General features: G+C 43.5%; 3 protein-coding genes and 2 long non-coding RNA genes across 12 annotated transcripts; 4 read left to right on the forward strand and 1 right to left on the reverse strand.

The window, feature by feature from the left end:
• Positions 1-9352: 9352 nt before the first annotated feature.
• LOC136840519 (uncharacterized) lies at positions 9353-34338 on the forward strand. The gene is made up of 5 exons (XM_067107172.1): positions 9353-9478; positions 27262-27932; positions 28506-28650; positions 29883-29998; positions 34125-34338. Exons 1-5 carry the CDS (start codon positions 9403-9405, stop codon positions 34269-34271), a joined length of 1155 nt encoding a protein of 384 aa, XP_066963273.1. The 5' UTR covers positions 9353-9402; the 3' UTR covers positions 34272-34338.
• A 1581-nt stretch (positions 34339-35919) lies between these two features.
• On the forward strand, positions 35920-221250 carry LOC136840301 (GPN-loop GTPase 2). 8 transcript variants are annotated; one of them, XM_067106997.1, is made up of 10 exons: positions 35920-36078; positions 69703-69827; positions 95476-95598; positions 115482-115654; positions 121647-121778; positions 148986-149191; positions 149555-149669; positions 187288-187367; positions 188284-188505; positions 220111-221250. In XM_067106997.1, exons 5-10 carry the CDS (start codon positions 121658-121660, stop codon positions 220312-220314), a joined length of 948 nt encoding a protein of 315 aa, XP_066963098.1. In that variant the 5' UTR covers positions 35920-36078; positions 69703-69827; positions 95476-95598; positions 115482-115654; positions 121647-121657; the 3' UTR covers positions 220315-221250. The 8 variants fall into 8 exon arrangements, with proteins under 8 accessions (XP_066963098.1, XP_066963103.1, XP_066963101.1 ...); XM_067107002.1 differs by having other exon boundaries at positions 35923-36078; positions 148986-149044; XM_067107000.1 differs by having other exon boundaries at positions 35924-36078; positions 69703-69782.
• LOC136840393 (tigger transposable element-derived protein 1-like) lies at positions 86070-87597 on the forward strand. Its single transcript, XM_067107074.1, has 3 exons — positions 86070-86238; positions 86269-87087; positions 87350-87597. Exons 1-3 carry the CDS (start codon positions 86070-86072, stop codon positions 87595-87597), a joined length of 1236 nt encoding a protein of 411 aa, XP_066963175.1.
• On the reverse strand, positions 136571-137168 carry LOC136840303 (uncharacterized). The gene is made up of 4 exons (XR_010853576.1): positions 137126-137168; positions 136921-136986; positions 136735-136800; positions 136571-136609 (listed from the first exon to the last, which is right to left on the reverse strand). It is a non-coding gene; the product is annotated as an uncharacterized lncRNA (long non-coding RNA).
• A 37884-nt stretch (positions 221251-259134) lies between the features above and the next one.
• On the forward strand, positions 259135-260434 carry LOC136840520 (uncharacterized). Its single transcript, XR_010853630.1, has 3 exons — positions 259135-259169; positions 260049-260147; positions 260325-260434. It is a non-coding gene; the product is annotated as an uncharacterized lncRNA (long non-coding RNA).
• The last annotated feature ends 27924 nt before the right edge of the window (positions 260435-288358 follow it).

Raw genomic sequence — 288358 nt, forward strand, 5'->3', positions numbered from 1 at the left:
CAATATTTTCTAAAGAGAAAGCCAGAAATTTCCCCTTGCTCCACGTCCGTGCTCTTGCATCGCAGTATTAATTCTTTATTACTCCTTTGGCACCCCTCAGTGCAGCTTCGAATTCATTATTCTTTTGTCTATTTTCACATTGGTATAATGTGCATATCTTCTCATTTCAGAGGGATCCTATCGTGGAAGCTCGACTGTGGCTGGAATTTCCCAGTTTCATTCAATCTACTGAGTCTTCTTTTCCGCATCAATGTGTCATTTATGTAAATACACTACTTTTAAATGTGCCCACGTGTTTTACGTAATATTTCCCTCGTAGTAACCAGAGCCCTATGCTCATAAGTGAAATTCTCCTTTGTTTTCCTCTTTTTTTACAGTTTTCCGCATTCACTTTTAAGTCAGAATCACAAGGCAATTACCTTAAATTATTGCTACTCCTGTCTCCACAGAGCATATTTCAAAACTAAAACCACGGAAACTGGAAAAATGCAGACCTTCGGCCATAGATCTCAAGCTCTTGTGCAGTTGTAAAGTCTCCTCTAGCGTTGCTTCTTTATTGCATTTGTAACTGCCAGATCAGCTATTAGCAAAGCTAAGCTGGGTACGAGACAATTAAGGAACCTTATGTGTAAAACCAGCACACGATCCAGAAAAATTCCACAAGTAATGTGTTAATCTTAGCAAAAACCTTTTTACATAATCGTGACTGTTCTAGGAATTAGAAATAGGGACGCAGCTTTATCTTTTCACTGAGAGAAAAGAACCGTATTAGATTCGTCAATGCATGCCTTCAGGATAGGTAGTTAGGAAAATGTAAATAAATCATCCTTTGCTTCGAGGAATAGTGCGAAATTCCTCTGTGTTAAAATCTTGCCATGGTTTCTTGCTTCGAGGAATAGTGCTGAAAGAAATTCCTCTGTGATAAATTTACTGCAGATTAATTAGCAAACTGTTATTTAGGCGCTAATAAAATTCTAATAGGGACACGATTTATCAGTTTGCATTAAGTTGAAATTCTCAGTAGTTAGAATTGAGTTGGTGTTAGGAAAGCTTAAATTTAAACTCCGCCTTATAGAAATTACACACAGGCTGTTGTACTGTTATCCTCTCAGACGACTGAAAAATCTCCCCGAATCCCAGACGGTATATAAATATACCGGGTTCATTCACCCAGAATCTAAAAATACCCCGGTGTTGGCCAAACGATTTGCACTCCCACCCACCGCCCATGCCCGCGTAGCCATTCATTTCAGCAAACATTTTTCTTTAGTTTCCTGCTAGTAATTTCTAAGTCCTAAGGGACTGCAATCGTAATTACAAGTCCTAAGTGACTCTAAAATTCTGGGCAATGCTGCAGATCACAGAATTTCTCCAAATTCCAAAGCCATCCTCAGAGACTCCTAAAATTCTGCACTGGCCGCATGGCGAGAATTTCTCCAAACTCCAGTCCTCAGAGACTCCTAAATTCTACGGCTGCACATGTAGAATTTCCTCCAAAATTTCAGTCCTCGTGAGACTCCTAAAATTCTACGCACGTGTGGCGAGAATTCCTCCAAACCTGTAGTCCTCAGAGACTCCTAAATTTACCGCCGCAGATCGTGGCTTCTCCAAATTCCAGTCCCCAGACTTGTACTTCCCACGCACGTGGCGAGAATTTCTCCAAATTCCAGTCCTCAGAGACTCCTAAAATTCTACGCCGGCACGTGGCGAATTCTCCACTCCAGTCCTCAGGACTCTGGGGCCCCACTGCTCAGACGTATGAGAATTTCTCCAAATTCCAGTCCTCAGAGACTCCTTGGCACCCCACGTCGCATCGCAGGCGAGGATTTCTCCAAAACGGTCTCAGAGACTCCTAAATTTACGCTGTGGCCATGTGGCAGAAACTCTACTCTCTGCAGAACCCAAAATTAAGTACTTTTTGAGACAAATATATAGTGCGTAAAGCTCACACACGCCCAAGCCCCCTTACTTCTGACTGATCGCCCAGTTCTAGGAACAAATTCTTAACTTTCACGCCAGCCGGCCAAGTCCGAAAGTGACAAAAATCCCACTTCACGCTTCCGAGACGATATTAAAAAAATTGCTCGCCAAGAACAACCACTGCCTTCCCAAGACACATCCAATTTTAAATGTGCTGTCTCTCAGACTTACTAATCAACTGTCTTATCTGTGACAGATCCATTCTCCTGCAGTCTGAAACAATTGAGCGCTTTCAGTTTTTGCAATTGAGTCTTTTTCAGACAACCTGAGTCTTTTCAGACATATCCTTTACCCATTATTTCAAATGGCTACTACTCAGAGCCCAACAAAACGAGGATTTTCAAATTCTCTACATGTCCGCTGGGAAGGACATGGACTATCGGGCAAAAAGATCTTGAGAGCATGGGTTCAAGAACGAGTGGATGATAAGGCGGAGAGAGCAAGGAACGCAGAGAGGAGAGAGAACGTGGAAGAGGGAGAGAGAACGAATGCGCCCAAGAGCAGGTGGAGAGAGAGAGAGAGAACACTGCTCAAGAACAACGGGAGGAAAAGAACGCAGAGAGAGAGGGGAGTCCAAATTGCCTAAGAGCAGGGAGAGAGAGAGAGAGAGAACGAATCGCCGGAAGAACAACGAGAGGAGAGAGAGAACGTGAGGAGAGAGAGAGAGACAGAATCGCTTTCAAGAGAAAAGGGGGAGGAACGAATGGGAAGATCGGAGAGCGACAGCGTTTCACGAGCCTGGGCATGCAGGGGAACGACAGCCCGCCACTCCCGCCCCTGCCGCGGGGATGCGGCCCTCAGCCAAGCTCACTGCTCATGCCAAAATGGATCGAGTCCTAACCCCAAGTATGGCTTGAAAGGGCTAAAACACGCGAGGTCCTGGAGTGCTATCTCCCGCAGAACTCTCCCTTTGTTCACTAAATTCCCAGGGGCGAAAGGCCTCGCTAAGCCTACCACGCCCTTCCCGCAGACGATCGGGAATTGGGAAGCTGTACGCCAAGCAGTTACGGTTAAGGCATTTGTGATTACCCCCGAGCGGTGGAGGAGACGTTTTGAGAGAGCAGCCCAGAGAAGGAGACTTGGTCTGATTGGGCGCATCATTCGAGCGGCGCTGACAAAATGGCTCGGACCCAAGGGAGCCACTAACACCGCCAGGTACTGAGCGGCGAACCGAGCATTTCCGGGGCGCCACGCTCCCGCCACCATAGTGGAAGCTCCCAGCAACACTCAATTTGAAAGGTTGCCTAATAGCAGACATGTGGGAAACTCACCAAATTCTCAAGAAGGATCCATGGGCGGAAAATAAATCCTCTCGCCTCCTCGGAGGTTCAAATTCCCACAAAAAATGGGAACTCGGCAAGCCCTTAACTTGCCATTATTGCAAGAAAACGGGCATTCTTCTGAACAGTGCCGAACAAGAAACCGGCTCCTCTCTCCCGAAAACCGACACAATCCTCGGCCTGCACCCCTCCACAGGGGCAGCGGGAAAGACTTTAGCCAGACCTTTGCACGGCGTGCAAGGTTTATGGTTGTTCTCGCGATGGGCAAATGCCCACGCAATAATAAATCACAACTACTTCCCACCGCCGCCTTGGCCGCCACAGATCTCAGTCATTAGGCCCTCCCGCCGGCGTGGGCTCATATACGTAGTCTCCACGAGGTAAGCGAGCCCGCGCCACGAAGTCACTGCATTCGAGGACTCGGCGAACAAATCTCCCTCATCCAAGGGACAGAGTTCTCACGGAGCTATCGTCATTGTGACGAAAAACCTCGCCACGATCGCGAGGGAATAAACCAATTTAAAATGATTCTCCCCCACGGTCCAATTGAGAGTCACAAGACTCACCAATCCAAAATTTGCAATCTTGCAGTAGTACATCTCCCCGGAGGCTATGACGTCATCCTGGGACAAGACTTTCAGTCCCCACCAAATCAATGACAATCTAGGGTCCCCATTCCTCGGACCACCCGCTGGCGCGAGTAATCCTCCCCCCGCTCCCCGCCAAGACTGGCGCTCCCTGGGTACCAGGAGGACGGCAGTTCCCACCAGTGCCACCTGAGCACGATGTGGCCAGTAAGTCTCCCTCGATCGGTTCCCGATCCACCTGAGTGCCCGGCCCTGCCTCAGTGCCAGTGCCAGGGGTTCCCAATCAGATCTCCCTTCAGGAGATGCTAAATTCCTTGCCGGGTGCCACTGCATGCCCCGAGCAGGGCCAAGCTTCGTCCTGCCCTGACCGATTTGCAGCCCAAGAAACCTCTGATAGCGCCTGACTCTGCTCTCCCAGTGCCAGCGCCAGAGCGCCGATCTCCATTCACGGATCCAACCCAGATCCTCTCTTCCCCGGCCTGGCACCGCTTACCAGCTGCCGGTCAGAGAGAGAGAGACGGTTCCTCCCGACCACCGCGAAGCTCACCTGCAGGTGCGGCTCCGCAACCCGTGCCTGAGCTGGTCAACGTTACTCGCGAGCCGCCACGCCTCGACCGCCTCCTCTGCTCTCAGCCCGCCGCCGACGCAATTGCAAGTCAGATCTGCCATATCTCACTTGGCCGATGAACTACAAGAGCCGCACGATCATGGCAGGAACTCCGCATCGGAACACTCCCGCGCCAGCCGTCGCATCAGCAGGCCCAGGTAGTACTCCGTGCCGCCTCTTCTCCGTCATGGGCCCTCCGCTCCCGGCCAAGACGACTGTCCCATTAAGAAAGACTCGAGGCGAAATTAATACGGGCGTGGGACATTCCAGGTGTAATTTACAAAAGAGTTTAGAGCTCCCATGGCACCTGTGCCGCTATTTCATTTTTCAAGGTCTTGGCACCCCATCCAGAAGGGGACGCTGTGACCTCCTCTATCTTCCTCTCCGCTCTCAGAACTTCTATCTCTTTTTATGCACCATTTCTATTAAGACCTTTCCTTAAATTATCCTCACAAGAGGTAATTAAATACGGGATACCATTCCCCACACAATGTATAAATCATTAAGAATAACAGAGTGAGAAGTGGCATCAATGCTCCAGGTGCCTGGCTACTTCCTTGGCACCGGGCGTGCGTGTCAGCCCCCTCCTGAAGGGAGTCACGCCTCGGGCACTTTCTCGCGCCTCTGGGACTGAAGTGATAGTCCGGCCGTAATTTATAAGCTAAGGACGATAAATTCCCGCTAACACAATAAAAAACCTCACTCTTTTTCCTTAGCTTGCCAATATCATTTACTTTCTTTAGTCATTTAGTTATCTTTATTTTAATGAATCGCGAGTCATAAACTTTGCCCTTGTGATTTAAATGCCCCCTTTTGTAAGTGCCTGGAGGGACGTGGTCCCGCTGTTCATATGTCAAGTTTCATTCATAACGCCTTGGTAATTTTCCTTTTGTTATTATTATCCCTTTTTCCCCTTCCATTCCTTCCAAGATCTCTGTTTGTCTCACCTTACACATCTTTTGTCTGCTCGCCCTGGCCATAATACTGAGTAGGCAGTGGACGATAAAATTAGCTGTGAGTTTAAGGTTAGCGTAATTAAAACCTCGCTAATACTCGCCCCGCATACAGCTGTTAAAACTGTGGGGCCGCTAAGCAAAGTACATTAAAACGAAGATCTATCAATGCGAATATGTATAGTCATTACAGTATCGTTGTAAAAGGGGATGTCATTACTTACAAAAGTAAACCCGTTTTCATTTACACAGCTCTCTTCAAGGCAGATTGTACTAACCGCATGCATTTATCTAAAATTAAGTAACCGTGGTATTTTTAATTTTTGAACAATAACCTTTCTTTTCATTTGTTGGCCATAGCCTCATATACGTGGTCCTTATAATCACAAATTGTTCGAACACATTATGTAAAGTTACCAGTGGGTAACCAAATCTAAAAAGTAATTATTCTTTTGCAAGTGTTTAAATCACTTTGCGTTCTGTTAACGAAAATTGTCCTAATGTGTGTTATTAAAAGTAATGTCACAGCTTCATAAAACCCTTAGAGTAAAGTTCATTGCAAGGCAGAATGTAAGAGTAAATTTGAAAAAGTTACTTGCTATTTTCCTGAATATCGATACACACCGAAGGAGTGCATGTACACTCTTGTATGGGGAGGTATTAAGTGATTAGCAAGAATTCGCTAGCAAACTGCCTCCCCCCCCCTCCTTGTTGTTGTTGGTTGTTCTGTTGTAGCCATTTACTGCCAGCCGGCCGATCGAGCAGACCATCTGTCTATCGACTTAAAAACAAGGGTTTAAAGATTGGAAGGCGCTCCCATTTTTGATAAAGATCTTTCCCTTCGAGGCAAAAAGTAATCTTGGCTTGGGTGTCTCTCCTACAGGCTAAAACCTCTGCGCAGCAGGTGCAATGAGTCAAAACATCTGTGTTGGGCGCACTCTGCCCCATAGAGGATAAGGCTAAAAAGCCCACGAGGGTCTCGACACACACGCGGGCTGGAAGATATGGAATGAAGACGCCCCCAACACCTGGCCCCATCGCATGCCCTTTGCATCCTAACCACGTGCCCTTTCAAAAGCATACTTTTTCTCTCGCGTTCTTCGACTGTATTCTCAAGCCCACACGCCATTGCTTGGAGTTTCGAGGGAGTCCCCATCGCTTTGCCCCTTTACTAAGCCCTTGCATCTCACCACGTGGAAGCAACCGCCGTGAAATCGCAAGTCACTTTGACGGACTGCCTTCACGCGCCCGAAAATCTGCTAAGGTAAAGTGCTGCCCTGGAAGAGCCCCATTTAGTCACGCTTTGTCTCGTGAATATTTTCTTAAAGAGAAAGCCAGAAATCTCCCCTTTGTCTAATGTCCGTGGCGCCTCTTGCATCGGGCAGTGGCTAATTTTCTTTATTACCCTTTGGCACCCTCAGTGCAGCTCGGGACCATTATTCTTTTTGTTCTATTTTTCATTACTGGCGTGAGTAATGTGCATATTTCTCATTTCAGAGGGATCCTATCGTGGCGACTGTGGTTGAATTCCCCAGTTTCATTCAATCTACTGAGTTCCTCTTTCCCGCACTAATGTCATTTATGTAAATACACTACTTTAAATGTGCCCACGTGTTTACGTAATATTTCCCTGCAAAATCAGAGCCCTATGCTCATATGAAATTCTCCTTGTTTTCCTCTTTTTACGCTTTCCGCACTCCACGAAGTCAGGAATCACAAGGCTAAATTACCTTAAATTGTTGCTACCTGTCTCACAGAGCATATTTCAAACTAAAACCACTTGAAAAACGTAAATATATGCATATATATATATATATATATATATATATGTATATAGATATATATAGATATATATATATATATATATATATATACATATATATATGTATTATATATATATCCTTATGGTTGGTAGGATGTACAAAAGGCTACAAGTACGCTTTGACTCTCACAGAGGAGTAAGGTTTAGACAGGGAGGTTTGTCCGCTCACTACGGTCTCATTTTGAACCGGAGTGATACGCCACTTCCTGTTTACGGTTTTTGAGGGCTGAACTGCAGCAGTTCTTCGAAGTGAGGGTGAGGCGATGCTGCTTAGTTAAGACTTCCTGTTTTTCAACACTGATGATAATTTTGTTATTCATATTATGGATTTCTGCGTATGGCTTCGTTTCTCTGGTTCCGGTTCTTATCTGTTTTATCATTTGTCAACAGCTTTTTTCAATTACTCAACTAACGAGTATTCTTGCATTTATTTAATAATTTCTTCACTTTTCATTTTATTCTGTTATAATTTTATGCTCTTTTTATAATAACTCTCTTGTCTATCTATGAATAATAATAACCAAAACAATGAAAACGAAAGTAAACATTCGTACAGCATAAAATAAAATATGTTAAACCTAAACCAAGGTACATTGTGTTAATCAGTAGTGATAAATCAACGTTGTTAAGAAAAATACATTTGATGCTATACATGAAAAATGTCGTAATTAGTATGAAAAAAAGTCATATGTAAAGAAAATTACAAGCAAAACTGCAATTTCCTTTCGGATTCCAGATTAGTAACCGGAATTAAATCATATTGTTACCCATTTTAAAATTATTAAAAGAAAACACAGAATATTGTACTCACATGCTTACTACTACTACTACTACTACTACTACTACTACTACTACTACTACTACTACTACTACTACTACTAACAATAATAATAATATTTTTTGTGGTGACATTACACTGTATTTTAATCTTAATAAACAGGAGCAGTAAAATCATGGCCGATTCTTAATCTTCTTTCCGGTTTTCATTATATCATGGAAGTTATAGATGACAGTAATGCGCAGTGTTTAGTATATCTTTACTTTTTTGTGCAAAACAGTTGTGCTTGCTGTCCTGACCATCTCTTATATTACTATCATTTTCTATTTTATTCCAAACAATATCAAAATGGCATCTTGACTGACAGGTCTGCTGCCCACTTGGTTGCGGAAAGTACATAATTACTGTATGTCTTCTTTTCATTGAAATGTCAAGTTTCTGTATACATTCCAGTTTTGTAGTCTATCTATATGACATCAGTGGAACTGGAAGCAGCACTGGGACTTTTTTCCAGTGCCTCCATCGTTATCTATCTGTTTATATATGAAGTTAGAAGCAGTACTGCAGCGCAGTTTGCGTTGTTTCATTGTTTCCTTACATCACTCAAAACACTTAAACTCTGTCTGTGTGTAGTAGTAGTAGTAGTAGTAGTAGTGGTAGTTTTCTTATTTCGCCATACTTTGTTAGTTCGATGGCTCTTATATTCGTTATTCGATATGTTCTAACTGATCATAAATGATATAGCATTTCTTTCACTTGTCAGCGGATAATGCACATGTTCTGTGTTCTGCATTATCATGTAAAAAATTTCCGTCAAGACTCTTTTTCATTTGATTTTTCTGTAGTGTTCATACGTTATCACCTAAACTCAGCACTGAAAGATCTTTTTGAAGATTGATGACGAGAAATCTATATTGTAATTTACTGATGTATCAACTAAACGATTTTTCTACAGTCCCTGTGTAATATAGAATTGAAATTGCAGAACAGTAATTATATTTTTGCTACAGTTCCTGTGTTCAAGTTGTTCATAACAACCCTTCAATTTTACTTCATTTAAAAGTTCAGTGCGATTTATTTCATAGACAGAATTACACAGGATGCTCATCTTTTGGAAATGCAAGGTGTATGGAGATACTGCACTTGGCAGTGTTGCCAACTGGAACGAAATCTCATGCTATATAAGGTAGAGAATGCAAAGGGTCAGTGACCTGAACGACAAAAATTCAAATGATAAAGACCTATGAATTCCTTCTTTTTTTCATTTTACCAGAAAAAAAAGAGATTACTTTCATTTGATTATCAGAATGACATTCAGGAAGCTCAACTTGCCTTACGGAGACTCATTCAGGAAGTTGACTCCGTAGGCAAACGATTGTTGTCTTTCCAGCCATCATGGCACATCACCCATCTTTTTTTATCGTGCTGTTCAGCTTTGCTTATACAGTCTTTGCTTTTGACCTAGATGAAGGTAAGTCTGCTCGAATAAGAACAACAACAACTGCTGCTACTGTTATTCTGCTACAAGTTGTAGTTTGTGGAGATGTTCAGATATGTGCATAACTTTTTCTGACGAGACAAGAGGTATTGTCTAGCTGTAGACCTCAGATGGTTTCAGTGCTCTGATGGTTTCATTGGTAAAGTGTGGTGGCGAGATCAAACAAATGAGGAAGTTGGTGATAAATTTGGTGCCACATGACTGGAAAACAGACGGAGACCTCAAAGACTGGGATCGTCTGGACACTCAATGAAAATGAGTGGAGAGTAGTAAAAAAGTCAAAGTAGTGGACATGGAAGTCTAAGAGGACCAAGACTAAAGGGAAGACCCAAAAGATCATGGAGAAAGGACTCACATGGAAACTGAAGCAAGCTAGGAATTCAGGAGTAAATGGCAATTACAGTAGAGAAGGGATAGAAATCTTTTGTATGTCTAACTCCATAATGACAAAACCTGACATGAAACGGAAATCCCTTCGTAAAACAAGATTGTAAAGTCACCAATTCGGCGCCAGGATAGTGTTTCGGCGGCGCCATTAATTAAGTCTCCGCTGAGCTTGTTTTCTTTGGTGACTTCCCGTTTTCTTCAAGCTCAATTAGTCACGCCTAAAACGTGCCAGGTCACGCATTTTAATCATTTTTACTTTATGGTATTTATACGAATGTCACACATTGTGTATCACATGTTTCTTCATTCACAGGCATCAAGACTGTATCTATATTGTAGCTCTGTATATTTTGTATTGTAATTTGTACTCGTTCACTGCATATTATTGTTTATTGTTTCGACCTCAGGTCACAGTCAATTCCATTGTCTCTCACGGCCCGGCGTCAGTCGGCCGCAATATAAACCGCCTGGATCTGTAATAAAGCAGCAGTAACCTTTACCTGCTCGTTTCTTTGACACCTTACAGTGGTGACCCCGAGTATCCCGGAGCCATTAAGCGGACTCACACGGCGACTCAGTCTTGGCTCCAGGATTTCTCCAAAAACGCTCTTAGCGGCCTAAACACGCGCTGTAACCAGCGTTTGAGCGTGCTGACTCTCCAGCGCATACCCCACCAGCGTCACTAGCGGAACCACACGGGCGCACGAAAAGTGCGCGTACTGACGCCAAATATACCCCACTCCAGTAAGGGGGTCAAAGGAGCGAGCATGGACGCGGATATCCCTCCTTCATGCAGTTAAACGCGACCCAGCGACTCGAGGTTTACCTACCTCCCATCACAGCCGCCCCGCCCCAATCGAGGCCCTCCCGCAACTCCACACCAGCGCCCAACACACGACGGCCGGGCAACACAATCGCGGGCCGCCCTCACCGTAAAGCTGCCGCCGTTTATGCAGGGGAACCCATCAAGGTGGCTGCGCAGGGTGGAGAGCCACTTCAGAATCGCGGACCTCACGGACGAAATCCTACAGGCCGACACAGTGCTCAACGCCCTTCCGGAGGACGTGTACAACAAACTCATCTCGCGAAAACCAAACACTCACCCTCACCCATACAGCACCACAAAAAGTTCCTCCTCGAAGCTTGCTCCCCTGCCCATCGCCGAGCAGGCCGCCCGTGCTATCGACCTTGCCAATAATCCACGCCACGACCTCAATCCAAGAGACGCTTGGGGCATGGTCGTGGATCTCCTGTCAATACCAGTCTTGGGTGGCACAAACAAGCGGCAGGAGATAAGCTTCATACGGGAAATCTTCCTTCGCCAACTCCTCCTCCCGAAGTACGCAACCAGATCGCTCACCCCACACCATGCCTGTCGAGGACCTCAGAGGCGGCACAACACCTCACAGACTCCGTCAAGGCTTCACAGCGGCTAAAACCGGCCACACAGCCGGTCAGCTCCGTCCAGCCTGAAGAGGACGTGGAGCAGCCCGTCAACGCCATCGCCAACAGACGTCCACCGAACCACAGCAGACGGTGGTCCCGGGCTTCTGTCGCTACCACAAGTGGTTCGGAAAGGACGCCGAAACTGCCTGCCGCCCTCTGCTCGTTCAACCGTTCAAAAAACGGGGGTGGCGGCCCAGCAGGACAGGCCGCCATGGCAGCCGAAGAACCCAGGGCCTCAAAAACAGTAGGTTTTTACGCCCGCGACACCGTCTCCGGCAGGATGATGCTGGTCGACACAGGAGCCTTTAAGTCGGTCTTCCCAGCATCCAGAGAGGACCGCAACCAGACACCAGACCCGGCCACCTTCCTGACGGCCGCCAACGGAACCCCATCCTCTCCTACGGCACCAGGCTCCTGTCGATCTCCATCCTTGGCCAGAGTTACTCCTGGGACTTCATCGTCGCGGACGTGGAACCCCACTCCTGGGGGCCGATTTTCTGGCGCACTTCGGCCTGCTAGTCGACGTGGGGCGCAAGCGCCTCGATACCGACTCCTGCCGGTCTCTCCGTTAACGGCGGGACCCAGACCCACCATCAGCGCCGTCGCCCCCACCAGTATGCACACCTTCTGTCGGAGTTCCCTGAGGTGTTTAAGCCCGAGCCGCCAAGTCCCGGGGCCCCAGCCAAGCACGGCATATACCACCATATAGTGACTAAAGGGCCCCCGACACATGCGAAGTTCCGCAGGCTTCCCCTCAGCGCCTTCAGGAGGCGAAAAAGCATTCAGGAGATGGAACGGATGGGCATCTGCAGGAAAGCCTCCAGTCCATGGGCCTCCCCCTCCACATGGTGCAGAAACCGGACGGCTCCTGGAGACCCTGGCGGCGACTACAGGCGGCTCAACATTGCAACGGAGCCCGACCACTACCCTCTGCCCAATATGCAAGACCTCACGGCCTCCTTTCACGGGGCCAAAATATTCACTAAATTGGACCTTCTTAAATCTTATTTCCAGGTACCTGTTGCGCCAGAGGACATACAAAAGACAGCCATCATCACGCCCTTCGGGTCCTATGTGTTCGCCTTCTCCACCTTCGGGCTGAGGAACGCCGCCACCTTCCAGCGGCTCATGGACAGCATCCTAGGGGACCTAAAATTCTGCGTCTGCTACGTCGACGACATTCTCATATTTTCCAGGTCTCACAGCGAACACCAGAGGCACATCAAAGCAGTCCTCCAGCGCCTCCAAGAAAACGGCCTGCGTCGTCCGTTTTGACAAGTGTACCTTCGGCGTCCAGAAAGCAGAATTCCTGGTCACGAGGTGTCTCCGACAGGCGTCCGCCCTCTTACATCGAAAGTGGCAGCCGTAGCCAAGTTCCCGACACCCACCTCCATCAAGGCCGTCCAGGAGTTCCTTGGGATGGTAAACTTCTACAGGCGGTTCATCCCGGGATCGCGCACACCACGGCCCCCTGACGGAAGTCCTAAAAGGTCAACCAAGTCCCTGTCTTGGGGACCCAGCCAGCAGCAGGCCTTTTCCCTGACGAAGGCCGCCCTCACCAAGGCAACCGCCTTGGCACACCAGGATCCCAAGGCTCCCCTCCAGCTGACGACAGACGCCAGTAACGTTGCCTGCGGTGCTGTTCTGGAGCAAATCATCAACGGCGCCCCAGCCCATCGCCTTCTTCAGCAAGAAGTTCAATCCCGCAGAGTCCCGCTACAGCACCTTCGACAGGGAACTCTGCGCGATGTACCGCGCAGTTCGCACTTCAAGTTCCTCCTGGAGGACGCCCTTCACAATCTTCACAGACCACCAGCCACTGGTTCACGCCTTCCACGAAGCAGGGGGGCATGGTCTTCCAGACAGCAGCGCCACCTCTCAGCCAGAGCCGAATTACCTGTGTTCGTCAGGTACCTCCCCGGCAAGAAAAATCCCGTAGCAGACGCCCTCTCAGAGTCGAGTTGAACGCAGTGCAGCTTGGTGTAGATTACCAGGACCTTGCCAGGGAACAGGCCGCTGACCCAGAAACCCCAGCATACCGCACCGCCATCACATCCCTCAAGTGGCGGACGTGACCCTCGCCCCTGGAGGCCCCAGCCTGCTCTGTGACATCAGCACAGGCCAGCCCCGCCCTTTGGTTCCAGCCTCACGCCGCCGCCAGGTATTCGACATCATTCACGGCCTCTCACACCCTCCGGCAGGACCACGCCAAACTGCTTTCAAAAAAGTTCGTCTGGCACGGGGTGCAAAAGGACGCCACAGCCTGGGCAAAACAGTGCCTGCAGTGCCAGACCAGTAAAGTGGGTCGTCACACGCAGTCGGGGTAGGCGAAACCCCACAGCCAGGGCGCCGCTTAAACATCCACATCGACGTCGTCGGGCCCCTTCCCCATCAGGCGGATCCAGATACCTCCTCACGGTGGTAGACCGTTCGACGAGGTGGCCCGAAGCCACGCCCATGCAAGAAGCCACCGCCAGCGGCGTGCGCCGAGGCCCTGCTCTCCAGCTGGGTTAGCCGCCGGCGCCCCGGACCACATCACAACCGACAGGGCCCCGCTTTCCTCTCCGAGCTGTGGTCTGCCCTGGCTCAACTGCTGGGAACCACGCACCACACCACCACAGCGTACAACCCAGCGGCCAACGGCCTGGTTGAACGGTTCCACAGGTCCTTAAAGTCATCCCTCATGACCCGCTGCACCGCCGAGACTGGAAACATCAGCTGCCGTGGGTCCTCCTCGGGTTGAGGACCGCCCCAGAGCCGACGGCACCCCATCCGCAGCTGAACAAACCTATGGGGGAACCCCTCGTGGTGCCGGGAGAGCTCGTGACGGATGATCGCCACTCCCCATCTCTGCAGAGGCTCCGCGACGTGGCCGGCAAGTTAAACCTGCAGCAGCACTCATACATCGACAGAGCAACCACCTTCATGCCGCCACAGCTGTCATCCGCCACCCACATCTTCGTCAGAGTCGACGCCGTCCGTCCACCACTAACTAAGCCCTACAGGGGACCCTTCCGCGTGCTGGAGCGGAACAGCAAGGCGTTCCCGGCTGGCACTTCCAGGCAAGAACGACTGGGTTTCCATAGACCGGCTAAAGCCCGCCTTCCTGTCGGAGAGTCCCGCAGCGACGCAGCACCCCTTCTGCCCAAACGCACTCCAGCACGCCCTCACCACCGCAGGCGCGGCCGCCCCAGGAAGGGACCGCCCAAACAGCAGCCTCACAGGCGGGAGGCCCCTCAGTTATCTTTCAAGGAGCCGCGGCACCTTCAGCGTCCCACCAGGTACAGGGGATTAATCAGACGCGTCCCTCGTCTTTGGGGAGTATTTGTAAAGTCACCACCCGGTGCCAGGATAGTGTTTTCGGCGGCGCCATTAATTAAGTCTCCGCTGAGCTTGTTTTCTTTGGTGACTTCCCGTTTTCTTCAAGCTCAATTAGTCACGCCTAAAACGTGCCAGGTCACGCATTTTAATCATTTTTACTTTATGGTATTTATACGAATGTCACACATTGTGTATCACATGTTTCTTCATTCACAGGCATCAAGACTGTATCTATATTGTAGCTCTGTATATTTTGTATTGTAATTTGTACTCGTTCACTGCATATTATTGTTTATTGTTTCGACCTCAGGTCACAGTCAATTCCATTGTCTCTCACGGCCCGGCGTCAGTCGGCCGCAATATAAGCCGCCTGGATCTGTAATAAAGCAGCAGTAACCTTTACCTGCTCGTTTCTTTGACACCTTACAAGATTTGTAGATGGCCTCCTTATCCACTGCCACGAGGGAGGACTAATTCCTTGCTAACAGTTTTAACAGCCGGTAAGTTGGTTTGTTGGTGATAATGAATTTACTTCCTTTATAGTGGGGTGCCATAGTACCCAGTCAGGTCAAGTTGTTGCAAAAGTTTGTTTTTGTGTTTGAACTTGATGATATGAGTGTTTAGAATAATTTTAGTTCGAGTGTCAGACCAGCAGACCATTATTATGATTTCTGTGGGCTCCAATCTAAAATGGACATTCCGAATTATATTCATTTTTTTCACAGGTCATTATTGTTCTAAGTGGCTTAAAACACAGTTGTGCAGAAATATTTTTTCAATAAAACGTTAAGAAGTAACAGAAATGCAAATACTTATTATTCATGAATTATATGAGAAAGAATGGATGGAAGCAGTGTGTGATATTTTAGATGCAGATGTTTTTACAGAAAATGAATCCCCTCTGATGAGGTCATCGTTCCATGCTGCTCGATCAGATCATGATGGGCATCCAGCAAAGAGCATAGAAGCCCTGCTGCCACTTTTCATGAAAAAGCAGCAAGTCGTGAAATGATTCGACATGGAATGGAACTTTTTTTTGTTTTATTTTTATTAAAATTTCATTACAAATATCAATTAATTTTATACAAAGTTTTCATAACAATTATATCAACTGGTGAAAAAGATAACCGAGTGCCTCAACCTTCAACAAATCCCTGTCTTAGTGGTTGATCAGCCTCTTTATGATCTTGCAAAGAAAATGCAGTAAACCTCTCCCAGAGAAGTTTAGAGAAGACAAGTTTCTGGTGATGGTAGGGGACTACATATTGAAATGGCATAGTGGAGCACAATGGGAGATCTTTTGTGTGGTTCTAGATGGCCTGAATCCCTGAAAAATGCTGGTCTAGCAAAGACAGAAGCGGCAGCCACTGCAGTGTTGATAGCAACAAATGTAATGAGAACAAGATATGCCTGTCAAGTTACTGCTGTGGTACTTAATAATCTTCTTCGGCGAGCCTGTAAGGACTGGGGATTGAGTGACATACTGGCTGGGTGTTGACTGGTTTATTGGTAGTTCCTTACTGAGATAAATGTACAGAATCTTCGAAGATGTTATTGACGCTTGCGAGCGGTAAAGTGGCATCTACTCACAGACAGGTAAAAACAGAGGTACAGATTCGGGCATCTGTGTTTGTCGGCAGACAAACAGATGGCAATATTGAGAGACATGATTAACATACAGTGATGAAACATATATCAATGGAAAGACCAGGAAATTCTACATATGGCCAATTGCATGAGATTCAAGACAGATTAATGAATACAATGCAGTAGCATAATATATGTGAAATGGCGAGACGTTTGGCGTCTTCACAAACAGAAACATACATACAGTTTGATAAAGAAGATTTGGTGGAACATTATGAGTACATGATTAGAATACTTGCATGGCAATGCAAGTAGTGGTGATTGTACATAAATCAAGACAACAATGGTTTGGGAGAAACAGACAGAAATATTGTATGGCTGAAACCGCGTTCCTTTAGAGAAAGAAAACTAGATGCTATTGTTTTGTCTTGTCCACTCCGATAGATGACGATTGATGAACACATGAACACACGCATGTTTGGAAGAGACAGTATCAGGCTCTTACAAATACTCTCCCCCAAGACGTGGGTAACGTCTGATTAATCGGCGCATCTGCGGGTGAACACACACGTGTGTTTGGAAGAGACGGTGTCGGGACGACGGGCTCTTACAATACTCCCCCACAAAGCGAGGCATCGATGCAAAAATTGTCTTGTCACAATTGTAGTTGGCTTGAAGGGCTTGGGCTAGGGGCGGGTAGGAGGCTGAAGGGTGGCGCCGGCTGGCAGGAGCTCGAGGAGGACGGGAGTGGGTTGAAGGGTGACGTCGGATGATCCTTCGGTGGCCGGTTCGAGGGCTGAAGGATGACGGCGGCTGATCCTTGGTAGCCAGCTCGAGAGGGGTGGCAGCAGGCTAAAGGATGACGTTGGCTGGTCCTTCGTTGGTCAGCTCATCCAGTACGAGTGTGGGGGTGGCTTCAGGTTTCCTGGAGGAGGCATCCAGGACTCCGGTGGTGGGGTGGGTAATCCTGGAGGGTTGGACTTCTACTGAGAACTTGGGAATGGCGGGAAGCAGCGAGGCGGCGAAGGGTCTGTCAGCGCGTGGGTCGTCATCTTGGGTCGGCTGGGTCCTTCGGGTCACTCTGGGGTCACCAGTGTAAGGACTGGGGATTGAGTGACATACTGGCTGGGTGTTTACTGGTTTATTGGTAGTTCCTTACTGAGACAAATGTACAGAATCTTCGAAGATGTTATTGATGCGTGCGAGTGGTAAAGTGGCATCTACACACAGGCAGGTTAAAACAGAGGTACAGATTCGGGCATCTGTGTTTGTCGGCAGACAAACAGATGGCGATTAATATATAGTGATGAAAAATATATCAATGGAAAGACCAGGAAATTCTACATATGGCCAATTGCATGAGATTCAAGACAGATTAATGAATACAATGCAGTAGCATAATATATGTGAAATGGCGAGACATTTGGCGTCTTCACAAACAGAAACATACATACAGTTTGATAAAGAAGATTTGGTGGAACATTATGAGTGATTGTACATAAATCAAGACAACAATGGTTTGGGAGAAACAGACAGAAATATTGTATGGTTGAAATTGCGTTCCTTTAGAGAAAGAAAACGAGATGCTCTTGTTTTGTCTTGTCCACTCCGATGGATGACGATTGATGAACACTCAAACACACACGTGTTTGGAGGAGATGGCGTCAGGCTCTTACAAGCCTACAATGATTCTGGAGCTGATGTAGACCTTGAGGAATGGGCAGCTTCTCAAAGGAGTCCAACATTCAAGTTCTGGCTACTTGTACATAAGTGTAAAGTCCCCGCTGAGCGGGTTTTCTATGGTGAACCACCCGTTTTCTTCGATATCGCTCCTACAGGATCGGGTCAAGCGAAATTAGCCATATTTTTCCTGTGTAAATATGTATCTATTGCTAATTCGTTTGTATCTGCTTCCTTTGCACGTGTTAGAATGTTGTTATGTCAATTCTTGTGAACTTCCTTTTTACATTACTTGTATTTACCCATTGTAATTATTACCGAGAGTAATTGACCTCGGGTCACCTAAAGTCTATTGTATTCCTCAGTGTGACGTCCACACGTTGCTTTATAAGCGACTTGCGTTCTGAATAAACTAGCAGTACCTGTCCTCCTGTTCATTATTTCGCACCTCTTAAATAAGTACCAGCAGACCATTTTCATGTTCATTCGGGCACATCATGAATGGAAGTTTGAGCTCATGGTCTCTTCACTGCAGAAAATCATACCTCTGTTCTTTGCACTTGATCACCAGAACTATGCAAGATGGGTGTCAATTTTCATACGAGACAGACTTGGAAACCCTCTGTGACAGCATCAAAAAAGAGTTTGAGTAAGGACACTGGGCAATCACTCAAAGCAATCGGCATTTTTCGTCACCAACTATAGATCAAGCACATGAGCAAGCAAACAAGAGGGTGAAGGGAGTAGGTGGTGTGATTGGTCTGACTGAGAACCCTCCAATGCTGGAACACTGGATTGTGACTGGTCCGGAAATCAGTCTTGTACTTGAAGAGTTCACTGGGGCAAGTCATGATAATGAGGAACTAGGTCATCAAGTGGAAGGTTTTGCTTCACAGCACCAATTTCAGTGTCATGCAAATGATCTGGAAGAGGTGTTGCTCAGCAAGAAATCGCCTTTTAAAGAGGCCATTGAGGATCTGGTAACATTAGACAACAAGTTTTGTGAATCTGCAGCTGCTGCATTGTCAGTCAACAACATCGAATCATTAGGACAAGAGCAGTATGATAACTTTCTGGATCATGTGCTTCGCTCAACAAAACACCTCTGGGAGCACCAATCAAACAGAATAGCTTGTTGCTGTACTGTGAGAAAAAAGTACCAAGAAAGACTGCTAATAAGGTGAAAGTGCAACACTTCAGACGTCATGTAGAGCTCTTTGGGCAAACTTTCCTTCGTATGGACAGCTGTGGCGGGAATTTGGAAGAGTTCTTTCATCATGAATCTTCTCCATACCCACCTGCGTTGTCATGTGATGGATCCCTCAACTCTTGCACTAAGTCACACCTGTTAGTCAATATCATGGAAGCAACATCTGTCCATTAAGAGCTAGTTCCACCAGATGCTTATGACTTCATCAATGATGGTGGAGCACTGATTCACTCCCTCCTTGGCACAGCTGCACATGGTAAAACCTTTCATTTCTATTTCGAAAAGGTTTTCTGTCCAAGAGTTCACCATGAGTTGAAGTTTTAAGAGGTGCAAAAGAATGAGCAGGAGGAAAGGTACTGCTACTTTATTCAGAATGCAGGCCACTTATAAAGCGCTGCGTGGACGTCACACAGAGAAATACAATAGAATTTCGGTGACCTGAGGTCAATTACTCTTGGCAATAATTACAATGGATAAATACAAGCAATGTAACAATTGAGTTGACAAGGATCGACATAACAACATTCTAACACATGTACAAAAGAAGCAGATGCAAATGAATTAGTAATAGATACAAATTTATATAGGAAAATATGGCTGATTCTGCTTGACCTGATCCTATTAGGAGTGGTATCGAAGAAAACGGGTTGTTCATCATAGAAGACTCACTCAGTGGGAACTTTACAAATACTCCTCCCAGGTATCTGCTGGGACGTTGGAGAGTGCCACAGCTCCACGAAGTCAGCTGGGGGGTGTGGTGTGAGCGGGAGCAGCTGGCTGTGGTTTTGGCTGGTTGCTTTCGGGGTGGCCACACGACCTCCTTTTGGGGTGACTCGGCTGCGGAGGTGACGGTTCTCAAGGAGGGCGCTGTGTGGTACCATCTGCTGTGTCCTCCAACAGAGCGGGGTTGAGACGGTCGACCGACACCCAGTCGTCCTTCCCGTGCAGGGCGAGGTGAAATGCTTTGGTGTTCCTCTCGAGCACGCGGAAGGGCCCCCTGTAGGGTCTGGTCAGTGGAGGGTGGACAACGTCATCCCTGACGAAAACGTGGCTGGTGGAGGATAGGCCGGGAGTCGTGAAGCTTGTTGACCTATCGGTATAGTCCATTGGCAGGGGGCAAACTTCCCGACAATGTCGCGGAGCCTCTGGACTGACAGGTTGTGACGATCTCCCGTGACGAGTTCGCCCGGGACTACGAGGGGCTCCCCGTAGATTTTCTCTGCTGCGGACGGGTCGCCGTTGTCTCTGGGGGCGGTTCTCAGTCAGAGTAGGACCCAAGGTAGCTGGTACTTCTTCCAATTCTCGGCGGTGCAGCAGGCCATGAGGGACGCCTTCAGGGACCTGTGAAATCTCTCCACCAATCCGTTGGCTGCGGGGTTGTAGGCGGTGGTGGTGTGGTGAGATGTCCCCAGCATGCGTGCCAGGGCGTACCACAGCTCGGACAGGAAAGCCGGGCTCTTGTCGGTGGTTATGTAGTCCAGGACACCGAACTGACTGATCCAGCTGGAGAGGAGGGCCTCACCGCACGCACTGGCGGTGGCTTCCTGCATGGGCGTCGCTTCAGGCCACCTGGTTGAGCGGTCGACAATCGTCAGGAGGTATCTGGCCCCGCCTCATGGGGGAAGGGGGCCTACAACGTCTACGTGTGTGTGTCCAAATCACCTCCCTGGGTGGGGAAACTTGCCTACCCCTGTCTCGGTGTGACGCCCTATCTTGCTGGTTTGGCACTAGATGCACTGTCTCGCCCAGGCCGTCGCGTCCTTCCACATCCCGTGCCAGACGAACTTCTCTGCCAGCAGCTTGGCCGCCGTCCTGCCGGAGGAGTGGGACAGCCTGTGTATGACATCGAACACCAGACGGCGGCGGGAGGCGGGCACCAGCGGGCGAAGCTGACCAGTGCTTATGTCGCACAGCAGTTTTGGACCCCCGGGGGCAAGGGTCACGTCCTTCCACTTGAGGGACGTGATGGCGGTGCGGTAGGCTGGAGTCTCTGGGTCGGTGATCTGCTCCCGGGCGAGGTCCTCGTAGTTGATCCCGAGCTGCACCGCATTGAGCTCAATTCTGGAGAGAGCGTCTGCTACAGGGTTCTTCCTGCCGGGGAGGTACTTGATTGAGCAGGTGAACTCCACAATGGCTGCGAGATGCCGCTGCTGCCTGGAAGACCATGCATCCCCCTGCTTTGTGAAGGTGTGGACCAGCGGCTGGTGGTCCGTCCAGATTGTGAAGGGCGTACCCTACAGGAGGAACTTGAAGTAACGTACCGCCCAATACACTGTGCAGAGTTCCCTGTCGAAGGTGCTGTAGCGGGCCTCCGTGGAGCTGAACTTTTTGCTGAAGAAGGCGATGGGCTGGGGGGCACTGACGACGATCTGCTCCAGGACGGCTCCACAGGCGATGTTGCTAGCGTCTGTCGTCAATTGGAGGGGGGCGTTGGGGTCCTGGTGGGCCAAGGCGGTTGCCTCGGCGAGGGCGGCTTTCGTCAGGGAGAAGGCCTGCTGCTGGCTGGGTCCCCAAATTAAGGATTTCGGTTGGCCCTTCAGGATCTTCGTCAGGGGGGCCATGGTGTGTGCGACCCCAGGGATGAACCTCCTGTAGTAGTTGACCATCCCGAGGAATTCCTGTACGGCCATGACAGAGGTAGGGGTAGGGAACCTGGTGATGGCTGCAACCTTTGATGCGAGTGGACACACACCCTCCGGGGATACCTCGTGGCCCAGGAAGTCAGCTTTTTCGACGCCGAAGGTGCATTTATCAAACCTGACGATGAGGCCGTTCTCCTGCAGGCGCTGCAGGACCGTCCATATGTGTCACAGGTGCTCTTTGGGGGATCTGGAAAAAATTAGAATATCGTCCACGTAGCAGACGCAGAAGTTCAGGTCCCCCAGGATGCTGTCCATCAGCCTCTGGAAGGTTGCCCCCGCATTCTTCAGGCCGAAGGTGGTTGACAAAGACGTAGGACCCGAAGGGCATGATGATGGCAGTTTTGGGGATATCCTCTGGAGCAACTGGTACCTGGAAGTAAGATTTCAAAAGGTCTAATTTAGAGAATATTTTGGCCCCGTAAAAGGAGGCCGTGAGATCTTGCATGTTTGGTAGAGGGTAGTGATCAGGTTCAGTTGCGAGGTTGAGCCACCAGTAGTTGCCACAGGGTCTCCTGGAGCCATCCAGTTTCTGCACCATGTGGAGGGGAGAGGCCCACGGGCTGGAGGCCTTCTTGCATTTGCCTATCCCCTCCATCTCGGCGAAAGCATCCTTGGCCTCCTGAAGGCACCGAGGGGGAAGCCTCCGGAACTTTGTGTGTGTTGGAGGGCCCTTCGTCTTAATGTGGTGGTAGATTCTGTGCTTTGCCGGGGCCCTGGGTATCTGGCGCAGCTCAGGCTTGAAAACGTTGGGGAACTCCTTCAGCAGCTGGGCGTACTGGTGTTGGGCGACGGAGCAGATGGTAGGCGCGCTGGGTCCCGGTGCCAGGGGGAGGGACTGGCAGGAGTTGGTGTCTAGGAGATGCTTGCGACTGACATCGACTGCCAGCCCAAAGTGGGCGAGGAAATCCGCGCCCAGGAGTGGGGTCCTTACGTCCGCGACGATGAATTTCCACGTATATCTCTGGCCAAGGATGGAGATCAACAGGAGCCTGGTGCCATAGGAGAGGATGGGGGACCCGTTGGCAGCCGTCAGAAGGGCAGCTGGGTCCGGCGGGCGTCTGCGGTCCTCCCTGGATGGTGGAAACGCTGATCGAACGGCCCCAGTGTCGACCAACATCATCCGGCCAGAGACAGTGTCGTGGACATAGAAGCCTAATGGTTTTGGGCTCCTGGGTTCCTCTGCTGCCATGGCGGCCTGTGCTGTTGGCTGCCACCTCCCCTGTTTTTTGGATGGGCGAAAGAGCAGGGGGGTTGGCAGTTCTGGGCGTCCTTGCTATACCGCTGGTGGTAGTAGCAAGGCGCCGGTGGGTTTTTCTTGTGGTGGTACGCTGGCCGCCTTCTGGTGATGCCGCTTATCTCCTCCTCTGCGTTATCCTCTGGCTGGAGGGAACTGATGGGGTGTGCGGGCGTGGATGCCCACTTCGCTGCCCTTGCGGAGTCCATGAGCTGCTGTGCCGTCCTGATCAGGTCCTCGAGCGGCATGGTGTAAGAGTCGAGGATCTGGGTTAGGACCTCCAGGAGGAGCTGACGGAGGAGGATCTCCCTCGATAGGCTAATCTCCGACTGTCCGTCTCGGGAAGGGTGAGGAGGTCCTGGATCACGCCCGAAGTCTCCAGGATGTTCTGGTCATGCCGCGGGTTGTTGACGAGGTCGGGGCGCAGGCGGCCCTCTCGGACACCAGCAGGGAGCAGGTCTCGACGAGAGAGGTTTTTAGATGCTGGTAGGTGACGTGGTGTGCGGCAGGCACCCACGGGACGAGCTTTCTGTAGACCTCCTCCGGTAGGGCATTGATCACAGCGTCGGCTTGCAGCACCTCGTCAGTGAGTCCCGCCAGTCTGAACTGTCCCTCGGCCCTGTAGAGCCATGATGATGGGTTGCTGTGCGTGAAGGGCGGTAGCTTTATGGCGAGGGCGGATTTAGTCTGTTCTGCCGGGATGGGCAGCGTGCGGGGTGCGGGTAGCGGTGTGGAGGAGCGCGTGATTCTTGGCGCAGGGGAGGGTGCAGGCAGGATGTGCACTAAGTAGATGTCTGAAACCGCGAAGTTCGCGGTTAACTGTACGTGGGAGGGAATGTCCGTGTCCATACTCACTCTTGTCCTCTTAATTGGAGTGGGATCCTCAAGTCAGTACGCACTTGGGAGCGCACCTGTGGGTCCGCTAATGACGCTGGTGATTAAAGCACCGTGTTTAGTCCGTTAGGGGCGTGGGGTAGTTCATGGAGCCAAGACTAGGTAGCCGTCTGAGTCCGCTAATGGCTCCGGGAACCACTCCAGGGTCACCACTTTAAGAGGTGCAAAAGAATGAGCAGGAGGAAAGGTACTGCTACTTTATTCAGAACGCAGGCCGCTTACAAAGCGCCGTGCGAACGTCACACAGAGGAATACAATAGAATTTCGGTGACCTGAGGTCAATTACTCTTGGCAATAATTACAATGGATAAATACAAGCAATGTAACAATTGAGTTGACAAGGATCGACATAACAACGTTCTAACACATGTACAAAAGAAGCAGATACAAATGAATTAGTAATAGATACAAATTTATATAGGAAAATATGGCTGATTCTGCTTGACCCGATCCTATTAGGAGCGGTATCGAAGAAATCGGGTTGTTCATCATAGAAGACTCGCTCAGCGGGGACTTTACAAAGTGATCAGCAAGGGTGGACATTGTTGGGACCAACACCATCTATTGACAATTAGAGGAGCTACAAGGGAAAAACGAGGAACTGATACTAGTCAACGAGTGTCCGGTTCTACAAAAGCCCCTGGTAACTGGCCGAAATTTCTGGCAAACACCGAAAACAAGAAAGAACTATTTTCATATATCTCCAGAAAGATCACAGAAGAACAGTTCCCAGCTGAGAAAGATGTCTACATCACTGCAGGTAGCGAGGTCAATCATGTTGGAAGCATTTCACCAATGCAACAGTGTAACCATGAAGAAGCAGACGCAAGTATCCTGGTACATTTTCTGCATGCCCTTGAAACATCATCAATTGGAATGGTGCACACAGGAGACGCAGATGCTGTAGTAATCCTTTTGAGTAATTTCCACCACATCCAGATGCATAATCTGTCTGCAGCAATTTGTATTTCTTTCAGATCAGGAAAGGCAACCAAAATAGTTTCCCCTCAATGCAATAGCCACAAATCTGGGTCCGATTACTTGTAAAGCTCTCGCCTTCTTCCATGCATTCACTGGATCAGACAGCACATCTTCCTTCAGATTCAAGGGAAAGCGATATTGTTTCAAGCTGACGCAAGAACTACCCTTCATCATGGAAAAGTTTGCAGCAATTCATGACACTCCATTTGAAGCATCAAAACGACTGAAAGAAGTGGCAACAAACTTTGTCTGTAGGCTCTACTTCAGTGGGTCAAAAGATGACAGTGATGTTGATTGCCTCCGAATGAAGTTGTTTTCTCATAAAACCAGAGATGTAGAGAGAATTCCTGCTACTTCGCTACTTGCGACACTGAATCTACATGTCATGAGAAGTGCCTACCAAGCAAATATCTGCACAACAGCCCATGATACCTGTCCACAAACCCACCAATCATGGGTGGAAAGAAGAGAACGGTATGCTACTTCCAGTTTGGACCCTTTTGACCCCTGCAAAAGATGTTAAGTGCTCTTGCACAAACCAATGTTCTCATTGCATGTGCATAAAAGCCAAACTCAAGTGCACCCATCGTTGTCAGTGCAAATGGAAGAAATAGCTTTAGTTTGGATACAAAAGCACATCAGTGATCGACCCTTTGAAAGTAACATCTGAGTTGATCTCTTTTTTCTTTTTTTAATAAGCCATTATCGCACGAGCTGATATTAATATTGGATTGTTCTTATCTAAAATCTGATGACATTTTTTTCCATCATCTTTTCTTTGCCTTTGGTGTTGTTGGCAGTTTCTTTTATTACTCCCCTTACAGTTATAACCGGATTGCTCTGACACTAAATACAGAAATTCTGTGGAGCAGCCCATTTATGGCTCAAAATATCTCAGATTCCTATAGTCCTACATTTAAATTAGACTGATATTCTGTAGAGATTCCTATAGTCCTACATTTAAATTAGACTGATATTCTGTAGACCAGTCCCTCGTATGTTTAGGATATAATTGCCAATTTTTAATTATTCTGTGAATGTATTAAATTTATGCCTGATAACAAAGTAGACACTCCTGATTACCAATGTGCCTTTTATCTACCGGACCCTTGGTCTTATTATTTTTTTTTCTCTTTTTACAAATGTGACTGTATCTGACAAAATGTAATTTTAATGTTCCAAACAAATAAACAACAAGTTGCCCCTTGTGATTCTAAATCCATTGGTGTCTCCTTTGTTTAAATCTGATCTTTCAATCAGCAGTTACAACAACTGTCTTATTTTATTAAATGTGTGCCTACGAGCTACCGGACCTGTGGTCCAATGGTTTGTATATATGTGCCTGCATCTAAGGTAATAGCTTCCTAATGTTCAAAAATAATAAACTACTAGTTGCCCTCGTGACTCTGAATCCATTGATGTCTCATATGTCTAAATCATGACCATTCTATCAGAAGTTTAATTAATTTTTTTTTTTATTTTACGAAATATACAGCTGTGAGCTACCGGACCTGTGGTCCAGTTTTTTTGTATGTAAATGTGCCTGTATCAGAGAAAATATCATTTTAATGTTTGAAACTAATAAAATACAAGATGCCACTTATGATTCCGTATTCATTGATGCCTTATATGTTTAAATGTGACCACTGGATCAAACGTTAGCATATTTTTTTTATATTTTACATTTGCCGGGGGTGTTTATTTTTGCTCCCCCCTCCACCAAAAAAAAACTTATTTGGGGTCTCTATGCTTGACACTCGGGCTAAAATTGCTCTGTAGATTCTAAACTTCAAATTGGTGCCAAAAGATAAACTTTTGCATCAACTTGAAGTCAAACTGGAAAATTATATAGGCCGTGAACCCCACTATTACGTTGACAGGTAACATCCACACGTATCACTTTCATTCAGATAAGATGGTTAACATACCACATTCGACAATGATGACCTCATCTTGACCCAAAGATTGCCATCTATTTTTCTTTCTTTCTTAATTCGTAAAATATCTTCAGAAACGAATCTTTGAGACCTGAAGGCCAAGTTGACCTCTTCCACGTGAACTGATTCTAAAGTCTTATGATTGTAGTTCATCTCGTTTAATCTTCACATGGGGAGCCATATCTAACATTCTTAGTTATCTTTACATAAGAAAACAAATGTGTCCGTATATGTATTTTTCTGTGTGTAACAGCGGTAGTCAATGGTAATTAGCAACACGATTACACCTCCTGTCCGAGCCTCGTGATGATACTTAATATTTCTACGGCAGGGACTTGCCGCCTCGACCCTGTCTTATATTTCTGTCAATTCTATGATAAGTGTGCTGTATTATGCGTTATAGACTCTCAACTTAGACTTTATTTTTTATTTATCAGGTTGCCGGGTGACAGACAACTTCACGGTGGATTCCATCAAATACGATTCAGTTGACTTCAGCGTGTTTCTCTTTACCGCTGTCAACTTCGTCGAAGATGGTTACCGTAAGCAAATGCTCGAAGTCCACCTCTCCTGCCAGCACAATCCTCACAAGAACTTCGACATCATCACTGTCAATGCGCAGGAGGTGTGTGTGTCTACATACCGGTCTTTAATAGAAGAGCAAAAGACCATCCAGACACCACAGTTTCCAGAAGGCTGGAACGAGTTCAGCTTGAGTTTAGAAGGCCCGTACACTCTCAGAGATGGTCAAGGGACCACTTGGATTTCATACAATGAATCCTCTGAATGCACCTATTCCAGAATCAAAGTCACTGGTCTCCTGATGCGCCAGTGTCACAAACAGATGCCAACGTGGGAAATAGAAGGGCCAAAGAAGCGCAAAGTCCCTTTGCTTTCAAGGGGCTCCACCAGCTTTAACGAAGAGCTGATTTTATACTCTGCCAAGGCGTTCAAACCTACATTCATCATATGCAACATTCAGCTCTGGATTGGATGGTACAGTAACAGCTTAGAGATCAGAGAAGAGGCATCCAGCTTACCAGTGCCACGATTCACCAAGCGTCTTCTTATGTCGTTCATAAAGGAAGGAAGCACAATGAAATTGAAGGTCAAGTACTTCTGAACATTGTTGTAGTGTTAGTGTCTTCATGTGATGATTTAGAAACATTTTTTCACTCTTTTTTTCCAATCTCGGTATAAAACTTTGTGTAAACTTGCCTAGTATGTCAATGCTATTTTTAGTATGAGTCATAAGAAGTTGTGCTTTTTTTAATAGCAACAATAATAGTACCAATATCCCAAGCTAAGCAGCCTGAAAACTCTTGCTTAAGAGAACTTAATTAAATTGTTCGATAAAGAGCGAATACCTTTCGACAAAAACCTTGTGCTCAGCACGGGCTTGCCACCTGCCCCTAAATTTTTTGCAAGGGGAAATACGTAGATTGTAATACTGGTAAAAATAATGTAACTGCAAAAATACAGTCTGATAGGTCTTTTTTGTGTGAAGATAAATTCAATCATTTTTCTTTTTTGAGAAATGAGTAACTGAACTTGTGTAACTTTTTTACTCTCCTCCTCCTCCCCTGACTGATATTCTTGCCATGTTTATGTAGCCACCCCCCCCCCTCCATATGAAATATAGGTGGAAAGCAAAGAAGTTTATTATGTTTGTTGGTTTTAGATCATGGCGGGAGATCGAGAAATATTCTTGAGAACGTTGCAGCAGCGACCGACTTATTTACTGGCGTTTGGGTCCCAGAATGATCGCTATCTTCTCACGCAAATATTGCATCAAAGTGTGAACCGAACGAAGGCAAAAGAAAAAGGTTTGTTTTCCTTAAGGTTCGTTCTCTTACGAATGAAACGGATGCAAAAGAAGAAAATTTTGTTTCAGTGTAAATTTAACGTTAAAAAATGTTTCTCCAGAAATATTTGTTCTTAAAAGCGTAAACAGAACGAACAAATAAGAAAAGGCTTGATTTCTAAACAAAGAAAAAGTCTGTAAAGAGTAAATCAAACGATAAAGAAGCAGAAATAGGTTTGTTCCTAAAACGAGAATGAAACGAAATAATATTAGAGTGGTTTGCTGTCGTAGTCGTTAATCTATCGAAAAAGAAAAGAAATGCGTTATTTTCCATATATTGGAAGACAAGGTTACTGGCCGAAGGAAATATTTGAAAATACTTGAAACTTAATAAGGAATTCATCGAGAGAACTCATTTGAACAATAATCCGATATATTTTATATAAAAAGACAAGTAGCAGAAAAGGATTGTGGAGAAATTTGGATGATACTTGAGTGAAATGAATGGCACCGAAAGAACAGTAAGTCGTACTTTTTGTGATGGTTGGAGTACCTCTGAGGAAAATTTATATTTTAGGTGATTTTTGGGATACAGAAGTTAATTCTGACCCCTAAAACGCAGTACAACGAAAGTTTGAAACCAGTCAGATATTTAGCATATGATCTGTATAATTTTTGTGTAATATTGTGGTGTCACAGTTTGGTTATTATTAACATTATATTCATCCACAGTAATTACTAATTAAAGGGATGCTTAACGTAGTTGGGCTGTCTGATACTGCATCTGGTTACGTGGCCTTCAATAACTTTAACGTTGAACTAAAACTTGTCATTAAAACGAACTAAATAGCGTTTTAAACATTCTGTTCAGAGGAAAAAGGAAAGAGAATGTAACTAGAATTTGTCTTTATGAAAAATGATGACTGAGTTGATATATATATATATATATATATATATATATACAGAGGCCACATAATCCAACTTGGAACATGAACAGGTTTGACGGTTTAGATTAAGGCACATAATTTATGCCAGCACGGTCCTTTGTCTTAAGTGTGGTATGGTGTTACAAGAGCAGACGAGGCCTGATGTGGACCTCTGGACTCTTTTCAGCAGCCAAGACGAATCTTTTGTCGAATTCAAAAAAGAAACTTTAGTCATTATTTTCTGAAAAACAACAAGCAAAACTGCTTGAGCCTCTTTCGAAATGCAAACAGCAGAAGACAGAATCCAAAACATTCCGTCTCCTTGCAGTCACAACCATTCACCAGTGCCCAGACGTCCTCCTGCCCAGTGGATTCGCGGTGCTATGCGTGCTGATAACCATCAAGCTGGGAATCTGGAACATTGTACGCCTTGCAAAGTTTAAGGTTAGTAATCGTTTCTTCCCTTGGCCAGGTAATTTTTTGCTGTGCTTACCTTGAATTACTTATTTACGATTAAAAGAGGGGATTTGTTTTCTTCTGTTTAGTCCGTTAAAGAAAAGGGTTTGGAGAAATGTTAAAAATAAATTATTAGGGTAACAGCTTTGTTTTTCTAAGCATAATTGAACAAATATATAGCTATACTGTTGCACGCCTTAACACATACACACTCACATGTGCACACGCACACCAACACACACACACACACACACACACACACACACACACACACATATATATATATATATATATATATATATATATATATATATATATATATATATATATATATATATATTACAATCACACAAGACATCTTACATCAGTTTTATTTTTGCATCCAAATTTCCATCGCCAGCTACTGTTGAATCAAGATATCTAAATTTGTTTACTCTGTTCAACCCTGTTCATTTCCAAACTACTCTCGGAGTCGTGGTCTTCACTGAACAGAATATTCTGTCTACTTTATGCCGATCCTTAATCCTCTCCCCTGCTGGGCCTTCCTCCATTTCTCCAGTTTCAGCTCCACTAACCCTCTGTTGGTGATGCATTTCACGATGTAATCAGCAATCAACTGAACCAGATGACTGATCTCTCATCTTTTGAGAAAATACAGCCATAATTGGATCATGTATATATATATATATATATATATATATATATATATATATATATATATATATATATATATATATTTATATATATAATGTGTATATATATATATATGAATGTATGTATACGCACACACACATATATATATACATGATCCAATTATTGCTGTATTTTCTCAGAAGATGAGAGATCAATCACCTGGTTCATGTTGATTGCTGGTTACATCCTGAAATGCATTACCAACAGAGGGTTAGTGGAGCTGAAACTGGAGAAATGGAGGAAGGCCCAGCAGGGGAGAGGATTAAGGATCGGCATAAAGGAGACAGAATATTCAAGGTTTAGTGAAGACCACGACTCCGAGAGTAGTTTGGAAAGGAACAGGGTTGAATAGAGCAGACAAATTTAGATATCTTGGTTCAACAGTAGCTGGTGATGGAAATTTGGATGCAAAAATAAAACCGAAGATGTAAGGTGTCTCGTGTGACCGTAGAACCAACATGAAGGTTAACTGAAGAGTGTAAAAGGCAATAGTTTGACCAGCATTGATATATGGAGCTGGACCATGGCCAGTGAAGAGAGCGCAAGAGAAGAAATTGGATGTGGTAGAGATGAAAATGCTTAGATGGCTGTGAAGTGACAAAACTGTCTAGGATCGAGAATGAAGGAATAAAAAGAACTACAAAAGTAGTAGAATGGCTAAAGAAGGTCCAGTTAAGATGATTGCAGAGGTATGGCCATCTGATGAAAAGTGAGGAGGCATATATGGGGAGGAGAGCGACGCAGATGGAGTTATTGGGTGGGAGAACGAAAGAAAAGAGATCTGAGAAACAAACAATTGTCAGAGGACACTGTATATGATCAAGCTAGGTGGAGGAAAGCTCTCAGAAACATCGAACCTACATGGAAGTAGGAGAAGTTGCAGAGAAAGAAGATACACACTCACATATAAATAAATAAATAAATAAATATATATATATATATATATATATATATATATATATATATATATATATATATATATATATATACTGAATATATATAATATATATATATATATATATATATATATATATATATATATATATATATATATATATATATATATATATATATATATATATATATATATATATATATATATATATATATATATATATTAGTAGCGTACTGAATATATATATATATATATATATATATATATATATATATATATATATATATATATATATATATATATATATATATTCAGTACGCTTACAAACGTCCTTTAGTATCAATTAGCTCTACCTCGAAATAATATATTTTCATATATGTTACCGAGGGGAATTTTTTTAGTTGATAATAAGTTCGTTGTCCCGTGGGCTCGAACCAGCGAGGACAAGAACTCAGGACTACAGTGGGCGCCTTAAACCACAAGGCCAGCAAGTGAGGTATAAGTGGATATCGCCTCCCATATACAAATCCCTGTCGAACTCAGGTGTTTGCATTTAGTGACGATATTCACCAACCTCTGCCATGTTGACCGTGTAGTGCGTTTGTCGCACGCAGCCATATTATGACTTTTTATCACATCACCATGATTCATAAAAAGTCATAATATGGCTGCGTTCAACAAACGCACTACACGGTCAACATGGCAGAGGTGGGTAGATATCGTCACTAAATACAAACACCTGAGTTCGACAGGGATTTGTATATGGGAGACGATATCCACTTATACCTCACTTGCTGGCCTTGTGGTTTGCAAGGCCCACTGTAGTCCTGAGTTCTTGTCCTTCGCTGGTTCGAGCCCACGGGACGACGAACTTTTTATCAACTAAAAATTCTCAGTAACATATATGTAAATATATCATTTCCGAGGTAGAGCGAATTGGATATTAAGGACATTTGTAGATTACTGATTGTATATGAATCACAGTGATGTGATAAAAGTCATATATATATATATATATATATATATATATATATATATATATATATATATATATATATATATATATATATATATACATATATATATATATATATATACAGGGTGTTTCAAATTAGAGCCCCTGCTCTACAGCATAAACTAAAATTGATATGGACAAAAACAAATGTAATTCAGAACAGGTATTTATGTAAGTTTCTCTCTGAGCATTTAATATTTTGTGTGGCCTCAATCTACCTGTACCACAGCCTGCATTCTTGAGGGGTATGATTTCAGCAAATTGCAAAAAAGCTGAGACTCAAACTCCATTTCCCTGAGCACTTCGGTCACCTCTCTTCGCAGGTTGTTGAGGCTTGGTATACCATCATAGTTCACTATGTGCACTTCAACATGATCCTTTAGGATACTACCAATGTTTTCACACACATTAAGGTCAGGGAAGCTACCTGGAAATTCACTTGACAAGAAGAAATCGATACCACTGTTTCGAAGCAGCTCCTGTGTCTGAAGAGCCTTGAAACATGGTGCCTTATCATGCAAAAATGTGACTTCTTCAACAGGTAACACATTTTCAGGATCTTTGAGGAAAGGAAATACTCCACCAGTAAGCACAGTTTCTCTGAAGTATTCGCCATTCCATGACTGTCCTTTTTCATTGATGATCCACATTATCCGTCTGGCTGTGAAACAGAGAAAAATTCCCAAACATTTAGGAGAAGTTAGCTTCATCCCAATCTTTAAGAAATGAACCACAAAACCATGCACGGTCTTCTCTCTGTTGCTGAGTGATATTGGGCTTGCTGACAGCATGAAATGGCTTGATACCAGATTTTTTCAACTCACGATATGCAGCACTATAACTTCTCTTCTTTCCCTTTTTTGTTTCTAGTTCAAGCACCAATTTACATAAAGACTTTCTTGGTTTACCCACTGCCTCAGCTATGATGTCTTTTGACTCCTGAGAAAGGACTTCAGACCTTCCAAGATTCTCACTCTTTTTGCAATGACAGTCATATGGATTTTTGTTCCAGTTTCTTTTAACAAAGGATTCATCTCTTTTAATGTATTTAGCTATCCAGGAATGTGAAATGAAGAATGCGCCAGCATCCCTGGCCTCTCTGAAGGTTATAGCCCAGATTCGGTCAATCCATCTGATTTCCTCCGAGTCGTTAGCCATGGCTGTATCTAACTCCGTCACTCAGTCTGAAAACACAAGAAATGTAAAATGAAAACTAGCTTAATAGAAACTTAAAATAATGTACTTGGAGATAGGCTATAGCAGAAAACTTCATAACTTTCCAGTTGTTCTGTGGAGGGGGCCTCTAATTTCAGAAATACCTGGTATATATATATATATATATATATATATATATATATATATATATATATATATATATATATATATATATATATATATATATATATATATATATATATATATATATATATATATATAATTTGTTGATGTGTATGTTGAGCCCATTGAATTACCACTGCACACCCTTAACTTGCTTTTATTTCTGTTACCAGGAATCGTGTTCTGCGGCCAATGCTTGTTCAAGGCCTCTGTCAAAAGTAGGAGCCAAATCTTCACAACACAAGGAACTTGAGTGGTCAGCCTCGGTTCCTTGTGCCTCTCCTCCAGTGGCTCCACCTGTTTTCAGCGATGTCCTTTGAGTTATGAACAAAGGAAGTGACTACTTCCCTGTGCTTGATTCAGGGGGCAGTAAAAATTTAAATTGCCTTTTGTCTTTTTATCTCTTAATTTTAATGCATATCTAACAACCAACTTTCTTTTTATCTAACTTGTAGTGATTTTACAAAATCATGAAATTATGAAATATGGAAACGCAGGAAAGGTAAAAGATATGGCTCTAGAAATAAAAAGCGAAATATGAAAACTACGACAATTCTTACCGCATTTGCTAAAGTAGAACTCGATTAAGAACAGTGGAATGTGAAATGAAGGAACTGAAGGAGATACGGTTCACAAGCATGGAAGGAAAAGTGGAGCTGCCAATATCTAAGTCATATTGGGGCTAATGGCTGAAACATGTATTGTGCTAGTTGGAAACAGAAAAGAAAAATAGTATCCATAGCATGATGACAGAATATAGGAACGGGCTAATGAAGGGAGTTAAGGAGACCATACAGAGCCCTGTTAAGACCGCTAGGCAAAAAGTGTTATATCTATATGTAGGAAGCACGGATTAGTGTAAAAGAAACAAACGGTATGTAAAGCAAAAGTGCAAAAGTGAAATAAAACAGTAGCCTATTGCCAAAAAAATGAAAAAGAATAAAGAGCGAGAACAGGGGATGGCAGAGGTAATACATGCAGTTGCTAAGATATATAGGCTACAAATGAGACAACAAGCTATGATTAAAAAATATAGAACAAGAATTAAGCATTACATATAGCAGTGTGCTATGCTGATACGGCAGTGATCCCAGGTCATCCTTTGGAGAAAATGGCAGAAGCCACAGACGTTCTTATAACAGTAGCTAGTGTTGCTTAAATAAATGTAAAGCATAGACTAATGTTCAACTGTTGGTACAGTAAAGTTCAGACAGGCGACATCTGACACAATGGGTGTTTAAGAATGGCATAGCACATAAAATATTTACGATGCACTTACTCATTCGAAAGTCAAGATAGAAATCAATTAAGGCTAACTCGGCCATAAGTTTAAACTGTAGCAGGTCGATGATACGAAAGCTGTATTCGGAGGTACTATTATAGCAGTGTCAACGTTCATGTATGCCACAGAAATTACAAATCTTACCGAAAAATAGATATATAAATCGCAAATAAAAAAAAAATAACCAAATGAAAGCACCAAAGTTAACAGCTTGCTGCGCCTCACGGTCTGAAATGCGTTCAGCATTGCTCTGTAAACACAGTTATCTTTTTGGGGGGATTCATGTGCTTAATTTTTTTGGTAAACTTGAATATTTATGTGGCGCACATAAACGTTAAGATGCAAGGAACAAATTATTTTATCTGAGGCAAACACCTTGGATTGTGCGAGCTAGAGAATATATGATGGAATTAGACGTAAATTTAAGCAAAATTGATACGAATAAAGGAAAATATAGAAAACTAACTAAAAGCAGAAGAAAGAAAAACTACAAAGTCTGCTTTGAATTTCTGTATAAGAAAAACAATAGAGAAGAAACGTATGGTATGATAACATTGAAAAGACAATGACGATTAGCACAGTTAAAATGAACGCTTTAGAGCTAAATGTCAGAAAAAGATTAAAGGGAGATGAAAGGCAGAATATGAAGTCATATTTGAAAAGCGTGTGCTATAATAGAGAAAGAACCCCAACCTAAGGCAAACTGGAATAACAGAGGGAGCCATTTCAAAGAATACTCTTCACAAAACCTACTACTACTACTACCACCACATTCACGATAATGCCTCTTAAACAGTTGCGTGGTCTGGTCACAGAAGTATAAAACAAAGTTAGAATTTTTTGCGGTTAGTAAGTAAGGGCAGATGTCCTTCTTTCATGTTCATTTCTTTATAACCACCGTATATAGTTGTAGTACTCGTACTCTTTGCTTAGGCCTTGTCTGCTGAGTTAAGCGAGAGGGTCGGCTAACGGCTCAATGCCAGTGCTTAGGCCTAGTGGCTGGCCAAGGTTGTGTATCATTAGGCCCACCATACGAGGTCTGTAACCAGAGTCGAAGCATAGGCTAGTCATAGACTGATTATCCATTTAGCTTAGTGAACCTCGTGGGTAGAACTAAGTAGTAGATCCGCGGCGGTGACTACCTTCTAACTTGACTTTTTCTACAGTTTTTTGGTTGCTAATTTTGGATTTACCTTCAGGTTTTGTCTTAGGGGAGCGCCTACAGTTTCGGTGGCCAAGGCTGTGGTGTAGGTTCTGACTAGGAAACTGGCAGACGAATACAAACAAGACAAACTTTTCCTGTAGTGCCAGGTTCTGACCTAACCAGATGTAACCAACCTAACCTAACATAGGGCGGCGTGCCTTAACCTGGCCGGGGGGACTTTGCCCCCCCTGGACCCCCCCAGAAAGCGTGGCGTCGCTGGGTCGCAGAACTGCTTACCTTGGCGGAGTTATTGTAGCGCAGGTAGAAGGTGTTACACGGCCTGGCAACCAAAACTGTAAACTACCCTCGGACGAATGTAATTAACCCCTGAAGTCCGTCCAACTAGGGGTTTCCATACGCGATCTTCACAAGACAGAGCACGGGTATACATGTCTGCTTGGAACAGTTCATATCCCGTCCGGCAAGTGCAATAACTTGTTAACGTATGGGTAACCCTGCCCCCCCGGGCCAGTACTAAACACGGTGAAGGGATATTCCATTTGGCCGACAACAAACAGATGCACCGCCAGTATAAGAACCCCTAAAAGTGTAGAAAAAACCAGTTTCCAAGGTAAAAACAGGTGCGGAGCTAATACTTAGGATTACCAACCACATATCTACCCAACATGGTTGGGGGCCCTTTGGGAACGCAGGTTTTGGACATGGGAAAAAACCAGACTGCCACGTTGTTGTTATGGAATGGTTACGTGCACGCGCAAGTCATTAGGGAGCCATATGTTAAAGAAGGGATTGGCATAGGAAACCTATTATAAGAGGAACTATACTAACCTAACGTAGCAGGCAGTGTTGCTTAGTCGGGGGAGGCCCCCCAGGACCCACTTGTGAAGGAAACTCCACTTTTGGTAGATCTAAGTAGTATCTCCGCGGCGGCGATTTCCTTCTAACTTGACTTTTTCTACAGTTTTTTGGTTGCTAATTATGGATTTACCTTCAATTTTTGTTGCACGAATGTAATTAACCCCTGAAGTCCATCCAACAAGGGGTTTCCATATGCGATCTTCACAAGACAGAGCACGGGTATGTATCTTTGGAACGGTTCATACCCTGTCCGGCAAGTGCAATAACTTGTTAACGTATGGGTACCAGCACCCCCGGGCCAGTACCAAACATGGCGAAGGGACATTCCATTTGGCCAACAACAAACAAATGCACCGCCAGTATCGGAAGCCTTAAAAGTGTAGAAAAAACCAGTTTCCAAGGTAAAAACTGGTGCGGAGGTAATACTTAGAATTACCATGAAGTTAATAATAATTGACCGACAATAACAACACCACTTCCTTCATCAGCAACACTAAAAGTGTGGGAAAAATCTATTTCCAAGGTAATAGTCTGTGCAGAGCTGTTGCATAGAAATACCAACCACACAACAGCTCCACACTGACTATTACTTTGGAAATTGATTTTTCCCATACTTTTAGCGTTGTTGATGAAGGATGTGGTGTTGTTGTTGATGGTCAATTATTATTAACGCGTATCTACCCGACATGGTTGGGGGCCCTTTGGGAATGTGGGGTTTTGGGTGGGGGAAATCGTTGGGAGAAAGACCGGATTGCCATGTTGTTGTTATGGAATGGTTCCGCACATGCGCAAGTCATTAGCGAGCTGTGTGTTCAAGAAGGAATTGGCTAAGGAAACCTATTATAAAAGGCACTATACTAACCTGACCTAACCTAACCTAGCAGGCTGTGTTACTTAGCCTCAGGCCTCACTCCTCGGACCCCCCAGTGAAGGAAACTCCACTTTTTATATAAGTAGCTTACCAAGTAATTACATTGTTATCCGTTCCTACTTTTTGCGGCAGCTTAATTTTTAAGAATTCTGGGGTAGCGCTCATATTGTTTTGGTGTAGGTAACAGACCCCGCCCACTTTCGGGAAAGAATAGGTACAACCGGCTCAGGTATCCAATTCGTTCCTGCTGCTCGTCGACTGAACATTGGTTGCTGGGTAGCTTTTGTTTTGATTTGTTTTCACCAGTTGTTTATGGACATCGCTGAATTTGATGAAGTACATCGTAGTTTTGGTAGCACTAATCAGCTTTTTTACTTAAATGTGACTGGATATGTCAGACTCGAGTGCTCATAGTACTAGGTATTGCAGCAAGGGCTGGAAGACAAGACTGACTGCTAAGTATGACACTCATACTACCTGCAAAATTGTTCTCATTTAGCCAGACTTCAAAGAGACAGAGAGAGAAAGGTGGCTGCTAAAGCCAAGGTTAGGTTGCAGCATTCTCCAGAGGGGTCTGTCCTTTTGACTCCTGTGACAGCCTTTTCCCCTATTCCAAGTCCTCTATCTCTACCTGTAACTCCTTTACCTGGCTCCCTACCTTCCGAGCCCAGTGCCTTAGCCAGCCTTGAAGCCCGAGTAGATAAGAAGTTTAACATTATGGTAGATACCATAACCCAATTGGGTGCTTCTGTTAAGATTTTGATAAACCAATTGAGTGCAAAAAGTGTTAGTGCAAGTGTCGTGTCAGTGGAGGAGGTGGCTACTTGTCCCGCCAACGCCCCTAGACCTAGGTCCCTGTCAGACTCCCCTAAACCTGGGAGGAGGCAAACCGAACATCCAAGAGAGGTTGGTGGGGTTTGCCCGATGTAGAGTTTTAGATAAAAAAAAAAAAGTAATCCTTTGTTAATTCTGATTCTATTCCCTGCTGTGAACGTCTTTTGTTTTTGAGTTCTCGGTTCCGGGGTTGTGTTGTCATGCGGCTGGTGTGCTGGTCCTGGGGCAAGTTGTATCAACGATTCACAATAAACCTTGTATCCGGCCCTGTATTTAATTATGCTCGTCCTAACAAATGGCAACGAGAATCCATGCAGAGGAGCATAGGGTCTACAAGAACTTCATGTGGATGTAAGGATTTTCCAGGAGTTTTGAAGAGTTCAGCATAGCCTACCGGCTCTGAGGACACTTCCGTAAGGCCAGTTGATTGACGGCGATGGTGCGGAGGTTAGGCAGAGGTCGCCTATGCTAGGGGTGAGGATTTTCAGTTCCCCAAGCTGTACTAATTGATGCTTCGATTTATTGTGTTTTTACCCTACCTTACCTGGCATATAGGCTGCTGCCTACAGTTTTGCTTCATCTTGCAGTTTTGTTCACGATGGCGGACTACTCAGATTAAGATTGATCCTTTAATTCTTCTCAGATAACCCTGGATCTTTGGCTTAGTTTATTAGAAGCTAATTTTAGTAATCTTGGAATTGAGGAAGATGACAAAAAGAAAAATGTTTTGCTAGTGTCGATTGGAACTGATGTTTTTAGTGTACTGGGTAATTTGTGTGCTCTGATTTACCCCATACAAAGACTTATGATGACCTTGTAGCTGTATTGAAATCACATTACATTGTGAAACCTTCTTATCATCGTAGCCTAATAGCTTTTCAACAAAGAAAAAAAAAAAGGAGGATGAGACAGTGAATAGTTTGTATGCTGACCTCAAGGCTTTAGCAAAAGATTGCAATTTTGGTAATCATTTCGATTCAAGAGTCAGAGATCAGTTGTTTATGGCAGTGGACAATGAAGTATATTTTCCCAATTTAGTTGCTTTGAATATTGATCTCCAAGCTATGACCTCTAGTGCAGTTTTAGAAAGAATTTTGAACATGGAAAAAGCTTTTGTGGGTGAGAGGAACGAATCACAGCCACAGGTTAGTTCAGTGAGAAAAGAAAAGTCATCTTGTAAGCATTGTGGTTTTTCTCATGAGAGTATAGATTGTTGGTTTAAAGATCTGACTTGTAACATTTGTAAAAGGAAAGGTCATCTAAAAGGGTGTGTAGAGAGGCAAACAAAGATTTGTCTCTTCATAGGCCTAGTAGTGTTAAACCTAGGTATAAGGCTTCCAATAGTAGGGCTGAAGGTAAGAAGGCTGTAAAACTATTGATGATTATGAAGACAACAATGATGATAGATTGTTAATGGTTAAAGGAAAGATTTTTGCTCTTAATTCTGATGAATTTTATTTCAGTATTAATCAGAATTTAGTTCCATTTGAGATTGACAGTGGCGCTGCTGTGTCTACTATAACCAAAGAGTGGGTACATAGGTTAAAAACTAAATATGGAACAATGCAATAAAAAGCTAAGAGGTTATGATAATATGAAAATTAATGTCTTGGGCAAAGTGTTAGCTCCTGTACTTTATAATAGCACAAAGGTTTCTCAGGTATTTTATGTTGTTGATTCTTGTAATACAAATTTGTGTGGTAAAGATTTAATGCAGCAAGTAGGTATTTATCTGGCTGGAATAGATGAAGGTACTAGAGTAATAAAGGTTGCTAATGTGAGTGCAGAAAAGCTGCTAGATAATTACTTGGTAGATTCAAGTAAACCTATTGCTGGTGTTTTGGCTAAGATTCATTTAAAAGGTAATGCTACCCCAAAGTTTATGAAAGCACGCACAGTTCCTTTTTATTACAAGAAAATGATTGAAGATGCCTTAGATAAGCTAGTAGCGGATGAAATGATGGAACCCACATCACATAGTGAATGGGCAGTTCCTATTGTACCTGTATTGAAAGAAAATAAGGTTGAAATGAGGATTTGTGGAGATTTTAAAATTTTGAATAAACAAATTCATTGTGACAGGTACCCGTTACCAAAGATAGAGGAATTGTTATCTGTTGTTGGTAAGGAAAGTTTTTTTCAAATGTGATTTAAAGAATGCTTATCTTCAAATACCTGTTGATGAGAAAAGTCAAGAATATTTAGTAATTAATACTCATAAAGGTTTGTTTAAATATAAGCGTTTATCTTTTGGCTTGTCCTCATCTCCTGGTATTTTCCAAAGGTTTATTTCTCAACTGTTGGCAAATGTGGAGGGTGTAGCTGCTTATTTAGATGATATTATTGTAAGTGGTGCTACCAAAAGGAGCATGATCACCGATTAAGAAAGGTTTTGGAACTTTTGCAAGCACATAATGTACAAATAAATAAGACTAAGACTGTTTTGGAGGCTGAATCTATTGAATATTTAGGATACCACATCTCAGGTGAAGGAGTCAAGCCATCTACAAAGGTACTGAAAGCTATTTTAGATTGCCCGTGTCCTACTTCTGTTGAAGAAGTTCAATCTTTTTAGGTATGATTACTTACTATTGCAAGGTTGTAAAGAATTTTTCTTCTAAGCTAGCTCTCTTGTATGATTTGTTGAAGAAAAATGTAAAATTTAGATGGACTTCAGTACAGCAGAAGGCGTTTGAAGGCATTAAAGGAGATTTTTCCGAGTCCAAAGTGCTGACTAGTTTTGATGGGAATAGTCCTTTAATCATTGAAGTGGATGCGTCTCCTGTAGGTGTGGGGTGTGTTTTGTTGCAAAAGGTTGGTGACCAAGAAAAACAATTTATTTTGCAAGTAAAAAACTGTCTAAAGTAGAAAGGAACTACTCTCAGTTAGATAAAGAAGGATTAGCTCTTATTTTTGCTGTGAAACGTTTTAGATATTTTTTGCTTGGCAGGAATTTTGTTGCTAAAACTGATCATAAACCATTACTGGGACTTTTTGGAAGAGGGAAACAGATTCCATGTAATGCTAATTCTAGAATACAAAGATGGGCTTTGTTGTTATCTCAGTATGATTATGAATTAGTTCACAAACCTGGGAAGGAAAATGTAATTGCTGATGCCTTAAGCAGATTGCCACTTGATGATGATTTTCATTCTGGTACACCAGCTGAGTATGTTAAATTGGTTGAATTACTTTATTTTGATGACATCTCTTTTCAGGCAGTTAAACATTTCACCAATAAGGATGCTGTATTGTCTCAGTTGAAAAAATTGTTTGAAGCTGGGGTGGTCAAGGGAACATAATATGTCACTTCTGGAATATGCCTCTGTAAAAGATGATTTATCTCTCCATAATGGTGTAATATTGTATAGAAATAGGGTTTTGATTCCTGTTGAGTTAAGATGTAAGGTTTTGAACCATTTGCATTGTGGGCATAATGGTATAAATGCTATGAAAGCTGAGGCAAGGAATTGGGTATGGTGGCCAAAGATAGACCAGGACATAGGAGAAGTCACAAAGAATTGTAGCATTTGTTTTAAGAATTTTACAAATCCTCGAGCTCCTACATTGTCTTGGCCTATTGTTGGTAAATCATGGTCTCGACTGCACATAGATTATGCAGGACCAATGGATGGTAAATATTTTTGATATTTGTAGATTCTCATAGTAAATTTTTGGATATTCATTTTTCTAGTTCCACTACCTCAGCTGTTACCATTGGTCATTTGAGGAAGACATTCTGTAATTTTGGTATACCTGATATCATTGTATCAGATAATGCTCCAAATTTTGTTTCTCAAGAGATGGAAGAGTTCTTGTGTAAAAATAGTATTAAGCATGTAACACCAGCTCCTTATCATCCATCCTCCAATGGTCTGGCTGAAAGGGCGGTGAGAACATTCAAGGAGGGCCTGGGAAAATTTAAGAAGGAGATATTCAGACCAGAATTTGTAGATTTTTGTATAACTATAGGAGGACTGTGAATTCTTCCACGGGTAAGGCCCCAGCAGAAATAATGTTTGGTAGGAATTTCAAAGGTACTGTTGAATCGGTTAAACTGAAAGACAAATCTTTAAGGAAAATGAGGGGTGAAATTTTCCAGGAGGAAGGTAAATTGTATAAAGTCAATGATGCTGTGTTTGTTCGTAATTTTGGGAAAGGTTCACCATGGGTGGAAGGAAAGATTGTGGAAGTACTTGGGTTGAGAAATTATAAGATGGAAGTACAGAGTTTTGGTAATATTATTTGGACAAGACATGCAGATCAGATTGTGCATAGATATATGGGTGACTTTAACCAATCCAATAAAGAAGTGTTATCCAATAATTCTAAGTCATCTGTAAATTTGAGTGATTCTAGTGCTTTCATTTCAGACACTAATGTACCATGTGATAATAGTGGGGCTGAAGAACCCATAGAAGTAACTGTAAATAATGATAGTGAATGTTCAGTACAACCGCCAATGTTAAGGCGATCCAGTCGAATAAGTAAACCTCCAGATCGACTTGATTTATAAATATATACAAATATGCTGTATTTATCATGTTGTTTTGTTTTCATATTTGTAACATATTTTGGAAGAAGTATTGATTTATTTAATTGTCTGATGTTTTAAATTGGATTATTATTGCTTTTCTAGGGATAAGGGATGTAGAGTTTTAGATAAAAAAAAAAAAAGGTAATCCTTTGTTAATTCCGATTCTATTCCCTGCTGTGAACGTCTTTTGTTTTTGAGTTCTCGGTTCCGGGGTTGTGTTGTCATGCGGCTGGTGTGCTGGTCCTTGGTGGCAAGTTGTTGTAACGGATTCACAATAAACCTTGTATCCGGCCCTGTATTTAATTATGCTCGTCCTAACACCCATGGTAGTTGCCCCGTCAGTCAAGCTTGTTGCCGGTCCCAGGTATCGACAGACAGCCACTGGAAAGGCGTCTTACGGATCTCCTAAACTCAGTCCCTGTCAGACTCCCCTAAACCAGGGAGGGGGCATACTGTTGGTCCATGGGAGTCCGTAGGGGTTTTTGCCTCCGGATAGTTACTCCTCAATCGATCCTGCTGTCCGCAGTTTTCGATGGACAACCATTGAAAAGGCTTACGAGTATACAGTAAGTGCAAGCTGTATCGGCGAGGGACCCCGATTCCAACGTGGGCAGGAGGCGCAGTCATACTGTTGTAAAAGTCAGCAGCTCCCGAGCGCAATCCTCTGCTTACTTGTAAACTTTCCAGAGATTTAGGACAGATTTCTGAGCCTTCTTGCAGCTTCTGGGACCAGGAAGATGTCCCAATGTCTCCCGACTTGCTTGTACCGCAACCCTCATTTAAGATGAGCATCAATTGGCCAGCATCAGCTCAGCGCTCAGTGGGGGTGCATTCAGTGTCGGCCAAGCGCCCAGTGAGGGGGGGCCAGTATTATGGCTGATCGCACATCTGGCACCAGGCATTTGGCTGGTGTCAAGCGGCCAGTTAGTGGTACTGCCGTATGTTTCAAACTTTCGATAGCAGTCGAATGCCCAGTGGCATGTTGATGCAGTGTATTATGAGCGCCCAAGTGGAGATGAGTGTGCTTTCCAAGCTGAGCCCTCCAACCACCGTTTGGTGCCAGATCGTCCTATGCAGGCGATTGCTCGTCGGGCGCCAGGTGGTTAGCTGACATCAAGCGGCCAGTTGGTGGTGGTACAGTACGTTTCAAACGTTTGGTACCACTTGAACGCCAGTGACATACGTTGGTGCAGTGGACTATGAGCGCCTGAGTGGAGGTGAGTGCACTGTCCGAGCTGAGCGCTCCAACCATCATACGTCTCGCTGTGAAGTCTTGCCGGACTCAGTTGCCGTACTCACCCCCTCGTTTGGCGCCACATCCTGACAAGTGTTTGACATCTTATGCTGCTACTGCTGATCGTCCAGCACAGCCAGTTTTAACTGGTGTCAGTGTTCTGGTGGCGCAAGACTCCTCTCTGGAACTGATTCGTCGTCGTCTCGGTAACATCTTGAGACTTTTAAAGAAGTCTTCAACTATAGTGCAAGAACAGAAGGACTTAACTTCTTCTTCGATCTCGTCCTTCGGCCAAGATAGGCTTTTCGTCAACAGAATTGAATAATTTAGTGAAAGACTTATTCAAAGTCTTTGAAATATTCTGCTTCCTTGATTGGACAGTGGGAGCTTTGACAAAGAAGACTGAAGATTGCACAGCTCTACCGGACAATTTTACTGCAGACTGGCTAGGAGTTTTATCCTGTGTGGAGAAGGTGGTTCGTGATGGATCGCAAGAATCGGCTACTCTTTTTGCCTTAGGCGTGTTGAAGAAGGGGAGCTGGGGTGCTCGTTTGTCACTAGAGGAGTTACTCCTCAGAAATCGTCTCTACTCTTCACCCTGTTGGACTGAGATACAGTAGTATGTTTCCCAGGGCTACTTTGGAGCGTGTAGCTTCAGAGCTTCAGAAGACTTCCCGGGACTTGTTAACGCAGTCCACTAAACGCCCAAAGCAGCCGATTTAGACACCTGCGGCACCTGGTAGTGTAAGGGTGGCCTCTCCTTGGCAACAGCGGCCTTTTTGTGGCAGCAGGGCAAGGTACCAGTCCTGACCACATACCAAGCCCCATGTGGTGCGCACGGTCATCAAGTCATCTACCAGACCCTCTTCTAGCAAGTGAGGATCTGGTCCTCTGTGTGCTGGTGGGAGCAAGACTTCTCCATTTTTGGAGGAAATGGGAAGTCAAGGGTGCGAAACCATGGGTGATAGAAGTTTTGAGAGGGGGATGCCCAATCCCATTCAACTCAAAGCCCCCAGTGGCGTCAGCGCCCATCAACTTGACAGCCTACTCTGTAGGCTCACAGAGGTTTTTGACCCTGTCAAAGGAGGTTACCTCTCTGCTCAAAAAAAGGGGCCATAAAAGTTGTGAAAGACGTGAACTCGAAGGGGTCTTACAACTGCATCTCCATTGTACCCAAGTCATCGGGAGGGTGGAAACCTGCCCTGGACTTAAGTGCTCTGAATTTGTTCCGACACAATATACAAACCCTCAGTCCTTTACATTAGGGATTACTTTCAGGCGTAGGCTGGAAACGGGCCGTTGAACTTCAAACAAGGTGGTTAGGCAGTTAACTACTGTCCGGGAGGCGGGAGTACTGCCAGCCCGGATGTAAACATTCCAATTTGCTTTCGGGCGTCGTAGCATTCGGATGTTGATCTTCGCCGCTCTCTGCCTGACAGCAATTTTCTTCTCTTTGGTGGGAAATTCTTTGTTTTTTCTTTAATAATGGAGAAACCAACTAAGCCCTCCTATCCCCAGCGTGTGTGTCCCAGGGTAGGGGGGAAGAAATGTAATTCTTTTAGATCTCGAGTTGACGTGGACCCACACGCCCTCTGTACATCTTGCAGGGGACGTGTGTGTTCATGCGATGATCCCTGTAGTGAGTGTTGTTCGTGGTCCTCCGAGCAATGGGGCAAGTTCGAAGGGAGGCGACGTTACCGTCGTAAGCCTACCAAGGAGTCGTCCGAGGGAAATATGCCCCCGACGACTCCGTTGGTGGCAAATGTGTCGGACTCGTTTCTCCCTCCCCTTCCTCTTACGTTTCATCGTTTGTGGAGGGGCGCGGGGGAGAGTTGGACCACGACATCCTCTCGGAAGTCTCTTCCCGTTCTGGAGGGGAGTTTTTTCCTCCGGAGCGAGTGGAGGCTTCGGTTACTGACCCGACTTTTGCTTCAGGTCCCGGACTGGATAGCCAGACACCAAATCCCAGCACATCCTGGCTACACCTGGGCCTACCTGGCTCGGCACTGGAGGGATTGGCTCCCCTGCCCCCCGCTTCAGTCACGACCCACTCGGCAACGACAGTCACCACGACAACCATCACCTTCTCGAGGTTCGTCCAGATGCCGGTATCAGTTGCTTCGCACCTGGACACCCAAGTGTCGGCGTCACCTGCAGGCCAGCACTGTTCCACTGCCGCCTGGCTTCCTGGCTGCGTTCACGCGTGCTGACCCCTCCTACATGGTGACGTCATCTTATCCTCATGTGACTGTCGCTGCCCCTGTTGCTGACCATGGCCTGTCCTCGAATACGGTTCCTCATCTGACTTTCCAGCCCGGCCCTTCGTCTGCTTCCATCCCCATTCCATCGACCCTGGCGTGGCCCGACTTGAATCTTCACGCGGGAGGGGCGGCGCCTGCATTCCCGGCCCCGCCCACTTTTGTTCCTGATAGACGCGCGGCTCTCTCTGCCCAGGCAAATGCTGGCCCAAGCTCCGCTGTCGCTGCCCGGGATGTGCCTTCTGCTGTAGCCCCTCCTGCTGTTCCTGCTGTTCCTGAGTCGGCGGCCTCGCTTTACTGGCTTGGGGATTTGACTGCTTTCTTGAAGCAGATGGTGAAGAAGAAGAAGAAGAAGAGGTCTAGGAAGGTGTCGTCGTTGTCTTCATCTTCATCATAGTCTTCTTCGTTTGCTGCTTCTTCCGCTTCTCCTTCCGAGGCTTCACAGCCGAAGAAGAAGAAGTCTGCCTCTCCCCCCCCAAGAAACCTCGTACCGAGACTTCTAAGGGTCTGCCTCCTTCCACAGGGAAGGCAGTGGGATTTCTCGTCGGCTCTTCCCGATCCTCGGATCAGGGAACCGCTGCCCTGGCCTCCGGGCCAGGGGTACCGGGGGCCAAGGGCGTGCAGACTAAGGTCGGCACTCCCCCCGCTGCGCCTAAGAAACTTCCTGCATCTCATGCCAGCGAGTCTGCGTCGGACACTTGTTCGCGAGTTGCTCCGAGTACCTGGGTCCCCAAGGAGACTCGGGTACCCCAGTCTGATACGGTTGACGCTTCTCGCCGTACAGACCAGGGCATGGGGCGAGAGAAAGAGCCGGGCCGTGCAGGTGCTCCGTCTCTTCCTGCTGGCATTCCCTTAAGTGCCAGGTCAGGTTCCCGGGACAGTGCTTCAGCCCCGCGGGCCCGAACGCAAGGAGAGGTAGGGAAGAAGTCCCCTACTCAGTCTTCCCGAGAGGCTCCGGCCTCGAAGAAGTCTGGGGCACGTCCAGAGGACAGCGCAAGCTCGCACCAGCCAGCCGTGCGTTCAACTCCTCCCAGTCCCCAGCCAGCCTGGCTCGGGGGGGCGAGTGCGCGGCTCGGCTCTCGCGAGCCTCTCCGCTCTCCTTGGGAGATCGCTTCACCTGGGCTGAAGCAGTCTCCTCGACCCTGGGGCTCGTCATCACCGCGGGTTGGTGACCGCTCTCGGCCCACTGCTTCTGCTGGTTCTGCCAGCAAGCCAGCAAAGGCAGTGGGAGCGCCTGATCTTCCTCGCCTGTCCCCTCCGCCCCTTCGGTTTCTTCCAGGGGGCATGAGTCGGAGAGGAGGAACTCTGGGGAATGTTCTCCTCAGAGTTCTACTGTGTGGGGGTATGCACCTGGCTCGGTCCTTGGCTCGACCAGGTCTTACGCCCGCGTAGTTCAGGAAGGTCCTCGGGGGTCTGCCGAGGTTCTCCCTCCTGCAGGGAGAGTAGTTCGGGAGGACCGCACTCTGGAAGGACTCGAGGGTCCTCTGCCCCAGGATGCAGACACCCCCGAAATACAGAGGACTTTTGCAGAGGTTATCACGCTGATTTGTCAGCAAAATGACCTCGGGGAAGGGACCATGGCCTCGTCTGTGGATCGTCCGTCGCACCTCGAATCCTTTTGGGGACCCAAGAAGGAACCCAAGGCTTCGGTGGGGCTGCCGTGGTCCACGCTTGCCGAGGGGGTACTCGATCAGGTGAACAGTCTTGTGTCTGGGCAAGACAGTTCGCTTCGATCGAGCCGCTCGGACAAGCTTCTTCCCCCTCCTCTGCCTCGTCAGAAGCGTTTCTACGCACCAGCGGAAGGGGCGTTGCTGACCAAACAGGTTGACCCGGACCTGACTCGTTTGGATCCGGGTATGTCGTTGCAGCAGTTGACTGCAGAGAACATATCCCTCTCTCAGCAAGAAGCTGCAACCCTGGAAGCCACCGCCATGGTGGCCTTCCAAGCAGTCTCCTGGCTTGATCTGTGGTCATTCACAGTATCGAAGGTAGCTGCTTCCTCAGGCACTATCGTACCTGGGGAGGACTCCGCCTTTGGGAGACTGTGCCAGTCTGGGGGTAGGGCCATTTCCTACCTCGCCCACCAGACTGCAAACCTTGTGCTAAAGTGGAGGGACGCCGTTCTCTCTTGCTTTGCCAGGTCCGTAGGTCACGAGTCAGCTATCGCCCTTCGGAATGGACCGTTGCTGGGTTCCTCCTCTCTCTTCCCTAGAGAGTTGGTGGACAAGCGCTGTGCCGATGACAGCGACTGGCTTGTTCACCAGGCAGTGGCCAAGACCTCCAGGTCTTCTCATCCCACTGCAGCCAGGTCTTCGGGCCAGGCTGGCACTTCCTCGGCCCCTAAGAAGTCCCAGTCTTCGAAGGGGTCCCGAGGAAACACCCAGCCTTCTTCTTCCTCGAGAAGGGGGCGGATCACTCCTGCCCTTTTCAGCCCTCTTTCCAAGCCGGTAAAGGGGGTGTGGCGGGATTTTAAAACACAAAAAACAATACACAACACAGATACACCGAACGTATAACCACATACAATACTCACTATGATCCTCGGTTGCTGGGAGATGGTTGAGGGTGTCCACGGTCGCCAACACAGTAGACAAAATTCACAAACAACCAGAAAACAGACTTCCAACCAAAAAAACAAGCAAAAAGAAAGAGACACATGCACAGACAACAATGACATCCAACAGAAAACACTCGACTCACGGAACATACAATAATCATGCACCACCAATGTCCGCCTTGCACAGAACTCAGCTCAAGACTCTCTCAAAACCAAAAAAAAACCCTCGACATTTGGACAGACAGACAGCACCGTAAACAACTAACGACCTCATCCCTCTTCCAACAACCGAAGCACTCACTAACGACAATTACACACACACACTCTCTCTCTCTCTCTCTCTCTCTCTCTCTCTCTCTCTCTCTCTCTCTCTCTCTCTCTCTCTCTCTCTCTCTCTCTCTCTCTCTCTCTCTCACAAAATGTTGGGAAATGCTAAATAAAAACAAATTTATTCATCCCTCTATATTTCTCCCCCCTTTTTAGCATTTCCCATACAACACCTTTCACACCTCTTTCAAATCGCCTTATGCAACACCCACGGATGCTCACTAGCAGGTCCTCTAGATCGCGTTCATGGCACGCAATCATTCTCTCAGAATCATTCTCTCTTCTAGCAACATTCAAACTCACATCTTCTCCTCCATTCTCTCTCAGATTCACGCTATCTTCTTCACTATTACCACTCTCAATTTCATCCACAATCTCATCTATACCCTCTAACTCGTTCCCAAATACCTCCCCAATTCTTCAACTAACCCATCCCATTCGCTCATTGACCTTTCCAATTCTTGCAACGATTCATTCATGCTTTCAATCACTCGTCTATCACTGCTACGCTCTCTTACTCTTACACTTTCGCTCAACTCCAACCGTTCACTTACCCCTACACATTCAGTCAACTCAGTTATATCAAACCCGCATATGCTATACATTCTATTTATACCATCCCATTCATCCGTATTACACGCTTTATCACTCATTTCCACTTTGGCATTCACACCCCTATCACACAACTTACGACCATTCCGTTTACTTACGTTCTTCCCTTTCTTACGTTTTCTACCATACTCTATCAAAACAAATTGCTGATCCTCATGCAACAACCCCTCATGTACATGCATCACACGCACCGCTTGCATCCTGGAGGATCCACCCATTTGAACCCCCTTCACACTCAGTTTCCCGAATTCGCTGTCACAGTCACCCTCTTTCGTCTACATACACTTGATACATGCCCTTCCATTCCACATTCGTCACACTTCGCTCTCGGTTCTGAACACATTCTCTGCATAATGCCCATTCTTACCACAGTTGCCACATATTACATTCACTGGGTACCCCTACAACCATTAGCAATATAACCCACCTGTCCGCACCTGTAGCATTTAACCCCTATCTTTCACACTCCCTTACCAAATGTCCCGATTGCCCACACCAAAACATGCTCCTAAAGCCCACCTACACTCATTCTTTGTATGTCCTCCCTTTCCACATCTAAAACACTGCTCGACTTCCACTCATCGACCTTCCCCTTTGTACACTACTATCCCTAACCTGTCCAACCCGTAGTTCCCTTACAAACCCACCATTCATCCTCCCTGGCACCTCCACATTACTTGCTCTTACACTCCTATCTATTACACTATCGGCCATTCTCATTGGGCCCCTCAACACTGCATCCCTAAAGCTTCCGAACTCTGGTACCCTCTCATCTACCCCAGCCCTTACACTTACACTTCTGCTCTCTTTATAACCCTGTCAAGCTCATAATCTTCTACAATTTCCAAAATTTCTCCCCAAGTCAACCTTTCATTCGTCCATCTTTTCTTCTCCTTCCGCTTCAAGTTCACAAATTCTCTAACTCCATCTGGCACTGTCCCTAACAACTTCCGTACTAACGCCTTACATTCATCTATCCCATCATCCCCAAACTTCTTCCTTGCCAACGTCTCCAGCCTACAAGCATACAGTGACAAGGTTTCCCCAGCTTTCATTCTTGCCTCATCAAATTCATTCTTCCTCTTATACTTAACACTCGCTTTCATACGCCTCGCTTGCTCAACTAGTCTAGCTTTCACCTTGTCATACTCAACATCCCCACACTCATAATAACCCTATACATATCAAGTAAAACCCAGTCAAATATTCTCCTAATTCTCGTGCCCACACTCTCTTACTTTCCCATGCTTTATCCTGACAAAACCTTTCATACTCCCTAAAGAAATCATGCACATCCCTACTTCCATACTCATTATACTTTTCACACCGGGTACCTCCCTCACATACATAGCCTTTCTCACTTCTTTCTCACTTTCACTCTCACTTTCGCTACTTTCACTCTGTCCTTTCATACCCTCTTCCGAATACAGAGTCCACTTCTGCACTTATATTCATCTTACTCATTACACTCTTCTTCCCCCTCTTTTTATCCACTTTTATCCACTCACCTCCATCCACCTCACTATCACTACTGCCTTCACCCTCTCCCTTCTTTCCTGCCTTTCCCACTTCCTTACCCTTCTTACCAGTTTCCTTTCCCTTTCCCTTCTTCCCTTTTTCTTCCCCTGACTTATCCTTACTTTCCCTCATTTCCTTCCCTTGCTTTTCATTCCGCTTTTCCTTACCCTGCCTCTCAATCCCTCGTTTCTTACTTCCTATTCCCATATCACTTTCATCACTCACGCTTCCATTCACTTCTTCCTCCTTTTCTTTCTCTCTTGCCCCTTCACACGTTCCTGAGAACCTGCCTCCAACAGCCCCTTCTCCAAAAACACCCTTGAACATACCTTTCACCATTTCTTCCACACCTTTCATCATTCCCTCCAACTTTTTATCCATTCTCTCTTCGGACTCTTTCATCTCCCCTTTCATTTCTTCTTTTGCACTTCTTAGCATTCCCCCCATCTCCTCCAACTGACTCCTCAACTCCTCATTCTCACTCCTCAGCCTCCCATTCTCCTCCTCCAGCCTACCCTGGAGTTCCCTAGCCACTCTCAGAGTTCCTCTCTCAGTTTCTCTATCTCACTCATCCTGACCTCTTACTCTCACTCTACCCACCACAAACAATCCTAACGGCTATTATACAACAGCCCCACTTTGGGCGCCAAATATTATGTGGCGGGATTTTAAAACACAAAAAACAATACACAACACAGATACACCGAACGTATAACCACATACAATACTCACTATGATCCTCGGTTGCTGGGAGATGGTTGAGGGTGTCCACGGTCGCCAACACAGTAGACCAAATTCACAAACAACCGGAAAACAGACTTCCAACCAAAAACGAGCAAAAAGAAAGAGACACATGCACAGACAACAATGACATCCAACAGAAAACACTGACTCACGGAACATACAATAATCATGCACCACCAATGTCCGCCTTGCACAGAACTCAGCTCAAGACTCTCTCAAAACCGAAAAAAACTCCCTCGACATTTGCACAGACAGACAGCACCGTAAACAACCTAACGACCTCATCCCTCTTCCAACAACCAAAGCACTCACTAACGACAATTACTACTCTCTCTCTCTCTCTCTCTCTCTCTCTCTCTCTCTCTCTCTCTCTCTCTCTCTCTCTCTCTCTCTCTCTCTCTCTCTCTCTCTCTCTCTCTCTCTCTCTCTCTCTCTCTCTCTCTCATTTATTCATCCCTCTATAGGGGCAAGGGTAAGAAGAAGGGGAAACGCTTAGGCCGGGCCTGTTCCCAAAAAGCTGCCGAAGGTGGGGGTTGCCTGTCGAACCATTGGGCAACGTGACAGCGACACAGGGCCGAGACCTGGATAGTGGATGTCCTTCGGGAGGGATATCTACTACCCTTCGAGTCTCGGCCTCCCCTCACCTACACTCCGGTCCATCTCCAAACATATCTTCCAGGTTCGTCGAAGGACATCGCACTACAGCAAGAAGTGCAAGCCATGCTGAGCAAGAGTGCTGTAGAAGTCGTGTCAGACCAGTCTCCAGGCTTTTACAGCCGCGTCTTTCTCATAGAAAAGGCCTCGGGGATGGAGACCGGTCATAGACCTCTCTCCCTTGAACTGTTTCGTTCGCCAGACTCGGTTCACGATGGAAACAGCTCAAACTGTGCTGGCCTCCATCAGGGAGAACGACTTCATGCTTACGGTGGACTTGAGGGATGCGTATTTCCAGATACCCATCCATCCGTCCTCGCACAAGTACCTCCGCTTTGTCCTCGGGGAGTCGGTCTTCCAATTCAGGGCACTTTGCTTCGGGCTCTCGACCGCTCCCCAGGTGTTCACGAGAGTTTTCTCTCTCGTGTCAGCTTGGGCCCACTCGCACGGGATACGTCTACTGAGGTATCTCGACGACTGGCTAGTCCTGGCGAGCTCTCGCTCACAGTTGCTACAGGACAGGGATCGTCTCCTCGAGTTTTGCCGGGATCTAGGGATCATGGTAAATCTGGAGAAGTCAGATCTCACCCCCAAGCAGAGGACAAAGTACCTGGCCATGCTGATAGATACGGTGGCAGCGAAAGTCTTTCCCTCGGACTCTCGTATCAGCAAGTTCAGGCAGGCAGCACAGTTGTTCCTGTCACGGCAGGAGCAACCAGCTCGGCAATGGCAAGTCGTCATCGGTCACCTGTCGTCGTTGGAGAAACTAGTACCTCACGGGCGTCTTCACCTGCGGTCTCTCCAGTGGAGACTAAAGGAGTATTGGTCCCAGTCCCAAGACCCCCAGTCCTTCCTCATTCCTCTTTCCGAGGAGGTGAGAAAGGACCTTCACTGGTGGTTAGACGACAGGAACCTCTTAATAGGAGTATCCCTGCATACTCCCCCTCCGGACATGCTTCTGTTCTCGGACGCATCGACCGAGGGATGGGGCGCACACCTGGAGGAGTTGCTGACTTCTGGAGTGTGGCACCGAGATGACAAGCACCTTCACATCAACATCCTGGAGCTCAAGGCAGCCTTCCTGGCCCTCCAGGAGTTCCAGGATCGAGTGATGGGACACTCCGTGGTACTGATGAGCGACAATACCACGGTAGTGGCATACGTCAACAAGTAGGGGGGACTGGTGTCCCACCAGCTTCATCAGTTGACGATGCAGGTGCACGAGTGGGCCGTGGCTCACTCGGTAGAGCTGTCAGCCAGGTACATTCCAGGCAAGAGGAATGTCGTGGCAGACAAGCTCAGCCGCCATAGCCAGGTGGTAGGGACCGAATGGTCCCTCGAAGTAGCGGAAAGGCTGTTCGAGCTGTGGGGGCGTCCAGCCATCGATCTGTTCGCCACCCGGCACAACAGAAAACTCCAGATCTTCTGTTCTGTCGTGCCGGACCCATGGGCCGCTGTGGAGGACGTGTTCCAACACCCGTGGGACAATCTTGACGCTTACGCCTTTCCCCCATTCTGCCAGATTTGCCGAGTGATGATCACCCCGAATCTCAGAATGACTCTGGTGGCACCCAAATGGCCCCAGGCCGTTTGGTACCCGGACCTGCTAGCTCTCCTCTCTGAGGCACCGAGAGAGATCCCCCCCTGGCCCACCCTTCTGCGTCAACCTCACGCAGAGCGGTTCCACCTGGCAGTGCATTCCCTGTGTCTTCACGGCTGGAGGTTATCCACCATCTCTTGCGAGAGAGAGGCTTTTCGCGCCCGCCTGCAGCAACAGAGATGGCAGGATACCTCAGAAGATCCTTCTTTCGGTATACCAGGGAAGTGGTCTGTCTTCTGTGGTTGGTGTCGTCGAAGGGGTATCTCTCCGGTCGGAGCTACTGTTCAGCAGGTCACGGATTTCCTCGCCTTCCTTCGCCGAGAGAAGCTTCTCCCGTTTCAGCAGTAAAAGGCTACCGCTGCACTCGGCCTCGCCTAGTCTTACGGCTGAAAGGAGTAGACATCTCCTCTTTCGAGATTTCTCTACTCATGAGAAGCTTCGAACAGTCTTGCCCACCCAGGGATCTCAGGCCCCCTTCTTGGGATGTGACCCTCAAGACCGTCTTCTTGCTTGCCCTGGCATCGGCGAAGAGAGTTGGCGAGCTTCACGAACTTTCCTTTAATGTTAAACACTCGAGGGGATGGGGATCAGTTACGCTCGATTTCATCCCGGATTTCGTAGCGAAGATTCAGAACCCTTCGGTCCCTGACGCACGGTTCGAGTCCTTCACAATCCCCTCCCTGGAGGACTTTGTAGGTAATGATCCAGACGAGATGCTACTGTGTCCTGTTAGGGTGCTGCGGCGCTATCTGAAGAGGACTCGCACCTCCGCCTGAGTGTCGACGACTCTTCGTTAGCACTGGCTCGACCAAGAAAGAAGTGTCCAAGAATACCATCTCTTTCTGGCTTCGTGAGACGATAAGGAGAGCGTACTCTGCTGCAGGAGAAGACGACACTGGTACGCTTCGTCCGAGAGCTCACGAGGTCCGCAGCATTGGTCCGTCCTCGCATTTCGGAAGAATATGTCGGTACCACAGGTGCTGAAAGGCGGGTGTGTGGTCCCAACAGACTACCTTCACCTCCTTCTACCTTCGGGATGTTGCACACAAGTCCTTGGACACTTTTACCTTGGGTCCTGTGGTGGCTGCTCAACAAGTTGTGTAGCTTATCCAGCTCCCCTAACGGGACAGGTTGCATCTCGCCTATGTTGTACGGTTGTGATTGGGAGAATGAATGTTGAGTGACTGGCCTCTCTTCTTTCTCCCCATCCTGGCTCTCTTCCCAAGGGCAGGGAGCAGACGTGCCGTTACAAGCTGGACCGAGCGATCGAGGCAGGTAAGCACATAATGGGAGCTCCCGTTCTATTTCCGTTCAGGTTAATAGAAGCAACCCCACTCCTTCCTCTTGCAAGGGGAGGAAGGAGACCATGACTATGAGACAAACCCAATGCTTGTATTTGCCTTATTGTCATCCGACGTCAAATTCTTCCTAGCCTACTTTGCATGAACTGACGTTTCCTCTTTCATGCAAAGGGACCCAGAAGTCTGACAACTGATCCTGCGTTTCTTACAACCTAATCTCTTGTCAGAGGCAGTTTTTCCCTTCCTCGCTCTCACGACCAGGAAGGGAAGACAAGGTGGTGAACTCCAGTCAGTTCAGAGAGACTTTATCAGATTCCTCCCTCCAATTAGTGAGTCTCCTAATGTAAAGGACCGAGGGTTTGTATATTGTGTCGGAACAAATAACAATTTTTAAAAGTAAATTGCATTTTTCCTAACTATACAAACCCGAGGTCCTTTACACTTTATGCCCACCTCATGCCACCCCTCAATCTGTACCTGGGCTGAAAGGCAATTGGAATGTTTACATCCGGGCAGGCGGTACTCCCGCCTCCCGGACAGTAGTTAACTGCCTAACCACATTGTTTGAAGTTCAATGGCCGTTTCCAGCCTACGCCTGAAAGTAATCCCTAATGTAAAGGACCTCGGGTTTGTATAGTTAGTACTTTTAAAAATTATTTTTTTTGTAAAGACCACAAAATTCAGGATGGAAACCAGTCAGTCAGTGCTGTCCTCCATTCATCAAGGGGATTGGATGGTTACGATAGACATGGAAGATGCATACTTTCACGTTCCAGTCCGCCCAGAATTCAGAAAGCACTTGAGATTCATGTTTCAGGGCAGGATCTACCAGTTTTGAGCCCTCTTTCGGTCTTTCAACAGCCCCACAGGTCTTCAACAGGGTTCTCGCCCAGTAGCAAAGTGGCTACATTTGATGGGCATCAATATCAGTATACAGTGAACCCCCCTTAATCTCAGGGGATGCGTACTGCACCCGCCCCGCGAATAGCTAAAATCCACGAATACTTAAAACCCCTCTTAAAACACTTAGAACTGCCCATTTTGATAGCTTAAACACAAGAAAAACCATGTAAAAATGCTTATACATGAGTATTTTAATAGTTTTATCACAAAAAGTGCATTTATTCATGAAAATTATATGAAAATACAGTAATTAGTGAGTACTTCTCAGTGAAAAATACCACGAATTGGCGGATTTTCCGCGAATAATAGGTAGGTATGTTCCACAGAGAAACCCGTAAATGCGTGAGTCCGTGAATCGTGAGAACGCGAATATGGGGGGTTTACTGTATGCCTGTATCTCGACGACTGGCTTCTACGCTCCTTGTCGAGAAACTGTTGCACGGAGGACTTACAGAAAACTCTCTCCCTTGTCCAGGATCTGGGCCTTCTGATCAACTTCTCCAAGTCAGAACTAATCCCGACTCAGCTGATCGTCTATTTAGGGATGATGATCGTCTCTCAGAGTTTTCAGGCTTTCCCATCAGAGAAGAATTCTTTCCTGCCTGCAGACGATTCAGAAATTTTTTGTTCTTTCCTTCCTTCTAAGCCAAAGAGTGATTGAGCTTCTTGGGCACTCTTGCATCCATAGAGAAGTTTATGCCGTTAGGGAGACTGTACTCGAGACCCCTGCATTCTTCCTAAAGGCCAACTGGCACAGGAAGACGTCTCTGGACTCATTTGTCTTCCCCCATTACTCCCGAATTCAAGAAGGACCTCGGGGGTGGCTGGGAGAAGAGAGATTCCTGGTAGGGAAGTCTTTATTCCCTCTGAACCCAAACATAACCTTGTTCTCAGACGCTTCAGACCTGGGATGGGGAGCTCATTTACAGGACTTGGAAGTTTCAGGGACATGGTCGCAAGAAGAAAGATTGCTTCACATCAGTGTAAAGTAGCTGAAAGCGATACACCTGGCTCAGCATTTTGCTTCAGTGACTCACAACAAAATAATTGCAGTCCACTCGGACAACATGACGGCACTGGCCTACATAAGGAACCAAGAAGGCACGCACTCTCCCTGCCAGGCGGCCAGAGATCTTCTCATTTGGGCCCAGAACAACCGTACTCAGATCGTCACCCGCTTCATTCAGGGCAAGATGAATGTTCTTGCAGACGTCGAAGAATCATCGTCTTCCCCTGTATTGCTCATCAGTTCCGAACCCTCTGGCTTGGGCAACAGACGCCATGCTCCAGGAATGGTCCGACCTGAACAAGCCTTTCTGCCATTCTGTATGGTGAGGGAAGTCATCAACAAGTTTCAATCTCACAGCAACTCGTTGATGACGCTAGTGGCCCCGTTTTGGCCACAGAGGGAATGGTTCCTGGACCTTCTAAGCCTCTTAGTGGACTTCTCAAGACTTCTTTGACAGCATCGAAGTCTTCTCAAACAACCTCATTTCCTCCGCTATCATCAAGGTTTGTCCACTCTTGCTCTGACAGGCTTCAGACTGTCAGGAAGCTTGTCAGAGCAAAAGGATTTTCAAAGGCAGCTGCGAAGGCTTTTGCCAACTGTAGACGATAATCTTCATCCAACGTCTGCCAGACTTAGTGGTCAGTTTTTTCGTGACTGATGTCGGACACACGGTATCTCATCGTCTGAGACCACTTTAGCTCAGTTAGCTGATTTTTTTTTAATCTTCCTGAAGTCTTCTTGGGGCTAGCGACTAAGACTATTAATGGTCATAGATCCATGCTCAGTTCTGTCTTCAGGCACAGAGGTTTGGATCTTGCAACAAGTCAGGATCTTAGTGACTTGATTAAATCTTTTGATTCTTCAAGGGAACACAGACTGCCTTTTACTCCTTGGAAACTAGACATTGTGCTTCGTTGGCTCTCATGGCCTCTCTTCGAGCCTCTTCATACATTTTCTTGAGAGACTTAATGAGGAAGACTATCTGTTTGGTTGCTCTAGCGACAGCCAAAAGAGTTAGTGGATTACAGGCCTTGGACAAGCTGGTTGACTTTTCACAAGGTGATGCTGTCTGCATGTTTACCCTTGGGTTTTCTTGTGAAGAACGAAACCCCAGCCAATCCTTGGGCCTTTTTGTTCTCTATCAAGAGCCTTACAGATATCCTGGGACCTACAGACCAGAAGAGAATTCTCTGTCCAGTCAGAGCCTTGAAATGTTATGGAGAGGACTAAGAGCATCAGAAGCCCCTCATAACCTCTGGTGTTCTGTAAAGAACACATCTCGTTCTGCATCCAAGAACGTGTTACCCTTCTTTCTTAGACAAGTGATCTGGGTTTTAAACGCAATCTGTCACTGTCAGACTATTCTTCAGTCTATGTACTGGATGTGCAGATTTGTGTTTGCCTCTTATTATTTGTGTGATGTTGAAACCACATATGAAAACTGCAGTACATTAAGATTGTTATCCGTGGCGGGCTTGGGACTTGGGGAGGAATGGTAGGAGGATGTCTCCGATTTCTCTATCTCCTTACCTTGAGTTTAGGTGATTGAGTTATGGGAGCCACGGGGTGGTGATACATACCTGGAGTACCCACCAGTCTTCTAATGGATGGGTTTGGTGTTTTACGTAAGCTGTAAGTAACAATATGTTTGGTAAAATTTTTCTTGTACTGCACCCAGGGCAAGGGCATACCCTTTTGTATAAGGCTTTGGCAACCATCAGAGTACTCCTTGGCGGCAAAGCACCCACTAAGTAAAGGCGATTCTGAGCTTTACTGCTACGCCACTACAGGTTGATGATGAGCACTGACCAGAGGCAGTACCCGTCTGCTGTAGCTCTCTCAACAGGTAAGGTCGCAACAAGCATTGTCCAATGCTGGCTACCTGTCTGTTTCAAATTCATCTCCATTTCTGAGTGTTTCTGAGTAGTTAGTGTCCATGTATTCCACATCCTTTCTCTGTGGGATTCAGCAATGTAACTACAGTCATACCCCGAACTTACGTGAGGTTAGGTTCCAGAACCCCTCGTGCAAGATGAATTTTCACGTAAGTTTGGCACAGTCTCTAATAATGCAAATAAATGCTTATTTCTAAAGTTTAAGCACTAAATATGACCCTAATCGTGCTCCCAAATTATTAAGCTAACTTTTAAATGAAATTAAAGTTATAGTACTGTAATTTCATTTAAAAGTTAGCTTAATACATTACCCTTAAAAAAAGAAATAAATGGTTGACATAAAAATAGAGATTGTTCTGACATGATATACAAACCGTCGGTCCTTTACATTAGGAATTACTTACGGTGAAGCTGGACGTGGCTGTTAAACTCTTGAACAGGGTGGTTAGGCAGTAACTACCGCCAGGTAGGCAGGAATACCCGCCTGTCCGGATGTAAACATTCCAGTTTACTTTCGGCCGTCATGCGTTGCAGACATGGTTTCGGATTTCTTGGCCTGACTGTCATTAAGCTCTTTATTATCCCGGTGGGATCTACCTGTATTTTTGTGTATATATTGCGAGTGTTTGATATTTATTAATACAAACCCACGATTTGTGATAACCTTGCATAAGCCGTCGTTCCTGTGCGTCTGTGTCTTGGGTTTGACGGCCAGGGGTGTATTTAGAGGGGCGTAACCAAGTGGTAATGCTTCTCTTCCAGTAGCCCTTTACTGTATTTAGATCTGAAGGCGTTCCCTTGTACGTTCAGAGATATTAGTTGGGACGTAATATCTTCGTTCCCCTTCATTGATTGGGACGTAAGAGTTCGCTTCCCTTCTTGGGGCCCACCGTGTACAAGGGCATGACTACTTCCCTCCTACTTGTGCTGAGTGTTGTTTTCGCCGCCTGCGCTATACAGTAAACCCCCGTATTCGGAGGTCATGGTTCATGGACTCACGATTCGCTCTTTTCTCTGTGGAACATATCTAACCATAATTTGCGGAAAATTCGTCCATTCGATTATTTTTCACTGAGAAATATTCACTAATTACTGTATTTTCATATAATTTTCATGAATAAATGAACTTTTTGTGATAAAACTACTAAAATACTCAGGTATATGCATTTTTACAGGGTTTTTCTGTTTAAACTATCAGAATGGGCAGTTCTAGAGGGGTTTTAAGTATTCGTGGATTTTAGCTATTTGTGGGGGGGGTGTGGGATGCATCCCCAGCTTGAATAGGGGTTCACTGTAGAGAATTGTCGGAGGGAGGTTGCGGGCATCGTCGGTAAGTTCCACTTCCACAGCACCCTTGCTGGCCTCCCCTCCTTCCTTCTCTCTCTCCTTGTAAGTTCTTCCTTTTCTCTCTTTTGCTGTCTTCACTCGCTCATCGAGCGAAGACCACAAGGAAGGGGCAGGGGGTCATGGGCGGTCGGGTGACCTCTTCTAAGGGGCCTCCTCTCGCTGCGCAGGGCAGTTCCCCTCGTAGCGAGAGGAGTCTCCCTCTACTAATCTTTGCTTTTTCTTTCAGGTTGATAGTGAGCATCGCAGGCACAGCAGTAGTTGGCTGGATATTTCAGGGGATATCATGCATGAAGGAGTCCCGACATTCATTCAATGTTGCTTCGGGATCGACCACAGTACCTGGTTGGAATGGCATAGTTCCACGTCAGGATCGTTCTGACACTGTTCCTGCTGATGTAGATCAATCACTGTCATTGCTGGCCTTCATGTATGCCATGGCACTGACTGCCTCTGGCATATCTGTGGTCCATCTGCTCCAGCTGTTTCCTGTGTTATGCTTCTTTTAACTCATTGACAGTCTCTGGGTGGCTTTCCCTGGTCTCCTGCTGCAGCCGTCCTGATCGTTCCTGTCGCTGCTGGTGACGTTCATGTGTCGTTCCTGGCCGTTGCTGTAGCTCCTGTCTTCTGAACTGCTTCCGTAGCTCCTGCATCAGCTGTCCTGATCGCGCCTGCTGTTTCTCCTGGTGGTGGTGTCTTGGGCCGCTTCCGTTGTGTTCCTGCCTAGTTGGCCTGGAGGTTACAATGTCCGCCATCCTGTAGAAGATGACTGAGTGAAGGTAAAGGAAGTCACCCTGTGGAAGCGACGTTCCTGGTTGTTGCTGCAGCTCATGCTTTCCGAACTGCTTCCATAGCTCCTGCATCGGCTATCCTGATCGTGCCTGCTGCTTCTCCTGGTGGTCATGTCCTGGGCCGTTTCCATTTGTTCCTGCCTAGCATCCCTGGAGGTTACAATGTTTCGTGTCCAGCATCCTGTAGAAGATGGAGTGAAGGTGAAGGAAGTCGCCCTGTGGAAGTAGCCGACGTCTTCTTCAACTTATCTTCGATTTCATCTTCTGCCGCCTCTTCCCTTCCTCTCCCAAGGCTTGAGGGGGTCCCGGGAACCGGACAGACCTCCGTTGGCCGAAGGAGAGGAAGGCTGCTTCTTTCCCCTTGATGCCCTTGGACGTCTAGAGACTGCCTCCTTCCGAGGAGGCAGTGGGTCTCTCGTTGGCTCTTCCCAACCTTCAGGTTAGGAAACCGATTCTCATACCCCCGGGGTTTTTTTTTTCAGGAGCCATGGTTGTGCAGACCTTGGTTTGTGATCCCGTTCCCAGTCCTAGAGGTTTTGCCTCTAAGACGGGGCCTGCTTCAGGTGCTCGTTCGCGAGCCGCTCTGAGTGCTCGAGATACGGTGGAATATCGAGTATCCCAATCTGGTCTGAAGAGCACTCTCCCCAGCCCAGTTTGGGAGCAGTGCGAGAGAAAGGACTGAGGCACCCAGGTGTCCCAGCTCTTCCTGCCAGCACCACAAGCGCTCCCAGAGTGCTTACCAGTGCTCAGTTGGGTTCCCAGTCTGGTGTATCGATCCTATCAGTTCAAACACCAGAAGAAGCAGGGAAGAGATTCCCTTCAGGAGTCCTGCGGGACTTCTAAGGGACTGACTCTTCCAGGAGACAAGTTTCTCTTGTTGGCTCTTTCCTGTGGGGTCTGGTGTTTCGGGAGCCGTGAGAGTGTGGCCTCAAGAGGCCACCCCCTCGTTGCCAGTCCTAGAAGTCTGCGTCTAAGACTGGTTCTGTGCCTGGCTCTTTTCGATTTCTTAGGAAACCGAAAGCAGCCGCTCCTGATTTTCTAGTCTCGTGGGTCGCTTGAATCCTATGACTCACAAGCGCTTTCCTGACGAGAGAAAGTGCTGAGACACCCAGGTGTCTGGGTGCTGGGACGCCAGGTGTCTGGGTGCCGAGATGCCAGATGCCTGGGTGCCAAGACGCCAGGTGTCTGTGTGCCGAGACGCTAGGTATCTCGATACTGCCTGCCAGCTGCTTCAGTTGCTCGGCTGGGATTCATCCTCGTGTCTTGAACCTTGGGGTTCGAGCATGCAGGATAGCAGACACAGAATTCCCCTTTGAACCCTCTTCTCGAGGGGCCTCAGCTTCGAAGGAGTTCAGAGTTCGGGAAACTAGCAATAGTTCACGGCAGACGAGTTCCGCCCTGTCCAGTTTCAATTGTGTTCATGAGATCAGCTCGGCTCGGCTCGGCTCGCTCGCCCCGCCCAGCCCCTGGTCACTCTTGTGAGACTGGCTCGGCTCGGCTCGACCCGCCTGCCTCCCAGTCCACCGCATACCACCCCTGGATCCTGTTTTCGTGATCGGCTTGGTTCGATGCAGCTCGGCTCAGCCCCACTCGGTTCTTTTGAATCGGGTACTCGGCTCTGTTCGGGTGAACTTTCTGCTCTTCCCAGGAAAGCGCTTTGCCACTGCACAAGCGCTCTTCCCCTGTGTGGCAATAATCTCCTTCGGTTGATTATCGCTCACTGTCCGCCTCTCCTGCTGGTCTTACTGGCAGGACAGGTAGGGGTTCTCTTTCTCCTCACCTATTCTCTTTTCCTCTCGGTTGTTCCGAGAGGCGCGAGACGGACTGAGAGAGCTCCAAGGAATTTGTCTTCAGAGTTCGGCTGCCTGACGTGCTTTGGGTGTCGGTCACCTGATTGTCTCGTAGTACAACCAGGTAGCTGAGGAGGGTTTCATGGGATCTGTCAAAATCTCCTTCCAAAGGGAGAGGTACAGGAGTTTCACACTTCTGAAACAGCGAGGGTCTTCCTCATCAAGTTGCGATCACCTTCATTTTTCGGAGAACTTCACGCCGATTCGTTAGTGTGAGGATCCCCGGGACAGGACCGTGACTCCCCCAATGAATAATCTTCATCACTCGCAACCCTTGCAGTTCCTGAGGGGCCGAGAGTGTCAGGGGCTGCCGCAGTCCATGTTTCCAGGAGGGTTCTCGACCAGATGATTTCTTTTCTTCGGAGAAGGAGTTCATTCAGGTCAAGACACCAAGCTTCTCCTCTGCCTCGACAGAGTACGAATTCTTCTTGCCTCGGAGGGTCTTGCTGACTGCAGTTCTGTGGGCAATTTTGGTACTAAGAAGAAGAACTTTGTCCCAATTCGGATCTCCGGTTTCGTAAGTCCCGAGTTGGCTCGACCCTTAGGAACAAACCTTTACTTAATTCTGCCTTTCTCTTTCAGAAATTTGCCAGATACCTCGGTAATCAAGGTTCATACCAGGGCACTGCCTTGTCCTTTGGACAATGGCCAAGACCTTTGGGTCTTAGTCATCTCGACTCGACCTTGAGTTCAAGCCAGCCCCCCTCAACTCCTAAGAAGTCCCAGGCTTTGGAAGAAGATTGCTCCTCTTCCCTTCTAGGAAAGTGCGCATAACTGTCTCTCTTTCCACCCTCTTTTCCATAAGGGAGGAGGGAAGACGGGAAGAGAGAAAGAAGTATCGACAGGGAAGAAGTTCTCCTACTGCTGATGCCTGGATGAAATGATACTTATCGAGTCTCTGGAGCTGGCAGTGACATTGCCGAGACCTGGGAGTGGATTCCTTCAGAAGTATCTGTTTCCCTTAGGTCTCAGCAATTCTTTTCTTTGAACTTTCATCCTGCTTCCTCTCCCGAGCAACGATTTGGGAAATGCCAGCCTGGCTAGAGCTAATTGTCTCGGTATCCTGTCATCTTGGAAAAGCTTCCCCGTGGTGGAGAATGGAGGTCTGCTTCCATTCCTCCATCCTTCTTTCCTCTTCAAAGTATGAGGAAAGAGTTAGGCTAATGCTTGATTGAAGAACCTTTGAATATGTTTGCATATTCCCCTAACATCATGTGTCTACTTACGAATTCACTGATCAAGGGATAGGCGCACACCGGTAAGACTGTCTTGAAGGTGTGTGACCGAGACAATTAGTACCTTCACATCACTGTCCTGGGCTCAGGGCAGCCTTTTGGCCGTCTGAGAATTCAGGATGGGTTTTGTGACACTCAGTGGTTTCGTTGAACAACAAAACCACAGTAGTGGCATTTGTCAACAAACAAGAGGGAATCGGTTTTTCCTCCTGTTTCATCTGTCAACATTTGCAGGTACATGAGTGTTCTATAGCGCGCTCGACAGCTCAATTAATCAGATGCATTCCTGGTGGGGGTGTATTGGTAGGTGAGCTTGGCCTTGGGTTTGAGTGATCGGGACGGAACGTGCTGCTTACTCATGTCTTCATAAAGATTAATGAAGAGACTGCTCGACTGAGAAATTCCTACCGTCTTTCTGTTGCCTCCCTGCACAAGAAGTCGGTAGTTTTTCTCTCCTTCATACCAGACCCAGGGGCTGCTACAGTGAGGCATGCTGTCTTTTTGGGGAAAAATTCAATATCTACGTTTTTCCCTCCTTATTTGTCTGTTTCGCTAGGGGTTCACAAGCACTGCTCACCCAGAGTTACTGACAAATGCTAGAAGACTTTGCCTTTCACCCGACCTGATAGCCAAGGCATCGAGAAGAGTTCTGCTAGACCCAATCTCCTGTAGCAGCTACACAAGAAGCAGTTCTTCGAGCAGTACATCCCTGTGTGTTCAGGACTGGGAGACCTTCCAGCTTTCCTTGTAAGCACAGGCTTGCTCGCCGAGCAGCAACAGATATAGCTGGATATCCCTTGAAGTCTTCTGCAACACTGTCCCAGGGACTGGATCCATCTTCGCTGGTGGGTGACGTTGACAGAACTTCTTCTCGAGTCAGAGTCGCTCTTCAGGTCTGGAATTCTTCATCTTCTCCGCCGAGGGTTGCTTCTCTCTCTTTCATTTGCGAAGAACTTAGGCCCTTGCGACCTAGTCTTCTATCTGAAGTAGCCTTCTTCTCCTCAGTCGAGATTTAGCTATGGATGAGAAGCTTCTTTGGTCTTGCTGACCCAGGGAACTGTTCCCTGGGTAGCACGTGACTCTTGTTTAGGGTTCCTGTTCTGTGCTCTGCACACGCCCTTACGAGAGTCGTCGGATAGAGATGTGCCCTCTTAGGACCATCTCACATCTCGCTCCGGCCTTGGCGTGGAAGATGGAAGAATTGGTGAACAGGATCAATACCTCGACTCCTTCTTGGATGTCGTAAGTGGACTCTGAATACATCGGCACCTATTGTCGGGTTCAAGTCCTTGTTCCCCTTCTCCATGGACTTTGTATCGATGGTCCAGATCAGTCGTTACTTTGTCCTATTAGGGAGCTGTGGTACTTTCCGAAAAGCTTGACATTCCTAACTTGGATGTCGTCGACGTTTCCGCTAGTACTATCTCTCCCAAGGAAGAAGTGTCTAAGGCCACACCTTTCTCCTGGCTTCGCGAAGCGATCGAAGTAGGTACTCGGCAGCTGGCAATGATGATACCGGTGCTTCCACCCGAGAGCTCATAAAGTCAATGGCTTGGCCCATCCCTCGTGTTCCGGAAGTTTCTGTCAGTCTGGAAGCAAGACGTGGCCTCATAGACCAAACTCTTGTCTTCCTGTGGTCTTGCCCACAGGCCCTTGGAACCTTTTTTCCTTGGCCCTGTGGTGGCTGCTCAGCAAGCTGTGTTTTCTTACCCGGCTCCTTCAAGAGGACTACCTAAGGTGTTGGTTCTGGAAGTGAGAAGGATACCGAGAGTGACTTGCCTCTCTTCCTCCTCTTTCCCCATCCTCCTATTTCTCCTCCTTTTGGATGAGAATAGGACTTGAGCAAATACTTGCTGGATCTGGCGCTGACGCGGTAAGACTACACATCGAGCATCCGTTCTATTTTTCTTCTAGAATCATAGAAGCAATGCTGCTCTTTCCTCTAGCAAGGGGAGGAAGGAGAGACTGGCAATAAGGGAACCCTATCTCGGCTTTTCCTTACTGCCTCCGACTCTAGATTCTCCCCAGCCTATTTCGTATGAGTTACGTTTCCTCACTCATGCAAAAAGGTCCAGTATCTGACATTTGATCTTGCAGTTCCTACACTCCAATCATTATGTCAGAGGCACATTACTCCTCCTCGCTCTTTCGACCAGGAGGAGTAGCCCAGGCGTGCAGAACTCCAGTCAATTCAGGAGATTCACTCAGATTCCTCCCTCCAACCAGTGAGTCTTCCTAATGTAAAGGACTGATGGTTTGTATATCGTGTCGGAACAAATCACAGTTTTTGAAAGTAAATTGTATTTTTCCCAACTATACAAACCTGAGGTCCTTTACATTAAACTGGAATGTTTACATCCGGGTGGGTGGGTATTCCAGTCTACCCGGTGATAGTTACTGCCGAACCACCTTGTTCAAGAGTCTAACGTTCTTCGTTGGGCGAGCGGGTTCCTTTCTCAGCTACCACTCTGTTGGCCGCGAGTTCGAATCTGCGACCGGCCAATGAAGAATAAGAGGAATTTATTTCTGGTGATAGAAATTCATTTCTCCTAACCACCTTGTTCAAGAGTTTAACGTTCTTCGTTGGGCGAGCGGGTTCCGTTCTCAGCTACCACTCTGTTGGCCGCGAGTTTGAATCGCCAGCCGGCCAATGAAGAATAAGAGGAATTTATTTCTGGTGATAGAAATTCATTTCTCGCTATAATGTGGTTCGGATTCCACAGTAAGCTGTAGGTCCCGTTGCTAGGTAACCAGTTGGTTCTTAGCCACGTAAAATAAATCTAATCCTTCGGGCCAGCCCTAGGAGAACTATTAATCAGCTCAGTGGTCTGGTTAAACTAAGATATACTTAAATTTAACTTCAAGAGTTTAACGGCTGTGTCCAGCTTCACCGTAAGTAATTCCTAATGTAAAGGACCTCAGGTTTGTATAGTTAGGAAAAATACAATTTACTTTTAAAAATTGTGATTTTTCTGGCTTGCCCTGGCTTTGGCAAAGAAAGTAGGCAAGCTTCATGGTCTTCGGTGTTAAGTACTTGAGGGGATGGGGATCCGTTATGCTCGAGTAGGTCGCAATTTGTAATGCCAGATTCAAGTTCTTTTGAATCCCCTCCCTAAAGGACTTGTAGGTAATGATCAGGACAAGATGCTACTCTGTCCAGTTAGGGTGCTGCGGTATCACCTCAGGAGAACTCAGCATCTCAGGCCTGAGTGTCTCTGCCTTTTCGTTAGTGCTGGCTCGGCCAAGAAAGTGATGTCCAAGAACACAATCTCTCTTGGGCTTCGTGAGATGTCAAATGATCTTACTCTTTGTCTGATGAGGTAGGTGGGAGTTCAGTCCAGGAGAGAGCTCATAAGGTTAGGGGCATGACCCAGTTCGTTGCATTCTGGAAGAACCTGTCAGTTCAGCAGTTACTGCACTTCAAGCAGGTGTGTGGTCACGCCAGATCACATTTACCTCGTTTTACTTTCGTGACCTTGCCCATAAGTCCTTGGACACGTTTTTTCTTGGGTCTTGTAGTGGCTGCCCAATAAGTTGTGAAGCTCATCTGGCTCCCGCAAGGGGACAGGTAGCAAGTAGCAACTCATCTAAGGTGTTGGGTAAGTGAGAGCGAATGTGTGAGTGACTGGTTTCCTCCCTTTTCTCTTTTACTTTTCTCTCTCATAGGACAGAGAGGCAGGTAGCAAGCCATCACGTGCTGGATGGACAAGTTTTTCAGGTGCCTACATGATGAGGGCATCCTGTCCTTCATCTTTTTGTAGATTGATTGGATGCATGTCCCCCCTAATCAGGCAAATTCATTACTTTACTCCCAGAAGTCTAGCAGTTGCAACATCCCATATGTCTAACAAGTTAGAGGTGCTGGATTTCTTCCTCAGTTCGTCCAGACCAGGAAGGTATTCCAATGTGGGTAGAACTCCCAGTCGGTTCAGAGATTTACCCAGGCTTCCCCTGCTGGTGGGTAAATCTCCTATCTAAAGAACAAAGGTTTGTATTTGTGTAGGAACAGTTTGCAAATTTTCTAAGTAATTTGTATTTTTCCTAACATACAAATCTGATGTTCTTTGCATTCATGTCTCACTTCAGCCACCCCTCATTCTGGTACCTGGGACAAAAGGCAAAGTGGAGTGCAGATCGACGAGTTGGCGGGGTTTCCTCCTACTGTCGGTAGCTAACGACCTTGTCTGAAAGTTAAACAGTCATTTCAACTCTCTAGCTCATTAGCAAGCTAAATCCCTATGTAAAAAAGTTCAGGTTTGTATGTTAGGAAAAATACAAATTAGTTATTACTTTGAAAATTAGCTATTTTCATGAGTGTTAGAATACTACTAAATATAAGAATGTCAAGTAATTTGCCTTCCTTATTTTCCAGATTGGTATGGCATCCTTGTTAGATGACACTGTTGGTGGAGTAGTACGGCCTCCTTGTGTAAACTCACGAACATTTGGAAAGTTAGTGAACAACATTCATACTGATTTTGTCATTATTAATTATAGGTGAGTTTCTCTATTTCATCATGTAAATGCCATTAGCACTGGTACCCTGGCATTCTAGTAAATATGTAGAATGCATATGTAGTGGTTGAAACTTATGGTACATTTCCTGAACACTATACACACCAATATGCAGGTCATGATATCTGAATTTCACGGGATTGTTTTAGTGCCTGTTGTATAAAACTATTGCAGAAATGAAGCAGATTCCTCATGTAAAGACCGATGGTTTGTATATTGTGTGGGAATAAGCTGTATGTATAAAAATCCAGTCATTCGTCTGCCATTTGTTATGTATACATTGCTATGTCTCCACCTTAGATACTTACTGGGATTCTGGGCTGCAACGGATGATCACAGGGAGTTCCTTACATTACCAAGAAAACTACTATGTTTTGACTAAATATGTGACTGGTTAAGGCAGATCTGTAGAAGATTCAATCAAAATGGGAAAATCTTGGTTTAGGGCCTTATTCATGTGAGGAAAGTTTATGGAAACACGGAGGGGTTCTCTTAATTAATTATATTTACCTAACACGCAGATCAGAAAAATGAGGAATTACAGGGCAGGTAATAACAAGGTCCTGCTAAATGAATGGGTCCTACACAGGATAAATATTCTACTCCGATGATGTCTTCACAGAAAGGACATTGTAGGGGGTGTAGAGTAGGGGGGCTGGTATAAGGCCACTGCACATGGGAGAGAGCCGAAGAGTTGGTTCCACAGCCAGGGCCGATCTGCAGTCAGATGCAAGATGGAAACTTGCATGAAGCAGTAACACACTCAAAGGGAACTGAGAGAATGCATGGATGGTGCCGAGAAATTCAGTTGCAATCACGCAATGCACAATTACGGTAATACTTAATACTTCAACACTAAGGTACTTTGGGTACTCGCACATTGAAACGGAAAATAAATTAGGCAAAGGAATTACAGGATTGTGATTGACTAAAAGAAACCTTATTTCAGTACATTACCTTCATCAGGATGATGGGGATCCTTGTTCGATAGGGCGTTGGCGGTGGAGGGAGGAAAATGAAGGGCTGCGACTTAAAAAAGTACTGGCTTGAGGACAAGCACGTGGAGGGATTGCAAGGGACAGGCAAGAGGGAAGGACGGCAAGTGTCCTAAATTCTGGGCACTTCTCAGCCGCTTCTCAGATCGAACTCCCCATTAGAACAGCGCGAACTGCCAGTTCCATGGCCCTTATAAAGTGTCGGAGGATTACGCCTGGGCATCCTTGTAGGTGGCGTTGTAGTCAATGCCCACTCCGTTTTCTAAAGGGTCACGCACGTGAGTCACCTTCCCAGGTGTCATGGTGGCCAGGCCACATGTTCAGCTGCTATGAGCTTGGCGCTTTCTTTTTTTCCTCCTTTGCTGGTTTTCCGCCTCTGGCGAGGGTTTGCACCTTTCGAAGGCTGCACCTAGGAATAAGGATCTTTGCGGTCACTTTGAAACAGAGGAAGTATTAAGGGCTTACCCATATAGGGAAGGAGGGAGAGAATTGGCGAAGGGGTGAATGATACCCATAGGTCTTTTATTTAAAAAAGAGTTAAATGAGTTTTATCATATCACTTGCATTAGTATTAAGGCTGGTGAGGTTGCTTGGAAAGAAGGTTCCTTCATTGCACCTCCCCAACCAAGTTAACGTTCACACCCTAGATTGGGTGAGAATGATTAGTAGCAAGCAAATTCACTTAGAGACTTTGATTTATTCTTCTCACTTCCCAAAAAGAGGCTTTAATTTATTCTCCTCTCACTTCCCATTTGGTACCCTTTGTTCTAACTTAAAATTCTGTGAAGCACTCAATTTCAAGAGGTAAACATCAAAATGACATTTATGTTAATGTAGAATGAATACTTGCTGCTATAAATGACAAATTCTATCAGTAAATTCCTATCATGTTAAAACAGCGTAATATTGAATGTCAATCAAAGTATATTCACAAACGTAATCGTACGGTCATAAATAATGAATCAATATTAGGTTAATTCTAAGATACTTCATGCATTCTTATTAATAATTCAAGTACAGTAAACCCCCTGTATTCGTGTGGGATGTGTTCCAGACCCCTCGCCACAGATAATTAAAATCCGCGAATACTTAGAACTCCCCCTCTAAAAATGCTTATAACTGCCTATCTTGAAAGTTCATATATCAAATGTATACTTAAAGTATCATCCTAAATCAAATATACCTTAAATTAGTATCCTATTACTGTATTAATCTTTGAAGTTATATTATTAATATAATTTCAAAGACATCTTGAACAGTAGTACCCTTAAAAATATATATACATACGTATTTCTAACTCTCCTAGCCAAATCAGAAAGAGAGAGAGAGTTACAACAAATTCAGCCAGCCTTGTACTGGCAGGGGAAGAGAGAGAGAGAGAGAGAGAGAGAGGCTGAACTAAGTATCTATTTATCTATCCATTCATTTCTCACATTCTACCCTTTGGTGAGAGAGAGAGAGAGAGAAAGGAAGGAAGAAAAAAAGGAGAAATTGATTTGATCATGTTGTAGCAACAGCAAGAGTAATATGACATATTTGACAGGTTCACCCTCCCCGTGGGCTCGAAGACTCTGGAAAAAAGACTTGGGGTGTAATTTGTTTACATTTTTCAATTACTTATTATAGAAATGCATAAATGTTGTAACTACAGTATATTAATATTGTTATTTGAAAATTAGTGTTTATTATTAGGTAAACCATTTATTTATCATATAAAACAAATAAACATACCATAAATATTCTCTCATCTCAGTAAGAGAGAGAGAGAGAGAGAACTGAAATAGGAAGGGAGAAAGAGAGAGAGAAATGTTAAGTATTATTTCATCTTATTGCATATCATTTAATCTTTCAGCATTATTATTATTATTATTATTATTATTATTATTATTATTATTATTATTATTATTATTATTATTATTTAATCTTATCAGTCTTAATATTTAAAAATTAGTAAATCATTATTTTATAAAAAATATTTCTGGGCTTTGACCTGTGTCACCTGGTGAAATTACCATCTAGCACACATTTCTAGGTAAATTCATTGCTAAACATACCAGAGAAAAGCTAATTGCAATGCTGGTGTTACTACCCCCAGTGCGAGCTCCATAAAATGGAGTCGTGTATAGGAAAGGGTGAGTGTTGTCACTACCACAGTCCTCTGCCCTGTAGATATTCCCAATCTCAAAATCCCCCGGAGCGAGGTGCCGTTACAACGCCCGCACCAGGTCCCCAACTACCAACAACTCAGCCGCCATATTGTCATTCCATTTTAGCACGCGTCAGCACCTTGTTGTTGTTATCAACGGTGTGCTTCATTTACCTTTTTCTGTGCGATATTATGTCTTCCATCCAGGAATTTTCTTCACCTAAGTTGAGTACCATCTCCCTTTTGTTTTTAGGCGGCTGAGGCTCTTTATTTACCTTCTAATTCAGTAATTAGGGGGTTGAATATGACGCCGGTCTCGGCCGCCTTGCTCCCGACCTCACGCGACCGTCAGTCTTTGTGTGGTTTACGGTGGGACTTTGTCCCCTTTATATATGATAATATGTTTTTATGTGTGTTTTTACATATTTTCATATTCACTCCTCGTCGGAGTTAGTTTTTTCCGAATTTCCCCTTCCCTGGGGAGGCGCGGGTCCTCTCCTCTCTTAGGCTATGAGATTTCCCTCTCTCGCCTTTGTGATCATAATTCCATATTATCCTTGGACCCACTCCTCCTCCAGCTTACAGGTATATTCTCTGAGATGGTACGGTTATGCTATTTATTTTCACTAATTTATATGTTAAGGGATGACATTGATATTTTTGGATTAATTTGTTTACGCTGATCGTAAGGGTCGGCCATTTTACCATCCGCGTCTCATATCGCGTTTGGTTTGGACCGCCCTTCTACATGTGTCTTTTATTATTTAAGTTCTATTTTCATATATGCGATGTACGTTATATTATACATTATGTGGTTAACTTTTAGTGTTACCTTAGTCTGATAGTTCCTTCAAAAGTTTGTCCTCCTAGGCTACCCTTCTTGGCCGCTGGTCGGCTTCAGTAGGTTAGCCTAGGAAGTTAGGCTACCTTTATGGGCTCTTGCTCCCTCCCCTAAGCTTGGAGGAGGTTTGGGTGAGTAGGAGAGTTTCACGTTCTGTACCTTCCCCGATGATGTCGTCTGGTTCGGATGGGTGTTATTAGGCCTATGTTTTCCCCCTCCGCCTATTTCGTCCTTCCCGATTGGACTCTTGAGTCCTAGTAAGGTTAGGCTAGAATAGCGAGGGTCTTCTTATTCGTAGCCTACTCCTGTCCGAGCCGTCGGTGTCGGGGCAGGCATCCTAGCTTCAGGGTCCCCTCTCCTACCACCCCCTCCCCTCCCCTCCTCCCTTCCACCCTTGGCTGTCTTCGTGTATATCGTGAAGTGTGCCTGGGGTCGGGTGCTCTGAGCCCTAACCCCCCCCTCCCTTTTTCCATGTCGCTAGCCTAACATTCCTTACCCTTCCTTTGCATTGAGTGGTTCTCCCTAGTTCTCCCTTATCCAGGGTCGCCAATCTCTGTTGATCGGCACCCGTGGGGAGTTCTTTTTGGTGTCTGGGGGTGCTTCCCCACTCCCTGGCCACCACTATTCATTACCACCTCTTTGCATCCTTTTAGCTTATGGAGTGTATCCTAGTATTCTCCCCGCCTTTGGTTGTCGTTCTCCCATGATCGATGCCTCGTGGAGGGGGGTTGCTATCGGTGTCCGGGGGGTGCCCTCCCACTCTCTGGCCACTGCTGTGGGTTCCCTCCATTTGCCTATCCCCTACCCTTCCCTAGCATCAGCGCGTGATTGAGTTTCTCCCTGCACAGGGTTGTCGTTCTCTTTAGTCCGTCACCCCGTGGAGAGTTAATGCGGTATCCAATTAGGGTTATCCACCTGACTGGCCTCCGTCTCGGTATCCGCTCTTCTGCTAGCTATTGTTGTCCTTGTTTTGTTTCCTGTTCTATACAACTAGAACATCGACCATATTCCCTGGGTATCTATCTTGACTTTGGCCAGATCTTACTTCCGCCGTGTTGTCGGGTCTCCCGTTACCCTCTCGTTATTGTAACCACTTCGGTGGGTATGGTGTGTGGTTGGACTGCGCTCACCTCGCCTCCTCCGCCGCCACCATAAGTATGGTGTAACTCGATTCCCGGCACCAAGCAGAATTTTATAACCAATGTATCATATCTGTTGTTTTTTGGCAAACACTAGGGTTAACCATTTTGTGCTGTGTATTTACTTTACTTACCGGACCGTGTCCGGGGTATTGGTAAATCTGCTATTTTGTTTATGACGATGTTCACACTTTGGACCTTCTAGTAACTCGATTTACTCCGGCGGTCCCTATCGCTTTTACGCATGTATATGTTAGATATACCCCCTTATTGCTGGGATCTCTCGGCGGGTCTGACCAGACCATTGCATGCTCCAGTCATTTTAAATTAAGGCTCAGCTCCGCACTTACTCCGGCGTGCCTTATTAGCATACTCATGTATCATCTTTCCATTTATAGATGGTACGTTGTCAGGAGCAGCGGTGCACAGCGGTCCTGCAACAGGTTTGTGGACACGAAGTGTGTCGGTCCCACTCCGGCTGCGCAGTTCGAGTCGGGGATCTGATCGTCTGGCACCCCGACAGATGTGAGGTGTGCTACGCTCTTTACGAGCGAGTGTTGGATGAGTCGGTAAGCTACATGTCCCCTAACCATTGTTCTTTCTTGAGTTTATGACTTTTATTGATATATTTGTGACAGTTGGAGATTTCGTTAGTTAGCAATCTCCTTCTTTCAGGCCGACCGCAGCTCCCGCGACTCTTCGCTGTTAACCCTCAAGACCTGGGTCAGTGGCTTTGGGAGGAACGTCGGGTCGGGGAAGTCCTACTTTCTGTCTCAGGATATCTGTAGTATCTTCTACCCCGGCGCCTGGGTCTCAGCGTCTGTCCCGGCGGAAGTAGCCTCCCCCTTGATTGCTGGGATCCGGGAGATGACGGAACCCTCCCATGAAGAAGCGGCCATTTGCAGAGAGGTAGCGGAGGAGGTTGCGGCGATCAACCTCAACCTCGAGCCTATGAGCGTTGACCCGGACCACCAAGTTGCAGGTAAGGGGGTAAGTGAGGCAGAAAGTTCTGATCCTCTTTTCAGCTCTCCTTCCTCTTCCGTTTCTTCCTTTAGAGGGTTTGGAAAATCCTCTTACCTTGAGGACAGGTCAAGGTCTACTGTTCCCAAGGTAAAATCTGTGAAAACAAAGACCTTGTCTAAATCTTTCAAACCCCAGAGGTCTCACTCTGGGGCTCCCTCGAAGTTGTCACGGGCCCCGAGCCCCGTGCCGTCTACGAGCAAGGCCCCCCCCCTCTGGAAAGGGATCGAGATCCAAGCAGAGTAAGGCGAGTCCCCCTCGTCCTTCCTTTGACCCAGAGTCGTTTGCTGAACTTCTTATGGAGAAGTTCGACAAGAGGGTGGAAAAGAAGTTGACCGAACTCTCCTCCCAGTTGTCTTCCGACCTGAAGTCATCAAACGCCTCTGTTAAATCCCTAGCAGAGAAGGTGAAAAGCCAGGAGAGCTTGTTCTCGGGGTTTATGCGCGCCGGGACAGTCGCTCAGCCCTTGGCTGTTCCGGACGCTTCTGGTCTTCCCCCCTTCGATGAGGGAAACCCTTGGCGCCTGGCTCTTTATGCTCCTCAGCATGAAGACACCCTCACCATCGAAGGTCTGGGTACTCGCAGGTTGGAGGAACTAGAGTTCTTCCCACCTGGCTTGCTGCCCCCCTTCCCACGTTATGCCAGGCTTACCAAGGAAGCCTGGATAAGATCAGACAAGGTCCCGAAAGAAACCGTCATCTTTCCAAGGGACCAGGCTCAATCCACCCTGTTGCGCACGCTTACAGAGTGGCAAGCCGAGAACACGAAACTTACCCCTGTCAAGGGTTCGTTTACGATGTTCTCGGTGGGAGATACTATCCCCACCCCCTGCACGACTAAGGTAGCCCTGCTTACCAGTCAGGCAGGCATTGAGGGCAAGCCCCTTCCACAACTCCGGGAGACAGATCCCACCTCTCTAGTCTTCCCCGGAGATTCTGATTTTTGGAAGGGAGCTCCGGCCACTTTCACGGTGGGTAGGCTCGACCCTGACTGCGCTTCTGCCCTCTTCAGCGAGCAGCTTCCGAAAATCCCGGATTCTCTCCTGAAGGCCGAAGCTGAGACCAAGGGTAGGTTAAGTCGGTCCCTGCATTCCCTGACTTTGGCGGAGGCAACTTCGGTTGTCTATAACGAAGAAGCCCTCTTTCAGGTCCTTACTAAATCCCTACTGGTTGGGTTCCAGCAGGACCTATATGATTTCATAGTGGCTCGGATGAATTGCCGGAAACACATCTTTACGGCAGCCTCCATTCGCACGAGCCCAATAGGCTCATGAAGAGCTCCATCTGGGGCTAATCTCTTCCCAGGAAGAGGTAGACGAGTCCTGACGGAAGCAACCAGGGCTAACCAAAGCCTCGCTCCCGCTGGGGTCTCCCCACAAGCAGAAGTTAACGGAGTCCGCCGGACCTCATCCCAGACCCGGGAAGAGGTTCAGGAAATTCAAAAGGCCTCCTACCCAGACTGTACTGCAGGCTGTTCCGGTCTCTCCAGCCGGCCAGCCTTCAACCTCTAAGGCTCAGCCTCAACCACAGTATGTGCTGGTTCAACCAGCCCAACACACGCCGCCTCCCTACATACGTAACGTCTCCGGGTTTCAATGCTTCATTCGAAGTCATGGGGCATTTCGGGCATTCAACCAAACGCCAGGGGAAGCAGAGCCAGAGGCTCCTTTTAGAGGCAAGTCGGCATCTCGCTCCATCTCCCAAGGGAGAGGAGGCCGAGGTAGCAGAGGAGGCAGATCATCTCCCGCCCAGTGAGACTCTCAGGTAGGCGGGAGGCTGTATCATTTTCGGGACCAATGGACCTTCAGTCCGTGGGCCCACAGCATAGTCTCCAAGGGACTGGGTTGAGCTGGAGCAGAGGCCCTCCTCCACTAGTCAGGTTCCATCAATCACCATCCAAAGCCCTCCAGGACTTTGTGAAGGACCTACTACAAAAGAGGGCTATAAAGAAAGGGAGGCACTTGAAGTTTCAGGGCAGACTGTTCAGCGTTCCGAAGAAAGGCTCCAGTCAGCAAAGGGTAATCCTAGACTTGTCTCGTCTCAATTTATACATTCGATGCGACAAATTTCGCATGCTCACAATCTCGCAGGTTCGGACCCTACTTCCCCGTGGAGCCGTAACCACCTCTATAGATCTTTCAGACGCGTATCATCATGTCCCGGTTGCGAGAAGGTTCTCTCCTTATCTGGGGTTCAGAATAGGAAAGCAAGCGTACTCGTTCAGAGTCATGCCATTCGGGCTCAACATAGCCCCCAGAATTTTCACCAAACTGGCAGATACAGTAGTTCAACAACTATGGTCTCAAGGGATCATGCTAGCCGCATACCTGGACGATTGGATAATTTGGGCACCCAACGCCAGCGAATGTCGGAAAGCAACAACCATAGTAATCGGTTTTCTGGAATCTATAGGCTTCCAAATAAACAGGGAGAAGTCCCGCCTAGTTCTGGAGAGCCGCTTTCAGTGGTTGGGGATCCAGTGGGACCTACACTCACACAAGCTGTCTCTTCCGCCAGCCAAGCGGAAAGAAATAGCCAAAGCAACCAGGCAATTCCTCATGAACAGGAAAGCTTCCCGCCATACCCAAGAAAGGGTCTTAGGTTCCCTTCAGTTTGCTTCAATAACGGATCTACTCCCGAAAGCCAAACTGAAAGACATAAACAGAGTATGGCAGAGACGTGCCAACATCAGATTCAGAGACAAGGTGTCTCTAATTCCGCAAGTACTGAGGAAGAGACTCCGGCCCTGGACAACAGTCAAGTGCTTATCAAAGTCAGTACCGCTCCAGTTCCCCCCTCCGGCATTAGTGATTCACACGGATGCTTCTCTGAGCGGGTGGGGAGGATACTCTCAACACAAAAAAGTGCAGGGAACATGGTCCAATATGTTCCGCCAGTTCCATATTAATATTCTCGAAGCAATGGCTGTCTTTCTAACCTTAAAAAACTGCGTCCAGCCAGACTAATCCATATAAGGCTGGTCTTGGACAATGCGGTAGTGGTGCATTGTATAAACAGGGAAGGTTCCAAGTCGAGCCGGATCAACCAAGTAATGATAGCAATATTCTCCCTAGCAAACAAGCACAGTGGCATTTGTCAGCTACCCATCTGGCAGGAGTCCGGAATGTCATTGCAGATTCTCTGTCCAGAACAACTCTGCTGGAGTCGGAATGGTCCCTGGACAAAACATCATTCGAGTGGATTTGCAGTCAGGTCCCAGGTCTCCAGGTAGATCTGTTTGCCACAGAAAGCAACCTCAAACTTCCATGTTATGTGGTCCCCAACCTGGACCCTCTGGCTCACTCCACAGATGCGATGTCAATAGATTGGAACAAGTGGCAGAGGATCTACCTGTTTCCTCCAGTAAACTTGTTAATGAAAGTCTTACACAAGCTCAGGACATTCAAAGGTCAGGTGGCTCTGGTAGCGCCCAACTGGCCGAAGAGCAACTGGTTTTCTCTTCTTCTAGAACTGAAGCTCCGGTGCATACAGATCCCCAGACCAAAATTGACACAAATAGTACAAACTCGGACTGTGTCAGCTTCTTCAAGAGTCCAAGATGCCTTAGCTTTGTGGATTTCATGAAATTTGCAGCTCAGAAAGATGCTAATATTGATCCCGTTAATACAATGTTCTTAGAATCAGACAAAAGGGAATCTACCCTCAGACAATATGACTCAGCAGTCAAGAAATTAGCACTGTTCCTGAAAGAATCTGAAGCTACAGAAATGACCACAAACCTTGCAATCTCATTCTCCAAGTCATTATTCGAAAAAGGTCTTGCCTCTAGTACCATTACTAGAGCCAAATCAGCTTTAAGAAAGATATTTTTACATGGTTTTAATATTAACTTAACTGATTCTTATTTTTCATCAATTCCTAGAGCATGCGCTTGTTTGAGACCAGCAACCCGTCCACACACGGTTTCCTGGTTCTTAAATGACGTTCTTAAATTAGCATCAGATACTGATAATCAGAATTGTTCATTCTTAAGTCTGTTAAGGAAGACCTTATTCCTAATTAGTTTAGCTTCAGGTGCTAGAATTTCTGAGCTGTCAGCTCTATCTAGAGAACCAAACCATGTTGATTTTCTCCTGTCAGGAGAAGTTCTGTTAGCCTCAGATCTCAAGTTTCTTGCTAAAAATGAAGATCCGCGAGATAGATGGTCCCCATGGAAGGTTGTCCCCCTTCCACAAGACCTGTCATTATGCCCAACTTAAAGGCTTTTTAGACAGAACCTCTGAAGGCCATTTCAGACAACAAATCTTGTACTTTATTAAACAAGCTAACCCAGATTCAGTTCCTAAGGTCCATGATATCAGGGCTGTGGCCACCTCCACTAATTATTTCCATCATATGAATTTTGACGATCTCAAAAAATATACGGGTTGGAAATCACCTTCGGTGTTCAAACGCCACTACCTCAAATCCCTAGAGGCTCTAAAATTTTCCACAGTGGCGGCAGGAAGCATTGTTCCTTCCTCTGACTGATCTCACTATGCATTCCTAACTGTTCTGTCACTCTCTCTCTCGCCTACCTGCCTCGTTTACTCCCCTTACCGTCTTCTTTGGGTCAGGCATGCTTCACAGCCTGACTCCTGACCATGTTGCATATTGTCTATTGTTCCTATTTGTTAGTATTTAAGTCAATTATAACCGTGTTCTGATGTTCTGTATATCATGTTTACTTTGGGTCATGGTTCCCCCATCTTGTTATTCTCACGTTATTATAGAGATTTTCGGCTTGGGTAATTAAAACTCACTTTTACAAATTGTTTTATTTCTTTCCATCACAGTAGTTTTCCAAGAGCTTCACCAAGCTGGTATGTTTAATTCTCTGTTATAATTTCACCGGGTGACACAGGTCAAAGCCCAGAAAAGGGATTTTGACAAAGGAAAAATCTATTTCTGGGGGAAGACCTGTGTCACCCGGTGACCCACCACTATTAATTCTTTTCCCCCCCCTAGGTAAAATACCAAGCTTGGTGGGGTTGCTAACCTGGAATGACAATATGGCGGCTGAGTTGTTGGTAGTCGGGGACCTGGTGCGGGCGTTGTAACGGCACCTCGCTCTGGGGGATTTTGTGATTGGGAATATCTACAGGGCAGAGGCCTGTGGTAGTGACAACACTCACCCTTTCCTATACACGACTCCATTTTATGGAGCTCGCACTGGGGGTAGTAACCCCAGCATTGCATTTAGCTTTTCTCTGGTATGTTTAGCAATGAATTTACCTAGAAATGTGTGCTAGATGGTAATTTCACTGGGTGACACAGGTCTTCCCCCAGAAATAGATTTTTCCTTTGTCAAAATCCCTTATTTAGTCATGAAAATAACATCAAAATACACTAATTAGTGAATATTTCTAGACGAAAAAATCCATGAGAGAGAGAGAGAGAGAGAGAGAGAGAGAGAGAGAGAGAGAGAGAGAGAGAGATTTTTCAGTATATCTGGTAACACTGACCACCCAATCCTTACTGTCAGGTTACTTGACAAATTTGACAGGGTCACCCTCCCCCGTGAGCTCTGAGACTAAGGAAAAAATTTTGGGGGTGAAATTTGTTTGTTTAAATTTTTTTTTATTTACTTACAATAGAAATGCATACCTGTTGTAATTACAGTATATTGTTATTATTATTATTATTATTATTATTATTATTATTATTATTATTATTGGCAACAGGCCCTCTCTTAAACAGGTGCTATTGAGCGAAATTGCTGCATGAGCTGCATTAATCTTGTATAGTCTTCTCTATTTTCCTTATAACAGTTTTCTCGCTGTTACTGCAACTGGTGAGTAATGCGCCAATGTGATTCATCAGGAGGAGTTAAATTTCCAGTGATTTCTGTATATTTTTATTAAGAGTACAGTAAGTCAAATTTGGTGAGCATAGCCGTAGGGTTTTATACACGTAGAGGTAAATGTATCGAGTTTGGATACAGGTCAAAATCTTGAAGTGGCCAACGTTTCTCCCGGATTCATCTGAGTATGATCGTGGCAGTGGGTTGAAGTAGACTGGTGGTGCTAGGGGGATCTACTCTATAAATAGTCGTAGGTCAGCAGGAGATTTTTCTCATACTGGTTTGTCATTGGTTGGTGGTGCATAGCAGCCTCCTACTGGCTGGAGAAAGTTATTATTATTATTATTATTATTATTATTATTATTATTATTATTATTATTATTAATAAAAACAATAATAATACAGTAAACCCCCCGTATTCGCGGTCTCACAGTTCGTGGACTCACGTATTCACGGATTTCTCTGTGGAATGTATCTACCCATTATTCGCGGAAAATTCGCCCATTCACAGTATTTTTCACTGAGAAATATTCACTAATTACTGTATTTTCATCTCATTTTCATGACCAAATGCGCTTTTTGTGATAAAACTATTAAAATACTCAGGTAATGCTCAAGTTACGATAATTCGATTTTGCAATGGGGTAAGCAATTAACCCTTTAACGTCGACTGGACGTATTTTACGTTGACATAAGTTGTCTGTTGGGTGCCAAGTGGACGTAAAATACATTGACTACAAAAAGTTTTTCTAAATATTCGCGGAAAAATACTTGTAGGCCTCATTTGCGAAACATTTTAAATCGCACCTTGAGGGATGCTGGGAGTTCACGAATCACGCTGTTGTTTTGTTTACAAGCGTGACCCAGCTGCGCATGCGCGAATTTCTTTCTTAACCCAAAAGAAAGCATCAGCTAACTCTGCTGAAAATCTCAGAAATTCTTTAGTCACTTTGTCGTAATTTTTGCACTGTTTTCTATTAGCCTTTACATAAAGTTTTATATATGAAAATGTGCGCAATTTCATGTAGAATACAACAAAAAATAACTCATGGTTGTAGCTTTTATCAATTTTGACATATTTTCATATAAATCACGATAAGTGCCAAAATTTCAACCTCGGTCAACTTTGACTCGACCAAAATGGTCGAAAAATGCAATTGTATGCTAAAACACTTACATTCTAGTAATATTCAACCATTTACCTTCATTTTGCAACAAATTGAAGTCTCTATCACAATATTTCGATTTATGGTGAATTTTTGAAAAAAACTTTCCTTATGTCCACGCTAACTCTGCTGGAAATCTCAGAAATTCTTTAGTCACTTTGTCGTAATTTTTGCACTGTTTTGTATTAGCTGTTACATAATGTTTTATATATGAAAATGTGTGCAATTTCATGTAGAATACAACAAAAAATAACTCATGGTTTTAGCTTTTATCAATTTTGACATATTTTTATATAAATCGTGATAAGTGCCAAAATTTCAATCTTCGGTCAACTTTGACTTAACCAAAAATGGTCGAAAATGCAATTGTAAGCTAAAACTCTTACATTCTAGTAATATTCAATCATTTACCTTCATTTTGCAACAAACGAGAAGTCTCTAGCACATTATTTCGATTTATGGTGAACTTTTGAAAAAACTTTTTCCTTACATCTGCGCTAACTCTGCTGAAAATCTTGTAAGAGCCTGACGCCGTCCCTTCCAAACACGTGTGTTCGTGTGTTCGTCGTCCATTGGCGTAGACAAGACAACAAGAGCATCTCATTTTCTTTCTCTAAAGGAACGCGATTTCAACCATACAATATTTCCGTCTGTTTCTCCCTAACCATTGTTGTCTTGATGTGTATGTACAATCACCACTACTTGCATTGCCATGCAAGCATTCTAATCATGTACTCATAATGCTCCAACGAATCTTCTGTATCAAACTGTGTGTATGTTTCTGTTTGTGAAGACGCCAAACGTCTCGCCACTCCGATGGACGACGAAGACACGAACACACACGTGTTTGGAAGAGACGGTGTCAGGCTCTTACAATCTCAGAAATTCTTTAGTCACTTTGTCGTAATTTTTGCACCGTTTTATATTAGCCGTTACATAAAGTTTTACATATGAAAATGTGCGCAATTTCATGTAGAATACAACAAAAAATAACTCGTGGTTGTAGCTTTTATCAATTTTGACATTTTCATATAAATCACGATAAGTGCCAAAATTTCAACCTTCGGTCAACTTTGACTCGACCAAAATGGTCGAAAAATGCAATTGTAAGCTAAAACTCTTACATTCTAGTAATATTCAATCATTTACCGTCATTTTCCAACAAACAAGAAGTCTCTATCACAATATTTCGATTTATGGTGAATTTTTGAAAAAAACTTTTTCCTTACATCCGTGCCCGTGCACGCTAACTCTGCTGAAAATCTCAGAAATTCTTTAGTCACTTTGTCGTAATTTTTGCACCGTTTTATATTAGCCGTCACATAAAGTTTTATATATGAAAATGTGTCAAATTTCATGTAGAATACAACAAAAAATAACTCATGGTTGTAGCTTTTATCAATTTTGAAATATTTTCATATAAATCACGATAAGTGCCAAAATTTCAACCTTCAGTCAACTTTGACTCGACCGAAATGGTCGAAAATGCAATTGTAAGCTAAAACTCTTACATTCTAGTAATATTCAATCATTTACCTTCATTTTGCAAGAAATTGGAAGTCTCTAGCACAATATTTCTATTTATGGTGAATTTTTGAAAAAACTTTTTTGTTACGTCCGCACGGTAACTCGGCTGAACGTCTCAGAAATTCTTTCGCCACTTTGTCGTAATGTTTGCACCGTTTTATATTAGTCGTTACATAAAGTTTTATATATGAAAATGTGTGCAATTTCATGTAGAATACAACAAAAAATAACTCATGGTTGTAGCTTTTATCAGTTTTGAAATATTTTCATATAAATCACGATAAATAGAAAAAATTCTACCTTCAGTCATCTTTAACTCAACCGAAATGGTCGAAAAATGCAATTGTAAGCTAAAACACTTACAGTCTAATAATATTCAATCAATTACCTTCATTTTGCAACAAATTGGAAGTCTCTAGCACAATATTTCGATTTATGGTGAATTTTTGAAAAAACTTTTTTTATGTCCACGCGTTACGAATTCATGCATCATTTTGTGATAATATTTTCTCTGTGTTGCTGTGATCGTTTTACAATTTGTTATACTGTATACCAAAATCATCGCAATTTAGTGTAAAATACAAAGAAAAAAATAACTCGTTAGCTTTAACCATTTTGTCACAGCATGATTTGTATACAATTATATATGAAATTTTTTTTCACGCTGTCATATATTTCAGTATTTATATATGATAATGATATTTTTTTCATTTCTGATGGTTGCATACTAAATTTCAGGCAATGAGAAAAAAAGGAACCAAAAATGAACTCTTAATCTTGAAAACTAAGCGTGCTGTGATTTTTTGTAAAAAAATTTTTTTCTGCTTCGGCGCTAACTCCCGAACGCCGCCGGCATACGACAGACACTTTTGTAAATAGAGGCTCGGCAGTTAAGGGTTAAATGTGTTGGATTCCAGATATATATTTTCCTTTATAATCCATATCTGTCATTCACATGAGCTTTCTTTGTAAACTTTTTATATTTCTATCAGTCTGGTAAGTAAAGGACAGTAATGTTGAGAAGGAAAATGCAGGCTGGGATTCTGATTATACCCAGGCGCAGTGGTGCTCGACACGTTATTGGTTGTTGTCTGCAAAGCAGCCAATCCAGGAGCGCCAGTCATTTTCCTTGGCGCTCATTGGCTATACACTTAATGTTGATTGGCTGGATCCTCAGTCCCATCTCGCGGAAAATGGAATTGTGGGAGTCGCACCATCGCATCTTGGCCAGTTCTGTGCATAGTACGTAGCATCTTCTGATTGGATCGCAGCATTTTGTGTTTCAGTTTTGATCTTTGTGTATCAGTGCTAATCATGCCCTAAAATACCTCCTAAAAAACACCTTGCTCCTTCTAAGCTTTTGACAAAGAGTCTAAATGCAAGAAGACGGTCATGAAGCTCGATGAGAATGTAAAACTTCTCGATATGTTGAAGTTAGGGAAAAGTTACGCCGCTGTAGTCCACCATTTTCATGTCTACAGTTAGGTACATAGAGAAGAATGAGGCCGAGATATATAAGGCTGTAAGTATGAGCTTCTTCGGTAGTGGAAAAACAGTTTTGACAGTGCGGGATAAGACAGTCATTAAGATGGAATATGCACTGGCATTTTGGATAAAGGACTGCCGTAAGAAGAACATCCCCCTCAACTCCATCATCATTCGCGAAAAAGCGCAGCAACTGTACCAGCAGTATTGGACTGCTATGGAGGGTGACGATGTACAGGTACAGGAAGGCGGCAACAGACAGGCACAGGAAGGTGATGATTAAGGGGAATTAGAGTTCTTAGGCTTCGATAAACCTGTGCCAGAAGAAGAAGAAGAAGAAGAAGAGGAGGAGGAGAAGGAGGAGGAAGAACCACAAGCAGGACCATCATCAGCTTCTCAAGGTGTCCAGGCCAGCAAGGGGTGGTTCCACCAGTTCCAGAAGCAGTTCCACCTAAATTCTGTTTCTCTGCATGGGGAAGCAGCATCCGCAGATACGGAAGCCACTGCTAAATATCCGGAGGCCTTCAAGAAACTCATGAAGGAGAAGGGCTACCATCCAAAACAGATGTTCAGTACGGACAAGACTGGACTGTTATGGAAAAAGATGCCGTCCTGGACATACCTCTTGAAGGACGAAGCCAAAGCCTCTGGATTGAAGGCCCAGACGGATAGGGTTACCCTCCTAATGTCTGGGAATGCATCTAGCTTCATGTTGAAACCAGGCTTTATTTACAAGGCTGCAAACCCCAGGACCCTCAAGAATAAGTATAAGGCATTCCTGCCTGTGTTCTGCATGCCTAACCCCAAGGCCTGGATCACCAAAGTACTTACGGATCAGTGGTTTCATCAAAGCTTCATCCCTCAAGTTAGACAATACCTGAGTGACTTGGGCATGGAGTTCAAGGTGTTGCTGATTATGGATAATGCTGGTGGCCACCCTGTGGATCTTTATTACGAAGGAGTCCAACTCAAGTTCCTCCCTGCCAACACCACCTCTCTCCTCCAGCCTGTGGACCAGGGCGTGATCCGTACCTTCGAGGCACCCTACACCCAGAACTCCCTCGAGCACCTTGTGAATGCAGTGGCCGCTGACAGTGAATTTACGCTGAAGGACTATTGGCGTAAATTCACGATTGCCACGTCTGTCTGTCATTGACTGATCATTGAAGGAAACGAAGAAGGAGACCTTGAATGCGTGGTGGAAGAAGTTGTGGCCGGAGTGTGTTCATGATTATAAGGGCTTCTCTTCTGAAGATCATCATTTGTCCATTGGTAAGGCGGTCTAGTTGGCGAGGATTCTAGGCAGAGAAGGCTTTGATGACATCACCAAGGATGAAGTCCTCACTCTCATTGATGCTCACTCTGACCCCCTGATGGACCTAGATTTGGAAGAGCTGATGAAGTCTGTCAGGGAGGAAGAAGACACTCCAGGTTCAAGGGAGGAGGAGGAGAAGAAGGATGAGGGGCTGACTTTGGAACGTCTGTCCCAAATTAAGAGGATAATTAAGGAGGCACAGGAGATGGTTTCAACTTGGGATCATTATATGGAACACTCCTTAAAGTTTTTGAATATCCTTGATTTGGCATTGGAGCCCTATAATCAAACCCTCTTCAGCATGAAGCAGCAGTGACAGCAGCTGCCTATCACTATGTTTATTAAGTGTATGAAGAAGGACCCTCCAAAGCCTCCCCAAATCCCTGAAGAAGTGCCTCCCCAGTCACCTGAAGTAGTGCCTGCCCAGGCACCTGAAGAAGTGCCTTCTGTAACCCCTGACAAGTGCCTCCTGAAGGTGATGAGGCACCCTCAGAGATGTAACTCTTCTGCTTTGCTGTGCAGTCATATCTTCATTGTCATTCATCAGGCTGCACAACTAATTCATCATCATCATCTTTAATCAACATGCATCACTGTTGAGTACCAGTATGGTTTATGTAATCTTAGTATGTATGTGGTATTAAATTTTTTTAATGTGCATACAGTAAACCCCCTCAGATTTGGGGATGCATGTCACAACCCCCCTTGAATAGCTAAAATCCGCGAATACTTAAAACCCCTCTAAAAACACATAGAACTGCCTATTTTGATACTTTATACACATGAAAAACCCCCTAAAAATGCTTATATCTGAGTATTTTAATAGTTTTATCACAAAAGTGCATTTAGTCATGAAAATTATATGAAAATACAGTAATTAGTGAATAATTCTCAGTGAAAAATATCACGAATGGGCGAATTTTCTGTGAATAATGGGTAAATACGTTCCACAGAGAAATCCGCGAATACGTGGGTCCACGAATCTCTCTCTCGTGAATTACCAATGTTTCCCCTGTAAAAGAAAACGGGATGGCTTGAATAGTAACTGTATGAAAGAAAATGTGCGTGCCTGAATACTTTTGGGGACTGGATTACTTTCACATGTAGCTGTAAGCTGTACAGTACGTACTTATATTTTTAAGGGTAAAATGTTTAAGATGACTCTGAAATGATATTAATAATATCATTTCAACGATTAATACAGTAATAGGATAATAGCTTAAGATATATTTGATGTAGATGATATTTTTAGGTATGCATTTGATGTTTGAACTTTCAAGATAGGCAGTTATAAGCAATTTTAGAGGGGGGTTTTTAAGTATTCACGGATTTTAACTGTTCGCAGGGGGTCAGGCAGTTATAAGCAATTTTAGAGGGGGGTTTTAAGTATTCATGGATTTTAAACTATTCGCAGGGGGTCTGGTATGCATCCCTGCAAACACAGGTAGTTTACTGTACAACGATCTCAAGGAAGAGACCTTGCTGACCAAATGGGTTGACCCAGACGTGACTCATCTGTGCCCCGTTCTGTCACTGGACTGCCTCTGCATGGAAGTAGTCTTTTTCTTTCAGTTAGAGATAGTGGCAGTGGAATCAACTGCCATGGTAGCATTCCAAACAGTCTCCTGGATTGATCTTTAATCACTCTCTGTGGCCAAGATTGCATCATCTTCTTTGGGTTCCTGTACACCCAAAGAAGACACTACGTTTTGGAGACTGATGTTTTTGGAGGTAGGACCATCACCTACCTAAATCACCAGACAGCTAACCTGCGGGCGAACCTAGTGCTCAAGAGGCGAGACAAAGTTTTGTCTCAGGTTTCCAGGTTTGTCAGATCGGAGTCGGCATTGACACTCAGAAATGGACTGGTACTGGGTTCCACTTTCCTCTTTGCTAGAGGTGAGGAGGAGGCTGCCAGTGGACAGACTTCGTGTCGAGAACAATGACATGCTGGTACACCAGGCAGTGGCCTAGACCTACAGGTCTTCGCATGTCACTGCACCCCAACCTTTCGGGTCAGGCTGGCCCGTTCTCTTTGGGTCCGAGGAAGTCCCAGGGTTTCTTGACCCCTCTTATAGGTACCCCAGCAGTGAAAGGTACTCAGTTGCGCCCTTTTCAGCCCCCTGCCCATACTAAGAAGGGGGGCTAGGGTAAGAGCAAGGGTGGCATTCCTCCCCACCTGCTGCCAATGATGGGGGTGCCTGTCGAGCCGTTGGGCAACATGGCAGCGATACGAAGCGGAGACCTGGGTAGTGGATGTTCTTCAGGGAGGGTATCTAGTACCCTTCGAGTGTCCGCCAACCCTCACCAGTGAACCGGTCTGCTTCCAGACTTATGTTCCCGACTCACAGAAGGACCTTGCCCTTTGGGAAGAGGTGAATGCAATGCTCAAGAAAGGCGCTGTAGAAGTTGTGAAAGATCGGTGTTCAGGGTTCTACAGTGGTCTGTTTCTAATGGAGAAGACGACTGGCGGCTGGAGGCTGGTCACAGACCTCTCTCCCCAGAACTTGTTTGTTTGTCATGGCTGGTTCAAGATGGAAATGGTACGGTTAGTACTCGATTCCATCAGGTAGTCCGACTTCATGCTTTTGGTAGACTTGACGGATGTGTATTTTCAAATGCCCATCCACCAGTCCTCGCGCAAATACCTCTGCTTTACCCTCGGAGAGATGGTGTTCCAGTTCAAAGCACCTTTTATTGGGCTCTCAACTGCTCCCCAGGTGCTCACGCAAGTGTTCACCTTTGTCTCAGCTTGGGCCCACTTACACAGGATACAACTTCTGCGGTACTTGGACAGTTGGCTAGTCCGGTCATGCTCTTTTTCGCAGTTGCTGTAGGACAGAGATCGACTTCTTGAGTTTTGTCGTGACTTGGGAGTAGTGATCAACTTCGAGAAGTCCAATCTCACATCCAAGCAGAGGGTAAAGAATATGGGCATTCTGACAGATATGGCAGCAGTGAGAGTCTTCCCTTTGGACTAGCATGTCAGCAGGTTCAGAGAGGCAGCACAGATGTTGCTGTCTCAGCAGGGATAACCTGCTCAGCAGTGGCAGGTCGTTCTCGACTTTTCTTGGTGGTAGCATCTCGTCTAAGGTGAACAGTAAGTGAGAGCAAGTGTGTGTGAGTGACAGTCTCCTTCCATTTCTCTTTTACCTTTATCTTTCGTAGGTCAGAGAGGCAGTTAACAAGCTGCCACATGCTGGATGGGCATGTCATGCAGGTGAGTCTAGATAACTGAGTACCCTGTCTTCCATCTTTTGTAGATTGTTAGATGCAAGTTCCCCCTCTCTCTAGCAAGGAGAGAGAGGGATTGACAATGAAACAAACCCTTTGGTTTTGTTATCCCTTTATTGTCTCCAACACTGTTGGGTTCATCCAAGCCTTTTTTTTTGAGGCAGTGATGCAAACTCATTAAATGACACTCAGAAGTCTGGTAGTTGAACATCCATATGTTGAACATGCTGGGTGAGTAGAACTTCGAGTTGGTTCAGAGATTTATCCAGACTTCATCCTCCAGTGGGCAAGTCTCTCCTAAGTAAAGACCGAAGGTTTGTACAGGCAGTCCCTGGTTATCGGTGGGGGTTCCATTCTGACAGCATGGCGATTAGTGAAAATTGCCGATGACCGAAAAGCCGATTTTCGGCACTTATTGATGCTGATAACCGGGTATAGGCGCTGATAATCAGAGATTGGCACCTCTGTTAGGTATGTATTGGTGCCAGTACCCGATTATTGGCGCTGATAAGTGAAAATCGGCGATTTCGGCACCAAAAATTGTGGAAAATTGCCAATTTTTGTTGCTAGACAAGTGCCGTAAAACTGGATCCCTGATAACCGAGCCTGACTGCCTGTATTTGTGTAGGCACAAAGCAAATTTTTCGAGTAATTTGTATTTTTTATAACGTACAAACCAGAAGGTCTTTACATTTGCGGCCCACCTCAGCCACCCCTCATTCTGGGCTTCCCCCTACCATCAGTAGTTAACGACCTTGTCTGAAAGTTATAAGGCTGTTCCAGTTTGTGTTCACAAGCTAAATCCTTATGTAAAGATGTTCCAGTTTGAGTTCACAAGCTAAATCCTTATGTAAAGACCTTCAGGTATGTATGTTAGGAAAAATACAAATTACTTTAAAAATTTGCTATATTTTATGTATATTTTATTTATATATGCATTGTTAAATTATTATTATTATTATTATTATTACAGTATTATTATTATTATTATTATTATTATTATTATTATTATTATTATTATTATTATTATTATTATTATTATTATTATTATTATTATTATTATTATTAAGTTGATGAAAGCTATTCATATGGAACAAGCCCACAGGAGACATTGACTTGAAGTTCAAGCTTCCAAAAAATATGGTGTTCATTAGGAAGAATTATGAGGAAGTTAATTGAAGTACAGAAAGAAGAGATCCCATTATCAAAAATAAGAATCAATAGATAGCAAATAGATAGAGTATTAAAATGCAAGAATAATATAGTAATGCATTGCATTTTTCCTTGAACTTCTTAAGTTCAAATTGCACGACATCCTTTGGGAGGCTGTTCCACAGCCCAACAGTGTGAGGAATAAAGGACATCTGGAACTGAGAAGTTCGACAGCGAGGCACATTTACTGCATATTTGTGCTGCTGTTCAGCAAATTTGGTCAACCTTGGCAGATAAGGGGATCAGGGATCAATTGTGACTGTGAAAGATCTCTGTTGAAATAAAACCTATGAAAAAGTGACAAACAAGACGTCATCCATTGATGGTCCAAGTCATAACTGCTACTTTTAGGAAACAAACCTACCACCATGAACCACTTTTTCTAAAAGAGATAAATCTCTGGCAGAAGCAGACATCCACACTGGAGAACAGTATTCCAGTAAAGGAAGTGCAAATGACCTAAAACAGGTGTCATTATTTTTATCACTGTTATCAGTACAGGTATATGAGGCCTTACAAACAATACCTAACTTTTGTTCGGCATTTGCTGAAACTTTCATTAGATGTTAATCAAAAGTTAGATTAACTTAAACTTTTTAATATTTATGTATATGATATGCATGGAGATGAAATTAAAAGCTATTGCTTGTGTCTTGTCTGCCAACATTTTTTAAGGGAAAAATAATAGTACAGTAAACACCCAGTATACGCGGTCTCAAGATTCATGGACTCACTGGTTTGCAGATTTCTCTAGGGAACATATATACACATTATTCGCTGAAAATTCGCCTATTCACGGTATTTTTCACTGAGAAATATTTACTAATTTTCATGACTAAATGCACTTTTTGTGATAAAACTATTAACCTTTAAGCGCCGACTGGACGTATCGTACGTCGACTAAAATTGTCTGTCGGGTGCCGAGTGGACGTACGGTACGTTGACTACAAAAGGTGTTTTTAAATATTCGCGGAAAAATAGTTATAGGCCTAGTTTGCGAAACATTTTAAATCACGCGCCTTGAGGGATGCTGGGAGTTCACGGATCACGCTGTTGTTTTGTTTACAAGCACTACCCAGCTGCGCATGCGCAAATTTCTTTCTTCTCTCACTACAGAACATCAGCGATGCATCTCAGAAATTCTTTCGTCACTTTGTCGTAATTTTTGCACTGTTTTATATTAGCCATTACATAAAGTTTTATATATGAAAATGTGTGCAATTTCATGTAGAATACAACAAAAAACAACCCATGGTTGTAGCTTTTATAAGTTTTGAAATATTTTCTTATAAATGACAGTAAGTGCCAAAATTTCAACCTTCGGTCAACTTTGACTCGACCGAAATGGTAGAAAAACACAATTGTAAGCTAAAACTCTTACATTCTAGTAATATTCAATCATTTACCTTCATTTTGCAACAAATTGGAAGTCTCTAGCACAATATTGCTATTTATGGTGAACTTTTGAAAAAAAAAACTTTTTCCTTACATCCGCGCAGTAACTCACCCAAAAATCTTAGAAATTCTTTCATCACTTTGTCATAAATTTTGCACCGTTTTATATTAGCCATTACGTAAAGTTTTATATATGAAAATGTGTGCAATTTCATGTAAAATACAACAAAAAACAACCCATGGTTGTAGCCTTCATCAGTTTTGAAATATTTTCATATAAATCACGGCAAGTGCCAAAATTTCAACCTTCGGTCAACTTTGACTCGACCGAAATGGTCGAAAAACACAATTGTATGCTAAAACTCTTACATTCTAGTAATATTCAATCATTTACCTTCATTTTGCAAGAAATTGGAAGACTCTAGCACAATATTTCGATTTATGGTGAATTTTTAAAAAAAACTTTTTCCTTACGTTTGTACGTGACGTTTGGACGTGATAACTCGGCTGAAAATCAGGAATTCTTTCGTCACTTCGTCGTAATGTTTGCACCTTATTATATTAGCCGTTACATAAAGTTTTATATATGAAAATGTGCGCAATTTCATGTAAAATACAACAAAAAACAACCCATGATTGTAGCTTTTATAAGTTTTGAAATATTTTCATATAAATCACGATAAGTGCCAAAATTTCAACCATCGGTCAACATTGACTCGACCGAAATAGTCGAAAAACGCAATTGTATGCTAAAACTCTTACATGCTAGTAATATTCAATCATTTACCTTCATTTTGCAACAAATTGGAAGTTTCTAGCACAATATTTCAATTTATGGTGATTTTTTTAAAAAAACTTTTTCCTTATGTCCGCGCGCGGTAACTCGGCCGAAAATATCAGAAATTCTTTCGTCACTTTGTCATAATGTTTGCACCGTTTTATATTAGCCATTACATAAAGTTTTATATATGAAAATATGCACATTTCATGTAGAATACAACAAAAAATAACTCATGGTTGTAGCTTTTATCAGTTTTGAAATATTTTCATATAAATCACGATAAGTGCTAAAATTTCAACCTTCGGTCAACTTTGACTCGACCGAAATGGTCGAAAAACACAATTGTAAGCTAAAACTCTTACATTCTAGTAACATTCAATCATTTACCTTCATTTTGGAACAAATTGGAAGTCTCTAACACAATATTTCAATTTATGGTGAATTTAAAAAATTTTCCTTACCTCCGCGCACTGTAACTTGGCTGAAAATCTCAGAATTTCTTTAGTCACCTTGTCGTAATTTTCGCACCATTTTATATTAGGCCTTACATAAAGTTTTATACATGAAAATGTGCGCAATATCATGTAGAATGCAACAAAAAATAACTCATGGTTGTAGCTTTTATCAGTTTTGAAATATTTTCATATAAATCATGATAAATAGAAAAAATTCGATCTTCGGTCAACTCTAACTCGACCGAAATGGTTGAAAACTGCTTTTGTAAGCTAAAACACTTACAGTCTAGTAATATTCAATCAATTACCCTCGTTTTGCAACATACAGGAAGTCTCTAGCACAATATTTCGATTTATGGTGAATTTTAGAAAAAAACTTGTTTTTACGTCCACGCTGTTACTTAATTCATGGATCATTTTGTGATAATATTTTCTCTGTGTTGCTTTGATTGTTTTATGATTTGTTATATACCAAAATCATCGCAATTTAGTGTACAATACAACAAAAAAAAAAACTCATTAGCTTTAACCGTTTTGCTCACAGCGCGATTTGTATACAATTATACGGTATATGAAATTTATTTTCGCGCTGTCATATATTTCAATATTTATATATGATGATATTTTTTTTCATTTCTGATGGTTGCATACTAAACTTCAGACAATGACAAAAAAAGGAGCCAAAAATGAAAATCTTAAAAACTAAGCGTGCTGTGATATTTTTAAAAAAACTTTTTTTCCGCTTTGGCGCTAACTCCCGAATGCCGCCGGCTACGACAGACTCTTTTGTAAATAGAGGCACGGCATTTAAGGGTTAAAATACCCGGGTATAAGCATTTTTAGAGGTTTTTTTTTGAGTTTGAACTATCGAAATAGGCAGTTTTAAGTGTTTTTAGAGGGTTTTAAGTATTCGTGGATTTTAGCTATTCGCGGGGGATGTGGTACGCATCGCCGCAAATACAGGGGATTTACTGTATACAGCTACTGCACTGTACTGTACATATATTTTTTTGTTAATCCTTATGCATATATCCCCATTTCTTAGGAAATAACAATAAAGAAACCATTGTTTTAGTAAAATTCAAGTCTTAGGAATCACAACCTTCCTTTCTTTCAGTAATCGTGTCCTCATCATTGTAACTACTATTGGAAAGATTGGGAATCTGTTTGCATTACGACAGTCTTCTTCACAAGCAGTTGCAGTCAGCTCTCCCAATCCCAAATTCATTTATGAAATTGAGTAAGTATATTCCCATGCTGACTTCATATTTAGACTTTCAGTAGATAAGATTTTATTTTAGTGTTGATGGTAATGATGAAAACAGATCATCAGAAAGTAGGCTGATGTAGAATGTTTTTGAGTTTGTGATTAGGTAACATAATGGCCAACAGTTTGTTCCATGTGTATCTACTTGGCAGTGCAGAGGTGCTTGGTTTATTTTACTTTGTTCTGTATTACTTGAAGTTTGAATTGTCCCTACATGAATACAAACCCTCAGTCTTTCCATATGGGAAATAACTTTCAGCGAGCTCGAAATCTGGCCATTAAACTTTTGCAAGGTGGTTATGGTAACTGTTACCGATGGTAGGGGCGGAAGTACTGCCCACCAAGTTGGTCTGCACTCAGTTCTACTCAGTTTACTTTTGGCCGTCATCTTATTGAGACGTGCATTTCTTTCTCTGTCCTGCCGTTCGACTTTCTTTTCTGTGTTTGAATTTGCAGTGGACCCCTGCTTAGTCATAGTTCCAAATTCGCAGCTTCACCTATTCGCTTCGCGAATTTCTCTGTGGAACATATGTGCGCATTATTTGCAGGAAATTTGCCTATTCGCAGTATTTTTCATAAAGAAATATTCACAAATTACTGTACTGTATTTTCATATGATTATCATGACTAAATGCACTTTTTATGTACGGTAAGTAACTTACCAGGTAATTACAAAACTAAATATTTTACCTCACGCTTTAACTTTTGAATTTCACGGTAGCGCTTTTTAAGTTTTACCTAGGTGACAGCCCCACCCTTTACGGGGAACATTTGAACAACATGGCAGCTGGTTGACAATTCATTTCTGCCACCATGGTGTAAAGATCATGGCCATTTGCATCAGCTTTGATTGGGTTAGCAGTCATTATTTCATACTTTCGGTGAAGTACACTGTTTTTTTCTGGTTAGCGCAGACTATAGTTAGTCTTTTGTTAGAATTTGAACCAGCTTTTCTCATCATTAGGTCAGATTCTAGCAGTTCTAGTGTGTGCTATTTCAACGAAAATTAATTTAGTTTTTGGGGCTGTGACTGAATTGGGGAATTCTGTTCGAGGGATTTTACAAAAACAGTCTTTAGTGAATGTGTAAGTGATAGTGCAGTGCAAGTGGAGGAGGTGGCTGCTCATCCTGTCGGCTCTCCTAAACTGAAGTCACTGTCCTGCTCCCCCACACCAGGGAGAAGACATACCGTAAGTCCAAGGGAGGCCGAGGGATTTTGCCCATGGGTAGTTGTCCCCTCAACCACACCTGTTGTATGGTCCCAGGTGTCAGTAGACAACCCTTGGAAAGGCTTGTCCAGGAGTGTGCATGGCTTGTCTTCAAGCTCTGACGATGGCGGTGCAGACAGTAAGTGCTGTTCACGTTACTTGGGCTCTTCCCATCCTTTCAAGCGCTCTGCAGCAAACCACACTCAGAGTCTGGATCCAACAGGAAGCTCAATGCCTGTTAAGAAGTACAGTATAAGCATTCTCTTCGCAGTCCCAGGCCTCCATGCAGTTATGTAATGGACCCTCCTGTGTCAACTTGGGTCCATCAGCGCCCTTCTCTGTCCGTTTCGGTAGATCTTGGGTCCGTCTCCCCCTGCCTGCTCATCTTCTGCCCGCAAGTGTCCACAACTGTCCGCATAGGACCTCCCGGAGGATGGCTCACCTGTCAGCCCGACTTTTGTTCATGAGTGTCCACACCTGTCCATGTTGGACTGTCCAGAGAACGTCACATCTGTCTGCTCGACTTCTGTCCAACTTCCAGATGTTCCAAGTTACCTTCCAAGCTCCTGGCGCCAGCTACCGAGCACCTCAAGTGAACTCCTGATTGCCTAGCAGCCGCTTCCGGACGCCCATCAGCTTCGTCATCGCAGGAACTGGTCTCCCCTTCACCTTTTCCAGACAGACCTTTACCTTCATCTGTGGACCCTGATGAACCTGCTCTTGCTCCGATTAAACATCACTTGGCACAAATTATGGACCTTTTGAAAGCTCCTGCTGTTCCTAAACCTGTCCAGGATGACATCCTGTCTCTGGTCTCTTCGGACGAAGAGATCAATCAGGAACCTGCAGCTCCTTCAGCATTTACTGCCTTATTGAGGTACAGTGCCCCCCCCCTCATTTTTACGTGTTTCACATTTCTGCATTTCATTTTGTTGCAGATTTTTGTGGAACACATCATTCTCTTGTCCTGGGGGGTGTTTTCACTAATTTGCAGATTTTTCTTTGGGCCTTATCTCTGAAATTATCCCTAATTCGCTTTTTTCGTAGAGCAACACTGTATATTCACTAATTACTGTATTTTTTCATTAAAATATATGTATATTGAGAGAGAGAGAGAGAGAGAGAGAGAGAGAGAGAGAGAGAGAGAGAGAGAGAGAGAGAGAGAGAGAGAGAGAGAGAGAGAGAGAGAGAGATGCACAGGAATTTTTTAATAAATGTATGGGACATGGCAAGGATTAATCACGTTTGTATGATGAATAAATGATTTACCTAATATTAAGTACTAATTTTCAAATAATAATAATAATGATAATATACGAAGGGAGAAGACCCTCTTTTAGGCAAGTTTTATTTAATAAAATGGCTGCATTTTGCAAATTGATTTTATACTGAGTTTTCTCAATCCTTCTGATAATTTGCTTTTCCTGTACATCAGTATTAGTCAGTAATTGTCCAATGTTCATATATCGATGGATGAAACAGCATATTTCTTACAGCAGAAACTCTTTATTTTAAAGCATTACAGCAGGTTACTGAAGCCTGGGATGTACAGTGAACCCCTGTATTCACAGGGGATGCATGCCGCACCCCCCTGCGAATAGCTAAAATCCGCGAATATTTAAAACCCCTCTAAAAACACTTAGAACTCCCCATTTTGATAGTTTAAACAAGAAAACCCCTGTAAAAATGCTTATACCTGAGTATTTTAATAGTTTTATCACAAAAGTGCATTTATTCATGAAAATGATATGAAAATATAGTAATTAGTGAAAATATAGTAATTAGTGAATATTTCTCAGTAAAAATACCGCGAATGGACGAATTTTCCACGAATAATGGATAGATATGTTCCACAGAGAAACCCATGAATGCATGAGTCTGCGAATCGTGAGAACGCGAATACGGAGTGTTTGCTATAAATCCGTAGATTTTCCTGATGGTATTTTCGGTGTTATTTCTTCTTTTTTCTTTTTCTGAAGTCTATCTGGTATTTTTAATACTCTTTGTGTCAACATGTTTCAACCAGCTCAATAGTTACCTTCTGGACGTTGGGCGAGTCTGGAGACACAGGGCTCTCATGGCGGTATATATAGGGGGTCTCAGATCAGGTTGATTTTTCATTGGCTGCCTGAGGTGATTTTCCTCGGGTGAAGTTTCCTCTGGCGTAGTGATGGTTTTGTGCGCTCTAGTATACATGCACTGGAGTGCACATTAGAGATTGTATTATTCTGAGGGTTGCTGCCCGCAGATGGATGTTCCTGATTGGTTCGCTCATCCGGGGTGCCAGTGGGTGCCGCCCTTCACGCCAGTGTCAGGAGGAGGAAGGTCTCCTGTGTGGTATTGAGACTTGGCTTCTCTCTCCCACTGTGTAGGGCTTCCAGGAGGCATAGGCAGCGATGGTTGGTTGCTTGATGTATTATCTCTATGTTAGGGTTAATGTTATTCCTTGTTATTCTCAGGTTATGGGCAGTCCTGGCATGATTAAATTTGGCACCTCCTGGGCATGACAGGAGATCCTCTTGGAGAAGCGCCTGTCCTCGAAGAAAACCAACGTATCTACCGATACAGATGCCCGGTCCGAGAGTGCCTCGGCTCTTACATCGGTATGACTACCATGAGCTTCTCCAAGAGGATCTCCTGTCATGCCCAGGAGGGTGCCATATTTAATCACACCAGGATTGCCCATAACCTGAGAGTAACAAGGAATGACATTATCCCTAACATAGAGATAAGAGATCAAGAGACCGACCATCGCCGCCTATGCCTCCTGGAAGCCCTACACATTGGGAGAGAGAAGCCGAGTCTCAATACCACACAGGAGACCTTCCTCCCCCCGACACTGGCGCGAAGGCAGCACCCACTGGCACCCCAGATGAGCAAACCAATCAGGAACATCCATCTGTGGACAGCAACCCTCCGAATAGTACAATCTCCAATGTGTGCACGCACGCAAGAGCACACAACACCATCACTGCACGAGAGGAGACTTCGCCCGAGGAGAATTGCCTCAGGCAGCCAATTAGAAATTGACCTGATCTGAGACCCCTATATATACTGACACGAGTGCCCTGTGTCTCCAGACTCATCCCAACGTCCAGAAGATGACCATCGAGCTGGTTGAAACATGCCGACAGAAGAGTACTAAAAATACCAGATAGACGTCAGAAAAAGAAAAAAAGAAGAAATACCAGTGAAAATACCATCAGGAAAATCTATAGATTTACACACCAGGTTTCAGTAACCTGCTGTAATGCTTTAAAATAAAGAATATCTGCTGCAAGAAATATGCTTTCATCCATTGAAATATAAACATTGGACAATTATTGACTTAACTCGGTATAAAATCAGTTCGCCAAATGCAGCCATTTTATTTAACAAAATAATAATAATAATATAATAATAATAATAATAATAATGTACCATAATTTTTAAAATTTATGCATTTCTATAGTAAATTGTGTTTAATTTTAAACATAAAAAATGATTTACTAAAGTAAGTTGTTATTAATCTTTGAAATGATATTAATGTCATTTTAAAGTCATCTTAAACATTTTACCCTTAAAAATATATATGTGCAAGAAAGAGAGAGAGAGAGAGATTTTCCAGTATCATCTTGTAGCTATTTTATTTAACCAACAAATGGGCAACATAATAATAATAACAACAACAATAATAATAATAATAATAGTAAATAATATAATGTAATTTAAAAGTTTATGCATTTCTATAGTAAATTGTTTAATTTTAAACAAACAAATACATATTCCCATTTTCTCCAAAACTCAATTAAGGGGGGGAGGTTGGACCTGTCATCATGTCAAATATCTGACCGTGAGGGTTGTGGTCAGATATTTGACATAAATGATAGGTCCATCCTCCTACCTCAATTGAGAGTTTTGGAAAAGATTGGGAATATGTATTTGTTTAAAATTAAACATAATTTATTATAGAAATGCATGTTGCAAGATTGGTCGAACCTAGACCTGTACGCCTTTCCTCCCTTCTGCATGATCAGGGAGGTCTTGAACAAGTTCCAGATGCACATCAATATGACCATGACCCTCATAGCTCCCTTTTAGCCTCAGAGAGGGTGGTTTTCAGAACGGACCTTCTTCATCTGCTGGTAGACTTCCCAAGAGTGCTTCCTCAAAAACCATCTTCTCAGACAACCCCACCTCAGAAGATACCACCTAGGGTTGTCCACTCTCGCTCTGACAGAATACAGAGTGTCCGTAAGCAGGTCAGAGTGAAGGGTTTTTCAAGAGGAACTGCAGAAGCAATTGCTCAGTGCAGAAGATCTTCTAGCCTCGTCTATCAGGCTAAGTGGTCAGTCTTTCAGCAGTGGTGCCTCAGTGGTGCCTCTTCTACGACCACTGTAACGCAGATTGCAGACTTTCTCCTCTTCCTAAGGAATAGAAGGAACTTGTCTTCTTCAAGCATTAAAGGTTATAGAGCTATGCTTACTTCAGTCTTTAAACATAGAGGGTTGGATCTCTCTTCAAACCCCAATATCCAGGACCTAATGAAGTTTTTCGAGACAACGAAATCTAAAAAGGACAATTCTTCCATATCCTGGAATCTGGATGTGGTCCTTAAATGGCTGTTCTGGCATGATATGAAGAGGTGTGAGAATGGATTACAATCATCCTTTATGGTTTGCAGTGACTATTTGCCCTTGGATTCTGTAGTAGACATCTTGCGACTGAACAGTAGAATTTTGTTCTTGTGTACTGGTTCATAGAATTTGCTGGGTGTCTTGAGCCTCTCAATAAAGTTTGTGAATTGTGTCTGCCCAAGGCCCTTCATAGGTCTCAAGGATTCACTAACTTTGCTGTCCATGATTTCATGACTGTCTAGCACAATCAGATCACTGAATCTTCCTCAAAAGGGTTGCCCATTTCTTTGATTATTTTTGCCAGATTTTCAACCATTTCAAGAAACCTTTTCTGCACAGTTTCAGTTTCATCATGATGCTTACCCTCAGATTTTGGATCAGCATCACTTCCAGTCTCAAACTCAGCAATCAGGTGGCTTACTTCAGGACTAGCCACTGTCCACCTTCTGAGAGCATCTTCATCTTCAAATATGCCAACGGCTCCCCCATCTCCTTTCACACGAGCAGAATCCCTTTGTGAATTCATCAAATGTGTCATTTTGGAGAGCCTCCATGTCCCTCAAATGAATTGAAAGCCACGTGGCATAATGTACATGGTCCAGGGCAAAGAAGAAAGGAATGAGTTCCTGCAGCACATCTTTATACAGTTGGAAATTAGACTCTCGGTATGACCTGATGAAAACAAACACTAGAAGTTCTAGCTGAAGCACAAGATTCCAAAAGTAGAATTGGGGACACTCGGATTCTTGTTTTCTGATCCAGCTTTCACAGCTTAGCTCAATTTCTACTTCTGCTTCCTGGATATATCCCATATAGGCAGCGTTGCGCAGCTGATATAAACTGCAAGCTGTCACTTGGTGGGCTAAACATATCTTCTTCAAATGTGAAGCTGAAATAAACGATTCTGCTGTTCCAGGAGTAGCTATTTCTGCTTCTGCAAGAGCACCAGTCCAACCACTGTCTTTCAAGAGATCACCCAGAATTTTGAATGCTGCCATTCCTATATGCAGCATGCCAAACATAATAACCATATCACCATACTGCAATGGCCAATCCTATTGGATTTGCTTAGCAATTGCAAATAGTGGCTGATCAACTGCTAGAACTGGGGTTTGGCCAGGATTGAGAAACTGTGGTTGCTCTTGCAATATCCATGGCATGTTTTATCATTGCAACTGAATGAGTTGCCTCTTGAAAAAGAAGCAACATTGATGACAAGCTTATTTCAAATGGGACATGTCGCTTCTGAGAAGCGTGATGTGCTGCCCAAGATATGGACACAGCATTTTCACTCCTGTCCGACAGACTGACTTTTTCAAGCGATTCATACTCAAGAGAAAGATGCTTTGAAAGCACAACCTGTTGGTGTCCCGCACTTCCACTGGATGAAGGGAGGGGATTCTCATGTTTAAAGTGAGCAGGAGGTACATTTGTGTAATATTCAGGAAGAGAAGGTACTTTTTTTTTACTTAGTTCCACTTTCGATGATTTGGGCCAAGTTTCTGTCCTCACCCTTTTCATCAGTGCTTGGATGCTGAAACGAAGATATGCCTGTCCCTTGTTACAACTGCTTCTCCTAACCTTTTAGTCAATTCCAGAACCCTATCATGGCAATGCTGATTCCATGGTGATGGAATGTATCAAATAATTGATGCTTCCTGGTTTTTGCAAAGACCAGGAGACCAATATATATTGGAAACGGAGGTTCTCTTGACTTGGAATGTCTGGAGAATGTTGAAGATGCTGGATTCTTTTGACAGTTGAAGTGCAAAAGTTGTGCTAAAGCTAGATCAGTAGATAATGTTCCATATTTAAGTTGGGATTTTATATCGCCACCATTTTGTAGCACACTTACAAATTCCAACAAACTTGGTGGCACAGATTCTCTTCTTCAGTGTGGGATTCAGCTTTCTAATTACTTGGTAAATTACTTATATAAAAATGACATTTTTATGATAAAGTAAATACTATTTTGGAGCCATCCCTCCTCCCCTCTCATGGACATGAGGGCATAAACGAATTGTCGACCGGCTGCCGTGTTGTGCCAATGTTCCCCGTAGAGGGCGGGGCTGTCACCTAGGTAAAACAATTAAAAAGCGCTACCACAAAATTTAAAAAAGTTATCGTGTAAGGTAGAATATTTAGCTTTGTAATTACTTAATAGGTGTATAGAACTTTATGTTATTATAAAAATGTTTTAAGTATTCGCACATTTGAGCTATTCGCAGGGGTTAGTGATATGTATCACCCGTGATGTGGCGGAATTTAAACCCACAAACAAAACAACACTCACCCTGATCTTCGGTTGCTGGAGATGGGTAAAGGTCCACGGTCGCCAATCACAGCACACAAAACCACAAAACAAAATTGCAAACAAACACCACCAACAACGAACGAAAAAAAAAGAGACACATGCACCATCAATATCGGTACCGGTATCCAAGACAAAAAAAACCAGACGAACTGCCCGTTCACTTTCAAGGTTGGACCTCAACTACTCAAGACTTCCCCAAAACCGAAAAACTCCCGACAGACAGACAGACAGCGCCAGAACGAACTCCAACAACCGAACTACTCACAACGACAATTACACTCGCTCTCTCTCTCTCTCTCAAAAACGTTGGGAAATGCTAGATACAAACAAATTTATTCATCCCTCTATAATTCTCCCCCCTTTTTAGCATTTCCCAACCAACACCTTTCACACTGCATTCAAATCGCCTTACGCAACACCCACGGATGCTCACTAGCAGGTCCTCTAGATTGCGTTCATGGGCACGTAATCATTCTCTCAGAATCATTCTCTCTTCTAGCAACATTCAAATTCACATCTTCTCCTCCATTCTCAGATTCACGCTATCCTCTTCACTATTACCACTCTCAATTTCATCCACAATCTCATCTATACCCTCTAACTCGTTCCCAAATACCTCCCCAATTCTTCAACTAACCCATCCCATTCGCTCATTGACCTTTCCAATTCTTGCAACGATTCATTCATGCTTTCAATCACTAACATATTACTGCTACGCTCTCTTACTCTTACACTTTTGCTCACCTCCAACCGTTCACTAACCCCTACGTTCAGTCAACTCAGTTATATCAAACCCGCATATGCTATACGTTCTATTCATACCATCCCATTCATCCGTATTACACGCTTTATCACTCATTTCCACTTATGGCACTCACACCCCTATCACACAACTTACGACCATTCACTTTACTTACGTTCTTCCCTTTCTTACGTTTCCTACCATACTCTATCAAAACAAATTGCTGATCCTCATGCAACAACCCCTCACGTACATGCATCACACGCACCGCTTGCATCCTGAAGGATCCACCCATTTGAACCCCCTTCACACTCAGTTTCCCGAATTCACTGTCACAGTCACCCTCTTTTGTCTACATACACTTGATACATGCCCTTCCATTCCACATTCGACACACTTCGCTCTCGGTTCTGAACACATTCTCGCATAATGCCCATTCTTACCACAGTTGCCACATATTACATTCACTCGGGTACCTCTACAACCATTAGCAATATGACCCACCTGTCCGCACCGGTAGCATTTAACCCCCCTATCTTTCGTACACTCCCTTACCAAATGTCCCGATTGCCCACACCCGAAACACTCTCCTAAAGCCCACCTACACTCATTCTTTGTATGTCCTTCCTTTCCACATCTAAAACACTTCATCGACTTCCACTCATCGACCTTCCCTTTGTACACTACTATCCCTAACCCGTCCAACCCGTTGTTCCCTTACAAACCCACCATTCATCCTCACTGGCACCTCCACATTACTTGCTCTTACACTCCCATCTATTACACTATCGGCCATTCTCATTGGGCCCCTCAACACTGCATCCCTAAAGCTTCCAAACTCTGGCACTCTCTCATCTACCCCAGCCCTTACACTTACACTTCTGCTCTCTTTTATAACCCTGTCAAGCTCATAATCTTCTACAATTTCCGAAATTTCTCCCAAGTCAACCTTTCATTCGTCCATCTTTTCTTCTCCTTCCGCTTCAAGTTCACAAATTCTCTAACTCCATCTGGCACTGTCCCTAACAACTTCCGTGAAACTCCTTACATTCATCTATCCCATCATCCCCAAACTTCTTCCTTGCCAACGTCTCCAGCCTACAAGCATACAGTGACAAGGTTTCCCCAGCTTTCATTCTTGCCTCATCAAATTCATTCTTCCTCTTATACTTAACACTCGCTTTCATACGCCTCGCTTGCTCAACTAGTCTAGCTTTCACCTTGTCATACTCAACATCTCCCACACTCATAATAACCCTATACATATCAAGCAAAAACCCAGTCAAATATTCTCCTAATTCTCGTGCCCACACTCTCTTACTTTCCCCATACTTATCCTGACAAAACCTTTCATACTCCCTAAAGAAATCATGCACATCCCTACTTCCATACTCATTATACCTTTCACACCGGGGTACCTCCCTCACATACATAGCCTTTCTCACTCCTTTCTCGCTTTCACTCTCACTTTCGCTACTTTCACTCTGTCCTTTCATACCCTCTTCCGAATACAGAGTCCACTTCCGCACTTACATTCATCTTACTCATTACACTCTTCTTCCCCCCCTCTTTTTATCCACTTTTATCCACTCACCTCCATCCACCTCACTATCACTACTGCCTTCACCCTCTCCCTTCTTTCCTGCCTTTCCCATTTCCTTACCCTTCTTACCGTTTTCCTTTCCCTTTCCCTTCTTCCCTTTTTCTTCCCCTGACTTATCCTTACTTTCCCTCTGTTCCTTCCCTTGTTTTTCATTCCCCTTTTCCTTACCCTGCCTTTCATTCTCTCGTTTCTTACTTCCTATTTCCACATCACTTTCATCACTCAAGCTTCCATTCGCTTCTTCCTCCTTTTCTTTCTCTCTTGCCCCTTCACACGTTCCAGAGGACCTGCCTCCAACAGCCCCTTCTCCAAAAACACCCTTGAACATACCTTTCACCATTTCTTCCACACTTTTCATCATTCCCTCCAACTTTTTATCCATCCTCTCTACCATCCTGTGTTCCATTCTCTCTTCTGACTCTTTCATCTCCCCTTTCATTTCTTCTTTTGCACTCCTTAGCATTCCCCATCTCCTCCAACTGACTCCTCAACTCCAAATTCTCACTCCTCAGCCTCCCATTCTCCTCCTCCAGCCTACCCTGGAGTTCCCTAGCCACCCGGAGTTCCTCTCTCAGTTTCTCTATCTCACTCATCCTGACCTCTTACTCTCACTCTAGCCACCACAAACGATCCTAATAGCAATTATACAACAGCCCCACGTTGGGCGCCAAATATAATGTGGTGGGGCGGAATTTAAACCCACAAACAAAACAACACTCACCCTGATCTTCGGTTGCTGGAGATGGGTAAAGGTCCACGGTTGCCAATCACAGCACACAAAACCACAAAACAAAATTGCAAACAAACACCACCAACAACGAACGAAAAAAAGAGACATGCACCATCAATATCGGTACCGGTATCCAAGACAAAAAAACAGACGAACTGCCCGTTCACTTTCAAGGTTGGACCTCAACTACTCAAGACTTCCCCAAAACCGAAAAACTCCCGACAGACAGACAGACAGCGCCGTAAACGAACTCCAACAACCGAACCACTCACAACGACAATTACACTCGCTCTCTCTCTCTCTCTCAAAACGTTGGGAAATGCTAGATACAAACAAATTTATTCATCCCTCTATAGTGAATACAGGAGGTTGACTGTATTTGTTTTGATATATTGTGTATGTTTTTTGTTTATACTTTGAGTATATTGATATATTGAGACATTCCAACATGTTTTTCTGTTTCTATAATGACATACAGTAAAACCCCCGTATTCGCGGGGGATGCTTACCCCCCCACGAATAGCAAAAATGCATGAATACTTGAAACCCCTCTAAAAACACTTAGAACTGCCTATTTTGATAGTTCAAACACAAAAAAGCTAAAACTGCTTATACCTGGGTATTTTAATAGTTTTATCACAAAAGTGCATTTAGTCATGAAAATTATATGAAAATGCAGTAATTAGTGAATATTTCTCAGTGAAAAATAAGACGAATGGGCGAGTTTTCCGTGAATAATGTATATATATGTTCCATAGAGATATCCACAGACAGGTGAGTCTGTGAATCATGAGAACGCGAATACGGCGGGTTTACTGTATTCACTTATTATTGCTACAAAGTCTGCTCAAGTTTTGGAGACTTTCTCCTTATATGTCATTTTTACTTATTTTTTTTTTTGTTGCCTTTTCATATTTACACAAACCCATCATCTATCTCCTTGGTGTTTGTTTTGTGTATTCTGTTTTCATGAACAAACAGTTTTTTATTTTCAACTACACAATTTTGTGGAATGTTGTAATGTATTAGTCTTTCAGATGTGTAGATCGAGAGGATTGAGACAAGACGGTTTTTTCGGGTTTCCAGGCGACGTTTCATATTCAGTTCATACAAAGGTACTGCTTGCTTAAACCTGATAAGCTTTCCCCCTCTCCCTCAACACGGAGGCTAATGTTGCAAGATCTTTGATAGTGCGTTTGGTCCCAACTTGCTCTCCAGGACCATTGGGATTTCCTGTCTTGTTTCTTGCCCTGTCTCGGGGGGGGATGGGGGTATGAGTCGAAGGCTTTCTCCCTTCCCCTCTCTTAATGTCGTTCTTGGCCCGCAGTGGAGGTTTTTTGCCAAGAGGAAGCATCAGAGGAGGGAGAAGGTACCATCCTGGAAGGGGTGTTCTCCTCCTTCTCTGGCCACTTCTCAGTCTCCTTCTGGTTCCATCTGTGCATTCTTCCTCCAGTTGCTTCTTCTTCCTTGGAAGATTTTACCCCTTCCCATTCCTCCATAGCTTCAACTTTTTGGGTTTTGGAAGAGGGGTCAGGAGATATTTTCTCTTTGTGTACCCCGCTCTCTCGGGGTGGGGAGGTTTCCTCCCCTCTGAGGGAAGAGGCAACGTCATCTTATTCTGTTTCAGGGTCGAAGGCTCAAAAGACATCTGGGCTGTTGTAGGCTTGCCAGGAGTACAGTACCAACCTTCGGTGTCCTATTATCCCATTACCAGGGTCATCGATCTGTCCATCACGTTCAGGAAGAACCTGTTGGTCAAGTACTAGGGCAGAATGTAATCGTGCAGATCACATTCATCATCTTTTTAGGTCCTTGGACTCCTTTTCCTTGGATCCTATGGTGGATGCTCAACAAGTCGTGTAGCTCACCCAGCTCTTGAGGGTCGCATCTCGCCTAAGGTATGCAGCTGGAAGAAACTGTGCATGGGACTGGCCTTCACCTTTTCTCCTGACTTCCTTCCTCTTCCAGTGAACAGAGGAACAGTGAATGAACTGTCATGTGCTGGACTGGTGTGCATGCAGGTTATCTAGATGGCTTGAGTATCCTATTTATAATCTAGCTCTATTTGGATCAGTAAATGCAAATCCTTCCTTCTCTCTAGCAGGGGGAGAGAGGCACTGATCATGAGCAAGCCAGTTGGTTATTCTCAGCCTTATAGTCTCAGACAATGTGGGTTCATCCAAACCTTTTCGATTGAAGGCTGTTACATTCCTTTAATTCGAAATGCCCAGAAGCCTGATGATTGAACATTTCTCCTGTTCAGTAGGCCAGAGGTACAGTCTTCTTCCTTTGCTCTTTCATGACCAGGAAGAGAGTGCCCAGGTGAGCTGAACTACCTGTCAGCTCAGAGATTTACTCAGAATCCTCCCTCCAAAAGTAATTCTCCCATATGTAAAGACCGAGGGTTTGTATTCGTGTCGGAACAAATGACAAAATTTTAAAGTAATTTGTATTTTTCCTAACATACAAACCTGAGATCTTTACAGAAAGGGCCCACCGCTTACCACCCCTCATTCTCTTACCTGTGCCGAAAGATAAACTGATTAGAACTGAGTGCAGACTGACTTGGTAGGCGGTATGTACTTCTGCCCCTACCATTGGTAACTGTTACCATAACCACCTTACAAAAGTTTAACGGTTGGATTTCCAGCTTGCTTAAAGTTATTTCCCACTTGTAAAGACCAGGTTTGTATGTTAGGAAAAATACAAATTACTTAAAAATTTGTCATATTTAGGGGTTGGCCAGTTCATGAAAGGGAATTTCAGTGATATAATGTTAATGCAAAGCATCTTGAAATATTAATTGAGAAGAAAAAAAATTATTGTTCTGACTCGATATACAAACCATCAGTCCTTTACATTAAGAATTACTTACAACGCAGCTGGAAACGGCTGTTGAACTTTTAAACTAGGTGGTTAGGCAGTTAACTATTGTCCGGGAGGCAGGAATCCTGCCTGCCCAGGTGTAAATATTCCAATTTGCTTTCGGCCGTCGTGCGGTGCAGACGTGTTTCTTCCCTCTCTGCCCTGACTGTCGTTGAGCTGTTTTTTCTTGTTGGGATCTTTCTCTTTTTCCTTGTATGGTTGCTTTGGGTGTTTGGAATGCAAGCCCACGAAGGTAATAAGTCTCGTAAGCCCGCCTTCCCCCAGCGTGTGTGTCCTGGAGTTGGCAGGAAGAAGTGTAGTAGCTTCAGATCTAATTTTGATGTGGACCTGCACACCCTTTGCTCCTCTTGCAGGGGGGGTTTGTGTATTAGAGAATTTACTTGTGCCGAGTGTTGCTCCTGGTCAGCTGAGCATTAGGCGGAAGTTTGAAGGGAGGAAACAGTTCAGACGAAGCCTTCCAAAGCGGCATCTGAGGGTTATACACCCCTGATGACTCCCTTAGTAGCTAACCCTTCAGGATCGTTTCTCTCTCCCGGCAAACTTTCCCTTCTGGCTGCCTCTCCTTCGGGAGAGGATTCCCCTTTGTCTTCTTCACTTGTTTCATCAGGTGTTGGAACTACAGGGGGGGCCGGACGATCAGGATTACCTCTTCTTGGGGGCCTCTTCTCACCCCAGGGGTGAAACTTTCCCCCCCAGAGCGAGAGGCAACTCCCTCCATTAACCCGACTTTTTCTATTTCAGGTTTAGCAGTAGAGGCTTTCTTGGGGAAGCAGGCTAGGGACTTGAGAGCACCCTGGCTCCTCCTGGGTCCTTCCGGCTTTCCATCCCTGGAGGGCCTCCTGTCCCATCTCATTGGCGCTCCGGTGGTAACCCACGCTGCGGCTACCTCTACCACCAGTACTGTGATCATGACAGCCTTCGCTAAGAAGCCGGTAACTGTCTAGTCTCACCTGGAGACCCAGGTGACCTCCCTCCTTGCATCCCAGCACATAGTGCCTCTGCCTCCTGGTTTCACCATGGCCCCGCTGTCCCAACCCAGACCTTCTATGATGGTGACCTCCACCTCCCTCACATGATGGTTTCCGCTCCTGCTGTTCCATGCTTCGCTGGCTCCTGAGCTATCCTGGCTGCTTCACCTGTCCTGGCTATCCTGGTCGCCCTAGTTGCAGCTCCTGGCTTCCCTGGCTCCTGGCCTGCCCTGGCTCCTCCACCTGCCCAGGCTATTCCTGTTGCTCTAGTCACTGCTCCTGGCTTCCCTGACTCCCAAGCTGTATTGGCTGCCCCAGCTGCCCCAGTCACTGCTCCCGTAGATGACGTACCCACAGCTGGGGTTGCTTCTGCTACCCTGGCCACCCCGGCTGCTCTTATGACATCTGCTGCTCCCTCCTGGATGGGGGATTTGACCGCCATCCTGAAGATGATGAAGAGGAAGTTGAAGGAGAGGTCTAGGAAGGTGTCGTTGTCTTTGTCTTCGTTTTGTTGCCGTCGTCATCTGCTATCTCCTCCCCTTCTTCCGAGGCTTGTTGGTCGAAGAAGAAGGCTGTCTCTCCCGCCCGCTAAGAAATCCCGTCCTGAGACTTCTAAGAGACTGCCTCCCTCCATAGGGGAAGCAGTGGGATCTCTTGTTGGCTCTTTCCAACCTTTGTGTCAGGGAACCAAATCGCTAACCCCTGGGTCTAGCGTTTGGGAGCCTTGAGCATGCAAGCCTCAGTTTGCACACCTTTTGCCTTGCCAAAGAAGTCCGCTTCGAAGCCTGGCACTGTGTTGGGTGCTTGTTTGCAAGCCACTCCGAGTACCCAGGTCTCTAAGGAGTTTGGGTATCCCGAACTAGTATCAGAGAGTCCGCTCACTGTGCCAATTCGGGCACAGGACGGGAGAACAAGCCAAGCCATGCAGGTGTCTTGGCTTTGCTTGCTGGCACTGCTTCTAGTGTCAAGCCAGGTTCCCAGGTTGGTGCTTCGGTCTCTCGAGTCCAAGCATCTGGAGAGACAGAGAGGAGGTCCCCTGTGCAGTGTTCTCAAGAGGTTCCGGCCTCGAAGAAGACTGGGTCCCATCAAGAGGACAGCACAGATTCTCACCAGCCAGCTGCGCACTCGACTCCACCCAGTCCCTGATCGTGTTCGCGAGATCGGCCTTGCTCGGTTGGGTGGAGCGCTACGCTCTCCTTGGGACAGTTTACGATGGAGACTGCTCGTTCCGTGCTCGCCTCCATCAGGTAGAACGACTTCATGCTTAAGGTGGACCTGAAGGATGTGCATTTCCAAATACCCATCCATCCATCCTCCCGCAAGTACCTTCGCTTTATCCTCAGGGAGACGGTGTTCTAATTCAGGGCACTCTGTTTCGGGCTCTCGACCACTCCCCAGGTGTTCACATGAGTGTTCACCCTAGTGTCAGCTTGAGCCCATTTGCATGGGATACATCTGTTGAGGTATCTCGACGATTGGCTGGTCCGGGCGAGCTCTTGCTCGCAGTTGCTTCAGGACAGGGATCGGTTCCTTGAGTTTTGCCACCATCTAGGGATTGTGATAAATCTCGAGAAGTCAGATTTCACCCCTAAGCAGAGGATAAAGTCCTTGGGCATGCTGATAGATACAATTGCAGCAAGAGTCATCCCCTTGGAATCTCATATTTGCAGGTTCAGGAAGGCAGCACAGCTGTTCCTGTCTGGACAGGAGCAGCCAGCTCAGCAATGGCAAGTCATCATTGGTCACCTGTCATCCTTGGAGAAGCTGGTCCCTCATGGGTGTCTACACCTTCGGTCTCTGCAGTGATGACTGAAGGAGTACTGGTCCCAGTCTCGAGACCCCCAGTCCTTTCTCATCCCTCTTTTTGGGGAGGTGAGAGAGGACCTAGAATGGTGGGTGGATGACAGGAACCTCTTAATAGGAGTGTGCCTGCATACTCCCCCACTGGACATGCTTTTGTTCTTGGACGCATCGACTGAGGGATGGGTCACACACCTGGAGGAGTTGCTGACTTCAAGAGTGTGGCACTGAGATGACAAGCACCTTCACATCAACATCCTGGAACTCAAGGCGGCCATCCTGGCTCTCCAAGAGTTTCAGGATCAAGTGATGGGACACTCCATGGTGTTGAAGAGTGACAGCACCACGGTAGTGGCATACGTCAACAAGCAAGGGGCCTGGTGTCCCTTCCGCTTCATTAGTTGACGATGTAGGTGCACGAGTGGGCTGTGGCCCACTTGGTAGAGCTGTCAGCCAGGTACATTCCAGGCAAGAGGAATGCAGTGGCAGACAAGCTCAGCTGCCAGAATGCGGTGATAGGGACAGAGTGGTCCCTTCACCCAGACATTACGGAGAGGTTGTTCAACCTGTGGGGCGTCCAGTCATAGATCTGTTCGCCACCCGGCACAACAGGAAACTTCAGGTCTTCTGTTCGGTCATGCTGGACCCATGGGCTGCTACTGGGACTCTTTCCAACACCCATGGGACAACCTCAGTGTGTACACCTTTCCTCCGTTTTGTCTGATTCGCATGGCGATCAGCCAAGTGATGATCAACCCGAATCTCAGGATGATTCTGGTGGCTCCCAAATGGCCCCAGACTGTTTGGTATCTGGACCTGCTAGCTCTTCTTTCCAAGGTACCAAGAGAGATTTCCCCCTGGCCCAACCTGCTGAGTAAACTCCATGTAGAATTCTACCACAAGGCAGTGCAGTCTGTGTGTGTCTTCACGGCTGGCAGTTACCCAGCATCTCCTGCAAGCAAGAGGCTTTTTGCGTCGTGCAGCAGAGATGACTGGACACCTCAGGCAGTCCTGTGCAGTGGTATACAAGGGAAAATGGACCGTCTTCTGTGGTTGGTGTCGTAGATGTCGTATCTCTCTGGTCGGAGCTACTGTTCAGCATGTTGTGGACTTCCTCGTCTTTCTTCACCCAGAGAAATATCTCTCCATTTCAGCTGTAAAAGGCTACAGAGCTGCACTCAGCCTAGTCTTGCAGCTGAAATGGGTAGATATCTCCTCTTCTTTCGAGATTTCTCAACTAATGAGAAGCTTTGATAGGTCTTGCCTACCCAGGGACCTTAGGCCCCCTGCTTGGGGTGACTCTCGTTCTAAGGAGCCTGACTGGTGCAACTTATGACCCTTTACGATAGTCATCAGACCAGGATCTGACCCTCCTCAAGACCATCTTCCTGCTAGCCCTGGCATAGATGAAGAGATTAGAACTTCATGGACTTTCCTTTGATGTTAAACACTTGATGGGATGGCGATCAGTTCGCTCGATTTCACCCTGGACTTCGTAGTGAAGACTCAGAATCTGTCAGTCCCTGACACTAGGTTCAAGTCCTTCACGATCCCCTCCCTAGAGGACTTCCTAGGTAATGACCCAGATGAGGTGCTGCTGTGTCCTGTTAGAGTGCTGCTGTGCTGTCTGAAGAAAATTCGCCATCTCCGGCCTGAGTGTCAGTGACTCTTTGTTAGCGCTGGCTCAACCAAGAAAGAGGTGTCCAAGAACACGATTTCTTTCTGGCTTCGTAAGACCATTAGGATAGCGTACTCCCCTGCTGGAGAAGACTACACCGCTACCTTCCATTTGGGAGCTCACAAAGTCTGGAACATTGGTCTGACCCCTCGCATTCCGGAAGAACCTGTCGGTTCCTCAGGTATTGAAAGTAGGGATGTGGTATCAAATGACCACCTTCACTTCTTTCTACGTTCGGGATATTGCCCTTAAGTCCTTGGACACCTTTTCCTTGAGACCTGTGGTGGTGGCTGCTCAACAAGTTGTGTAGCTTACCCGGCTTCTTTAACAGGACAGGGTTGCATCTCGCCTAAGATGTGAGATTGTGGATGTTAGAATGAGTGTGGGAGTGACTGGCCTCTCCTTCTCTCCATCCTGGCTCTCTTCCTGCGGGCAGAGTGGATTCAAGCTGTTACATGCTGGATCTGGCGGTTGATGCAAGTAAGCATACACTTTGAGCTTCTGTTCTATTTCTTTTCAGGATCATAGAAGCAAACCCATTCCTTCCTCTAGTAAGGATAGGAAGGAGATCATGACAATGAGACAAACCTGATACTTGTATTTGCCTTACTGTTGCTGACATTTTAAGCTTCATCCCAGCCTATTTTTTTATGAAATGATGTCTTCCTCATTCATACAAAAAGGCCCAGAAGTCTAACAATTGATCTTGCGTTTCGTATAACCCGATCAATTTGTCAGTGGCTGGTTTTCCCTTCCTTGCTCTGTCGACCAGGAAGGGAACCCGGGTGTGGTGAACTCCAGTCAGTTCACAGAGACTCACTCAGATTCCTCCCTTCAACCGGTGAGTCTTCCTAATGTAAAGGACCAATGGTTTGTATATTGTGCCAGAACAAATAACAATTTTTAAAATAAATTGTATTTTTCCTGACTATACAAACCTGAGGTCCCTTACATTACATTTTCATGCCCACCTCATGTCACCCCTCAATCTGACACCTGGGCCGAAAGGCAAATTGAAATTGGGGGGATGACTCCCGACTCCTGGGCAGTAGTTAACTGCCTAACCACCTTGTTTGAAAGTTCAACTGCCATTTCCAGCTGTGCTGTAAGAAATTCCTAATGTAAAGGACCTCAGGTATGTATAGCTAGGAAAAATGCAATTTACTATAAAAAATTATTTTAGGATAAAAACATTTTTGCTTTCATTACAGTTTATTTTGAATTTTTGTCAAAAAGCTCCAGGACATGCAGAGGTGCCAATATAAGGACAAAATAGGGGTTTGCCACTACATTAATGTTAAATTTCTACAGGTGTATTCTAGGTGCAGAAACTGAAGAGATTAAATTGGCTGTACGTTCATTAGCAGAAAAGTTGTGCATTGGTAAACCAGCTTTATTGTCCTTAACACTGCCAGTTTTGGATTATAATACTGTCTCCCAGGTCGCTAATGCCATAGTTGAACATAAGTGCTGGTAGGCATAAGGTACGTATTTTTATCTTATTCAGGTAATCTTAGAAATGGAACTTGAATCATTAATTTGAATTTGATTTGACTTTAGACTAGACAGCGACACTAAAACGATTGCAGTGGTGACAAAATATCTCATGTGAATGTGAGTTACAGATTGAAAACCTCAATGGGAATTATAGTCGCCCCTCATTAAGAGAGACTAATAGGGGGGCCAGGGCGTCCGTTTTAAGCGATAGTGCTGTTTAACTGGTGATATTTATACATATACCTATACTGTAAATATACTGTATGTCATTATTTTTATAAAGAGGATGAATAGTAAACCAATGTAGAAACGTTTGAATTAAAGCTCATGGTAAAAGATGAAAAATGAAGAATAAAACATGATAAAAATGCTAGAATTCAGCTGCTTATGTGCAGTAGATGCCTAGGCCGAGACATGAACACACAATTGTTAAGTAAAAAGAAGTGGAGCCTCTAAAATGAAAAGCAAGTTTTTTTTTTCCTTTTTTCATGTTTTTTCATTGTAGTTATTTGTTCATTATAGTTTATTATTATCTATATTAATATACTGTTAAATAAATGTTAGATGATTTAGATCATCAGTACTGTAATAAAATAGTGGGACAATTAAGACCATAAGTTCACTAACACATTTTGTTTTCGACAAAAACATCCCGTAAAACGCAAAAATATACATGATCAAAATAATTGTAATTCAACTTGTGAATTTTAACAATAAGACTATAAAATACATTTCATGATATAAATCTTGGAGAGGGTTGTTTTTTTATTGCTACTGACGTCGTCATCAGTTTGCAGTCGTAAATCTGAGGACGGTCTGGGAATAGGATTCGCAGGTGATGACGCATCACCATGACAGACTATTGTGGGATTTTTCATACCATTATATGTATTAAAGTTAAAATTATTGTTGAATTGATGTTTTCATGAAGAAATAATTATATAAAGCAAATTATTGAGTAATTTTTGCCACCAGCAGTCAAATAATCATGATCATGGCAATGTTTAAACTTAGTGCTGTTGTGACAGACGAATTCCTTCTTGAGTGCAAAATTGTTGGTTCAGAGATTCTTCAGCAACAAAATATATATACAGTATATATATATATATATATATATATATATTGTTTTGCTTCAAAAGATATTTAATAAAGCTGTGTTGACATGCCTTTACAACAAAATTCTTCTCTTTAATCTCTCATGGATAGAATTACACTGCTTAGAGGGAACTGGCAATTCTCTCTCTCTCTCTCTCTCTCTCTCTCTCTCTCTCTCTCTCTGTGTGAGTGTGTGTCATTTGCCATGTAAACACAGATAGAATTATGCTGCTTAGAGGGAACTGGCAATATCTCTCTCTCTCACATGTCATTTGCCACGTAAACACAAGTATTGCTCAGTAACTCAGCTTTTGCCTTCGTAAAATTTACCTTTGTCATGTCTTTTCTTTCCTAAAAAACATTCAAAGCATCATACTGTAGCTACCAGTCAGGCAGCAGATAGGTAAAACTGTTAATGCTCAGTGATTGGCTAAGATACTTCTACTGTTCCAGACAATAGCGTTTCTTAATGACGGTACGTACTGTGCGCAAGTTAAATTGGTTACAAGTTAAAAGCATTTCAGTTTAGTACAGTATAAATACAGAACAATATATTTAAAATAGAAATATATATGAAAAGTTTTTTCTTTACCTTTGGTAAATAAAAAGGAAAATGGTATGCGATGAGCAGAGGAACAGTAATTATCTTAAATCATGGTTGAACATTACGTATTTTAAATCGGCTGACCCTCTTCGGTGTCCGTCTTATCCGATATCCGGATTAACGGGGTCCGGCTTAACGAGGGTCGACTGTATGAAAATCAGTTACTTTTTAGTATGTTTATGGTGCCAGTGTAATAAATTTGTAGTTTCAGTGACCATGCTGAATGGGATAGAAATTAGTTATTGGAATACAGGTAGTCCTCACTTACTGACAGGGTCGGTTAACCCTTAAACGCCAACTGGGCGTATCATACGTCGACTAAAATTATCTGTCGGATGCCGAGTGGATGTACGGTATGTCGACTACAAAAAGTTTTTTTAAATATTCGCGGAGAAATAGTTATAGGCCTAGTTTGCAAAAGATTTTAAATCAGGCTCCTTGATGGGTGCTGGGAGTTCACGGATCACGCTGTTGTTTTGTTTACAAGCGTTACCCAGCCGCGCATGCACGAATTTCTTTCTTCTCACACTACAGAGCATCAGCGACGCATCTCAGAATTCTTTCGTCACTTTGTCGTAATTTTTGCACCGTAGCCGTTACATAAAGTTTTATATATGAAAATGTGCGCAATTTCATGTAGAATACAACAAAAACAACCCATGGTTGTAGCTTTATAAGTTTCGAAATATTTTCATATAAATCATGATAAGTGCCAAAATTTCAATCTTCGGTCAACTTTGACTTGACCGAAATGGTAAAAAAACACAATTGTAAGGTTAAAACTCTTACATTCTAGTAATACTCAATCATTTACCATCATTTTGCAACAAATTGGAAGTCTCTAGCACAATATTTCGATTTATGGTGAATTTTTGAAAAAACTTTTTCCTTATGTCTGCGCGGTAACTCTGCCGAAAATCTCAGAAATGCTTTCGTCACTTTGTCGTAATTTTTGCACCATTTTATATTAGCCATTACATAAAGTTTTATGTATGGAAATGTGCGCAATTTCATGTAAAATACAACAAAAAACAACCCATGGTTGTAGCTTTTTTCAGTTTTGAAATATATTTTCATATAAATCACGATAAGTGCCAAAATTTCAACCTTTGGTCAACTTTGACTTGAGTGAAATGGTTGAAGAACCCAATTGAATGCTAAAACTCTTACATTCTAGTACCATTCAATCATTTACCTTCATTTTGCAACAAATTGGAAGTCTCTAGCACAATATTTCGATTTATGGTGAGTTTTTGAAAAAAACTTTTTCCTTACGTCCACTCGGTAACTCGGCCGAAAATGTCAGAAATTCTTTCGTCACTTTGTCGTAATTTTTGCACTGTTTTATATTAGTTGTTACATAAAGTTTTATATATGAAAATGTGCAATTTCATGTAGAATACAACAAAAAATAACACATGGTTGTAGCTTTTATCAGTTTTGAAATATTTTCATATAAATCACGATAAGTGCCAAAATTTCAACCTTAGGTCAACTTTCACTGACTGAAATGGTCGAAAACGCAATTGTAAGCTAAAACTCTTACATTCTAGTAACATTCAATCATTTACCTTCATTTTGCAACAAACGGGAAGTCTCTAGCACAATATTTTGATTTATGGTGAATTTTTGAAAAAAACTATATCCTTACCTCCGCGGCAGTAACTCTGCTGAAAATCTCAGAATTTCTTTAGTCACCTTGTCGTAATTTTCGCACCATCTTATATTAGGCCTTACATAAAGTGTTATATATGAAAATGTGCGCAGTGTCATGTAGAATACAACAAAAAATAACTCATGGTTGTAGCTTTTATCAGTTTTGAAATATTTTCATATAAATCACGATAAATAGAAAAAATTTGACCTTCGGTCAACTTTAACTCGACCGAAATGGTCGAAAACTCTAATTGTAAGCTAAAACACTTACAGTCTAGTAATATTCAATCAATTACCTTCATTTTGCAACAAACGGGAAGTCTCTAGCACAATATTTCGATTTATGGTGAATTTTAGAAAAAAACTTGTTTTAACATCCGCTCGTTACGAATTCATGCATCATTTTGTGATAATATTTTCTCTGTGTTGCTTTGATCGTTTTACAATTTGTTATATACCAAAATCATTGCAATTTAGTGTACAATAAAACAAAAAAAAACTCATTAGCTTTAACCGTTTTGCTCACAGCACGATTTGTATACAATTATATATGAAATTTTTTTTTTGTGCTGTCATATATTCAAATTTTTATATATGATAATGATATTTTTTTCATTTCTGATGGTTGCATACTAAACTTCAGGCAATGACAAAAAAAGGAGCCAAAAATGAACTCTTAATCTTAAAAACTAAGCGTGCTGTGATTTTTTTAAAAAACTTTTTTCCGCTTCGGCGCTAACTCCCGAACGCCGCCGGCATACGACAGACACTTTTGTAAATAGAGGCTCGGCGTTTAAGGGTTAATGGCATTTTGGTTTTACGGTGCTTGGCTAACAGCGTCGTTAACCAGATTTTCAGCAACGTTAAGCAATATTCAGCGTCGGTAAGTGGGTTATCAGCATTGATAAGTGATTTATTGGCGTTGGTAAGCAGGTTATCGGTGCCCATAAGCGGTTAACGGTACCAATAAGCAACACAGCGCTGATAAGCAGGTTTATTGGCACTTACAATGTCAAAACACCATTTATTACCATAATTATCGGCAATTTTCAGTTATCAGCGATTGTCAGTTATCGGCGCTCAGCTGGGAGTGAAACCCCTTCTGTTAACCGGGGACTGCCTGTACGTGCATCTGGCTGTCTTGGAAACTAACTGGCAAAATAATTAGTTCTCTAATCCATAATGGTCTTTATTATGCCTCCATATCCGCTATTTGTAACTGTTCCTTTCCCCCCTCCCATGGCATGTCCAATCCATCTGAGTCACAGCTCTCAGTGTACTTTCCAGCCTCTAGAGAGGGCTCATAATGTGGTACAGATTAGATTTTATGATGCAGTGCTATAGAAATGCTTTGCATTTTCAGTTTTATGGAATAATGGAAGGAGTCTGAAGTTACAGAACATTACTGGATAGATCTAAATAAAACCTAAATAAGTTGTAAGTGGTGCCTGTAAAAAGGTGTGGAATGACATTGAAGGCACCTCAAACAATAGAAATGCCATAGTAATAAGGTTTATAGAGTATTCATATAGTTGATTAATGCAACATTGACAGCAGTAGTAATAGTCAGAGTTACAGGTAGAATTTTTATGCATTCATTTGACCTGAGTATATAATTTTCGTGCTTATGCCATTACTACTCAGAGGCATCCAATCTAAAGGCCCGGAATCACAAAATTAATTAATTTTGCTTTTTGAAAATTGCTGATTCTTCTTAATTCTCATAACATAATCACACAGTGTGGAGTTCTCAGGCGCTTGTTTCTAAATTCTGTTGGTGCAGTTAGTTAAGTATTAGATATTTTTTGTCCAGCTTACTAACAAGGTAATAACATAGTCCATTTCATGACTTCTCGATAGTCCCAGAGTTTTTGGACCACCAGATACTTCACTCCAGAGATTTTCAGACTCCAAAGACCTTGGCATTTTCAATAGCCAGATGATAGTTATTCTTTTTCTTCTGTAGTGCATCTGAAGATTGGCCTGGGCATGCAGTACATTAGGCTACCATAAGAAATAAATGAAATTGGTATAAAAAAACATTGTACACATATCATTGCAGTAGTAGCTGGCATGACAGTCACCCATGATGATAACACAGGAACTGTACCATTTTGATGCTACTGACATAAAATTGTTTATGACAATATGATCCATTTTTTGATAAGGAAAACATCACAGAAAATGCTGTCTAGTGTGTACATAAAAGTAAAAATGCAATCTGGTTGTGCCAAAAAATAGTTAAGAAGTATAGTGTGGATTATTACTCCTCTCACCAGTAGAAATTGTCTTAGACTTATCAGCGCAACACATTATTATCATTGATATTCTTTTGACAGTAAGAGACAGATGTCCTTTGTTGGATTATATAACTATCAATGGCAGCCTCATGGCTAGAAAGAGTTACAACTGGACCATTTCACTGCAAAGGCTGGATTCCCTGTTCCCCTGATAATGCCTGCATAGATAGATTTGGGCTCTTGTAAAGATTATACACACTTATCTTTGTACTAAATGGAAAATCTGATGTTATTAATGATGATGATGATATTGGTCCCAACCACTCTACCCCAAGAAAAGAATGTGTATATTTCTAACATGTTATTTGCATTCTGAATGGACAGGTGTTACCAGTATGGTGGTGCTGTTTGGTCAGGTGGTCCTTGGACCCCCTGGTAGTGGGAAAACAACATATTGCAAAGCTGTGGGTGCTGTACTTAGAGAACTTGGACGTAAAGTGGCTATCATTAATTTAGGTGAGTTGGTCTTGATAGTGCTGATGAGATACTGCATTGTCATTTGTTCTGACACATATACAAACTTACATTTTCAAATATGTGGAGTATTCATGCTTTCCACTCTTTAGCTGTTATTGAATCGTCTCTGAAAAACAAAATCTTAATACTATACCTGGGTCACGTGTGACCTGGATGGACCTACCCTCGTCCATTGTCTTCGCAGCCGTTGTAGTGATTGCGCGTTTTCCGAGTCGTCTCAAATATTTGTTTGTTTTGTATCTTTGTTCTTTATGATTGGGGGTATGTACAGTACACCCCATGCCTAGTTATCATCAGGCAGGCTGCACCTGGTTTGCAGCCAACCCCCAGTATTTGTTGGAGATGCATACCGCTACCCCCCACGAATAGTTCAAAACCGTGAATACTTAAAACCCCTCTAAAATGCTTATAACTGCATATTTTGATAGTTCAAAACACCAAAAAACCTCTAAAAATGCTTATACCTGAATATTTTAATAGTTTCATCACAAAAAGTACGTTTAGTCACGAAAATAATATTATTATAACTAACAAGAAGTCGCTGTGTAGCCGACCCTTTATTAGCCCTTAGTTTATTGAGAGTAGAATCATCGCTGTGTAGCCGACCCCAGTTGACCTAGATACCAACACATAAAAATTATCAACATTCCGATCTGTCCCCTTCCTTTACCTGGGACAGAGATTTAGATGGCACAGTCGAAAGGGGCAGGGATGAGATGCTGAATGTCACTCCCTTAAGCAGCTTAGCCCAACTAAGCTGCTTAAAACAACCATTCTAAAGGCAGATTGAGCTGGCTGAATTGTCTTTCCACAGGATACCAGGGGAGATACAAGCAGATAGTTGGAACACCTGGAAAGTGACACATCTTCAGCCCAGTCACCACATGGGCCCGACATTGGGGCCCCTACCCTTGGCGGATGCCTTAAAAGGAGGTTGGACAGGAAGATCGTTGCAGTTAGCCGTATACGCACAGGAGGATGCCATGAGTTTGTGAGAGAGAGGGGTCCCCCCCCCCCAGTCCACACCAGACTCCAGACTTGAATCCAGTTCTATAGTGCCACATGTGTGATTGCCCCTCATCATTCTTCGCCAGAGACCCGCTTCCCCTAAGGTAAAGTATGAGTAAAAACCTTGTAGTCACGACAGTTTGCCATTAGAAGTGTTTATTGAGTGCCAGTATTACTCTTTATCCTTTGTGCCATTTTATCCAGCGCCATTTCCAGTGTTTTGTGCTCCAGTGTAAAGTGTTCATTCATTCCTCGAGTCCTTGGCATCATCAGTGCAGCCTCGAGTCATTGTATGTGTTATATTTTCCTTTACTGGCGTGTAATGTTTAACTCTCTCTTGCAGAGGGACAGTTTGCTGTGGACTCATCTTGGACTGTGCCTTACCACCATTCAAGACTCCAGTAGGAAGATCTTCAGGCTTTGCAAGCCTCTTAATAATTCATTTAACCATTTTCTTTTGATCCTTTTCTTGTAAATATAATGACTTAATTTAACCAAAGTGTTTACGTAACATTCCCTCATGAAGTAGATCCCTAAGCTCATGTGAATCATCCCTTTTTTCTTTTGTTTTTATGATATCCCTTAACATAGTCAGATTTCCAAGACCAAATAAATAAAGTTCCGTTGCCAGCCTGTAAAGGTATTCTACAAATCTAGAAATCCAGGGAAATACGTAAAAATGGCGACCTTTCTATAGATCTCGTTTTGCAGTTGCATTTCCCCCTCTGTTGTTGCTTTGTTGCATATGCAACTTGCCAAATCAGCAATTAGCAAAGCTAAGCTGAGTGCGAGACAAATTCCGAACCCAGTACCAAAACAGACCAAGAGAGTTCCACGTAAGTAATGTGTTTATCTTAGCAAAGAAATTTTTTAATCGTGACTGTTCCTGGGAAATTAGGGAAATAGGGACGTATGTATCAACTGAGAGAAGAGAACCGCCATATTAGATTTTGTTAATGTATGCCTTTCATGATAGGTAGTTAGGAAACAACAAGTGCTAACCATTTTCTTTTCGAGGAATAGTGCGAAAGAAATTCCTCTGTGTTAAATTTTACTTCGCATTTCGGAAAGCGAGTTATTTAGGCGCAGACGAACTCCCACATGGGACAAGACGAAAATCAGCTTGCATGGCTGAAATACTCTCTCTCAGATTAGTACAACTCAAATCAGGTGTTAGGGAAGTGAAATTTGAACTCCGATTCTAGGGAAAATCACAAGGACATTTTACTATTATCTGCCCATCCCAGGAAATTCCCAGCAGTCAGGAGACCAGATGGTGTTTGTAAACAGAAGGGTTCATTCAACCAATGTCTAAAAATAACCCACGTCAGTGAGAGTCGGACGACCTTCATCCTCCCCCCCTCCCTCTCCGTGTGCCTACCAAATCTTCATTCATCGCCTGAGTAGTTTGTTCCTTTAAAAATTATTCATACTTGGGCCACTCTCAGGAAAATTTTTTTTTTATTAGCAATTTCCAAGTCCAATGGGACAAATCCAATTCCCAAGTCTTACGAGACGACATCAAATTTCCAAGTCTTACGAGACTTTATCAAATTTTCAAGTCTTACCGAGTCAGTAGAGCTGTGGACTAGCACTCGCTAGGCCCAGCTGATGAAGAGTTAGAGGAATTTATTTCTGGTGATAGAAATTCATTTCTCGCTATAATGTGGTTTGGATTCTACAATAAGCTGTAGGTCCCGTTTCTAAGTAACCAGTTGGTTCTTAGCCACGTAAAATAAGTCTAATAATTCGGGCCAGCCCTAGGAAAGCTGGTGATCAGCTCAGTGGTCTGGTAAAACTAAGATATACTTTTTTTTTCAAGTCTTACGAGACAAATCCAATTTCCCAGTCCTACGGGACGGATCCAAATTCCAAGTCTTACGAGACGATATAAAATTTTCAAGTCTTACAAGACAAATCCAATTTCCCAGTCCTATGGAACGGATCCAAATTCCAAGTCTTATGAGACGCCACAAAATTCTAAGTCCTAAGTCTTATGAGACGCCACAAAATTCTAAGTCCTGCGAGACAAATCCAATTTCCCAGTCCTACAGGACGGATCCAAATTCCAAGTCTTACAAGACCTTATGTTCCAAGGCCATTACAGTGTCAAAATCAAAGTAAATATGGGCACACGAATTGTTGAAATGAACCTACACTGCACAGGCAGTCCCCACTTACCAGCAGCATCGGTTGTCATTTCGGTGTTATGGGGCTCGGCTAGTGAGTCGTTAACCGGATTTTTGGCACTAACCTCCAGATAACAGCACCGTTAAGCGAAGTTTCGGCACCGATATCCGGTTAACGGCGCCAATGTCTGGTTAAGAGCGCCATTGAACTGCGATTTTGGCATTATTATTGCTGATTTTTGGTTAGCAGCGCTCGGCCAGGGTCAGAACCCCCTCCCCTCCCCTGTAAACTGGGGACTGCCTGTATGTGCTTATTGTGGATCTAACGAACATGCCACACAATGGAAATGTAGTAGGCCAAAGTTTGTAAACTGGGCAAGATCATCAATCAAGGTCCAAAGTGTACTTGTATAGTATTATATGTACAATACAGAATTGAAAATATTACAAGAAAGAACAGGGATGTCTATAAAAGAATCTGAAGTAGAATTAAAAGTGAGAGAAATTCAAGATCTGTCTAAGAAACATGCATCCTCTTCAATAACAAGAACCAATAATGAAACAAAATCTCATACAGATAGAATTAACGGAGCACAGGAGAGTAAATCTCAAGAAGAAATTATTGCTCTACAGAAAAAACTAAAATGGCAAAGAATAAAGAAACGGGTACAAATGATATGGATAATAATTTATCAAGCTCATTAGGAATATTAATGCAAATAGGAGCACAGGAGGCTGTTACTACAGAAGCAACAGGAAAATTGTGATGGACCAGGTTAAACCAAAGACAAAGGATATGAAGAAAGAACAAAAACAAAAACACGCTAAGAATATATCTTTATCTTCTAAAATAATAGTAAAAGCTATGGAAGCAGATATCCAAAACACTGAAGTAGAAGAGTACCATGCCATAGATAACAGTGATTATGTCAAGGGAGAAGAGACTGCTCCATCACCAATAAATGGTACAAGAACAGATGAAACAAGAAATATACATAACACATGTGGATGTAATGATTGTTTGTTCTGACACGACATACAAACCATTGGTCCTTTACATTAGGAATTACTTTTCAGCGAAGCTGGAAACGGCCATTGAATTTTCAAACAGGGTGGTTAGGCAGTTAACTACTGTCCGGCGGCATCGTTAACAGTGATCTGGTTTTACAGAGCTTGTCTAGCGATGCTATTAACTAGATTTTCGGTGTCAATCTCTGGTTAGCAGCGATGATATCCGCTAAATGGCACCAATCTCTGCGTAACAGCTGTGCCGATCTCCACTTAGCAGTGGTAATATCTGGTTAACTGTGCCATTAAGCAGGTTATTAGTGCTATTATCACTGATTTTGGGTTAGTGGCGCTCGGCTGGGAATGGACCCCGCCATTAACAGGGGCCCTATTAACAAGGGGGCTGCCAGCTGGATGGTGCAGGTATGTCAACCCCCCGAAGCTCACAGGGGACGATTGGATTTCTGTGGAATGTATCTTATTCACGCTCCACTGGTATTTTTCATGGAAATATCTAAATTACTGTTTGTGCATGAGTTGGCCTTTAGGAGATACTTTCAGGCGTAAAAAACCGCCGTAACTTCAACAAGGTCTCAGGCAGTTACTGTCCGGGACTCACCGCCTGCCCGGATGTAAACATTCATGGATTTCTCTGTTCTTCGCTCTCTGCCTGAATTTTTTCTTCATCATTCTTGTATTTTCTGCCCCACCTCATGCCATTCTGTACATGGGGCCGGAAAAATTGGAATGTTTACATCCGCAGGCCATTCACCCGGACAGTATTTTTGAAGTTCAACGGCCGTGAGAAATATTCACTAATTACTGTTATATTTACAAATCATTTTCATGACTAAATGCACTTTTTGTGATAAAACTATTAAAGTACTCAGATATAAGCATTTTTAGAGGGTTTTTCTTGTGTTTAAACTATCAAAATAGGCAGTTCTAAGTGTTTTTTGAGGGGTTTTAGGTATTCGCTGATTTTAGCTATTGGTGGGGGGGGGTGCAGTATGCATCCCCTGCAAATACCGGGGGTTTACTGTAGAACACTCGGTAGAGCTGTCAGCCAGATCCATTCCAGGCAAGAGAACAACTGTAGTGGCAGACAAGCTCAGTTGCCAGGGCCAGGTGATAGGGACAGAGTGGTCCCTACATCCAGACATTACAGAGAGATTGTTAATCCTTTGGGGCCAACCAATGATAGACCTGTTCACAACCCAGAACAACATGAAGCTGCCGATGTACTGCTTGATCATCCCAGAGCCCATGGGCAGCAGCAGGAGACGCCTTTCAACACCCATGGGACAATCTCGAGGCTTACTCCTTCCCTCCATTCTGTCTGATTCGTTGGGTGATCAGCAGGGTAATGATCACCCAAATCTCAGAATGACCCTGGTGGCTTCCAAGTGGCCACATGCCATATGGTATCCGGAGCTGCTAGCTCTACTTTCCAAGGCACCAAGAGAGATTTCTGCTTGGCACAACCTCCTATGCCAGCCACTCGTAGAGGGATGCTGTACCACCAGTATGTGGAGTCGCTGTCACCTCATGGCTGGAGACTATTCAGCATATCTTGCAAGCGAGAGGCTTTTCTTGCTGCACAGTGACTGAGATGTCTGGATACCTTCAAAAATCCTCTGCGGCTGTGTACCAGGGGAAATGGGCCGTCTTCTGTGGTTGGTGTCGTAGATGGGGTATCTCTCTGGTCGGAGCTACTCTTCAGCAGGTAGCAGACTTTCTTGTCTTCCTTCAACATGAGAAGCTTCTCTCTGTTTCAGCTGTTAAGGGCTACAGGTCTGCCCTGGGCCTGGTCCTTTGCCTGAAAGGCATCGATCTCTCTTCCTCATGGGAGATCTCTATGTTGGTGAGGAGCTTCGAACAGTCTTGCCCTGCCAGGGAACTCAGGCCCCCTGAGTTGGGTGTGACTCGTTCTTCAGAGCCTGAGTAGTGCACCCTACAAGCCCTTACGAGAGTCGTCAGACAGGGATCTGACTCTGAAGACTGTTTTCTTGCTTCTTGCTTGCCCTGGCATTGGTGAAGAGAGTTGGCAACCTACAAGCTACATGGTCCTTCCCTCGACGTTAAACGCTCGAGGGGATGGGGATCTGTCACTCTCAATATTTTTCCAGAATTTGTAGTGAAAACTCAGTATTGGTGGGTTCCTGATGCCAGATTCGAGTCCTTTTCTATCCCCTCCTGGAGGACTTTGTTGGTAGTGATCCGGATGAGATACTACTCTATCTAGTTAGGGTGCCACGGTACTATCTTGAGAGGGTTCGGTAGCTCAGGCCTGGGTATCGACAACTCTATTAGTACTGGCTCAACCAAGAAAGAGATGTCCAAGAACACCATTTCTTTGCGGCTTTGTGAGGTGATTAAACGAGCATACTCTACGTCAGACGAGGTGGACAGGAGTACGTACTGAGCGAGAACTCACAAGGTGAAGGGCATTGGCCCATCCCACACATTCAGGAAGAACCTGTTGGTTTCACAGGTACTAAAGGCAGGAGTGTGGTCACAACAGACCACATTCACCTTCCTCTACCTTCGGGACATTGCCTATTGGTCCTTGGACACTTTTTCCTTGGGTCCTGTGGTGGCTGCTCAATAAGTTGTGTATCTCACCCTGCTCCCCTAGAGGGACAGGTAGCATCTCGCCTAAGGTGTACAGGTGCAGAAGAGAGAGTGTGTGTGTGAGTGACTGGCCTCCCTTTCTCTTTCATACCCTTTGTCTCCCCGCGGACAGAGGGAGGGTTGGCAAACTGTCATGTGTTGGACAGGCGTGCAGTGCAGGTGAGTTATATTACTGAGTATCCTGTATATAATCTGATGTTTTGTAGATTAATAGATGCAATCCCTACCCTCTCTCTAGCAAGGAGAGAGTGGGCCAGAAAATAAAACAAACCCGTCGGTTATTTTTAGCTTTGTTGTCCCTGGCACTTTGGGTTCCTCCAAGCCCTTTTCAAATTAATGATACAATACAAACCCATTGATTCAAAAGGTCCAGAAGTCTGGTAGTTAAACATCATATATGTTCAGCAGATCTGTGGCTTGGGACTCCTTCCTTGCTCTACTTGACCAGGAAGAGACTAGGTGAGGCGAACTACCAGTCAGTTAACCCTTTAACGCCGAAGCCCTATTTACAAAAACGTCTCCCGTATGCCGGCGGCGTTCGGTGAGTTAGCGCCAAAGTGGAAAAAAGTTTTTTCAAAAAATCACAGCACGCTTAGTTTTTAAGATTAAGAGTTCATTTTGGCTCATTTTTTTGTCATTGCCTGAAGTTTAGTATGCAACCATCAAAAATGAAAAAATATCATTATCATATATAAATATTGGAATATATGACAGCGAAAAAAAAACTTGTATATAATTGTATACAAATCGCTGTAAGCAAAACAGTTAAAGCTAATGAGTTAATTTTTTTAGTTGTATTGTACACTAAATTGCGATGATTTTGGTATATAACAAATTTTAAAACGATCAAAGCAACACAGAGAAAATATTATCACAAAATGATGCATGACTTAAGTAACGAAAGGACGTAAAAATTTTTTTTTCAAAAATTCACCATAAATCGAAATATTGTGCTAGAGACTTCCCGTTTGTTGAAAAAATGAAGCTAATTGATTGAATATTACTAGACTGTAAGTGTTTTAGCTTACAATTGCAGTTTTCGACCATTTCGGTCGAGTTAAAGTTGACCAAAGGTCAAATTTTTTCTATTTATCATGATTTATATGGAAATATTTCAAAACTGATAAAAGCTACAACCATGAGTTATTTTTGTTGTATTGTACATGAAATTGCGCACATTTTCATATATAAAACTTTATGTAACGACTAATTTAAAGCGGTGCAAATATTACGACAACAAGACGAAAGAATTTCTGATATGTTCGGCCGAGTTACTGCGCAGATGTAAGGAAAATGTTTTTTTCAAAAATTCACCATAAATCGAAATATTGTGCTAGAGACTTCCAATTTATTGCAAAATGAAGTTAAACGATTGAATATTACTAGAATGTAAGCGTTTTAGCTTACAATTGCGTTTTTTGACCATTTCGGTCTAGTTAAAGTTGACCGAAGCTTGAAATTTTGGCAGTTATCGTGATTTATATGAAAATATTTCAAAACTGATGAAAGCTACAACCATGAGTTATTTTCTGTTGTATTCTACATGAAATTGCGCACATTTCCATATATAAAACTTTATGTAACGACTAATATAAAACAGTGCAAACATTACGACAACATGACGAAAGAATTTCTGGCGCGGACGTAAGGAAAATGTTGTTTTCAAAAATTCACCATAAATCGAAATATTATGCTAGAGACTTCCAATTTGTTGCAAAATGAAGGTAAATGATTGAATATTACTAGATCGTAAGAGTTTTAGCTTAAAATTGTGTTTTTTGACCATTTCGGTCGAGTCAAAGTTGACCGAAGGTTGAAATTTTGGCAGTTATCGTGGTTTATATGAAAATATTTCCAAACTGATAAAAGCTACAACCATGGGTTGTATTTTGCTGTATTGTACATGAAATTGCGCAGATTTTCATATATAAAACTTTATGTAACGGCTAATATAGAACAGTGCAAAAATTACGACAAAATGACGAAAGAATTTATGAAATTTTCGGCTGAGTTACCGCCCGTGTGTAAGAAAAAATTTTTTCAAAAATTCACCATAAATCGAAATATTGTGCTAGAAACTTCCAATTTGTTGCAAAAAGAAGGTACATGATTGAATATTACTAGAACGTAAGAGTTTTAGCTTACAATTGCGTTTTTCTACCATTTCAGTCGAGTCAAAGTTGACCGAAGGTTGAAATTTTTGTAGTCAACGTGCGCACGCCCACTCGGCACCCAACAGACAATTTTAGTCGACGTATGATACGTCCAATAGGCGTTTAAGGGTTAAGAGATTTACTCAGAATCCTCCCACCAGGCAGTAAATCTCCCATCTGTACAGACTGAAGGTTTGTATTTGTGTAGGAACAAATGACAAATTTTTAAAGTAATTTGTATTATTCCTAACTTACAAACCTGAAGGTCTTTACATATATAGCCCACCTCAAGCCACCCCTCATTCTGCTACATGGGCTGAAAGGTAAAGTGAGTGCATATTAGCTGGGTGGGCGGGACTCCCATCCCTACCGTCAGTAGCTAACTACCTAACCACCTTGCTTAAAAGTTAAACGGTGTTCCCAGCTCGTGCTGCAAGTAATTCCCATATGTAAAGACCTGGTTTGTATGTTAGGAAAAATACAAATTACTTTAAAAATTTGTCATATGAACACTACCACACAAAGAAAAGTACAGTAATATGGAACTAATAACAACAAATTTTGAAACGATATTATACTGTATATTACCAGTGATCTGGTTTTATGGCTCTTGTCTAGCGACGACAGTAACTGGATTTTCGGCGCCAATATGTGCTGATATCCACTTATTGGCGCCGATAACCAAAGATCAGCGCCGATACCCACCTAACAGAGGCTCCAGTCCCCATTTATTGGCACCGATAACCGCCAGTATTTGTTGATTTCCTGTTATCGGTGATTTCCAGTTATCGTCACACCGTTTGTAATGAAACCCCCACCAATAACTGGAGACTGCCTGTATAATAGAAAATTTAATATGGAAGAGTTGGAATATGCTCTCTTGAACAGCAGTAAATGTTCCTGGCAGTGACAATACAGTATTTGTATTAAGATGATCTGCCACTTAGCACCTTTGGCAAAGTCATCTTTTACAATTTTATAATCATTTATGGATTAGAAATTTATTTCTTGGTTAATGGCTAAAGCTATAATGATTCCTATTCCCAAACCTGGAAAGGATCCTGGTAATTTAATAATAACAGACCAATTTCTTTAACAAGTTGCTTATGCAAATTACTAGAAAAAATAGTAAATGTTCGTGATGTGGCACATACAAGAAAATAAAATTTTGACTCCCATTCAATTTTGGGTCACAGTGGAACAGATCTACAATAGATTCTCTATCTAACTTAGAAGACCACATACACAGAGGATTTGAACAAAAAAATTACTATAGATGTCTTTTTTGACATTGAAAAGGTATACGATACTACAGTACCTGTACATGGAGGTATGCGATATTAAAAATGTTACTGTACATAAAAACAGCATCCATGAACATTTACCTAGCTATGTCCAAAACTTTCTGACAGACCTCACTCTTCAGATGAGAACTGATGAAGTATGGTATTGTCAAATACATTTCCACTTGAAAATGGTGTTCCACAAGGAAGCATCCTCACATTGTTTACTGTAGCAGTAAATGATATCAGTAATAATCTACCTATGTGACTTAAAAGTAACCTGTATATGGATGATTTTGCCATACAGTATATTGTATATCTTGTATAAAACATGCAGAACGAATCATTAACAAAACTATAGTAAAAATAGATAAATGGGCCTCATCTGCAGATAAAATTTAAGCTGTCATGTTTTATAAAAATGTGGAAAAGTGAAGAAATAGATTGGCCAAACAGCAAAGTTTTTGGGATTAGTGTTTGATACATGAATTGGCAAGCCCACATAATATACATGAAATAAAAATGTAAAAGAACATGAAATCTAATTTAAAAACTATCAAACATTACTTGGGGAGCTGGTAGACTTACCCTTATTGTACTGTATAAAGCAACAGTGTTGTCTGTGTGTGATTATGGAAGCAAAATATTTGGCTCAGGTTGAATGCGGTGAACTACCACTGTCTCTTCATGTAGAGTTTATATCTGAAGAGTTTCCTGAGAATTCAGACAAGTGCTTCACCAACAAAAAAAATTAATTGAATTAAAAGATGTACATATCCATAAACAATCACTTACCACCTTTCCTTGTTAGAGCTAGAAGATTGTTTTTGAGTTACTGAATATAATTACTGTATACAATTACCTTCAATATTAAAATTACCCTCTCATTGGACTATGAATAAAATGAGAATTTGCATGTACTTAAAATATTTATCAAACAGTTACTCATGCCCTAGAACACCATAAACAACATATAATAGAACATATAATCCGAAAAGGTCCATATTATGCAATATATACAGAGATGGATCTAAATCAGAGTCTGGAGTTGGATATGCTGCAGTATCCCAAGACAGAACATATCAGTTCTCTACCTGATAATGCCTTAGTATTTACAGCTGAGTTGTGCGCAGTAGTATCAGCCTTAAAAACAAAGAAACCTCATGTAATAATTTTGTGATTTTTAGCAACTCTTAGAAGTGCCATAGATGCCATTCAAAGTTACAACCCAAAAAATAACATTGTGCAACAAATTAATTTATTATGTACTCCATAAGTTGTATGATAATGGGAAAAATATAGAAATATGTTAAGCCTGGCCCATGTAGGGATTAAGAGATTTGAAGAGGCTGATAAAGCAGCCAAAGAAGCAGCCCATATGACAAGATCAATTGTAAATACAGTATCCCTATTAATGATCATGGAACACACAAAAATAGGTAATATAAATTAATGGCAAAATGTATTGGATGAAGAACCTGAAAATAATAAGTTGAAGCAAATAAAACCTGGTGTTAGAAAATGGAGTTCATCATATACCAAAAAGAGAGACATTTGCAAGTAATTCTGACACATCCCCGAATAGACTCTACTCATCTGGCACATGGACATTTCATGAAAAGCCCACATGACCCTGTTCCTGAATGCTCAGAATGCAGTGATAACAACATTTAAACGTGTGTCATGTGAATGTCCAAAATATAACCAACAACGGTTATCAACTTCCGGAAATAGGTCGATTGGTGAAATTTTATCAGAATCTACAACATTTTCAGTTGTTCCAATTTTATTATTAATGAGGAACTGTAAATTAATTGGTAAATATAAAAAGTAATTTTTGAAAATGGAAAAGCCCATGGGGTATTTAGTAAATGAAAAAAAATCTGAATTTTAAAAATCTTAACTTATTCTGATTTTTATCACTACAGGCAGTCCCTGATTATTGGTGGGGGTTCCGTTCCTGATGGCGTGACAATAACCAAAAGTTGCCGCTAACCAGAAATCGATGAATATCGTTGCTTATTAGCGCCAATGAGTGCATATCGGCACCGATAAGCGGGGGATCGGCGCCTCTGTTAGGTGGGTATTGGCGTCGATCTTTGGTTATCAGCGCCGACAAGTGGATATTGGTGCATGTTGGCTTTGAAAATCCAGTTATCATTGCAGAAATTCCAGTTACTGTCGTCGCTAGACAAGCCCCTTAAAACCAGACCGCTGATAACCTGGAACTGCCTGTACTTATTTTCTTTTTTTTTTTATTGTGCAGATGGAAACATGAGTAAATGCATTTAATATATGCGTGTGTTCAACTTTAGGAGCTTATGCCTTTTTACATATTTTTAAGATTTCATTTTTCTTTCATCATTTAGTCCCAGTGCTTGGCATGTGGCCTAGACCTGGTACTCCATTTCATTTTAATCCTTCGGGCCAGCCCTGTGAGAGCCATTGGTTGGCTCAGTGGTTTGGATCATGTCAAGATTAGCAAACCAAACATCTCCATGTCAAGAACAGTGAACCCAATAATCCCCATGTAAAGAATGGCCAACCCTTTCCAGTCCGAACTCCAATTCCACGAGGGCTAGTACTAATCGCAGCAAAACATTGATTCATCTACACTGTTTCGCTGTGTTTAGTACTAGCCCCTGGGGGGTCAAATGTATTTCGCCTTGTTTAGTACTAGCCCGTGGGGGATCAGATGTTTAGTATCGAAGTGTTCATGTCTAGAACAGCGAACTCGATTACAGTACTCCCATGTAAAGAATAATGAACTCAATAATCTTTTTGTAAAGAATAGTGAACACTGCTGTGAGTGGGTTCACTAATCTTGACATGATCCAACTATTTTCATAATAATAAAAGGAGAATCTTCTTAAGTATGGGTTGGGAGAAGCGAGACATTTCAAGGAACACCATCTCCTACTGGCTGAAGAGTCAATTGTGAGGGCATACCAGTTGGACTGTAGTGGAGATCTGGGCCCAACCAGAGTCAGGGCTCGTGACATGAGAGGGATAGGATCGTCTGTGGCATTTAGGAAAAACCACTTGGTTGGTCAGGTCCTCTGGAATGGGGTCTGGAAGAGGCAGACAATATTCACCTCTTTCTATAATAACGATATAGCATACAGGCCCTTAGATACCTTCACCATTGGCCCGATAGTGGCGGTGCAGCAGGTCATATGATGATGTAAAGCCCTGTGAGAGCCCCTTTGAGTACCTGGTTCTTAAAGAATACTCCCACATGGTTAACTGAGAGAGATTGTTTTCCCACCTTCAGGCGAGGCTCCACACATACATGAAAGTATAGGTTTGTATATGTGTCGGAACAAATAACAAGTCAAAAAGAAGTACAGGCAGTCCCGGTTTACGACGGTGGTTCCGTTCTTGCGCCAAGGTCAGAAAATCGGAACGAAGTGGAACGATACGACGCCAGAAAATTGTATAAAAATTTGAAACAAAAGTTATGAAAGCCTTACTTTTAATCCTTTGGGTATACTGCATGTTGTTTCTTGATGTTTTACCTACATTTTGATGTGGTGTGTATCCAAAACTGGTGGTTCTGGAATGTAAAAATTTACAATTTACTACAAAGTACAGTAAATCCTGTATGCAGTAAAGTATAGAGTACTGTACATATACTGCACAAAAGTAAAATACAACATGTTATACAGTAACACAGGTGTACAGTACACTGTACTTTACTGTAATTTATACCAAAGAGTTTATAAAAGATAAAAAAAAAAGTGAATTCCTTACTTTTATTTTGGAAACCCCGTGCTTCTTAACCCTGGAAAAATGGTGTGGCCTCATGATTCAGGGGGATTCTGGAATGTAAAAATTTAGTATTAGTGTGCATATAATAATGTACAGTAGTCCTGCATGCAACAAAGTACAGTACTGTACTGTATAAATACAGAACAGTCAGTATTTTACAGTAGAATAATAAATATATAAAAATTATAAATAGTTAGGAATTCCTTACCTCATTTCAGTGATTGTCAAAGCTGTTACAACTGCAGGCTAGGTTGGGGAGATGGAGATTGTATGCGTGGGGAGCCTGCAATGATAAGGATAAAATTACTGCAGAGTTTGTACTGTATGTGTTACACTGTTCTGTATCAGTTCAGGTATTTCACAAACCTATGTTCAACAGTACAAAATAAAAATATGAATTCCTTACCTAATTTCAGTGATTTTTAGAAGATGGAGGCAAGGATGAGGGAGCTCTAGTAAAGGTGCTGGGCAGTCTGGAAAATTAGAATGAAGACGTTACTTTATATTTATCAATTGTACTGTACATATGACCATTTATAACATTAAAAACAGTGAAGAATTCAATACCTTGAGTGATTTGAAAGATGTAGGCTACATGAGGAAGGTTTTGTACAGTTCCAGTTGAGGTCAGGTTAAAGGTGCATGTCAGTCTGGAATGGTAATGTACATGATAAAGATTAGAATAAAGTACTTCTGTGGATTTCATAAACAGTACACTAATTTTATAAAATGTATAACAATTTATAAAACAGAAAGTGTTCTTACCAAATTCTAGTGGTTGGCTTGGGGGGGCTATGGTGTGGCATCTGCAGGTGCTTGGGAGTCTGCAATGAAAAAGATAGAAATGATACTGTACACAGCAGTACTGTACTGTACTGTATAAGTATAATAACACAATTTAAAACAATGTAGGCTAATAGAAATTTCTAAAAAGTGAAGAATTCCTTACCTGGTGGACATGAAATGGGTGCAGGTGCTACTGGTGCAGGTGAATTTGGAGTTGAGCAGGGGACACCTGTCATTTGTGGAGTGATAAAAGATAGAAATTACCACACAGGGTATGTATGCAATAAGCTACTGTACTGTATACAGTTTTATAAAGTGATTTGAAAGAAAAAAGTCATGAAATCCTTACCTGATGGGGCTGGAGAGGGGATAAGGTCAGCTGAGTTGGGCCGGGAGGAGGCTGTAACATGTGGATCTGGAATGATAATGATTATGTAAAGTTACAGCAAATACTAAAGCAATAGTGTACTGTACAGTGGGTGAAGTGCAGTACACTTTTTGTAACATTTATAAAAATTTATAAAACATTAAAAAAAACATTAAGAATTCCTTACCTGGTGAAGTTGGAGAGGAGACAGGAGGTCCCAGAACTTCAAAACCCTGAATTCTTCAGGGAGTCAGGACTGTCATCACTACCAAAGAGATCTGGAATGGCACATAATGAAATAAATTAGGTTATGCGATAGTAAATATAAAATTTGTACCATATGTACAGTACTGTATGTACAAATGATTTCATGCATGAAAATTATAAAAATTAAACACTTAGGAATTCCTTACCTGATAGAGCTGGAAAAGCTGCTGGGGAGGTTACTGCAGGTACAGGTTCAGGCTCAGGTTCTGATTCATAGCCAGGTAGAGGTTCTGGGGAATCTGGATTAGAGTCACTTCTGCAATGATACAAATGATAAAATTTATTGGGTTATGCTGTGTATCTACAGTATGTAAATATAAATTGCAGTAACATTTTTATAAATATTATTACAAGTTATAACAATTTATATTACAGCAGTTAATAAAAATAAAGTTGAGAAATCCTCACCTAGACTAGGAGTGGCAGGTGGTGCTGAAGACTTCTTCACGAAGAAAGAGTCTAGCCTAGACTGCACTTTCTTCTTCAGCTGCTTCTCCTTCAGCGCCCCCTGTAGCACGTAGTAAGATCCAGCATTCCTCTGCGAATCCTCTCAAACCTGGCAATGTTAGGGTCCTCACCCTCAAATGCTGCCAAACATTTCTCCAGGTGAGCAAAACCTCTGTCAAGCCCTTGATTGTTAATTCCTTGACCTTTGGTTGTGGTGCCTCTTCCTCCTCCTCGATCATCTGCTTCTCCAGCTCAATGAGGTCCTCCGATGACAATTCCTCTCCATGGGATGCCAGCAGCTCGGTGACATCCTCAGCTTCCAAGTCCAGTTTCAGCCTCTTGCTTAGCCCAGCAATTTTCCTTGTCACAGCCTCAACATCTTCTGCCTGCTCAAACCCCCTTAAAACTATTCACAACCTGCGGACACAGTTTCTTCCATGCACCATTCAGAGTCGACACCTGTACTTCGTCCCAAGCACGTCGATGTTCACACAGCATCTGCAATGTTGTAGCCCTTCCAAGAATCTTTCAGAGTCAACTCCTTGTTACCTTCAACGGCCTGTAAAGCAGCTGCGTATTGGCCTCCTCAGGTAGTATGCCTTGAAGTTAGCAATGACTCCCTGGTCCATCGGCTGTATGAGGGATGTAGTATTTGGTGGTAGATACACCACCTTCACATTAGGTTCATATTACTAAGATTAGCCGGGTGACCAGGGGCATTGTCTAAGACAAGCAGGACCTTAAAAGGCAGACCCTTCGAGGCACAATACCTTTCCACTGCGGGCACAAAGTGGTCATTGAACCAGTCCTCAAGACCATCAAGGTAACCCAAGCTTTCTTGTTGGACTTCCAAATGACAGGGAGTTGACTCTTGAAAATGCCCTTAAAAGCCCTGGGATTTTCTGCCAAGTACACTAGCAAGGGCTTAAGCTTCAAATCGCCACTAGCATTTGCCCCAAAGAGTAAAGTCAGCCTCTCCTTACCAGCTTTATGGCCTGGTGCTGACCTCTCCTCCTTGGAAATGTATGTACGATTTGGCATTCTTTTTCCAAAATAACCCTGTCTCATCTACATTAAATACCTGGTCAGCAGTGTAACCACCTTCCCCTAATTATCTCAGCCAAACCACTAGGGAAACTTTCTGCTGCTACGTCATCAGCGCTAGCAGCTTCACCTTGCAACTTCACATTGTGCAAATTTGCACGAGCCTTGAAGCGGTTAAACCAACCCTACTGGCGGAAAATTCTTCACTAGCACTGCCTTCCCCCATTTTTCTTCACCACTGCCGCATGCAGCTCCCTAGCCTTCTCTTGAATCACACTCAGGCTCACTGGAACACGCCGTTGGTTCTGGTCTTCCAGCCAGATCAACAATAACTCTCCATCTCCACTACGTTCTGGCTACGTTGCTTCACGTTAATCACTGTTGCCTTCATTGGTGCAGCGTCTTGCACGTTTCAGAATACGCTGCTTGTCCTTCACTATGGTAACAACCGCTGCCGTTCTGCTAAGGCCCAAGGCACGCCTATCTCAGTGTTACTTTCACCCTTCTCCGAACGCTTGATTACGTCGTACTTGACTTCCATGGTGATGCTCTTCCTCGGCTTCTGGATGCACTAGCATCAGATGATGAACTCTGCCGTTTTGGAGCCATAGTGAAGGCACAATTCACGAAAAACTGCAGCTAAAGAAAAGCAACAATGAGGCAACGTACCTAACTCTGCGGAGGCAAACACGTGAGTGAGGAAAGGGTTGTTTGGTATTGTTACGCCGCCCGCGTGATCGACCCAGGAAGGTCGCTGTCCGTCAACTACAGTACCAATGCAGTTACATACAGAGCGCAGCTACGCTCACGAAACTAGTTCCGCTTTACAAAGCAGCGTAAAAGCGCCGAAAAACGTCATAACCTTGCAATGTATTTTAATAATTGTAACCAGAAACTGATTTTTGATGATTACTGTTAAACCAGAAACGGATTTTTTTATAAATATACGTAATTGAAAAGCGTCGAAACAGGCTGCGTCAGAACGGGCTGCGTCGTGAAACTTGAAACAAAACGTCGTAAGCCGGCCTGGATTTTTAATGAATATATCTGAAAAACGTCAGAACTCGAACGTTGTAAGCCGGAACCGTCGTAAGCCGGGGACCGCCTGTATGTATTTATTCCGACACAAACACAAACCTTTGGTCTTTTCATAGGAGTCGGCTTGCGAACGTGAGCTGGAATGGCTGTTTAACTTTAAGACAAGGTTGTTAACTACCAACAGCAGAGGGAAGACCCCCCAGTTGTAGATCTGCACTCCACTTTGCTTTTGGCTGCCATTGTGCCAAGGTATCTCTGCACTTCTCTGCTTGAGTGCCATTTGCTTTCTGTTTATGTTTTTTCATTTTTTTAAAAATATTTTTATGATTGTTGTTTGTTGTTATATGTAGTACATACAAACACCTCAATCACTTTAGCACTTTTTGGAGAGGAAACTGCAGGGTTTAGGCTCTGTCCAGGGAAGGACATGCCATGCATTCGGTTTCTCTCCACTGTTGAGGTTGATCCTCACTCATTATTGTGTGTCACACCGTGACATGAGTGTAACAAAACAACTAACCAGACTTCTATTTCAGGTGTTGTGGAGGCCAAGTGCCTTAGAAAGTTGTGTGTCTCTAGGCCTCTCGGGGGAGCTGGGTGTCTTTGAACTTACTGATCACTCAAAGGCTATGAGGGGCCTGCCTGTATCTGCTCTGACCGTTACTGTGATGACTTGGTGGCCATAATGTCTGCTAGCTTTAGGACTGCTCCTACTTCCTTGGTGATGCCACATGCAGGATTGGACACGTTCCCAGATGCTGGGAACATCACCAAGAGGAGGAGGTCGTCATAGTCATCTTTGCTGTCATCTTTCTCATCAAGTGCTGTCACATCCTTCCCTTCTTCCAAAGGTAGCTACTGGAAAAAGAGGAAGGTTACCTCGTCCTCCAGCGGGAATTCTTGTAGAGCTTCCAGCAGTTAGCCCTCATTTTGCAGAGAGGGATGACAGACTCTCACTAGTTTGAGTACTGCTGCCCCCATTGCCTAGCTCATGGGTACAACTCTTCTGGTGTTTATTGGAACCCTGGCTTTCCAGTACCAGCCCCGGTAGCCCATCTACCCGGGCCATCAGTACCAGGCCTGGTATCTCGCTAGCAGTAACGCAGCACTGCTGCTCCCGTTGCCAAGTGCACATGTGCAATCACTATCTGAGGTTCTTTGGACCCCCAGTGTACTGGCACCAGCCCCAGTAAGCAGCCTCCCTGGGCTATCGGAACCAGCCCCAGTCTCTTGCTAGTGGTACTGTGAGTACCGCTGCTCCCAGTGCCAGGCACATGGGTGCAACTTCTACCTGGGATTCTTCAGACCCTGGGGTACCGGTGCTGGCCCTGGTGGCCTGCCTGCCTGCCCACTGCACTGGTACCAGCCCCAGTAGTCAGTCTACCAGGGTCAGCAAGGGTCCCTGGTCTACAGACCTGGTTCCAGCTGCCAGCACAGCCCAGCGAGAGGTGAGCAGAGAGCATGCAGGTGCTTCCTCACCCCCCTCCCACTCTTCATGAAAGTGGCCCAGGAGTCCCAAGACAGTGGCCAAGTCTGACTGGCCCTTTCACTTGGGCAAGGCAAGAGAAGGTCCCCTACTCAATCTTCTCATGTAGAAGCCTTGGCTTCTGAGAAGATTGGAGCACACTTGTGGGACAGGCCCACTCACGTGAACATGAGTGGGACCATTCTTCTCAAACTGTGTGAATGTCATCACTGCAGGCTGATAACCACCCATAGTCTCTCTTACCTGCCGGGACTTCGATCTTTGACATGTTTGGCAAGGGTGCTCATGATCCCTCACTTGTCCCCTCCTCTTCCTTGGAGTTTTTTCTGGGAGATGAGAGCTGGAGTGGTTCAGGGGTCGGGACCGGGACTATTCTCACTCCCATCCCAGCCCACTACACAGAGGCCTACATACCAGGTCTGATCCTTGGATGGGACAGAACAAATGTCTGAATGATCAAGAGGTCGCCAGGAGGCTCTGGTGAGTGTTCTTTTCCTACGGAGGGATTGACTCGGGAGGACCGGCTGTGGAGAGATCTGAGGATTCTATGCCCAGGACAAGGACAATTTCTAGTTGCAAGGCTTTTTGTGAAGAGCATTAGAATGATGCATTAATTTTATGAATTTGAGGAAGAGACATTAAGTTTTCTTGCATCATGCTTCTGCCATTGTGTCTTCCTGGGAACCCCAAAACCCCAGAGTTTTGATCAACCTGTCATGGTATAGGCTTGCTGATGAGGTTTTGGTCCAGGTGAATTCTCTTTGTTCCGGGCAAGAGAATTCTCCCTGGTCCAGCCACTCATGCAAGGCACTGCCTCCTCCTCTAGCTCACCAGAGGGAATATCATGTTCTCTCAGAGACGTCAGTGCCGCTTAAGTAGGTTGACCTGGAGCTGACTTGTATATGTCCCAGCCTGTCATTAGTGCATCTCTGTGCTGAGGGAACCTCCCTCTCATTGGCAGAGGCATCAGCACTGGAATTGACTGCCATGGCAGCATTCCAGTTAGTCTTGTGCAATCTTTTGATTCTGTCATTGGCCAAGATCACTTCTTAAAGCTCCCTTACACCCAAGGAGAGTGCAGCCTTCAAGAAACTGTTACTGTTGGAGGTAGTTATTGTCTACCTCCTCCACCAGACAACAAACCTGTGTGGAGCAAGGCGCTGTGCTGTCTCAAACTTCTAGGTTTGTTGGTTCTGGATTGGCTTTGACTCCAGGAACAGACTGATTCTGGGATCCTCCCTACCTCTTTGCTAGAGGGAGAGGGGAAGACTGGAGTGGACAAGCTTCAGGGGAACAAACTTGTTCACCAGGCAGTGGCTAAGACCTTCAGGTCTTTGCGTGGAACTGCAAGGCAACCCTTGGGTCAGACTGGCCCTTTCTCTTCAGTTAGAGAAAGTCCCAGGCATCCTTGGCCCTTCGTAGAGGTACCCATTCTTCCTCTACCCCAGTAGGGTAAGGTGCACAGCTGTTCCCCTTTCAACCCTCCTATTTCAGGGAAGGGACAAGGAAAGAAGTAGGATGGAAAATGCTGAAGGGTGATGTTTCTCCCTGCTTGCTGCTGAATGGGGCTGGGTGCCTGTCAAGCATGTTGGGCAACTTCAGCAATGTGGGCCGGAGGCCTTGGTAGTGGATCCCCATCAGGTAGGGTACTGACTACCCTTTGAGTCTTTGTCACCCCTCACCCTTGATGCAGCTTGGCTCCAACTGTTCATTCCTGGCTCACAGTAGGAACTCTCCCTGTGGGAAAAGGTGAATGAGATGCTTTGGAAGGCACTGTGGAAGTCTTCTACCTCACTCTGCGCTGAACCAGTTCGTTCATTAGATGCGGTCTTAGATGGAAATGGTCCACTTGGTTTTCGATTCCATCAGAGAAGGTGACTTCATGCTTTCTGTGGATTTGAGGGATATGTATTTTCATTGGTCCTCCTGCAAGCACCTCTGCTTTGCCCTTGAAGGGGATGGTGTTCTAGTTCAAGGCTCTATGGTTTCAGACTCTCATCCACTCCCCAAGTGTTCACTTGGATGTTCACTTAGATCTTGGCTCGAGCTTGTTCGCATGAGTATGTCTTTGGGAGTACCTGAGCGATTGGCTGATCTTAGCCAATTCGTTGTTGCAGTTGCTAGGACAAGTCAGCCCCTTGAGTTTTTGTCATCGCCTGAGAGTAGTGATCAACTTCGGGAAGGCAGATTTCACGCTGAAGCAGAGGGTAAAGTAGCTGGGCATGCTGATATACATGGCAGCAGCGAGTGTATTCCCTTCGGACTCTGGTACTGGCAGGTCCAGAGAGGCAGCCAGAAGTTCCTGTCTTGACAGGAACAACCTGCGTAGCAGTGGCATGTCGTTCTGTGTCCCTTGTCTTCATGGGAGAAGATGGGCTCTTGGGAGGCCATCACCTCCACTCCCTTTAGTGGAGTATGAAGGAGGATTGGTCTCCAGCAAGGGACCCTCCTAACTCACCTGTTCCTCTGTGGGAGGAAGTGAGAAGAGACCTAGCTTGGTAGTTAGACGACATGAGCCTTTTTTTTTAGGGATGCCGTTAGGCACTCCTCCCGAGGTGCTTCTGTTTTTTGGACGCATCTACTAGGGATGGGGTAGACACGTAGAATTGTTGGTTTCAGTACCAGAATGACAGACACCTCCACATTAATGTCATAGAACTCAAGCAGCCTTTTTAGGCCAGTAAAAGATTCGGGACCAAGTGGTAGGTCACTCCATGGTGTTGACGAGCAACATCACTACGTTAGTGGCATATGTCAACAAGCTGGGGGGACTGGTGTCCTTCCAGCTACACAGGTTGGCGGTGCAGGTGCACGAGTGGGCAGTAGCACACTAGGTGGAGCTGTCAGCCAGGTATATTCCGGGGTCTTTGAATGTGGTGGCAGACAAGCTCATCTCCAGAGCCTGGTGATAGGGACGGAGAGACTTGTCGAGTTATATAGGGAGTCCCATCCATGATCTCTTTGTAACCCGGTACAACAGAAGGTCACTGCTGTTCTGCTCAGTTGTGCTGGACTGTGGGTTGCAATGGAGGACACTTTCCAGCACCAAGGGGACATTTTAGAGGCTTACAACTTCCTTCCATGCTGAATGGTTCCCGGACCTGCATGCTCTGTTCTGAGGTCCTGAGAGAGATTCCCCCATGGCTCAACCTTCTGTGCCAGCTGCACATCGAGTGGTATCACGAGGCGGTGAAAGTGCTGGCACTTCACACTTGGAGAGTGTCCAGCATCTCTTGCAATCGAGAGGGTTGTTTCTCACGCATGGGGAAGGGGATGTCTAGATACTAGCAGAATCATCAGTTGCTGTGTACCAAGGGAAGTGGGCCGTCTTCTGTAGTTGGTGTTGTTGACAAGGTATCTCACCAGTCAGAACTTCTCTTCAGCAGGTAGTGGACCTTCTCGCCTTTTGTCGCCAAGAGAAGCTTCTCTCCATTTTGGCTATTAAGGGCTATAGAGCTGCCCTTGGCCAAGTCCATCTGTTAAAGGGAATGGATCTCTCATGAGAGATCTTTATGTTTCTAAGAAGTTTCGAACAGTCTTGCCCAACCAGGAATCTCAGGCCCCTGAGTATGCCGTACGAGCCACTGAGGGAGTCATCAGATGGAGATCTGACTCTAAGACCTTTTTCCTTGCTTGCCCTGGTCTTCGATGCTAAGCACTCAAGGGGAGAGGGATATGTTATGCTCGAGTTTGTCACGGAATTTGTGGCTAAGACTCAGAATCCGTCGGTCCCAGATGCCAGATTCAAGTCCTTTTTCGATCCCCTCCAGAAAGGACTTTGTAGATGTGATTGAAACAATACTCTACTTTGTCCAATTAGAGTGCTGTGTTACTACCTCAAGAGAGCTCGGCTTCTCAGGCCTGAGTGTCGACGCCTCTTTGTAGTTCCAACTTTGCCAAGGAAGAGGTGTCCAAGAGCACAGCCTCTTTTGGGCTTTGTGAAACAGCAATGGGCTACTTTTTGTCTGACGAGATTCAGTCCAGGTGAGAGATCACAAAGTTAGGGACATCACCCCATCCTTTGCATTCCAGAAGAACCTGTAATACGGGCAGGTATGTGGTTGCACCAGTCCACATTTACCTTGTGATATCTTTGGGATGTTGCCCACAAATCCCTGGACACATTTTTTCCGTGGATCTTGAGGTGGCTGGTCAACGAGTTGAGTGGCTCATCTGGCTTCCCTAGGGGACAAATGCGTCTCGTCTAAGGTGTTTGGTAAGCGAGAGAGAATGTGTGTGAGTGACAGGTCTCCTCCTTTTTGTCTTTTACTCATCTTTCTCTTAGCACAGAGAGGCAGGTAGTAAGCTGTCATGGAGGCATCTTGTCGTAGATGGATTGGATGCATATCCCCTCTTTAGACAAGGGGAAAGATTCATGGCTTTACCTATTCGCAGATTTTTCTGTGGAACTTATCTCCAAATTATTCGTGGGATTTTCTGCATAACGTATATAAATTATTTGTGAAAAATTTTGTAATTAGCAGACTCTTTCGTCGGGAAATATTCACTAATTAGCGTATTTTGATGTTATTTTTGTGATTGAATACATTTTTTAATAATAAAAAAATTATTTACTAATTTTCAAATATTATTAAGATTAACAATAATAATAATAATAATAATAATACTGTGAAATTAAATAATACGTAACTCAAAGAGAGAGAGAAACTGGTTTTTTCCCTCCATTCAGGACGGACCTAACCTCATTAAAAGCGAAGATAGATGCTGAGAATTGATACTGTTGAAATATTGAAATTATATTAAAGTACTATTGAAATTATAATAAAATGTTATATAAGTGTTTCAGGATGATAGTATAAGCATTTTTAGAGGGTACATTTTATGATAAAATAATGATTTATGGTACGTACTAATTTTCAAATATTAAATAAAATAATAATTCTCTCTCTCTCTCTCTCTCTCTCTCTCTCTCATCTAGATGAGAGAATTTTTCCGACATGTCATATGTGCGTATGTTACTTTTGTATGATAAATAAATGGTTTACCTATTAAGTACTAATTTTCAAATATTAAGATTAAATAATAATAATAATATAAAATTTTCCATACATTTGTGTAGTAAATTTTTTAACATTTTAAACAAACAAACAGTGATTCCCAGTCCTTTTATGCCGACTTGAGAAGGAGGGGGAGGGTAAATGTCAATATACTTGACAGTTTGACATATTGGCTGGAGGGGAAAGGGAGTGTTGCCCTCAGAAGCTCAAAGATTTCAATCTTTTGATATCGAAAGCATTATTCTCCTCTCTCTCTCTCTCTCTCTCTCTCTCTCAGGAAAAGATACGGTTTGTGTGTGTGTTCATATTGTTTTAAAAATTTGTAGTAAAGGTATTACATCTTTGGTCGACAAAAAACAAACATACAAATTTTGTTGTTGCCAGAGAGATTAAAGAGATAAACCCTCTCTCTCTCTCTCTCTCTCTCTCTCTCTCTCTCTCTCTCTCTCTCTCTCTCTCTCTCTCTCCTTGCCTTGAATATAAGTCAAGTGGTAACTCTCTTTCTCTCTGCTTTGGCTGGAAGGCTTAGAAGTACATATGTATATATTTTTAAGGGTACTAATGTTTAAGATGACTTTGAAATTATATTAATAATATAATTTCAAAGATTAATACAGTAATAAGATAACAGTTTAAGGTATATTTGATGTAGGATGATACTTTAAGTATACATTTGGTATTTAAACTTTCAAAATAGGAAGTTATAAGTGTTTATAGAGGGGGGGGGCAAGTATTTGCGGATTTTAACTATTCGCGAGGGAATCTGAAATGCATCCCCTGAGAATACGGGGTTTTTACTGTACATGTGAACATAATATAAGCTAGCTCTCTCTCTCTCTCTCTCTCTCTCTCTCTCTCTCTCTCTCTCTCTCTCTCTCTCTCTCTCTCTCTCTCTCTCTCTCAATAAGTCATGAATAATTTCACTTTTGATAATTATTGCAAGGCAACCCTCATATCTCTCTCTCTCTCTCTCTCTCTCTCTCTCTCTCTCTCTCTCTCTCTCTCTCTCTCTCTCTCTCTCTCTCTCTCTCTCTGCACTTTATGTACCCTTTAATGAAATATGAATTACTGTACAGTATCATTAAAAATATGAAACAAGCTCCAGGAAGTTCGCAAAGCCGTCATACATATGTATGTCTTAGTTTTTTTTTTTTGACGACATGCTATTGGCTGGAGGAGTTGGAAGTAGACAATCACAGAGCTTGTAGCAAACCCCTGCCTCTCTCTCTCTCTCTCTCTCTCTCTCTCTCTCTCTCTCTCTCTCTCTCTCTCTCTCTCTCAACATGCTATTGGCTGGGACGGTTGGAAATAGCCAATCACAAAGCTTGTAGCTCAGATGCTTTGTGTATGGGATTCAGAAGAAGGGTGAGTTGTATTACTCTCTCTCTCTCTCTCTCTCTCTCTCTCTCTCTCTCTCTCTCTCTCTCTCTCTCTCTCTCTCTGAGATAAGAGAGAGAGAGATTTTGTATGCATATGTAACATGTATGTTTATTTGTTTTGTATAATTGTATAGATAAATGTGATGTTACTTTGTCATTCATTATTTCAAATTTTCCATGCTATAATTAGAACTTTTTACATTGAATAACTAGGAAAATGTAGTAAAATTTAGTAAATTAGGTAATATTTCAGCATATTTCTGTGGAATTCCCAATCTTTTTCTTGTAGATAAGCGGGAGGGGTGTAGCCGTAACTGTCAATCATTTTGACATATTGACATGAAGGGTCTGGGCAAATAGTCTCTCTCTCTCTCTCTCTCTCTCTCTCTCTCTCTCTCTCTCTCTCTCTCTCTCTAAGACAGAAAATGGCTGTGCCTGAATATAGGGGTAACTTGATTAGTTTTCATACGTAGCTGTAAGCCATATACTGTAGTTTTATGGGCAGTGTTGTAAGATGACTTTAAAATGGTATTAAAGTGTTTTAGGGCGTTAGTTTAAGGTTTTGTTGTCTGAACTATAAAAATAGGCAGTTATAAGTGTTTTAGCGGGCGTATTTGGTGTTTGAATTATTAAAATAGGCAGTTATCAGGATTTTTAGTGGGGGTTGTCAAGTATTCGCGGATTTTAGCTGTTTCGATGGTGGTCGTGGTCCCTATTCCTTGTGAATACCGGGCCAAAAGACAAAGTGGAATGCAGACCAACGAACGGGCAGGGCTTCCTCCTACCTTCGGTAGTTAACGACCTTGTCTGAAAGTTAAATGGCCATTTCAGCCTATGTTCACAAGCTAACTCCTATGTAAAGACATTCAGTTTGTATTTTAGGAAAATTACAAAGAAAAAATTTTGCTCTTTTTCCTAACATGCAAACCCCTGCTTTCAGATAAGTAAATTTACCCTTCTTGTACTGCCCCACATATGCACTTTTGTCCTTTCACTCCTGCTAGGAGTCAGAATGTAGCTGCTTATAGGCTGACTCGCACAATGGATGAGGGTAGGTCAATCCAGATCACATGTGACCCAGGTATAGCATTAAAACTTTGTTCTCAAGAGACTATTCAATAACAGCTGAAGTGCAGCCAGCGTAAACATTCCACATGTGGAAGCGTAGGTTTATGTTAGAAAAAATATAAATTTCTCTTTTAATTTGTTGTGTTTATAGTATGAGTTTGATAACATTTTTATTTGAAATTTCTAAATTTTGTATAATATTCATTTGCAGTAATGTCTGTTTTACAACTGACACTAGATTAAAAGTAACACTGGATTTATTTTTCATTTGTATACAGTATTGTGTATTTTTTGTACTAGACCCAGCCAATGACGCTTTGCCGTACGAAGCCACAATTGACATCAATGAGTTGATCCAGGTCAGTGAAGTGATGGAATCCAACAAAATAGGGCCAAATGGAGCACTTGTATTTTGCATGGAGTTTCTTGAAAAAAACTTAGAATGGCTTATATCAAAACTTAAAGCTCTTCCAGGCCACTACTTCATATTTGATTTTCCCGGCCAGGTATAGTGAAATGTAATTATTGTAAATGTAAGCACAAACTGTTACATATTACTGTTTTTGGTCAACCTGCATGTGTAAAAAGAATTCATAGAACAGAGGTACTATAGTTTGTTCTTATTAGTAGGTGTATTTTGTTTCTTATTGATTAATTTGTTGAAATTTTTAGTGAGTTCAAAGATCTAAACATTGGAAGTGCCATATGTATTCATTGAGTTTTTTATATAAAATATAACTACTTGATGTAACCACTTAGGTTTATTTTTTTGTGAGTGCTCTAATGTCCAGTTATGAAATATAAAGCATCCAGAGAATTTTTTGTCTTGATGAATTTAATTTCCAAGATGGGTATATGCATCACTTCAGGCTGAATTGTATTCCCATCACACAATGGTTCGGAACATATTATCAAGTTTGGAGAAGTCTGACATTAGACTGTGTGCAGCTTACCTTGTTGATTCCCACTACGCCAGTGATCCAGGTAGGTGAGCTTTTGCTGTAAAGGCTATAGGATAATTATTCTTCAAGAATAGTAGCTGAATGAGAGTATCTGTTTTGAACATCTAATTGAAGTACAGTACTTTGATTTTCTTTTGATATTTGAAAAGAGATTTAAAGTATTTAACTGATGAGTGCTTGGTTTTCAAATTTAAAGATAGCCTAATTTGTAAACTATCATTGCAATGCAGAGGAGTTTGGTTAATTTTTTATACGATAATCCCTAATTGCTTTCTCTCCTACTAAAAGGAAGTGCATTAGTACTATAGTTTTCAATGTATGATAAAATAAAAGTATGGATTGTATAGAATATGAACTCATATGACATAATTGCTTTCGGTTTCTTTACAAATACAAACCCTCGTTCTTTACATGGGGATTTAGCATGTGAACATAAGCTAGAGTGGCCATTTAACTTTCAGACAAGGTTGTTAGCCACCAATGGTAGAGGGAAGCCCAGCCCACTTGTTGGTCTACCACCATCAAGTGAAGATGCCTGGTGTTATCTGTCCAACTGCCATTTGCTGTTATGCTTTTATCCTGTTTGCTTGCTTGTTATATTGTGTTGATAATAAAGTATGCAAACCCCTAATTTACAACTGCCTTCTACTGAGAGGAAACAGATAACCCTTAGGCGCTGCCCAGGGAAAGACAAACCTTGTACAGTAATTGGTTTCTCTCTTTTCTTGAGGTTGGTTCTCCCACCTTGTTTGTCATGTTGTAGGCATGGCGGTAATCAATCAAGTCATTTGGAGTGTTGGGTCTGGCCTTTTGAACAGTGGGCGAAGTTTGCCCTGAAAAAGAAGAGAGAGGTGATGTAGATCCCGAGGGACTTTGGGAGTTATGGCCCTCCCTAGGCCTCTCGAGAGAGCCAAGTGTGTCTGGTCTTACTCACCACTTGAAGACTGTTCAGGGCCTTCCTGTTACTGCTGCTTCTGTATCCATGATGACTTCTACGTTTACGGTGTCCACCAGGCTTGAGGGCAACCACTATAGCTGTAGTATCACCGCACATTCCTTCAGTAATGTGCCCCCAGGTGTTGCCGTCAACTTCATTGCTTGTTGATGTCCTCCTCCACACACTCCTGTCTAAAGCTGCTCTCAGCAAGAAGAATAAGTTAAAGAAGAGGAGAAATAATCGTTGTTGTCTTTGTATTCATCGTGGAGTGCTGTCACCTCCTCCACTTCTTCCAAAGCTAGCAAGTGAAGGAAGAAGAAAGCTGCCTCGCCCCTCCCACAGGAAGTCTCATAGAGCTTCCAGTGGACAGCCCTCTCCTGCAGGGAGGCTACTGGGTCTCCCGCTGTTGGTACCTTGAGTTCTGCTGCTCCTACTGCTGAGCACATGGGGGCTGCTCCCGCTGCTGAGCGCACAGGAGCAACCACTACCTGGGGTTCTCCTGAACCCTGGTGCACTGGTACTGGTCCTGGTAGTTTGCCTACCCAGGCTGGTAAGGGTCCTCGGTCTACTGACCTGGTCCCAGCTGCCAGCATGGATCACTGAGAGAAGGTGAGCAGAGAGCATGCAAGTGCTTTCTCACCCCTCTCCCACTCTTCAAAGAGAGCAGCCCAGGGATGCCGGGATGGTGGCCCGGCTTGTCCTGCTCGGTCACTTGGGCAAGATAAGATGAGGTCCCCCACCCAGTCTCTCTTTACCTGTGGAAGCTCCGGCTTCTAAGAAGACTGGAGCACACTTGCGGGACAGCCTCCACTCATGTTCGCGTGAGCAGAACCACTCTCCTTGACCCGTGCAGTTGTCATCACCTTGGGTTAACGACTGCCCACGTCCTCGCTTACCTGTTGGGACTTCGGTCTCTGGCAGGCTGGGCAAGGGTGCTTGTGATCCCTTTTCTGTTCCCTCCACCTCCTCGGGGTTCTCCGGGAGCCAGATGAGTTTAGGACTCTGGGCCAGGACTGCTCTCTATCCCATCACAACCCATTCACGGAAGTGTACATTCCGGGCTTGGTCCTCAGATTGGACAAGCCGTAAGCTCGAGTGGCTGAGGGATCACCAGGGGTTCTGGTTTGCGCCCCTCTCCTGCAGAGGGAGTGACTCAGGAGGATCGGGACCTGGGAGGACCTGAGTTATAGAGGCACTTTGTGGAGATTGTTAGTCTGATATGGCTGTACTGTATAATGAATTTGAGGAAGAAAACTTGGCTTTTCCTGTGAACTGTTTGTCAGTCATCGAGTCCTCTTGGGGACACTGGAAGGAACCCAGGGCTTGCCTTGGTCGAAACTTGCTGAAGGGGTCTTGGACCAGGGAAATTCTCTAGATTCTGGGGAGGAGAATTCACTTTGGTCTAGCCGCTTATGCAAGACACTTCCTCTGCCTCTAGCTCGCCAGAGGAAATACTGCATTCCCCCAGAGGGCCCACTGCCGACCAAACAGGTTGATTCGGACCTTACTCATCTGTGCCCTGGTCTGTTGTGAGAGCGTCTTGATGCGGAGGGAGTCTCTCGCAAACATAGGCAGTAGCACTGGAATTGACTGCCATGGCAGTGTTCCAGATGGTGTCTTGGATTGATCTATGGTCACTGTCAGTGGCCAAGATCGAATCCTCTTCTTTGGGTTCCCGTATGCCTGAGGAAGACACTTTTCGGAGACTTATGTTGCCTGTAGGTAGGGCCATCACCTACCTAGCCCACCAGACAGCAAACCTTGTTCTAAAGAGGCGATGTGGTGGCGTTTAGAAGTTGGTTATGTGTGCTAAGATTTGCTTTGGTTCTCATGTTGTTTGTTTGATAGCTGTTTTCTTCCATTGTGTTTTTTGTGTATGTTTTGTTTATGAATATGTTGTTTGTCTGAGTATTAGCCTTTGTTTTATCTTTTTTTTTTTACTTGCAGTTGGCTTAAGTGTGTTAGGGTAGAGTGAGGAGCTCCCCTTCACCTAAACTGTGTGAGCTGCAGCTGTAATGGGATACAGAGAGCAAGAAATCAAAGAAGCACAAATGTAAGAACAGAGATTTTTCTTCAGAGGACAGGGGATTAGAATATTATGAAAAGGATGATGAAATGATAGGGAAAAAATCACTTTGAAGAAAGAGGCAATTAGAAGAGCAGTTGCAAATAGAGGAAGAGATGAGGCAGAAGAGTGAAAAAATAGGGAGAGAAAGCAAAGCTGCCAGATTGCAGAAAAAAAAAACACTTGGTCAGGCTGCCCTTCTCCCCTGTTCCTCCATACACAATGCTAAATCCTAAAAAGTGCTGATCTCGATATGCAGCAAAGAAAGTTCGACAGCATTTGGAACAAAAAACTAGTTGTTGATCTCTCCAGTAGGAAGGATAGCGACGTAATAATACTGGATGATTTGAGCAAGCTAACTGTCAATCTGAAGAAGTTGTCTCAGAGACCATAGTTGGGGGAACACTATAGTATTAAGACTGATAAACTAAGTCAAGGTTCTATTGAAAGTTGGGAGAAAACTGTAGTACAACTAGTCACCGCTTACTAATGGCATTGGTTAACGGCATTTCGGTGTTAAGACACTTGGCTAGCGACATCATTAACCAGATTTTCAATGCCATTAAACAATTTTCACTGCTGGTAAGTGGTTTATCAGTATCGGTAAGTGGTTTATTGGTGTCAGTAAAGAGTTTATTGGCAGTGATAACCAGTTATCGGTACCAATAACTGGTTTATAGCGATTTTCGGTTATTGGCGATTTTCAGTTGGCAGCGCTCGGCCATGAATGGAACCCCTGCCGTTAACCGGGAACTGCCTGCATTAAGTTGGATAATTTAGGTTAAGGTTCTTTCAATAGCTGGGGGAAAAATATTAAGAGTGATAGAATAGGTTAAGGTTCTTTTGATAGTTGGGGGAACACTATAGTATTAACCCTTAAACGCCGACTGGACGTACCGTACGTCGACTAAAATTGTCTGTTGGGTGCCGAGTGAACGTACGATACGTTCACTACAAAATGTTTTTTTTAAATATTCACGGAAAAATAATTATAGGCCTAGTTTGCGAAAGATTTTAAATCATGCGCCTTGAGGGCTGCTGGGAGTTCATGGTTCTGGAGAGGGAGGCTTCAACCTTCCAGACTCGCCACTGGTAGCTAACACAACCCTCCCCGAACCCCCCCCAAGAGGCGGCATGAGCCCCAAACCACGCCCCCTGGGCGGAGCTATCGGAGACGAGCGGGTTGACTCGGCAATAGTGGTCACATTTCTGAAGTTGACTTCGGCAGAGAAGGTTCTCCTCTTATCCCTCCCGCTGCTTACAACTTCGGTTTGCCGGTTCTCATTCCACTCCCAAATTATGGAGAGGCAAACTCTTACTTCCGTGGAGGTTCATCGGCTTAGCGAAGATTCCAAGGAGGAGGATGTAGGCAACAACAAAAAACGTCCACTATCGACGACAGGAAGTGATATACCTTCTAATTCTGACATTGTTAATATGTTACTCCAACAGAATCAAACTCTCGTGAAAATTATTCAGAAAGGGTAAGGTTTTAAATTTTGTTTACAACGAAAACGTCATATGGAAAGCAGCAGAATGGGACTCGTGACGTCATCAATGCAAATGGCGGCCCACATACGTAAGTTGTTATTTTGAAAGGTTCGAGCAGCCATTTCCGAACATAGCGTAAGTAGCCTAAGCAATGCATGATTACAACTTTAAATTATAGGAGGAAACCAATTAAATGCTCTAGGGATAAAGAAACTTATTACTAGGTATACAAAACTAAGGGCTTGCCTGACACTCAAAACCCGCAGCTTAATAGTAACTAGTAGTAGGCTAGACCACAGGTAAGTTAGGCCGTTTGGGTTCACAATTCCCACTTTCAACCTGTCGACATTAGCTTAGGCACTGGGGGGCGATCTGCAAAGGACTACATATGAGGCAGGTCTAGATTATGTCAATAATAACAGAACTAAACCTAACATATTCACTTAAATAAGGTCCTGAATTAACCTAAGAGGGCTATTTGAGTCGTGAACCCCATTGCTTGCCTTCAGCCTTCTAGGTCCGCTGCTGTCCATATTCATTAGACCTGTTGAACAAAAATTGAAATTAAATTATGGAAAATAAATCACTGATACAATAACACATTCATCTCGGCAGAAGTGGTTCACCTGCTAAGAAGAATGAGGGCCCCCCACCTACTAAGCGCTCGAGACGATCACCTGAGTTACCTGAAAGTGCAAATTTAAACCTCTTTTCCTTTTATAATAACGAAGATGAAAATGATTACGAGGATTTCAACCTTCTTACCTTCCATAAACCCATTCCTTCATATATTTCCACCAATTTCAAAGCTGAACCATCTTTTCACAGAGAAGGGAAAATTCTTTTGAACAACTTATTATTAGCTTTAACTTTCAGTGAAGGCCATAGTGATAATCTTGGATAAATTCTTTGTTAGTGGTCAAAATAAGGAGTTCTCAGACTTTTTTAAATTGATCAATACTCCAAAGTTGAATTTCTGGCCTGAAGGTAAGATATTTGATGATAGCCACAAGAGGAAATTTTTCTATGACATAGAAAATATTAAGATGAGTATTTCCGCCTTTCAAGGGCATGCAGCACTGGCACACATAGTATATCCCTCTAAAGTAAATGACATTGAGTTCCTGTCCAAGATTATTATTGGTCCTCTGAGAAGGAACATAGACTTAGTAAAAAATTTGATAAGGAATTTTAGAAGTAGAGCACTTCCTAGATACCTCAAGGAAGAGATGAGAGATCTCATAATCAAAGCAGACATTAGAGAAATTTGGAATATAACTGAAGACCAAAAAACTGCCATTGCTGCCTGCTTTTTGTAAGGGTCCCCCTCCTCAGAGGAGGGCAGCAAACTTCAGGGTAGGAGATTCAACTTTGGTGGCAGATTTCAGGGAAGAAGGTACAATTTCCCCAAAGGAGGGAGGTCCCAAAATAACTTTAGCTTTGGATTCAAGTCTCGGCCACTTAGAAGAGGTAATAGGCGAGGTGAGTTCAGGGGGGGGAGATTCCAAAATGGACAAGCGAATAATTCAGGAGCCAAAGAAAAGAAAGACAAATAAATTTTTCTCCATCCAAGAAATTGAGCCATGCTCAGCATCAGTTTTAATGCACCAGTGCACAATAAAAGCAACTCGGCACCAGACCAAGATGTTTACTCAGCTCCAGACCATGAGTTTTACTCAGCACCAGACCATGAGTTTTACTCCGCACCAGTTGATAACGAGTTTCACTCCGCACCAGTTGTTAATGAGCTTTGCTCAGCACCAGATAATAACGAGCTTTGCTCAGCACCAGACCACCATGACATTGGGCCAAATGCTTTAAAAAGGATGGAAGACAAGAGACCTTGCCGCCTGGGCCCTCAAACTCAATGTATAACTCCTCCCAGACCCCCAGAAAAACAGGATAGGTAAGTCACTACAAATGAATATTAATAGTTGGAGAAAGCTTCCTAATGCCACTTTTGCTTGTAAAATTATCAGTGAAGGGGTGAGAATTCCATTTAATAATAAACTAAAAGCCCAGAGATCATTAAAAAGGGTAGGTAAAAATAGATTTTATTCAGCTAACAAGCGGCAAATTTTGGAAACAGAATGTGATAGACTGTTAAAACTAGGAGTCATAGAGCAGATCCCCAGAACTTCCTTTTACTACTCCAATTACATATTCTATAAATTAAAACCAGACGGAACAGTATGACTAATCTTTGACATGAAGGTGCTTAACACCATGATAAGAAAACCTTCCTTTACCATGCTCAAGGCTAATACAATATTTCCCTATCTACATCTAAACTCTTGGGCCTGCAAACTAGACCTAAAAGATGCTTATTGGCACATTCCATTACATACAAGTAGCCAGAAATTTCTAACCTTTAAACTAGGTAAAAGGAAGTTCAAATGGACTGTGGTACCCTTCGGACTAAAGACAGCGCCTTATATTTTTTCAAAGATTTTGTACACGGTGATCAAGTACATTAGAACTACACATAACATCCTAATATTCAACTATCTTGATGACATTCTTATATTAGCAAAAGATTATCTCACATGTAAAAATCACATTCAGCTAGTCATTAGGATCTATCAGACTTAGGATGGAATATCTCTTTTTAGAAATCCACAATTGAACCAACTCAAAGAATTGAATTTTTAGGGTGCATTACAATCTGGTTAAGAAAACCATGAAACCCATTCAGAAAAACATAGAGAAGTGTATCAAATTGGCCAAAGCTTTCTCCAACTCTGTTAAATCTGACCTTCATTCATATCAGATGTTAATTGGAGCATTAAATTTCAGTGCTTCCTATACAAGCTGGGAAGGTTCCATCTTAAATATCTCCACAGATACCACAGTTATTTTAATTCAGGATACAAAATCATTCCACACTCCTTCAAAAATACCTAAAGCCCTGGGAACAGAGACAACTGTACAGAGAGATTAACATTCCAAAAACAGAAATAGATGCAGAACTTTCACAGATGCTTCCAACCAGGGTTGGGGAGGAGCATTAGTAATAGCAGGTAAAATATACTCAATAAATGGAACTTGGACACATGAAGAATCCTCCCTTCATATTAATGTAAAGAGTTATTAGCTTGCTTTTATTCTATGGAACACTTCAGTACAAGGTTATACAATAAAGTAGTTTTAATACATGTTGATTCAAAGGTTACTAATAGTTGGCTAAGGAAGCAGGGTAGTATCAGAAACAAGTTAGCTCATGAACTCTTAAGGAAAATACTAGGCATTATAAAGGTTTACAACATACAGATAAATTCCATATGGATCAGGGGAGTAAGTAACACCATTGCAGACTCACTTTCCAGAGACCTGGGATCCATTCACACAGAAACTTGCCTCAGTGACAGTTTATTCACCTTAATATGTTCAGACTTCAATTTCACCCCCGGGAAATAGATCTGTTTTCAAATGGCTTCAACACAAAGTGCAAAAAGTTTTGTTCATCTCTTCCCAATCAAGAAGCCATCAGCAATAATGCACTTGCGATTAGCTGGAAGGGATCAACACCTCTCTCGCCTTTCCTCCAGGATTCTTACTACACAAAGTAGCCTTTAAAATCTATAAGGAATGCAATAATAACATGTTTTTATGTACCATATCGCAGGGGACAGAACCATGGATCCCATTAGTGAGGTCAGTCTCGAAGCAGCACAAACGATATACTGTGAAGATCGAAGACTACCAGATAGTTCTCAGGGATTGTATCTCACCCTCAGCAAAGCTCCAATCAACTTTGATCGCCTTCAAAATTTAAAGGACCAGCTCCCAAATGTCTTTCCTCCTGAGGTTTGCTCCAAAATTACTATCAGCTTGAGGGACAGCTCCATGCACAAGTATGAAAACCTATATAATATTTTTAAAAGCTTCATTCAAGGGACAACAAATTTCCCCTGTTAGCAATTATTCTATTTTTCAATCACCTTATAGACAAGGGACTGTCTTACAACACCCTGAAGAGCTACAGAGCAGCTTTAGGTCCTATCTTGTCAGGATATTTCCCAGGTTACTGCCTTGCAGAAGACAAATATGTCAAAGCAATGATATCGGGGGTTAATAGAAGGAAGCCTAGCAACACTCACCAGTTCCCTGGCTGGGACCTAGACAAAGTAATCTCCTTCCTCAACACTACAAGGGATGACTCTATCCTACTACTGACACAGAAAACCTTATTTTTAGTAGCCTTAGCTTGCCCTCTAAGAGCAAATCAATTTAACAATCTCTGCATTTCCAGGAGCACCTTCACCCCAGAACACATTGTCTTATGGAACCACCCTTCCTTCATGGCCAAAAACCAAAAGAACAACTATACGCCAATAGAGATCAGCTTTAGGAAGCTTCCTAACAGACCAAAAATATGTCCAGTCAGACAATTGAACTTTTATCTGGTATACACAAACAAAGTCTGTATGGAAAGAAACATAGACAGAAAAGACCACATATGGCTAGATGAACACTTCAAGATCATGACTTTACAAAAGATGAGACAACTTTTTAGGGAGTGCATTTTCAGAGCCGACCCAAATGCAACGAAACAGTCTACTAATTTCCACTCAATAAGGGGTCAAGCTTCATCAAGACTGCTATATCAGGGTATATCTATGCAAGAAATTATGTCCAGAATGAATTGGAGAAGAGACTCAGTCTTCAGCTCGTACTATGCTCTCCTCAGCTTGCAGGGGCTTTTGATGCAGTAGTCGCTGGACTTCATCTTCAAGCCCCCTGAAGCATCTGTCTAGCTACCAGTGGCGAGTCCGGAAGGTTGAAGCCTCCCTCTCCAGAACGGTAAGTTTACTTGTGAACGGAGGTTCTGGAGTGGGAGGCGAGACCTTCCGACTCAAAGTCTGGGTCACCCTCCAACCCTACCCCGTGAGCCGAGGAGACCACGTACCAGGAGGTTATATATACAAGAATATATACATACAATCACTACTCTTCCACAGAAAACAAACTAACTGCAGAATTTTCAATGTATATATCAACCGAAACAGCACAAGAAGATTGACCTTACTAGTAAAAAGACCTTTTTGATCAACAAATTTGCACCTTCACAGTAATTCCTTCATATCTTGAACAGCCTAAGGTAAGCTCAACCACTTCTGCATTATTTTTGTTCTATTACAACTTCAAAAATGTGACCACTATTGCCGAGTCAACCCGCTCGTCTCCGATAGCTCCGCCCAGGGGGCGTGGTTTGGGGCTCATGCTGCCTCTTGGGGGGGGTTCGGGGAGGGTTGTGTTAGCTACCAGTGGCGAGTCCGGAAGGTCTCGCCTCCCACTCCAGAACCTCCGTTCGCAAGTAAACTTACCGATCACACTGTTGTTTTGTTTAGAAGAGTAACCTAGCCGCGCATGCGCCAATTTCTTCCTTCTCGCACTACAAAGCATCAGCGTCACATTGTCGGAGAGCAATTTCTTGACGCATTCGTGTTTTGCAGAACTTTTGCGAGTGTTAGCGTATTTGCGACGCAACAGGATGTTTGCAGAGATGTCCCAACATTGTCAGGACCGTGAAAGGCGCGTATTGCCTGTCGGTAGTGAGTGTGTAAGGCGAGTTTTAGATTGGGGTGCTGGAGAGGGACCAAGCACCCAAGGTGACCCAACTTTTCGACGCTGTGTTGTGCGGCCACGTGTGACCGAAGGGGACCAAGGACCACATCCCGTGCCTTTTACGACCCCTAGGAAGCATCGGGGTGTCCTGAGGGGCATCCGTAAGTATTTGGGAAGCCTCCAACAAAAGGACATTGACGAGTACTTGTTGGAGCTCGATCGAGAGCAGGTGGAAAGTCCTCATTTTGATGGCAGTTGGTCATCTAGTGATGAGGACATCACGCCCGTTGTCAGTGATGACGAGTATTTGCCCCCAATGTCCGTACGGGAGCCACAGCAGGAAAGTGAACTGGAGTTTAGTGGTTTTAATGCTTATGAGGGAGAGTCTGAGGAGGAGGAGGAGGCACTGATTGTGGCTGGTGGGGACGAGACAGAAAGTGATGGTGAAAGTGAGGGAGATGGGCCAGTGGGGAGGGTGGGAGTGCGAAGTTGAGCCCACGCATGTGCGCTTGCGCGCGCATGGGCCCGTAGAAGGTCGCAACATCGCGGCAGCTTAGGTGAAGGCCGTTCGTCCGAAAGTGATGAAGGGTGGTTGGAGGACCCCACCCCACCTAACATGCACCCATTCACGGCAGGACCTGGACTGACCGTCCCTGAGCCTCTCACTGCACTGGGGTTCATTCAGCTCTTCCTGACGCGGGAATTGCTGTAATACCTCATTGCAGAGACGGCGGATTACGCTCGGTACTGCCGTGAGGAACTGCAGACGACGTTGTTGTATCACTGTTGGGGCTGCAACCTCACGAACATAGCGCATTTTTTGGGACTCCACATTTTTTTTGGAATGATACCTGCTGCTGACATCAGGCAATATTGGAGGCAGAATTTTTTTTTAAGTACGCCCAATGTGCCCGTTATTATGCCCCGTGATAGTTTCCTGGTATTGGACAGGTATTTCAACGCCTTCAACCGAAGGGCCATACCCCGGAATAACCCCGACCGCCTCATCTTAGTCCGCCCAATGTTGGACTACATTCGTGAACGGTGCCAGTTTCTCGTGGTTCCTTCCAAGAACCTTTCCTTGGATGAGGGGATGATGCCACACAAGGGGCGTCTAAGTATAAAAGTGTACAACCCCAAGAAGCCAAAGAAATATGGTGTGAAGTTATTTTTTTGTTACGGAATCCAACACTGGATGCGTCGTGGACTTCTCTGTGTATTCCGGGGTCTTCTCCACGCTGCATGACACTGTCTTCCATCTTGTGGATCGTTTCCGTAACCAGGGATACCACCTGTTTATTGATAATTATTATAACTCGGTATCCCTGGCCCAGGAACTGTATGAAGCAGGTGTGCACGTCAGTGGTACCCTTCGGTTGGTGCGTGGGGCCCCGAATGTCCTCGAGGTTCGCCAGCCAGCCGCAACATCTGGCAAGAGGAGAGACAGAGTGGCGGCAGAAGGGAGATGTCTTCGTCATCTGTTGGAAGGGGGTCCGACTCGTGCCCATGATTACGACGAGTCATGAGCCCATCCAAGAAGAGATCGTTCAGCGGAAGAAGACACGTCGGCAGGGCCAAGTTACGTATGAGGAGTTTCGTGTCCAACGGCCTACTGTCATTGGGCACTACAGTAGGCACATGGGAGGAGTTGATCTCTTTGATCAACTCATCCAGTATTATCCCTTCGCCAGGAGAACCAGGAGGTGGACACAGAAGTTCCTCAAATACCAGTTGGCCCTCCAGAATGCTTACATCCTCTACTGCGGGTACAATTCGGATGCTTGGAGGTTGTCCCACATCCAGTTTCTTGAGATGGCCGGGAATGCCCTCATAAACTTTAATCCAGAGGAGTGGCCTTCCAACACCGCCCCCCTGCCCCGAGCTCCAGATCTGCCCCAAGAGGATATGGCAGATGTCGCTAGGAGGGCCAACCTCGGTCTTCCTGCTCCTGCTGACGCCGCCCTTGATGATGCCGCCCCTGCTGCCACCGCCCTTGATGATGCCACCCCTGCTGCTGCCGCCCTTGATGATGCTGCCGCCCCTGCTGCCGTCCTCCCTCACATTCCAATGTCCCGTCGGGTAGTGGACCCTGTGTGTCGGCTGCAGGCAGGGGATCACACACTGGAGCTCCTAGAAGGGCGTAAGCAGAAATGGTGCCGGGTGTGCCATATGAATGGCAGAAGAAGAGACACCCGGTATGTCTGTCGCACCTGCAAGGTAGCACTTTGCAGGTTTGGGGAGTGTGACCACAAGTACCACACTGCAGTCATATATTGGAGTGCACCTACCCGAGGGACACTGGAGGGCGCAGCGGACCGCCGAAGGGCAGCCCATCTGCAGTAAGGGCGTGCGTCTCCCTCCTCCACCTGTGCCTCGTCATGTCGAGAGGAAAAAAATGCAAGACTTCAATGGAGGAGGGAGAAAACAAGAACAGAACGAAGAGTCAGGATTACGAGTGAGTATTCTGCATTGATTTTATATTTAGTTTTATATTTATTACAAGTTTTTATATATCTGTATTTATTGGTGTTTTGTATATTATTTTGTTTTATGCAAAAAAAAAAAGTTTTTGTACATGCAACTTACCCGTCAGATATATACTTAGCTATAGTCTCCGACGTTCCCGACAGAATTTCAAAACTGTGGCACACGCACAGGTAGGTCAGGTGATCTACCATACCCCGCCCGCTGGGTGGCGGAATAGGAACCATTCCCGTTTTCCAATCAGATTTTCTCTGTCGCTGGTTCCGGCAACATCTGTTGTTGGTTCCTCCTGCTTTGATTTTTGTTTTCTCGCTTGCTGAAGATCTGTTTTGGCCTGATTTTGGTGACGTATTGGATCTTTGGTTTGGCATACGCTATTGTGGACTGTTTTTTGGATTTGCTTTTTGGATTGTTCATTAAGATGTCTGATGTTAATGTTTTTAGCCTGTGTTCCGTGTGTGTGCTAGGCAAGAGTGTAAGGTGAGGTTGCCGAAAGCTTGGTGAGACCCTCACACTGTATGTATGAGGTGTAGGGGAATGATTGTTCTTCGGACAATAGGTGCAAGGAGTGTGAGAAGTTGTCTGATCAAGAATGGAAGGTTTTGTCTTCTTATTTGAAGAAGCTTGAAAAGGATAGAGTTAGGAAGGCTTCCTCCAGAAGCTCGAGTAGGTCTCGCTCTGCTGAGCACAGTAGAGATTAACACAGTAGACTCTCCTAATCCTTTGGTTTCAGCCCCTTCTCCCTTCATCGAACCTGTGGATTCGTCCTCTAAAATGGCTGCGATGAAAGCGGAACTTCTTCGGATGAAATCGCAACTGCGTGCGATGAAGGAAGGTAAGAGTGACAGTGATATGTGCAGTGTCCCCAGTGCAGTGGAGGGGCGTCTGATCAGCTCCGCATTGCTCCTAGGCCTAGACCTCTTCCAAACTCCCAGGACCAGTGGAGGAGGAATGTCGAAAGCCGCAGGGAGGATGTAGAGCATCCCCAACGATCAGGCGTCCCTTCGGCAGATCCTGTAGTTGCGTCCCAGGCTGCCTTGGATCGCCATAGAAAAGGCATCCTGAAGAAGTGTTTCTTGTCGTCTGACACGTCTTCTCCGAGGCGTGGTTGGAGTTCGGCTGAGGAGTCGCGCCCTCTGAAGAGATCCTGGAAGGCTCCTAGAGTAGAGCTTTTGGACTCGAGCCCTGAGCGCTTCCGGAGGATTCTCCTATAGTCAGGAAGAGAGCTCGTAGATCCCCTCCTCCTCTCCAGCAGGAGTTAAGGATTAGACGAAGAAGATTTTGATCGGCCTCCAGGAGCAGTTATCGGCACTTGTTGGATCTCTTGCAAAGGATACCTCATCTCGTAGGAAGGATGACTTTCTTCCTATTAAGAGTTCCAGGAAGCTCTCTTCTTCAACTCGTCGCTCTTCTCCTGCCAAGCTTCCTTCTACTAGCAAGTTTTCTTCGTCTCGTAGACGCTCTTTGCCGAGCAGGCGCCCGTCTCCCAGCAGGCGCACTTCTTCCAGGCGCTCATCATCGGAGGGAAGCGCCTCTCCTTCCAGGCGCACTTCGCCTCGCAGTACTTCTCCTTTGGACAGGCGCTCGTCGTCTTCCAAGCTCCCTCCTTCCAGCAGACACCGCTCTCCTGCCAAGCGTCCTCGCTTTAGGGCCTCCTCTCCTGGAAGGCTCTCATCAGTGGACAGGACCCCCTCTCCTGTCAGGCACCCGTCCGGTGTCAGGCGCCATTCTCCTGGCAGGCGCTCTTTGTTGGACAGGAGTGCTTCTCCATCCAGGCTCGCTTCTCCTGATAGGCGCTCTTCTTCTTTTAAGCCTTCCTCTCCGCCTGCTGCATTGGAGGAAGTATCAGAGGAGGAATCTCCTAAGGATGCTGGAGTTTCAGATTACAAACGGTTGGCTTCGGTTCTGATTCAGGAGTTTGGAGATTCTCTTTGTCATGCTGCCCCTCCTTCTCCAGGATCTTTGTGGGACAGCACCAAGTATGCAAGACCCTCTTCGTTCGTCAAGATGCGCCCTATGATCTCGATGAGAAAAGCCTTTAAAGGAGTCGGAGAATGGATGCAATCTAAGAAGGATGCAAGCAAGACGGTTTTCTCTTTCCCCCTTTGAAACTTTTGGGAAAGTCAGGAATGTGGTATGAGACCAAGGAGCCTATGGGGTTGGGGCTCCCCACATCAGCAGATGCAGATTTTTCTAATCTGGTAGACTCCTCCAGGAGACTTTCTCTTTCTTCAGCGAAGGCGACTTGGGGAATGAGCGAAATGGACCATCTCCTCAAGGGTCTTTTTAGAGTTGTGGAGGTATTCAACTTTATGGATTGGTCTCTTGGAGCTTTGGCCAACAGGACTCGGGACCCCGAATTCCTGTGTATGGATGACTTTGTGAGTGTTTTGTCTTGTTTGGACAAAGCCGTGAGGGACGGTTCCGCGGAAGTCGCTGCCTTATTCGGAGCTGGTATACTCAAGAAGAGGTCAGTATTCAGCTCTTTCCTCACGAAGTCCGTGTCTCCTCTTCAGAGATCCTCTCTTCTGTTTGCTCCTCTTTCTCCCCACCTTTTTCCTCAAAATTTGGTGAAGGAGATTTCTCGCTCTTTATCAGAAAAGGCGACACAGGATCTTTGGCCCAGTCATCGAAGAGGATCAGACCTGCTGTCCCTTCCGCCAAGAAGGAGAAGGCTCCCTTTCAGGAGCCCTTTAATGAGGTGGTCCTTCCGTCTAGATCCTCCTTCAGAAGCAAAGACCGAGAGAGAAGAGGAAGGTCTTCCTCTCGTCCGATCAAAAGGACTAAGTGAGGAACGAGTACTCCAGACGACAGTGGGTGCCAGACTGTTACAATTTGCGAAGTCTGGGCACAGAGAGGGGCGGAGACGTCTGGTCCCTCTCCATTCTAAGAAGAGGCTACCTTATCCCCTTCAGGGAAAGTCCTCCTTAACATCAACTCCCAGGAGTTATCCGCCAGCTACAGGGATCCCGTCAAGAACCAGGCTCTTCTTCTAGCAGTGGAGCAGATGCTAGAAAAGGAAGCTATAGAACCGGTTCAAGACCTCCATTCCCGGGGTTTTACAATCGGCTTTTTCTGGTTCCAAAATCCTCGGGGGTTGGAGACTGGTTCTGGATGTAAGCGCCCTGAATTTCTTTGTGATCAAGACGAAGTTCAAGATGGAAACTACCTCTTCGGTTCTTTCAGCTCTTCGTCAGGGGATTGGATGGTCTCCCTGGACCTGCAGGACGCTTACTTCCACATTCCCATTCATCCCTCGTCAAGGAAATTCCTGAGGTTCGTGATTCAGGGAAAAGTTTTCAGTTCAGGTCCCTGTGCTTTGGACTTTGACGGCCCCACAAGTGTTCACGGGCATTTTAAGGAATGTGGCATGCTGGCTTCACTTAGAGGGAGTGAGGATATCAATGTATCTCGACGATTGGCTGATCCGAGCTCAATCAAAGGAAAGTTGTCTGGAGTACTTGTCGATCACCCTAAAACTGACACAGTCCCTTGGACTATTAGTAAATCTACAGAAATCCCAGGTTGTTCCGCAGCAGAGCATTGTTTACCTGGGGATTCTGATGGATTCTCGGGATTTTCTAGCCTTTCCATCCCAGGAGAGAATAGATCGCTGCATAGAAAAGGTGACAGTCTTTCTAAGGAGAGAACATTGTTCGGCGAGGAGTGGATGAGTCTGCTGGGGACCATTTCCTCACTGGAACAGTTCGTCTCCATGGGAAAACTTCATCTGAGACCGCTTCAGTTCTACCTAAAGGAGAGATGGGACCAGAAGTCTCAGGACTTAGCAACTTTGTTCCTAATTTCGGACAAGGTAAAAGAGGATCTCAACTGGTGGTTAGACCCTCGAAAATTAAGCAAAGGACTGTCTCTTCAGTTACCGAGCCCTACCCTAGTGTTGTTCTCAGACGCCTCGGAGTCGGGATGGGGGGCAACACTAGGGTCGAGAGAAGTGTCAGGCACCTGGGAAGGAGACCAGGTGAACTGGCACATCAACAAGAAAGAGCTGACAGCGGTACATTTGGCTCTCATCAAGTTCGAGTTCCTAGTCTCAGGACAAGTAGTCCAAGTGAACTCAGACAACACTACTGCCCTGGCTTATATAAGAAAACAGGGAGGAACACACTCCTTCTCCCTTTACGAAACGGCAAAAACGTTGCTGTTATGGGCGCAGGAGAGGAAAATCAGACTCCTCACCAGATTTGTACAGGGAGAAAGGAATGTGAGGGCCGACCTTCTCAGCAGCAAGGATCAGGTCCTTCCCACAGAGTGGACTCTCCATTCAGAAGTCTGCGGAAAGCTGTGGAACCTGTGGGGAAGGCCGAATATCGACCTATTTGCAACCCACTAGAATGCAAGACTGGAAAACTACTGCTCTCGATATCGGACCCGAGAGCAGTTGCAATGAACAATCTTCTCCTAGAATGGACAGGATTAGACAGGTATGCTTTTCCCCATTCAAGATCCTGGGAGAAGTGGTAAGGAAGTTTGCGTCGTCGTCGGAAGGCGCAAGACTGACCCTGGTAGCTCCGTTTTGGCCAGCTCAAGATTGGTTCACAGAGGTACTGGAATGGATAGTAGATTTTCCCAGATCGCTTCCACACAGGAACGATCTTCTCAAACAGCCCCACTTCAACAGATTCCACAAGAATCTCCCCACTCTCAGTCTAACTGCCTTCAGACTATCGAAGGTCTGGTCAGAGCAAAGGGTTTTTCGCACAAAGCTGCGAAGGCTATTGCAAGAGCCAGGAGATCCTCAACCCTTCAGCGTCTACCAGTCGAAGTGGGAGGTCTTTAGAAGATGGTGCAGGACCAATGAGATATCCTCTTCCAGTACCTCTGTGACAAACATTGCTGATTTCCTTATCTTCCTGAGGGAACAATGCAACCTCGCTGTATCCACAATTAAAGGATACAGGAGTATGTTATCATCAGTTTTCAGACACAGAGATCTGAATATCTCTGAAAATAAAGACCTTCATGATCTTATAAGGTCTTTTGAAACATCGAAATTCATGACTTTTGAAACCTCCCAGTTGGAATCTAGACATAGTCTTGAAATTCTTAATGTCTAAGAAATTCAAACCTCCTCATCAAGCTTCCTTCAGGGATCTCACCAGGAAGTCACTTTTCCTCTTTGCCCTCTGCCTCAGCTAAGAGAATAAGTGAAATATAAGCCTTAGACGGTAAAGTTGGTTTTAAGGAAGGTTCAATCTATATGCTCCTTTAAACCATTCTTCCTAGCGAAGAATGAAAATCCTTCTAAACCGTGGCCAAGAACCTTTGAATTAAAAGGTCTTTCTTCAGTGACGGGACATGAGTTGGAGAGGACTCCATGCCTGTCAGGAGCCTTAAATTCTACATAGAAAGGAAGAAATTACTGGGAGGATCGGTCGAAAGTCTTTGGTACTCTGTCAGGGATCCTTCACGAGCGATCTCAAAGAATGCGCTTTCCTTTTTATTAAGGACGTCATCAGGGAAGCTCATATCTCGTGTGAGGATGAGCACTTTAAGCTCCTTAGAGTGAAAGCACACGAAGTGAGAGCCATTGCTACATCCTTGGCTTTTCACAAGACGTTGTCTCTCCAGTCTATTATAGAGGCAACTTATTGGAGGTGTAATTCAACGTTCGCATCTCATTACTTACGAGATATTAGAGTAACGTATGATAAGTGCTTCTCTCTAGGAGCATATGTATCTGCGGATTCGGTGCTGGGACAGGGAGCTGAATCCAATCCTATTTAGTTTAGTTAATTCAGTTGTTTTTAAGGCTTGGTGATGTGTGTTTTTATGGTTGGTTGGAAGAGGGTGGTGGAGTTATGCTTCCCTTTCAATTCTTATCACTAACAAGGTTAGGATTGGTCAGGTGGTCGGGATCGGTTGTCATGTTCCTTGTATTTTTATGGACACCTAGCTCTGTCATATAAGAGGATAGCCCCCAATGATACGATTCAGGTGTAGGCTCGGTCATGTAAGTGGGTCAGCCCCTTTGACACGATCCGCTATAGGCTCTGCCATGTTAGTGGGTCATCCCCATTGGCACGATCCAGAAGGGCTGTCAGTCACAGGTCACATCCTCGCTGAAGCTCCTGAGGCAAGCAGACTCATAGACAGTATCCATGAAGTCTTCTGCCCAATCAGGTAAGAACCATGGTTTTTGTTTATCCTACAACATATGTTGTTTCCCGTTTTTAGTTATTTGCTGTCTCTTGCCCTCCTCCAAGGTGCCATTCAGCTAAGTATATATCTGACAGGTAAGTTGCATGTACAAAAATGATATTTTTATGATAAAATAAAGTTTTGTACATACTTACCCGGCAGATATATACGATTAATAACCCGCCCAGCCTCCCCTCAGGAGACAGGTGGAAGAAAAATCTGATTGGAAAACGGGAATGGTTCCTATTCCCGCCACCCAGCGCCGGGTATGGTAGATCACCTGACCTACCTGTAAAGTGTGTCGCGAGTTTTGAAATTCTGTCGGAACGTCGGAGACTATAGCTAAGTATATATCTGCCGGGTAAGTATGTACAAAACTTTATTTTATCATAAAATATCATTTTCACCTGCATTACTTTTAGTTATGTACTCGTAATAAAATAAAAAAATATATTATATATGTGTATGTATGAATGTGTGTGTGTATTATATATATATATATATATATATATATCATATATATATATATATATATATATATATTTTCCTTATATATATATATATTTATTTATTTATTTTGAAAAACTTCTTTTGGTAAGCAAAAATCTAACATTCTAGTGACATTCAATCATTTACCTTCATTTTGCAACAAACGGGAAGTCTCAAGCACAATATTTCGATTTATGGTGAATTTTGAAAAAACTTTTCCTTCCCTCCACATAACTCTAAGAAAATCTCAGCATTTCTTGAGCCACCTTGTCGTAATTTTAGTTTTGAGTTTTATATTAGGCTTTACATAAAGTGTCATACATGAAAATATGGGCAATTTCATGTAGAATACAACAAAAAATAACTCATGGTTGTAGCTTTTATCAGTTTTGAAATATTTTCATATAAATCACGACAAGTGACAAAATTTAAACCTTCGGTCAACTTTGACTCGACAGAAATGGTCGAAAAACGCAATTGTAAGCCAAAACTCTTACATTCTAGTAACATTCAATCATTTACCTTCATTTTGCAACAAACAGGAAGTCTCTAGCACAATATTTCGATTTATGGTGAATTTTTGAAAAATACTTTCCTTATGTCCGCGTCATATAACTGCTGAAAATCTCAGCATTTCTTGAGTCACCTTGTCGTAATTTTTCACTGTTTTATATTAGGCGTTACATAAAGTGTTATGCATGAAAATGTGCAATTTCATGTAGAATACAACAAAAAATAACTCATGGTTGTAGCTTTTATGAGTTTTGAAATATTTTCATATAAGTCACGATAAGTGACAAAATTTAAACCCTGTCAAACTTTGACTTGAGACTGAAATGGTCGAAAAACACAATTGTAAGCCAAAACTCTTACATTCTAGTAACATTCAATCATTTACCATCATTTTGCAACAAACGGGAAGTCTCTAGCACAATATTTGATTTATGGTGAATATTTGAAAAAAATTTTTCCTTATGTCCGCTGGAATAACTCGCTGATAATCTCAGCATTTCTTGAGTCACCTTGTCGTAATTTTCGCACCATTTTATATTAGGCGTTGCATAAAGTGTTATACATGAAAATGTGTGCAATATCATGTAGAGTACAACAAAAAATAACTCATGGTTGTAGCTTTTATCAGTTTTGAAATATTTTCATATAAATCACAATAAATAGAAAAAATTCGGCCTTCGGTCAACTTTAACTCGACCGAAATGGTCGAAAAATGCAATTGTATATATATAAGGATGCTTTGGTGAGTGAGCAGATAGGTAGGTGTGGTGCAAGCCTTGTTGGAGGAGGGTAGGAGAGACTGGGTGGAAAGAGGAAGAAAGAATGTGCAAGTGAATGTGGGGAATAATGGAAAAAGGAGCTGGAGCAGAAGCTGAGAGAGAGATTTAGGTGTGGAAGTGTGAGTAGAACGAATGTGAATGTTAGGGGAAGTCAGATGGAATGAGTAGTAGTGATAAGGAGCGTTACAGGTGTAGAAGGACTGGGCATGTGAAAGCAGATTGCAGATGAGCCAGTGGCGAGTGTTTCTGCTGTGGAAAGAGAGTGCATATTTTGGTGAACTGTCTGCAAGCGAAAGAGTTGAAGTGTTTCGGCTGCGGAAAAGTGGAGCATCGAGTGAGAGACTGCCAGAGTGGAAGGGGAGTAGGAGTAAGTGGAGGTCATTGTGGAAACTGTGGAATGAGTGGGCATTTTGCCAGGACATGTAAGAACCCCCTGAGCAAGTGTGAAGGATGTGGAATGGAGGCTCATGTGAAGGGAGTCTGCCATTCCAAACCCCAACCCCAGTGAAACTAAGTATGAAGGGGGTTTACTGTGGTGAGCCCTCTGGTATGGAAGGGATAGATGTATTGTGTGTGAAAGAAGGGGTTGTGATAAGGAAAATTCAAAGTGAGGCAGTAAGTATGGCCAGGTTTGTGGGAGTGATTGATAGGAGTCTGAGTGAGAAGGAGGATATAGTGAAGTTGGACAAGAGTGAGAATGAATTGCTAACAACAGAGGATGTTGAGGAGATGCAGCAGAAGTGTTTGATAGTGAGTGAGTTAAAGAGGTGTATTTAGAGAGGGAGTACCTGGAAGAAGATGGCCTTTGTTGTTGAGTAAATTGATGCATTTGCAGAGAGATTTGTGTTGTGTTGGAGTGGTGTATTTTTCAGGAGAGAGGATAGGAGAGTTGATGTATGTTCCAGTGTTCTCGATGAGTGGAGCAGTAGGGATGTGCATATTAGTCCTTGAGAAATATGGACATGTGGGGAAGTTTTAAGTTAATTGAGCGTATGAAAGAGCGAATGTTTTCCCCGTATTTGAGGAAAATTTGTACAGATGTGGTGGTTACGTGTGAAGAATGTCAGAAGGGAAAATATCAGAGTGTATGCTAGCCCACCTGTTTTGAAGCTGAGTATGGAAGAACCGTTTGAGTTAGTGGCAAGTGATTGTGTAACTGTGCTGGCAACTGCAAGAGGAAATGTAGGAGTGGTTGTTATGGTAGATCATAAGAGTAAGTTTGTGAGTTGTGCAACGGTGAAGAATAAAACTAGTGAGATTGTTGCAAGTGGTCAGTGTGGTCTTGTTGCCTGCGTGTTTGAGGAAGCCAGTAAGAATGTTGATTGATAGTGGGCCGGACTTTGTTGATAGACCGTTTGAGCAAATGTTGAGAGAGTGGGGTATCAAGCATATGGTAACAACTCCATACATGCCGAGTGCGAATGGGTTGGCTGAATGAACCATAAGGACTCTGAGTGAGATGCTACGAATGTTGGCTGATAGAAAGAATGAATGGGATTTGTTGTTAGGAAGAGTGGTAGTGTATAAAAGTACTGGTATGCCTCCAAGTGAATATGTGATGAATTGTGAGAGGTATGTGAGAGCGAAGTTGGATTTGAACGAAGAAGAGACAGGCGAGCTAAAGGTTTGAGAGTTTCAAAGTGGGAGATAGAGTGTTGAAGGAGGTGGTTGAGAAAGGAAGGTTGACAGTAAGTAAGATACATAAGAAATATGAAGGTCCGAATGTAGTGTAAATGGATTGAGTTATGTGTTAGAGGACATGAATGAAGAAGGAAATGTAAAGGTAACTATAATCAGTTGAGAAGATGTGGAGAGAACCACCAAAATACATAATATAGTATCCCATTAGGAAGTTGTTAAGGGAGGAAAAGGAAAAGGAGGGTGAAGAAATAGAAGGTATAAATTGGGGAGATAAACAGCTAGTGTTGCTGGAACGAAAGACAAGGTCTAATGGAAGAAAAAGTAGAAAAAGTAAGGGTACATTTATTAGGTTGTTAGGAGAGGGTACACATGATGGGTTGTTTGATTTTGAGGGATATGAAAAGGATGTGGAAGGAGGGAACTTGGTGACCTCAAGGAATGTGGAAGATATGCAATAGTAGGATGGATTGGAAACAACGCCAAGTCATGAGAACAACAGTACGTACAGTGTGTGTTAAGTTTCCTTTGAGTGAAAGTGTTGAAAGAGTAAGTGTGGGAATGATTGTGAATGAGAAATAGTTAGCAGTGCTAGGGAGTGTGAGTGGGGGAGTTTTTGATAACTTGAGTCAGAGCCTAGCAGAACTGAGTTTATAGAAGAGATGATAGAAGCCTTGTCAGGTGTTAGTGAGGTTGAAGCAGATGTAAGTCTCTCGAGTTTGAATAAGGTTGGTGTGAATGGTTCAGAACCAAGGCTGGGTGAGTCTAATGCAGTTGCAGTAGAAGTGAGTTAAGAAGAGTTAGTTGGTGAATGAGGGGCCATGGACCCGAAGTCAAGGTCCAGTTCCAGAGTATGAATGGGTAGTGAGAAAGGGTTTTTTTTTTTTTAAAAAAAGGAAATGAGATGTCCTTTATTTTAGTAAGGAGGATTGTGATGGCTTTTAGAAGTTGGGTTTGTGTGATAAAATTTACTCTGGTTCTCATATTGTTTATCTGATAGCTGTGTTTTCTGCCATTGTGTTGTTTTGTGTGTATGCTTTGTTTAAGAAAAACATATATTAATACTTAATATAAGTTTTTCTTTTTTTTTTTTACTTGCGTGAGTGCGTTAGGGTGAGGAGCTCCCAGCTCCCCTTTGCCTAAACTGTGTAGCTGCAGCTGTAATATGATACAGAGAGCACAAACGTAAGAACAGAGATTTTCCTTCAGAGGACAGGGGATTAGAATATTATGAAAGGGACGATGAAATGATAGGGAAAGAATTATTCCAAAGAAAGAGGCAATTAAAAGAGCAGTTGCAAATAGAGGAAGAGATAAGGCAGAGGAGTGTGAAAATAGGGAGGGAACACAAAGCTGTCAGATTGCAGAAACAAAAACACATGGTCAGGCCACCCTTCTCCCTTGTTCCTCCATACATGATGCTAAATCCTAAAAGGTGCTGATCTTGACACTAGCAGCAGAGAAAGTTTGACAGCAGTTGGAACACAAAACTGTGTTGATCTCTCCAGTAGGAAGAAGGATATCGATGAAATAATACTGGCTGATGTTGAGTAAGCTAACTCCCAATCTGAAGAAGAAGTCTCAGAGACCATAGTTGGGGGAACACTATAGTATTGATAAATTAGGATAAGGTTCTTTTGATAGTTGGGGGAAAACTATAGTATTAAGGGTGATAATTTAGGTTAAAGTTCTTTCAATAGTTGGGGGAAAACTATAGTATTAAGATTGATAAATTTGGTTAAGGTTCTTTTGATAGTTGGGGGGAACACTATAGTATTAACCCATTCCTGTCCAATTGACGTAATATTACGCAACAACCCCCTACCCCCCTTCTTTTCTGACTGACGTAATTTTACGTAAAATTTACCGACATTTTGTAAAGCGTGTGGTAGGGGTAAATTTTTTTTATTTTCGGACAGTTGGTGGTTTCCATAGGCTAAAGCATACCTTGGACCGTGTAACTCAGGCATCGATTGTTGCCAGGCAAGCAGTCCCTATACTGCGCATGTGCAATTCCCTGGCATAGTAAATTTCTCACAATGAAATCAGCTGATCCTACCCACGTTTCTCTCTCGTATCTTACATTTTTTTTTATAAAATGTAGGATTACATTAATTGAAACACTCTGTTTGGTATCCTCTATTTTCTATAAATTTTTAGTTCCTCTACTGTGCATGCAAATCCATGGCGTAATAAAATTCTCACAATGACATCAGCTTATCGCAACCCACAGGCCTGGCAGGCCATACTTCTGTCAGAGACCATGCGTGCGAGGTTGGGTAAACACGCAGTGGCTGTTTACATACAGCGACGTCAATCGAGAACAGTTTCCAACATGCTTTATTTTGTTTTTACGGTAAAACTAGCGGAAATTCGTTAGTGCATCACATAAGAGACGTCTGGATTTTAGGCAGGGCTCTGAATCTCATTTTTTCATTATCATATATATCGATATTTAGAGAAATTTTGTTGGCTTTCTCATAAAAATAATTAATTCACCTAACTGTTATAGCTTTTGAGCTACGAATGATAATGTAGACAAGGGTAACATTTTTTTTCGTTTTGAACAGCTTATAACGTCAAAATGAAACTGTTACTGTTACCAAAGCCATTTTTCTTGACTCTCACTTTATTCCTCAACCTTTCCTCTACATTTTTGTATATTTACAAAGTAATTTCTATGAAAAATCCGAGGTAGGGCTCTTCAAAAAAATGTCTAGCGATAATTCTCACCGTATGCCTGGCTGCGCTCTGTTTCTTACCCACTTTTCTATCAATTTTTCACCAACTGGACTTATTCGTTTTTCATTGTTTTATATGTCAATATTTAGAGAATTTTCTTGGCTTTCTCATAAAAAAATAATTCATTCGCCTAACTGTTATAGTTTTTGAGCTACGAACAATAATGTTGACAACGGTAACTTTTTTTTGTTTTGATCAATTTATAACGTCAAAATGAAACTGTTGCCGTTACCAAAGCCATTTTTCTTGACTCTCACTTTATTCTACAACTTTTCCTCTACATTTTCGTATATTTACAAAGTAATTTCTATGAAAAATAACCGAGATAGGGCTCTTCAAAAAAATATTTTTTCTAGCGATAATTCTCACCATACGCCGGGCAAATCACTCTGTTTCTTACCCTCTTTTCTATCAATTTTTCACCAACTGGACTTATTCGTTTTTCATTGTTTTATATATCAATATTTAGAGAATTTTGTTGGCTTTCTCAAAAAAAATAATCCATTCGCCTAACTGTTATAGCTTTTGAGCTACTGAACGATAATGTTGACAACGGTAACATTTTTTTTTTTTCAATCAATTTATAACGTCAAAATGAAACTGTTGCCATTACAAAGCCATTTTCTTGACTCTCATTATTCTTCAACTTTTCCTCTACATTTTCGTATATTTACAAAGTAATTTCTGTGAAAAATAACCGAGATAGGGCTCTTCAAAAAAAACTTTTTCTAGCGATAATTCTCACCATAAGCCGGGCAGAGCGCTCTGTTTCTTGCCCTTTTTTCTATCAATTTTTTCACCAGCTGGTCTTATTCGTTTTCCATTCTTTTATATGTCGATATTTAGAGAATTTTGTTGGCTTTCTCATAAAAAGTAATTCATTCGCCTGACATTCATAGTTTTTGGGTTACAAACGAAAATATAAAAATAAGTAAAGTTTTTTTTTTCGTGAAATAACTCACTTTTTTTGTATTTAGAGGGCTGGGACTCTTATTCTGACTATTCCACCATAAAATATAAACATTTAGAAAAAAAAAGGACAGCAAAATGAACGTTGTTGGCATAAAATTTCTATTTTTGCTGAATTTTCGAAATAATTATTTTTTCGCACTGTCGAGCGCTCCCAGACACATCGGAGCTCATGTGCCCTCAGTGATGTGATAACTATACAGATATGAAAGGGTTAAGATTGATAACTTAGGTTAAGGTTCTTGTGATAGTTTGGGGGAAAATGATAGTATTAAGATTGATTTAGGTTAAAGTTTTTATGATAGTTGTGGGAAAACTATAGCATTAAGATCAAAGTTAGGATAAGTTTTGGTGAACTGTAGCGTGATAACTATACAGATATGAAAGGGTTAAGATTGATAACTTAGGTTAAGGTTCTTGTGATAGTTTGGGGGAAAATGATAGTATTAAGATTGATTTAGGTTAAAGTTTTTATGATAGTTGTGGGAAAACTATAGCATTAAGATCAAAGTTAGGATAAGTTTTGGTGAACTGTAGCGTTAAGATTAGGTTAAGTTTCCGTTCTGTAGGTTGAGGTAATAAATTAGATTAAGGAAAGTCAGTTTCATTTAGTAACCTCAAAATTTGTTCCCATCATCTTGCACCAGTTGCGTAAAAGAAAAAGCCCCTACAGCGAGACACCTTGTCTCAAATCTCAAGGTCTGTCAAGTCTGAGTCGTCATTGGCACTTAGGTACAGGGTTCCACCTCCCTCACTGCTAGAGGAGAGGTAGAGGCTGTGGTGGACAGGTTACGTATTGAGAACAATGACAAGCGTGTTCACCGAGCAGTGATAAAGACCTCCAGGTCTTCGTGTGGCACCGTAGACCGACCCTCAGGTCAGGCTGGCCCTTCCTCTTCGGGTCAGAGGAAGTCCCAGGCTTCCTCGGCCCATTGTAGAGGTACCCAGTCTTCTTCTGCCCCTATAGCGAAAGTTGTGCAGTCATGACCTTTTCAGCCCTCCTCCCATGCTAGGAATGGGGCACGGGCAAGAAGAAGGGTGGAGGATGCTAGGGGCAGTGTTCCTCCCTGCTTGCTGCTGATGGTGGGATGGTGCCTGTTGGGCTATTGGACAACTTTGTAGCAATAGGGAGCGGAGATCTGGGTAGTGGATATCCTATGGGTAGGATGTCTATTACCCTTCTAGTCTTCGCTGCCTCTCACCCTAAGTGCGGTCCACTTCCAGACTTACGTTCCTGGCTTGCTCAAGAAAGGTGCTGTAGAAGTCGTGAAAGATCAGTCTTTAGGGTTTTACAGCCATCTGTTCCTATTGGAGAAGGCAACAGGCAACTGGAGACAAGTCATCGACCTCTCTCCCCTGAACCCATTCATTTGCCAGATCTGGTTCAAGATAGAAATGGTGCTGTCTGTACTCAATTCTTTCAGAGAGGGAGACTTTATTCTTTCTGTGGACATGAAGGATGCATATTTTCAAATATCCATCCATTGGTCCTTGGGCAAATACCTCTGCTTTACCCTCAGGGAAACACTGTTCCGGTTCAGGGAACTTTGTGTCAGGCTTTCAACCACTCCCCAAGTGTTCACTCGTCTATTTACGCTAATCTCGGCTTGGGCCCATTCACACAGGAAACATCTGTTGAGGTACTTGGATGATTGGCTGGTCCTGGCAAGCTTTTTGCTGCAGTTGATTCAGGATGGATCTGACACCCAATTAGAGGGTATTGTGTCTTGGCATGCTGATAGATACGGCAGTAGAGAGAGTCTTCCCTTTGGACTCACGTACCAGTCCAGCAGTAGCAAGTCATTCTGGGTCACCTGTCATCCTTGGAGAAGCTGGTCCCTCATGAGCGGCTTCACCAACACTCCCTTCAGTGGAGGCTGAAGGAAGATTGGTCCCCGGTGAAGGACCCTCTTTTCTTTCCATTCCCTTTCTCAGAGGTGGTAAGGAAAGATCTACAATGGTAGTTAGACAGCAGGAACCTCTTAATAGGAGTGCTGTTAGGCACTACCCCCCTCCCCTGAGATACAGTACTTCTGTTTTCAGATGCATCGACTGAGGGATAGGGTGCACACCTGGAGGGGTGTATGGGAACAGAATGACAGGCACCTCCACATCAGTGTCCTGGAACTCAAGGCAGCTTTTTTTAGCCCTTCAAGAGTTTCAGGACCAAGTGAAGGGGCACTTCGTGGTGTTGATGAGTGACAACACCACGGTGGTGGCATACGTCAACAAGCAGGGAGGGCTAGTTTCCTTCTGGTTACACGAGTTGGCAGGGCAGATGCATGAGTGGGTGGTAGCATACTCAGTAGAGCTGTCAGCCAGGTACATTCCAGGGTCCTGGAATGTTGTGGCAGACAAGCTCAGTCGCCAGAGTAAGGTGATAGGGACAAAATGGTCCCACCCAACACCAAGACGTGCAGAGAGGTTATTCAATCTTTGGGGCCTTCCAATGATAGATCTTTTTGCAACCCACTACAACAGGTTGTTACTGGTGTTTTGCTCAGTTGTACTGGACCCATGGGCGGCGATGGAAGACGTGTTCCAGCACCCATGGGACAGAGGCATACACCTTCCCTCAGTTTTGTCTGATTGATCGGGTGACCAACAGGGTCATGATCACCCCAAATATCAAGTTGACATGGGTGGCTTCCAAGTGGCCACATGCCAAGTGGTATCCAGATCTGCCAGCCCTGTTATCCCAGGTACTGAGAGAGATTCCCCCATGGCACAACCTGCTGTGTGAGCTGCATGTAGAGAGGTATCACCAGGCAGGAGGGCTGGCACTTCACGCCTGAGTCTATCCACCATCTCCTGTGAGTGAGAGGTTCTTCTCACCATACAGCAAAGGAGATGTCTGGATATCTGCCGAAATCCTCGGCAGCTGTGTACCAGGGGAAATGGGCCATCTTCTGTAGTTGGTGCTGTTGATGGGATCTCTCTCTGGTCAGAGCTGCTCTTCAGCAGGTAATGGATTTTCTCATCTATCTTTGCCAAGAGAAGCTTCTCTCAACATCAGCCATTAAGGGCTATAAAATGCCCTTGGTCAGGCCCTCCAGTTGAAGGGGGTTAGAGCTCTCTTCCTCATGGGAGATCTCAGTGCCTTTGAGAAGCTTCAAACAGTCTTGCCCACCCAGGGAATTCATGCCCTGAGCAGGACATGACTAGATTTTGAAGAGCCTGACGCGTGCACCATACGAGCCGTTGAGAGAGTCTTCAGACAGGGATCTGACCTTTAAAGCTGTTTTCTTGCTGGCTTGGCAAGAGTATGTGAGCTGCGTGGCCTTTCTTTCGATATTAAGTACTCGAGGGGTATGAGGCTTGAGTTTTTCCTGGAATTCATGGTGAAGGATCAGAGTCTACCAGTCCCTGATGCCAGACTTTGTAGGAAATGATTGAGATGAGGTGCTACTTTGTCCAGTTAGGGTGCTGCAGTACTACCTTAAGAGAACCTGGCATCCCAGGCCTGAGTATCGACACCTCTTCGTTAGCGCCACCTCGATCAAGAAAAAGGTATCCAAGAGTACAATCTCTTTCTGGCTTTATCACAATCAGGCGGGTATACTCTTCATCTGATGAGGTAGACAGGAGCACAGTCCGGGCGAGAGCTCACAAGGTTAGAGGCATTACCCTGTCACTCACATTCTGGAAGAACCTGTCGGTTCAACAGACATTACGAGCATGGGTGTGGTCACACCAGAACACATGTTGTTTTACCCTGCCCACAAGTCCTTGGACATGTTTTCCTTGATTCCTGTGGTGGCTGTTCAACAAGTTGTGTAACTCCTCTGGCTCCCCTAAGGGGACATGTAGCATCTCATCTAAGGTGATTGGAGAGTGGGAGAGAATGTGTGCGAGAGACAGGTCTCCTCTTTTCTCTTTTACCTTTCTCTGTTGTAGGGCAGAGAGGCATATAGTGAGCCATTGTGTGCTAGACTGACGAGTCATGCAGGTGAGTATATGATAGGAGCACCCTGTCTCTTATCTTTTTGTGTTCCCCCTCTCTCTAGACAAGGGGAAAGAAGAATCAACACTGAAACAAATCTGTTAGTTTTTATTAGCAGTTTTATTGGTTCTCTTATCTTTTTGTGTTCCCCCTCTCTCTAGACAAGGGAAGAGAAGAATCAACACTGAAACAAATCTGTTAGTTTTTATTAGCAGTTTTATTGTTTTCCGACACCATTGAGATCCAAGCCTGTATAAATTAATGACATAAACACATTAGTTCATGCCCAGAAGGCTAGCAGTTGCAAGATCCCATATTGTCAGCAAGCTAGAGGTGCAGGATTCTCTCCTCAGCACTACCAGACCAGGAAGGTATTCCCAGGTGGGAAGAACTACGAGTCAGTTCAGAGGTTTGCCCAGACTCCACCCTCCAATGGGTAAGTCTCCTATGTAAAGAACAAGGGTTTTTATTTGTGTAGCAACAAATAGCAAAGTTTTAGAGTAATTTGTATTTGTTCCTACACAAATGCAAACCTTTGATCTTTACATAGGATTTAGCTTGTGGATGCGAGCTGGAACGGTCGTTGAACTTTCAGACTAGGTCATTAACTATCAGTGGTAGAGGGGAAGCCTGCATACTCATCTGTCTGAACTCTAGTTTTCGGCCGCTGTCGTGTGAAGACATCTCTGCGCTTCTCTGCCTGAGTGTTGTTTCCTTTCTTTTGTTTTGTTTTTTGTTGATATATTTATGTGTGATTGTTGTTTGTGCTATAATTATATACAAACCCCTCTATCATTCAAACCCCTGGGTTAGGCGCTGTCCAGGGAGGGACAGACTGAGTATTCAGTTTCTCTCTTTTTGAGGTTGATCCTCATCTATTATCGTATGTCACACTGTGACATGAGTGTAATAAACGATCTAAACTTGACTTCTTTTTACAGGCGTTGTGAAGGCCAAGGTCCTTAGAGAGTTATGTGCCTCTCTAGGCTTCTTGGGAGAGCCAAGTGTCTTTTGAACTTAATGATTGCTTTTAGGCTCGAGGGGCCTGCTGATATCTACCCAGGACTGCCATATACGTCATCTGTGAGTGATGTTCTCTTCAACACGCTGTTGCCGAAGGCATGCTTGGTGAATTCAAGAGCGAAGGCATGCTTAGTGAATTCAAGAAGAGGAGAAAGAAGTCGTCATTGTTGCCTTTGTTTTGTTCGTCATCATCAAGTGCTGTCGCCTCCTCCCCCTTCCTTTTCCAAAGCTAGGAAGCAGAGGAGGAGGAAGGTTTCCTTGTGCTCTCATTGCCTTGCGCACGGGTGCAACTGCTGCCTGGGGTTCTCCGGAACCCTGGCGTATCTTTAACGACCCCGGTAGCCCACCTACCCAGACCACAGGTATCGGCCCTGGTAGCCCACCTACATGGTCTACCGGTCCCAGGCCTGGTCTTCTGCTAGTGGTACCTTGGTACCTCTGCTCCTGTTGCCAAGAGCATGGGTGCAGCCACTACAGTAAACCCCCCGTATTCGCAGTCTCACGATTCGCAGACTCACCTATTCGCGGATTTCTCTATGGGACTTATATATGCATTATTCACTGAAAATCCACCCATTCATGGTATTTTTCACTGAGAAATATTCACTAATTACTGTACAGTATTTTCATCTCATTTTCATGATTAAATGCACTTTTTGTGATAGAACTATTAAAATAATAAATGCACTTTTTGTGATAAAACTATTAAAATACTCAGGTAGTGCTCAAGTTCACCTTATGATATTTCGATTTTGCAGTGGGGTAAGCAATTAATGCTGATGCAACAGTATTTATAAAATATTTTTAAATTTTGCACGGGCACGGGTAGCAGCATAAAATCAGGCAGCAAGAGAGACCAAATTACAGTGTACCCGCTTCTTTTCCTCCAACTCTTTATCCCATCCTCTAGTTAAAAAAAGTAACAGAATGATGAAAGTATTGTTAGTAACGTTATACTCTAGCGTAAATGCGTACAGCCATAAACAACCGATTGAGAAACTGTTGTTTTGTTTATCACCGAGTTGGATAACAACAGCCCTTTTGCTTGATTTCAACCATCATACAGTAATACACAATTACAGTAGGTTATAGTACAAATGGCGTTAAGTAGAGTAGGACTGATATATTTTTACATTATACCCTCATTCGGTATGGATAAAAGATCGGCAAGGAAATATACTGCTAAATTTATGCTGCAAGTTGTAGCTGAAGCTGAGAAAACAATGTTGAAGCTGCTAATGACTATAAATTATCATGCATCGGCAACATGGATGAAATTTGGCTGTAATTAAAATTGGAGGGAAAGCATTTTAATCAAAACTACTGGGCATGAAAGAACACATTACTGCTATTTTTACGCTGATAAATGATAAGTACCGAAGCTCGTATTATGATGAAATCAAGTGAAAATGGCAAACAGAATCTTGATTTTTTTATACAAAACAAATGTCCCCAGTGGCCACCATCATCTATTAACAAAAAAAATTACTAAATTAATATTACAACTAGACAGTATAATGAAATAACCTTGACCCATATAAATAAAGTATCTAGAGATTCATTTAACTAGAAGCAAGAAAAGTGCTCTGAACTAAGCTAAAATGGTGAAATAAACACCACGTAAACGATTTCCAAACCAAAACATTGATCGCTATGATCGCAATTTATAATACAAAAGCAATATAAGAATATATACAATATTATTGGATACAGTGAATTAAGGCATAACATTTTAAAAGATCCATGGAAAAGATGCATATTTGTTATGTTGATGTTTGTATAATACGATATGTAAATATAGAGTACAGTATAATGTAGACTACGCTACCATATATGTATACGAGATACCATAGTGTAGGCTAAGCTAATTCTTGTTTGTTATTCAGTTTCTCTTGTGTATTGAATTATCATAAGTCACTCTGCATGAACGTCCAGAATTAGCTGATATTAATAATTACTATACAGTGTATGTATAGAATACACTTTACTGTATAGTGTAGGCTAGGCTACCATGTATGTATACGTGGTACCGAATACCCTATTGTAGGCTAGGCTATATTCAAGATACTTTTTTTCCAACAAACGATGGGTTTTTTTGGAACCTAACCCCATCATAGGTAGGATAATACCTGTATAAGCATTTTTTTTTTTGTGTGTGTGTTTGAAATATCAAAATAGGCAACATACTTGGTCTCTCACTAGCGGTGCTGTAATACTGCTGCTCTTGTTGATACCACACAGGTGCAACTGCTAGCCGGGGTTCTTCAGACCCCCTGTGTACTGGTACTGGCTTCGGTGCCTAACCCCAGTAGCCCATCTACCAGGGTCAGCAAGGGTCCCAGGTTTACGGACCAGTCCTAGCTGCCAGCATAAGCCAGTGAGGAAAGGTGGGCAGAAAGCATTTAGGTTCTCCCCCCCTTCTGCTCTAAAAGAGAGCAGACCAGGGGTTTTGGGACAGTGGGCCGGCGTCTGGCCTGGTTGTTCAGGCAAGGCAAGAGGGGGTCTCCTGCTTAGTCTTCTTTTCTTGTAAAAGCCTCAGCAACTAAGTGGATTGAAGCAAGCTCATGGGACGGCCCCCATTCATATTTACGTAAGCTGGGGGCGCTCTCCCGACACAGGTGGACATTGTCATCGCGGCTTGACAACCGCCCAAATGCCTCACTTACCTACCGGGACTTCAGTCTTCAGTAGGCAGGGCAAGGGTGCTCCTGATCTGGTACTTGTTCCCTCCTCAGAATTTGTTTCTGGGAGACAGGAACTGGACAGGTTTAGGGCTTGGGACTGAGGATGTTTTCATTCCCATTCTGGCCCATGACACGGAGGTGTACGTTCCTGGTCCGGTCCACAGATTGGACAGGACGTATGCCAAATGACTGAGAGATCACCAGGGGCCCTGGTGAATGGTTCTCTCCTGTGGAGTTGCAGAGGCCTACTGTGGAGATTTATTAGAATGATAACTCTTTTTTAATGATTCCAAGGAAATATCATCTTTTCTTGCTCCATGCTTCCCTGGTCAAGAGAATTCTCCCCAGTCCAGCCGTTCATGCAAGGCATTTCCTCTGCCTCTAGCCCACTAGATTAAGTATCATGTTCTCTCTGAGAGATCATTGCTGTTTTTCAGTTTGGCCTGGACCTGACTCAGCTGTGCCCCAGTCTGTCTCTTGTACATCTCCATGCAGAGTGAGTCTCCCTGTCGCAGGCAGAGGCAGAGGCACCAGAATTGACTGCCAGAGCAGCATTCCAGTCAGTCTCATAGATCGATCTTTGGGTCTATTATAGGCCAAGATCGTTTTTCCCCCCCCCTGATTCTGTACACCTGAGGAGAATGAAGCCCCCAAACGACTGTAACTGGTGGGTCGTGATATCTACCTCCTCTAGACAGCAATCTGTGGGGGCAAGACGCTGTGCTGCTTCAGACTTCTAGGTTTGATAGTCCTGAGTTGGCTTTGATGCTTGGGAGTGGACTGGTTCTGGATTCATCCCCCCCTCTTTGCTAGAGGGAGGGGAAGGCTGCAGTGGACAGGGATTTGAGGGATGTATATGCTCAATACCTACCCATCGGTCCTCCCGCAAGCATCTCCTCTTTACCCTCGAGGGGGATGGTGTTCTAGTTCAAGGGGCTTGTTTCGGACTCATAACTGCTCCCACAAGGGTTCACTCGAGTGTTCTTTTTTATCTCTACTCAAGCTCGGTTGTACAGGTACGTCTGTGGAAGCACCAGTATGATTGACTGGTCCTGGGAAGCTTGTTGCCGCAGTCTTTAGGACAGAGATCAACTTCTTGAGTTTTTGTCATGACTTGGGTATAGTGATCAACTCTGAGGAGTCAGATCTCAGGCACAAGCAAAGAGTAAAGTATCTGAACATACTGATAGACACAGTAGCAGCGAGAGTCCTCCCTTTGGATTAGTGGAGAATGGAGGCTATGAGTCTCAGGTGAGAGACCTGCCTTTCTCTCACCTTCCTCTGTTGGAGGAAGCGAGGAGAGAGCTAGCTGGTATATAGACGACAGGACCCTCTCGTTAGGGATGCCATTGGACACTCCCCCTCCCGAGGTGCTCTTCTTCTTTGGATGCATCTGCTAGGGATAGAGTGCAAACCTGGAAGAATGTTTGTTACAGGTGTGTGGGACCAAAACGACAGATACCTCCACACCAGTGTCGTGAAACTCAAGGCAGTTTTTGTAGCCCAGTAAGAGTTTCGGGCCCAAGCAGTGGGACACTCTGTGGTGCTGACGAGAGATAACACTATGGCAGTAGCATACGTCAACAAGCAGGGGGGACTGGTGTCCTTCCAGCCGCACAGGTATATCCTGGGATCTCGGAATGGGGTGGCAGACAAGCTCAGTGGCCAGAGCATGGTGATAGGGGAGGAGTCCCTACACCGAGACATTGTGGAAAGACTCTCCAAGTTATGGGGAGTCCCAGCCATGATCTCTCTGTAACCGGTATAAGAGAAGTTTACTGGAGCACGACTCATTTGTGTTGGACTGTGGGTTGCAATGGACATTTTTTCTAGCACATAAGGGACTTTTAAAGGCTTATGCCTTCCTCTCTGTTTTTGTCTGATTTGTTAGGCGACGAACAGGCTCTGATCACCCCAAATTTTGGTTTGACTCTCGTGGCACCCAGTGGCCACACGCCTGAGTTGTTTCCTCACCTGCTGGCTCTGTTTTATGAGAGATTTCCCCATGGTGCAGCCTTCTGTACCAACCGCATGTGAGAGGTATTTCCAGGCGGTGTAGGTGATGGCACTTCACACCTGGAGACTGTCCAGCATTTCCTGTGAATGAGAGGGTTATTTTTCTGCACATAACAAGGAGATGTCTACCTGCAGAATATTCAGCGGCTGTGTACCAGGGGAAATGAACCATCTTGTGTATTTGGTGTAGTCAGTGGGGTTCTCTCCAATCATGGCCTCTATTCAGCAGATAGCAGATTTTCTCGCCCTTCGCCATGAGAAGCTTCTCTTTGTCTTGGCAGTAAATGGCAGTAGAGCTGCGCTTGGCCAAGTCTTTCAGTTGAAGGAAATAGATCTCTCATCCCAGTGAGGGATCTTTATACTTCTGAGAAGTTTTGAGCAGTCTTGCCCATTTGGGGAACTCAGGCCCCTGATTGGGTTGCGATTCTCATCTTACAGAGCCTAGCCCATATGCTGTACAAGCTGTTAAGAGGGACGTCAGACAAAGTTGTGACTCTTAAGACTTATTTATTTGCTTATCGTAGCCTCAGTGAAGAGAGCAGGTGACCCTCCTGGCCTTTGATACTAAGCACTCAGTGGGATAGGAATCTGTTATGCTCGAGTTGTCTGGGAATTCATAACAGAGACTCAAATCTTTAGGTCCCTGACGCCTGATTCAAGTGTTTCAATTCCCTGTGGAAGGACTTTGTAGGTGTGATCGGAATGATAGGCTACTTTGCCCGAATAGATTGCTGTCGGTACAGCAAGAAATACAGGCAGGTATGTGGTTACACCAGACCACATTTACGTCGTATTATCCTCAGGACTTGCCCATAAGTCTTTGGACATGCTTTTCCTTGGATCTTGTGATGACTGCCCAACAAGTTGTGTGGTTTATCCGACTCCCTTAGGGACACATGCCTCTCGCCTAAGGTGGTCAGTAAGCGGGAAAGAAGGGGTTTGAGTGACTGGTCTCCGCCCCTCTCTCTTTTACCTGTCTCTCTCTTTAGACAAAGAGACAGGTAGCAAGCTGTCACTTGCTGGACAGATGAGTTTGCCAGTAACTACATGATGAGGGCATCCTGTCCTTCATCATGTGTAGATGGTTTGGATGGATATCCCCCTCTCTCTATGTAGGGGGAGAGGGATAGACATACCTTCTGGTCTTAACAATTTAAAGTACAGGCAGTCCCCGGTTTACGACGGGGGTTCCGTTTTTACGCCGCTTCGTAAACCGAAATCGTCGTAAACTTGAAAATCGTCAAAAATCCTAAGAAAATCTTACTTTTAATGCTTTCGATGTATTGAAAACGATGTAAACCACATTTTTATTGAGTTTTTCATAAAAAAAACCTCCAAATTTTTATTACTCTGCCGTTTTGGAGCCATATTTCTTCCGTCGGATCGGCGTACGACGCGTCGTAACCCTGGAACATGCGTCGTAAACCGGGAAATAATTTCTGATGAGTATATTTGAAAAGCGTCGTAACCTCGGAACGTCGTAAGCTGGACCCTTCGTAAACCGGGGACTGCCTGTAATTTGTATTTTTCATAACATACAAACCTGGCAGTCTACATTTACAGCCCACCTCAGCCACCCCTCATTTTGATACCTGGGTCGAAAGGCAAAGTGGAGTGAAGACCAACGAATGGGCGGGCTTCCCCCCTACCACTGGTAGTGACGACCTTGCCCTAAAGCTAAACTGCCATTCCAGCTCACGTCTGCAAGCTAAATCCTATGTAAAGACCTTCAGGTTTGTACGTTAGGAAAAATACAAATTACTTTAAAAATTTACAATTTGCCCTAACTTGCAAACCTGAGGTCTTTACATATACTTTCCACCACTCTACCTCTCTTTCTGGTACGTGGGCCACATGGGCCAAAATGCAAAGTGGAGTGCAGACTGATGAGTGGGTGGGGCTCCCCCCTCCCCACTGTCAGTAGTTAACGATCTCGTCTGCAAGTTAAACAGCCATTCCAACTTGCGTTCATAAGCTAAATCCCTTTGTAAAGAATTCAGGTTTGTATGTTAGGAAAAATACAAATTACTTTAAAAATTTTCTATTTTTGTAGATACCGATCCATTGTTTGCTTGTAAAAATTGTTAATGGGTTATTAGATATTGTTACCAATATACTGTTGTCTTTTAATTGAATGCAGGAAAATACATATCAGCTGTCATGCTTGCTCTGAATAGTATGATGATGATGGAAATGCCAACAGTCAACATTCTCTCAAAGGTATGGTCTTTATATACTAGCACTGGTTATATGGTGTTGTGATGTTAGATCCCCATGGTGGTAGCATTCCTTCTTAGGTCCCAGCTGCAGTGCTTTCTTCCTTCACCTTTTATCTGTTCCCTTAGGTCTCATACAACATAGATGTCCAACTTTGTAAATGTTGCCTTGCTTCAATTTTTACCTCATATGAGAAGACATTCTTTGGATGAGCCATATAAGAGCCAAGAAACTGTAGTAATAATAATTAATTGTTTTAGATAGTAATTTTTTGCCACTGTTTTTAGTGAAGCCACTAACACCTTCCAATCTCATTCAGGTCCTTTGGTCTTAATTGTGTCATATTTCATGGTGATGACATCAAAGGTAAAATGTTATGTAGCATTACTGTACTATTATTACAGTATAATAGTTAGGGATTTTTGTGAATAAGTAAATTATTGACTTTTCACATATTTTTTAAGGAATAACCTTTTAGTCAGTAATGAGTTGTGTGATGACTGTATTGTGTATTGTATCTCCATCTTGCAAAGATGGAGATACTGTACACAATACAGCCATCTGTCAGAAAAAGGCTTATACTGTACTGTATTAGTTACTTGATGAAAGCAGAAGAATTACATACTGCAGTGTAAATTAAGTACAGACAATTTTTGACAAGAAGCATGATGAAATGAGATTAGTTTATGCCTTTCTGCTGTTCACCCCTTCTTTCTGTTCTCAACTTTGCTTTACCTTTGACTATGCATCAGTGACCCTGATTTTCCCAAGGATTTGACAGCCACCTTACGTTCCTTTTATTGTTATTCCATTTCTTTATTGCTTAAATTGTGAAATGGAGAGTTTTTTCATCAACTTACAAAGTTCAGTCTTTTGTATCTTTCTGTTATTTTGGATAATATGAAGTTATGTATTGCAGGTTGATTCAGTTGAGAAGTATGGGAAAACTGCTTTGGGGTTAGAATATTACACAGAGGTTATGGATTTGGATTACCTCATAGACACAATGAATGATACTCCTGTATTGCGGAAGTATGTGAAACTGAATCGAGCCATTGCAGAGGTTGTCACTGACTACTCGTTGGTGTCATTCATCCCAATGAGTGTTGAAAGTCATTCTACAATTCTTGATGTTATAAAGGTATGTACTATATTTTGCTTAATTTCCTAATTGGTGTCATATTACTTTCCTAGACCTGTCACATTATTTTCCCAGAGCTCTAGGGTTCAGTAAAAATGGTTTCATATCATCACAGCATTTGTTTTCATTTAGATTTGTAATGGTTAATTCATGCAAAGTAATTATAGAATGCATATGGTAGTTTTACTTACAAAATTTTTGAAGTGCTTTTGTTTTATTGCAGCATCTAGTGTACTTGGTTGTTTAAATAAGGAACCAAAATTTTTACAGGAGCTGAAGTTACCTAAATAAAACTGGTGTAAGCCAATTTAGTGTTAATTATTTTTTAATATAGTTAGTGTTTGGAGGGGCAGATACAGTAGATCCTTTTGATTCATGATTATCCGTACGGAGGTAGTACCTGGAGCTCCTCCACTGCTCGTTTTAGCTCTTGTTTTACTTGGTGTTTAATGCTATTACATGTTTCACTGTAAGAGAAATTCTTATATAAAAATAATGATGATGATGGTCTTGTGTTTATACATGCTTTGCTTAGCTGTTGGAAGTGTACAGTGTCTTAGTCTTTCCTCTCGTGTTGAAGTTGCTTTTTATTAAAACTTGCTACATTTATAGAATATTGTCTTATCTATGGTAAATGTTTATATAGTGAGAGGAAATTATAAAAGAATATACATCATTATGTTGAGTAAATACTGTACATGAGCACCTCAACTTAACAGAGTTCGGGAGTCTGGTCTCCCGAAAAGTTATGAAATCAAACCAAGTAACAAAGACTCAAGACCTGATCTTATAGGTTACAAAATACCTGATAACTGGTGTAGCAAGGTGGAACAGTTATGTGGAAATCAAGCTCATTTCTTCTTCCCTTGTAATTTATTGATTTTCATTGTAAGTATTTTGAAGGGTTTTGTGAGCTGTTGCAGTAATGAATATAGCAATACAGTAGGTACAATGAAGTAAAAAAACAGTGCACAGACACTACCCGACTTATGAACATTCATTAAGTTAAGTATACCTTAGTTTTACCAGACCACTGAGCTGATTAACAGTTCTTCCAGGGCTGGCCCAAAGGATTAGACTTATTTTACGTGGCTAAGAACCAATTGGTTACTTAGCAATGGGACCTACAGCTTATTGTGGAATCCGAACCAGATTATAGCGAGAAATGAATTTCTATCACCAGAAATAAATTCCTCTTATTCTTCATTGGCCTGTCGGAGATTCGAACTCGTGGCCAGCAGAGTGCTAGCTGAGAACAGAAGCCGCTCGCCCAACGAGGAACTAACAAAAACATAGACACAAGAGCAAAACAAAATATCGCCTTACTATTTTTGTTTCTTAAAATGCCAAAATATAATTTCCCTTCTTAAACCAAACCCTTTCGATTAAAAAAAACTAAAAAAAAAAATACCACAGTGCCAGCCAGCCTCCCATGGCAAATGACTGCCCCAGCCAACCCTCCATACAACCAAATGATCAACTCATTCATTTCTTATCTTCTTGAGTTGTCATGGATGTAAGCTCTTGGAATGTTTTTGGCCTCAAGAGAAACATTCCTCCCCTAAACATGTTATGCAAAAACTTAAAAGGTATCATTGCATTACAAGAAACGCTCCTCTGGCCTCATGACCTTGCCATCTGCGATTCAGTGCATGAAGACTTCAGAGGTTTCTCGATCTCATTGATAAAAGTTACAGATCACTTCGTAGTTGGTCGTCCAAAAGGGGGCCTTTCTTTCCTGTGGCACAGATCATTAGACAATGTGGTGAATGTGATGACCTGTAGGAGTGATAGACTGCTGGTACTTCAAGTGACAGTAGGGGACTCTAAAATCCTAATAATTAATGTTTATATGCCATGGGAAAATAACAATAATTTTGATCAGTACTGCATGATCTTAGGTGAGTTACACAGTACAATTATTCACGATTCTACTGCCGATCATATTTGTATAATCGGGGACCTTAATTCTCACCCCACCAAACAGTTTTATAACAAACTTACTTATTTTGTGAAAATCACACTCTCCAAATTAACATTGTAATGCTCCTCCCTCCCTCTTATACCTATGTACAAAATAGAACGTACACAATTACAACCTCCTGGCTTGACCATTGGATCATGTCCCCACAACTTCATGATTATATTGTGACCTGCAACATTCGCTACGATCTTGCAACAGGCTGTGATCACATCCTCTTACGGTTGTCATTCGGTACCCCATCCTTCCCTACCCCATCCCTCCCTACCCCAAACCCCCTAACTGATTGCCCACCTACTGTTAACTGGGATTTTAAAAACCAGCAGAAAACCGGATCCTTTAGGGAAGCCACGGAAACCAGGCTGCAGACAATAGTTCAACTGGCAGATGCCTTACTCTGCACTAACCCAAAATGTAGAATTGAGCACCACAGGAGAGATCTGAAAGAATTTTATTCAAATATAATTTCCACTATACTTGCCCCCGGCAGGGATACCTTTAGATCTTGTCAAGACAACTCTAATATACCTGGAGGGAATGACTTGGCTAATGGTTTGTGTACACAGTCACAAGAAATGTTTTTACTGTGGAGGCAAAATGGTAGCCCGAGAGAAGGACACTTTGCACTGCTAATGAGACAGGCGAGAACACAGTTCAAACTTGCCCTTAAGCGCTGCAGACTGAATGAAAAGCAACTAAGAGCTGATGCAGTGTCTAGAAAGTTAGAATCCAGTGATTACCCTCATCTTTGGAAAGACATTCAATCCTGAAATCCCAAAACTAAGAAGCTATCACAGAGAGTAGGAGAAGCCGTCGGTGACGAGGCTATCGCAAGAATGTAGGGCGATCCCTTCAGCACTATCCTGAATTGCATAAATGATCAAGACTCTTGAATAGATGTAGATAACCTCCTTACTGATAACATTTGTTTCTTTTCGCCGATCGTATTATGCCAGGTAATAACATCAGCGATGCCATAAACAACCTACCTAATAATAAATTGCCCGGCTGCAATGGTCTACCTGCTGAAGCTTTCAAATTCTGCCATCTGATAATTTACATTTTGTTAGCTGCTCTATTCAATGAGTGCATAATTCATTAGTTTCTTCCAGACTCCTTACTACTGTACCATTAATAAAAAAACAAGCTAAAGGATGCAGCTGACCCCTGCAGTTATCATCCAATTGCAATTACTACAATTGTGTCGAAGATACTTGAGTTCGTTCTTCTAGTGAGACTTCTCCCCACTCTACACACTACTGACAACTGGTTTGGCTTTAAAGCAAACCACTGAACCGATACCTGCATCTACAATCTGAAAGAATTGCTGAACTATTACTGATCATCAGCCTCGACTGTTTTCCTATGTTTTGTAGGTGTGAAAAAAACTACCTGAAGCTCTTCCTGAAGGTGTGTAAACGAGGCACACCTCTATATTTAATTGGAATTTTATGTTGTTGGTTCTTGAAAACAGCAGTTCTGTGTCAAATGGGCAATGTATTGTCATACACCTTCGGCTCCCTGAACGGACTCCAGCAAGGAGGCATTCTCTCTCCAAACCTGTTCAGTACATCACACATGCCCTGACTGTCAAACTGAACTCACTCCTAGACAGATGCACTATCAACGAAACAACAATAACAACCTCTGTTACACCGACGATATGGTTCTGATTTCTCCATCAGTGCAAGGTCTCCAGCAACTCATTGACACTTGCTGCCAACATGCAGAGGAATTTGATATCCTATACAACAAAACCAAGACCCAGTGTATGTCGCTGCTCCTGAGATCACTTAAGCATATTGCAGAACCACAGATTTTCTTCTGAAATCATCGTCTGGAATTCATGCATGAATTTCCGTATTTGGGCCACATTATCATGGACTACCTAAATGATACGGCAGACATAGAACAGAGGCGTCGTAAACTATGTGCAACTGGCAACATGATTGCAAGGAGGTTTGCCTTCTGTCACCGAGACATGAAACTGTTGCTCTTCCATACCCGAGAGACCATGAGGCATATCACTGTTGTTCACAATGATATTCTGAGATGCCTCACAAACACTCCTCGCTATCACTCCGCCACGTAGATGTTCATAGAAAACTGTCTCGGATAATTTGAAAATCATTGTTAGGCGAACAGTGTCAGTCTCATTACCTGACTGAGAAACAGCAGTAGTTCGCTCATACAAAGCATCCTAAACAGTGAGGCAAGAAGATCTAAATTGTGGGAAAGATGGGATAATTAGGCACCTGTTCCTTAAATGACTTATTCTCTATTTTTGCAATTATGCAGTGTCGCAGTGTCATCTGCAGAGTCTGTCATTATTATTATTATTGTTATTATTTTTGTAATAATCCCACTTTCAAGCAAGTGCTTTTGAAAGAAATTGCTGCATCAGCTGCGCTGATCTTGTATAGAGTCGTCTCTATTTTCCATATAACAGTTTTCTCTCTGTTACTACAACTGGCAAGTAACGCGCCAATGTGATTCATCAGGAGGAGTTAAATTCCAGGGATAAGTAAGTCAGATATGGTGAGCATAGTCTGTAGAATTATATATATATTTATATATAAGGATAAATATATGTCGATTCTGGTTACAGGTCAAAATCTTGAAGTGGCCAATGTTTTCCCCGGATTCATCTGAGTATGGTCATGGCAGTGGGTCAGAGTAGACTGGTGATGCTAGAGGGATATACTCTATAAATAGTTGTAGGTCAGCAGGGGTTTTCTCATGCTGATTTGTCATTGGTTGGTGGTGCACAGCAGCCTCCTATTGGCTGGAGAAAGTTTTTCTCAAGTCCTTTCTCAGCGCTGTTGCAGCCTAGCAGACCGTTGAGGCAGGGGTGTGACGTCGCTGGGTGGTGCATGACGTTGCATGACGCTATGGCAGCTGGAATTTTCTTTGGCTGCTAGGATGCCCGTCTCATTAGGTATTTGTTGTGCAACGTCATAGCAGCTCAAATTTTCATTGGCTGCTGGATTGCTCATATCATCTGGTATTCTTGGGCCCGGGGGTGTCATTCGCACTGGTATTACTGATGTATCCTGGTATGCAGTCAACCCTTGTTAAGACGGACTAATAGGGGGCCCAGGGTGTCCATCTTAGCCGATAGTCCAGTTTAACCAGCGATATCTATATATATACCTATAAATACCTATATACCTATAAATACCTATAAATATACTGTATTTCATTATTTTTATAAAGAGTATGGATAATAAACCAATGTAGAAATGTTTGAATTAAAGCTCATGGTAAAAGATGAAAAATGAAGAATAAAACATGATAAAAATTATAGAATTCAGCCGCATATGTAGATGCCTAGGCAGAAACTTAAATGCATAATTTTGTTAAGTAAAATGAAGTGGAGTCTCCAAAATGAAGAGTAAGATTTTTTTACCTTTTTTCATGTTTTTTTATTTTAGTTATTTATTCATTATGGTTTATTATTATCTATATTAATATACTGTTAAGTAAATGTGAGATGATTAAGATCATCAGTAATAAAATGGTGGGACAATTCTCAACACATTTTGTTTTCAACAAAAACATTCCGTAAAATGCAAAAATATACATGATCAAAATTATTGTAATTCAACTTGTGAATTTTAATGATAAGTAAGACTATAAAATACATTTCATCATATCGATCTTGGTGAGGGTTATTTTTTATTGTTACTGACGTTGTCATCAGTTTGCAGTCGTAAATCTGATGACGGTCTGGGAATAGGATTCGCAAGTGATGACGCATCACCACAACAGACGGTTTTGGGATTTTTCGTACCACTATATTAAAGTTAAAATTATTGTTGAATTCATGTTTTCATGAAGAAATAATTATATAAAGCAAATTATTGAGTAATTTTTGCCATCAGCAGTCAAATAATCACGATCATGGCAATGTTCAAACTTAATGCCGTCACAACATGTCAATAAATAGAACAGAAGTAGAGGGCTGTCATTGGCTAGCAGATCATGGCAACCAGCCAGCCAATCAGGTTTTAGCTCTATTCTTTCTGAGAAAGAACATTTGCTCACAGAAGCTGATGATGACATAAGTGCGTGTGTTTTGAATACAAAACGTAGTTTTTAATAGTGTATGTATTTTACCGGTTACATGAAGAATAGAATGAATTCCTTCATATTACTTTGAGTGCAAAATTGTTGGTTCAGAGATTCTTCAGCAACAAAATATATATAAGATGTTTTTTGCTTCAGAAGATATTTACTAAAGCTTTGTTGACATACCTTTAAAACAAAATTCTTGTTAATCTTTCGAGGATAGAATTACGTTGCATAGAGGGAACTGGCAATTCTCTCTCTCTCTCTCTCTCTCTCTCTCTCTCTCTCTCTCTCTCTCTCTCTCTCTCTCTCTCTCTCTCTCTCTCTCTCTCTCTCTCTCATGTCATTTGCCACGTAAACACAAGTATTGTTCAATAACTCGGCTTTTGTCTTCGTAAAGTTTACCTTTGTCATGTCTTTTCTTTTCTAAAAAACATGCAAAGCACCGTATTGTAGCTACCAGTCGGGCAGCAGATAGGTAAAACTGTTAATGCTCGGTGATTGGCTACGATACTTCCTACCATTCCAGACAATAGCGTTTCTTAATGACAGTACCTACTGTGCGCAAGTTAAATTGGTTACAAGTTGAAAGCATTTCAGTTCAGTACAGTGTAAATACTGATACTGAACAGTATATATAAAATAACATAAATGAAAAATTTTTATTTACCTTTGGAAATAAAAAGGAAAACGGTACATGACGAGTGGAGGAACAGTAACTATCTTAAATCATGGTCAAACAGTACATATTTTAAATCGGCTGACCCTCTTCGGTGTCTGTCTTATCCGATGTCCTGGTTAATGAGGTCAGGCTTAACGAGGGTCAGCTGTATTTCTTCATAAGCTGGGTGGGGAGGAAAAGCACTTCCTGCATTGTGTTCAGTGAGGGCTTCTCTTGTTGAATAAGGAGCAGCTCTAGCAGTCGTAGATATGGCTGGTCAGGGGTCCTCCCTATAATCTTGGTGCTTTTGATAATACTGCCGAGAGGAGATGGCTTCCTGATGGGCGATCCTGGTGTGGTTCCTGATAACTCCTTCCTGCAGTTCCTGATAACTCCTTCCTGCGCATGGCATGAAATTCTCTTGGACAGCTTCATAGTAGTCATTCCAATATAAGAGCCGGGACATCCACTGGCGGAGTATGAAAATTGGTAGACTACATTCGTCTGCTTTAAGGGATCTCTTGCTGGTGGGGTTGGATTGCTTTTCATGATCAGGTCCCTGTTACAGTACGTCAATTTTGGTAATAGATGACGAGTTCAAGTTCTTTGTGGGGTTCAGTAGGGGTCACATTCTCCATTACAGTAAACCCCCTGTATTCACGTTCTCATGGTTCGCGGACTCACACATTTGCGGGTTTCTCTGTGGAACATATCTAGCCATCATTCGCGGAAAATTCGCCCATTCGCGGTATTTTTCACTGAGAAATATTCACTAATTACTGTATTTTCATATAATTTTCATGAATAAATGCCCTTTTTGTGATACAACTATTAAAATACTCACGTATAAGCATTTTTACAGGGTTTTTCTTGGTTTAAGCTATCAAAATGGGCAGTTCTAAGTGTTTTTAGAGGGGTTTTAAGCATTCGCGGATTTGACCTATTCACGGGGGTGTGTGGGACGCATCTCCCGCGAATATGGGGGTTTCACTGTATAATTTTCTTCATTACGACTTCATCTTCAGATATCGTGAGTGCATTTTTGCCTTTTAAAACAGCTTGATTATCTCCTTGGGGTGGGGCTGCGATCTCTTATTCTCATTGTACCACCAATCCAGCACTGTACAGACTTCCTTATTGATTTGCCGATTCGATTACCTGTTATTCACAAGCATCTGGGTGACACGGTCAAGCTCTTGGTGAGTGTCCTGCCAGGAAGAAGAGTTGGTTAGGGCCCTCCTAACGTAGGCCCTGACCGTGGTGTTCTTGAACCTTGCAGGGCACTCACTTTCACTATTCAGGCACAAGCCTGAGTTCTTAGGCCATCGTCGGTCTTGGAGACAAGACGTTGAGGAAGGGGAGCTGGCCGTTGTTGCTAAATACGACGGTATAATTCAGCGAACAGCACTGATGGAACATACGCCAAACAGCTTCAACCTCATCCTCGTCGTCTGCTTGTTCAAAAATGTCATCTGTGTATCTCGCGTATTTACGGGGTCTTCTTTTATGGGAGAAACTCTCACCTCCACTGTACCCATGTAGAAGTTCACAAACAGGACACCGAGGGGGGAACGCATCGCAACATCATCCTTCTGTCAGAACATCTGGCCTTTATGGGTGGAAAAAGGGGCCTTCTTTGTACATATCTTGAGCGGGGCCTGTAGGGAAACTTCTGGGATGTTCAGTTAGGGTGTAGAGGAGTCCCTATATACGTGATCCATGATGATATCAATGGTCTCGTCAACAGGAACATTCGTAAATAGGGATTCTGTGTCCAAGGAGACAATAGTACCTGTCCCCGGGGAGTCTCGGATTTCTTCAAGGAACTCCGTTGAAGAGCGCAGGCTGTAACGGCTTGGAACGTAGGGTGTCAAAATTTGGTTAAGGCACTTGGCCAGTCCAAATGCGGGGGCAGGTGTCTGGCTGATGATGGGGCGGAGGGGTTTCCATTCTTGCGCATCTTTACATTGCCATACTGGTGACTAAGGTTGTGGTCTCTGACAATGGGCGGGAGGCGTATTGCATTGGTAGCTGCATTGACACTGCTGATGATATTAGCTTCTTTCTTGATTTATTCTGTTGGGCTTTTGGAAAGGCACTCGAACTTGGTGCTTTCAGACAAGATGGCATCCAACTTCTGGTGGTACTCCACCATCTTGATCAGAACGAAGGCTGCTGTCTTGTTGGCTCGGCGCACGGCAATGTCCTCTCGTTGCTCGCGTTACTCACCAGTTGTAGTAACAGAGAGAAAACTGTTATAAGGAAAATAGAGAGACTCTATACAAGATCAGTGCAGCTGATGCCTCAATTTCTTTCAATAGCACTTGTTATTATTATTATTATTATTATTATTATTATTATTTTATTATTATATTTCTACATTTATTGTTATCATTGGTATTTTCTTTTTTTTATCATTACTGTGATTAATATCATTGTAGAGTTCTGCTATTTTCAATTTTTGTGTTTCGCCTTCTGGACCCGACTTCTGTAACCATCTAAGGTCCCTAGCTGGAAATTAATTGTATGCAATCTTTTTTTTTTTTATAATTTTTAATGTTTTGTTTTACTATTCTCAGTATTGTTACTGTCTTTTATACGGCTTCAGCAACTGTGTGGATGTTGCTGTTTTATAATTTTTTTATTGTTACCGCATGCATCTAGATTGTATATGTTATTGTCTCTACTTTGTATATTCCATGTGTATGGCCTTGAGCTGATATAAAATCTATTATTATTATTATTATTATTATTATTATTATTATTATTATTATTATTATTATTATTATTATTATTATTATTATTGTTATTATCATTCAAGATCCTGCTAAGAAACTTACCTATTCTTCTATAACAAGAGCTAGTAATGAAACAAAAACACCTACAGATAGAAGTAACAGAATACAGCAAAATAAATCTCAAGAAGAAATTAATGCTTTACAGAAAAAAATGGTAAAGAATAAAAAAACAGGTACAAAGGATATGGATAACATTTTATCAGATTCATTTGAAATATTAATGCAAATAGGAGCACAAGAAGATACCACCACAGAAGTAGAAGAGGAAAGTTGTGATGGACTGGAAATTAAAGGTAAAAATAGACCTTTGGAGAGAACACCACTCAAAATGAAAAAACCCACAATTATTAGAGAAACATCAGTGAAATCAAAGACAAAGGATATGAAAAAAGAACACAAAGAAAAACAAGCTAAGAATATATCTATATCTCCTAAAATAATAGCAAAACCTATGGTTGCAGAAATCAAAAACACCGAAGAAGTAGAGGAAAACCATACCATAGATAAGAGTGATTTATGTCAAGGGAGAAGAGATTACTGTACTCCATCACCAATAATTGGTACAGCACGAATAAATGAAACAAGAAATATGCATATGATAACACATGTGGATGTAATGATTGTTTCATTGAACTATGCAATAATAACAAAAGATGGTTTAACAAATATTATAAGAAATTTTGTGAAATATAGAAAAAAAGAAACCACTGATTTGAGCACCCATGAAAAAGGTTGCACGTGCATTGAGCACTTTATATAAAGAAAAACAAATGAATGTCATGGGTAAGTTATTAGAAAAAATCCAAGTTGATAATACAAAAAAAAAAAAAAAAACTCGACCACTATAACGTAATACTGTATTTTAGTTAGCTATTTTATACAGTGGAATGTAAATGGTCTACAGACCAGATTACACCTAGGAAAAATACAACAATTACTAAAAGAATATGAACCAGTGATATTATGTTTACATGTCAACAAAACTGTCAGCAATAGGTAAATACACCCAGCATCTACATCACAAGAGGAAGAAAGAAATTTAGGTACATTCATATATGTACATAACAAAGTAGTTGTTCATATAGTCATGCGTCTCCCCCTCCTGACATCCGTGTTTCTGAAGTCAATTGAAGAAGTCATCTGCGGTTGCTTCTCCCTCTGCAAACGTTCGTAGGAAGGATGATTTTGCTCCTGTTAAAAAGACTTATTGTTGTTCCCATCCGTGAAGAGAGCTGTTCTGGTACACGTCCGTGTCCTCTTCGCCCTTCTTCACCACATTACCCTTCACGTCTGTGTTCTCCTAAGGATGTCCAAAGCTCATGTTCTGGGATTCGGCATTCCAGGAGCCCTATTGTCTGGTCTAGACGTTCCTCTCTTTCTCTTGACGAGACCCACAGTAGGCATGCTTCCGCCTTTGGGTGGTTGGGCACACTCGTGTGGAAGATCACACCCGTGTTACTGAGCACGGCCATGCCCATACAGAAGAACGTGCGTGTTACAGGGCACGGCCATGCTCCCCTACTCCGGTTCCTTTACAACCTTCTGGTAAGGAGCACTGAGTCAGCCATACACCTCCGTGTGTAGGTTCTCTCCCATCTCCTCATTCTCATCCCTCCAGAGCAGATGATGTTCATCTTTCCAGGTCAGTGGCTAATGATCGTTCAGTTGCTCCCTCATGTCCGTGTGTCGACCAACGTCCTTCCAAGGAGTATTTGCTTGGTGTATTGGTCTCTCGTTCTATCGAGAGGGATGCGGCTCAAGAAAGTTTCCCCTCGACATATACAGTACAAGTGTTCATTCTCCGAGGAAGGCTTTAGGTCCGGAAAGGACCTATGCTCCAGTCTTACCCAAGAATGTTTTGGATTCTAAGTTCGTCGACAGATCAGGTAGGGATTCCTGGGAATAGGAGGTGGAAGACTTAGAAAACCAGGAGTATTTTACTACTTATGGGGAGGTGTTGGGATAATCCATGAATACAGTCGACCCCCCTGGTCGCGGGGGATGCATACCACGATCCCCCGCAAATAGTTAGAATCCATGAATACTTAAAACCCCCCTCTGAAAATGCTTATAACTGCCTATCTTGAAAGTTAAAATACCAAATGTATACCTTGAACTATCATCCTACATCAAATATACCTTAAACTATTATCCTATTACTGTATTAATCTTTGAAATGGTATTATTAATATAATTTAAAAGTCATCTTAAACATTTTACCCTTAAAAATGTACATACTGTATGGCTTACAGCTTTGTGTGAAAATAATCCAGTCCCCCTACTTATTGAGGCACGCAAATTTTCTTTCATACAGTTACTAATCAAGCCGTCCCGTTTTCTTTTACAGGAGAAACATTGGTATGTATGTAATTCAAAAGAGAGAGAGAGAGAGCACAAAAATACGTATGCACATTAAAAAAAATATAATACTATATACATATTAAGATTATGTAAATCATACGGATACTCACTAGTGATGAATGTTGATTAAAGATGATGATGATGAATTAGCTTTGCAGTTCGATGAATGATGATGAAGCTATGACTGCACAGCAAAACAGAGGAGTTACGTCTGTGAGGGTGCCTCTTCCCCTTCTTCAGGAGGCACTTCGTCAGGGGTTTCGGGTGGCACTTGGGGAGGAACTACTTCAGGTGCTTGGAGAGGCACTACTTCAGGTGATTGGGGAGGCACTTCTTCAGGGGTTTGGGGAGGCTTTGGAGGGTCCTACTTCGTACGTTTAATAAACATAGTGATAGGCAGCTGCAGTTGCTGCATCATGCTGATGAGGGCTTGATTATAGGGTGCCAGTGATGCATCAAGGGCATTTGAAAACTTTAAGGAGCATTCCATATAATGATCCCATAACAAAGCCGCATCCTGCGCCTCCGTAATCATCCTCTTAAGTTGGGACAGACGTTCTAAAGACAGGCCTTCATCCTTCTCCTTGTCTCCTGAACCTGGTGTGCCTTCTTCCTCGCTGGCCGACTTTGTCAGCTCTTCCAAATCCTGGTCCATCATGGGGTCAGAGTAGGCATCAATGAGGGTGCTGACTTCATCCCTGTTGATGTCCTCGAAGCCTTTTCCACAAAGAACCTTCACCAACTGGACCACCTTACCAATGGCCAAATGTTGAATTTCTTCAGGAGAGAACCCCTTATAATTGTGAACACACTCCGACCACAACGTCTTCCAGCAGGCATGAAGGGTCTCCTTCTTCATGTCATTCAGCAATCAGTTGATGACAGACAGAAGTGGCAGTCGTGAATTCACGCCAATATCCTTCAGTGTAAATTGACGGTCAGTGTCCATTGCATTCATAAGGTGTGATACACAAAGATTTAAAACAACACACACAGATTGGCGATTGCACCCGATCAGTACTTAATACACATTGACCTGGGAGATCTGATGCTCCCACAATTCCATCTTCGCGAGATAGGATTGAGGATCTAGCCAGTCAACGACAAGTGTATTAGGATTGAGGATCTAGCCAGTCAACGACAAGTGTACAGCCAATGAGCGCCGTGGAAAATGATTTGAGCTCCTGGATTGGCTGCTTTGCAGACAACAGCTAATAACATGTCTAGTATCATTGCGCCTGGGTATGATCAGAATCCGAGCCTGCATTTTCCTTCGACATTTCTCTGCGGATCTTGGCTTGGGTAAAGCACCTTTTAAGAAAAAAATATGTGTTATTGAAATTTCGCTGTTTACTTTAATATATTAAAGTACTGTGATACTTGAAAATTAGTAAATCTTTTTCATCATATAAAATGTATTTACGTACAGTAGTCACGAAAATATACTGTATAGTAAAATGAAAGTAGACATATCTTGTGTAGTACACAAGTCCCTTTGTATTTTAGATGTGCTCTATGTACTACGTATCATTCTGAAACATTTTGATATTTCAAAATCATCTCACAACACAAAATACTAGCTATAAAATGTACAGTATGCGCAGAATATCAGTGTTTTTATGCGCAATACCCTCTATGTACGTATGTACACTGTATAAGATGTGCAAATGACCCAGCATCTCTGCCCAGCGTCTCAGTTCACTGCTCATGCCTCGAGAAGGAACATGAAAATGGTAGAATGCTTGGGAAGACTCTTGCTGGAGAAGAACTCGCCACTCTCTCTATCCCTCAGGTAGCTGTAGACAATGATAGAGGCATGGGATAATTTTGAAGAAAGAGCCAGAAATTTTTCCAATGGTCTTAATGAACTGATGCAACCCTGTCGCAGCACCTTTGTGGACACATTCAATTACCTCAACAAGGTGGTGCCTCCTGAAACCCCTGATGAAGCGCCTCCTGAAGAAAGGGACAAGGTGCCCTCAGAGGAGATGTAACTCCTCTACTTTGCTGTGCAGTCATATCTTCATTGTCATTCATCGAACTGCACAGTTAATTCATCATCTTTAATCAACATTCATCACCAGTGAGTACCCGTATGATTTAATCTTATTATTATGTATTATTATTACAGGCACTTCTTCAGTTAGTGTACTTTTACAAGATCTGATACCCATTCACAAATTACTGCACTTTTCAAAGATGTGATACCCCTGCAGAAAGTGTTTGCTTAATTTTTGAAGTATTTAATAATTTTTATTGCTTGTAAGTGTAAAATCGGTACGGGAAATTTGTATTACAGTCTAATATTTTTAATGTGCATATGTATTTCTCTCTCTCTCTCTCTCTCTCTCTCTCTCTCTCTCTCTCTCTCTCTCTCTCTCTCTCTCGTAGTTAGCACTCGCACATCTACGAACATTACGTACATGTTTTCTGTATTTTATAGAATTTTACCTTTGTTATGATTGTGACTTATGAAATTTACCAAGTGACACAAAGAAAACATCTTTTACTCTGTGAGTGAAAAGAAAGTGGCATCCCATGAATTAGGGGTAATTTTAGTTTATGTATCTACTGTAAATGCTCTAGTATGGCAAATACAGTACCCATTACGATACTGTACTCTATTTTTACGTATTCCATTTATTTATTTTTTAAGGGTAATGTAGTAAGCTAACTTATAAATGAAATTATAGTAACTTTAATTTAATTTAAAAGTTAGCTTAATACTTTGAGAGCATGATGACAGTCATATTTAGTGTTTAAACTCCAGAAATAAGCATCTATTAGCATTTTTAGTGGCCGTACCAAACTTACGTGAATCTTCGCCTTGCGTGAGGGGTTCTGGAACCTAACCTCGCATAAGTTCGAGGTACAATGGATTCCCGCTAGATCGCGGATCAGCAGTCGCGCCTTCGGTTAATCGCAGGTTTTTCTGTGGAACTTATCTCCATATATATTGCAGAAAATTCACTAATTAGCAAATTTTTTAGTACAGCAGTGTTCATTAATTACTGTATTTTCATTTTATTTTCATGACTAAATACATTTTTTATGAAAAAATGATTTAGTGATTTTCAGATATTAATGAATATCCCATAATGAAAAAACAGCAAAATATCAATAAAATGTAATTTCACTTACAGAATAAACTGTATTATAATGATCTATTATCATCATATATATATAAAAAAAAGATTGTCCCGAAATATGTAAATTGCTTTTACTGCAGGTATGTGTTGCCATATTTTTTCCTCTCAGATTTACTGAACCGTACTTTATTACAAGTTTAGTTGATGCTGTGGTTATCACATATTATAACAGTAAACAAGAGAGTATTTTATCACTGTTGATGTTTCATCTCTAATCACTGTAAAAATATTTAAAATCCAAATTTCATATGTAAGCAGTATAAGGTAACTGTATACTCTCCCCACCCTGTCAGGTCAAGTCTCGTCCCCACCCACTGTGCTGAGAATTCATTTGTAGTAAACCAATTCTCTCTCTCTCTCCCTTTCTTATTGAAATATGAATTACTGTATCATAAACTTTTGTGTACAAAATTAAAAATAACTCCATTAATACATTTGGTAGTGGTGAGCCTCAATCAGCTGATTTTCAGAACTTAAACATTACAAGTGTCAGGACGATCAGGTTTTTTATACATATACGATGATAATGCATGAATATAATACAGTATAAATGGATTCTGTAAATAAAATAACATTTTATTGATATTTTGCTGTGTTTACATTAATGTTGATACTGTATTTGAAAATTAGTAAATCTTTGCAGCATGTACATACACAAGAGAATATTTTACCACTGTTGATTGCATTTATAATTTGGTATTTTTGTCAATGTATATTTAAATATTTAAGTTACTGTACAGTATTTAATTGTTTTCCCTATCTGTCTACTTGCAAATTCCCAATTTTTCCCCTATCTGGAAAAAGAAAACAGGACAGCTTCAATATTGTATGAGAGGAAATGGGTGTGTGAATGTAGGGGAGACTTGAGTTTAGTTTTCACATGTAGCTGTAAACCATATATTTTTAAGGGTAATGTTGTAAGATGACTTTGAAATTATATTAAAGGGTTTTAGGATGATAGTTTAAGGTATATATTTGGTGTTTGAACTAGGCAGTTATAAGCATTGCTACTCCTTTGCCGTCTCCTACTCCATTGTCAGTAGAGAGCCAGTGAAGGGGAGCAGATGACCAGTTTAACTACTCTCCAGCAGTCTCCTTTCACTCAGAGGGGTTAGTTGTCCTTGGAAGGACACTGCTCCTCAGGGCAAAGGGAGATGGCCTCACCTAGCCCAACTTCTCTTGCAGGCGTTGTGGAGCCTGTGGGACTTAGGGAGTTATGGCCATTCCTAGGCCTTTTTGGGGAGCCGAGTGTTTCAGGATTGATCTCCCACTTTAAGGCCTCCAAAGGCTTTCCAGTAACTGCTTCCACCGTAATGTTCCTACTTTCGTGGTTATGGTGTCTACCAGCTTGAGGGCCACCTCTACATTGCTGATAACACTGCACATGCTCCCGGTAGTGTACTTACCTGCCTGACTTGGCCGGAAGAAGTCGAAGAAGAGGAATCGGAAGTCATCATCATCGTCTTTGTCTTCGTCTTCATCTTCATCGAGTGCTGTCACCTCCTTCCCTTCTACTTCCAAATCTAGTAAGCGGAGGAAGAAGAGGGTTGCCTCTCCCAGCTGTAAGAAGTCCCATAGGGCTTCTGACAGCCAGCCTTCTTCCACGGAGCAACCGTTGCCTGTGGTTCCATGGACTCACCTTCCAGCACAGCCCAGCAAGAAATAGTGAGTAGGGAACGGGCAGAGTAGGGAACGGGCAGGCACCCACTCACCCCCTTCCCGTTCTCTGAAGAGAGTAAGGCAAGAGGAAGTCCCCCATCCGGTCTTCTACTATATATACTCCAGTTTCTAAGAAGACTGTAACAAGTCTCTGGGGCAGCCCCTGTTCATGTTCATGTGAAAAGGAACACTCTCCCCCACCTGTACGGCCATTGTCACTATGGGTTGATGACTGCCCACAGCCTTACTCACTTACCGGAACTTTGGCTTGTGGCAGGTCGGGTAAGGGTGCTAGGGATCCCTCTCCTCTCCACCTCCTTGGGGTTTTCTGGGAGCTAGGAGCCGGATAGGACTAGGGTTCTGGACCAGGACCATTCACACTCCCATCCCAGCCCGACCATGGAAGCCAGACCAATCGTATGCTCAAGTGGTGGAGAGATCACCAGGGGCTCTGGTGAGTGTCCCTCTCCTGCGGAGGGAGTAACCTGGGAGGACTGTGACCTGGAAGGGCCTGAGGGTCCTATTCCCTAGGATTCGTACATCCCAAGTTGCAGGGGAGTTTTTCAGAGATTGGTCGTTTGATATGGCAGTTTAATGATCTCGAGGAAGAAACCATAGCTTCCCCGTTGACCACTCTTCAACTATCAAGACTTTTTAGGGACCTCAAAAGGAACCCAGAGTCTCAATGGGCTTGCCATGGTCGTGACTTGCCGATGGGGCTTTGGACCAGGTGACTTCTCTTGTGTCTGGGAAGGAGAACTCACTTAGTTCTAGCTGATTGTGCTAGATACTTTGTCAGCCTCTCACTTGCCTGAGGAAATACTCCAATCCCTTGGAGAGGCCTTTGTCGACAAAACAGGTTGACCCAGACCTGTTTCATCTGTGTCCAGATCAGTCACTGGACTGCCTCCTTGTGGAAGGAGTTTCTTTTTTGCAGCAGGAGGCAGCAGCAGCAGTGGAATCGACTGCCATGGCAGAATTCTAAATGGTTTGCTGGATCGATCTCTGGTCCCTTGCAGTGGCCAAGATCGCTTCTTCCTCTTCAGGGTCTCGTACATTCGAAGAGGAATCCACATTCAGGAAACTGATGTTGTCTGGAGGTAGGGCCTTCACCTGCCTAGCCCACCAGACAGCTAACCTGTAGGCAAAGCTGGTGCTCAAGAGAAGAGATGCTGTGTTGTCTGTGGTTACCAGGTTACCAGGTTCGTCGATTTGGAGTCGGCATTGGCACTCAGGAATGGACCTGTACTGGGTTCCACATCCCCCCTCCCTAGAGGAGAGGTAGAGGCTGCAGTGGACAGGCTAAGGATTATAAACAATGACATGCATGTTCACCTGGCAGTAGCCAAGACATCTGTATTTTCGCATGGCACTGCACCCAACCCTTTGGTTCAGTCTGGCCTTTCCTCTTCGGGTCCCAGGAAAGAGGTGAAAGCGATGCTGAAGAAAGGCACTGTAGAAGTCTTGACAGATTGTTCTCTGAGGTTTTACAGCCGTCTTTTTCTTGTAGAGAAGTCGACTGGTGGTTGGAGACCAGTCATAGATCTCTCTCCCCTGGTTCAAGATGGAAATGGTACATTCAGTACTCATTTCTATCAGGGAGTCCGACTTCGTGCTTTTGCTTTGGTGGACTTGAAGGATGAGTATTTCAAAATACTGTACCCATCCACCAGTCCTCTCGCAAGTACCTCCGCTTTACCCTCTGGGAGACTGTGTTCCAGTTCAGGGCACTTTGTTTCAGGCTCTCAACTGCTCCCCAGGTGTTCACTCAAGTGTTCACCCTTGTCTCAGCTTGGACTCATTCACACAGGATACGTCCTGAGGTATCTCAATGATTGGCTAGTCCTGGCGAGTTCTTGGCCGCAATTGCACCTGGACAGAGACCAACTTATTGAATTTTGTCATCACTTGGGAGTAGTGATCAATTTCAAGAAGTCCTTTTCTTACACCCAGGCAGAGGGTAAAGTATCTTGGCATACTGACAGATACGGCAGTAGCAAGAGTCTACCCCTCAGGCTCACATATCAGAAGTTCAGAAAGGCAGCACAGTTGTTCTTGTCTCGACATGAGCAACCGGTTTGGCAGTGACAAGTTGTTTTTGGGTCACTTGTCGTCCCTGGAGAAGCTGGTCCCTCATGGGCAGCTGCACCTTCATTCTCTTCAGTGGAGAATGCAGGCATTTTGGTCTTCAGCAAGGGAATCCCCATTCCTCTATTGAAGGAAGTAAGGAAGGACTTAGCCTGGTGGCTAGATGACAGGAACCTCTTAATAGAAGTGCTGTTAGGCACTCCCCCACCTGAGATGCTTTTGTTTTCGGATGCATCATCCCAAGGGATGGGGTGCAAACTTAGAAGAGTTGCTGGTTTCAGGTGTGTTGAATCAGAATGACAGACACCTCCACATCAATATCCTGGAAATCAGGGCAGTGTTTGGCACTGCAGGAGTGTCAGGATCGAGTGATAGAGCACTCCATGGTGTTGATAAGTAACAATACCACAGTAGCGGCATACATCAACAAGCAGGGGGGATTAGTTTCCCTTCAGCTACATACGTTGGCAGTGCAGGTGCACGAGTGGGCGGTAACACACTCAGTAAAGCTATCAGCCTGTTACGTTGCGGCATCTGGAACGTAGTGACAGACAAGCTCAATTGTCAGGGCTACATGATAGGGACAGACTGGTCCCCACACCCAGACAAAGCGGAAAGGTTGTTCGATCTTTGGGGCCTCCCAGTGATAGATCTCTTTGCAACCCAGCACAATAGAAAACTGCTGGTGTTCTGTTCAGTCATGCTGGATCCACAAGCAGCAATAGAAGGTGCTTTCCAGCACCCATGGGACAATCTTGATGCCTACACCTTTCCTCCATTTTGTCTGATTTGTTGGGCGATCTCAGGATGACCCTGGTGGCTCCCAAATGGGCATATGCCAAATGGTATCCAGACCTGCTAACTGTACTTTCCGAGGTACTGAGAGAGATTCCCCATTGGCACAACCTGCTGTGCCAACCACATGTAGAAAAGTATCACCAGGTGGTGGAAGGACCAGCGCTTCATGCAAGTGAGAGGTTTTTCTCGCCACAGCAACAGAGATATCTGGATACCTTAAGTCCTCTGCAGCTGTGTACCAGGTGAAATGGGTCATTTTCTGTGGTTGGTGTTGTTGATGGGGCATCTCTTCGGTTGGAGCTACTCTTCAGCAGTAGTGGACTTTCTTGTCTTTCTTCATCAAGAGAAACTTCTCTTTGTCTCATCTGTTAAGGGCTACAGAGCTGCCCTTGGTCAAGTCTTTTGCTTTGAAGGGTGTCAATCTCTCTTCCTTGTGGGAGATCTCCATGCTGCTGAGAAGTTTCGAACAGTCTTGCCCTCCCAGGGAACTCGGGGCCCCTGAGTGGGATGTGACTTGTCTTCAGGAGCCTGACTCGTGCACCCTATGAGCCTTTGTGAGAGTCGTCAGACAGGGATCTGACCTTCATGATTGTTTTCGTGCTTTCCCTGCTATCAGCAAAGAGAGTTGGCAAGCTTCATGGCCTTTTGATGGGGATCTGTCATGTTCGAGTTTATCCCAGAATTTGTAGTGAAGACTCAGAATCTGTCAGTCCCTGACACCAGATTCGAGTTCTTTTCGATCCCCTCCTTAGAGGACTTTGTTGGTGGTAATCAAGACAAGATGCTTGTGTCCAGTTAGGGTGCTGTGGTACTACCTTAAGAAGACTCGACATCTCAGGCTTGATTGTCGATGACTCTTCGTTAGTACCACCTCGACCAAGAAAGAGATGTCCAAGAACACAATTTTTTTGTGGCTTCGTGAGACAATCAAGCAAGTGTACTGTGCGTCTGATGAGGTAGGCAGGAGTGGGTTCCGAGTGAGGGCTCACAAGGTTAGGGGCATGTTGTCCCTCGCATTCTGGAAGAACCTGTCAGTACTAGAGGTATTAAGGGCAGGAGTGCACACGTTTTCCTTGGGTCCTCTGGTGGCTGGTCAAGTTGTGTAGCTCACCCAGCTCCCCTAAAGGGACAGGTAGCATCTCGTCCAAGGTGTACGGTAAGCAAGAGAGAATGTGTGTGAGTGACTGTCCTCCTCCCTTTTCTCTTTTACCTTTCGTTCTTGTAGGGCAGAGAGGCAGGTGGTGAGCTGTCACATGCTGGAGTGGCATGTCATGCGGTGAATCTAGATAACTGAGTACCCTGTCTATAATCTAGAGTAGATTGTTAGGTGCAAGTCTTCCCCTCTCTCTAGCAAGGGGAGAGAGGGGTTGACAATAAAAGAAGCCAATTGGTGTTGTTAGTGTTGACAATAAAGCAATCCTATTGGTGTTATTAGCCTTTTATTGTCTCCGACACTATGGGTCCATCTAAGCCTTTTTTGGAATAATGACACAAGCTCATTAATTCAAGCCCAGAAGTCTGGCAGTTGAACATCCCATATGTTCAGCAGACCAGAGGCACAGGACTCCTCCCTCAGTTCTTTGAGACCAGGAAGAGATTCCTGGGTGGGTAGAACTTCCAGTCTTCAGAGATTTACCCAGAATCCACCCTCCAAAGAGTAAGTCTCATATGTAAGGACTGAAGGTTTTTATTTGTAGAAACAAATCGCGAGTTTTAAAGTAATTTTATATTCCCTAACATATAAACCTGAAGGTCTACATTTACAGCCCACCTCAGCCACCCCTCATCCTGGTACCTGGGCCAAAAGGCAAAGTGGAGTGCAGACTGACGAATGGGTGGGCTTCCCCCCTACAGTCAGTAGTTAACCTTGTTTGAAAGTTAATGGCCATTCCAGCTCGTGTTCGCAAACAAAATCCTATTTAAAGGCCTTTAGGTTTGTCTGTTAGGAAAAATACAAATTACTTTAAAATTTGCAATTTTATGAACTTGCATTATTTTATAGAGCCAGAAAAATCTTCAGTGTTTTTTAACTTTAGCATGTATGATACTATAATTATTGAACTTTATCATATATGATAATAGCATATATAATACCATTATTATTTAACTTTAGCATATATGATTCTATTATTATTTTTATATAATTATTATCTTTTTTTTTGTCTGTCTCAGTTATCCTATTCGACTGGGTGGTATTTATAGTTTGGTGTACTGGGTTGCATCCTGCCTCCTTAGGAGTCCATCACTTTTCTCACTGTGTGCACTGTTTCTAATACACCACGCTCTTCTGCATGAGTCCTGGAGCTACTTCAGCTTTTAGTTTTTCCAGGTCCCTTTTCAGGGATCTTGGGATCATGCCTAGTGTCCCTATGATTATGGATACAATTGCCACAGGCATATCCCGTATCCTTCTTATTTCTATTTTCAGGTTTTGATACTTATAAATTTGTTCTCTTTCTTTCTCATCTACTCTGGTGTCCCCTACGCTGGTGTTCCATGGTACTGCAACATCAGTGAGTGATACTTTCTTGATTTGGCAATCAGTGTCAAGTCTGGTCTATTGGCATGTACAGTCACTCAAAAATGTTTTGCAACATGTTCCAGAAGTTTTTGTTCACCTAACAGTAATTTTTTCTTTTGATATTTACAAGGAAATGTAATTTTCTTATTCGACTTTGGTTATTAACCCTTTAACGCCGAAGCCCTATTTACAAAAACGTCTCCCGTATGCCGGCGGCGTTCGGTGAGTTAGTGCCAAGCAGAAAAAGTTTTTTCAAAAATCACAGCACGCTTAGTTTTTAAGATTAAGAGTTCATTTTTGGCTCATTTTTTTGTCATTGCCTGAAGTTTAGTATGCAACCATCAGAAATGAAAAAATATCATTATCATATATAAATATTGGAATATATGACAGCAAAAAAAAACTCGTATATAATTGTATACAAATCGCTGTAAGCAAAACTGTTAAAGCTAATGACTTAATTTTTTTAGTTGTATTGTACACTAAATTGCGATGATTTTGGTATATAACAAATTTTAAAACGATCAAAGCAACACAGAGAAAATATTATCACAAAATGATGCATGAATTAAGAACGAAGCGGACGTAAAAATTTTTTTTTTTCAAAAATTCACCATAAATCGAAATATTGTGCTAGAGACTTCCCGTTTGTTGAAAAATGAAGCTAATTGATTGAATATTACTAGACTGTAAGTGTTTTAGCTTACAATTGCAGTTTTCGACCATTTCGGTCGAGTTAAAGTTGACCAAAAGTCTAATTTTTTCTATTTATCATGATTTATATGAAAATATTTCAAAACTGGTAAAAGCTACAACGATGAGTTATTTTTTGTTGTATTGTAAATGAAATTGCGCACATTTTCATACATAAAACTTTATGTATCGACTAATATAAAATGGTGCAAATATTACGACAACGAGACGAAAGAATTTCTGAGATGTTCGGCCGAGTTACCGCGCAGATGTAAGGAAAATGTTTTTTTAAAAAATTCACCATAAATCGAAATATTGTGCTAGAGACTTCCAATTTATTGCAAAATGAAGGTAAACGATTGAATATTACTAGAATGTAAGAGTTTTAGCTTACAATTGTGTTTTTTTACCATTTCGGTCGAAAGTTAAAGTTGACTGAAGGTTGAAATTTTGGCAGTTATCGTGATTTATGTGAAAATATTTAAAAACTGATAAAAGCTACAACCATGAGCTAATTTCTGTTGTATTCTACATGAAATTGCACACATTTTCATATATAAAAGTTTATGTAACGACTAATGTAAAACGATGCAAACATTACGACAACATGACGAAAGAATTTCTGAGATGTTCGGCCGAGTTACCGCACGCAGACGTAAGGAAAAAATTTTTTTTCAGAAATTCACCATAAATCAAAATATTGTGCTAGAGACTTCCAGTTTGTTGCAAAATGAAGGTACATGATTGAATATTACTAGAATGTAAGAGTTTTAGCTTATAATTGCATTTTTTGACCATTTCGGTTGAGTTAAAGTTGACCGAAGCTTGAAATTTTGGCAGTTATCGTGATTTATATGAAAATATTTCAAAACTGATAAAAGCTACAACCATGAGTTATTTTCTGTTGTATTGTACATGAAATTGTGCACATTTCCATATATAAAACTTTATGTAACGACTAATATAAAACAGTGCAAACATTACAACAACATGACGAAAGAATTTCTGGCGCGGACGTAAGGAAAAAGTTTTTTTCAAAAATTCACCATAAATCGAAATATTGTGCTAGAGACTTCCAAATGGTTGCAAAATGAAGGTAAATGATTGAATATTACTAGAACGTAAGATTTTTAGCTTACAATTGCGTTTTTTGACCATTTTGGTCGAGTCAAAGTTGACCGAAGGTTGAAATTTTGGCAGTTATCGTGATTTATATGAAAGTATTTCAAAACTGATAAAAGCTACAACCATGAGTTATTTTCTGTTGTATTGTACATGAAATTGCACACATTTTCATAAATAAAACTTTATGTAACGGCTAATATACAACAGTGCAAAAATTACGACAAAATGACGAAAGAATTTCTGAAATTTTCGGCCGAGTTACCGCGCGGGCATAAGAAAAAAGTTTTTTCCAAAAATTCATCATAAATCGAAATATTGTGCTAGAGACTTCCAATTTGTTGCAAAATGAAGGTACATGATTGAATATTACTAGAATGTAAGAGTTTTAGCTTACAACTGCGTTTTTCGACCATTTTGGTCGAGTCAAAGTTGACCAAAGGTTGAAATTTTTTGTAGTCGACGTTTGCTACGTCCACTCGGCATTCAACAGACAATTTTAGTCGACGTTTGCTACATCCAACAGGCGTTTAAGGGTTAATCATACGGTTAACAATATAAAAAAGAATGGTGAGTGAAAAATTCATATTGCGAAAAATGATGAAACATTTTGAAAATTTTTACTTCAGATGATTGGGCAAAAGAGTCAAAGAAGAAACTATATTTCGAATCCAGATAAAAGCTTATTGATTAATAAAGTAATATTGAATAATCATCAATGAAATTATATATAAATAACGAAAGAAAGAATTCAACCATTATTGTTGTCAAAAACAAAAAAGAAAAAAATCTTGTAACGTCGTATGTTATCGTGTGACTCCACATTCGGGCGGGAAAATTAAACTAAACTGTCTCGTCATGTGCACCGATAAGATGGGCGACAGACTGCTGCACCACAATCATTACCTTGCATAAGACTAATGTCTCTATTGTAGATATTGCTCGGCAGCTTAGCGTAAATAAAACAACCATGTATAGAGGAATAAAACAACAGAGAGAATGAGGAAATATGATAAATTCATTGTAAAAAGTGGAGGACGACCTCATTATTGCACTACTGTTACGGATCATCATCGGATGATCACTGAAGGAGCTCCGCCTAACTCCCCTGACAAGCTGGTGTTGCCATAAAGAGAGAACATTACACTTTCCCTTCAAGTTGCTGCTCAAACCATCCGTAACAGGCTACATGAGACCAAAATATTATTTCATCATACTCCTGCCAAGAAACACTTCATATCAGCGAAACACAAAGAATAGAGGCTAGGGTTTGCGTTATAATATAATCCAGTGGCCGATGATTTCTGTAAGAATCATCTTTTGCGAAGAGGAGACATTCTCCACTGATGAGCATGGTAGTCTTCTTCACTGCTGGCATTTAGCATCAACTAAATTAATGTTGAACTTCTTGCTAATTTTAATTCCTTAGAAACATAGATAATAAGAAATTCAAAAATAGGCGTTATATATTCGGTTAACTTCATAAGAGGCATCAAAATGATAGGCCTAAGTTCCAATGAAAGAAATGAGAAATTACACATGATAACAGCATTATATATATATATATATACAAGTATATATATATATGTATATATATATATATATATATATATATATATATATATATATATACAAGTATATATATATATTATATATATATATATATATATATATATATATATATATATATATATATATATATATATATATATATATATATATATATATATTGTATATATATATATATTTATATATATATATATATTTATATATATACTTGTATATATATATATATATATATATACTTGTATATATATATATATTTATATATATATATATATTTATATATATACTTGTGTATATATATATATATATATATATATATATATATATATATATATATATATATATATATATATATATATATATACTTGTATATATATATATATATATATATATATATAATATCTGTGTGTGTGTGTATATGTTGTGATTATATTCTATGTATTACAAAAACAGACATGAAATCTGTTAGTCTAGTTCAGTATATTTTATATTAAGTTTCATTGGTCACAATATACATAGGATTAGTCATTCAAAAATTTGATTAATAATAATGTGCAAGCAAATCTTTACAAAAGTCGTATTTGTTGATGTTAATAAGACTAATAGCTCAACTTATAACACTCGTAGGCCTATGTCTACAAAGTTCACACATATGAAGGAGATAAAACAACGATAGTGATGGCAGTTGGAGATGAAAATATTAAAATATAAGAACAGCGATGGCCTCTGAAGTATTATAGTAACATCTTTTTATTAAGTAAAGTATGACAACAGTAAGTAGTATCAGAAAAACCCCTGTTTAAGGGAAACTGCAGGTAATTTCTCGGACCCACCACTATAGTGTTCAGTTGTTTCACGCGCTTACAACTGAGTTGCCAAATAGTGCCAGATGTCGCTATTATAAGCTGTTGTCCGAAAACTTTTGAAGTATGTTGCAAAACTTTTTTGAGTGATTGTACCACCCTATCTGATCTGATACCATAGTCCCAGAAGACCTTTGCCTGATCATTTTCTATCACTCCCTCAGGTTGGTGTTTGTACCACTTATTACTGCAAGCTAGCTGGTGTCTCTTGCACAGGCTCCAGTAGAGGACTTTTGTAACTGCAAGCACCAGACATTTGCTTATGTGGTTTATGGTCTCGTCTTTCACATTGCGCTTCCTGCATATGGGTGAGATGTTATTTCCATCTGTTGTTCTTTGGACATACCTGGTTCTTAGGGCCTGATATTGTGTTAACATTCCTTCTGTTTCATTCTTGAGTTCTCCCCTCTGTAGCCATTGCCAAGTTTTATTGCCAGCCAGTTCTTTAGTCTGTCTCACATATTGTCCGTGCATTGGTTTGATGTACCATTCCTCTGTTCTGTTTTTCATTCTCCTGTCTGTATATTTATGGGTCTTCACTGGTTTTTAGGTATTGCCCCAGTGCTCTGCTCTTGATGTTGACGCAGTCCTCTATGTTCAGTAGACCTCTTCCTCCATGCTTTCATGTTATGTATAGTCTGTCTGTATTTGCTCTTGGGTGTAGTCCTTTGCGTATTGTCATGTGTTTCCTAGTTTTCTGATCTATGCTGCGGAGTTCAGCGTTTGTCCACTCCACCACTCCCATGCTGTATCTGATTGCTGGCACTGCCTATGTGTTTATGGCTTTCATCATGTTTCCGGCATTGAGTTTGACTTGAGTATTGTCTTGGGTCTCTGCATATATTCTTTCCTGATCATATCCTTCATCTCTTGGTGTTCTATATCGTCTCCTATTATTCCCAGGTATTTGTATCCTGTCTCATCTATGTGTTTGATGCTATTTCTATTGGGTAGCTTTATCCCTTCAGTCTTTGTTTGCCTTTTTGTATGTTGACCAAGGTACATTTTACTATTCCAAACTCCATCCTGATGTCCCCAGATACAATCCTTACAGTCTGGATTAGGGTGTCTATTTCCTTGATGCTCTTACCATACAGCTTGAAGTTGTCCATGAACATCAGATGGTTAATTCTGTTGCCTCCTTGAGTTGGTACCCAGCTTCCATCTTCTGCAGTACTTTTGTTATAGGAATCATGGCTACTATGAAGAGTAGTGGGGACAGTGAGTTAGCTTGAAAGATTCCTGTCCAGATGTTAATCTCTGCTAGTCTTATCCTAAAGCTTGTAAGTACTGTATTCTGGTTGCACATTGTATTTTTTAGGAAGCTGTTTACCTCTGCCACATTTATTATTATTATTATATTAATATAATTTGGCAGCAGACCTCTTTTAAACAGGTTCTGTTGAATATTACTGCTGCTTCAGCTGCATTTATTTCGTAGAAGACTTTTTCTATTTTCCTTATTGCGGACGTCTCTTCATTGTAGGTGCGTGCTAACAGCTCGCCTATATTTGTCATTTCATGGGGGAAAATTAAAAAATCTGGATTTTGCTTTTTTATATATTCTATACAATTAGAACATTATGACATATAGTTGCTAAACCTTGTTGCCGCGACGTTTCGACAGACTCTTCTGTCATTCTCCAGCGGGAGCTAGTAGAGGACTGGTAGATTGCATAGGTCCTTCTTAATTTATGCACAGGCTTCAGCGGGGGGTCATGGACAGCGAATTTTGATTGGTTGCAGTTGGTGAACTTCAAGCCAAATTTCTGCGGCGAAGCTCGATCCTGACAGATCTCCGCAACCTGGGTATATCACTCATTCCAGCATTCCCATTGGCCTGCCGTTGTGTGATGTCATGCCGACTGACATCATTGGTAGTTTGGCTGCTATTGGGCGGAGGATGAATGATGTCATTATTTATTCATTCTGTCATAGTTGGGGGGTTGTCTCGAAGGGTGCCTTGCTCATCAGGGGCGTCTCCATTCTCAGGGTTGTCATTTTCAGGTATTCATTGGATTTGATGGGTGTTCTGCATTACTCTTCTCGAATTTGTGGGTAGGAGCGATGCCTCCTGCATCGTATTCATTGTTGGTTTTCTCTCGGCAATGAGGAGTGCCTCCAGCAGGCGCAGTCGTCGAGGGTCGGCGGCTCTCCCCCCATTATACTTATATTTTGTATAATACTGTCGCGGGAGATGGAAATATTGTGGGTAGCATGGGCATGGTTCATGATGGCACCCTCCTGGGCGTGGCAGGAGATCCTTTTTGACGGGCACATCGTGGTCATTCCAATATAAGCGCCGGGGCATCCTCGGACAGGACACAAATTGGTAGACCACGTTCTTCTGCTTGAGGGGTTCTCTTGCTGGCAGAGAGGGGTTATTCTTCATCACGAGATCACGGGTGCGGTGGTTATTATAATAAATTACAAGATTTATTTTTTTTACTGTCTTCGGTCGGGGTGACGTTTTCCATGACGATTTTCTTCATGAGCTCTTGTCCTCACGGTACTGGGGATGCATCCGGGCCTTATAATATTTCTTAATGTCACCTTGGGGGGCAGGTTGTGCGCTCTCACCATTGTATAATTTTTCCAGGCCAGTTCTAATTTCTTTGTTGACGAGTTTGTTGGTGAAACCATTATTCACCAACATTTGTGCAGCACGTTCGAATTCCTTGTTAGTGCCTTGCCAGGTGGAGCAATGGGAGAGGGCCCCTCTAATGAAGGTCCTGACCATCATATTCTTAAACCTATCAGGGCACTCGCAATCTCCGATCAAGCAAAGTCCCAAATTGGTGGATTTCGTGTAGACTGATGTCTTCAAGTTCCGTTCCGTCTTTGTGACCATAACGTTGAGGAAGGGGAGCCAGTCGTCTGTGCTGAACTCGACAGTGTAGTTCAGTACACTACATTGCTGGAAGGTCAGACGAAGGGCTTCATCCTCCATCTCGTTGTCTGGTTGAACGAAGACGTCGTCGATATATCGGGCATATTTCTTCGGCCACTGGATTCTCTCGAAGATACGTTCTTCTACGGTGCCCATGTAAAAATTTCCAAAGAGGACGCCCAATGGAGAGCCCATCGCAACGCCATCCTTCTGTCTATACATGTGCCCTCTTTGCGTAGTGAAAGGCACCATCTTTGTACAGTTCTCCAGCAGAGCCTTCAGGGAACCTTCTGGGATGTTCAGCGGGGTCATTGTCGGGTCTCTGTAGACTTTGTTCAGGACAATGTGGATGGTTTCATCCACAGGTACGTTGGTGAATAGACTCTCTACGTCCAGAGAGGCGATGGTCCCTGCGCCCGGGGAGTCTTGGATCACTTCGAGGAATTCCACAGAGGACTTCAGGCTATAACTGCTCGGGATGTAGGGGGTCAAAGATATGATTTAGTCGTTTGGCGAGGGCGTAGGTCAGGGCAGGTGTTTGGCTGATGATCGGGCGGAGGCAGTTACCAGCCTTGTGTGTCTTGACATTCCCATACAGGTAACCAAGGTCGAAGTCACCTGTGATGGGGGGAAGATGGACAGCACAGTGCTCCTACCCACGAATTCAAAAAGAGTAATGCAGAACACCCACCAAATCCAACGAATACCTGAAAATGACAACCCTGAGAATGGAGATGCCCCTGATGAGCGAGGCGCCCTTCGAGACAACCTCCCGACTATGACAGAAAGAGTAAATAATGACATCATTCATCCTCCGCCCAATAGCAGCCAAACTACCGATGATGTCAGTCGGCGTGACATTACGCAATGACAGGCCAGTGGGAATGCTGGAATGAGTGGTATTCCCAGCTTGCGAAGATCTGTCAGGATCGAGCTTTGCCGCAGAAATTTGGCTTGAAGTTCGCCAACTGCAACCAATCAAAATTCGCCATCCATGACCCCCCGCTGAAGCCCGTGTATAAATTCAGAAGGACCTATGTAATCTACCAGTCCTCTACTAGCTCCCGCTGGAGAATGACAGAAGAGTCTGTCGAAACGTCGCCGCAACAGGTGTTTAGCAACTATTTGTCATAATATTCTAATTGTATAGAATATATAAAAAAGCAGAATCCAGATTTTTTACTTTTCCCCCATGAAATGACAAATATAGGCGAGCTGTTAGCACGCACCTCCAATGAAGAGAAGTCCGCAATAAGGAAAATAGAAAAAGTCTTCTACAAAATAAATGCAGCTGAAGCAGCAATAATATTCAATAGAACTTATTATTATTATTATTATTATTATTATTATTATTATTATTTATTATTATTATTATTATTATTATTATTATTATTATTATTATTATTGGCCTGAAAGATATTCAGTTTTTTTACTGTTTTGGAATTTGTGTACTTTAGATGGGGGTTATTTTCCCTTGTGTATTACTGTTTGGGGTTTGGTATGCACTTGGTATGAATCATTTTCATTCTAATCTTTAAATAGTGAATATGCAAGATGTTAATTCAAAAGCCTTATTCATTTTACCATGGAGAAGATCTTAATTCAAAAGCCTTATTCAGTTTACAATGGAGAGCTTGCAGATCTGGCCAATCACCAATAGCAGAATTCAAAGCAGGCTTGTGGTAGCTGGGTGGTTCACCTGGACTTCCCATGACAGAGTCTTCCTTCATTAAAGACATGTTCAGGGCTAGCCAGATTTTCACTGGCAGCATGATTTGACCATAGAGGTTAACTAGGGATGGGCATTTGGCAGACCCATAGGTTTACCTATTGAGGAGTTAGCAGCCATCTGCCTGGTTCTTACAGGTTCCTAACCAGGTTGGGGAGGACCTTTGGGTGCTGACCATATGTGTGCATTCGGTCTCTAGAATGTTTTGTGACAAACTGCTTCTTGCCTCTGCTCTTTGTTAGTGACCTTTAGGTATTTAAAAGGGTAACTGGTGTATGGAAATTTATGTTTTCTCCTTTTAAAAAGGCTTTTGTTTTGTCAAATTTCTAAACCAGAAGTTAATTACTTTTTTTCAGCAAAATCTTTTTGATAAACCAATGCAGGAGTGCACAGTTGACCATTGGAAATTTAATCTGTGTAACAAGATGGTGAAATAGTAGCATCAAACATCAAAGGCATGAAGAGTTCATATTTTAGTAAAATTCAGTGTTGCCACATTAGTGATTTTTTATTATTGAGTATTGTGCATTGGTTTTATACAGTGATTTGCATGCACCTTGTAGATTGAGTCTTAAAATCTAATGTTGATTTTTTAAAACGAGTGATTATTTTTTGTTGTGCATCATACATTGACTATTTATCATTTTTACATTAGGCAATAGATCGAGCTAATGGGTATGTGTATGGCAGTGGTGAAGAAGGAAACATCCAGAGACTGTTATCATGTGCTGTAGGGGCACAGTGGGAACATGACCGCATTGGAGTAGCTAGGGATGAATTTATGGGTAGTGATGAAGAACTGTCCTCGGAAGAAGAAATTATTGGCTTGATTGCCCAGCAGAATCAAGATAGATATTGAGAAAAATTTAGATATTTTCCTCAAGGACGTGACATATTGTGCCTCGTTAGCTTTTCAAGCCATATTCTATACCAGTGCAAGTAGGTTTTGAATTTGTTGTGGAATCTTATCGCCCGGAAGTTGTGGTTACCTGAAGGTATCTGAAATACTGTGAAGTATGGTTTTCCATAATTAGGTACTGTATTATGTTGTTGATACACAGTTAGTTTGACAAATTTTAAGAATTTTTTGCTACATAAAGAAGTATAAGTGAGATTGTTGGAAAATGTTGTGCAGTACAAATATATTCATTTTCCGCTCAAAAGAGCTGCTTTTTCCTTAAAAAAAAAATAAATAAAAAGGACAGCATGACATTAGTTTGATGAATTTGTGCACAATATTTTTTTGAAAAGAGTGTATGGTTTATCTTTATAGAATTTTCTATGGAGCTGTAGTATGTGGGTGAATAATTAATTTATAAAACTGAGATGATATTTAATAGAACCTTTGGCATTGTGAGATCATATCACTTTTATTGACTTAACTTTTATTATCAGTTGCCTGTTATTAATAGTTTTTTGTTAAAAATAACTGAATTGGTAAAGTAAATTTAGTTTAAGTTTATTTTTGATTGAAAAAATAATTTTTTGTTTGTCCAGTATTGTAATGGAGATGTAGTTTTATTTGTTTTTAATTCTCATTTGGTCATGCTTATGATTATTAATTATTTGTACATTACAGTGACTTATTGATACTGTACTTTGCTAAGATTCAGTGATATTGATAGTCTTTCGCTAATATTGTATAGTGTGATTTATTTCTAGGCATTAGACAGCAGGGCTAAAATTTTCTGTTAGATGCTACTGACAATTACAATATCTTTATGTATTGGTTGGAAATTGTTTGATATATTTATTTCATCTGGTTTTTAATGAAATATAAATTTTGTAGCTAAGAGTGCTGTATTATTTTCTCATCAACCCTACTGATGAATAAATGGTGTACTGTATTTTTATCATTACTTAACATTGTTTAGGTTGTAATTCAAGAATTTTTCATTGTGATGTATTGACACTTATTTCAGCACTTAAAATCCAAGTGCTTCATTGTAAGGTCACTTTTTATTCCATGATGAGAATTGCATGGCACAAGGTTGGCCAATGAATTTTTACTTTATCAGTGGTTTTTGGATCACGGAATTTTATCATGGTTATGTTTGGATCTCTGATTTTTTTTTCTCAGTGTGTTGTTTGGATTATTGAATTTTTGTTTTGTCTCAATCATTGTACAGTCGGCCAATGAAAAATTGGCGCAGTTTCTTTATTCATCGTTCGTTATGGAAATATTGCCATATGCAGGTGCCATATTATTTGCTTTTCAATCGTGACAGCCTCAGAAGCAATTGGAATTTGGCTTTGCTTCTGCTCGAGTCTTGACGATGACCCAACGTATCGTACAGTACTGGTGTGTCGTCGTTCGTCACCTACAGCCGATCAGTAATAATGAAGCCTGTCAATATTCTTTAATAGCAAAGTGTAATTCAACTAATTTTGTCCTTTGATCAATGAAATAATTGGCATGGCACATTTAGTTGGCCTAAATTTGACTTCCGATTCTGACACCTGATTACCTACAGTAGGCCTATTTTCAACAGTATCTCTCTCGGATGCGTCATGTGAATTAATGTTTAAACCGACAATATCTATATTAATCTGCTTTATTTGATTATTCCCGTTATTCCTTTTTATTGACAAAGTTCTCCTTTGTTCTTATCCTTTTCATTAGTGCTTAACATGATTTACTCAGACCTAGCTATCTCATGCCAAAAACCAACATAAGAAATCAGACGAAAACAATTTAGTCTTTCTTCAATCTAATTCCTCGCATGTCATCCTGTTTCATTCGCACACAAGGAAAGCTGGGGAGTCAAAGCTGAAGAAAACATTAGGACAAAAGAATTACTTTCATAAAAGCATTCTTGGGTTAATCTTGATGTAGATATTCATTTCTCCTAAACAGAAATTAATTAGAATCAGTTTCACACGTATGTCTAGACCTACTGCCATGAGCATATTATACATAGCTGAAAGGTTAGAAAATATGAAAGGTAATTTTCTCATTTAAGTCTATTTCCGATATTTACAATAAAAACTTATATATATATATATATATATATATATATATATATATATATATATATATATATATATATATATATATATATATATATATATATATATATATATATATATATATATATATATATATATATATATATATATATATATATATATATATATATATATATATATATATATATATACTGTATATATACACATAAGAAAAAGTAGAAATCCATGAAGTTGTAATGCAGTCAAATAAGGAGTAAAGCTAACAAACAAATGAAAATAAACATATCCATATTAGTAGGTGAGGTGTAAATATATATATATTTATATATATATATATATATATATATATATATATATATATATATATATATATATGAATTATATAATTCAGTCCTGATATAGGCCTATAAGTATATATAGATTCACATGAATAAGAAAATGTTAGATAGTAAATATATATAAATGAAGTCAGATACAAAATAACACTGTTAAACTAAGGAGAATAAAATGATAAAATTGGTCACATTATATGAAAAGGCAGCATAACTCATTAAAACTTTGTATAGGATCCTCGTATCTAGCATACTTATCCATTTGGCATTGATGCAACAAACTAGTGTCTGCTGCTCCCCTCTTTGGCCCTAAGTTTTCCCAAATATCTATTGCATGCTTTATAAGGTTCTCTTTGGTGTAATACGAAAATGTTCCTCTTTGGAGGAGTGGTAAATAAGCCAAATGTTCGCCAAATTCAAAATAACACTGTTAAACTAGAGGAAATTAAATGAATAGAAATTCACATTATCATAATGTGCAGTTAACTCATTAAAACTTTGTATAGGATCCTCGTTGCTGGGTAACCAGTAGGTTATCTAGCCATTGATGCAAAAGTCTAATCCTGTCTGGCCAGCCCTAGGCCCTAGAGCTGTTAAATATCTCAGTGGTCTGCTTTAAACTAAGATTCTCTTTGGTGTAACTTAACACCCTATGGTTGGGTCATGTAGGCCCATAAGTTTTCTATTGGGTTCAGATCTGCAGACTTGGCAGGCCAGTCAGTTCGAACCACGTCTGGATTCTGCTGGAACCATTGCTTTACAACCTCTGCATTGTGGACCGCAAAATTGTCTATGGCGATATATACTAGCATGGGATACGGCAATAATAGTTTTCGAACTGAGGGTACTAAAATGTCCCGTAAAATTTCAATACACTGCTTGGTGTTCAGAAACGGTCATCGATGGCAATTAGCCCTCCCGGTCCACTGGCAGCCATCCATCCCCATGACCCACCTGATATTCTGCAACTACGCCTTGAAGTCGCGATATTTTCAGCATATCTCTCCACAGAAAATATTATTTCAAATGACAGACAATTCAGTAGAGAGTAGTTAGTCATAAAAAAAGAGAGAACAGTAGGCCTACAACTTTACAGACATTTTCTTCCATTTTTATGTTACAACACAGACCTATCTTATGAATTATACTCTATAAATGAAAATTATAATGTTTCGTAATAGCCTATTGGCATGCATTGAAATTATATCTCAAGACAACTATATGAAGATAAATGTGCAGTATAATCCCCATTAAACTGATAATTCCTGTATGAATAGTCAAATACATATAGTTATTGATCAGTTCTCAGCTTTAGGTCTAGATATATATACAGTAGTAAGGACAAAATAACAAAAGTTTCTTTTTTCATTTTGCAACTATTTATTATTTTCACTTTATAGTCGAATTGCATTAGTTTTTATATATAACGTAATGCACTCAAGTATATACTACATATCAGTTTATAATAGGAATAAACAGGTCCCATCCTTTTTTCTTTATGCTGTTGCGTTAGCAACGGTTTCCTTGCCGGAATCCTGTAATGCATTCCTGCCCCATGCAACCTATTCCGCACAGTCTACACACATATTTGCAGTCCAAGCTGCTGTTTCACAGTAACTGCTGTCATCTGGGGCTGTTCTTTGACAGCTGCAACTATCATATGGTCTAGCTCTTTTCTGGGGCTTCGAGGAGTTCCACTCTAGGCCTATTTTTCACACTTATAATTTTTTTTTTAATCTTTGATAGCATTTTGTGAGTTTCCATTGTTTTCTGTAAAATTTAACAAATGAAATCGTTCAACTACTGTCAACTTTATATTGAAATGATAATATAAGGACTATGTTTATAGGATACTGCTAGTGATAGCTGTCTCCTATTGATGCCAAACGTGCAAATGTGGCCTCTTCCGATGTGGAAGTTTTGATGCAGAACTGGGGTACTCATTTTACGGTCTGCCAAACCAAGTGTGGAAAAAATGTTCAAACTCTTTTAGGGGTTTACTGTGGCCAGATATATTAGTTTCTTATATTTTATGATTCATTGTCCTATATTCTCGGCCATTTGCATATTTATATATCTTTTCATATAAAAATGACTGAATAAAAAGCCATCAAAGAGTGGCTGTTTTGCGCGAATCATGAAGCAGCAGAAGTTGATCGAGCCAAGAATGTCTGATGACTGACACGTCGAATGCAGACGACATCAGAATTACAGCAGCTTTAGGGATCCATCTAATTATGGTAGCTTAACTTTATTTAAATTTGTTTTAGTAAATGTAAAAAATTATTGTGATTAACTTAGGGGAAGTTACAAAAAATGACCTTTAGACTATGAAGGAAAGCTATGGGTTGAATGACTTTAAACTGTAGGCTACCATAGAAGTCAGTCCTGTGGATATGTGGCAACACTGTATTATGGCAGTGGTCGTGATTCGACGTTTTTTATCACTTCGTTTCGTTCACGTGAATTTTGTTATATGGAAAATAGTTTTACGTAATAATATAACATGATGTTCTAAAGATTACAGTGACTGTTTTTAACGCCATTATATAAGATTTACTCCATCTTCGAACAGAAAAATATATTAATCAGGCATGAATCGTGCGTCAGGCAGGTGATCGAAAAATTATGAAACTCTGCCAATTCTAATTTGGCTGACTGTACATTCATAAATGATTACTTGGATAACTGAATTTTGAACTCTGCCAGTGAAGTAAGGAGTAGGTAACAAACATGTCCCGCAGACTACTAGTAAGCTTGCTGTTAGGTGGGGCCTTCAGAACTCTGACTGTTAACTTGCCCATAAGTAGTTTCTCTTAAACTAATTTGGCTAGGCTTTCTTACCTTTTCTTCTCATCCCATTTTCTCTTGTGAGAGAAAATTAATTGGATGACTCCTTGAACCTGAAGGAGAGTGGAGTTAGACAGCACACCTTACCAACCTGAATTACTTGAGTAATGTAAAAGTTGAAAGCCAAGCTCTGCTGGACTGATGACTCTCAAGGCACTGTGAGCTGTGCATATGTCTAGGTAATTGCATAGCACTTGTGAAGGATGGGTTCGTCCATCCTTTAAGAGTCGTTTTTTGGTAGGCAGAGAATATTTTCTGGACAAGTTCTAATCATCCACATCATGTGATGATTAAATTGTAAAGATGGCAGCCTCTGCATAAAAAGTGTTAGTTCTGATGACTCTACTGTTATAAACAAATTAACCTGCTATAAGAATTGTGAAAATAAAAAACAGTGAAGACAAGAAAAGTTAAAAGTGCTAGACCCCACCTTTAGAACTAACTTTGACGCCCTCTTTAGAAGCAAAAATTGTAAAGGTTCCTAGTGATTAACACATAGTAGAATATCACTATTAAAACTAGAAAACGAGATGGTCTTCCAAAAGAAATTATTTAAACTCGGCTAAAAGAAAATCAGTGAATAATGAAAACCACTTCCAAGTCAACAATCAGAAACTTACTAGTAGTCAGTTGCAAAACTCAATAAACTAAGTGTCATTTAAAAGGCATAACAATGAACAGCATTCAAGGCACAATATTTTTACCTAAGTCTAAATTAGTAAAGATACAGTAGTTGATTTACTGCTAAAAAAAAGTAGGAAATTTAAAAGACCAGGAACTTATACAGTACCATTCCAAATAAGAGGAAGAAGTGAACACAGTATCAATATAGATAGGCAAAATAAAGTTTACCTGACAATCCTTATTAACCCTTAAACGCTGATTGGACATACCATACGTTGACTAAAATTGTCTGTTGGGTGCCGAGTGGATGTACGCATGATGCGTCGACTAAAAATGTTTTTTTAAATATTCATGGAAAAATAATTATAGGTTTGCGAAAGGTTTTAAATCGCGCGCTTGAGGATGCTGGAGTTCACGATCACGCTTGTTGTTTTGTTTATGTTGCCACCTACGCATGCGCGAATTTCTTCCTTCGCACCAGAGCATCAGCGCGCATCATCAGAGAGTGGTATCTTGATGCATCCGTGTTTTGCAGAACTTTGGCGTAGTGTTTGCGATTTGTGAGGTAACAGGACGCTTGCAGATGTCCCAACGCTGCCAGGACCGTGAAAGGCGTATTGCCTGTCGGTAGTGAGCGCAGGAGACGAGTTTTAGACTGGCATGCTGGAGAGGGACCAAGCACCATAGACCCAGCCTCAACGCCGTTGTGCGGCCACGTGACCGAAGGGGACCAAGACCACATCCGCCTTTACTTAATTCTAGGAAGCATTGGAGTGTCCTGAGGGGCATCCGTGTTATTTGGGAGGCCTCCAACAAAAGGACATTGACGAGTACTCTGTTGGAGCTTGATCGAGAGCAGGTGGAAATTCCTCATTTCATGGCAGTTGGTCATCCAGTAATGAGGACATCACGCCTGATGTTAGTGATGACGAAAGCATTTGCCCTCAAATGTCCGCACGGAGCCACAGCAGGAAAGAGCTTGAATTTAGTGGTTCTTGAAAGTAAGAGGGAGAGTCTGGAGGAGGAGGAGGAGGCCCCGATTGTGGCTGGTGTGGGGACTCAGACAGAAAGTGATGGGTGAAAGTGAGGGAGATGGGCCAGCCAGGAGGGTGGGAGTGGTTGTGCTCAAGGCACGACGCACGGCCCGTGTAGAAGGTTGCAAACGTCGCGGCAGCTTGGGTGAAGGCGGTTCGTCCGAAAGGGCGAGGTGGTCGAGGACCCCACCCCACCTAACATGCACCCACTCACGCAGCACCTGACTGACCGCTCCTGTGCCTCACTGCACTGGGTTCATTCAGTTCTTCCTGACGCAGGAATTGCCGAATACCTGGTTGCAGATGGCAGATTACGCTCGGTACCTCGCCGAAACAAAATAAACGACGCTGTCGATCGCTGGCGGGCTGCAACCTCACGGACATAGAGCATTTTGGGGCTCCACATTTTTTTGAATGATGCTCAGCGCCGGCGTTGCAGCAATATTAGAGTGGAATTTTTTTTTAAGTACACCAGTGTGCCCGGCATTATGCCCCGTGATAGTTTCCTGTCGTTGGACAGGTATTTCAACGCCTTCAACCGAAGGGCCGTACCCCGGAATAACCCCGACTGCCTCATCTTAGTCCGCCCAGTGTTGGAGTACATTCGTGAATGGTGCCAGTTTCTCGTGGTTCCTTCCAAGAACCTTTCTTTGGATGAGGGGATGATGCCATACAAAGGGCTGCCTACATAAAAGTAAACCTCAAGAAGCCAAAGAAATATGGTGTAAAGTTATTTTATTATGGAATCCAACACTGGATACGCCGTGACTTCTGTATTCTGGGTCTTCCACACTGGGTGACACCGTCTTCGGCCCGGTCGTTTCCGTAACCAGGATACCACCTGTTTGGCGGATAATTATTATAACTCGGTATCCCTGGCCCAGGAACTGTGTATGAAGCAGGTGCGCACGCCGGTGGTGCGTACCCTTCGTTGGTGCGTGGGGCCCTGAATGTCCTAAGAGGTTTACAGTCAGCCACAACATCTGGCAAGAGGGGAGAGACAGAGTGGCGGCAGAAGGAGATGTCTTCGTCATCTGTTGGAAGGGGGTCCGACTCAGCCCATGATTACGACGTCGCGAGCCCATCCAAGAAGAGATCATTCAGCGGAAGAAGCACACGGCAGGGGCCGTTACGTATGAGGAGTTTCGTCCAACGGCCTACTGTCATCGGGCACTGGCTAACAGGCACATGGGAGGAGTTGACCCTTTGGATCAACTCATCCAGAATTATCCTTCGCCAGAGAACCAGGAGGTGGGACACAGAAGCTCCTCAAATACCTCCTTCAGCCTCCAGAATGCCTACATCCTCTTACCGTGGGTACAATTCTGACGCTCGGAGGCTGTCCCACATCCAGTTTCTTGAGGCTGGGAATGCCTCATAAACTTTAATCCAGAGGAGGGCCTTCCAACACCGGCCCCTGCCCTGAGCCCAGATCTGGCCTCGGAGAGGAAAGGGCAGATGTCGCTAGGAGGGCCAACCTTGTTCTTCCTGCTCCTGCTGCCGCCGCCCCTGCTCCCGCCCTCCCTCACATTCCAATGTCCCGTCGGGTAGTGGACCCTGTGTGTCGGCTGCAGGCAGGGGATCACACACTGGAGCTCCTAGAAGGGCATAAGCAGAAATGGTGCCGGGTGTGCCATGAATGGCAGAAGAAGAGACACTGCATATCTGTCGTGACCTGCAAGGTAGCACTTTTGCAGGTTGGGGAGTGGACCGCAAGTACCACACTGCAGTCATATATTGGAGTGAGCCTACCTTAAGGACACTGGAGGGCACAGCGGCCCATCCGCAGTAAGGGCGTGTGTCTCCCTCCTCCACCTGTGCCTCGTCATGTCGAGAGGAAAAAAATGCAAGACTTTTCAATGGAGGAGGGAGAAAACAAGAACAGAATGAAGAGTCAGGATTACGGGTGAGTATTCTGCATTGATTTTATATTTAATTTTATATTTATTACAAGTTTTTATATATCTGTATTTATTGGTGTTTTATTATTTCATTTTTATGCAAAAAGTTTTTCACCTGCATTCCTTTTAGTTATGTATTCGTACTCAAAGTAAAAACAATATAATATTATATGTATGTGTATGTATGAATATAGAGATATATATATATATATATATATATATATATATATAGTATATATATATATATATATATATATATATATATAGTTATATTTATATATATATATATATATATATATATATATATATATATATATATATATATATATATATTTGGGTCTTTTTAAGTTAGCAAAAATCTAACATTCTAGTGATATACAATCATTTACCTTCATTTTGCAACAAACGGGAAGTCTTTAGCACAATATTTCGAATTGTGGTGAATTTTTGAAAAAAAAAACTTTTTCCTTCCCTCCGCGTGCGGGAAATCCGCTGAAAATGTCCGCATTTCTTGAGTCACCTTGTCGTAATTTTCGCGCCGTTTTATATTATTCGTTACATAAAGTGTTATGCATCAAAATGTGCGCAATTTCATGTAGAATACAACAAAAAATAAATCATGGTTGTAGCATTTATCAGTTTTGAAATATTTTCGTATAAATCACGATAACTGACAAAATTTTAACCTTCGGTCAACTTTGACTCGACCGGAATGATCGAAAAACGCAGTTGTAAGCCAAAATTCTTACATTTTAGTAACATTCAATCCTTTACCTTCAGTTTGCAACAAACGGAAAGTCTCTAGCACAATATTCCGATTTATGGTAAATTTTTGAAAAAAACTTTTTCCTTCCCTCCGCACGCGGGAAATCCGCTGAAAATGTCAGCATTTCTTGAGTCACCTTGTCGTAATTTTCTTCGCGCTGTTTTATATTATTCGTTACATAAAGTGTTATACATCAAAATGTGTGCAATTTCATGTAGAATACAACGAAAAATAAATCATGGTTGTAGCTTTTATCAGTTTTGAAATATATTCATATAAATCACGATAACTGACAAAATTTTAACCTTCGGTCAATTTTGACTCGACCGGAATGGTCGAAAAACGCAATTGTAAGCCAAAATTCTTACATTCTAGTAACATTCAATCCTTTCACTCATTCTGCAAATGTGTGAAAGTCTTCTAAAGCACAATATTTCGATTTATGTGAATTTGAAAAATTTTCTTCCCACTATGCGCGAAATCCGCTGAATATGTCAGCATTTTTTGAGTCACCTTGTCGTAATTTTCTGCTGTTTTATATTATTCGTTACAAAAATGCTATACATCAAAATGTGCGCACTTTCATGTAGAATACAACAAAATAAATCATGGTTTCAGTTTTATCAGTTTTGAAATATTTTCATATAAATCACGATAACTGACAAATTTTTAACCTTCGGTCAACTTTTACTCGACCGAAATGGTCAAAACGCAATTGTAAGCCAAAAACTCTTACATTCTAGTAACAATCAATCCTTTGCCTTCATTTTGAAACAAATGGAAAGTCTCTAGGACGATATTTTTGATTTATGGTGAATTTTTGAAAAACTTTTTACTTCCTCTCTGCGCGCGCGAACTCCGCTGAAAATCCTTCTAGCATTTCTTCAGTCACCTTGTCGTAATTTTTTCGCCGATTTATATTATTCATTACATAAAGTCTTATAAATCAAAATGTGCGCAATTTCATGTAGAATACAACAAAAAATAAATCATGGCTGTAGCTTTTATCAGTTTTGAAATATTTTCATATAAAATCACGATAACTGACAAAAATTTTAACCTTTTGTCATCTTTTTGACTCGACCGAAATGGTCGAAAACGCACCAAGACAAAACTCTACATTCTTGTAACAATCAATCATTTACCTTCATTTTGCAACAAACGGAAAGTCTCTAACACAATATTTCGATTTATGGTGAATTTTTGAAAAAAAACCTTTTTACTTCCCTCCGCGCGCGCGAACTCCGCTGAAAATCCTAGCATTTCTTCAGTCACCTTGTCGTAATTTTTTCGCCGATTTATGTTATTCGTTACATAAACTGTTATACATCAAAATATGCGAAATTTCATTTAGAATACAACAAAAAAATAAATCATGGTTTTAGCTTTTAACAGTTTTGAAATATTTTCATATAAATCACGATAACTGACAAAATTTTAACCTTCGGTCAACTTTGACTCGACCGAAATGGTCGAAAAACGCAATTGTAAGCCAAAATTCTTACATTCTAGTAACAATCGATCCTTTACCTTCATTATGCAACAAACAGAAAGTCTCTAGCACAATATTTCGATTTATGGTAAATTTTTGAAAAAACTTTTTCCTTCCTCCGCGCGTGCGAACCCACTGAAAATCCTAGCATTCTGAGTCACCTTGTCGTAATTTTTTTCGCCGTTTTATATTAGGCGTTGCGTAAAGTGTTATACATTAAAATGTGTGCAATTCCATTTAGATTGTCACAAAAAATAACTATGGCTGTAGCTTTTTTACCAGTTTTTGAAATATTTTCATATAAATCACTATAAGAAAAATCGACCTTCGGTCAACTTTAACTCGACCGAAATGGTAAAAAAATGCAATTGTAAGCTAAAATACTTACAGTCTAGTAATATTCAATCAATTTCCTTCATTCTGAAACAAACGGAAAGTCTCTAGCACAATATTTCGATTTATGGTGAATTTCTTAAAAAAACATTTTTTTACATCCGAGCGTTACGAATTCATGCATCATTTTGTGATAATATTTTCTCTGTGTTGCTTTGATCGTTTTACAATCTGTTATATACCAAAATCATCGCAATTTAGTGTACAATACAGAAAAAAAGTAACTCATTAGCTTTAACTGTTTAAGCATAAGCCCGATTTGTATACAATTATATATGAAATTTTTTTTCGCGCTTTCGTCATATATTCCAATATTTATATATGATAACGATATTTTTTCATTTTTGATGGTTGCATACTAAACTTCAGGCATGACAAAAAAGGAGCCAAAAATGAACTCTTAATGTTAAAAACTAAGCGTGCTGTGATTTTTTGAAAAAAACTTTTTTTCCGCTTCGGTGCTCACTCCCGAACGCCGCCGGCATACGACAGACACTTTCGTAAATAGAGGCTCGGCGTTAGAGGGTTAAAAATACAGTCATCTCCAGACTTTACAAACCTTAACTTTCCAGAATTCTTATCTGCTCCGTTATTGTGATGGTTATTTGCTAGACTACATTTTTTAACATGGTGCGTTTTGCAGATCAATTTTGGAAACTGAATGATGAGATTGATGGTATTACTGGAAATTCAAGTGTAGACTCTAATATAAGGTCTTTGTTACATAGATTATGTTACTTCTCTGAAAGCCAGACCCCTAAAGTATCTGTAAGTGGATGCTACTGTTTTTGAAGAAAACAGACCTGTAACATTAAGTACTGAACTCCGTCTAAAGCAGACATGCTTGAGGTATGGACATACAGAAAGCAGTGCCACAATGACCTGGAATGTACCTAGTGTGGATCAAATAACCATGTAATTGGATGGGATCAAGGAACACCAGAATGTATCGAGTATGGTCAAAGGCATCACACAATCAATATTTTGTTTATGTATATTTGCATAGCTGAACTGAAAGTACTGAAGCAGAGAACAGGAATAACCACAAAGGATATTAAAAAGAATTAAAAATTAGAGGGTTCAACAAGAACTATGACATCACAAGATAACCTGGATCAGGTGAAACAATACAATACCCCATAGGGGGATAGTGCTGTCAGTGCACCTCACATGGTGCACTGTAGGCATTTTTAAGGTTCTTTGCAGCATCCCTTTGGCCCCTAGCTGCAACCCCTTTAATTCCTTTTACCTTACATCCGTGCATACTCTCTTTCTTCCACCTTACTTTCCACCCTCTCCCAACAACTGTTTCATAGTGCAAATGCAAGTTTTCCTCCTGTTACACATTTAAAACCTTTATACTCTGTTTCCCTTTCAGTGCTGAATAACCTCATAGGTCCCTGTGCCTTTATCTGAATTTTATACTCCATATCATTCCAACAGCAAAATAATGATACAACTGAACATACAACTAATTAATCACCACAAGATGTCATATTATTAATGAAGTAATCGAAGGACAAAGTTATCTTTAAAAATTAATACCAAGTTGTTAGTACAATATGAAAAACACATTAACCTCGAGCACACTGAGGAAGTGAACATGAAAGAAAGCAGTAATGGAATATGTCTGTCTTTGATAATGAGATGATAAAAACTTGTTCCAACACTATATACAAACCATCGGTCCTTTACATTAGGAATTAGAGGCAGTCCCCGGTTTACAACAGGGGTTCCGTTCTTACGCCACGTCGTAAGCCAAAAATCGTTGTAAACCAAAAAATCGTCGAAAATCATAAAAAATCCTAAGAAGACCTTACTTTAATGCTCTGGGTGTATTGAAATCGATGTAAACTGCATTTTTATTGAGTTTTTCATAAAAAAAACTCCAAATTTTCATTATTCTGCCGTTTTGGAGCCATACGAAGCGTCATAACCCTGGAACATGTGTCATAAACCGGGAAATAATTTCTGATGAATATATATTATCTGAAAAGCGTCATAACCTCGGAATGTCATAAGCCTGACCCGTCGTAACCCGGGGACTGCCAGTACTTACGGCGAAGCTGGACATGGCTGTTAAACTCTTGAACAAGGTGGTTAGGCAGTAACTACCTTCAGGTAGGCAGGAATACAAGCCTGCCCGAGTGTAAACATCCCAGTTTGCTTTCTGCCATTGTGTTGCAGATGTGTTTTCGGAGCTCTTTGTCCGACTGTTGTTGAGCTCTTTATTTATCCCGGTGGGATCTTTCTGTATTTTCATGTATATATTACTTGTGTTTGATATTTATTAATATACAAACCCACGATTTGTGATAGCCTTGCTTAGCCATCCTTCCCTTGCATCTGTGTCTTGGGTTTGACGGCCAAGGGCTTGTTTAGAGGGGCGTAACAGAGTGGTAATGCTTCTCTTCCAGTAGCCCTTTAATTAGATACTGAGGGCGTTCCCCTGTACATTCGGATATATTAGATTGGGATGTAATAACTTCGCTTCCCTACATTGATTGGGACATAACAAGTTCACTCCCCTTCTTGGGCTCACGTCTTCTATGCCTCTATGTACAAGGGCACAACTACTCCCTTTCTACTTGTGAGAGTTGTTCTTTCGTTGCCTGCTCTCATGGAAGAGTTGCGTTGGGGGTGGGGGAGGTTGTGGGCATCGTTGGTAAGTTTTGCTTCCACAGCACCCTTGGTGGCCTCCCCTCCTTCCTTCTCTCTCCCTGTAGGTTCTTCTTCTATCTCTCCTTCGCCCTCTTTGCTTGCTCATTGGGCGAAGGCCTCGGAGCGAGAGGAGTCTCCCTCTACTAAGCATCTTTGCTTTTTCTTTCAGGTTGACAGAGCATTGTAGGTGCAGCAGTAGTTGGCTGGATATCTCAGTTGGGATATCTATGCCTGAAGGAGTCCCGATGTTCATACAGTGTTTGCTTCGGGATCGTCCACAGTACCTGGTTGGAAAGGCATAGATCCACGTTGGGATCGTTCCGACTCTATTCCCGCCACTGTGGATTGATCGCTGTCATTGCTGGCCTTCATGTATGCTGGTACCCTTCCGCGGTATCTGTGGTCCATCGGCTCCTGGCCGTGCTTCCTGTGTTATTGTCTGCTGACTTTGGTGATAAATCTCTGTGGCGGCTCTCCTGGTCTCCTGCCGCAGCCATCCTGATTGCTCCTGTCGCTGCTGGTGATGTTCATGTGACATTCCTGGCTGTTGCTGTAGCTCCTGCCTTCCGAACTGCTTCCATAGCTCCTGCATCGGCTGTCCTGGCCATGCCTGCTGCTTCTCCTGGTGGTCGTGTCCTGGGCTGCTTCCGTTGTGATCCTGCCTAGCTGCCCTGGAGGTTGCGATGTTTCGTGTCAACCATCCTGTAAAAGATGTCGGAGTGAAGGTAAAGGAAGTCGCCCTGTGGAGGTAGCCACCATCTTCTTCAGCTTATCTTCGTTTTCATCTTCTGCTGCCTCTTCCCTTCCTCTCCCGAGGTTCGAGGGGGACCCAGGACACCGGAAAGACCTCCATTGGCCGAAGGAGAGGAAGTCTGCTTCTTCTCCCTTGAAGTCCTGTGGGGGTCTAAGGACTGCCTCCTTCCGAGGAGTGGGTCTCTTGTTGGCTCTTCCTGACCTTCGGGTTCAGGAACTGATTCGCATACCCCTGGGTTTTGTGTTTCAGGAGCCATGGGCACGTAGACCTCGATTTGTGCTCCCGTTCCCAGTCCCAGAGGTTCTGCCTCTAAGACGGGTGCTGCTTCAGGCGCTCATTCACAAGCTGCTCCGAGTGTTCAAGATTGTGGAATATCGAGTATCCCGATCTGGTCTGGAGAGTATCCTCCCTGGCCCAGTTCAGGAGCAGCACAAGAGAAAGGGCTGAGGCACCCAGGTGTCTCAGCTCTTCCTGCAAGCACTCCCCAAGTGCTTACCAGTACTCGGTCGGGTTCTCAGCCTGGTGTCTCGATCCTAACAGTTCCAACACCAGAAGAAGCAGGGAAGAGGTTCCCTTTGGAAGTCCTGCAGGACTTCTAAGGCCCTGCCTCTCTTCTGGGAGGCAATTTTCACTTGTTGGCTCTTCCTGCCCTCGGGCAGGAACCGATTCAGATTCTCCTCTAGGGTCTCGTGTTTCGGGGGCCGTGCCCTCGTTGCCAGTCTTAGAAGTCTGCATCTAAGACTGGTTCTGTGCCTGGCTCTTATCAATTTCTTAGGAATCGAAAGCAGCTGCCCCATTTTGGGGAGTCCGAGGGTCGCTTCAAATTCTATGAATCACGAGCGCCTCCCTGGGTGAGAGGCACAGGACGAGAGAAAGTGCCAAGACCTGGGTGTCTCGAAACTGCCTGCCAGCTGCTTCTGCTGCTTTTGCTGGGTTTCATCCTCATGTCTTGAACCTTAGGGTCTGAGCATGCAGGGTAGCAGACACAGAACACCCCTTTCAAACTTTTCTTCTCGAGGCCCTTGGCCTCAAAGGAGTTTAGAGCCCGGAAATTAGTGCTAGTTCGTAAGCAGACTCCAGTTCCACCATGTCCAGTTGTGATTGTGTTCACGCAATCACCTTGGCTTGCTCGCCCCACTTGCCTCCCAGTCCACTGCTTACCACCCAGTCTGGATCGCGTTTGCGTGATCGGCTCGGTTCAGCGCAGCTTGGCTCGGTCCTGCTCAGTTTTTCCGCATCAGGTTCTCGGCACTGTTCAAGTGAACTTCTGCTCTTCCCAGGAAAGTGCTTTGCCATGGCACAAGCCCTCTCTTCCTCGTGTGGCAATAACTTTCGGTTGATTATCGCTCACGGTCCGCCTCCCTCCTGGTCTTACTGGCAGGACAGGTAGGGGTACTCTTTCCTCACTCACTGTTCTTTTACTCTCAGTTGTTCCGAGAAATGCGAGATGGACAGAGAGAGCTCCAATGAATTTGTCTTTCTTTGGAGTCTAGCTGCCTGGTGTGCACTTTCGGTGTCGGTCCCCTGATTGTCTCGTAGCACAACCAGGTAGCTGGAGGAGGGTCGGGATCTTGGGTCTCTCCAGGGAGAGGCAGGAGTTTCACGCTCGAAGCAGCGAGAGTCTTCCTCTTCAAGCTGCGACGCCCTCATTTCTCAGAGAACTTCGATCCGATTCATCAGCATGAGGATCCTGGGTCAGGACCATGGCACCCCCAATGAATAATCTTCATCACTCATAACCCCTGCAGTTCCTGAAGGGACTGAGAGTTTTGGGGACCGCCGCAGTCCTTGTTTGCAAGAGCATTCTCGACCAGATGAATACTTTTCTTCGGAGAAGGAGTTCTTTCAGGTCAGGACACCAAACCTCCCCCGCCTCAACAGAGTGCAAATTCCTGCCTCGGACGGGTCTTACTGACTGCAGGTTGTTCATCCGGACTGGGTTCTCTCTCTGCTTCTCCTGGCCAGGAAGAGTATTCTCTTCTGCAACGAGAGGTAATCTGGATATTGAGGACACCTGGTTTTCCAGAATGTCTTCTGTGGATGGATCCACCATCCTTCACTTTTAGGCTTTCTCTCCTCGGATAATGACTATTCTGGAGAGAACCCTGCTTCTGGAGACTGATCCTGTCCAGTGGGTGGTGTTAAGAAGAAGGACTTGTCTTACCAACTCCGGTTTGTAACTTGGTTTCGACCCTCAGGGAACGAACCTTTACTAGGTTCTGCCTTTCTCTTGCAGAGATTTTGCCAGATACCTCAGTAATCAAGGTTCATACCAGTGCACTGCCTTATCCTTGGACAATGGCCAAGACTTTGGGTCTTAGTCATCTCATCTCGACCTTGAGTTCAAGCCAGCCCTCAACTCAACTTAGCTAAGAAGTCCCAGGCTTCAGAAGAAGATTGCGGAACATACAGCCCCCTTCTTCCCTAGGGAAAGTGCACATAACTGTGTCTCTTTCCACCCTCTTTTCCCATATGGGAGGAGGGAAGAAGAAAGAGAGAAAGAAGTATTGACTGGGAAGAAGTTCTCCACTGCAGATTCTGGATGAAATGATACTTACCAAGTCTCTGAAACTGGCAGCGACATTACTGAGACCTGGGAATGGATTTCTTCAGAGAAGTGTCCATTTCCTGGGTCTCGGCAATTCTTTCATCAACTTCCATCCCGCTTCCTCTCCCATTCTCCTGATTCAGGAAAACGCCAGCCTGCCAGAACTAAAATCGTCTTGGTATCCTGTCATCTTGGCAGAAGCTCCCATGGTGAGAATGAGCTGAGGTCTGCTTCCAGTCATCCATCCTTCTTTCCTCTTCAGCATGAGGAAAGAGTTACACTAATTCTTGGATTGAAGCTGAACTTTCAATATGCTTTATATTCTCCTCATATCGTGTGTCTACCTCTAATCTAAATTGATCGAGGAACAGGCAGGCGTTAAACCAGTAAGACTTTATCTTGAAGTGTGTGGACTGAGATGATTAATACCTTTTCATCAACATCCTGAGCTCGAGGCAAGCCTCTTGGCCTTCCATGAATTTCAGGATGAGTTTTGCAACACTCAGTGGTTTCATTGAACAACAACACCACAGTAGTGGCATACATTAACAAACAAGATAACAGTTTTCTTCCTGTTTCATCTGGTTGACATTTGTAGGTACTTGAGTGTTCTGAGAAAATTTAAGCTCAGTTAGCTAGGATTATTCCTGGGGATGCAGTAGTGGTAAGTAGCTTGTGCTCTGGTTTGAGTGGGATTGGAAACATGCTCTTTCACTCTTTTCTTCAAGAAGAGACTTGCTTGACTGAGAGATCCATACCATCTTTCTCTGTTTGCCCCCAGCACAAACAAAAGCGTGGGTTTTTTCAGCCCTTCATACCAGACCCATGGGTCACATGAGGTATGCTGTCTTTATGGGGAAGCACCACTTCTAAGTTTTTCTCTTTGTTTGTCATGTTTCACTAGGCTCATGTTATTAGCTCACCCTGAGTTACAGACAAATGCTAGAAGACTTCGCCTTTCGCCCGACCTGATAGCTCTGCTTCCGAGGCATCGAGAAGAGTTCTCCTCGACTCAGCTTCCTGTAGCAGCTAAACAAGAAGCAGTTCTTCAGGCAGTACATCCCTGTGTGTTCAGGACTGGGAGACTTTCCAGCTTACCTCGCAACCATAGGCTTTCTCGCTGAGCGGCAACGGATGTAGCTGGGTATCTCTTGAAGTCCTCTGCAACACTGTTCCAAGGACTGGATCCACCTTCGCTAGTTAGTGTCATTGGCAGAACTTGTTCTCAGGTCAGAGTCACTCTTCAAGTCTGGACTTCTTCGTCTTCTCCGCCAAAGGTTGCTTCTCTCCTTTTTGGTTGTGAAGAACTGAGGCCCTTGCTACCTAGTCTTCTATCTGAAGTAGCCTTTTTCTCCTCAGTCGAGATTTAGCTACTGATAAGAAGCTTTTTCGGTCTTGTGCCTTATGGAGCTGTTACCTGGGTGGCATGTGACTCTCGTTTAGGGTTCCTGTCCTGTGCTCTGCTTGCCATAGAAGATGGAAGAACAGGTGAAGGGGATCAGTACCTCGACACCTTCTCAGGTGTCATAAGTGGACTCCAAATCCATCAGCATCTAGTGTCAGGTTCGAGTCCTTCTTGTTTCCCTCCTCCTTGGACTTGGTATCGATGATCCAGATCAATCTTTACTTTGTCCTATTAGAGAGCTGCAGTACTTTCTGAAAAGGCATGACATTCCTAACCTGGATGTCGTCGACGTTTTCGCTAGTACTATCTCTCCCAGGGAAAAGGTGTCTAAGGTCACATCTTTCTTCTGGCTTTGTGAAGCAATCAAAGGAGGTACTCGGCAGCCGGCGACGACGACACTGGTACTTTCCACCTGAGAGCTCACGAAGTCAATAGCTTGGTCCATCCCTTGCATTCCAGAAGTTTCTGTAGGTCTGGAAGCAAGATGTGGTCTCACAGACCACACTCTTGTCTTCTACCTTCGGTCTTGCCCATAGGCCCTTGGAACCTTTTTTTCTTAGTCCTGTGGCGTCCTTCATGAGGACAGGTAGCATCTTGCCTAAGGTGTTGGTTCTGGAAGTGAGAAGGATCCTGAGAGTGACTGGCCTCTCCTCCTTCTCCTCCTCCTTCTTCGCCCTCCTACTTCTCCTACTTTGGAATAAGAATAGGACTAATCGAAACTTGCTGGATCTGGCGTCTGATGGGGTAAGACTACACATCGAGCACCCGTTCTATTTTTCTTATAGAATCATAGAAGCAATTCTGCTCCTTCCTCTAGCAAGGGGAGGAAGGAGACTCTGGCAATAAGGAAAACCCTATCTCAGGTTTTCCTTACTGTCTCCGACTCTTAGATTCTTCCTAGCCTACTTTGTATGAGTTACGTTTCCTCACTCATGCGAAAAGGTCCATTATCTGACATTTGATCTTGCAGTTCCTACACTCCGATCAGTATATCAGAGGCACTGTACTCCTCCTTGCTCTTTCGACCAGAAGTAGCCCAGGTGTGCAGAACTTCAGTCAATTCAAGAGACTTGCTCGGATTCCTCCCTCCAACCAGAGAGTCTTCCTAATGTAAAGTGAGTGTTCCTAATGTAAAGGACCGATGGTTTGTATATCATGTCGGAACAAATCACAATTTTTAAAAGTAAATTGTATTTTTCCTAACTATACAAACCTGAGGTCCTTTACATTTTTATGCCTGCCTCTTGCCATCCTCAATCTGAACCTGGGCCAAAAGGTTACCTCCGGGCAGGCAGGTATTCCCACCTACCTGACGGTAGTTACTGCCTAACCACCTTGTTCAAGAGTTTAATGGCTGTGTTCAGCTTTGCCGTAAGTAATTCCTATTGTAAAGGACCTCATGTTTGTATAGTTAGGAAAAATACAATTTATTACTTTTAAAAATTGTGATATTTCTACAATAAAAATTTGTCAGAAGTGCACCCCTTCCAAAATGGCAATTAAAATCAAAAGTGATGATTTAATTTTAGAATCAAATTCTGCAAGACCCAAATTACAATAGAAATAAAGAACATGAAGAATTATTAGATGAAATAACATCCCAGCATTCCAAACAAAATAACATGCCTCTAAAATGAATCTCATGTTGCTAATTGCTCCAAATATTTAATGTCGTGACACATGTTGGTGTGTGTAGCCCATGCCTTGTAAGAGAATGCAAAAAATAACCTTGACATGAGACAGTCTAAGGAATCTAATATCCAGTTCCATGAAATATAAAAGAAATAAGGATTAAGATTTATTTAAATATATATACAGTACAGTAATGCATTGTTCCTACACAATATACGAACCATCAGATATTTGCATTAGGAATTACTTTCAGCGAAGCTGGAACAGCTGTTTAACTGTATTCCATCAGTATGCAAACCCACGAACCATAAGCCTAGGTGGAAGGGCAGTGCCTAACATGTATGCCCCAGTATTAATAGTAAACGGTGCACACACTTCCGCTCTCCTATCGATGTTGACCCTCATGTCCTCTGCACCATTTGTAGGGGGCATGATTGCAATCCTAATTCAACCTGTAGTGAGTGTTGTTCCTGGTCTCCAATCCAGTGGGTGAAGTTCACCAACAGGAGGCAGTACAAGAAAAATTCCCAAGCGTTGTCCGATGATTACACACCACCAACTAAGCTGACCCTTCTTCATTTCTGCCTCCTGCTAAACTTCCTTGCACAGCTCTCTCTTTTTCTCTCTAGCAATCTCTCCCTCATCGTCTTCACATGATTCTTCAGGTGAAAATAGTTTTTGGGGGGTGGGGGCTGGTGATGATGAGGCGTTCACGAAGGCAACCACCTCCATTCCCACGCACCTGACCCTGATGACCCTGGCTGTGGTAGATAAGACTGTGCCTCATGATTCTGCTGTGGGTTATGCTCTTCCTGTTGTGCACGCTATTCCTGTTGTGCCTGCTGTGCATGCTGTTCCTGCAGTGTCTGCTGTTTCTGTTGTCCCTGATGCTCCTGCTGCTACCGCCTGCATGGGGGACCAACTTTTGACCGCAATCCTGAAGAAGATGTCCAGAAGGAGAAGTCGAAGAGGTCTCACAAGGTGTCATCGTTGTCTTCTTCGTCTTCGTCTTCATCTTATACTGCCTCCTCTCCTTCTTCTGATGCTCAACGGCCGAAGAAGAAGAAGAAGAAGGTTGCTTCTCCCCTCCTAAGAAAACTTGTCTCTGGGCCTCTGAGGGGCTGCCTCCCCCCACAGAGGCGGCAGTGGGATCTCTCGTTGGCTCTTCCCAGTCTACGGACTCGGGGGCCATTTCTTGTACCTCGCTGAGGTCTCGCGAAATGGAAGACTTGAGTGCACTTAGTCTCCAAGGCCCGTACTCCCAGAACTGGTTTTGGGAAGTCCACTCCCAAGACTAGTGCTGTGCCTGCCTCCTCCCAAGTTTCTTTGGTCACTCGCGTAGGATGGGCTCCCATTGATCACCCTGGACAAGATACAGAAGCTTTGGGTGCTCGACAAGATCGAGTCACTCCGAGTACTCGGGGGTCACTGAAACCTAGAGTACCCCAAACCAGTGCTGGAGTCTGCTCCCTGGTCTGATTTAGACACAGGACAAGAGGTGTCGAAGCATGCAGATGCTTTTTCACCTCCTGCCTATACTTCATCTAGTACTAGGCTAGGTTCCCAACCTAGTTTTCCGGACTCAAGGGTCCAAGCACCCGGAGATGCAACAAGGAGGTCCTCTCCTCAGTCTTCTTCCCACCAGGAGGCTTTGGTCACGAAGAAAACTGAAGCACATTGGGAGGATGGCGCAAGTTCATGCCTGGGAGTACACAATCGCTCTCCTCTGGCCAGCCCTCATTCACGTTCACGTGATCAACTCCACTCGCCTGACATGTGAGTTCGGGTGCCTTCACGTGAGCCTGTGCTTTCCTTGGGACAGTGCCTCGCCTCGTGAGTGTAGGTGCTCTCCTAGACCCGTGCAGCCATTGCCACTGCAAGTTGGCGTCGCTCACAGCATTTCTCTCCTGCCGGTACTTCCGACAGGACAGGAAGGAGTGCTCAGTCTCCCTCACCTATCCCCTCAACCTCTTGGGGTTACACTGGGAGTCAGAATCGGACAGGAGGGGCTCCCACGGAAACGCTTGTTCCCACTGAAGTCCTACGACGAAGGCCTACATTCAGGGTTCAGTTCTCGTACCGACCCAGACGTATGCCCAAGTGGTCGAGGGTGGTTCAAAAGGGTCTGACAAGGTTCTCCCTCCTGCAGGGAGAGGAGATCGGGAGAACTGCACCCTGGAAGGACTCGAGGGTCCTGCTCCCCAGGACTGGGCCACCCCCGAGATACAGAGTTTGCAGAGATCATCGTGCTGATTCGTCAGTGCAACAACCTTGGGGAAGGGACAACGGCCACTTCTGTAGATCATCCATTGCGCTTTGAATCTTTCTTGGGTCCTAAGAGGGAATCCTAAGCTTCGTTGGGGCTGCCATGGTCCGAACTTTCCAACGGGGTACTCGAGCAGGTGAATTCTCTGGTCTCTGGGCAGGAGAATTCACTTCGCTCAAATCGCTCAGATAAGTTGCTTCCTCCTCTTCTGCCTTGCCAGAAGCATTTCTACACGCCCTTGGAGAGGTCTTTGCCAACTAAGCAGGTTGACCAGGACCTGGTTCGTCTAGGCCCAGGTCTGTCGCTGCAGCAGCTTACTATGGAAGGGATCTCTCTTTCACAGCAAGAGGCAGCGAACCTAGAGACTATCACCATGGCAGCACTCCAGGCAGTCTCTTGGTTGGATCTGTGGTTCTTCACAGTTTCCAAGGTGGCTGCCTCCTCAGGTTCGATCACGCCTGGGGAGGATTCTGTCTTCAGGGAGATTGTGCCAGTCTGGAGGTAGGGCTATTTCCTACCTGGCCCACCAGACGGCAAACCTGGTGTTGAAGAGGAGGGACACTGTCCTGAATCGGATCTCCAGGTTTGCAGGACCCGGGTTGGCTCTGACCCTTAGGAATGGACTACTGTTGCGTTCTGCCTTTCTCTTTCCTAGAGATCGAGTAGATACTGCCGTGAGAAAAAGATGTGTCGAAGATAATGACTGCCTTGTCCACCAGGCAGTGGCTAAGACCTCTGGGTCTTCGCTCGCCTCTGCGTTGACCCTTGGGTAAAGCTAGCACTTCTTTGGCCCCTAAGCCTTGTCCACCAGCAGTGGCTAAGACCTCTGGGTCTTCGTGCACCTCTGCGTTGACCATTGGGTAAAGCTAGCACTTCCTTGGCCCCTAAGAAGTCCCAGGCTTCAAAGGGCGCCCAAGGAAACACCCAACCTTCTTCTCCCTCTGCCAAGAAGGGAGCGCAGCCGTGCCCATTTCAACCCTCGTTCCAGCCAGGAAAAAGGGGTAAAGGAAAGAAGAAGAAGAAGGGAGGGCACTATGGGTAGCATTCCCCTCCAGCTGCTGCCATTGGTAGCGGGGGGGTTGCCTGTCGAACCACTGGGCAACATGGCAGTGATACGGAGCTGAGACCTGGGTAGTGGATGTCCTTCAGGAGGCTATCTACCTCCCTTCGAGTCTTGACCACCCCTCACCAACGACCCTGTCCATCTCATAACCTACATATCTGGTTCACTGAAGGATCTCATCTTCCCGGAGGAGGTGCAGGTGATGCTGAAGAAAGGCGCTGTGGAAGTCATGACAGATCTGTCCCCAGGGGTTGGAGACCGGTCACAGATCTCTCTTTCTTGAACCGATTCGTTCGCCAGACTCAGTTCACGATGGAATTGGCACGTACCATGCTCACATCCATCAGAGAGAACGACTTCATGCTTACAGTGGACTTGAAGAATGTGTATTTTCAAATACCCATCCATCCATCCTCTCTCAAGTACCTACACTTTATCCCCAATGGGACAGTACAGTGGACCTCTGCTAGATTGTGGTTCAACATCCGTGGACTCAGTCATTCGTTGTTTTTTCTGTGAAATGTATCTCCAAATACATCGCTGGAAAATTCACTAATTTGTGGATTTTTTCGTGGAGCAATATTCACTAATTACTGTATTTTCAATTTATTTTCATGGCTAAATACATTTTTTATGATAAAAGAAGGTTTACTAATTTTCAGATATTAATATTAACGTAAACACAGAAAAATATCAATCAAACGTTAAAGTAAAATCATTCATTATTGATCTATGATCATCGTAATATGTAATGTGCAAAAAAAAAACGATGTTCACCCCCTCTCTCTCTCTCCCCTTGACAACATGATATTGGTTGAAGGGGTTGAAAGTAGCCAATGACAAAGCTTGTAGCTCAATGCTTTGTAAGTACCGTCAGTAGTGTATGAGTTGTATTTTTGTTCTCTCTCTCTCTCTCTCTCTCTCTCTCTCTCTCACCGTGATAAGAGAGAGAGATTTTTTATGCTTATGTAACGTATTTTTTTTTTGTATGATAATTATCATACAAATATATTTACTAATATCTGAAAATTAGTAAATAATGTATTTGCTAATTTTCAGATATTAATATTAATGCAAAAACAGCAAAATATCAATCAAACATTAAAGGAAAATCCCTCAATATCGATCTGTTATCATTGTAATATGTACTGTATGAAAAAAAAACAATTTCACTCCCTCTCACTCTCTCTGTCTCTTTCCATGACGACACGTTATTGGCTAAAATGAGCTGAAAGTAGCCAGTGACAAAGCTTGTAGCTTGATACTTTGGTATGTACTGTCACAAGTGTGTGAGTCTCTCTCTCTCTCTCTCTCTCTCCTCCTGTCTCAGTTTTCACTATCTCTCACTGAGATGAGAGAGAATTTTTATGCATATATGTAATATGTTAATTTGTTCTGTATGATAAATAAATAATTTACCAATTTTCAAATATTAATATTAATGTAAACACAGCAAAATATCAATTCATTGAGGAAAATGTAGTGAATTAGGTAAAATTTTAACTCAGTATAATTGTTTTCCCCGAGTTTTTTTTTTGTCTCCGACTTAGGGGGAGGGATGAAGGCGTAACTGTCAATGTTCTTGACATTCAAGGAATCACGTGTCAGCGGAACCCCTCGAGCAAAGAATGTTCTCAGTCTCCATGGGCAGCAAAGCTGACCATCGGGCTTCGTAAGTACTGACACGCGTTTTCACTCGCCAAGAATATCTTCTTGCCAACAAACTGCTTAATTACACAAAAGGTTAATACAAACTGCTTAATTACACAAAAGGTTTATATGGTGTATATATACTATAATGTTCTATACCTAATGCTTTTATATATATATACATGTAAATATATATACATGTATGTATGTATGTATGTGTGTGTGTATGTATATATATATATATATATATATATATATATATATATATATATATATATATATATATATATATATATATATATATATATTATATATATATATATATATATATATATATATATATATATATATATATATATATATATATATATATATATATATATATATATATATATATATATGTGTGTGTATATGTATATATATATATATATATATATATATATATATATATATATATATATATATATATATATATATATATATATATGATTTTACCTGGGGAAATGCTTATCATAAGCCAGTTATAGACTAAATGAATGATTTTATTACTTACCTCAATGTTTTTATAATATCTGACTGCTGCTGATTCAGGAAATCGTAAAAACAAATGAAAAGGGGGACTATAACTGAGCTGAGGGCTCTACTCACAAGGCATTTTTAAGCAAAACATTTTAGGGTAAGTTTAAGATTACGTGTATTTACATTAAATGAACAGAAGACGAAGTGAACTAATTGGGTCAGTAAGGCCTGAGAGATTAATTATAACTACGAACACTTGAAGGTGTATCCATCGATGTGATGATGCTGATAAGTTCATGAAGGGCGAGGCACAATCAAGGAAGAATTCCACGGCTAAGGATCCCTCTGTAAATGGAGAGATTTACGAATTAAAGGCCAGTAAGGACACAGTAAAATATGCATAGGACAAGGTGGTGCATGGAGGGTACCAAGGATGACTTGAACACACGATCTTATGTAATTGCTCAAACACTGGAGTTTTCGTAACACTGCTCTAACAAGGCGAGGTTAATATGGAATTACTGTCACTTAGAAATGAAAATAGGAAGTGGAGGGCGAGAATTAAAATAGTGTGACTGAATGAAAAGAACCTTTGCAACAGATAATTTTACCTTATGGAAGAGGTGGCTTCATCGTGGGTAATGGCGGCTGAGGAGGGCTATAAAGCTTCTCTGGTAAGGATACTAATGGCCCCTACTAGATAGGACCACGTGGTAGAGGCATGGTGCTCTGAAGGAGGCGGGAATGCAAAGGGCAGATGTGACTCACTCGCGTCCTGATTGGTCTCTAACCTCTCGTTCCTTCTGTCAGGCCTTTTAAGACCTCGGGTCGGGGATTATGATGGGGTTAGTATCGTTCCCCTATGCGCGAGCATCATTTGAATCACGGGTCGCCTTGTGGTGAGCCCATTCCAGGTGTTCCTATGGGACCCATGCCTCTCTCTAAATCTGGTTTATTCAGCCTCTCGCCAGAAGTTAATCTCCTCCTAGCCTCATGTTCTGAAAACAAGGGCTTCCCAGAGTCACATATTCAAGAGAGAAAGTGGGCGAGATATACTAAGTGCAATTAATGGATTTAGGGAGGGGCCAGTATTCCTTTTGCCCTTCCTTGTCAGGCAGTGCTAAGCAATACACTGTATTTTATTTCTCAGCTGTAAATTAGGCGTTTGGTAGCTTGGATGCTTGGGAAGATGTAGCAATACATATATATACATAAATTTATTTATATACATATATTATATATTGATATACATATATATGTAAATATATATGCATAAATATGTATATATATATATATATATATATATATATATATATATATATATATATATATATATATATATATATATGTTGTGCCCTATTAACAAGGTCAGATAGGGTCATAACCCCTTCCACATCTGTTTTAAGAACAATGTCATATCATCTTATACTTGGGACACATTAAACCTAGCCTTCAAAAAGGTGAGACTGTTAATGGCTAAAATTTTCCTCTGACACTTCAGTCTGTGGGCATACCTCTCTCCTACTAAGTGGAATTTTTCCATAAGGGCTTAAGAGTTAGCAAACTAGCAGAGATATTCATATTTATGTATATATATATATATATATATATATATATATATATATATATATATATATATATATATATATATATATATATATATATATAAACATATATACACACACACACACACACATATATACACACATATATATATATATATATACATATATATATATATATATATATATATATATATATATATATATATATATTTATATTTACGTGGGTGTAGTTACATTAATTTACTGAAATTATTAATTCACTAAGCCTTGCTTATAAATTTCAAAAAAAAAAAAAATGGAGAGGTCGCCACCATGAAACGAATCAGTACAAGAATATATTTATTTCACACGAGAACGTGAATTAATTAAACTTATTGAGACTAGCTCCAAACAAAATAAAGTATTAAAATTAGAATATTTACAGGAGCTCAACAGCTGCTCGAAATATTAGTCCTAATCAGGACGAGTATATTAATCCTACAATGCACAACAGATCTGAACCTCTTCTAAGGGCTCTCTGGCAACAGTTGATGTTCAAAGGACGTGAACGTTGCTTCCAAGCACTGAGGATCGCAAATATCCCCAAGCAAGAGTGAAAAACCAAGCTCCAAGGCATACATACACATCTGGAAATAAATAATCCAGGTAACATTCGCATATACAGGAATCTCTCTTTATAATAATATTAATTACAAGGAATGCAGTTTTCTTATATCAGGAACAATACTTTAACACCATGGGGGTATTTTAGAGGGTTATATCACTGGACAACACTGAAATCAATTACAATATGAACTTCATCAGGGGAATATTCAATACTAGGGTTCTTAGTAAGGGAATTCTTAGAGATGGAAAATTGAACAATGAAAAATGAGAGATTCAGTCGAAGGAAAAGAACACTGGTGAATCAACTGCGAAAATCAGACTTACCGTGACTTCAATAATGCAGTGATCAAGTACACTAAGCTCACTTCGGTCCGCTGGGTTCCACAAAAGAATCCACACGTGTGAGGAAGAGACAGACAGAGGTGCTTTGGGAAGAACACCTGGGTACGTTTTATCTGAGTCGTGTCCTGAGAGCGTCTGATCTTTGCTGGTCTGTTTCTAGGCCCTTCTTCTTCGTGGTTCCGTCCCAACAAGGCTTTGGATATTGTCTCGCCAATGGTCTGAAATTTCGCAAGAGACTCGCCAGGAAACAGGTTACAGAAAAGTAGCAGTTGGGGGAAGGGTGCCTAGGAGCCAAACTAGTACGAAGTACGAACATTTTCCCCTATGAATGTCTGTTGACTGGCTATTCGAAAACATCTTGAAAGCAACGTCTTCTTCCCGCTTTACGCCTCTTGTGTGGGAATGTACCCCCAACTTCCTAGCACTAAAGGAAAATTAATATTAAGATGCAAGAAGAGGTCGAAGCAATATTTAAATATAATATTTATATATATATATATATATATATATATATATATATATATATATATACATACATATACAGTATATATATTTTATATATATATATATATATATATATATATATATATATATATATACATATACACAGTATATATATTTTATATATATATATATATATATATATATATATATATATATATATATATATATATATATATATATATATATATATGTGTGTGTGTGTGTGTGTGTGTGTGTGTGTGTGTATATATATATACAGTATATATGTATATACATATGTATATATATATTGCAAATATACATTCATATATACATATAAAAATATATATATAAATGTATATATATATATATATATATATATATATATATATATATATATATATATATATATATATGATTATAATCACTTTAACGCGTATTTCTTTTATCACAGGTTATCATAGGTGAAAAATAAGAGACGAGGTGTAAGACCGGTTTTGACTTTATTTTTGAACTATTAGCGAAGGACTGATATATAGTACTTGAAATGACAAACATATACAGTATACTACAGAAGCAATACTGACGAACATACACAACCGGTTGAGACTACAGATCCCCCACTGACAGGTGTCAAGGTAGGAGTGGCTTCAAAACTCATTTCGGTAGAAATCACAATATACTCTCAAGGGACAATACCGAACAGACCATAGGAGACTACAAATCCCCACCTGACAGGTGTCAGGGAGGTTGGCTGAAAATCTCATTAGCACCTGATAAATAAATTAAGTAATGTACAGATTAATAGTGAATCCAGGTTTGTGAGTTTTGATGTGGTTTCACTATTCACAAAGGTGCCAATTGATGATCTACCAGAGTTTTTATCGGAATTATTAAAGAAAACACAGATGGATATCCCATTTTCTAAGAACACTCTAATTGAATTGATTCAATTATGTGTAAAATAATGTAATTTTGCAATTAATGGCAAATTTTACTCACGAAATTTTGGTATGGCAATAGGAAACCCTCTATCCCGAGTATTCAGTGATTTGTACATGGAATATTTTGAAAAGAAAATATTAAAAAACGTACTACAGCGAAATGTGGTATGGTTCAGGCATGCTGACAACATAATTTGTGTATGGCCAGGGAACGAAGATGTAAATAACATTTTTGCCATGTTAAATTAATTACTACCATTAATTAAATTCACTAAGGAAATGGAAAAAGATAGGTTCTTGATCTTTTCGGATTGCCTCATACGTAGAAATAGTAATGAGCTTATATACAGTGTTTACTGAAAACCTTCTATTTCTTCTTATGTTCCTTTTTATTCTGGTAAAAGCAGTAAAGTTAAGAAACCAGTGTTCACATCTATGTTTTTAAGAGCATTACGTATACGTAGCTCTGAATGTATTGATGATGACATACATAAGATTAGGAATACGGGCAAGAACTTGAAATGTCCTGACAGTGTCTTAGACAATGCATTAGAAGCGGTAAAAAAAGGCTGCATCAAAACGAAAAAGAACTGTACAACACAAAAAATTTGATTGTAATATCATATAATAATAATAAGAAAGATATCCCCATCTTCTTAAGAATTCCGGTGTTAATGTTGCATTTAAGAACAATAATACAATGAAACATGTACTTAGAAAGAACTCTCCCAACACTACTAAAGGATGTGTACATAGAATTCCATGTAAGTCTTGTGACAGCTTTTATATTGGTCAAACGGGTAAAGCACTGGGAAAGAGAATAGAGCAGCATAAAAAATATGTGAGATATGCACGGGTGAACAGTGGAATTTTTGTGCATATTAGTGAGAACAATCATGCTGTCAACTGGAAAGGGGCAAAATAGATAGCGTATTTTAAAAGTGCACTGAAAAGGAATATCATTGAATCTAGCTTTGAAAGATCTTAATGAATACTACACGCAAAACTTCCTAAATGCTAACCCAGACAAAACACAGGTATGTGCTTTCCATCTTAAAAACTACCAGTCAAAAAGGGAGTTGAACATCTCACGGAATGATATGATACTGAAGAATGATAGCTTCCCCGTCTATTTAGGCGTTACATTAGACCGAATACTATCTTTTAGGGAGCATGTAAGTAGAGTAAAGTAGAAGGTGGCTACCAGAAATAACCTCCTTAGCAACTTGCCAATTCAAATTGGGGAACAAATCCTCAAACCCTAAGACATACAGCTCTGGCAGTAAATCCCGCAAGAGCTTCATAACCACCACCAACCTCGACCCCAGGGAGTCAGCAACTTACCGCTTAGAACGCTGGAGAGAAACTGACCACTGCCCACTGGGTGCGCCATCCAGAGGACCAGAAGCCCATGTGAGTCTCTTCCCCATGGAACAAACCTCTGTAGAAAGGATTGGGTAACTCTTAATCGAGTAAGAGCTAAGAGTTGGAAGGAATGGAGGCAATCTTCATAAGTGGGGTCTTGCCCCCTCTGCGAGTGCCCATGTGGTCATCCCATCCAGACAATGAATCACATACTTGGTGGGTGTGAACATGGGCCAATCTGTACAGATTTGTACCTCTACGAATGTAATCAGGCCGCTATGCAGTGGATACAATGTTGGCGCGATAAGATATGATGATGATGATGATGATGATATAAAAGAAAGTTATGGTCTTAATATGAATATCGGTCAAGGCATGTATAAACTTGATTCTATAATTTCAAAAGATATTTGTAAAGTGTTTAGACAGTAAGGATCGCAGTAGAGATGTATGGAAAAATGGTTATTATATCTGAGTATTCAGCATGGAGGCAGTAGTACTAATGAGTTTTTTTGCCCCTCCCCCCAACACCTGTCAGAGTGGATTTGTAGTCTCCAACGGTGTTCATGTTTGTAGGTATTTTCCCTTAAGAGTGTATTGTGATTTCTACCACTATCTCCGGTGGGTTTTGAAGCCACTTCTCCTGTGACACCTGTCAGTGGGGGAACTCTAGCCTCAAACGGTTGTGTATCATCGTCAGTACGGTCTCTCTAATATATACAGTATATTGTGATTTCTAACATTATGTATCAGTCCATCGTCAATGGCTTGGAAATTAAGTAGAAACTGGTCAGAACCTCATTTTCTCACCTGTGGTAATATATATGTATACATATATATATATACATATACATACATACATACATATATATATATATATATATATATATATATATATATATATATATATATATATATAAATATATAAACATATATGTATATATGCATTTTAGTATATAATATATACTGTATATGTATGTTTACGATTAGAGAGAAATAAGTATTCCAAATATCTACCTTACAAAAATGATGTTCAAGTTAAAAACTGTAAATATTTCAATGGATAAGAAGCGAATGAACAAAAAACTATGGGTGACTGAGACATATCAAGGTGATTTCATACGAATATTCCCAAGATTGGCTCCAGCGTCTCCGGAGAGTCCCGAAGGCTTTCGTAGGATTGTTTCATCATCATCATGGACTTATATATATATATATATATATATATATATATATATATATATATATATATATATATATATATATATATATGTACACACACTTTAATATCAAATACTAATAATATTCGCAAAATATTTTATAGACTTGACAATGCAACTTTGGATGTGTCTCGACCCGTCGGCATTAACAATAAACAGTTAAAGGATGAAGATTCCTTACCTTACTTTAAGTATACCTTAGTTTAACCAGACCACTGAGCTGATTAACAGCTCTCCTAGGGCTGGCCTGAAGGGTTAAACTTATTTTACGTGGCTAAGAACCAACTGTTTACCTGGCAACGGGTCCTACAGCTTATTGTGGAATCCGAACCATCTTAAACCGAGAAATGAATTTCTATCACCAGAAATAAATTCCTCTAATTCTTCATGGGCCTAGCACAGTGCTACCGAGAACTATACCGGACCCGTCCAACGAGGAACTAAATCCTTACCTTACTACTTCCTTTGTGTCATATATTTATATGCATACATATGTATGCATTTATGTATATATATATATACATAAATGCATATAATATATATACATACGAATATATGACACGAAGGAAGCAGTATGGTAAGGAATCCTCATCCTGTAACAGTTCATTGTTAATGCCGACGTGTTGCGACACATCCAAAGTTGCATTTTGAAAGCTATAAAATATTTTGCAAATATTATTTGTATGTAAAATTAAAGTATTCTGTGATGATATGTTATGACAACAACTCTTTATGAAATAAAACACTTAAAACTAAATTATATATTCATAGTCAAAAACACCAAAAATAAAAGTTCACCAAAGCCTTGAAATAACCCAACTGTATGAAAGAAAGAGTGAGACTAAATTAAATTCATAAAAATAAAATTACGAAAACCAGTTGCCCAAGTTAGGATATAAACAATTGTACAGAAGAAGATTGAGTGTTTAACGACGGTAGTCTTTTTGATGATTATAGATTCTAAGATAGTCAAGTTGTTGTTGTTCTGCCTTGGCCAAAGGTTTACATAATTTTGAAATGTTTTGTACATTCGATTGTTTATTATTAGATAATCTGCTACCAGTTCTATGACTTAGGCCCTGTGAGAATCTATCCACACTTTTAGCAGCCTTTTCGGGCGCCCCACTTACTGTATATCCCATGATCACCTCTCGGGCAACTATATTCATATACAACGCTGGGTGAGAGTAGAGGACCGAGTCGATCTTTGACTCAGAACAAGGTCCCAGTTGTTGAAGAATTTTTAAGAATAATTTCCAAATTTAAAGCAGGAAAACCCTTTTGAATAATGGACGGGAATTTTCTCCTGAAAGCATCATCATGCATGAAAGGGAAACTTGCGCACATTTTCAGTTTTGGCACAATAAATACAGGGATTACTGAGGGAAAGAGGTTAGCCTAATATTATCTGGGCTATCAAAAATGCAACTCGCATGGTACACGAGATATACGACGAAATTATGTTTATGGGACGAAATTTTAGGGGTAGCATATATACTCGTATATCAAATAATACATTTTCTACTTTTCTTCTTGGCTGGGGGATTATTAGGAGCGTCTCCAGTTGATGGCAAAAGCGTATCTTCATCATCACTCAATTGGTTCGTCTGGGTCTCTAGGTTTAGGTCTACAATACTTCGCGACTCCTGTGGAAGAATCAATAAGTATTTTAGAAATTAATAAAGGTGTCATTCACTCAGTTTCATTACGGTATATAAGTATATATAGTACATGTCTGTGTACATAGGTAGAAGTATAACAGTTTAAAATACGTACGAGACATAAATCACATTTATCATAAACTTTACCAATGATTATAATGCTTGTATGTGTTACAGTTTCCAAGCAGTGTGGAGGAATTTAAAGATATAGGTAAGGGCTACGAACACCGTTGCAATTTTCCACATTGCCTTGGAACAGTGGATGGCAAACATGTTATGATTGTTCCTCCCAGTGGATCTGGATCATTCTGTTATAATTATAAAGGACATCACAGTCTCGTTTTGATGGCAATAGTCAAGAGTAATTACGAGTTCATTATGGCTGACTTTGGTGTTAATGGAGGAATCTCTGATGGAGGAGCGATGGAAAATACACGATTTTATCAGTTACTGCGTGAAGATAAATGACCTATTCCACCAGCTGAAACTGCAACGAATTCAAGTATGAGGCTACCTTACGTGTTTGTTGGAGATGAAGCCTTTGCACTACGTAAGGACTTTATGAAACCACTCAATCAAAAGGAATTAAATCATGACAAGAAAATTTGTAACTATAGGCTATCCAGAGCTCGTAGATTGGTAGAGAATGTTTGGGATCGTGTCATCAAGGTTCCGAATTTTTCAATCTCCAATCAGTTTAAAGCCTAACAATATCACATCAGCAGTTATGGCCTGCTGCTGTTTACATAACTTCCTTCGCAAAAAACGGGGTGCTGTGTATGGTATGCGGCACCAGATGATGCATCTGAACCTGATAGTTATACAACAGTGACAAGCAGTTCCTTTCTTGATATGACTGTAGTATTTATTATAGTAGTACCAGTAATGGTAGTAATGGTGCAAGTGATACTGATGATAGCAGCAGTGATGATAATACTAATGACAGTTACAGTGATAGTAGCGTTAGTGATACTAGCAGTCATAATAGTGCTAATGACAGCGGCAGTATATATTTTTCTATTTGTATAAGTTTTGGTAATGCTAGTAGTAGTTAGTGATACTGATGACAGTAGTAGTTAATAGTACTGATGGCAGTTTTACTGGTATCAGCTCATGTCTCACTAGTAGCGAAGGTAGTGCTGTTGATAGTGTACGTATATAGTAATTACCATTACTAGCACTACTATCATTATTACCACTTACTACTTAGATTTAGCCAACCTTGTGCTGTCACGGGCTCTTGCTCCACAGCAGCCCATATATTACCACTTGATAAGAAGAATGCTGAATCCGCGAGACAAGTTAAGTGTACACATCCAAGAGATCAGGCAAAACAATCGAAGTGTAAATGTCCAATTCAGGTTTACAGCAAAATGATAAACTGCTGTAAAAATTTACTTATGTTCATGTACCCTACCCAGTATCTATAAAAACAAGCACAGTTCCCTGAAAGTATCATTTTGAAAGTTTTACCAAAGCAAAAAATGTATATATCTTTCCAGCGAAAATTTGTAAACAACAGTTTCTAATATAATTGATAATTCACAAGAATTGACCACAAAACTCATGTAAACACATGTTTGAGAAACAGTGTATACGCATATTATATATATATATATATATATATATATATATATATATATATATATATATATATATATATATATATACCTTATTCACAAATGGAGGACAATATTGTATCTGTTCGAAGCAAAGCAAGGATGCCAGCACGCAAATACTTAGTGATGATTAGTGCACTCAGCTACAGATTCTTGTTATACCTGCAATTACATGATTTTTAAAGCTTGTTCAATGTTTTAAAGTTTATCATACCAGCGGAAGAATGTCCGTTTCTGTTTGATTAGACCTAGCACTAGTTTTAGGAGAGAGTCTAACTGTATTCAAAAGCTATTTATATATATATATATATATATATATATATATATATATATATATATATATATATTTTTTTTTCACTTTCATGTATATATAAATGTCATCAAATTAATAATGTATAATTGCAACGATGCAGAAGTTAAATTGTTATTTGATTATTTCATCAATAATCACCAATAGGCTAATACAAATACTCAACCTAGACGGGTGAGTCAGTACATAACTAGTATGCAGTTATTTTTATATTCTAAATAAGATTTTGCAATACCTAGAAATAAAAATAAATAGATTTCCTCAGCTTAACCATATCAACGACAGAAGTATATTCCGTTTCGAGTTACGATTAGACCTAGTGCGGCCATAGTCTGACTACGACGGCATGAGAATCATGAGATTCGAACAAGGCCGTATTAGTTAATGTACACTCGGCAAGGAAAGTGAAGGTACAGTTTTCATTAGATTTCGTTCATTGAATTTTAATTTTTTTCTTACAGAAAACACATAATCTCGGTAAATTTACTCTAGAATATGAAAATACAATGCAAATTATATCATATATGTTAAATCTGCAAAACAAAAACGCTCAGATACTTAAAAACACCATGCATGTCCGAAGTAATCAGAATTTCTCAGATGACTTCGTTCATAGAGATCTAAAAGATAGTGTATGGATATCTCGGTGTAGAACTGTTTATCAGAACAGCAATATTTACTCGTTTTCCGTTATGAACAGGCTTATTATTGCATCATCATACAAGGTAATGATAATTTCTTTAATTTTTACACATTCATATTTGTATTTCACGGTGTTTAAAGGTCAGCTGGAATTAATGGCAGTAAATGTTGTGACAGCTAGGTAGGTTGACCAAATCTATTTAAATCCGCAAGAGCGTTCTCTATGATGTGCGGAGTATCGCCAAGTCTTCGGCGGAAAACGCAACTGGATGTTTCTTGACGTTGCCATAGTTTCTTCTCTCTCTGCTCTCTCTCTCATCTCTCTCTCCTCTCTCTCTCTCTCTCTCTCTCTCTCCATTGCTAAAACATACTATACAAATATAGTATCGCTCAATCACTAAAAGGAAAAAAATAATGAAATGAGTAGCTCTACATGTAGGCCTAGGCTTACACAAAGCAACTCACTCTCTCTCTCTCTCTCTCTCTCTCTCTCTCTCTCTCTCTCTCTCTCTCTCTCTCTCTCTCTTCCCTCCATTGCTAAAACATACTATACAAATATAGTATCGCTCAACCTCTAAAAGGAAAATATAATGAAATGGGTAGCTCTACATATAGGCCTAGGCTTACACAGAGGCTCTCAACAGCAGCTCTCTCTCTCTCTCTCTCTCTCATCATCATAACACTGCATTCGTTCCTTTATTGTTCCCCAAGTTTTTCGTTGGACATTGCTCAAATTTAACTCGATTTCATTATGGAAGCTCACGTTTCCGATTATGCAAGCATTCCGTTCATTGTGGTGTCATAAATTCATTTGTGTAAGGTTAACTTGGTAGGTTACGTCGAAAAATGTTTATTTTGCTCAGAATTGTCGCTGCAAATTACAACTTGAACGAATACTGTAAAGCTTACTACTGCATTCAAGTATCAATGAATTCAGAACCGTAGAATGTGATTGAAAGTAATAGGATTAGGAGGTCAGGCGAAAAACAAACACAATAAGATTGAAGCTCCTCCCCCTTTCTAAAGTTGCCAGATGTCTCATTATTGAGCAATGTTTGTCCGAAGATTTAAAAAAACTGTATCCTCACTTTCCTTGCCGAGTGTACACCGGAACCTCCTCACTTTACCCACGTTTATTTTCAAAGGACCCCTTTCAAGAAATGTTACTGCGTATTCTCACTCTCGCCCTACTTCTCTGCAGTTTTTCGTCATGGCTGCTGAAATCGCTAGAAAACATCAGCTTTATTAGTGGCCTTGTTCGAATCTCTCTCATCCCATCGTAGACCGACTATAGCTTTAGGATAGAGACTAAATGTACTCAAAAGATGCGGTACACATTTCATCCATGCTAAATTCCATTACTAATATTGTGTTCGTACAAAAGGAAAAATGCTCGATATGATTCCGTTGTCAATCGCTGACGAGTGACTTTCCTCAGAACCGAAATGAATCGAGAGGTTTAACTGATTTCACTAGAATTCACACAAGCGCTACACGATTTGAAACTCAGTATCTTATTTGCAAAGTACCTGTTCAAATTTGAGACATCACGTAAATTTACTCCATTATTAATCATGTTTCATAAAGGCCTATTAATGAATGCGTTAAAGATATGAAAGTACGATTGCCTTACCTCATAGAGGCAGGGTATCTGGGAAATCGGCCACAGACAACAGAGTTCCTGCCTCGTCAAATTTTCCGCCACTGTCTGGTAGTCAAGTGAGTGATGGCCCAATTCCAAATGTAATTCATTATCAGTAAACCATTCATAAATGTAGAAACGGTTAAAAAACTCAAATACAAAATTTTGGTATAAAAATTTCATTCTATAAGTGCTATTCTCCTTACTTGCCACGTGAATATAATTTTCCGCCATTTCCGTCATCTTCGAAGTGTGTCATCGTCCGTTTCTCGGACGAATTTCCGCCAAAATCCAGCAGTGTGTACGACTGTGATTATTACGAACATGTTAATGAATGGGGCTGGGGGAGGGGGTGGGGGGGATATAGTTACTGACTTTGCCACCAGATGGCAGAGGTCACAGCACAGTCCTATTTAAGAATTAAGATCAGCAAACCAGAGCGTTGCACACAAACCAGTTGGTGTTCTTCAAAACAAGTAAGTGCAATAGACTTTCAGTTCTTTATTTCAGTTATATCGGTATGTATAATTTAACCCAGTTTGGTTAATTTAGTCTCACAAGATATATATTAACGTTTCTTGTTTTAATGGTTGAAAAAGGCTAATTTTCGGTGAAATAACTTGAAAAGGTTATATCCCTGACTCAAGGTTATCAAATCCCCATTTTTTGTGAATGAAGAATCAGTTATGCGTCATTTATATTTTATCTCCATTTTGTTAACGTTAATTTGAAATACTGACTATTTCAATTATTAATATTTCCTTCTTCCCAGTTAACCCAGACCAAAATAAATAAGTAAAACGTATGAAACTGTCTGCTAAGTTTTGTTTAAAACAGTTCTCAAACAACGTGCAAACTGTGTATATTGCCCATGTTATATCTGACATCAAGGTGTACGGACATGCTTTGCATATTATTATTATTATTATTATTATTATTATTATTATTATTATTATTACTAATGCTGTTTATATTGCATAATCGGATCAGCTGAGTAGCTCTTCTATGCACAGTTCATCTCCATAACTTTCACTCAGAAATCACTTCAACCTTTTACTAGCACTTGATCTCTTTCCAACTGACGTGATGACAGTTTTCTGAAGTCGAGTAATCTATGTTCGAAGCCTATAAATCCTGACAGCAGGCCAATGACATAAATTTTGGTTTTGAGAGGTGGAAAACTTAATGATATTGTGAACTAATTTCCACATTCCTTCTTTAGTTATTGGGCCATTCAACATTCAGACAAGTCTTCCCCTTTGAACCTTGAGCACTGTCATTCTTCACCTGCCAGATTAGGCTTCTCTTGATGGATTATCAGATACTGATCGGAATACTTATTGTTTGCCCCTCAGAATGAAGCTGCTCGTTGCTGTGGTGGTTCTTGCAGCCGTCGCTGCCGGCAGCGAAGGGGTCCCAGCGTTCTTGGAAGGAGAGATGGTCCGCGCTTATGGGTAAGATGTCCGCTTTAAGTGTTCTTTCTATTTATGTCTTCATTACGTTATTCAGGGGATAAAGAGTGCAAAAAATACACTTGTGCCTTTTAGACTTGGCAGTTTTTGCATATTTAATGTATTCCCCGAAAGTGTTTATAAGCTTACACTGGCATTCTGCATTTCAACCCTTCGCAGTGACATGAGAGAAGCCATCTGGAGGAACTTGACAAGTATTTACATGCAAGAGCGAACCACAATGTTGCCCATATTGGTCACGGAGGCGCCTTGGCAGCTGAGGCTATCAGGTTAGTGATGGAAAGAAAGTTTTATATATAAAGTATATACTATAGCGGAGTCCACCGCTCTTTGCAGCTAAGCCCCGCCCACTGCACGCCAGTAATTGGTTAGCTCTCGAGGGGTGAATGACGTCACACTAGTGAGCAGTCCAAATGATTACCAGAACGGATTTGACTCCGTTCGGTCATGTTGAGCGTCGTGCATGAATGATGACACCACAGATTTGAGTTCCCGGAGTTGCGAAGTATGCAACTGATATCTCCGATAAAAGATATACTAAGCTATATATCATTAGGAGGATCTTGGATCATTTAGTCTGTGCATCTTTTTTTAATTTATCGTGGGGAGCCTAAACACACAAGCATCTTGCTTTTTTTTTTTTTAAATTGGTGTTGGCCTACATAAGCGATCCCACATAGGCCACATTAATTGAAATGAAGCATAGACTTATGCAGCCATGACAAATGTTAATATCATTGAAAGATTAGGCCTACACGTCAATTTCTTATATTTTTAGGCAATGACAGGTCGTAGACCTACACGTCAATTTCTTATATTTTGATGCAATGACAGGTCGTAGACCTACACGTCAATTTCTTATATATTGAAGCAATGACAGGTCATAGGACCACACATTAAATTCGTATATTTTGAGAACATGACGGCATGGCCTACACGTCAATTTCTTATCGCAAATAGTTTTCTTCCCGTGTCTGTTGGAAATAGAGTAACTTTTAATTAATATAGTATTTTCAGCTCCACGATACATAATGTATGATATAAAGTGGAATGTACACGTATAAGCAAGTGCAAATGCACAGACATGCGTGGATGGCCACAGTAACTGTAACGCCACTTATACCACAGAGAATAAAAGTAAAACTTATGGACACGTAACCAATGACACACAGATCAATCATAGGACTGTCTCAGCCTTGCACACAACTATCAAACTGCTCTCAATGAAATATGTTGAAAATATATTTACAAAGGGATAACAAATTATATTACTGTGATGAGTAAATATAAGGCTGCTGTAGCATTTCCATGAAAATGAAGGCCATGGTAGGAGGGCATCATCAGATGCTTAACGAAATAGGAAAAAATAAATGAGAGCTGAAAAAGTTATGTATGAGAGGATCCAAACCAGTCTGCGAGTAGCCCATGATATTCATTTGCTTTTGGGAGCATTCTTATAGATTACCCTGTTGGACAAAAGGATACATGAGTCAGTAAATTCTTCTCTCTCTCTCTCTCTCTCTCTCTCTCTCTCTCTCTCTCTGTTGTTAGGAGAATATTCTAGTGTAGACTATATTCATAAAGTTCTCGATTACTTTTAATTAAAACTAATGACTAAATTTCAATTGACAAGAGTAGGCAGATCATTCTTTTCACCAGTATTTTATGAATAGGTCTATGTTTATTCTGCATTGTAGGTCACCATATGAAAAGTTTTCGAAGACACAAAACTACAAGCACCATAAAAAAATAAGAATAACACCATAAAACAACTGAGTAAAAGATAGGCTCACAGCATAATCCAAACACCATAAGCTGCGTAAACCGACAAAAGAAATAGACATTATGCAGGTCTACGTCCATTTTATGATCCTGTTATTTGGAAAGAAGATAACGTCCTTAAGAAAATTCTCAGCAAATTATATCCAATACTACTCGTACAGTCTATTATGCTGTAAAACTTCAAGTTAACCATAGTCGTATACAGGTTTTGTGGAGGGCAGTCACTGCTTGTCATCCTCCGAATGTGTAAATGAGTAATGAAACGGATTTTATGACTTAAAATGGCAAAATTCTGAAATCAATATGAAATATCAGTCTGCATAGGTCTGAGAAAGTCTTTGTGTACAAGTTTAGAAATTTGGTACTCACGCCAGACAATATCAGACGGTAATTATCAGTGTCCAGTGATTCTAGTGAGCCGATACGAACGCAGACATCCCTGTGTCACATCCGTATTCAGGTGAACCTCTTTTACAAAATAACACTGCAGCATTGCGGAACACCCTGACTCTGTTCATATTTTCTCTTTTTAACCACCTTTATTGAGATGCGTATTACGATTTTATTTCAGATATAACGTTTCTTTTGATAATCTGCAGAACGTAATTTGTTCGGTACAAGCAACAACCATTGAAAATATTAATGAAGCATGAAAAGAACCACAGATTAACTAATCCTTTCGAAACTATTGGCAAATAAATTAGTTCTAAGGATGATCACATGCACGCCGTACGTGGGCTTGACTGCAGCGACGCTTGACTCAAGTATATAGCACTTCTGTTACTGGCCTGCATATATATATATATATATATGGCCAGTGGTTCCCAACTGCTGGTCGCCGCCATTCTCGCCATTGGCGCGTTTCCTGCCGTGGGCAGCGGCTACCTTGGCTTGGTCCTATTGGCGTGAGGCATGTATGGGAGGATGTGCCAGAGGCACTTGAACTGCTAGGCCACTCGCCTTCCCCCGCCATGCGCCTCTTCAGGTCGGCGGAAGCTCCTCTGGCTTGGTCTCATCGGTGGTGTGGCAGGTTTGGAGAGCGGCCAGCGGATCCTCAACGGCTGGTCGCCGAGCCCTTCTCGCCATTGCATGGCCATCCAGGTTGTGGCGGCAGCTCCTCTTGGCTTGGTCCTATCGGTGGTGTGGCAGGTCCGGAGAGAGCCAGCGGCCTCCAACCGCTGGTCGCTCGAACTTCCCAGCCATTGCATGCCTCTTCAGGTCGTGGCGGCAGCTCCTCTTGGCTTGGTCCTACCGGTGGTGTGGCAGGTTTGGGGCCGACCGCTGATCGCTCGCCCTTCCCGGCCATTGCATGGCCATCCAGGTCGTAGCGGCAGCTCCTTCTTCCCTTGGTCCTACCGGTGGTGTGGCAGGTCTGGAGAGCGGCCAGTGGCCCCCCAACCGCTGATCTCTCGCCCTTCCCAGCCATTGCATGGCCATCCAGGTCGTAGCGGCAGCTCCTCTTGGCTTGGTCCTATCGGTGGTGTGGCAGGTCCGGAGAGCATCCAGCGGCCCCCCAACCGCTGTTCGCTTGCCCTTCCTGACCATTGCATGCCTCTCCAGGTCATGGCGGGTGTTCCTCTTGGCTTGGTCCTATCGGTGGTGTGGCAGGTCCGGAGAGCGGCCAGCAGCCTCCAACTGCTGGTCGCTCGCCCTTCCTGGCCATTGCTTGCCTCTTCAGGTCGTGGCGGCAGCTCCTCATGGCTTGGTCCTATTGGTGGTGTGGCAGGTCCGGAGAGTGGCCAGCTGTCCCCCAACTGCTGGTCGCCCGCCAGCCCTGGCCATTGCGTGATCTCCTGGTCGTGGCGGTGAACTCCTCTTGGCTTCGTTCTATCAGTGGTGGCAGGTCTGAGAGCGGTTGCGTGGCCCCCAACCACCGGTCGCCGCCATTCCTGGCCACCGTACGCCTCCAGGTCGGCAGCGCTCCCTGGGCTTGATCTCATCGGTGGTGTGGTAGTTCGAGAGCGCCAGCTGCCCCCTAACCGCTTCCCGCTCACCATTCCCGGAAATTTCTTCGTGCCTCAGGTTGTGGTGGCGTTAAATCTTCAGGCTTGGCCGTATCGGTGGTTTGGCAGGTCCAGAGAGCGGCCAGGGGCCTTCAACCGCTGGTCGCATCTAACTCCCAGCCACCTCGGGCGGCCTCCTCAGGTCGTGGCGGCAGCTCCTCTTGGCCGGTCCATCGGTGCAGGTCCGAGAGCGCCCAGCGCCCCCAACCGCTGTTCGGCCACCTTCCTGACCATTGCATCCTCTCAGGCTGTGGCGGCAGCCTTCTTGCCTTGATCCCATCTGTGATGTGGCAGGTTTGGAGAGCGGCCAGCGGCCACCCAACCACTGGTCACTACCTTCCAGCCACGTAATGGCCATCCAGGTCGTGGTGGCGGCAGCTCGTCTTGGCTTGGTCCTATCAGTGGTGTGGCAGGTCCGGAGAGCAGCCAGCAGTCCCCCAACCGCTGGTCGCTCGCCATCACTGGCTGCGTGTCTCCAGTGTCGTCGGCGGCTCGTCTTGGCTTGGTCCTATCGGTGGTGTGGCATTCGGGAGAGCACCACGGCCCCAAACCTTGTCGCTGCCATTCTCTGAAATTCTGTGCCCTCCAGGTCGGCGCGAATCCTCTTGGCTTGGTCGTATTGGTGGTTTGGCAGGTCCGGAGAACGGCCAGCGGCCCCCAACTGCTGGTCGCTCGCCCTTCCCAGCCGTTGTGTGTGTCTCCAGGTGTCGGCGGCGGCTTCTCTTGCCCTGGTCCTGTCGGTGGTGTGGCGGGTTTGGTGAGCGGCCAGCAGCCCCCCAACTGCTGGTAGCTCGCCCTTCCCGGCCGTTGCAGGTCTCCACCAGGTGGCGGCCGCAGCTCCTCTTGGCCTGGTCCTGTCGGTGCTGTGGCGGGTCTACGACCGCCAGCAGCCCCAACTGCTGGTCACTCGGCCTTCCCGCCACGCGGTCTCACCAGGTGTCGCGATTTTCCTCTTGGCCTGGTCCTACCGGGTGGTGTGGCGGTCCGTGACCGCCAGCAGCCTCCAACGGCTGGTCGCCGCCTCTTCCCGGGCCGCTGCTGGTCTCCACCAGGTGCGGCGGCGCTCCTCTGGCCTGGTCCTGTCGTGGTGCGGTCCGTGACCGCCAGCAGCCCCCAACTGCTGGTCGCCGCCCCTTCCGCCAAGGTGGTCTCCACCAGGTGGCGGCGGTGCTCCTCTGGCCAGGTCTGGCTGGTGGTGTGGCGGTCGGGTGGGACCGCCAGCAGCCCCCAACTGCTGGTCGCCGCCTTCCCGCTGTTAGCGGTTCCACTACTCAGGTGTCGGCCGCGCCCTGGCCTGGTCCTGTCGGGTAAGGAAGGGTCCGCAATCGCCAGCAGCCCCCAACTGCTGGTCGCCGCCTTCCCGCCATTGGCGGGTCTCACCAGGTGTCGAAGGCACTACTCTTTGGCTTGGTCCTGTCAGTGGTGTGGCGGTCCGGGTGACCGCCAGCAGCTCCCCAACCGCTGGTCGCCGCTTCCTTCCCAGCCGCTGGGCGGTCTCCACCAGGTGTCGTGGTATTTCAGGGCTTGGTAATTGCCGGTGGTGCTAAGTGGTCCGTGATCGTTGCAGCCCCCAACTGCTGGTCCTCGCTCTTTCCCGCTGTTGCGGTCTCCACCAGGTGTCAGTGGCGGCTCCTCTTCGCTTGACCTGTCGGTGTGGCTGGTCCGTGACCGCCAGCAGCCCTCAACTGCTGGTCGCTTCGCCTTCCCTGCCATTGCGGCCCTTACCAGGTGTCAGCAGCGGCTACCTGGCTTGGTCCTGTCGGTGTATGGTCTGCATCTGCCAGCAGCCCCAACTGCTGGGTCACTCGCCTTCCCGCCGCGTGGTTCTCACCGATGTCGGGCGCGCCTTCCAGGCTTGGTCCTGTCGTGGTGCGGGCGGGTCTGGCTGACGCTGCAGCCCTCAACTGCTGATCACTCGCCCTTCCCGCAGTTCATGGTCTCACCAGGTGTTGGCTGTGGCTTTCTAGGCTTGGTACTGTCGGTGTGGCGAGTCCAGTAATCGCCAGCAGCCCCCAACTGCTGGTCTCTTCCCGCCGCTATGGTCTCCACCCAGTGCCAGCGGCGCTACTCTGGCTTGGTCCTTGTCGGGTGTGGCGTGGTCGGTTGGACCGCCAGCTGCTCCCCAACTGCTGGTCGCCGCTCTTCCGGCCGCTAAGTGGTTTCCACCAGGTGTCGGGCGCGCCTTGGGCTTGGTCCTATCGGGTGGTGTGGCGGTCCGTGACAGGCTGCCAGCACCCCTCAACTGCTGGTCGCCGCCGCCTCCCGACGTTGCGGTCTCTACCAGGTGTTGGGCGGCGGCTACTTCTTGGTATGGTACTGTCGGTGGTGTATGGTCCGTGATCAGGCCAGCAGCCCTCTAACCGCTGGTCGCCGCCTCTTCCCGGCCGCTGGGCGGTCTCCACCAGGTGTCGGGCGGCGGTTTCTGGCTTGGCAATTGCCGGTGGTGTGGCGGGTCCGGTGATCGGGGCCAGCAGCCCCAACTGCTGGTCGACGCCTTCCCGCCGTTACGGGTCTCACCAGGTGTTGGCGGCGGCTCCTCTACGGTGCTGTCGGTGGTGTGGCGGTCCGGAGACCGCCAGCAGCCTCAACTGCTGGTCGCCGCCTTCCCGCCGCTGGGCGGTCTCCCCACCAGGTGTCGGCGGTAGTTTCTCTTGGCTTGGCATCAATGGGTGGTGTGGCGGGTCCGCCATCGCCAGCAGCCCATCAACTGCTGGTCGATCGCCTTCCCGCCGTTACGGGTCTCCACCAGGTGTTGGCGCGCTCCTCTGGCTTGGTCCTAATGGTGGTGTGGCGGGTCCGGAGACCGCCAGCAGCCTCAACTGCTGGTCGCCGCCTCTTCCCGGTTGCTATGGTCTCCACCAGGTGTCAGCGCGGGCTACTCTGGCTTGGTCCGTCGGTGGTGTGGCGGATCCGTGACCGGCCAGCAGCCTCCCAACTGCTGGTCGCCGCTCTTCCCGCAGTTGCAGTGGCCCCCACCAGGCGTCGGGGCGGGCGGTTACTCTTGGCTTGGTCCTGTTGGTGGTGTGGCGATCCAGTGACCGCCAGCAGCCCTGTCTGCTGGTCGCCGCCTTTCCGCCGAAGGCGGTCTCCACCAGGTGTCGGCGGCGTTACTTCAGGCTTGGTCCTGTCGGTATTGTGGCGGATCCAGTGATCGGCCAGAAGCCCCCAATTAAGCTGGTCGCTCGCCCTTCCCGGTCGCTGAGGGTTCCACCAGGTGTCGGCGGCGGGCTACTCTGGTTTCTGGTCCTGTTGGTGGTGTGGCGGTCCGCGGACCGCCAGCAGCCTCAACTGCTGGTCGACGCCTCTTTCCTGGCTGCTACGGGTCTCCACCAGGTGCTGGCGGCGGCCTCTGGCTTGGTCCTGTCGGGTGGTGTGGCGGTCCGAGATCGGCCAGCAGCCCCCCCAACTGCTGGTCGCCGCTTTCCCGGCTGCTGCGGACCCCAGGTGTCGAAGGCGGCGTGCTACTTGGCTTGGTCCTGTCGGTGGTGTGGCGGGTCCGGTGACCGGCCAGCTGCCCCCCAACTGCTGGTCGCTCGCCCTTCCCGGACGTTGCGGGTCTCCACCAGGTGTTGGCGGCGGCTACTCTTGGTTTGGTACTGTCGGTGGTGTGGCAGGTCGGGTGACTCTGGGCTGCAGCCCCATAACTGCTGGTCGCCGCCTCTTCCCCGCCGCTGTGGGTCTCCACCAGGTGTCGGGCGGGGCGGCTTCTCTGGGCTTGGTACTGTCGTGTGGTGTGGCGGGTCCGGTGACGGGCCAGCAGCCCTCAACTGCTGGTCGATCGCCTCTCCCGCCGCTACGGGGTCTCCACCAGGTGCTGGCGGCGGCTCCTCTGGGCTTGGTTCTGTCGGTGGTGTGGCGGTCAGGAGACCGCCAGCAGCTCCCTCAACTGGCGGGTTATCGCCGCCTCTTTCCCGGCCGCGCGGGTCTCCACCAGGTGTCGGGCGGCGTGCCACTTGGCTTGGTCCTGTCGTGGTGGTGTGGGCGGTCTGTGACCGCCAGCAGCTCCTCATCCGCTGGCCGCCGCCTCTTCCCGCAGCCGCGGTCTCCACCAGGTGTCGGGCGGGCGGCTACTCTTGGCTTGGTCCTGTTGGTGTGGCGGATCCAGTGACCGCCAGCAGCTCCCCAACTGCTGGTCGCCGCTCTTCTCCCCGCCGCTGCGGTCTCCACCAGGTGCGTCGGGCGGCGGCTACTTCAGGCTTGGTCCTGTCGGTGGTGTGGCGTGGATCCGTGATCGCCAGAAGCTCCCCAATTGCTGGTCGCCGCCTCTTTCCCGTTGTTGAGGGTCTCCACCAGGTGTCGGCGGCGGCTACTCTTGGCTTGGTCCTGTTGGTGGTGTGGCGGGTCCGGTGACCGGCCAGCAGCCCTCAACTGCTGGTCGATCGCCCTTCCTGGCCGTTACCGGTCTCCACCAGGTGCTGGCGTGCTCCTCCTGGCTTGGTCCTGTCGTGCGGTGGTGTGGCGGAACCGAGACCGCCAGCAGCTCCCCAACTGCTGGTCGCCGCCTTCCCGGCCGTTGCGGTCTCCTACCAGGTGTCGGCGGGCGGCTACTCTGGCTTGGTCCGTCGGTGGTGTGGCGGGTCCGGTGACCGCCGTTGCCTCAACTTCGCTGGTCGCCGCTTCTTCCCGACGTTGCGGTCTCCACCAGGTGTGTTGGCGGCGGCTACTTTGGTTTGGTACTGTCGTGTGGTGTGGCAGGTCGTGGGTGATTCTGCCAGTAGCCTATAACGCTGGGTCGCCGCCCTTCCCGGTCATGTGGTCTCCACCAGGTGTCGCGGCGGTTTCTCTGGCTTGGTACTGTCGCAGGTGTGGCGGTCCGTGACCGGGCCAGCAGCCCTCAACTGCTGGTCGATCGCCTCTTCCCGCCGCATGGTTCCGTACCAGGTGCTGGCGGTGTCTCCTGGCTGAACCGGTTGGCGTGCGGGTCAGACCGGCCAGCAGCGCCCTCAACTGCTGGTCGCCTTGCCCTTCCCGCCGCCGCGGCCCCACCAGGTGTCGGGCGGCGGTTACTTCTGGCTTGGTCCTGTCGGTGGTGTGGTGGTCCAGGACCGCCAGCAGCTCCTCAACTGCTGGTCGCCGCCTTTCCCCGGGCAGTTGCGGTCTCACCAGGTGTCGGGCGGCGGCTACTCTGGGCTTGGTCCTGTTGGTATGATCCAGGACCGCCAGCAGCCCCCAACTGCTGGTCGCCGCTTTCCCGGGTTGCTGCGACCCCACCAGGTGTCGGCGGCGCTACTTCAGGCTTGGTCCTGTCGTGGTGTGGCGGATCCGTGACCGCCAGAAGCCCCCTAATTGCTGGTCGCCGCCTTCCTTCCCGCCGCTATGGTCTCCACCAGGTGTCGGGCGCGGGCTAATGGACATTTGGTTCTGTCGGTGGTGCGGCGATCCAGGATCGCCAGAAGCCCCCAATTGCTGGTCGCCGCCTTCCCGCCAGGGTCTCCACCAGGTGTCGGGCGGCGTTTCGCTTGCATTGTCGGGTGGTGTGGCGGGTCCGGGGTGACCGCCAGCAGCCCTCAACTGCTGGTCGACGCTCTTCCCTGCCGTTACGGGTCTCCACCAGGTGTTGGCGGCGGCTCCTCTTGGCTTGGTCCTGTCGGGTGGTGGCGGTCAGGCGACGCCAGCAGCCCTCAATCATACGCCGCCTTCCCGCCGCTATGGTCTCCACCAGGTGTCGGGCGGCGGCTACTCTTGGTTTGGTCCTGTCGGGTGGTGTGGCTGGTCCAGTGATCGCCAGCAGCTCCCCAACTGCTGGTCGTCAGCTCTTCCGGGTAGTTGGCGGTCTCCACCAGGTGTCGGGCGCGGCGCGCTAATTTTTGGCTTGGTCCTGTCGGGTGGTGTGTGGCGGATCCAGTGGACCGCCAGCAGCCCTCAACTGCTGGTCGTCATTTTCCCTGCCGCTATGGTCTCCACCAGGTGTCGGGCGGCGGTTACCTAGGCTTGGTCCTGTCGGGTGGTGGCGGATCCGTGACCGCCAGGCCCTCATCTGCTGGTCGCCGCTCTTCCGGCTGTTGAGGGTCTCCACCAGGTGCCGGGCGGGCGGCTATCTCGTGGCTTGGTCCTGTTGGTGGTGTGGCGGGTCCGTGACCGCCAGCGCCCTCAACTGCTGGTCGACCGCTCTTCCTGGCTGCTACGGTCTCTACCAGGTGTTGGCGGCGCTCCTCTTGGCTTGGTCCTGCCGGTGGTGTGGCGGTCCGAGATCGGCCAGCAGCCCTCAACTGCTGGTCGCCGTCTCTTCCGCTACTGGCGGGTTCCACCAGGTGTCGGCCGCGACTACTGGTCATCCTGGTTCAGTGGTGTGGCGGGTCCGTGACGCCAGCAGCTCTAACTGCTGGTCGCCGCCTCTTCCCAGCCGCGGCGTGGCCCCCACCAGGTGTCGGTGGTGGCTTCTTCAGGCTTGGTACTGTCGGAAGGCGGGTCCGTGACCGCCAGCAGCCCTCAACTACGGCTGGTCCCTCGCCCTTCCGGCCAAGCTGAGGGTCTCCACCAGGTGTCAGTGGCGCCTCTTCGCTTTTTGGACCCGTCGGTGTGTGGCGGTCCGTGACCGCCGTAGCCCCAACTGCTGGTCGCCGCCTCTTCCTGCCATTGCGGTCTCCACCAGGTGCCAGCGCTACTTGGCTTGGTCCTGTCGTGGTGTGGCGGTTCGGTGATCAGCCAGCAGTTTCACTTGCCGCCGTCACTCGCCTCTTCCTGGCCGTTGCGGTCTCCACCGATGTCGCGCGTTCCTCTAGGCTTGGTCCTGTCGGTGGTGTGGCGGGTCCGCTGACCGGCCAGCAGCCCCCCAACTGCTGATCACTCGCCCTTCCCGGCAGTTGCGGGTCTCCACCAGGTGTTGGCTGTGGCTTCTCTAGGCTTGGTACTGCCGGTGGTGTGGCGAGTCCAGTAACCGCCAGCATTAACTGCTGGTCGCCGCCTTCCAAGCCGTTATGGTCCCACCAGGTGTCAGCGGCATACTTCCGGCTTGGTCCTGCCGGTGGTGTGGCGGGTCGGGTTGATCTGCCAGCTGCCCCCCAACCGCTGGTCACTTCGCCTTCCCGGGCCAGTGGTTTCGACCAGGTGTCGGCGCGCTCTTCTTGGCTTGGTCCTATCGGGTGGTGTGGCGGTCCGTGACAGGCCAGCAGCCCCCACCAGTTGGTCGCCGCCTTCCCGGACGCGCGGGTCTCCACCAGGTGTTAGCGCGCTACCTGCATGGTACTGTCGGTGGTGTGGCGGGGTCCGTGACCAGCCAGCAGCCCTCAACTGCTGGTCGCCGCCTTCCCTGCCGCGCGGGCCTCCACCAGGTGTCGGGCGGCGTTTCGCTTGGTACTGTCGGCGGGTCCGTGACTGGCCAGCAGCCCCAACTGCTGGTCGATCGCCCTTCCGGCCGCACGGGTCTCCACCAGGTGCTGGCGGCGGCTCCTCTCGGCTTGGTGCTGGTCGGGTGGTGTGGGCGTGGTCCGAGACCGCCAGCAGCCTCAACTGCTGGTCGCCCGGCCTTCGCGCGGTCTCCACCAGGTGTCGGCATGCTTCGCCGGTACCGTCGGTGGTGTGGCGGTCCGTTACCGCCAGCAGCCCATCAACTGCTGGTCGACGCTCTTCCCGCCGCATGGTTCCACCAGGTGCTGGCGGCGTTCTCTTGGCTTGGTCCTTGTCGGTGGTGGCGTGTGGTCCGGAGATCGCCAGCAGCCCTCAACTGCTGGTCGCCGCTCTTCCCGCCGTTGCGGTCTCACCAGGTGTCAGCGGCGGCCACTCTTGGCCGGTCCTGTCGGTGGCGGATCCGTGACCGCCAGCAGCTTCCCAACTGCTGGTCGCCGCCTTTCCCGGGCAGTTGCAGGTCTCACCAGGTGTCGGCGGCGGCTACTCTTGGCTTGGTCCTGTTGGTGGTGTGGCGGATTCAGTGACCGCCAGCAGCCTCAACTGCTGGTCGCCGCCTCTTCCCGCCGCTATGGTCTCTACCAGGTGCCGGGCGGCGGTTACTTCTAGGGCTTGGTCCTGTCGGTATTGTGAGGATCCAGTGACCGCCAGAAGCTCCCCCAATTGCTGGTCGCCGCCTTCCGCCGTTGAGGGTCTCCACCAGGTACGGGCGCGGCTACTTTGGAAGTTTGGTCCTGTTGGTGGTGGCGGGTCCAGGACCGCCAGCAGCCCCGTCTGCTGGTCGACGCTCTTCCTGGCCGCTACCGGTCTCTACCTGTGCTACGTGTCTTCCTTGGTTTATCCTGTCGGTGGTGTGGCGGTCCGAGACCGCCAGCAGCTCCCCAACTGCTGGTCGCCGGCCTCTTCCTGCCGGGCGCGGTTCTCACCAGGTGTCGGGCGCGCTACTTCCGGCTTGGTCCTGTCGTGGTGGTGTGGCGGTCCGTGACCGCCAGCTGCTCCCCAACTGCTGGTCGCTCGCCCTTCCCGGACGTTGCGGGTCTCCACCAGGTGTTGGCGGCGGCTACTCTTGGTTTGGTACTGTCGGTGGTGTGGCAGGTCGGGTGACTTGCCAGTAGCCCCATAACTGCTGGTCGCTCGCCCTTCCCGGCCGTTGTGGGTCTCCACCAGGTGTCGGCGGCGGTTTCTCTTGGCTTGGTACTGTCGGTGGTGTGGCGGGTCCGGTGACCGGCCAGCAGCCCTCAACTGCTGGTCGATCGCCCTTCCTGCCATTACGGTCTCCACCAGGTGTTGGCGGCGGCTCCTCTGGCTTGGTCCTGCCAGGTGTGGCGGGTCAGGAGACTGGCCAGCAGCGCCCCCTCAACCGCTGGTCGCTTCACCCTTCCGGCCGCTAAGTGGTCTCCACCAGGTGTCGTCGGCGGCTACTCTTGGCTTGGTCCTGTCGGTGGTGTGGCGGTCCAGTGACCGCCAGCAGCCCCCAACTGCTGGTCGCCGCCTTCCCGGCAGTTGTGGTTCCACCAGGTGTCGCGCGGCTACTTCTTGGCTTGGTCCTGCTGGTGGTGTGGCGGATCCAGTGACCGCCAGCAGCCCTCAACTGCTGGCGTCGCCGCTTCTTCCGGCCGTTGCGGTCTCCACCAGGTGTCGGGCGGCGCTAATGGTGGCTTGGTCCGGTCGGTGTGGCGGATCCGTGACCGCCAGAAGCTCCCAATTGCTGGTCGCCGCCTTCGCCGTTGCGGTTCCTACCAGGTGTCGCGCGTGCCACTCTGGCTTGGTCCTGCCAGTGGTGTGGCGTGGTCCGTGGACCGGTCAGAAGCTCCCCAATTGCTGGTTGCTCCGCCTCTTCCCGGCCGTTGGCGGTCTCCACCAGGTGCCGAGGCGCTCTCTAGGCTTATCCTGTCGGGTGGTGTGTCGGTACGGTGGATCGCCGCGCAGCTCCCAACTGCTGGCCGCCGCCTTCCCGCCGGGCGCGGGTCTCCACCAGGTGTCGCCGCAGCTTCTAGGCTTGCGGTACTGTCGCTGGTGTGGCGGGTCTGTGACCGGCCAGCAGCCTCAACTGCTGGCGCCGCCTCCCGCCGCGCGGTTTCCACCAGGTGTCGGCTGTAGCTTCTTCAGGCTTGGTACTGTTGGTGGTGTGGCGGCTCGACCGCCAGCAGCCCCAACCGCTGGCGCCACCTCCGCCGCTAAGGCGGGTCTCCACCAGGTAAGCCACGTACTTCTAGGCTTGGCACTGTCGGTGGTTGGCGGTCCTGTGACCGGCCAGCAGCCCCCAACTGCTGGGCCTCTTCCCGGCCGCTATGGTCTCCACCAGGTGTCGCTGCAGCTTCTCTAGGCTTGGTACTGTCGGTGTGGTGTGGCGGGTCCGTGACCGGCCAGCAGCCCCAACTGCTGTCGCCGCCTTCCTGGCCGCTATGGTCTCCACCAGGTGTCGGCCGCAGCTTCTCTAGGCTTGGTACTGTCGGTGGTGTGGCGGGTCCAGTGACCGGCCAGCAGCCCCCCAACTGCTGGTCGCCAGCTCTTCCCGGCCGCTATGGTCTCCACCAGGTGTCGGAGGCAGCATCTCAGGTTTGTACTGTCGTGTGGCGTGGTCCTGTGACCGCCAGCAGCTCCCCATCTGTTGGTCGCCGCCGCCGCTATGGTCTCCACCAGGTGTCGGCGGCAGCTTCTCTAGCCGTACTGTCGGTGGTGGCAGGGGTCCGGTGGACTGGCCAGCAGCCCCAACCGCGCCGGGTCGCCCGCCTTCCTGCCGTTGCCATGGTCTCACCAATTGTCGGCGGCAGCTTCTCTAGGCTTGGCGTACTGTCAGGTGGTGTGGCGGTCCAGACCGCCAGCAGCCCTCAACTGCGCTGGCGCCCGCTCTTCCCGCGGCTATGCGGGTCTCCACCAGTTGTCGGCAACTTCTAGGCTTGGTACGGTCGTGGTGTATGGGTCTCTGTGACCGCCAGCAGCCCTCAACTGCTGGTCGCCGCCTCTTCCGCCGTTGCAGGTCTCCACCAGGTGTCGGCGCAGCTCCTCTAGGCTTGGTACTGTCGGTGGTGGGCGGTCCGTATCGGGCAGCAGCCCCCAACTGCTGGTCGCCGCCCCTTCCTGCCGCTGCGGTCTCCACCAGGTGTCGGGCGCAGCCTTCCAGGCTTGGTACTGTCGGTGTGCATGGGTCCGTGACCAGCCAGCAGCCCTCAACTGCAGTCGCCGCCTCTTCCCGGCCGCTGTGGGTCTCCACCAGGTGCCGGCGCAGCTCTCTAGGCTTGGTACTGTCGGTATGCATGGTCTCGGTGACCAGCCAGCAGCCCCCAACTGCTGGTCGCCGCCTTCCCGCCGCTGCAGGTCTCCAACAGGTGTCGGCGCAGCTTCAGGCTTGGTACGCCGGTGGTGCGCATGGTCTCCGTGATCGCCAGTTGCCCCCAACTGCTGGTCGCCCGCTCTTCCCGCCAAGGCGGGTCTCTACCAGTTGTCAGCTGCCAGCTTCTAGGGCTTGGTACTGTCGGTGGTGTGGCGGGTCCGTGACCGCAGCAGCCCCCAACTGCTGGTCGCCGTCCTTCCTGGTCGTTGCGGTCTCCGCCTCAGGTGCTCGCAGTAGCTTCCTTCCAGGCTTACCGTCGGTGTATGGTCCGTGACCGCCAGCAGGACTCCATTGAGGTCGAAATCTCTTCCCAAGAAAGAAAGAAACCAGAAAGAAAAGAGGCTCTTCTTCTGGATTATTCAGAAATGGTGTGAGGAACACTGGTGACAAGTACTCACAAAATCTTGCATACCCTCCACCACCCTGCCCTTCCTCCTAGGTGTCTAATCTTTCCCTACCCTCTCCCACCTTCCTACCTACCTAAAAACCCCCCAACTGCTGGTATACACCCTTCCCCCTTGCATACACACAAACAATTGAGCGGCGGCTCACTCTTGGCGTGGTCCACTCACTCACATCGGTGACATTTACACATACTTGCTGGGAAACTCTTCCCGCGTCCATGCTCACTTTTGCCCTCTTGGCATGGTTGGGTGGTGTGGCTCGCGTGACCAATACGCCCCAACTGGGAGTGCGCCGTGTTGGGTCCGGTATCGGCGACGCTGGTGATTTGCCGACGGTGTGGCGGGTCAGGTGACGCCAGCAGAACGCTGGTTACAGCGCCGTATTTAGTCCGTTGGTGTGGCGTGGTCCGGTGACCGTTCAGCAGCCAAGCTAGGTCGCCCTCTGGTCCGCTAATGGCTCTGGGAACCACTCCATGGTCACCACTTTAAGAGGTGCAAAATAATGGGCAGGAGGAAAGTTAGTTCTGCTTGACTGAGGATCTTGTTCCCTTCTTTCTGCTTCTCTTGTCCAGGGGATCTGTGGCCTGTTGGCGCTGGCAAACTTTCTTTTCCCCAATCCCTTTCTTGTTTCTTGTATTGCAACTTTCGTCTGTGTGTCGATCTTCTGCTTAACAACTCTTGATGATTGATGTATACTCTAGTTTTCGAATATGCCCTCTGGTACTCTCTGAAGACGGGTAGGAGGAGGAGGAAGAGGAGGAGGAGGAGAAAGATTCAGGCTTCAAGTCCAGCTTCGAGGAGCTTCACAGGACCTCTCGTTAGTGTTATAATATATGTGAAGGATCCTGGATCCGAATCCAGCTTCATGGGGGCTTCAGAAGACCTCGCGTTAGTATAGTAATAAACTGAAGACGTGAAGGATTCTGGCTGAGAGAGAGAGAGAGAGAGAGAGAGAGAGAGAGTCGGTTGCCAGATGCGCCTTCCGCACTGCCTTGTATCAAAGGCATCATCCTCCACCAAACCTCTTCTCTCCATATCTTCCTTCACTTTATCTCGCCATTTAATTCTCTGTCTCCCTCTCGATCTTCCTCTAACAGGTTCTTCCCAAGCCTTCTTCACTCCCTCCTCGTCATCCATCCTTCTTAGGGCCCTTACACACGAGGACACTAGTGTCCGCCACCGGTGTCGGACACTAGTGTCCTTGCTCAAGACACCGCCTGGCAACTAGTGAGCCACTCACACACCTTGATAGGCCGTCTCCTTCCATCATGGGATGATGGTGGGTGTCAAACTGAGCATGAGAAGCTGGCCAGTGGGCAGCGGTGGCGGACACTGGTGGCTACGTGTGAAAGCTTCCATTTAAAACAATGCTTTGCAGTGAGTGGCGGCAACCGTCAGTGTCCGCCACGTGTTGCATGCGAGACACCGAAATATCTGTTGCCCGGAAGTTGTCTGCTTCCCACTGCTGTTGCCTCGTGTGAAACTCCATTTGATAATATGGGAAGCAACTAGTGTCCGACACTGGTGGCGGACACTAGTGTCCTCGTGTGTAAGGGCTCTAAGGGCTCTAACACATGCGCGTTCATTCTCTGATATGTCATGTCGACCAGCCTAACCTGCTGTCTCCAGGTCTATAAATGCACAATAAAATTCCTGGCTTCCCTCCAGCCTCTTTTCCTGTAGTTGTCTTACTCTGACGATGGCCTCCACCGTCCCTCTTCCTCTCATGAATCCATACTGCTATTTCCCGACCTTTACAATTTCTCTTCATCTTCCATCCAGTATCCTCTCTAAAACTTTCAATCCATGGTCTCTTAGTTTAATTCCTCTGTAGTTACCACATGACATCTCCCTTCTGCTTTTATATATACACCATTAGTCTCCTCTTAGTCCGTTGGCATTTCTTCCTCTTCCCATCACTCGACCTAGATTTTTTTTTATTGAGATGTAGAGCTTACGACGTGGGACCTAAATTCGTGAAGTTTAAATTGCACCTTAAGTGCCTGTACAATACTGCGTTTTGTAGGGAGTGTTTGAATGGTCTGATGGAACGTAAAATTTCCTTCAAAACATGCCGTAAGGAAGTACTGGAGTTGCAAGTGAATATCCTCGAAGGTCGCTTAAAGGAGACTGTGTCTTTTATCGATTTTTGTGTACTGAAAAATGCAGCAAATAAAAATGTGACTAAATATTGTAACAACATACGGGAAGTGCACAACAGGGAAATTTCGAACTTGGGTGGACGCTACGCGTTAACATCATGTGACCCTTAATTCTAGGGTAGTTTTTAATTATTCTGGTTACGAATTATCTGAAAGACAAGTTTTTACTATTTTGGTCCAAATTTTTGCTTGACAATTAACAGACTTAAATTCCCAAAATATTTCCTTTCTTTTGAATCCCGGGAAAAGATTTTAAGGCTATGGTTAGACAAGTTCAGTCAATAGCTTACAAATTTTTCTATAATTTCAAGTCTATCATGTGCCCGATTTTTACTAAGGATGATATTAACTTGCTAAAGAATTTAGGAAAGAATAATTCACTGATTATTAGCAAACCTGACAAAGGAAATGGTGTAGTCGTTCAGGACAGAGGGGATTACATTGATAAAATATTGTTTATACTTAATGACTACTAAATTTAAGAAAATGCCACATGCAGACCCCTACCACAGGAATATCCTGAATGAGGATAAAATAAACAGGTCGCTTAATTTTTTGAAAAAAGGTCATTATATTTCAAATGAAGAATACCACAACTGTTATGCAAGTGGTTGTTCCCCCGCTATTTTATACGGATTACCGAAGATCCATAAATCGAACGTTCCCTTAAGACCGGTCGTTGCTTCTTACAATACCCCATCATATAACTTAGCGAAATTCTTAGTAACATTTTTGAGTACTATAACGGACACTACTTATTCTCTAAAAAAAATCATATGAATTAGTAAAATGACTTAAAGCATTTGAATATACCTCAGAGTCATTTTTTATGCGGTTTTGATATTGAATCTGTATTTACGAACATACCTCTTAATGAAACCACTGACATAGCAGTGAATGAAATGTGTAAGGATGGGAACACTTCCCGAGATTTGCCTAGGAATAAGTTCAAAACACTGGGAGGCAACATGTAAAGATACGTACTTCATGTTTAATGATGAGTAGTATTTTCAAATAGATGGGGTAGCAATGGGTAGCCCAGTTTCATGTACTTTTGTTAATTTGTTTTTAGGTTTTCATGAGGGAAAGTGATTGAAGGATTGCCCATCTCATTTCAAACCTTTGCTCTGTAAGCGATTTGTAGATGATACTATTTTAATTTTTTTAAAATGAACACCAGGCTAATAGTTTTCTTCACTGCCTAAATAGCAAACATGAAAATATAAAATTTACTTTTGATAGGGAGATGAAAAATAAGATGCCATTTTTAGATATTTTCATTGGCAAATCCGAAAGTTCATTCTCTGTTTACAGAAAACCCACTTTTTCAGAATTAGGTTTGATTGTCTTAGTCCGTCCAAACATTTTCAAAGTAAATGCAATTAATACCTTAATCTACAGGGCTTATAATTTATGCTCCAATTTCGCTTTGTTTCATGAGGAGATGGAATTCTTGGTAAAATTTTTCGCAAATAATGGTCATCCAACCAATTTGGTCTTTAAACATATTAGGCTGTTTCTGGAAGGTGTTTACAGTCTAAAAATGCCAGTTGTTACAGTTCCTAAATTAGTTTTTTATTGCAAATTACCTTACATTGGTGTACCAATTAAGCAACTTGAGAGGGAGTTGAAATACTGTTTTGACAGATTTTAGCCACAGATTACTTTTAAATTCATTTTTAGTAATGATTTTACAATAAAAAGCTTACTACCTTTCAAAGATAAACTGCCTGATTTATTGCGTTCTAGTATTGTTTAATATTATACATGCCCCAACTGCCAAGTTGGGTATTTGGGTAGTTCCATAAAGGCGCTCAAAACGAGATACTGCCAGCATGCAGGGATCAGTGACAAGGCAGGTAGAGAGAGACTTAGCAGTCAAGCAGCAGTCTTCCATCCCTGAACATTGCAGCAGATGCAATCAGGCAAGACTAAGTATAAGGGATTTTAAAATTGTAGATTCATGTTCAATAATTTCTGATTTAAGGATTTTAGAATCTATATATATTCACAAACTTAAGCCACAACTCAACCAAGATCAGTCTTCCTTTCCTTTATCTATAATCTACTGATTTTCTATCTGCTTTCGCTTTCCAGTCTCTAAGCAAATTTATCTATTGTGTCATTTTTCTTTGTGTTGGTCTTTTTTAATGTTTCTTAGTTCTGTGTTTTATTTGATTTTTTAAAATTCTTGAGTTTGTTTTTCTTAGTTTTATTGGCTATTGTAATTCACTGAATTGTATTAGTTTTAAGTCTCTATGTTTTCCTTTTTGAGTAGTGTTTTTTTATGGTAGCGTAGTTTATAAAAAATTATTCTCAAGTGTGACCTTTCTTTGATTTTGTATTTTACTATAGCAGAGTCCACCGCTCTTTGCAGCTAAGCCTCGCCCACTGCACGCCACTGATTGGCTAGACCTCGAGGGGTGAATGACGTCACACTAGTTAACAGTCCAAATGATTACCAGTACGGATTTGACTCCGTTCGGTCATGTTGTGTCGTGCATGAATGATGACACCACAGATTTGAGTTCCCGGAGTTTTGAAGTGTACAATTAATATCTCCGATTAAAGATATATTAAATTATATATCATTAGGAAGATCTTGGATCTGCGCATCTTTTTTTGTTTTGTTTTTATCATGCGGAGCCTAAATACACAAGCATCTTGCTTTTTTATTTTTAAATTGGTGTTGGCCTAAATAAGCGATCCCACATAGACCACATTAATTGAAATGAAGCATAGACTTATGCAGCCATGTCAAATGTTAATATCATTGAGAGATTAGGCCTACACGTCACTTTCTTATATTTTGAGGCAATGACAGGTCATAGGACTACACATCAAATTTTTACATTTTGATGCAATGACAGGGCATAGACCTACACGTCAATTTCTTATATACTGAGGCAATGACAGGTCATAGGACTACACATTAAATTCTTATATTTTGAGACATGACAGAGCATGGGCCTAACACGTCAGTTTCTTATTGCAAATTGTTTTCTTCCCGTATCTGTTGGAAATAGCATGACTGTCTCAGTCTTAAACACAACTGTCAAACTGCTTTCAGTGAAATACCTGTATATTGAAAATATATTTACAAAAGGGATAACAAATTATATTACTGTGATAGTGAATATAAGGCTGCTGTAGCATTTCTACAAAAATGAAGGCTATGGTAGGAAGGCATCATAAGGTACGTAACGAAATAAGAAAAAATAATTGATAGCTGAAAAAGTTATGTATGAGAGGATCCAAACCAGTCTGCGAGTAGCCCATGATATTCATTTGCTTTTGGGAGCGTTCTTATAGGTTACCCTGTTGGACAAAAGGATACATGAGTCAGTAAATCTCTCTCTCTCTCTCTCTCTCTCTCTCTCTCTGCTGTTAGGAGAATATTTAGCGTAGACTGTATTCGTAAAGATCCCGATTACTTTTAATTAAAACAAATGACTAAATTTCAGTTAACAAGAGTAGGCAGATAATTCTTTACACCAGTGTTTTATGAATAGGTCTATGTTTATTCTGCAGTCCTAGGTCACCACATGAAAAGTTTTCGAAGACACAAAACTACAAGCACCATAACAACAAAAACAAAAATAAGAATAACCACAATAAAACGACTGAGTATAAGATAGGCCTATAATCCAAACACCATAAGTGAGTACCGACAAAAAGAAATAGGACATTATAGGTCTACGTCCATTTTTATGATCCTGTTATTTCGAAAGCAGATAACGTCCTTAAGAAAATTCTCAGCAAATTATATCCAATACGACTCGTACAGCCTACTATACTGTAACTTTAAGTTAAACATAGGCATATTCTGGTTTTGTAGAGTGCCGTCACTGCTTGTCATCCCTCCGAATGTGTCAACGATTGCAATGAAATGGATTTTATGACTGTTAAACAGTTGTAAAATTTCCTGAAATCAATATGAAATATCAGTCTGCGTAGCTCTGAGAAAGTCTTTGTGTTTAAGTTTAGAATGGTGAACACGCTTGACAATATCAGACGGTAATTATCACTGTCCAGTGATTTAAGTGCACCGATTCAAACGCAGACATTCCCTGTGTCACCTCCGTATTCAGGTGAACCTCATTTACGAAACACAACACTCTAGCATCGCGGAACACTCCTGACTTCGTTTATATTTTCCTTTTTTTTTTTACCACCTTTATTGAGATGCGTATTACGATTTTATTTCAGGGGATAAAATAACGTTTCCTTTTGATAACCTGCAGAACGTATTTTAGTTCGGTACAACAACCATTGCAGTATTAATGAACAAGAAAAGAGCCACAGATTAACCAACTTTTCGAAACTGTTGCCAACCAATTAGCTTTAAGGGATGGTCATGACGTAAGCAGTGGGCGGGGCTTAACTGCAAAGAGCGCTGGACTTTGCTATAGTATCTACCACTAGCGGATCTAGAAAAATTTAATGGCGGCCAATTTTCTTATTATACATACATGCATGCATACATACATACATTATATATATATATATATATATATATATATATATATATATATATATATTTCTTTAACCGATTTTCTATTTTTTCTCATTTTTATATTTGTGTTATTATTAGCTAAATCTTCGATGTTATTTATCATTTTTCACGAGAGGGACACGTGCCCGGGTGGCCACGCCCCCGCTCAGTGGATCCGCTAGTGGTATCTACACAGCAATAAAATATTAGTGTCAAAGAATTATCCCTCCGTCTTGAAAGTGGAATTCTGTACTGTACTGACCTTCCGAGTTGGTTAAAAGCAAAAGTAATAAGTTTTGAAACAGGTGTCGCCAGATCAGGAATCTGCCTTGGAAGTGCAAGAAGAATAGAACACTGTATTCATAATGTGGCATTCCATTTTAGCAATGCCAGGGAGACAGTTAGACCAATGGCGTGGTGGAGACCCAGCAGCCAGCGTTGCCGACCAAGAAGCCGACAAGTGGGGACGAGGTGGTGGTGATCTTAACAAGTACCGTCCTGCCGGTCTTCCTTCACAATACTGAAGGAGTCTTCGAGGATCCTAGAAGCTTTTGCTAAGAACTGGTGACTTTAACGGGACTTCTTTGAGTTGGTAGATTTGGTGCTCATGTTTCAGAGAGTACACTATATATTCTCAGAAATTCATTTTTATATATTATTATTTCTGTTATGTTGTGACCATGATTTATTTAATATGAGTATCTTAAATAATAAAGGTTTTAAAATATAGCTTAAAGAATCTTTTTGATGACCTGAGGAAAACTGAACGGCATTTTTGTGTTAAAAAAAATTACTGAAAACAAAAAATGGCAAATCAAGTTAATGTTTGCTTAGATGGCAAACTGAAAGAGAAAATATGGCTGACATCATTTACGATGTTGAATAGAGTTTATACCTGAATGCCAAAGTGGATAAAGTGCAAAAATAGATGAGAAGCGATTTTTCAGAATATTTTAAGTTTGTCGCGTTTCCTTCAACAATTAAGATTTTAAATAAATCATCAGCGACTGAAGTAAGATAAACCATAGTACTAAGTTGATTCAAACTGAATTTTACGTTATAACTGACCAAGAGAACTCGATATGGATACTACATACTTGCTCGGAGGGCTGCAAACGCTCTTCTGGTAATCTGCAGCGTTTGCAGTTGCCTTAAATAGTGCAGTTCTCTGGTATATGGTGCTTGGGCCTAGTACCATACCATCCTTCCTAACCGTCCTCCCCCCAGCCTTCTAACTCCTTCCCGGCCCTACATTTCACGGTGGCTTCGTACTCACCGTATTGGAACAGTTACACCGACGTCTCAGACAGCATAAAATGCATTCGGAGATCCCCATTCTTCGGATGATACAGGTCAAAAGTAGATTTTTGCTCGTTTATTTTAACAGTGGAGAGAGAGAGAGAGAGAGAGAGTGTTTCCACCCGTGCGTCTAGGCCTGGCAACAAGAGCCTCCATTATTTTCCATCTCTTTTTTTTTCTATCTGCTCCCCATACATATTCTCTTCGCTCAATGTTCATTCCTACTGGAAATTCAGGTAATGCAACAAGTCTTCAAAAAAGATTGATTTAAACTTCTGTTGACACTTGGGGAAACTTCGGGGCGCAAAGAACCGGAATCAGATCACAGTAGGAAAATGAGGGGGACGAGGGAAATTCACCAGGCAAAGTGACCACATCTCGTAATACACACAAAAAGAAGATGCATGACGCTCATTCTTCCGGTCTCCGTCGGGTATCTTATTTCATCGTGATGGATTTCGAAACAAGCAGCTTTCTTCATTCAAGCATAAGCAAGGATCATCCGTCCAGCGCAACGATATGCAGTCCAGCTTGTTTAAAAAATGAATAAAAATGGGCTTGCTTTATTTGAATTCCGAGGAGATCCACTATTTCACTGGCGTTCTTATGACAGAGATGACAGAGAACGTCAGTTTTCACGGTGTGGTCTAATGTTAGACTACTTGTTTGTTCACCAGTTTGGTCCTAATTCCAAGGGTCTGGTGAAGCGGCAGTGGGTCATGGTGAGAATAGTATAGAGTTAGACTATAGGCTAGAATTTAGGCCCATGACCAAGCGGTGGGACCTATGAGGTTATTCAGCGCTGAAACGGAAATTGACAGTAAGAAAGTTTGAAAACCTCTCAGCTGCACTATGAAACAGTTGTTAGGAGAGGGTTGAAAGAAAGATGAAGGGAATATGAAAGTACAGTAAAACGAATGAAAGAGGCTGCAGCTAGGGGCCGCAGGGACGCTGCAAAGACTCTTAACTAATGCCTACAGTGCACATGTAAGGTACACTGACAGCACAGTGAGGCCTGAGAGTCACTACAAAAAGTAAATGAAAATGTAACTGTGGTCTGGCTGAGGCTTGCTAATCTTGCTAGTCAGAAGGCCGACGGGAGGGGCAAAGTAACACCCAAAAGGTAACCATGTGTGAAACAACATACATTTGAAACAGTGACACGGGTAATTACATTAACAGATATAAAAAAAATATTGAGATTATAAATATTCAATCTGTTCTAACCAAATAGTACTCTCATGTCCACCCTGCCCTAAGAATCATAAGTATCCTTAAGGCCAGTTTACACTACGCTTCACTGCTCGCTGCACGTCTCAGACTCATCACCAACTCCTCCCAAATTATTGTTAGCCCCGCCCTCTTGAGTGCTCCCCAAGACGTATGAGGCAGCACCCAACGCATCAAACCGAGCTTGATGGCTGAAGCCTGAAGGCGCCACTCAGACTCACTCCGGCGACGACTACTTACTAACATGGAATGGAAACGAAAGGAAGTTCGTTTTCTCATAGATGCTTATCAGCATTTTCCGTGTCTATGGAATGTGAAATTACAAGAATATAAAAACATAGATGTTCGCGACGCTGCCATGAAAAAACTAAAGGAAGAGATGCTTGTAATTAACGAAAAAATGACAGAAGATATAAAAAAGAAAATCCATACACTACGAGGCTAGTACACAATTATGCATTTGATCATACATTTGTGCTACAACAACGGCAACACAGGTAAATTCTTCCCAGTCACTGCTCATCGTGGCTCTCGGGAAGATACTGCTGCCGGTCGCAGCAATCACGTAGTGTAGAAGCAAGACGCGCTATGCAGCATGAAGCGTCGCCAAGGTGGGCGGGCATATGCTGGTAGAGGCGACTTATGCGGCGTCGCAAACGTCATAGTGTAAACTGGCCTTTAGAATAACCTATTCATGATAAATATACATAAGAAGTAGGTCTTTACATAGCCAGACGTTAAAACGAATCTATTGTAACAAACCCAACTCGGTTTGATGTAACTTGTATATGATCTGCTTCCTAGCCGATTTTTAGTATGGATTTGCTACAAAAAGATGGTTATTAAAAGACACAGGGTCCCAGTGATAATACATTTCACAACCAAACAGTAACAATCATTACTCAATACAAACAATACTCAAAATCCAATACACATCAAACTATCGGCAAAAGATCGGGAAAACTTCACTCTAAAAATAAATATCACCACTCCATCATAATTCAGAGCCCTTGGTCGGAGGACGGAAAAAGTAGGACCCACGCAGGAGTCAGGCCAGAACTGATTTCCCCGGAAAAACAAGAACAGGAGTTAAAGCAAATAAGAATCCGACCAATTCCTTTGAGCAACAACTGAACCACCTCTTAAAAGGGTTGTTAAATATTTGCATGAAAACATAAATAAACAAATTACCCTACGACTACACTACAAAATAAAATCATTTAATGAATGTTTGTTACACTATCCCATATTCAAAAGACGTAATATCCTTTGTGAGCAAAGTGTAGTAGTATCAGATCTCTTTATCGTCTCACAACAGAGAGAGGTATCATTACCAGCTTTGCCACAAACACACAGTAGCTGTTCCACGCTGTCTTCATATAAGCTAGAAATTCCAGACTTTCGGGCATCGTAAGGTTTAGCAAGTAGAAGACGGACATATTCAATGAGAGTTCATACACTGAAGTCCTGGTTCTTTATGCTAAAGATGTACAGCTCCTTTGATATATCATGCCCTATGTTACAGAGCACAACGAATATTGTTCGATTCTGGTCATTGAATAGATTCCATAAGCTATATTTTAATATGTTTATTAGTTTAGCTATTCACATTTTATTAAATAAACTATTGTTAGAAAATAACTGGAATAACAATATCTAAAGTAGCATTTGTTTCAGCCTGTAGCACCATTCGATGAAACACGAACACAAAATTGGCGACTCAACGGCATCAGTTTTTGAGCAGTTCACAGCAAAACCTTCTCCTTCTAAGTTTCCCGAAGACTTCTTCAGTATTCCCAGGGAGACCCCTAGGACGAAACCTGTCAGGATCGTCACCACCTCGTCCCCACTTGTTGGCTGCTGGACTCCCCCCCCTCCAACTGGTCATCCTCCTTCCCTGGCGTTGCTGAAATGGAATGCCAACTTATGAATACACTATTCTATTCTTCTTTCGTTTCTAAGGTAGATTCCTGATCAGGCAACACCTGTTCCAAAACACTTCCTTTTTTAGACAACTTGAAAACCAGAAGGTTGGTTCACTGTAGAGTTCCACATGCAAGACTCAGGGATATTTTCTTGACAGTAATATTTTATTTGTGTATATATACTACTACATACTTTACATTCCCAACTTGCTTTCCATCACTAACCTGATAACTTCAGCTGCCCAGGCACCTCCAGGACCCCTCTTGGCGGCGTCGTGGTTCCCTCTTGCATGGAAGTACTTGTCCGAGTTCTTCCAGTTGACTTCTTTCATGTCGCTGTTCAAGGTAGAAATGTAGAGTGTCAGTTGAAATTCAGAAACATTTTTCATTTACATTCACCTCAGGGAACACCAAATTTTGCAAATGAATAGTTCAACAATTGTTCCAATACGGTGAAAAGGAATCCACCGTGAAGAGTCGCGGGATTGGGGGGAGGGTGGGTGGAGGGAACATGCGGTGATGAAGGGGGTGGATAAGGAAAGAGAGCTTAGTACTAGGCATAAGACCAGATACCAGAGAACTGCACTATTTAAGGCTGCTGCAAAGCTGCCAATTATCAGAAGCCAGTTTGCAGTCCTCCGACCGAGTACGTAATATACATAAAAAGTTCTCTTGGTCAGTTATAATGTAAAGTTGAGTTTGAATCAAGCTAGTGTTATGGTTTAGCTTACCTCAGACTCAGATGATTTATCTGAACTTTTCTTGGTTTAATTGCTGAAGGACACGTTACAAATTTGCAAAATATATAAATAAATATCTCTCCTTGTTGTTGCATCTTATCCTTTGTCGAATTTAGGCCAAAACTTCACTGAACATCGTAAATTAACCTTCACTCATATTTTTTCTGCCTTCTGAACGAACATTACCTGGAGTGGCGTTTTTTCTCACTTATCATTGTTTTGTCCGTTAATCAGATAATCTCTTTAGACCCCGTTAAGGTCGAGAAACCGTTCGCAGGCTTTAATAATAATTAAATAAAGGTGTCAGCAGGTCGAAAAAGTATTTTTATTAAACACAAACAGCAGAAAATCAATAATCTTAAGGATGGGCATAATTTGTTTGACAAGAGTTTATTCCGGATCTGCATAAGCCTACCCCGTGAGTCTATGAGTCTAGGTTTCATTCATCTCCTACACTAGTCTTTTTTACAATGCATCCTTGACCAGCAAGTCCTCATTCTGGTCTCTCTTGACAACTGTAAATGTAGTGAGACCCAGAGGAGTTTAAAATATATATGAGATATATTAATATATATATATATATATATATATATATATATAATATATATATATATATATATATGTACATTACATTAAAACATTTATTTTTCTTCCCCACAGGATTAAGCTGCTGTTTGCTGTGGTCGTTCTCGCAGCCGTTGCTGCCAGCACTGAAGGAGTCCCAGACTTCTGGGACACTATCACCAGCCCTTTTACCTTTGTCAAAGAAGCGTTCCAGGGAGCGAAGGGAGATATGGTCAGCGTCTATACGTAAGTGTTCTGGCTTTAATGTTGTTCGTTGAAGATTCAACACACTATATTTCGTTTGTTTTGCTTTATTTTGCTCCATATGTATATTTAGTTTTTTCTGTGCCATTGCCTTCTTCGGAAGGAATGAATTTAAAGAATAAACAAGCGATTTGGACTTTTCTTTCCTTTCCTATGTAAATCGCCATAATTTCATATCTTTATGTTTGTCCCCTATGAAGATTATGAATGAACAATCATTATAACCTTGCAATGACGTCATTCTGTATCCCAACTCCGAACAGCGACATGAGAGAAGCCAACTGGAAGAACTCTGACAAGTACTTCCATGCAAGAGGGAACTACGACGCCGACCAGAGGGGCCCCGGAGGTGTCTGGGCAGCTGAAGCTATCAGGTTGGTGACATTTGGCTCAAATTCTTCTTCCTCTCTAGAGAAGAGTTTAGGGTATCTCCCTCTCTCTCTCTCTCTCTCTCTAAATTCTTGCTAAAAACTGGACAGGTATGACCTTAATGATCCACTCCATCTAATTAAAAAGGTGTATAGGTGGAAATATATGATTATGGATATATAAATATGAGTGTGGTCATATATAAACTGTTTACATACTTATACTATTTGTCCGCTCGAGACAGAAAGTTATGCATATATCTGTACAGATATATGCAT

Source organism: Macrobrachium rosenbergii, chromosome 7 (assembly GCF_040412425.1).
Source record: "Macrobrachium rosenbergii isolate ZJJX-2024 chromosome 7, ASM4041242v1, whole genome shotgun sequence".
Taxonomy (NCBI): domain Eukaryota; kingdom Metazoa; phylum Arthropoda; class Malacostraca; order Decapoda; family Palaemonidae; genus Macrobrachium; species Macrobrachium rosenbergii.

Coding starts and splice junctions, on each gene's coding strand:
- LOC136840519 (XM_067107172.1), top strand. CDS start 9,403: ATGGCACATCACCCATCTTTTTTTATCGTGCTGTTCAGCTTTGCTTAT. Junction 9,479..27,261: donor TGCTTTTGACCTAGATGAAG/GTAAGTCTGCTC, acceptor TTTATTTATCAG/GTTGCCGGGTGACAGACAAC. Junction 27,933..28,505: donor GAAGCACAATGAAATTGAAG/GTCAAGTACTTC, acceptor TGTTGGTTTTAG/ATCATGGCGGGAGATCGAGA.
- LOC136840393 (XM_067107074.1), top strand. CDS start 86,070: ATGGAATATGCACTGGCATTTTGGATAAAGGACTGCCGTAAGAAGAAC. Junction 86,239..86,268: donor CAACAGACAGGCACAGGAAG/GTGATGATTAAG, acceptor TAGAGTTCTTAG/GCTTCGATAAACCTGTGCCA. Junction 87,088..87,349: donor TACGCTGAAGGACTATTGGC/GTAAATTCACGA, acceptor TGATGGACCTAG/ATTTGGAAGAGCTGATGAAG.
- LOC136840301 (XM_067106997.1), top strand. CDS start 121,658: ATGGTGGTGCTGTTTGGTCAGGTGGTCCTTGGACCCCCTGGTAGTGGG. Junction 149,192..149,554: donor TATTTGATTTTCCCGGCCAG/GTATAGTGAAAT, acceptor GCATCACTTCAG/GCTGAATTGTATTCCCATCA. Junction 149,670..187,287: donor CCACTACGCCAGTGATCCAG/GTAGGTGAGCTT, acceptor AATTGAATGCAG/GAAAATACATATCAGCTGTC.